Below are 258338 nucleotides of genomic sequence, written 5' to 3'. Positions count from 1 at the left end.
CGCCTGGTATAGAGGTCTGGATGGCAGGGAGCTTGGCCTCGGATGTACTGAGCCGTACTCACAACCCTCTGTAGTGCGTTGCGGTCGGAGGCCGAGCAGTTGCCATACCAGGCAGTGATTCAGCCAATAATCTGCTCTCGATGGTGCAGCTGAAGAACCTTTTTGAGGATCTGAGGACCAATGCCAAATCCTTTGTCTCCTGATGGGGAATAGGTTTGTCGTGCCCTCTTCATGACCGTCTTGGTGTTCTTGGACCATGTTATTTTGTTGGTGATGTGGACACCAAGGAACTTGAAGTTCTCAACCTGTTCCACTGCAGCCCCATCGATGAGAATGGGGGTGTGCTCGGTCCTCTTTTTCCTGTAGTCCACAATAATCTCCGTTGTCTTGATCATGTTGAGAGAGATGTTGTTGTCCTGGCACCACACGGGCCAGGTCTCTGACCTCCCTATAGGCTGTCTCGTCATTGTCGGTGATCCGGCCTCCCACTGTGTGTCATCTGCAAATGTAATGATGGTGTTGGAGTCGTGCCTGGCCGTGCAGTCATGAGTGAACATGGAGTGCAGGAGGGGACAGAGCACGCACCCCTTAGGGTCCCCTGTGTTGAGGGTCAGCATGGCAGATGTGTTGTTACCTACCCTCACCACCTGTTGCGGCCCGTCAAGAAGTCCAGGATCCAGTTGTAGAGGGAGGTGTTTAGTCCCAGGGTCCTTAGCTTATTGATGAGCTTTGAGGGCACTATGGTGTTGAATGCTGAGCTGTAGTCAATGAATAGCATTCTCACATAAGTGTTCCTCTAGTCCAGGTGGGAAAGGTAGCGTGGAGTGCAAAAGAGATTGCATAATTTGTGATCTGTTGGGGTGGTATGCAAATTGGAGTGGGTCTAGGGTTTCTGGGATAATGGTGTTGATGTGATCCATGACCAGCCTTTCAAAGCATTTCGTGGCTACAGACGTGACTGCTATGGGTCGGTAGTCATTTAGGAGGTTACCTTCGTGTTCTTGGGCACAGAGTCTATGGTGGTCTGCTTGAAACATGTTGGTATTACAGACTCGGACAGGGAGAGCTTGAAAATGTCTGTGAAGACACTTGCCAGTTGGCCAGCTCATGCTCGCAGCACACATCCTGGTAATCTGTCTGGCCCTGCGGCCTTGTGAATGTTGACCTGTTTTAAGGTCTTACTCACATCGGCTGCGGAGAGCGTGATCAGTCTTCCAGAACAGCTGGTGTTCTCATGGGAGAGCTGTATGTGTCTCTGTGTGTGGAGTACAGGTGGTCCAGAGTTTTTAATGTGTATTTATTTATTTATTCCAGACGCCCCGTTCCCAGCCACGCCTCTGTTCTATCCTGCCGGTACAGCGTACAACCAGCCACGCCTCTGTTCTATCCTGCCGGTGCAGCGTATAACCAGCCACGCCTCTGTTCTATCCTGCCTGTGCAGCGTATAACCAGCCACGCCTCTGTTCTATCCTGCCGGTGCAGCGTATAACCAGCCACGCCTCTGTTCTATCCTGCCGGTGCAGGGTATAACCAGCCTCTGTTCTATCCTGCCGGTGCAGCGTATAACCAGCCACGCCTCTGTTCTATCCTGCCGGTGCATCGTATAACCAGCCACGCCTCTGTTCTATCCTGCCGGTGCAGCGTATAACCAGCCTCTGTTCTATCCTGCCGGTGCAGCGTATAACAGCCTCTGTCCTGTCCTGCCGGTGCAGTGTATAACCAGCCTCTGTTCTATCCTGCCGGTGCAGCGTATAACCAGCCTCTGTTCTATCCTGCCGGTGCAGCGTATAACCAGCCTCTGTTCTATCCTGCCGGTGCAGCGTATAACCAGCCTCTGTCCTGTCCTGCCTGTGCAGCGTATAACCAGCCTCTGTTCTATCCTGCCGGTGCAGCGTATAACCAGCCTCTGTTCTATCCTGCCGGTGCAGCGTATAACCAGCCTCTGTCCTGTCCTGCCGGTGCAGCGTATAACCAGCCTCTGTCCTGTCCTGCCGGTGCAGCGTATAACCAGCCTCTGTCCTGTCCTGCCGGTGCAGCGTATAACCAGCCTCTGTCCTGTCCTGCCGGTGCATCGTATAACCAGCCTCTGTTCTATCCTGCCGGTGCATCGTATAACCAGCCTCTGTTCTGTCCTGCCGGTGCAGCGTATAACCAGCCTCTGTCCTGTCCTGCCGGTGCATCGTATAACCAGCCTCTGTCCTGTCCTGCCGGTGCATCGTATAACCAGCCAGCTGTATGTTGATAGTGTCATCGTTCAGCCAAGTCTCTGTGAAACATAAGATATAACAGTTTTGAATGTCCTTTTGGTAATTAAATTTTTTGCATAACTCGCCGATTTTATTGTCCAAAGATTGCAAGTTTGCTGGCAGAATGGAAGGAAGTGGGGGTTTATTCGATCGCCTATGAATTTTCAGAAGGCTGTCCGCCCCCTTTTCTCCGCCTCCTCTTCATGCAAATCACAAGGATCTGGGCCTGTTCCAGAGAAAGCATTCCGTTGTTAGTCAACCTTCAGTAAAACAGGCAAAGCATTGTGTTGGTCTACCTTCAGTAAAACAGGCAAAGCATTGTGTTGGTCTACCTTCAGTAAAACAGGCAAAGCATTGTGTTGGTCTACCTTCAGTAAAACAGGCAAAGCATTGTGTTGGTCTACCTTCAGTAAAACAGGCAAAGCATTGTGTTGGTCTAACCTTCAGTAAAACAGGCAAAGCATTGTAGTTAACCTTCAGTAAAACAGGCAAGCATTGTGTTAGTCAACCTTCAGTAAAACAGGCAAAGCATTGTGTTAGTCAACCTTCAGTAAAACAGGCAAAGCATTGTGTTAGTCAACCTTCAGTAAAACAGGCAAAGCATTGTGTTAGTTAACCTTCAGTAAAAGAGACTTCTGTTTTTTAGTGCTCAGTTGAAGACTGCAGCTTCACTGCTCATGAGAAGCTGGTCAACATTCACTGGAAAAATGTAAGTAGACCGCCAGCCTCAGCTATTACCCATCAACCCCTCATCTATATAGAACCAAGCATTAACCTCTTCCTGTATATTCATTTTATTTTATTTAACTAGGCAAGTCGGGGTTAAGAACAAATGATTATTTCCATGACGGCCTAGCAAAAGGCCTCCTGCGGGGACTGGGGCCTGGGATTAAAATCAATACAATATAAATATAGGACAAAACACACATCACAACAAGAGGGACAACAATACATAAAGTGAGACCTAAGACAACAACATATCAAGGCAGAAACACATGGCATCACAACATGGTAGCAACACAACATGGTACAAACATTATTGGGCACAGTCAACAGGACAAATGTCAAGAAGGTAGAGACAACACATCACACAAAGCAGCCACAACTGTCAGCAAGAGTGTTGCTTCTATACATGGTATAGAATAACATACCCTAACTCCTCCTGTCTGGAACCGCGTGTTTAACCTCCTCCTCCTCCTGTCTGGAACCGCGTGTTTACCTCCTCCTCCTCCTGTCTGGAACCGCGTGTTTAACCTCCTCCTGTCTGGACCCGCGTGTTTAACCTCCTCCTGTACCGTCTCCTATAGAACCGTGTGTTTAACCACCTCCTGTACCGTCTCCTATAGAACCGTGTGTTTACCCTCCTCCTCCTGTCTGGAACCGTGTGTTTAACCTCCTCCTCCTGTACCGTCTCCTATAGAACCGTGTGTTTAACCTCCTCCTGTACCGTCTCCTATAGAACCGTGTGTTAACCTCCTCCTCCTGTACCGTCTCCTATAGAACCGTGTGTTTAACCTCCTCCTCCTGTACCGTCTCCTATAGAACCGTGTGTTTAACCACCTCCTGTACCGTCTCCTATAGAACCATGTGGTTTAACCTCCTCCTGTACCGTCTCCTATAGAACCATGCCCCAGGGGCAAAGAGAATCAAGCTGGACCATCCAGAGGAGATTTCTAAATGGAGAGAGGAGAGGCGCAGGTCAGTACTGTAGTATGTTTTTTAACATGGAATACTTTGTTGTAAGGTGCAGTCCAATCATCGCAATGCTTTTGTTTCCTCAAGTTCTCTTGAAATGACTACTTCTGGATTAGATCTGATTCTGTGGTCCATATGAACAATGTGCTGTTACCACCAGTATCGGGGCCTAATATTAACACCTGCCAAATTTGCGTAGATTCTGGCAGTAGTAAAGATGTTTATTTTACCAGCCATGTGGACCCGGTACCCCCTGTATATAGCCTCCACATTGACTCTGTACCCCCTGTATATAGCCTCCACATTGACTCTGTACCCCCTGTATATAGCCTCCACATTGACTCTGTACCCCCTGTATATAGCCTCCACATTGACTCTGTACCCCTGTATATAGCCTCCACATTGACTCTGTACCCCCTGTATATAGCCTCCACATTGACTCTGTACCCCCTGTATATAGCCTCCACATTGACTCTGTACCCCCTGTATATAGCCTCCACATTGACTCTGTACCCCCCTGTATATAGCCTCCACATTGACTCTGTACCCCCCTGTATATAGCCTCCCACATTGACTCTGTACCCCCTGTATATAGCCTCCACATTGACTCTGTACCCCCTGTATATAGCCTCCACATTGACTCTGTACCCCCTGTATATAGCCTCCACATTGACTCTGTACCCCCTGTATATAGCCTCCACATTGACTCTGTACCCCCTGTATATAGCCTCCACATTGACTCTGTACCCCCTGTATATAGCCTCCACATTGACTCTGTACCCCCTGTATATAGCCTCCACATTGACTCTGTACCCCCTGTATATAGCCTCCACATTGACTCTGTACCCCCTGTATATAGCCTCCACATTGACTCGGTACCCCCTGTATATAGCCTCCACATTGACTCGGTACCGGTACCCCCTGTAGAGATAAGAGGTTGACCGATTTAATTAGGGCCGATTTCAAGCTTTCATAACAATCGGTAATCTGCATTTTTGGATGCCAATTATATTGCAGGAAACTGCGCGGCAGGCATCTGTTACGTGAGGGCAGGCAGCAAGGAGGGAAGTTAACCACCCTCTGTCCTGTCCTGCCGGTGCAGCGTATAACCAGCCACGCCTCTGTTCTATCCTGCCTCTGTCCTGTTTTCTGTTACGTGAGGGCAGGCAGCAAGGAGGGAAGTTAACCACCCTCTGTCCTGTCCTGCCGGTGCAGCGTATAACCAGCCACGCCTCTGTTCTATCCTGCCTCTGTCCTGTTTCTATTACGTGAGGGCAGGCAGCAAGGAGGGAAGTTGCTAGCTAGCATTAAACTTATCTTTGATAGTTTTTTTAGAATCTTATCATAATCACTAGTTAACTACACATGGTTGATGATATTACTAGTTTAACTAGCTTGTCTTGCATTGCACATAATCAATGTGGTGTCACTTTTCTTGCGTTCAGTGTAAGCAGAGTCGGGGTATATGCAGCAGTTTGGGCCGCCTGGCTCGTTGCGAACTGTGTGGAAACCGTTTCTTCCTAACAAAGACCGTAATTAATTTGCCAGAATTGTACATAATTATGACATAACATTGAAGGTTGTGCAATGTAACAGCAAAATCTAGACTTAGGGTTGCCACCCGTCTGATAAAATACATAACGGTTCCGTATTTCATTGAAATAAACGTTTAGTTTTCGAAATTATAGTTTCCGTATTTGACCATATTAATGACTTAAGGCTCATATATTTCTGTGTTTATTACATTATAATTAAGTCTATTATTTGAGCAGTCTGACTGAGCGGTGGTAGGCAGCAACAGGCTCGTAAGCATTCATTCAAACCACACTTTCCTCCGTTTGCCAGCAGCTCTTCGCTGTGCTTGAAGTACAGCGCTGTTTATTATTTTTTTATTTAACCTTTATTTAACCAGGTAGACTAGTTGAGAACAAGTTCTCATTTGCAACTGCGACCTGGCCAAGATAAAGCATAGCAGTGTGAACAGACAACACAGAGTTACTGTTGGTGGAATTTCTAAATTCCTATATGTTTTATAGCCAAAATCAAATTCGCACTCTCTCTATTCATTAATGAGTTGTAAATTCATTAATTATGCATGAAGTATAACCAGCCTCTGTCCTGTCCTGCCGGTGCATCGTATAACCAGCCTCTGTCCTGTCCTGCCGGTGCATCGTATAACCAGCCAGCTGTATGTTGATAGTGTCATCGTTCAGCCAAGTCTCTGTGAAACATAAGATATAACAGTTTTGAATGTCCTTTTGGTAATTAAATTTTTTGCATAACTCGCCGATTTTATTGTCCAAAGATTGCAAGTTGCTGGCAGAATGGAAGGAAGTGGGGGTTTATTCGATCGCCTATGAATTTTCAGAAGGCTGTCCGCCCCCTTTTCTCCGCCTCCTCTTCATGCAAATCACAAGGATCTGGGCCTGTTCCAGAGAAAGCATTTCCGTTGTTAGTCAACCTTCAGTAAAACAGGCAAAGCATTGTGTTGGTCTACCTTCAGTAAAACAGGCAAAGCATTGTGTTGGTCTACCTTCAGTAAAACAGGCAAAGCATTGTGTTGGTCTACCTTCAGTAAAACAGGCAAAGCATTGTGTTGGTCTACCTTCAGTAAAACAGGCAAAGCATTGTTAGTTAACCTTCAGTAAAACAGGCAAAGCATTGTGTTAGTCAACCTTCAGTAAAACAGGCAAAGCATTGTGTTAGTCAACCTTCAGTAAAACAGGCAAAGCATTGTGTTAGTCAATTTCATTGAAATAAACGTTTAGTTTTCGAAATTATAGTTTCCGTATTTGACCATATTAATGACTTAAGGCTCATATATTTCTGTGTTTATTACATTATAATTAAGTCTATTATTTGAGCAGTCTGACTGAGCGGTGGTAGGCAGCAACAGGCTCGTAAGCATTCATTCAAACCACACTTTCCTCCGTTTGCCAGCAGCTCTTCGCTGTGCTTGAAGTACAGCGCTGTTTATTATTTTTTTATTTAACCTTTATTTAACCAGGTAGACTAGTTGAGAACAAGTTCTCATTTGCAACTGCGACCTGGCCAAGATAAAGCATAGCAGTGTGAACAGACAACACAGAGTTACTGTTGGTGGAATTTCTAAATTCCTATATGTTTTATAGCCAAAATCAAATTCGCACTCTCTCTATTCATTAATGAGTTGTAAATTCATTAATTATGCATGAAGTAGATCGAGACCAGTCTTAAAAGCCAGGTAACAGCGTTTATTGCAAGAGTACTAACCAAAAATACAAAGACCCTTACATTTTAAAGAGAGAACATAAAATGACATCATCAGTTTCTCACACTCTCTTCGATTCCCACAATAGCCCAGTGTTTTCAGGTCCGGAGATGTCTTCTACTCCCCTCATAAACCAGACATTCCAATCTGTCTAAAAGATATCTTCTCCTCCACAAATGGTACATCAAGGACCATTCTTATCTGTCAGAAAAGATACATCATCCCTCTCCCTTAAACTTCCCGCGAGGTACAGACAATTAATTCGTTTCACTTACATTTTCAGTAACAGCTTAACCAAGAGCCCATACATAATAGTATTAGAATAAATGGTTCTATTTGAAATGTATACATTATTAATCATTTCAACTATAATTTCCTCCAACAGTTACACATGGAGTAAACTATTAACAAGTCAATAACACAGTAGAAAAAAAGTCTATAACATTGTGTGCAAAAGGCATGAGGAGGTAGGCGAATAATTACAATTTTGCAGATTAACACTGGAGTGATAAATGATCAGATGGTCATGTACAGGTAGAGATATTGGTGTGCAAAAGGGCAGAAAAGTAAATAAATAAAAACAGTATGGGGATGAGGTAGGTAAAAATGGGTGGGCTATTTACCGATAGACTATGTACAGCGGCAGCGATCGGTTAGCTGCTCAGATAGCAGATGTTTGAAGTTGGTGAGGGAGATAAAAGTCTCCAACTTCAGCTATTTTTTTTTGTTGCAATTCGTTCCAGTCACAGCCAGCAGAGAACGAAAGGCGGCCAAATGAGGTGTTGGCTTTAGGGATGATTAGTGAGATACACCTGCTGGACCGCGTGCTACGGGTGGGTGTTGCCATCATGACCAGTGAACTGAGATAAGGCGGTGCTTTACCTAGCATGCACTTGTAGATGACCTGGAGCCAGTGGGTCTGGCGACGAAGATGTATGACTTCAAGCCCATCAACTCCCGAGGCTGGCAGTACTATAGTGCCTATAAGAACATCCAATAGTCAAAGGTCTATGAAATACAAATGGTATAGAGAGAGAGAGTCCTATAATAACTACAACCTAAAACTTCTTAACTGGGAATATTGAAGACTCATGTTTTAAGGAACCACCAGATTTCATATGTTCTGAGCAAGGAACTTAAACGTTAGCTTTTTTACATGGCACATATTGCACGTTTACTTTCTTCTCCAACACTTTGTTTTTGCATTATTTAAACCAAATTGAACATGTTTCATTATTTATTTGAGACTGAATTGATTTTTATTTATGTATTATACTAAGTTAAAATAATTGTTCATTCAGTATTGTTGTAATTGTCATTATTACAAAAACAAAAATGGTCCGATTTTAATCGGTATCGGCTTTTTGTGGTCCTCCAATCGGTATCGGAGTTGAAAAATCATAATTGGCCGACCTCTATTATAGAGCCTCGCTTGTTATTTTACTGTTTCATTATTTGTTCCTTTTATTTTCTTTATCTATTTTGTACTTACAAATAAGTGTTATTTATTTTCTTAATGCTGTTGGTTAAGGGCTTGTAAGTCAGCATTTCACTAAGGTCGACACCTGTTGTATTCGGTGCATGTGACAAATAAAATGAATTTGACATGCGGCAATGTTGATGACAACAACGCTGTTTCCACTTTGCTTTTTAATATTAATCCACTTCTGCAATTACACTATTAGCTAATGCTAATTGCTACCTTACTAACAAATGTACTGAGTCCAAGCAAACGTAACGAGCAAATACAGCCTGATAATACCAGTGATGGTGTAGAACTAAATCTGCATGTTTTTTGTGCAACAGTAACTTCTAAATCAGAGGAATTCACGAAGCAAGAATATGTTAGCTTCGTGAAGTAGGTAAGAGAGAACATTCAATGTAGCCAAATATTTAAGAGTCTCCTAGGAAACACTTGTCAACACTTTGGTTCCTACCCTGTCACAGTAACTCCTCCCTGGCATTTTCATTTGTTATATCAAACACTGTATTCGACGTGCCCACTATTATATTCTAACTATAAAATTTGAATAATCATTCTATTTCCATGATTCCAACAGTTCACCCAAGTGTTATGCTCTAAATCACAAGTCAAATTGCAATTTCAACATTTGGTTAAAAATAAGGCCTAGATTGTTTGCCCATATCATGCAGCCCTACGTGGCATTGTGGAAATTCTCAAATGAGTGTAGAATTTCTTGAACAGTATAAAACAATCAGAATAGAGAAAGACCCATTGATATCACTTAGACTGTACAGTATGTGTTGCCACCCTGGGGTCATGTACAGTAGGTGTTGCCATGACCCCAGGGGTGGCAACACCAGCTGTGGGTAGACATTCAGAGACTTGTCCCGAAGCCACTCCTGCGTTGTCTTGTCTGTGTGCTTAGTGTCGTTGTCTTGATGGAAGGTGAACCTTCACCCCAATTTGAGGTCCTGGGCGTTCTGGAGCAGGTTTTCAGCAAGGATCTATCTGTACTTTGCTCCGTTCATCTTTCCCTCGATCCTGATTAGTCTCCCAGTCTCTGCCGCTGAAAAACATCCCCACAGCATGATGCTGCCACCACCATGCTTCACCGTAGGGATGGTGCCTGGTTTCCTCCAGATGTGATGCTTGGCATTCAGACCAAAGAGTTCAATCTTGGTTTCATCAGACCAGAGAATCTTGTTTCTCATGGTCTGAGAGTCTTTAGGTGCCTTTTGGCAAACTCCAAGTGGGCTGTCATGTGCCTTTTACTGAGGAGTGGCTTCCGTCTGGCCACTCTACCAGAAAGGCCTGATTGGTGGAGGGCTGCAGAGATGGTTGTCCTTCTGGAAGGTTCTCCCATCTCCACAGAGGAACTCTGGAGCTCTGTCAGTGACCATCTGGTTTTTAGTCACCTCCCTGACCGAGGCCCTTCTCCCCCGACTGCTCAGTTTGGCAGGGCGGCCAGCTCTTGGAAGAGACTTGGTGGTTCCAAACTTCTTCCATTTAAGAATGATGGAGGCACTGTGTTCTTGGCTGCAACTTTGAAAGTCCCCATTTTTTTGGGTACAATTCCCCAGATCTGTGCCTCGACACAACCCTGTCTCGGAGAGATAAGGACAATTCCTTTGACCTCATGGCTAGGGTCTGAATACTGATGTAAATGAGGTATTTCTGTTTATTTTTTATCGTTACACCGGTTTTCGCTTTATCCTTCAAGGGGTATTGTGTAGATTGCTTCTTTCTTTTATTTGATCAATTTTGCAACGTAACGTGGTAAAATTCAAGGGGTCTGAATATTTTCCGAAAGTAGGGTGTTTTTGTTCCAGTTTGTTTAGCTGTCTATAGAAGCATATACAGTATAGGTGTTTTGTTAGCTTTAAGGGTATTTTTGTAGTGGTTATTTTTCAGGGGAGATCAGGTTCTCATTCTCAATGGTGACCTGAGAACAAACTATTCAACATCATTCAGTAAAACAGACACAGCCGTTTCAGATTCACAACTTTTCAATAACACAAATTATTACAATCTACCAAAACACTCACAAACTAGAGTGAATCTATTCCTCATCAGCTTTCTAAACTACTGGGATTTTAGAGGTTCAGCTGACCAGCTGATAAATGATGCATTGATGAGTATTAAACCTGAACACTGCAGCCAAGAGTTTTAGAGTAATGGCTGCTGCATTCTGATAAATGGGAAGTCCCATAATGAGGGGCTGCAGGAACGTTGAGTGTCCAGCCTGCTTTCTGTTTAGGGAGAGGCCTGGTCTAGTTCTATAAAGCCTTGAATCTCAGCTTTACCAGCTCATCTGTCTGTCTTTTTATTTTTTTTACATTTTTGCTAATCCAAAAGCCCAAATATTTATGGTTGGGAACCTGCTCAATGAGAGGACCATCACATAAATGTGTAAACCATCTGAAATATCTCAATGAGAAAAAACAGGATGTATTTTGTTTTTCCCGCCGCATGAAGGACCTATTTCAAATCCATAAGGGCTTTCTGCAAGGTAACCAAATCTGATGCTCTAACAGGCTGGTCAGCAGCAGGGCCAATGGTGTTATTATCATATAGATTAATGTTCGCTTTTTGCAGATATATTATTCATATAAATAGTAAAGAGGATGGGTCCCAACATCAACCCTTGCGGGACACCTTTTAGTAATTTCAAGGTCACGTGACACTATCAGAAAGCACACATCAGAGCTTTGTCTCTGTCTGTACAGGAACTACCCGACCCTGGTGAACGTGGAGAAGAGGAGGAAGGTGATGGATGCCAGGGAGGAGACTGGAGCGGTGCTGGAAACCGCTCAGTTTGGGTACTTCTTCCTACATTTTTATTTGTTTTTATTGGTTTGTACAAGTTAGGTTACAAATACAACAGGATGATATTGTACTGATGCACAAGTTTCCTCCACGGAATAGTTGGGACCTAATATTGGCTGAACTATTAAGGCCATGCTACAACATGCTGTGTGTTCTGTTGTCAGGAGGATGAGGGGTAGGGGTTGTGGACAGCGTGGTGGAAGGTTCCAGAGGGGCAGATGGGCCAGACCAGGTCCTCGTCAGTCAGAGAGACCGCCACACCCCACTCAACCCCCCATGGAGAGGCCTCCACCCCTCACTCAGTACCCCAGGGAGGGAGACCCACTGGGGGCTCTTGCCAACAGCGACCCAGGTCAGTCAGTGATCCAGGAACCTGCCAGAGACTAGTTTTTTAAAGGTCCTAATGTCTGTTCCTGTATACACAACCCCTGTTGACTCTGACCCCTGCAGACTCTGATACAGAGGAGCCAGTCAGTGGAGGTGGGGTGACTGTGGCCCCTAAACAAATGACATCAGGGCTGGGATCTCTGATGGCCAGCTACGGCTCCATGACCGAGAGCGACAGTGACCAGGAACCACAAGGTGAGCTTTAAATGTCTGTTTTCCCCGTATGGAGGCTTGTTTTCTCTGTCTGTGTGTGGAGGCAACAAACAGAAGACGTCGATTCCACTGTTTTAGCTTTAATATTTTAACTTTCATTATATTTCGTTATTCAACACGTTGAGATGTAAAGTTAGTGGTGTCTCAGTCCTGCCCATCCAGAGGACCAGTCAGCTGCTGAAGGAGAACCAGGCAATGCTGAAGGCTCTGTCAGCCAAGCCCCAGAACAGTGCTTCATCTGGGGCTAAGAGACTCTACCCTGAGCCCCCCCGGGAACCACAGCCTGGGTCTGGTCCTCATAGACCTAGTCGGGGGAGAGGAAGAGGAGCGAGAGGAGGACGAAACAACATGGACACCCCCCAACAGCGCCGCGCCACTCTGCTTGAGATGGTAAGACACCGGGAAAGAGGCATCAAGGCACAACTGATTTTACAAATCGGTTGAGATAAAAGTTAAACATTTTCAAGTCTGTATTGTGAATGTAGTTAGCATTTTTTTCTGCCTGCTGAATTGTTCTATGACCCCTGACCTTTACAGTTACTGGCCCCAGACATCCGCCATGAGAGGAACGTGCTCCTGCAGTGTGTTCGCTACATTGTCCGAAACAACTTCTTTGTACTGGAGGGTCAAACTCAGGACCAGGAGGGAACTCTGGGTAGCACGGTGACCAGAGATGACCCTAACCTTGACCTCCAGACACAGGAAGTGAGAGCAGATGATCTGAGGGCTCTACTCCCAGCTACCTCTGTGGTTGGTCCAGATGAAAAAGGTGACCAGGTGAGGTCATCACTAGAAGGTACCCAGAAACCACCAGTCTGCCAGGGACCTTCAGAGGTGGACATTTTGAATGGTGAAGATGTTCATCCTGAGGAGATGCCAGGTGCAGCCTCTAACCCTGATGTCATAACTCAGCTGAACTCTAACCCTGATGTCCTGGGGACTGTGGCTGAGCAGTCTGTAGCCCAACAAGTGGGAGAAGACCAGAGCATGGAAGAGAACACACAGAGTGGACCAGCCGGCTCACAGTCACATCCCCTCCAGGAAACCCCAATGGACTTGGCTGTGAAGGCTAATTATGGAGATGGTCACCCTGAAGACCACTCCCAGACCTCCATCCCCAACTATGATGATGAAGTCTGGGAGACCCAAGACCCCTGAAGTCACCCTGACCCTTCAATCAAGACTATCACCCTTCAATCAAGACTGCCACCCTAACCTTTAAATCAAGACTGCCACCCTAACCTTTAAATCAAGACTGCCACCCTAACCTTTAAATCAAGACTGCCACCCTAACCTTTAAATCAAGACTGCCACCCTAACCTTTAAATCAAGACTGCCACCCTAACCTTTAAATCAAGACTGCCACCCTAACCTTTAAATCAAGACTGCCACCCTAACCTTTAAATCAAGACTGCCACCCTAACCTTTAAATCAAGACTGCCACCCTAACCTTTAAATCAAGACTGCCACCCTAACCTTTAAATCAAGACTGCCACCCTAACCTTTAAATCAAGACTGCCACCCTAACCTTTAAATCAAGACTGCCACCCTAACCTTTAAATCAAGACTGCCACCCTAACCTTTAAATCAAGACTGTCACCCTAACCTTTAAATCAAGACTGTCACCCTTCAATCAAGACTGTCACCCTAACCTTTAAATCAAGACTGTCACCCTAAAAGCAGATTTATTCTTGATCCAGAAATGTGGTCCGGAGGCTCCGTACAATTGCGTAGCCTCCGGAGGCTTGCAGAGGCCAACTCAAGCTCCGCATTGCCGTGCACCTCCAAATTTTGTAACCATGCAGAGCTCTGTATAGCTCCGTTTTTGACATAATTGGATGACTGTAGTTGGGGGCGGGACTTCCTGTATAAACACAAAATTCCTTCCTTCACAACAGCTCTGAAGTATGAATGCCCTGACTTCTGTAGAGGCCGTATCGCAGTAAATGCTGTACGGCCATATCGGATTGGCCATGCAGAGCCTTTAACCCTTAAATCAAGACAGTCCCCTTGACCTTTCACCTTGTCTCTGATGTTGGCGAGTTATTTCCCTACAGTCATTTATGTTTTCATCTAAACATCAACTACCTCTGGCATTTTATTTGTACTCTTCTTTTTTCAACATGGAAATAAATGACTTGTTCTACTGTGGGAATATAACCCAGGAAATCGATAGTTCTTGGACCATCTTTGTCCTTTTTCAAATCAAATGTATTTGTCACATGCTCGTGTTTAGCAGATGTTATTGCGGGTGTAGCGAAATGCATGTAAGCTATGTATCAGTCTTATGGCATGTGGATGGAAGCTGTTCAGGAGCCTGTTGGTGTCAGACTTGATACAACGGTACCACTTGCCCCGCGGAAGCAGAGACAAGTCTATGGCTTAGGTGGTTATAACGGTTCTGGATGGAGGGAGCTAGGCCCCAGTGATGTACTGGGCTGTCCTCACCACTCTCTGATATAGAGATTCTGGATGGCAGGGAGCTGGGCCCCAGTGATGTACTGGGCTGTCCTCACCACTCTCTGATATAGAGATTCTGGATGGCAGGGAGCTGGGCCTTTGTTAACAACTACTTTTGGGACCTTGTTAACATTACAACATGAAATCCGTGTCTTAAACGTTGCTACGTTTTGTAAATAGCGAAGAAAACATGTAATCTGCTTGACCATATTAAAGTTACTTATCTCACAGATCACGAAGTCAGATCATTTTCACTCCATTCACATGCTTATCAGTTTGAGCCATACACAGGCTTGTCATGTTGTTATTTGAACAGGCCCTGGTCTACAGTGAAATCATCTCATTTCAGTCCTCCTTTATGATGATTCATTTTGTTCTATCTCTCGTAGCTCATTAGTACACCTTTTGTGGTTGAAATGTATATCTATTGTGTGTCCTAGGATACAACAATTAATTGAACCCCTAACCCTGGTAACGGAGGACATCAGGTGGGTGTTGGGCAGAACCCCTAGGTCCTGGAGAACATCAGTTGGGTCTGGGTGTTGGGTTGAACCCCCTAGGTCCTGGAGAACATCAGTTGGGTCTGGGTGTTGGGCAGAACCCCTAGGTCCTGGAGAACATCAGTTGGGTCTGGGTGTTGGGTTGAACCCCCTAGGTCCTGGAGAACATCAGTTGGGTCTGGGTGTTGGGCAGAACCCCTAGGTCCTGGAGAACAGGTAACGGAGGACATCGGGTGGATCTGGGTGTTGGGTTGAACCCCCTAGGTCCTGGAGAACATCAGTTGGGTCTGGGTGTTGGGCAGAACCCCTAGGTCCTGGAGAACAGGTAACGGAGGACATCGGGTGGATCTGGGTGTTGGGCAGGACCCCTAGGTCCTGGAGAACATCAGTTGGGTCTGGGTGTTGGGTTGAACCCCCTAGGTCCTGGAGAACATCAGTTGGGTCTGGGTGTTGGGTTGAACCCCCTAGGTCCTGGAGAACATCAGTTGGGTCTGGGTGTTGGGCAGAACCCCTAGGTCCTGGAGAACAGGTAACGGAGGACATCGGGTGGATCTGGGTGTTGGGTTGAACCCCCTAGGTCCTGGAGAACATCAGTTGGGTCTGGGTGTTGGGCAGAACCCCTAGGTCCTGGAGAACAGGTAACGGAGGACATCGGGTGGATCTGGGTGTTGGGCAGGACCCCTAGGTCCTGGAGAACATCAGTTGGGTCTGGGTGTTGGGTTGAACCCCCTAGGTCCTGGAGAACATCAGTTGGGTCTGGGTGTTGGGTTGAACCCCCTAGGTCCTGGAGAACATCAGTTGGGTCTGAGTGTTGGGTTGAACCCCCTAGGTCCTGGAGAACATCAGTTGGGTCTGGAGCAGAGTTAGAGGTTAGGAGACAGACGTCAACAAGCAAACACACAGGTTACACTTTACTGGGAGAACATTTTGATGGATTAGTGCAGTGTTATAAATGGGAGAGATTTACTTTTCAACACTTGGATGGTACAGCCTACCTCAAGCTGGTCCCCCTCTGACTCCGAGCACAGATAATCAGACTGATCTGAACTCACTGGTTCTGGTGGATGGGATACTTCCTAGGGAGCTCAGACAGTTGATGGTCCTCAAGTCATTTGGAGGTAAATTGAGGGCCATTTTTATAAGCTCAGCATAACTACCATTTCTTTCTTTCTCAAATGTCAACCAAAGCTTAACACACTATCTATTGGGCTTCACTGAATTGTAGGGCATCAGGGCTTTCAGTGGTCGACCGTCCAACTCCAGCATGTAAATCCTGGTGGGGACAGTTTTTAGATGCATGCCAGCAAAGCCGATGCACAACACTAAACAATACATTAATTGCACTATAATGTTGACAGGGGGGGGCAACAAACTGTTAGGGACTATATCAATCTGTCCCAACACCTTACCACTGCTACACCTGACTATCAGCGGAGCCTTGTCTGGCAGCGAAACGGTTCATTCATCCTGTTGGATTCGTGGTAAACTTTGAACATTGAGATATTAAAGACATGATAGATCAGACGCATAGTGTATAAAAAGAGACTGGGTTTATGCCAGAAGGTAATGGGTCTCCGTAGAAAGACCGATGGCTTTGGAATGTGTTGGGTGGATGGGAGGAGATCACAGGATTGCTATAAGGGAAGTGGATGGACATCTGTGGATTAGGCGAAGGAGGGGTTGAGGTCAAGAGGTCAGGTCAGATCCCCTGAAGGGAGTAATAAGGGTTTAGTATCCCATTTCCCTCATCCTGTGGAACCATAAGATGTAAGGGTTGGAGAGAAAGAGTGTCCAAAGTGGGGTATACAGTGCCTTGCGAAAGTATTCGGCCCCCTTGAACTTTGCGTTCTTTTGCCACATTTCAGGCTTCAAACATAAAGATATAAAACTGTATTTTTTTGTGAAGAATCAACAAGTGGGACACAATCATGAAGTGGAACGACATTTATTGGATATTTCAAACTTTTTTTAACAAATCAAAAACTGAAAAATTGGGCGTGCAAAATTATTCAGCCCCCTTAAGTTAATACTTTAGCGCCAAAAAAAAGATATTCCCTTTTTGTAGTCTGTAATGTTTTGACGAGTTTCAGAACCGGTGTAGTATGACTCAATCTTGGGCCTGTATTGAAGCTTTGCCTGTTTGATGGTTCGTCGGAGGGCGTAGCAGGATTTCTTCTAAGCTTCCTTGAAAGCGGCAGCTCTAGCCTTTAGCTCAGTGCGGATGTTGCCTGTAATCCATGGCTTCTGGTTGGGGTATGTACGTGCGGTCTACTTATTGATGAAGCCAATGACTGATGTGGTGTACTCCACAATGCAATCGGCAGAATCCCGTAACATGTTCCAGTCTGCTCGCAAAACAGTCCTGTAGCTTAGCATCTGCTTCGTTTGACCACTTTTTTATTGATCTAGTCACTGGTGCTTCCTGTTTTAATTTTAGCTTGTAAGCAGGAATCAGGAGGATAGAATTATGGTCAGATTTGCCAAACGGAGATAGGGCTTTGTATGCGTCTCTGTGGAGTAAAGCTTTTGCTTTTTTGACGCCTTCTGGTTGCACATTTTAACATGCTGATAGAAATTTGGTAAAATGGTCCCTGGCTACTAGGAGCGCTGCCTCTCGGTGAGCGTTAACTTGTTTGCTTATGGCGTAATACAGCTCATTCAATGCTGTCTTAGTGCCAGCCTCTGACTGCGGTGGTATGTAAACAGCTACAAAGAATACAGATAAACTCTCTCGGTAGGTAGTGTGGTCTACAGCTTATCATGATATACTCTACCTCAGGCGAGCAAAAGCTCTAGACTTCCTTAGATATCGTGCACCGGCTGTTTACAAAAATACATAGACCGCCGCCTCTTGTCTTACCAGACGCCACGTTTCTATCCTGCCGGTACATCGTATAACCAGTATGTTGTTGAGCTGTGACTCCGTGAAGCATAAGATGTTAGTTTTTAATGTCCCGTTGTTAGTTTAATCTTCCGCGTAACTCGTCGATTGTATTGTCCAAAGATGGCACGTTTGCTAGCAGAATGGAAGGAAGTGGGGGTTTATTCGATCGCCTACGGATTCTCAATCGATCGGCCTCTCTTTCTCTGCCGCCTCTTCACGTGATCGGGGCCTGTCCCCGAGGAAGCAGTGTGTCCTTCGTGTCGGGCTCGTCAGAGTCGTGAAAGGGGAAAAAAGGATTCTGCTAGTCTGTAGTGAGTAATCGCAGGCCTGTTTTCCAGAAGTTATTTTCGGTCATAGAAGATGGTAGCGGCAACATTATGTACAAAACAAGGTTTAAAAAACAAGTTTCAAACAACGCAAATAAACAATCGACTGGGGGCATGTAAAATGTCTGCCATCTTCTTCGGGGCCATCTTACAGTAACTTTTTGTTCAGCACTTTTGAAATGTACAGCGACAGAATTCAGAACATGGGCCTTTCTTACAGTATTCTCTGCACACAAAGTCAGAACCGTAGGATAAATAAAGGGGCATATAAGCAGACATTTAAAGCTCAACAATATTCAATAATTACATTTCTCTAGAACAGGCTATAGAGAGTTCTGTTCTGACATGTGCACCACAAGTTGCACAATTTATGCAGCAGCATACAAGATATCTTTGGATTCATTCATTTTGTCATCAAAGTCCGGCATTCTCTGGATTTATGGTGCTTTCAAGACAACTGGGAACTCAGCAAAAAACAAGGTTAAATCATGTCAGTGATCTTCAGATCGGAGCTCTAGAAAGAGGCCTGAGTTCCCGACTTGCAATTCCGAGTTATATGACCATTTGAAATGTATTTTCCCAGTCTCAGCCCCGAGTTTCCTGTTGTTTTGAGCACGGCAGAAGTCATGCTGGATTGACAGCATGGCCAATGTTGAATGTTTATCTGTTTAAGCTTGGAAAAGAGACCGTTAAACCCAAACCCACTCCACTGAAAAGCAGGCTAGTGATTGCTTTGCAATGCTTGGAGTTAGTCACTGATTCCTTCCAAACCACTCATTGTTGAATATGCGTTTGCAATTTGTGTAATGTTTATGGCCGATGAGCACAAGTTTTAACTTCTCTTCATATGACAAGGATTAAAAAGGATTTCCCTGTAGATTGTTGATTTGATTCATGACTGCTAGATAAGATTTTGAAAGTATGATGTTGCCATGATCAGTCCAATCAGAGCTACTGTAGATATTTAGTATTTTTATTAGGATCCCCATTAGCTGTTGCAAAAGCAGAAGCTACTCTTCCTGGGGTCCACACAGAACACAGAACACGGAACACGGAACATAATACATTATGACATAATACAGAACATCAATAGACAACAACAGCTCAAGGACAGAACATATATTTTTAAAGGCACACGTAGCATACACATCAATACACACAAACTATCTGCGTCCAATAGGGGAGAGGCGTTGTGCCGTGAGGTGTTGCTTTATCTGGTTTTTATTTGACCAATATGAGATGGGAAGGAAGTTCCATGCAATAATGGCTCTATATAATACTGAACGCTTTCTTGAATTTGTTCTGGATTTGTGGACTGAAAAAATCCCTGGTGGGATAAGTGTGTGTGTCAGAGTTGTGTGTAAATTGACTATGCAAACAATTTGGGATTTTCAACACATTGTTTCCTATAAAAAGAAGTAATGCTGTTAGTATCTCAGCGCTTAGCCAAGAGAGATTGGCGTGCATGGTATTTATATCACCCGTCTGATTACAATGAAGAGCAAGATGTGCTGCTCTGTTCTGGGCCAGCTGCAACTTAACTAGGTGTTTCCTTGCAGCACTGGACCACACGACTGGACAATAATCAAGATTAGACAAAACTAGAGCCTGCAGAACTTGCTTTTTGGAGTGTGGTATCAAAAAAGCAGAGCATCTCTATTTATTATTGACCTCTCCCCATCTTTACAACCATTGAATCTGTGTGTTTACAATCTAAGGTAATGCCAAGTAAGTTAGTCTCCTAAACTTGTTCAACAGCCATACCATTCATTACCAGATGTAGCAGAGGTCTAGAACTTAATACAACGTGATTTGCGGTCATTTTATCTGTGGCCAATGACCTTGCGCCTTCTTGGATGGCACTTCTAATGTTATGGCAGCGTCCAAGGGGTTTGAATTTTTGAGCTCTACCCTTAGATTTAGTGGTGAAGTACAGTGCTTTGGGGAAGTATTCAGACCCCTTAACTTTTTAAACATTTTGTTAAGTTAGTCTTATTCTAAAATGGATTAAATAAAAATAGTTTCTCAGCAATCTACACAAAATATGCCATAATGACAAAGCGAAAACAGGTTTTTAGAAATGTTTGCAAATGTATAAAAATAAAAACAAGTATTCAGACCGATTAATTTAAGGAGAGGTTTTTTTATGTCACATGGTCTGTGAAGACTCCAAGCATCATTTCATCAATTATGGACAACTCATGAACTAGGATTTAAAACATGTTTTGATTCAACTCGTATTATATTGAATGTAGGCTACCTGTTCTGCGTGTGTAAAATTGGCTCGGCTGAGAGGGTAGGCAACCTGTTCTGTGTGTGTTCAGGTGTGTTAAATTGCCCCGGCTGAGAGGGTAGGCAACCTGTTCTGTGTGTGTTCAGGTGTGTTAAATTGCCCTGGCTGAGAGGGTAGGCTACCTGTTCTGTGTGTGTTCAGGTGTGTTAAATTGCCCTGGCTGAGAGGGTAGGCAACCTGTTCTGTGTGTGTTCAGGTGTGTTAAATTGCCCTGGCTGAGAGGGTAGGCAACCTGTTCTGCGTGTGTTCAGGTGTGTTAAATTGCCCTGGCTGAGAGGGTAGGCAACCTGTTCTGTGTGTGTTCAGGTGTGTTAAATTGCCCTGGCTGAGAGGGTAGGCTCCTGACAGTGGTGTAGTCCTAGTTGGGGGTAAATGCCATTTTACTCACCTTTTTCAGTTAAAATGCTTTCAAAGTAAAGTGGGAGCATTGCTTTTTTATTAGTTTTCTGACCGGCAGTCAGTTTACCCACCGATGTTTTCTGACCGGCAGTCAGTTTACCCACCGATGTTTTCTGACCGGCAGTCAGTTTACCCACCGATGTTTTCTGACCGGCAGTCAGTTTACCCACCGATGTTTTCTGACCGGCAGTCAGTTTACCCACCGATGTTTTCTGACCGGCAGTCAGTTTACCCACCGATGTTTTCTGACCGGCAGTCAGTTTACCCACCGATGTTTTCTGACCGGCAGTCAGTGGCTACTAATAGGCCTATTCTGAAGTTCATGGCACATTGTAGCCCAGTCTAATAAATTCACCTTGTTAGGGTGACCATCCTGTTTTTCCCAGGACACTTTCAGCGACCTGTACGCACTCGTTGGCTGGCCCACGCGTCATACTCGTCGCCAAACCCACTGGCTCCAGGTCATCTACAAGTCTCTGCTAGGTAAAGCCCTGCCTTATCTCAGCTCACTGGTCACCATAGCAGCACCCGCTCGTAGCACGCACTCCAGCAGGTATATCTCACTGGCCAATTCTTACTTTGGCCGCCTTTCCTTTCAGTTCTCTGCTGGAACAAACTGCAAAAATCACTGGAGCTGGAGACTCATATCTTCCTCACTAGCTTTAAGCACCAGCTGTCAGAGCAGCTCACAGATCACTGCACCTGAACATAGCCCATCTGTAAATAGCCCATCCAACTACCTCATCCCCATACTGTATTTATTTATCTTGCTTCTTTGCACCCCAGTATCTCTAATTGCACATTCATCTTCTGCACATCCACCATTCCAGTGTTTAATTGCTATGTTCTAATTACTTCACCACCATGGCCTATTTATTACCTTACCTCCCTTATCTTAACTCATTTGCATTCACTGTATACAGACTTTTTGTTTTCTTTTGTTCTACTGTATTATTGACTATGTTTTGTTTATTCCATGTGTAACTCTGTTGTTGTATGTGTCGAATTGCTATGCTTTCTTGGCCAGGTCGCAGTTGCAAATGAGAACTTGTTCTCAACTAGCCTACCTGGTTAAATAAAGGTGAGATAAATAAAAATATATGATCAACAGAGAGTAGCAGCAGTGTAAAAGAGGGGTTGGAGGGGGCACACAATGCATATAATCCGGGTAACCATTTGGTTACCTGTTCAGGAGTCTTATGGCTTGGGGGTAAAAACTGTTGAGAAGCCTTTTTGTCCTAGATGTGGCACTCCGGTACCACTTGCCATGCGGTAGTAGAGAGAACCGTCTATGACTGGGGTGGCTAGGGTCTTTGACAATTTTTAGGGCCTTCCTCTGACACCGCCTGGTGTAGAGGTCCTGGATGGCAGGCAGCTTTGCCCCAGTGATGTACTGGGCCGTACGCACTACCCTCTGTAGTGCCTTGCAGTCGGAGGCCGAGCAATTGCCGTACCAGGTAGTGATTGTGGTAGCAGAATCAGAATCCTTTAGGTAACATTTATTTAAAAAATGTCTTATTCATTTTCTAAGTATGCTTATGTGGGAAAAGTTACTTTTCCCATTGGGGAGAGGTTAGTCCTGTCTTCTTATGGGAATGTGTCTAACTATTTACATGTCCCCTCTGAGGTTGCCCTTATCTTGATTTAGTATATGGCCTAGGAGGCTCACTGTCTCCGTGAGATGGGATGGGAGTATCTAAAATGACAATTGATATATACCATTGGATGAGGTAATGTCTTGGTCCTAAGTGGTACCAGGAATGAGATAAGAGCTTCGTTTAGGAGACCAAACTGAACGATAATTTATAGCTAAATACTGTCTGGCGATGGGATGCTCCTCTCTCAAGTAAAATTCTTCCTTTGTGCAGTTTTCCTAAGACCTGTGGTTTGGCATGTCGACTAGGGGTAGATCTTTGCTATAAAGGATCTCAGTTGCCATTATGTTGACACTCTCAGAGAATTCATTTATAGACACTGAATTGATCTGAGAGTCACAGGGCTATGGTGAAGCTCATATTTATTAAAGATGGACTTTATGATAACTCTGACTTGTGCGTGGTTTGCTCTCTCATGATTTGGTAATACAGGAAATTTCCACGACATGATGCAACCGGTCAGGATGCTCTCGATGTTGCAGCTGTAGAACCTTTTGAAGATCTCAGGACCCATGCCAAATCGTTTTAGTTTCCTGGGGGGAATAGGTTTGGTCATGCCCTCTTCATGACTGTCATGATGTGCTTGGACCATGTTAGTTTGTTGGTGATGTGGACACCAAGGAACTTGAAGCTCTCAACCTGCTCCACTACAGCCCTGTCAATGAGAATGGGGACGTGCTCGGTGCTCCTTTTCCTGTAGTCCACAATCATCTACTTAGTCTTGGTTACGTTGAGGGATAGGTTGTTATTCTGACACCACCCGGCCAGGTCTCTGACCTCCTCCCTATAGGCTGTCTCGTCGTTGTCGGTGATCAGGCCTACCACTGTTGTGTCGTCTGCAAACTTAATGATGGTGTTGGAGTCGTGCCTGGCCATGCCTTGTTCAGGTACAGAACGATGGCGCTCTTGCTGCAGGTGATTCCCTGATCCACGTATACAGAATGGTGTCGTCTGCGTAGACATCTGGCCCTTCTTTGGACACAGTGTTAACGAACCTCCAAACGAGCTTCAATGCTATACAACACTCCTTCCGTGGCCTCCAACTGCTCTTAAACACTAGCAAAACTAAATGCATGCTTCCCGCCCACACCCGCCTGACTAGCATCACTACTGTGGACGGTTATGACTTAAAATATGTGGACAACTACAAATATCTAGTTGTCTGGCTAGACAGTAAACTCTCGGTTACTAGTCCAATGCTCTAACCACTAGGCTAGTCTCCTGCTGCCCCAATAAATGGAATAAACGTGGTGAGTGAAAAACTTGATGAAATAGTCTACCCTACCCGGTATCTTATTGATTTAGCAACTTTTCAGAGTACGCTGGCAACTTTTCTTTCAAACAGCACCTAGCAACAAATTTAGCTACTTTTAAAATGTATTTCGAACTTTTGAAAGTGACTCAAACGCTAAAATGCATTCTCCCTCTAAATAACACAAAACCGATTTTCTCTGTCACACACTCCATCACAACACACGTGTCTGGCTGCAAAAGTGCAGTGTGAGTTACATGCAGCAGGCACTCAGCTCGTGCACAGGCAGCAGCAATTTCAGCAAATTGCAAATCATTGTTGGCTGACAGCAGCAGCAGTAGTACGAGTTCGACGAGACAAATGTTTGATCTAGAACAGAACTTACAACATCAATCAACATTTCTCAATCAAAATTGTACAGCCAGAAGTACAGAAAAGAGTGTGACTCTGTACCTTTAAAGGGTGTCTGAAGCCAGTAATTGGGGATGATTGTCGGCATTCTGTGCCTACTGCAGATCAGATCTGCTTGCAACAATGTATGACATCAAAAAACATTGCAAACATTTGCAAAGCATATAAATAAATCAAAACTGTACAACCTACACAGTCTACATTACCACAGTCTACATTACCACAGTCTACATTACCACAGTCTACATTACCACAGTCTACATTACCACAGTCTACATTACCACAGTCTACATTACCACAGTCTACATTACCACAGTCTACATTACCACAGTCTACATTACCACAGTCTACATTACCACAGTCTACATTACCACAGTCTACATTACCACAGTCTACATTACCACAGTCTACATTACCACAGTCTACATTACCACAGTCTACATTACCACAGTCTACATTACCACAGTTGGTTATTAAGAAAGTGGATAACTGCAAAAGCGCAGAAGCTACTATATGCCATTGCAGAGCATTGTTCGCTGCTAGCATGCCACCATTTAGGTATGGCTTGCAAAGCTGCCTTTTCAGATTCTGTGGCAGCAACAAACTTCCATATGCACCGCACCAAGTGCACAGAAATTATTAGGGGAGTACTGGCTCCTTATTTTCTCCAAAGGGTAACATCAGATGTGGGGGATGAGAAGTTCAGTCTCCTTTTGGATGAGTCCGCTGACCAATACCTGGGTGTGGTGATTCGGTATTTCAGTGCTAAAAAAAAGAACCGTTGTGTCCACATTTCTCGGGCTGGTTGAATTGGAGGGGGGCGATGCCAGATCAATAGCAAAGGTGGTAGTTGAGTTTCTTGAGAAGTGTAACCTTGAAAAAGAGAATCTTCAGGGGTTTAAAGGAAGAATGTGCATTGCCCAATTTGGTTCTCATCCGCTGTGTTATTCTTTACAATTGGCTGTCAGTGCAGTATCCAAAAGAAACCATCCCTAGGAGGGTTGAGTACTTAATCAGGGAAACCTACAACTGGTTTTCAATTTCCTCAAAACGGCATGAGGCGTACAAAGCAGTGTATGCCACCATGAATTGTGGCCAGAAACCCCTGCAGATCACAAGTGTGTCACATGTTGGCTAACGATTAAGCCTGCGGTAACTCGTATATTGAGCCAGTGGGAAGAACTGAAACTCCACTTTGAGTTGACCAAGGCCAGTGAGCATTGCTACATGGCGGATGTGCTCCATGCCACCTACATGGACAAGATCAACTATGTCTATCGGACATTCTTCAAATCAATCCTGTCCAACGTACAAGTTGCAGTGATGTCATTTGAGGGAGATCAAACAGATCCTGTCAAGCTTTTGGACAATCTGGTACATCTCTTAACATCAATTTGCAGCAGAGTAGTCAACCCTATGGCAAAAATGGATGTCCTGAAGGATCCCATTGATGGACATCTCAGCCCATCACCATACCTTGGGTAAGTTTTTGAGAGCATGGTGTACCAACTCAGTCTTGCGCCAGAGGACAAAAAGGTCATTCGGAGACGGTGCAGCAACTACATTGTTGCTTTAAGCAAGGAGCTGCAAGCAAGGCTCCCAGACAACATAGAAGCCTTGCGAAACATGGCCTTGTTCAGTGTTAAGGAAACGCCAAAGCACAATAAAGGCACCACTGAAATTATTAAAGTAGTTGAGCTACTGGGATACCAGCCCCAAACAATTGATCAAATTGTTTCCCAATTGAGAAACATCCATCTGTTTAGGTGGAACTCAACTGAAAATACAGTTGAGTTTTGGAGTGAAGTCAATAACTACACGGACTCTTCCGGGTCAAATCCATTTGAAGAACTGTGCAAAGCTGCACTCGCTGCCCTCTCCTTGCCACACTCAAATGCGGAGTTTGAACGGCTGTTCAGCCAAATGAGTGTGGTCAAGTCAAAGTTAAGAAATAGAATGTCACTGCACACTCTCAACTCCATACTCCTGGTGTGGTATGGACTGAAGCTGGCTGGTGATACCTGTTACCAGCATAAACTACCAAGTGAAGTTCTGCAGCAGTTTGGCACCACAGCAGCGTACAGCTTCAAGGCCTCTCCATCCTCCTGCTGGTTCCAGCTCCGTGACAATGCAGTTGGACAGTGAAGATGAAGAGGATTTCCTTGCCAATCTATGATTCATCATATTATCCTCTTACAGGAAATGGGAGGATATGTGGCAGCACGGGCCCTCCATTTGGAGTGGTTCCAATTTTAACAAGAACGACGGTGTTGCCATTTTAATCAACACCCCACAGGTGGTGGTGAAGGGGAGCACGGTGGTGGTAGGTGGGCGTGCTGTTTTAGCCAATTGTACTTTTATGGGGAGGGATTTTAACGTGCTAAATGTGTATGGTTTTAACGATAAACATGACCGGTGCACACTTTTAGAAGACCTGCAGTCCCACATGCTAGGGAGGGATCCTCTAGTGGTGGGTGGGGATTTTAACTGTGTTTTAAGTAGAGCAGACAGGAGAGGGGCAGGAGGGGATTTTAAGGTGGACAGGTCAAGTGTTTTATTGCAAGGGCTGTGCAGGGATTTTAAACTGACTGACTGTTTTAAAACCCTGCATCCAAGAGAGGAGGGCTTCACCTGGACCAGTGGTGACGGCACCAGAGCCTCTCGCATTGATTATCTGTTTACCCGGGACTGTCCCCCAACTGATGCTAGAATAACCCCTGCTTTATTCTCAGATCACGTAATGCTGACGTGCACCCTTTCACTATCTTCGGGTGTGACTGTGGGAAGAGGGCCCTGGAAACTGAACTGCTCCCTTCTAGAAGATGATATAGTTAGTCAGTACACGGAGCAGTTCAGCCAGTGGCAGATGCTACAGGACTTCTTTAGAGAGATAGGAACCCTTCTAGAAGATGATATAGTTAGTCAGTACACGGAGCAGTCCAGCCAGTGGCAGACGCTACAGGACTTCTTTAGAGAGATAGGAACCCTTCTAGAAGATGATATAGTTAGTCAGTACACGGAGCAGTTCAGCCAGTGGCAGATGCTACAGGACTTCTTTAGAGAGATAGGAACCCTTCTAGAACATGATATAGTTAGTCAGTACACGGAGCAGTTCAGCCAGTGGCAGACGCTACAGGACTTCTTTAGAGAGATAGGAACCCTTCTAGAAGATGATAGAGTAGTTAGTCAGTACACGGAGCAGTCCAGCCAGTGGCAGACGCTACAGGACTTCTTTAGAGAGATAGGAACCCTTCTAGAAGATGATATAGTTAGTCAGTACACGGAGCAGTTCAGCCAGTGGCAGACGCTACAGGACTTCTTTAGAGAGATAGGAACCCTTCTAGAAGATGATAGAGTAGTTAGTCAGTACACGGAGCAGTCCAGCCAGTGGCAGACGCTACAGGACTTCTTTAGAGAGATAGGAACCCTTCTAGAAGATGATAGAGTAGTTAGCCAGTACACGGAGCAGTTCAGCCAGTGGCAGACGCTACAGGACTTCTTTGACACATGAGCACAGTGGTGGGAAATGGTGAAGGGAAGGACGAGGACATTCTTTAGAGAGATAGGAACCCTTCTAGAAGATGATATAGTTAGCCAGTACACGGAGCAGTTCAGCCAGTGGCAGACGCTACAGGACTTCTTTAGAGAGATAGGAACCCTTCTAGAAGATGATATAGTTAGCCAGTACACGGAGCAGTTCAGCCAGTGGCAGACGCTACAGGACTTCTTTGACACACGAGCACAGTGGTGGGAAATGGTGAAGGGAAGGACGAGGACATTCTTTAGAGAGATAGGAAAGAAAAAAGCAGAAAAAATATATATGCGTGGTGGGACTGCAAAAGCGACTGGAAAGGTATTTTAACCTATGCCAACAGGGCCTTGATTTTAACCAAGAAATTAAAGAAGGAAATGGCACTTTTAGCAGAACAGAAAAGCAAGGGGGGTATTTTAAGAAGTAAAGAAAGGGAATTAGAAGAGGGGGAGAAGTGCACTAAGTACTTTTTTAAGAAAATAGTTAGTAAGGGTAGGTTAATGAGTGGTTTAAAAAATAAAGATGGGGTTTTAAAAACAGATACAGAGGGAATAAAATAAGTAGTCAAGGATTTTTATGGGGAACTGTTTGGGGTAAAAGATGTATGTGAAGAGACCATGGGGGACGTTTTAACCGACATCGACAAGACCCTACCCAACACAGACGACCTGATAAAAGACCTGACGAGGACAGAAATTGACCAAGGACTGAAACATTTTAAGAGGGGTAAATCACCGGGGTAGGACGGCCTCCCTTTGGAGTTTTATTTGGCCTTTTGGGATGTTTTAGCCGACGAACTTCTGCCTGTTTTTACTGACTTAGAACATCTTGACAGACTACCTGACAGTTTTAGAGTGGGGATCGTGACTCTTTTATATAAGAAAAATGACAGGACGGACCTGAAGAACTGGAGCGATAACCCTTTTAAACTTTGATTGTACACTTTTTACCAAGGTTTTAACAGCCAAGTGCGTCTTTTACATGGACCGTGGGCAGACCCAGACTTGACCAGACTACCTCTGACAGTCAAAATGACGGACATAAGGGTACTGGGGGTAAAGTTTGACCGGGAGGGAGGAGGGAGCGGTAACTGGAGTGGGATCCTGGGGACAGTAAGACAGAGAGTGGGTTTTTGGGGACTACGACAGCTGACTTTTGAGGGCAAGGTTTTAATCATTAAAGCTGTGATTTTACCTGTGCGTTTATTAATCAGTTCTGTTTTTATTCCCCCTCAAAGGAGTATTTTAGACCTGGAGCGGAAGCTTTTTTACTTCCTGTGGGGAGGCAAGTGGGAGAGGCTGAGGAGGGAGGTGGTCAAGAGGCCCATGTCCAAGGGGGGGGAAGGCTTGCCTGACCTCTACTTGTTCCTGGGCAGCCGCTACACAGCGTTACATCTGACTCTTGCCACCTCCCCAGTCAACAACAAGACTCAGGCCCTCGCACGGTTCTGGCTGGGATCTTACCTCAGGACTCTGATACTGATCCCAGTCGACCTGCGAGCCCCAGTCTCTTTCCTGCTACCCCCGCACTACGTCCAGCTCCAGAAGTGTTTAAGACATTTTAAACTGGAAAAAGAAACAGTCCCAGTTTTAACTAAACACCGCTCTCTTCTCTCTCTTGTGCAGGATCGGGAACCAGTGTGTCCAGTGCGCGGGCTCGCTCTAGGCGAGCCCACAACGGTCTGGCGCAACGTGGCCCATCCTGCTCTCCTGAATCGGCATCGGGACCTGTCCTGGATGGTCGCCCACGAGATCCTCCCGGTCAGGGCCGTTATGCACTCATGGCGAGGACATCCGCGTGCCCCCGACCAGGCTGCGGCCAAGAAGAGTCGGTGAGGCACATGCTCTGGGAGTGCAGAGCTGCCAGGGACCTGTGGAAGGAAGCAGGCCTCCTGATCACCCTGTGTCTGCCAGCAGGGGAGGACCAAACGACCACCCCTCATCACTGTCAAACGCTCCCTAAAACACTTCTGTGAGCAGGCCTTTCTAATCGACCTGGCCCGGGTATCCTGGAAGGACATTGACCTCATCCCGTCAGTTGAGGATGCCTGGTCATTCTTTAAAAGTAACTTCCTCACCATTTTAGATAAGCATGCTCCGTTCAAAAAATGCAGAACTAAGAACAGATATAGCCCTTGGTTCACTCCAGACCTGACTGCCCTCGACCAGCACAAAAGCATCCTGTGGCAGACTGCAATAGCATCGAATAGTCCCCACGATATGCAACTGTTCAGGGAAGTCAGGAACCAATACACGCAGTCAGTCAGGAAAGCTAAGGCCAGCTTCTTCAGGCAGAAATTTGCATCTTGTAGCTCCAACTCCAAAAAGTTCTGGGACACTGTGAAGTCCATGGAGAACAAGAGCACCTCCTCCCAGCTGCCCACTGCACTGAGGCTATGTAACACGGTCACCACCGATAAATCCATGATTATCGAAAACTTAAACAAGCATTTCTCAACGGCTGGCCATGCCTTCCGCCTGGCTACTCCAACCTCGGCCAACAGCTCCGCCCCCCCCGCAGCTACTCGCCCAAGCCTCTCCAGGTTCTCCTTTACCCAAATCCAGATAGCAGATGTTCTGAAAGAGCTGCAAAACCTGGACCCGTACAAATCAGCTGGGATTGACAATCTGGACCCTCTATTTCTGAAACTATCCGCCGCCATTGTCGCAACCCCTATTACCAGGCTGTTCAACCTCTCTTTCATATCGTCTGAGATCCCCAAGGATTGGAAAGCTGCCGCAGTCATCCCCCTCTTCAAAGGGGGAGACACCCTGGACCCAAACTGTTACAGACCTATATCCATCCTGCCCTGCCTATCTAAGGTCTTCGAAAGCCAAGTCAACAAACAGGTCACTGACCATCTCGAATCCCACCGTACCTTCTCCGCTGTGCAATCTGGTTTCCGAGCCGGTCACGGGTGCACCTCAGCCACGCTCAAGGTACTAAACGATATCATAACCGCCATCGATAAAAGTCAGTACTGTGCAGCCGTCTTCATCGACCTTGCCAAGGCTTTCGACTCTGTCAATCACCATATTCTTATCGGCAGACTCAGTAGCCTCGGTTTTTCTGATGACTGCCTTGCCTGGTTCACCAACTACTTTGCAGACAGAGTTCAGTGTGTCAAATCGGAGGGCATGCTGTCCGGTCCTCTGGCAGTCTCTATGGGGGTGCCACAGGGTTCAATTCTCGGGCCGACTCTTTTCTCTGTATATATCAATGATGTTGCTCTTGCTGCGGGCGATTCCCTGATCCACCTCTATGCAGACGACACCATTCAATATACTTCCGGCCTGTCCTTGGACACTGTGCTATCTAACCTCCAAACGAGCTTCAATGCCATACAACACTCCTTCCGTGGCCTCCAACTGCTCTTAAACGCTAGTAAAACCAAATGCATGCTTTTCAACCGTTCGCTGCCTGCACCCGCACGCCTGACTAGCATCACCACCCTGGATGGTTCCGACCTTGAATATGTGGACATCTATAAGTACCTAGGTGTCTGGCTAGACTGTAAACTCTCCTTCCAGACTCCTATCAAACATCTCCAATCGAAAATCAATTCTAGAGTCGGCTTTCTATTCCGCAACAAAGCCTCCTTCACTCACGCCGCCAAACTTACCCTAGTAAAACTGACTATCCTACCGATCCTCGACTTCGGTGATGTCATCTACAAAATTGCTTCCAACACTCTACTCAGCAAACTGGATGCAGTTTATCACAGTGCCATCCGTTTTGTCACTAAAGCACCTTATACCACCCACCACTGCGACCTGTATGCTCTAGTCGGCTGGCCCTCGCTACATATTCGTCGCCAGACCCACTGGCTCCAGGTCATCTACAAGTCCATGCTAGGTAAAGCTCCGCCTTATCTCAGTTCACTGGTCACAATGGCAACACCCACCCGTAGCACGCGCTCCAGCAGGTGTATCACACTGATCATCCCTAAAGCCAACACCTCATTTGGCCGCCTTCCGTTCCAGTTCTCTGCTGCCTGTGACTGGAACGAATTGCAAAAATCGATGAAGTTGGAGACTTTTATCTCCCTCACCAACTTCAAACATCTGCTATCTGAGCAGCTAACCGATCGCTGCCGCTGTACATAGTCTATCGGTAAATAGCCCACCCATTTTTACCTACCTCATCCCCATACTGTTTTTATTTATTTACTTTTCTGCCCTTTTGCACACCAATATCTCTACCTGTACATGACCATCTGATCATTTATCACTCCAGTGTTAATCTGCAAAATTGTAATTATTCGCCTACCTCCTCATGCCTTTTGCACACCAATATCTCGACCCGTACATGACCATCTGATCATTTATCACTCCAGTGTTAATCTGCAAAATTGTAATTATTCGCCTACCTCCTCATGCCTTTTGCACACAATGTATATAGACTCTCCTTTTTTCTACTGTATTATTGACTTGTTAATTGTTTACTCCATGTGTAACTCTGTGTTGTCTGTTCACACTGCTAAGCTTTATCTTGGCCAGGTCGCAGTTGCAAATGAGAACTTGTTCTCAACTAGCCTACCTGGTTAAATAAAGGTGAAAAAATATATAAAAAATAAAAAACACCTCAGCTCGTGCTGTATGGGCCGAAGGCCTATTCCATCAAAGGCCTTCACAAAGTTCTGGCCCACCCTCACGTGCCTGAAGGAAGAACTGTGGTCCTCACGCATCCTGCTGGTAGGGAAAAGCGTAGAGACCACCCCCCAGGCAGTGGCCATGGTAGCCATGGAAGCCCTGGGATGGTATGGAAGGAAGGGGGCCTCGACCCCAGGCGAAGGGTCCCCCACAACACCCTAGGTCCCGGCGGCCAGTTTGCGAGTTTGATAAGGACTCACCCCGTTCCTGTACAAGGCACCGAAGACAGCCTTTTAACAAAGTGACTTTTTAACATGTTTTTCGTGTCTTAAAAAATGTTTGACCTTTGTTAGATCATTAGTACACATTTTAAATGGCTTTTACAGATTTGATGTTTTTACAAGGAAAGTACTTTTATTCATGGTTGTTTTCATTGGTTTTAACAACATGTACTTTTAACAAATTTAAATGTAACTTTCAAATGCTGTTTTATACCTTTATTGCCGTTTTTATGTGTATAAATGATGTAAAAAATGTATGAGCTGTTTTTAAAGGAAATGTGTCAATAAAACTTTTCCAAATAAAAAACATCTGTTCTTATCAGTTTAATATCTGATACGTCCCCTATCTGGGGACCATATATTACATTGATTTTTGGAATAGGGAGATGGAATAGGGGCTTGCTCCGTCCACTCCACGCATCGACCTGGTATTGCAGTACCTCCAGGAACGGTGCACCCCCTTTCATTGTAAAGAGAAATCGGACAGAGGAAACAGTTGCTTCGTTGGTCTGTATTGTATTTTCACATTGAGCAACTTCATTTCAATATCAATGATGGCTCGATAGTGCTGGTCAAATCGGTCACCGTTTTATTGACTACGATAGCTGTTGGGAATGGGGTGCGTTCATTTTCCAATCAAAGATTTTTCGTCACGTGCACGGGATACTTACTTGCAAACTTTCCTCAACAGTGCATGATCAAAAATATACACACATAGCTCAGTAATAAAGTAGTTAAACATTTTTTTTGTTATGATTGGAAATCTATACAGTAGAAGACTATACAGAATAAACTATGAAATGTGCTAAAGTCATGTACTGGTAACATGGACTGTCTGTTAGAGTTGCGTAAATTCAAATCTGGTATCAGGATAAATATAACAATGAGTCACCGATTTTATACTATGTATTTTTTATTAGCTAAGTAATAAATGGCAAATGCAACTTTCGTATATACGGGCTCACTGTAATACCACGCAGGGCAGAACAGAGAACTGACAGGATGTATGTAAACAGTATTCTTTATACTGTGATAGACAGTTCCAACCCGTCTGTTGGCCTATCACAGTAGAGACTGGGCGTGGTTTAAACTTGCTCAGCCTATTGCAGGCGCTCAGGCGGGTCCCTGCCTCTTGGCGCTTCTGTTGCAGCTTAAGCCCCACCCTCTTCAACATATATATCAACGAATTGGCGCGGGCACTAGAAAAGTCTGCAGCACCCGGCCTCCCCCTGCTAGAATCCGAAGTCAAATGTCTGCTGTTTGCTGATGATCTGGTGCTTCTGTCACCAACCAAGGAGGGCCTACAGCAGCACCTAGATCTTATGCACAGATTCTGTCAGACCTGGGCCCTGACAGACCTGGGCCCTGACAGTAAATCTCAGTAAGACCAAAATAATGGTGTTCCAAAAAAGGTCCAGTCACCAGGACCACAAATACAAATTCCATCTAGACACTGTTGCCCTAGAGCACACAAAAAACGATACATACCTTGGCCTAAGCATCAGCGCCACAGGTAACTTCCACAAAGCTGTGAACGATCTGAGAGACAAGGCAAGAAGGGCATTCTATGCCATCAAAAGAAACATAAATTTCAACATACTAATTAGGATTTGGCTAAAAATACTTGAATCAGTCATAGAGCCCATTGCCCTTTATGGTTGTGAGGTCTGGGGTCCGCTCACCAACCAAGACTTCACAAAATGGGACAAACACCAAATTGAGACTCTGCACGCAGAATTCTGCAAAAATATCCTCCGTGTACAACGTAGAACACCAAATAATGCATGCAGAGCAGAATTAGGCCGATACCCACTAATTATCAAAATCCAGAAAAGAGCAGTTAAATTCTACAACCACCTAAAAGGAAGCGATTCACAAACCTTCCATAACAAAGCCATCACCTACAGAGAGATGAGAGATGAACCTGGAGAAGAGTCCCCTAAGCAAGCTGGTCCTGGGGCTCTGTTCACAAACACAAACACACCCTACAGAGCCCCAGGACAACAGCACAATTAGACCCAACCAAATCATGAGAAAACAAAAAGATAATTACTTAACACATTGGAAAGAATTGACAAAAAAACAGAGCAAACTAGAATGCTATTTGGCCCTACACAGAGAGTACACAGCGGCAGAATACCTGACCACTGTGACTGACCCAAAATTAAGGAAAGCTTTGACTATGTACAGACTCAGTGAGCATAGCCTTGCTATTGAGAAAGCCGCCATAGGCAGACATGGCTCTCAAGAGAAGACAGGCTATGTGCTCACTGCCCACAAAATGAGGTGGAAACTGAGCTGCACTTCCTAACCTCCTGCCCAATGTATGACCATATTAGAGAGACAAATTTCCCTCAGATTACACAGATCCACAAAGAATTCGAAAACAAATCCAATTTTGAAAAACTCCCATATCTACTGGGTGAAATTCCACAGTGTGCCATCACAGCAGCAAGATTTGTGACCTGTTGCCACGAGAAAAGGGCAACCAGTGAAGAACAAACACCATTGTAAATACAACCCATATTTATGCTTATTTATTTTATCTTGTGTCCTTTAACCATTTGTACATTGTCAAAACACTGTATATATATATAATATGACATTTGTAATGTCTTTACTGTTTTGAAACTTCTGTATGTGTAATGTTTACTGTTCATTTTTGTTGTTTTTTACTTTATATATCCACTTTGTATGTTGTCTACCTCACTTGCTTTGGCAATGTTAACACATGTTTCCCATGCCAATAAAGCCCTTGAATTGAATTGAATTGTAACTTGCATGTGAAGAATATCCAGGCTCTCATGCTCCATCACATACTGTTATCTCGCACCTGGCTCCTGTTATCTAACAAAAGTCAGCTTGTTCTCGCAACACCCCGCTCTGAATGTGCCCCCCTCCCAACTAATTTGAACAGTTCCTGTCTTCATGCTTCTCTGTATTTTTCCATCATGAGAATGTCCCATGGCCCTGATACTTTTAACAATGTTTCAAGTCAGCTATGTTGCATAACACATACATACATCCACACAAGCCAACAGCAGATAATATTCAATCATATATATGGTAATGGCTATAATGTAAAATACAGGATCCAACATGTCTCACAAGCAACTGTCTGTATGTATTAGTTTCTCTCAATCACATACAAGCATTTCTTTGGAACAATGTTGTCGATTTTCAAAACAGAGTCCACAAGACACACAACTTTTGCAAAACAGTAAATGCATTTCGAAAATGTTTTTTAAACACATAAAAACATTAATAAAAAATATATTGTACCGTCAAAATTGCAAATACATTCATCAAAATAACAACTGTACGCAAAAATGGGTCTCCGTACTACTTACTATAGCTGACCCTGTAAAACAACTAACTGGTGTGTGACAGTAAACTTTTATATATACGTTTTATTTGATTTGATTAATTCCTGTCTAACTTTGGGGTGATTTGTGTGTATCGTTCTGTACTGCAAGGTTTTACTGTATGGCACATGCACTGTTGGGGCTCGGAACATAAGCGCGATAACCACTGCAAAATACGTGTACGCGGTTCGCGACCAAAATGTTCTCGTCGGATTTGTTTGTCTCCAAATAGTTCACTCTGCCACTTCTCGCGATGTTAGAGAGAGGACGTGCTTCCGGGTGAGGCACACAGATCACCGCGTGGAACACATTCCCGTTGGAACTGCGACTAGCGAAGGCTTTCTAGGAGATAAGTTTGTTTCGGGTTTAAACTTGGTGAAAAAGCGTCAGAGATGCTTGTTTTATTTGAAACCGCTGCTGGTTATGCAATATTTAAAGTGAGTATTTAGCTAAAGTTGTATTCTAAATTCTAATAATTTTAGATGGGTGCATGACAATTTTCAATCATTGAACCGGGTTCGCGGTGTAGCTAGCTAAATACGTTATTTTCCTGGAGTAGCTAGATATTGTATTAAAATACAAAGTATTTCAATGTCAAGACCTGTTTAACATTGTTTATAGTACACATGGCTTCTCTATTTAGGTCGTCGTGGTAGTTCTCGCATGCAAACCTTTTCCGCAACGAGGCCTTCTCATTCAACACGCTGCAGTTAAGCAACCACGTTGCATGTGGCAAGTTACCTAGATCTGCTGGATATACAGATACGTTGCTACCTTGGACTTGGCTTTTGTAATTATGCGACTATTTGAACCCGTTCTATTTTCGAAGTTTAAATAATTTATTTGTTGCCAATGTTTACCCAACATTTCAAATAGGCTTCTCTTCCAAGTTAGCATAACTGGTGCGTGGTACTTTGGAGGGACCGCGTGCTGGCTTTCTTGTCACACATTACTGACGGGTTTTAATGACAACACATGTAAACCGAGTTGAGTTAATGCAATTAATGTATGGTATGCCCGTGTACTTGATAGAACTTTAAATCTTTTTATGTTTCAGGTCCTCGATGAGTCAAAGCTCCAAGAGGTGGACAGTTTATGGAAGGAGTTCGAAACTCCGGAGAAGGCCAACAAAGTGTGAGTTATGGCCCCATGTCTGGAGAGAGGAGTGTTTAGATTCGAGGGGAATACGTTGTCAATGAACAGTAGTATTACACATTATCAGCATAAGGAACATGTTTCTGGAGTTGACAAATAACATGTCGCCACCATTTCTCCTTCCAGAGTGAAGTTGAAGCACTTTGAGAAATTCCAGGACACAACAGAGGCCTTGGCAGGTAGACAGAATACTTTCACCTCACTATAGTTTACCAGTTAGTGCACAAGGGCTGTCAGTCAAGGCTTCTGCATGCTTCAGCTAGGTGAACCAACAGCGTGTTCGCATACTCCCTTAATTAAAAGACCATTGCTTGAAAAAATGAGAAAAGCGGCAATAATAGTGTTTGTCCAACTTGAGAAGCCATAGCCAGTATACACTTCCTCAAACTAGTCAGTAATAATTGAAGATGACTCAAGAAATATCATTCTCCCCTTTATTTTTATTTTTACCATTTTAAATCTACGTAAGCTGTTAGGTGCAGTATTTAGGAAGTTTGAAAATGTGCATGGAAAACAAGTATCGTTGAAGTGTGCACAAACATCTGGGGAAAACACCTGACCGAAGACCAAACAAACACGTTTCTGAAGATATGCACTAACTATCCCCAACTGTTTGGGATGGGAAGCATGCAGAAGTCTTTAGGTGTTGAGTCTATGAATAAATACATATTACTAATGTCCTGTGTCTAAATGTTGGAACTATAACAGTCGTTTGTATATGTAATGTATGTGGACACCCTGTCAAATTATTGGATTTGGCTATTTTAGCCACATCGGTTGCTGACAGGTTTATAAAATCGAGCACACGACCATGCAATCTCCATAGACAAACATTGCCGTCGGAGCAGCTCACAGATCACTGCACCTGAACATAGCCCATCTGTAAACAGCTACCTACCTCATCCCCATACTGTATTTATTTATCTTGCTCCTTTGCACCCCAGTATCTCTAATTGCACATTCATCTTCTGCACATCCACCATTCCAATGTTTAATCGCTATATTGTAATTGCTTTGCCACCATGGCCCATTTATTGCCGTACCTCCCTTATCTTACCTCATTGCACTCACTGTATATATACTTTTTCTATTGACTGTTTTGTTTATTCCATGTGTAACTGTTGTGTCAAATTGCTATTCTTTATCTTGGCCAGGTCACAGTTGCACATGAGAACTTGTTCTCAACTGGCCACCTGGTTTAATAGAAGTGGAATATATACATGTTTTATATTGGCAATAGAATGGCCTTACTGAAGAGCTCAGTAACTTCCAATGTGGCACCGTCATAGGATGCCACCATTCCAACAAGCCATTCCTAAGCGCTGTTATTGTGAAGTGGAAACGTCTAGGAGCGACAACGGCTCAGCCGCAAGGTGGTAGACCACACAAGCTCACAGAACTAGACTCCCGAGTGCTGTAGCGTGTACACGTCTCGCCTGTCCTCATGTTGTAACCGTATCTCTCCTCTGTCCAGCGGCCACGGCCATGACGGAAGGGAAGATGGGGAAGAGTCTGAAGAAGGTCCTAAAGAAAGTGGTGGCTAAAGAAGCTCATGAACAGCTGGCCATCAGCGACGCTAAGCTGGGGGGCGTCATCAAGGAGAAGTTGAACCTGAGCTGTGTCCACAGCCCTGCGGTGGCAGAGCTGATGAGAGGCATCAGGACACAGATGGAGTCCCTGATCACTGGGCTGCCCCCCCGGGAGATCAGCGCCATGTCTCTGGGACTGGCTCACAGGTAGGGTGAAAAAGACAACGCTTGGTGTTTTGGATTTACTAGGATCTTATTAAATGACGCCAACTAGTCTTATAACAAAAGACATTACAAACACTTTATAATTTACTCACATCAATATGTAGTGTGTGTGTTGCCGATGATTATATCATGCTGTCTGAAACCTCGTGTGGATTTCCTCAGCATTCGTCACTACCCCTGAGGCAGCACCTCCCTCTGTCGTATTCATAGAAGACCTGAAAGGCTGCAATGGCAGATCCTGACCTGTTTCTGTTTCCTCAGTTTGTCCCGCTACAAGCTGAAGTTCAGCCCTGACAAAGTGGATACCATGATCGTTCAAGCTATCTGTAAGTACCTCCTCTTAGACCAGGGCATCTTTGATGGGGGTGGGGGCCACAACAACCTCACACATCTCACATTACCCCCCCACCTTGCAAGCAAAACATTTTAGCGGCCCCTTCACGTGACAGTGAAGAGAATTTAACTTTTAGCGTTCATTTCCTACAATTCTGCTATAGACTAGGCACATTAGTGCAGTTTTTAAGATGACTGATCAATGGGCCCTGGTCGGTAATTCGACTACTGTGATTGCTAAGTTAGTCGAGCGGTTAACTTATCAATAACACAGTAAAATGCTGACAGGCCAATGACGTGACTGCTGATGCACAACCACGTGTGAAAATGTCACCTTGTCCATTCTGTTATTCTAATTCTCAGCCGTAAGTTGAGACTCTGAGTTCTCTCCCCAGTACAGGGATGTGTGTCCGCGAGCCTACAGGACGTGGGCCAGTGGAAGCCTGTTGCTCATCCCTGTCTTACTCTGTCCATGTAAAGGGACTGTAGCTCAGTAACAGCTGTGACTCATCCCTGTCTTACTCTGTCCATGTAAAGGGACTGTAGCTCAGTAACAGGTGTGACTCATCCCTGCCTTACTCTGTCCATGTAAAGGGACTGTATCTCAGTAACAGGTGTGACTCATCCCTGTCTTACTCTGTCCATGTAAAGGGACTGTAGCTCAGTAACAGGTGTGACTCATCCCTGCCTTACTCTGTCCATGTAAAGGGAATGTAGCTCAGTAACAGGTGTGACTAGTATTATGGTCTGTAGACAGGAGTAACTAGTATTATGGTCTGTAGACAGGAGTGACTAGTAGTATGGTCTGTAGACAGGTGTGACTAGTATTATGGTCTGTAGACAGGTGTGACTAGTATTATGGTCTGTAGACAGGTGTGACTAGTATTATGGTCTGTAGACAGGTGTGACTAGTATTATGGTCTGTAGACAGGTGTGACTAGTATTATGGTCTGTAGACAGGTGTGACTAGTATTATGGTCTGTAGACAGGTGTGACTAGTATTATGGTCTGTAGACAGGTGTGACTAGTATTATGTTCTGTAGACAGGTGTGACTAGTATTATGGTCTGTAGACAGGTGTGACTAGTATTATGGGCTGTAGACAGGAGTGACTAGTATTATGGGCTGTAGACAGGAGTGACTAGCATTATGGGCTGTAGACAGGTGTGACTACTATTATGGTCTGTAGCTCAGTAACAGGTGTGACTAGTATTATGGTCTGTAGACAGGTGTGACTAGTATTATGGTCTGTAGACAAGAGTAACTAGTATTATGGTCTGTAGACAGGTGTGACTAGTATTATGGGCTGTAGACAGGTGTGACTAGTATTATGGTCTGTAGACAGGTGGGACAATAATGGTCTGTAGCTCAGTAACAGGAGTAACTAGTATTATGGTCTGTAGCTCAGTAACAGGTGAGACTAGTATTATGGTCTGTAGACAGGAGTAACTAGCATTATGGTCTGTAGACAGGAGTGACTAGTATTATGGTCTGTAGATAGGAGTGACTAGTATTGTGGTCTGTAGATAGGAGTGACTAGTATTGTGGTCTGTAGACAGGTGTGACTAGTATTATGGTCTGTAGCTCAGTAACAGGTATAACTAGTATTATGGTCTGTAGCTCAGTAACAGGTGTAACTAGTATTATGGTCTGTAGCTCAGTAACAGGTGTAACTAGTATTATGGTCTGTAGCTCAGTAACAGGAGTAACTAGTATTATGGTCTGTAGACAGGTGTGACTGGTATTATGGGCTGTAGACAGGAGTAACTAGCATTACGGTCTGTAGACAGGTGTGACTACTATTATGGTCTGTAGCTCAGTAACAGGAGTAACTAGTATTATGGTCTGTAGCTCAGTAGCAGGTGTAACTAGTATTATGGTCTGTAGCTCAGTAACAGGAGTAACTAGTATTATGGTCTGTAGACAGGAGTAACTAGTATTATGGTCTGTAGACAGGTGTGACTGGTATTATGGGCTGTAGACAGGAGTAACTAGCATTACGGTCTGTAGACAGGTGTGACTACTATTATGGTCTGTAGCTCAGTAACAGGAGTAACTAGTATTATGGTCTGTAGCTCAGTAACAGGTGTGACTAGTATTATGGTCTGTAGACAGGATTAACTAGTATTATGGGCTGTAGACAGGAGTAACTAGTATTATGGGCTGTAGCTCAGTAACAGGTGTAACTAGTATTATGGGCTGTAGACAGGTGTAACTAGTATTATGGTCTGTAGACAGGTGTAACTAGTATTATGGGCTGTAGACAGGAGTAACTAGTATTATGGGCTGTAGCTCAGTAACAGGTGTAACTAGTATTATGGTCTGTAGACAGGTGTGACTAGTATTATGGTCTGTAGCTCAGTAACAGGTGTAACTAGTCTTATGGTCTGTAGCTCAGTAACAGGTGTAACTAGTCTTATGGTCTGTAGCTCAGTAACAGGTGTGACTAGTATTATGGTCTGTAGCTCAGTAACAGGTGTAACTAGTATTATGGTCTGTAGACAGGAGTGACTAGTATTATGGTCTGTAGCTCAGTAACAGGTGTGACTAGTATTATGGTCTGTAGCTCAGTAACAGGTGTAACTAGTATTATGGTCTGTAGACAGGAGTGACTAGTATTATGGTCTGTAGCTCAGTAACAGGTGTAACTAGTATTATGGTCTGTAGCTCAGTAACAGGTGTGACTAGTATTATGGTCTAGCTCAGTAACAGGTGTGACTAGTATTATGGTCTGTAGCTCAGTAACAGGTGAGACTAGTATTATGGTCTGTAGACAGGTGTGACTAGTATTATGGTCTAGACAGGTGTGACTAGTATTATGGTCTGTAGACAGGAGTGACTAGTATTATGGTCTGTAGATAGGAGTGACTAGTATTATGGTCTAGATAGGAGTGACTAGTATTATGGTCTGTAGATAGGAGTGACTAGTATTATGGTCTGTAGACAGGAGTGACTAGTATTATGGGCTGTAGACAGGAGTGACTAGTATTATGGGCTGTAGACAGGAGTGACTAGTATTATGGGCTGTAGACAGGAGTGACTAGTATTATGGGCTGTAGACAGGAGTGACTAGTATTATGGGCTGTAGACAGGAGTGACTAGTATTATGGGCTGTAGACAGGAGTGACTAGTATTATGGGCTGTAGACAGGAGTGACTAGTATTATGGGCTGTAGACAGGAGTGACTAGTATTATGGGCTGTAGACAGGAGTGACTAGTATTATGGGCTGTAGACAGGAGTGACTAGTATTATGGGCTGTAGACAGGAGTGACTAGTATTATGGGCTGTAGACAGGAGTGACTAGTATTATGGGCTGTAGACAGGAGTGACTAGTATTATGGGCTGTAGACAGGAGTGACTAGTATTATGGGCTGTAGACAGGAGTGACTAGTATTATGGGCTGTAGACAGGAGTGACTAGTATTATGGGCTGTAGACAGGAGTGACTAGTATTATGGGCTGTAGACAGGAGTGACTAGTATTATGGGCTGTAGCTCAGTAACAGGAGTAACTAGTATTATGGTCTGTAGCTCAGTAACAGGTGTAACTAGTCTTATGGTCTGTAGCTCAGTAACAGGTGTAACTAGTCTTATGGTCTGTAGCTCAGTAACAGGTGTAACTAGTATTATGGGATGTAGCTCAGTAACAGGTGTAACTAGTATTATGGGCTGTAGCTCAGTAACAGGTGTAACTAGTATTATGGTCTGTAGACAGGAGTAACTAGTATTATGGTCTGTAGACAGGAGTAACTAGTATTATGGTCTGTAGACAGGAGTAACTAGTATTATGGGCTGTAGCTCAGTAACAGGTGTAACTAGTATTAAGGTCTGTAGACAGGTGTAACTAGTATTATGGGCTGTAGACAGGAGTAACTAGTATTATGGGCTGTAGCTCAGTAACAGGTGTAACTAGTATTATGGTCTGTAGACAGGTGTGACTAGTATTATGGTCTGTAGACAGGAGTGACTAGTCTTATGGTCTGTAGCTCAGTAACAGGTGTAACTAGTCTTATGGTCTGTAGCTCAGTAACAGGTGTGACTAGTATTATGGTCTGTAGACAGGAGTAACTAGTATTATGGTCTGTAGCTCAGTAACAGGTGTGACTAATATTATGGTCTGTAGCTCAGTAACAGGTGTAACTAGTATTATGGTCTGTAGACAGGAGTGACTAGTATTATGGTCTGTAGCTCAGTAACAGGTGTAACTAGTCTGCTGGTCTGTAGCTCAGTAACAGGTGTGACTAGTATTATGTTCTGTAGACAGGAGTAACTAGTATTATGGTCTGTAGCTCAGTAACAGGTGTGACTAGTATTATGGTCTGTAGCTCAGTAACAGGTGTGACTAGTATTATGGTCTGTAGCTCAGTAACAGGTGTGACTAGTATTATGGTCTAGCTCAGTAACAGGTGTGACTAGTATGATGGTCTGTAGCTCAGTAACAGGTGTGACTAGTATTATGGTCTGTAGACAGGTGACTAGTATTATGGTCTGTAGACAGGAGTAACTAGTATTATGGGCTGTAGCTCAGTAACAGGTGAGACTAGTATTATGGTCTGTAGACAGGTGTGACTAGTATTATGGTCTGTAGACAGGTGTGACTAGTATTATGGTCTGTAGACAGGAGTGACTAGTAGTATTATGGTCTGTAGATAGGAGTGACTAGTAGTATTATGGTCTAGATAGGAGTGACTAGTATTATGGTCTGTAGATAGGAGTGACTAGTATTATGGTCTGTAGACAGGAGTAACTAGTATTATGGTCTGTAGCTCAGTAACAGGTGTGACTAGTATTATGGTCTGTAGCTCAGTAACAGGTGTGACTAGTATTATGGTCTGTAGCTCAGTAACAGGTGTGACTAGTATTATGGTCTAGCTCAGTAACAGGTGTGACTAGTATTATGGTCTGTAGCTCAGTAACAGGTGTGACTAGTATTATGGTCTGTAGACAGGTGACTAGTATTATGGTCTGTAGACAGGAGTAACTAGTATTATGGGCTGTAGCTCAGTAACAGGTGAGACTAGTATTATGGTCTGTAGACAGGTGTGACTAGTATTATGGTCTGTAGACAGGTGTGACTAGTATTATGGTCTGTAGACAGGAGTGACTAGTATTATGGTCTGTAGATAGGAGTGACTAGTATTATGGTCTGTAGATAGGAGTGACTAGTATTATGGTCTGTAGACAGGAGTGACTAGTATTATGGTCTGTAGACAGGAGTGACTAGTATTATGGTCTGTAGACAGGAGTGACTAGTATTATGGTCTGTAGACAGGAGTGACTAGTATTATGGGCTGTAGACAGGAGTGACTAGTATTATGGGCTGTAGACAGGAGTGACTAGTATTATGGGCTGTAGACAGGAGTGACTAGTATTATGGGCTGTAGACAGGAGTGACTAGTATTATGGGCTGTAGACAGGAGTGACTAGTATTATGGGCTGTAGACAGGAGTGACTAGTATTATGGGCTGTAGACAGGAGTGACTAGTATTATGGGCTGTAGACAGGAGTGACTAGTATTATGGGCTGTAGACAGGAGTGACTAGTATTATGGGCTGTAGACAGGAGTGACTAGTATTATGGGCTGTAGACAGGAGTGACTAGTATTATGGGCTGTAGACAGGAGTGACTAGTATTATGGGCTGTAGACAGGAGTGACTAGTATTATGGGCTGTAGACAGGAGTGACTAGTATTATGGGCTGTAGACAGGAGTGACTAGTATTATGGTCTGTAGACAGGAGTAACTAGTATTATGGTCTGTAGCTCAGTAACAGGTGTAACTAGTATTATGGTCTGTAGCTCAGTAACAGGTGTAACTAGTATTATGGTCTGTAGCTCAGTAACAGGTGTAACTAGTATTATGGTCTGTAGCTCAGTAACAGGTGTGACTAGTATTATGGTCTGTAGCTCAGTAACAGGTGTAACTAGTATTATGGTCTGTAGCTCAGTAACAGGTGTAACTAGTATTATGGTCTGTAGCTCAGTAACAGGTGTAACTAGTATTATGGTCTGTAGCTCAGTAACAGGTGTGACTAGTATTATGGTCTGTAGACAGGAGTAACTAGTATTATGGGCTGTAGCTCAGTAACAGGTGTAACTAGTCTTATGGTCTGTAGCTCAGTAACAGGTGTAACTAGTCTTATGGTCTGTAGCTCAGTAACAGGTATAACTAGTATTATGGTCTGTAGCTCAGTAACAGGTGTAACTAGTCTTATGGTCTAGCTCAGTAACAGGTGTAACTAGTATTATGGGATGTAGCTCAGTAACAGGTGTAACTAGTATTATGGGATGTAGCTCAGTAACAGGTGTAACTAGTCTTATGGGATGTAGCTCAGTAACAGGTGTAACTAGTCTTATGGGATGTAGCTCAGTAACAGGTGTAACTAGTATTATGGGATGTAGCTCAGTAACAGGTGTAACTAGTATTATGGGCTGTAGCTCAGTAACAGGTGTAACTAGTATTATGGGCTGTAGACAGGTGTAACTAGTATTATGGGCTGTAGCTCAGTAACAGGTGTAACTGGTGTTTTGATCTGTGCAGCTCTGCTGGATGACCTGGACAAGGAGCTCAACAACTACATCATGCGCTGTAGGGAGTGGTACGGCTGGCACTTCCCTGAGGTGGGGAAGATCATCACTGACAACCTGGCCTACTGCAAGAGTGTCCGGAAGATAGGCGCTCGTACCAACGTGGCAACCACCGACCTGTCTGAGCATCTCCCCGAGGAGGTGGAGGCAGAGGTCAAACTGGCTGCAGAGATCTCCATGGGAACGGAGGTGTCAGAGGAGGACATCGGCAACATCATGCACCTGTGTGACCAGGTGATAGAGATTACAGAGTACCGCACCCAACTGTACGACTATCTGAAGAACAGGATGATGGCTATCGCTCCCAACCTGACTGTCATGGTGGGGGAACTGGTAGGGGCACGGCTCATCTCACACGCTGGTGAGTCATGATCTAACGGCCAATCACACAGCAGGAATCATTCACAACACAAAACAAGCGGTGATTAATATGACTATATGTCACAATCCTGATACCTGATGCTTTTCAGTCACTACCTCATCTGAGCTTGAATTAAAACCTTTTACCTGGACACCTGTAGTAGGCAGCTGGAAACGCCCAAACTGCTCCTAAATGCTCTGGTTCTCTCTGACAGGGTCCCTGTTGAACCTGGCCAAGCACCCGGCCTCCACAGTCCAGATCCTGGGAGCAGAGAAGGCCCTGTTCAGAGCCCTGAAGACTCGCAGAGACACGCCCAAATATGGTCTCATCTACCACGCCTCTCTGGTGGGACAGACCTCGGCCAAGAACAAGGGCAAGGTGAGGCTTTTGTTCCAGCCATCACTAGAAGTAGAATGTCTCTCCACACTACAGTACTGTTGTTGTGTTCCTGGTGTGATCTAGTTCTAATCAGAATGTCTCTCCACACTACAGTACTGCTGTCGTGTTCCAGGTGTGATCTAGTTCTAATCAGAATGTCTCTCCACACTACAGTACTGTTGTCGTGTTCCAGGTGTGATCTAGTTCTAATCAGAATGTCTCTCCACACTACAGTACTGCTGTCATGTTCTAGTCAAGCTTCTTTCTCTCCTCTCAGATCTCCAGGATGCTGGCAGCCAAAGCATCTCTGGCGATCCGCTACGATGCCCTGGGAGAGGACACAAACGCTGAGATGGGAGTTGAGAACCGTGCCAAGCTGGAGGCCAGACTACGCCACCTAGAGGAGAAGGGAGTAAGTAGCTCTCTCTCTCTGCCCCTTACTGCTAGAGGCCCAAACAACCAGCCCACATGAGATGCCAAGCAGTGATGATGATGACTAATGTCAACAGTCCTGAAACTACCTGATGCTTTTCAGTCACTACCTCATCTGAGCTTGCATTAATAACCTCACTGGTGTACGTTGGACGCTAGCGTCCCACCTGGCCAACATCCAGGGAAATTGCAGAGCGCCAAATTCAAAAACAGAAATACTCATTATTTAAAAAATCTGAAAACATACAAGTGTTATACATAGTTTTAAATATGAACTTCTTGTGAATCCAACCACTGTCAGATTTCAAAAAGTCTTTAGGGGTCGAAAGCATACCAATGTGATTATTTGAGAACATCGCCCAGCAGACAAACCATTACAAAACGGTAACCAGCCAAGCAGAGTTACACAAGTCAGAAATAGAGAGAAAATGAATCCCTTACCTTTGATCTTCATATGGTTTCACTAAGACTTTCATTTATTCAATAAATGTTCCTTTTGTTCGATAGTCTCTATATCCAAAAACCTCTTTGTTTTCTTCAGTAATCCACGGCTCAAACAGTTACAACAGGCAGACAAAATATCCAAATTGTATCCGTCAAGTTCAAGTTCATAGAAACATGTCTTCAGATCAGAAGAATCAGTGGAACAGGCAAAGCCATGGCGAAGTCTGACAAATACCAACACAGGAGGTGAGTTACACCTGGAGACTACTGTATTGGGTAAATAACCTTCTGTCGCGTCTCTCTGGTAACTGGCCGACTGTCGCGTCTCTCTGGTAGCTGGCCGACTGTCGCGTCTCTCTGGTAGCTGGCCGACTGTCGCGTCTCTCTGGTAGCTGGCCGACTGTCGCGTCTCTCTGGTAGCTGGCCGACTGTCGCGTCTCTCTGGTAGCTGGCCGACTGTCGCGTCTCTCTGGTAGCTGGCCGACTGTCGCGTCTCTCTGGTAGCTGGCCGACTGTCGCGTCTCTCTGGTAGCTGGCCGACTGTCGCGTCTCTCTGGTAGCTGGCCGACTGCCGCGTCTCTCTGGTAGCTGGCCGACTGCCGCGTCTCTCTGGTAGCTGGCCGACTGCCGCGTCTCTCTGGTAGCTGGCCGACTGTCACGTCTCTCTGGTAGCTGGCCGACTGTCGCGTCTCTCTGGTAGCTGACCGACTGTCGCGTCTCTCTGGTAACGTCGCCGACTGTCCCCGACAACAAGTCTTTGTCATGTCTTTGGCATAATTAAAACTGATGACTTATTTATCAAATAACTCTCTAATTATTATGTGATTAATCATGTAACTGTAATTAACTAGGAAAATATTCCGATTACAACGTTATAATTTTCCTAATATAACTTTCAGAGATATAATATCTGATCTCAGTCTTCTGATTAATGAATTATTTAACTCACATTAGTCTCATTCCAAACGTCATAAATTGTTGGTTATCTGCACGAACCCAGTCTTCACTGAGTCATCCATACATCAATTGTCTTAAAATAATTGATTTACTAAGTAATTCACAGAAATGCGTCACACAAACAAAATAGATATATTTCCAAAGAAATGATACAGGGAATGTGCCCTAGTGGGCTAAGTGGTTTTCCACTTTAATTTTGAGTGTGACTCCAAATCCAGACCTCCATGGTTTGATAAATTTGATTTCCATTGATAATTTGTGTGATTTGTCAGCACATTCAACTATGTAAAGAAACAAGTATTTAATAAGAATATTTCATTCAGATCTAGGATGTGTTATTTTAGTGTTCCCTTTATTTTTTTGAGCAGTATATTTACAAAGAAAGGAGGATGTGCCCTAATGGCGGCTTGTTAGACAGTGATAATTATAACAATTTAAATGCTAATCCTTCGCATATGAACGCTCATTTGGGAACTATTGCAATCAATATATATTTACGCTCAGTGTCGTCGGTATCTCTGTTGAAACGTTTTTTTCTGTTTACGACCTCCCTGACCACAGCAGCCTGGTTTTAGGAGACAGCGGGGGATGGTGCTCGCTGTACCCAAAGAGGGTCATGACAACCGATAGTTGAAGCATTGTATCAACTTGGTCTGGGGGGGGAGGCCCTATGCTCGCAACTTAATTCTGGGGGGGGGGGCATGCTTGAAATATTTAATAAAATATACTGGGCCCTGTTTCCCCCGCCAGTGAGCTCGGGACAGACATCTGTATGTAGGCTATTTGATCAAGAGATAGGAAGTAATCAGGTAGCCCTATTTTATGACGTTTCCATTGGATCCGAGCATGACACGAGTGGTCAAAAAGGAGAGAGCTGGGAATATTTTTCAAATACATTGAGGTACTTTTGTAATTTTCAATGGATGGGAAAATGGTATGTTTGCTTGCTGTTTTGAGGTGACAAAGCATTACTTTGAGAAGCTCCACAGGTCATTAGTAGTGGTGCGTTAAGCCCATCAGAAATACTATCAGATGGGCACATTTTTAAGCCTACATTCGCGCGCAGGCTAGTCAGCATATAGGTCTACTTCTATGCGTTTGCGTTCTTACTCAACATTGACAGGAGCGCTGCCAAACAAAATAAGGACTAAATTAACTGGTAAATGGAATGCTATAAACACAGTTTCTCTCACAAGTGTAGCATAGGTTGTGCACTCTGCAAACAATGTGTCCACTCCAACAATGAGTGCTGAAAGACTAAACTGAAATTACCATAACCAAACAAGCATTGTAGATTGTAAATGATAGGAATGAAGGGTAAATGTAGTACTGGTGATATATGTAATGGGGAATTGATATACACTAACAATCAAGCGCAAACAATTCACTGAGATGGTCGTGAATCAGAAAGGTGTCTCATGTGCCATAAATTGACTTGCTACTGCTCGACTAAAACATCTTGGTCGACCAACAGCCTTTAAACCAATCAATCGACCGTCGGCTAATTACCAACTGTGCTGTTAACTAACGTTCTGTCATGTCTACGTAGTGACGTGAAGGTGTACGACCCCTCCGGAGACTCCACCCTCCCCTCTGTTTCCAAGAAGAGGAAGTTTGAGGAGGTCGAGGAGGAAGAGGTGGCCACACCGGTGACAGTCAAAACCAAGAAACCCAAGAAAGAACCTGTGGAAGGTCAGTTGAGTAACTCTTAGCCATAATCCTGTTATATAACACAACCCATAATACACCATCCATCCTGTTATATAACACAACCCATAATACACCATCCATCCTGTTATATAACACAACCCATAATATTCCATCCATCCTGTTATATAACACAACCCATAATATACCATCCATCCTGTTCTATAACACAACCCATAATATACCATCCATCCTGTTATATAATACACCATCCATCCTGTTATATAATACACCATCCATCCTGTTATATAATATACCATCCATCCTGTTATATAACACAACCCATAATATACCATCCATCCTGTTGTATAACACAACCCATAATACACCATCCATCCTGTTATATAACAACCCATAATACACCATCCATCCTGTTCTATAACACAACCCATAATATACCAGCCATCCTGTTATATAACAACCCATAATATACCATCCATCCTGTTATATAACAACCCATAATATACCATCCATCCTGTTATAGAACACAACCCATAATACACCATCCATCCTGTTCTATAACATGAGACCGGTTCTCAGCCGTCTTAAGTGCTATTGTCTCACGGTGCTTTCTGTTTTCATTCAGAACCAGAGGCTTCAACGGCAGCAGAAGAAACTCCCAAGAAGAAGAAAAAGAAGTCCAAGAAAGCAGAGGAGGAGGCGATGGACGTAAAGGAAGAGGAAGAGGAGGCGACCGTCTCTCCCACAGAGGAAGTACGTAGCTGATGGGGACATGCCTCCAGAATATATATATTCCTGCTCATCTAAGCCATTCTGACTGAACGAACATACTAATTTGTTATTTCTTGTGACTTCCAGTCGTCAAAGAAGAAGAAGAAGAAGAAAAAGGTGAAGGAGGAAGAGGGAGATTAATCTGGTTGGGGAGAAACTGTAGTATATTAGGACTTTTAGTTGTCGTTGTATCTACCAGGACCAGACTGACTCGTGTATCAGCCTGACTGTTTAAAGACTAGAGAACTGGAGACGGAGGTAATTTCAGAATGACCAGCAGCTGATCTGTTATGAGACTTGATGATGGTGTGTAAATCCTCCTGTGGATTTGAGTTTAAGATGAACCTTTAGTTTACTGTAACCTCTTATTACTAATCAACTAAAGACCCAATAGACTGTCTACAATATCAATGTCCATGTTAAAACACTTCATTCCTCCACTGGTTTAACGATGTACCTTTTTTTAAAGATGGGTTTTTCTGCTGTCTTTGTCCATAAGTGATTAAATCCATTTTCTCAGCGGTATTTCCTTTCATTCCAGCTATGGTGGATTCAGACCCCTTGACTTTGTCCACCTTTTGTTACGTTACAGCCTTATTCTAACATGATTCAATAGTTTTTTTCCCATCAATTTACACACGATACCCCACCAAATGACAAAGCTAAACAAGTTTGAAATGTGTGTACATTTATTCAAAATACAAAACTAACATATCGCATTTAGTCACTTCACCCCTTCCTACATGTGCAAATTACCGCAACTAACCTGTACCCCCGCACACTGACTCTGTACCCCCTGTATATAGACTCCACACTGACTCGGTACCGGTACCCCCTGTATATAGACTCCACTGACTCGGTACCGGTACCCCCTGTATATAGACTCGTTAGTGTTACTTTTATTACATTTTATACTTCAGTTTATTTGGTAAATATTTTATTACGGTCATTGAGCTGCACTGTTGGTTAAGGGCTTGTCAGTCAGCATTTCACAGTAAGGTCTACACTGTTGGTTAAGGGCTTGTCAGTCAGCATTTCACAGTAAGGTCTACACTTGGTTAAGGGCTTGTCAGTCAGCATTTCACAGGAAGGTCTACACTGTTGGTTAAGGGCTTGTCAGTCAGCATTTCACAGGAAGGTCTACACTGTTGGTTAAGGGCTTGTCAGTCAGCATTTCACAGTAAGGTCTACACTGTTGGTTAAGGGCTTGTCAGTCAGCATTTCACAGGAAGGTCTACACTGTTGGTTAAGGGCTTGTCAGTCAGCATTTCACAGGAAGGTCTACACTGTTGGTTAAGGGCTTGTCAGTCAGCATTTCACAGGAAGGTCTACACTGTTGGTTAAGGGCTTGTCAGTCAGCATTTCACAGGAAGGTCTACACTGTTGGTTAAGGGCTTGTCAGTCAGCATTTCACAGTAAGGTCTACACTGTTGGTTAAGGGCTTGTCAGTCAGCATTTCACAGGAAGGCCTACACTGTTGGTTAAGGGCTTGTCAGTCAGCATTTCACAGGAAGGTCTACACTGTTGGTTAAGGGCTTGTCAGTCAGCATTTCACAGTAAGGTCTACACTGTTGGTTAAGGGCTTGTCAGTCAGCATTTCACAGTAAGGTCTACACTGTTGGTTAAGGGCTTGTCAGTCAGCATTTCACAGGAAGGTCTACACTGTTGGTTAAGGGCTTGTCAGTCAGCATTTCACAGTAAGGTCTACACTGTTGGTTAAGGGCTTGTCAGTCAGCATTTCACAGTAAGGTCTACACTGTTGGTTAAGGGCTTGTCAGTCAGCATTTCACAGTAAGGTCTACACTGTTGGTTAAGGGCTTGTCAGTCAGCATTTCACAGTAAGGTCTACACTGTTGGTTAAGGGCTTGTCAGTCAGCATTTCACAGGAAGGCCTACACTTGTATTCGGTGCATGTGACAAATAAAGTTTGATATAAGTATTCAGACCCTCTACTCAGTACTTTGTTGAAGCACCTTTGGCAGCGATTACAGCCTTGAGTCTTCTTGGGTATGATGCGACAAGCTTGGCTCACCTGTATTTGGGTAGTTTCTACTCCTGGTGCTGTATGGACTGAAGCTGGCTGGTGATACCTGTTACCAGCATGAACTACCAAGTGAAGTTCTGCAGCAGTTTGGCACCACAGCAGCGTACAGCTTCAAGGCCTCTCCATCCTCCTGCTGGTTCCAGCTCCGTCACAATGCAGTTGGACAGTGAAGATGAAAAGGATTTCCTTGCCAATCTATGATTCATCATATTTACAGTACGTACGCAAGGAGTGGACTTTCTGGAACTGGTGGAGAGACACAGCTGATGGTGGCAGTGTGAGCGAGAACAGTGGCAATATCTGGAGGAAACCATGGAGCAGCTAGCCTGCCAAGCAGCACAACAACCTGGAGAGAGATGCCTAGCACACACATTATTTGAGTTAAGCTGCTTGTTCAATAAGATAGCATATATACCTTGTTATTAGCTTGTATCTATAATTGTTGATGAGTTAGGTAGCATGTTTACTACCAATACACTGCTTAAAACTATAATTGTTCAGAATGTGTTGGTTTACTAGTTAAGAAAATAAATCAAATCAAATTGTTCAATAATGTGTAAATGTATAATAAACACAGAAATCCCCAAACCCAGAAAAAGGGACATAGACAACCCACCCAACTCACGCCCTGACCATACTAAAACAAAGACATAACAAAAGATCTCAGGTCAGAAGGTGACACATGCAGGACAAGCAGAGCCCAGTTCTACAACACCTTGGACACAGTGAATACTCAGCCCATATCCATCCTGATGCCCAGTCTTTGTACAGAGCCCAGTTCTACAACACCTTGGACACAGTGAATACTCAGCCCATATCCATCCTGATGCCCAGTCTTTGTACAGAGCCCAGTTCTACAACACCTTGGACACAGTGAATACTCAGCCCATATCCATCCTGATGCCCAGTCTTTGTACAGAGCCCAGTTCTACAACACCTTGGACACAGTGAATACTCAGCCCATATCCATCCTGATGCCCAGTCTTTGTACAGAGCCCAGTTCTACAACACCTTGGACACAGTGAATACTCAGCCCATATCCATCCTGATGCCCAGTTCTACAACACCTTGGACACAGTGAATACTCAGCCCATATCCATCCTGATGCCCAGTTCTACAACACCTTGGACACAGTGAATACTCAGCCCATATCCATCCTGATGCCCAGTTCTACAACACCTTGGACACAGTGAATACTCAGCCCATATCCATCCTGAATTGAATTCAAGACTTCTGCAGGTGCAGCTGGCCATGTTTGGGACTAATTATACATATCAAACGAGCTCAGATGTTGCTGGCATTATTGGGGAAATGGTGCCAGAGGTGAAAGGTCTCTTCAGTCAGGTGGAAGCTTTAGTAAGGCGTCTGCTGGTCGTCCCTGCCTCCTCTGTCGAGGCTGAGAGGAGTTTTAGTGCCCCGGGGAGGCTTAAGACATGGCTTAGATCATCCATGAGTCAAAAAAGGCTGAATAATGTGGCCATGTGGTACGTGCACTAGCAGAAACTGGACAGACTGGACCTGGACAGGTTTAATGGAAGCGTTCGCTTAGATCCAGTGGTGAACCGTGACTATCGGACCTCGGCTTTCAGAGGGACCAAAAATCTTCCAATACGTTGTGTCAAACTATAAAATCCTAAAAATAACAGAAAACATAGCATCACTTAATGTGCCCGACATGATATAGTCTGTAGTCGGGCCGTTCTAGTGAAGGAGGAGCTTTTCATGACATTGTGAACGATGACATTCACTCCAGTCGGCCCCATGAAGTCAGAACAATACAATAGCACAACTATTTCATTAACAAAATTAAACCAGCTATTACTTCCCATTAAAAAAATATATCACTGATTAGTGTGGTGAACGTCATAAATTAAAGTTACAACACAACAATGTTTCACAGTCATGTGAGGTCCTGGTGGACCTAATGGATAACAGTACAATAATTTGTGCTTCGGCTCATTAAATGTGGTTAATGTAGGGCTCATTAAATGGGGTGAATGTAGGGTTCATTAAATGTGGTTAATATTGGTCTCATCAGGCTCAGGTAGCATCAGATTAGAATGTTCATGCTGAATCAAAGCTCTCATCAAATCCAGACATTTATATGCGTTATAATGCTTTTGAATGACACTTCCATGTTTTGGTGGAAACTACCAGGTTACCCGGGAGAAAAGTGATTTATTATCGTATAATGCACATACAGGTGGATTCACAAGACACCAATCAAGTAACTTACATATACAGTATCTTCATTAGGCCTAATGGCATTTTATGAAGTTAGTTATAGTGACTGAGTAAGTCTAATTATAAAAGTAAGCCTCCAAAGTGCCATGTTTATTATGTGGAGGAATCATTTAGGCAGCCAGGACCATCCGCTCCTTAGCTCTCTTACTGCAGTCCAGTGCCATAGACATCTTTGAAGTAATTTAGGAGGGACACTTTATGAAGGCCTTCTCACAATGGACTTATCATACAAGGCTCTACAGACAGATACAAAAAAAGACAGGCTATTTTTATTGTTAACGTTATTTTCGTTGACGATGTCTTGAAGTCAAGTCGTTCAACATTGAAATGCAGTTTTCTGTACCACACAGGACAACCAGGAAAAAGTGACGGTCGGTGGAACTCTGGCGCCACCAAGTGGACAATTGCTTCAGTTCGTTTGTGGCAGCGATGCTACCAGATATACTCGATACAAGATCAAATGTTATGTCAATATTATTATCTCCAAATTGCCCCCCATCCCCCACTCCCCACACGTAATATATTATTATTCCAATTTAGCTGTTGATCAGGTTAACGTGTTCTCTCATTTCTGATTGGAGGGCGGATGACCACGTGATCTTAGAACCTACAAATGTGTTACTTTGTAACAGTCAAACGTGGTCATTCCTGGCGTTGATCAACTCCCCATCCATGCCACCATTTATTTAAAGCATTATATTTTTTATGGAAAACAAAAAGCATACAGTGCTCATTTTGATGTAGCCATAATCGAATTTGACGTGTCGGAGAACGGCCACTTCGTCCCGAAATCATTGCAGGTATCGCTTCTCGGCCTTTTGGCTAAGATCAAGTGTAGTATCTGTTCTTATCAGTTTAATATCTGATACGTCCCCTATCTGGGGACCATATATTAAATTGATTTTTGGAATAGGGAGATGGAATAGGGGCTTGCTCCGTCCACTCCACGCATCGACCTGGTATTGCAGTACCTCCAGGAACGGTGCACCCCCTTTCATTGTAAAGAGAAATCAGACAGAAGAAGCAGAGTTGCTTCGTTGGTCTGTATTGTATTTTCACATTGAGCAACTGTTTGAACGTTATTGACGGCATTGATGCGAGTGACCAGTCTTGTTCAGTACATCACAACACATCCGGGTATCTCAAGCACCCCGGTAAAACACAAGAGTTGCAGTAAGGAACATTTACCAACAGATGGCATCACTGTGCCATCTTACACCCATAACATCTTCCATTTAATAAAATAGGACAGGAGGTGTCAATTCACTAACAAAACAAACCTAGTAACAATTTCCAACATTAAACAGTTTAGTATCATTTATTTATTTTTCTCAGGTAACAATAACACATTTTGATATTCTCTTCACTTTTATCTCTGTCTGTCTGTCAACAATCCCTGATGGAAGACAGGGGGCTTGTCTGCGAGGACTGCGAGGACTGCGGGTTCCTGCACAGGCGTGTCACCTGAACGTCTAAGGGGAGAATTGATGGGCGAGGGAGCGGCCGACCTGTGATCCCCTGGCTCTTCGCCCAGTGCCTCAGGCCCCATGTGACTTGCTGGGGTTCTGTCTTTTGTCAAATCAAATCAAAATCAAATCAAATGTATTTATATAGCCCTTCGTACATCAGCTGATATCTCAAAGTGCTGTACAGAAACCCAGCCTAAAACCCCAAACAGCAAGCAATGCAGGTGTAGAAGCACGGTGGCTAGGAAAAACTCCCTAGAAAGGCCAAACCCTAGGAAGAAACCTAGAGAGGAACCAGGCTATGTGGGGTGGCCAGTCCTCTTCTGGCTGTGCCGGGTGGAGATTATAACAGAACATGGCCAAGATGTTCAAATGTTCATAAATGACCAGCATGGTCGAATAATAATAAGGCAGAACAGTTGAAACTGGAGCAGCAGCACAGTCAGGTGGAAGTTGAAACTGGAGCAGCAGCATGGCCAGGTGGACTGGGGACAGCAAGGAGTCATCATGTCAGGTAGTCCTGGGGCATGGTCCTAGGTCTCAGGTCAGTTGAAACTGGAACAGCAGCATGGCCAGGTGGACTGGGGACAGCAAGGAGTCATCATGTCAGGTAGTCCTGGGGCATGGTCCTAGGGCTCAGGTCCTCCGAGAGAGAGAAAGAAAGAAGGAGAGAATTAGAGAACGCACACTTAGATTCACACAGGACACCGAATAGGACAGGAGAAGTACTCCAGATATAACAAACTGACCCCAGCCCCCCGACACATAAACTACTGCAGCATAAATACTGGAGGCTGAGACAGGAGGGGTCAGGAGACACTGTGGCCCCATCCGAGGACACCCCCGGACAGGGCCAAACAGGAAGGATATAACCCCACCCACTTTGCCAAAGCACAGCCCCCACACCACTAGAGGGATATCTTCAACCACCAACTTACCATCCTGAGACAAGGCTGAGTATAGCCCACAAAGATCTCCGCCACGGCACAACCCAAGGGGGAGGCGCCAACCCAAACAGGATGACCACAACAGTGAATCAACCCACTCAGGTGACGCACCCCCTCCTGGGACGGCATGAGAGAGCCCCAGCAAGCCAGTGACTCAGCCCCTGTAATAGGGTTAGAGGCAGAGAATCCCAGTGGAAAAAGGGGAACCGGCCAGGCAGAGACAGCAAGGGCGGTTCGTTGCTCCAGAGCCTTTGCGTTCTTGCGTTCACCTTCCCACTCCTGGGCCAGACTACACTCAATCATATGACCCACTGAAGAGATGAGTCTTCAGTAAAGACTTAAAGGTTGAGACCGAGTTTGCGTCTCTGACATGGGTAGGCAGACCGTTCCATAAAAATGGAGCTCTATAGGAGAAAGCCCTGCCTCCAGCTGTTTGCTTAGAAATTCTAGGGACAATTAGGAGGCCTGCGTCTTGTGACCGTAGCGTACGTGTAGGTATGTACGGCAGGACCAAATCAGAGAGATAGGTAGGAGCAAGCCCATGTAATGCTTTGTAGGTTAGCAGTAAAACCTTGAAATCAGCCCTTGCTTTGACAGGAAGCCAGTGTAGAGAGGCTAGCACTGGAGTAATATGATCAAATTTTTTGGTTCTAGTCAGGATTCTAGCAGCCGTATTTAGCACTAACTGAAGTTTATTTAGTGCTTTATCCGGGTAGCCGGAAAATAGAGCATTGCAGTAGTCTAACCTAGAAGTGACAAAAGCATGGATACATTTTTCTGCATCATTTTTGGACAGAAAGTTTCTGATTTTTGCAATGTTACGTAGATGGAAAAAAGCTGTCCTCGAAATGGTCTTGATATGTTCTTCAAAAGAGAGATCAGGGTCCAGAGTAACGCCGAGGTCCTTCACAGTTTTATTTGAGACGACTGTACAACCATTAAGATTAATTGTCAGATTCAACAGAAGATCTCTTTGTTTCTTGGGACCTAGAACAAGCATCTCTGTTTTGTCCGAGTTTAATAGTAGAAAGTTTGCAGCCATCCACTTCCTTATGTCTGAAACACATGCTTCTAGCGAGGGCAATTTTGGGGCTTCACCATGTTTCATTGAAATGTACAGCTGTGTGTCATCCGCATAGCAGTGAAAGTTTACATTATGTTTTCGAATAACATCCCCAAGAGGTAAAATATATAGTGAAAACAATAGTGGTCCTAAAACGGAACCTTGAGGAACACCGAAATTTACAGTTGATTTGTCAGAGGACAAACCATTCACAGAGACAAACTGATATCTTTCCGACAGATAAGATCTAAACCAGGCCAGAACATGTCCGTGTAGACCAATTTGGGTTTCCAATCTCTCCAAAAGAATGTGGTGATCGATGGTATCAAAAGCAGCACTAAGGTCTACAAGCACGAGTACAGATGCAGAGCCTCGGTCCGATGCCATTAAAATGTCATTTACCACCTTCACAAGTGCCGTCTCAGTGCTATGATGGGGTCTAAAACCAGACTGAAGCATTTCGTATACATTGTTTAGGCCGATAGTTTTTTATGTTTTCTGGGTCAAGGTTTGGCTTTTTCAAGAGAGGCTTTATTACTGCCACTTTTAGTGAGTTTGGTACACATCCAGTGGATAGAGAGCCGTTTATTATGTTCAACATAGGAGGGCCAAGCACAGGAAGCAGCTCTTTCAGTAGTTTAGTTGGAATAGGGTCCAGTATGCAGCTTGAAGGTTTAGAGGCCATGATTATTTTCATCATTGTGTCAAGAGATATAGTACTAAAACACTTGAGCGTCTCTCTTGATCCTAGGTCCTGGCAGAGTTGTGCAGACTCAGGACAACTGAGGTTTGGAGGAATACGCAGGTTTAAAGAGGAGTCCGTAATTTGCTTTCTAATAATCATAATATTTTCCTCAAAGAAGTTCATGAATTTATCACTGCTAAAGTGAAAGTCATTCTCTCTTGGGGAATGCTGCTTTTTAGTTAGCTTTGCGACAGTATCAAAAAGGAATTTCGGATTGTTCTTATTTTCCTCAATTAAGTTAGAAAAATAGGATGATCGAGCAGCAGTAAGGGCTCTACGGTACTGCACGGTACCGTCCTTCCAAGCTAGTCGGAAGACTTCCAGTTTGGTGTGGCGCCATTTCCGTTCCAATTTTCTGGAAGCTTGCTTCAGAGCTCGGGTATTTTCTGTGTACCAGGGAGCTAGTTTCGTTTTTAGGGGTGCAACTGCATCTAGGGTATTGCGCAAGGTTAAATTGAGATCCTCAGTTAGGTGGTTAACTGATTTTTGTCCTCTGGCGTTCTTGGGTAGGCAGAGGGAGTCTGGAAGGGCATCAAGGAATCTTTGTGTTGTCTGTGAATTTATAGCACGACTTTTGATGTTCCTTGGTTGGGGTCTGAGCAGATTATTTGTTGCAATTGCAAACGTAATAAAATGGTGGTCCGATAGTCCAGGATTATGAGGAAAAACATTAAGATCCACCACATTTATTCCATGGGACAAAACTAGGTCCAGCATATGACTGTGACAGTGAGTGGGTCCAGAGACATGTTGGACAAAACCCACTGAGTCGATGATGGCTCCGAAAGCCTTTTGGAGTGGGTCTGTGGACTTTTCCATGTGAATATTAAAGTCACCAAAGATTAGAATATTATCTGCTATGACTACAAGGTCCGATAGGAATTCAGGGAACTCAGTGAGAAACGCTGTATATGGCCCAGGAGGCCTGTAAACAGTAGCTATAAAAAGTGATTGAGTAGGCTGCATAGATTTCATGACTAGAAGCTCAAAAGACGAAAACGTCATTTTTTTTTTGTAAATTGAAATTTGCTATCGTAAATGTTAGCAACACCTCCGCCTTTGCGGGATGCACGGGGGATATGGTCACTAGTGTAGTTTTGCCCAACCTAGGTCGAGGCACAGACACGGTCTCAATGGTGATAGCTGAGCTGACTACACTGACTGTGCTAGTGGCAGACTCCACTATGCTGCCTGGCCTGCACCCTATTTCATTGTGGAGCTAGAGGAGTTAGAGCCCTGTCTATGTTGGTAGATAAGATGAGAGCACCCCTCCAGCTAGGATGGAGTCCGTCACTCCTCAGCAGGTCAGGCTTGGTCCTGTTTGTGGGTGAGTCCCAGAAAGAGGGCCAATTATCTACAAATTCTAACTTTTGGGAGGGGCAGAAAACAGTTTTCAACCAGCGATTGAGTTGTGAGACTCTGCTGTAGAGCTCACCACTCCCCCTAACTGGGAGGGGGCCAGAGACAATTACTCGATGCCGACACATCTTTCTAGCTGATATGCACGCAGAAGCTATGTTGCGCTTGGTGATCTCTGACTGTTTCATCCTAACATCGTTGGTGCCGACGTGGATAACAATATCTCTATACTCTCTACACTCGCCAGTTTTAGCTTTAGCCAGCACCATCTTCAGATTAGCCTTAACGTCGGTAGCCCTGCCCCCGGGTAAACAGTGTATGATCGCTGGATGATTCGCTTTAAGTCTAATACTGCGGGTAATGGAGTCGCCAATGACTAGAGTTTTCAATTTGTCAGAGCTAATGGTGGGAAGCTTCGGCGTCTCAGACCCCGTAACAGGAGGAGTAGAGACCAGAGAAGAATCGGCCTCTGACTCTGACCCGCTGCTTAATGGGGAAAACCGGTTGAAAGTTTCTGTCGGCTGAATGAGCGACACCGGTTGAGCGTTCCTACAGCATTTCCTTCCAGAAACCGTGAGAAAGTTGTCCGGCTGCGGGGACTGTGCCAGGGGATTTACACTACTATCTGTACTTACTGGTGGCACAGACACTGTTTCATCCTTTCCTACACTGAAATTACCCTTGCCTAACGATTGCGTCTGAAGCTGGGCTTGCAGCACAGCTATCCTCGCCGTAAGGCGAGTACAGCGGCTGCAATTAGAAGGCATCATGTTAATGTTACTACTTAGCTTCGGCTGTTGGAGGTCCTGACGAATCGTGTCCAGATAAAGCGTCCGGAGTGAAAAAGTTGAGGAAAAAATAAATAAATATATGAACGGTAATTAAAAAGTGAAAACCGTAAAGTTGTCAGGTAGCAAAACAGGTTGGCAACAAAACGCACAGCAACTCGAAAACAAGCCTGCAAGTTGTGACCGGAAATGACGTCCAAATGACGGCCAAAGGGGTCATGCGACCCCTTTGGCCATCAGGGTTCTGAATAGGTGCTGGCTCAGCAATCCGAAGGTCAACCCTGTTACGACGGTACATTGATCCATTCACTTCGACCAAGTAGGAGCGTGGTGCAACTTTCTGTACACAGGATCCGAGTCTCCAGAGGCCTGTCCGGTCCCCTGGTAGTGGCTTCATTCGCACCGTTTCACCCACCCTGAGCTCAGGTAAGTCTTTTGCTGATTTGTCGTAGATGAACTTGGAGACCTGTCTTCTGTGACGTAGCTTCACCAGCACGTCTGTCACCACACATGGCTCCAGGAGAGTGCTGGCTACTGGCAGAGCTGCTTTTACGCGCCTTGCCATGAGGCGCTGTGCCGGGCTGCTATCCATGCCTTCTGTCGGGGTATTGCGCCACTGCAGGATTGCTTTCCAGGAATCTTTGCCCTCTCGCAGAGCCTTTTTGCAGAGGTTCTTTGCGATTTTTACTGCGGACTCCACCTTCCCATTAGCTTTTGGGTGTAGTGACGTGCTCGAATTCCCATTCTGCAGCAAATTTTCGGAACTCAACTCCGGAGAATTGGGGTCCATTGTCTGAAATTACCCTATCTGGCTGGCAATAGCGGGCAAACTGAGCCTTGCAGCGTTTGATCGTTGTCTCCCAAAAGTCTGAGTAATGATCGACTACCAGCAGAAAGTCTTTGCCACTGTGCTGGAAGAGATCTAGACTTACTATCTGCCAGGGGCGCATCGGTAGCTCGTGGGACATCATCATCTCTCTCTGTTGCTCAATGGCATATTCATTGCAGACTGTGCATTTACTGACATAGTCTTTGATTTCACTCTGCATTCCTGGCCAGTACAGTGTGTCACGTGCTTGTCTGTAACAGGCCTCACCTCCTATGTGACTTGAGTGCACGCGTGCCAACATCTCAGGGCGCAGAGATCGGGGAATAACGACTCTCTGACACTTGAATATTATTCAGTTTTGAACACTGAGCTCCTCTTTGACTGGCCAATATCCTCTGACGGCTAAAGCAGTTTCTTCCTTGCAGTCGGCCCAGCCCATCAGAATCACAGACCTCAATGCCTGGAGTTGCTCATCCCTGTCTGTGTGCTCTCTGATTTGTATAAGGTGCTGGTCCGTAACATTGAGGTAGTCAGCCTGGTTGATGTGTTCAACATCCACTTGCTCTGTTTGTAAGCTGCACACTGCGTGTTGTTCATGCATGGAGCGTGTGTGAGTGCCTGATGCAGTAGCCCTGCTGAGCGTGTCACTCACATACATCTCTGGCCCTGGCTTATACACCACCTTGAGGTTGCAGTTTTGTAGGGCCAGTAGCATGCTCTGCAGTCGTTTTGGGGCATTCAGAAGAGGCTTGCTGAGTATAGCAATAAGGGGCTTGTGATCTGCCCGTACAGGTAGTGGTGGAAGCGTTGGCATGCAAACACAATGCTGAGGCACTCCTTCTCTATCTGGGCATAGTTCTGCTCTGTTGGGGTTTTTTATGCTTTTTTATGCTTAGCCTTAGCTTGACCTGTCTGCATCTGACCATCAGGGCCAGCAGCTTGGCGTCATGGTCACATTCTGCCTCCTCATCACTGTCCCCACAGCCCACTACGAGGATGCCATCTGCTATGGGTTCCACGCCACTGAGCCCCATCAACAGCTCATGCTGTTTCCGCTGATACACCTCTGGAGCCACAGAGACACCAAACGGAAGCTTTAACCACCTCTTCCTGCCCCAGGGTGTCCAAAAGGTGGTCATGTAGCTGCTGGGCTCGTCGAGCTTGCACTGCAGGAAGGCATCTCTGGCATCCACGAGCGTGAAGACTCTGGCCTTTGGGAGCTTTTAAAGAACATCCTCCAACGTGGGCATAATGTAATGTGAACGTCGCAGAGCCCGGTTGAAGTGTTAGGATCAATGCATATCCGTAGCTTGTCTGGTTTCTTGTTGATAACCATATTACTTATCCAGTCTGTAGGCTCGGTGACGGATATGATGTGGCCATCTGCTTCGTATTTGTCAAGCTGAGCCTTCGTAGCTGCTTTCATGGCCACTGGTACATTGCGGGGTGAACACTGGACAGGCTGGATTGCTGCGTCCAACTCAAAGTGGACTTCCCCGGGAACTGACTCGACCGGTGCGTTGAAGACATCATGGTACTTGCTTAGGAGTGTCTCCTTGCTCAGGGGCCCAGCCTGGACTTTGTCTATAATGTTAAGATCAGCTGGGATGGTGAAGTTAATAAGCCCAAGGCGCTCGCATGTAGAACCTGACAGTAATGGCGGTTGACTAGCCTCAACTATTTCAAACTCAAGGGTGTATTTCTGGCCACGTAAAACACACTCTGTCACAAACAGGCCTAAAGAGGTCATGAACTGGCCTGAATACAGTTTCAGCTTGGTGCTACTCTGTGAGTTTGTCTCTGGGCGCGAGCCTCCTTTTGTCTAAGGCTCATAACGTTGCATGTGGCCCCTGAATCTAGCTGGCATTGCTGTGGTTTATTATTAAGTAGCAGTGACAAACCACTTTTGTCCTTTTGCCCTCACTGCCCCTATGCGCTCGCTAGCATATACATCCTCTGTGCTGTCGTTCCCTTCATCTGTGTTTGTTTCCATGGAGTGCACTTTACCCTCCTTTCTCTTGCTTTTCATGCAGACCCTTGCAAAGTGATTAGCTGTACCACAGGATTTGCACATTTTTCCATGGGCTGGGCAGTGTTCTTTTCCTTGTCCATGAGAAATGCCACAATATCGGCATGTATTGGGGTTGTCTACTGCAGAGTTGGCTGTAGTATTAGCATTAGCTGTGGCAAAGGGGAATTTCTTTACTGGCTGCCTGAATGTAGCATTGACATTGTCCATATGTTGCCTTTCTAGCTCCATGGACCTTATCCGTATATCAGTAGGCTCTGCTGCACGGCATGTCTCCACTGCCAAGGCCAGCGTCAGGTCACGTTCTCTCAGCAAATGTCTGCGGGTGCCCTCATCAGTTATGCTAAAGTCATGTACTGGTAACATGGACTGTCTCACAAGCAACTGTCTGTATGTATTAGTTTCTCTCAATCACATACAAGCATTTCTTTGGAACAATGTTGTCGATTTTCAAAACAGAGTCCACAAGACACACAACTTTTGCAAAACAGTAAATGCATTTCGAAAATGTAGTTGTCTTTTAAACACATAAAAACATTCATAAAAAATATATTGTACCGTCAAATTTGCAAAAACATTCATCAAAATAACACAACTGTACGCAAAAATATGAACCCATCTGTACTCATCTCTTGAGTGCAAGAGCAGACAAAACAGAAAGCTATTCTCTTTTGAAAATCCCAGTAGATCCATAAATGTTCTTTGCAGTCACTAAATCATGATGATCAACTACCGAAAGGTGCAGAATTATGGGCAATTACTCTCCTTTTATGCATATTGCACCAAACTATTTCATATACATCTGATTTGATTCCTGATAACAAATTAAATACAATTTGATTAAAAGCTTTTTTTAAATGTTATAAACTAGCCCAGAGCCATTCTTAGATAGCCTGTGGTTAAGAATAATGCAGTGTGAAAAGGCCTTTTAACATGCATTGCTGGCTATCGTAGCGTCTATAATATTCTGTCTATAGCCAGAACATTTTCCTAAATATGCTAAGGTAATGTGGTGCTCGGTGGCTGCTTTCAGGACAACAACAAAAACTATTTGATGTAAAAGCCTATTTTTGTGTGTTGTTGTTGGCTCCAGACAATACTAGAGGAGTAGGGAAAAGTGATCGGCTTTTGCCTTTTCCGTGATCCACTAACATGTCTTCCACATCTCACGCAGGCGCGCTGATTCTGACCCACGTGGCATGACGTCCTGCTTGATGTGTTCATCAGCGAATAACAGTCTGTGAAGCCGTTTTATAGAGTTACTATTCAACAACAGAAGAGATATGTCTCAGTTACAAACCAGGTTCTTTACGGATAACAAAAAGTAAGTATTTATTGTTGAATTGTAAGGATAGCCACTAGCTAGTTAGCTTGCTCGTTTGGCCAGTAAGCTAACTAGTTAGCTCATTTGCTAGCGAGCATGAAGGAGAACTCTATGGGAGTGTTAGCCATGCTGTTGGTAACAGTAATCATATTGTGTCCTTAGCAGACGAGTTGAAGAGGAGAACTCTATGGGAGTGTTAGCCATGCTGTTGGTAATAGTAATCATATTGTGTCCTTAGCAGACGAGTTGAAGAGGAGAACTCTATGGGAGTGTTAGCCATGCTGTTGGTAATAGTAATCATATTGTGTCCTTAGCAGACGAGTTGAAGAGGAGAACTCTATGGGAGTGTTAGCCATGCTGTTGGTAATAGTAATCATATTGTGTCCTTAGCAGACGAGTTGAAGAGGAGAACTCTATGGGAGTGTTAGCCATGCTGTTGGTAATAGTAATCATATTGTGTCCTTAGCAGACGAGTTGAAGAGGAGAACTCTATGGGAGTGTTAGCCATGCTGTTGGTAATAGTAATCATATTGTGTCCTTAGCAGACGAGTTGCTTTGATAATGTGGATTTATTGAAGTTAGTGTGAGTTAGCCTGACCAGGGAAGATTGTAAATATAAATGGGTTGCTATGTTTGCTAGCCTAGCAGAATACTACAAGTTTGAAGTTAGTTAGCCAACTATCTATTTGTCTGTAAGCAGTGACTTAGTCATGTTAAATTATTGCTGTAGCATAACCTACCGACGTTGTCCCTCAGATATTCAGTCGATGACGTCCCATTCTCCATCCCTGCTGCCTCAGAGGTACAGGAACTCAGCAACGTCATCAACAAGCTGCTCGAAGCAAAGAATGGTGAGAATAGATTGTAGAATGGTGCTTTTCCATTCGTTGGGGTTTAATGGCGGTTGGCATCCGATATGATGTTGCATTACAGCCACCAACTGTAGCTACCTGTGTCTGTTTCAACCGGGCATTCTGAAGACCTTGATGACTACCTCCACAGTCACTACAAACGTCTGGCACTAACCGGATAACTGTCCTAACACCCTATCAGGGAGAACCTCATGGCACAGCATCAGGGCCAGACTCTATTCCCTTCAGCCATTATATAGCACAGCATCAGGACCAGACTCTATTCCCTTCAGCCATTATATAGCACAGCATCAGGGCCAGACTCTATTCCCTTCAGCCATTATATAGCACAGCATCAGGGCCAGACTCTATTCCCTTCAGCCATTATATAGCACAGCATCAGGACCAGACTCTATTCCCTTCAGCCATTATATAGCACAGCATCAGGGCCAGACTCTATTCCCTTCAGCCATTATATAGCACAGCATCAGGGCCAGACTCTATTCCCTTCAGCCATTATATAGCACAGCATCAGGACCAGACTCTATTCCCTCCAGCCACTATATAGCACAGCATCAGAGCCAGACTCTATTCCCTCCAGCCACTATATAGCACAGCATCAGGACCAGACTCTATTCCCTCCAGCCACTATATAGCACAGCATCAGGGCCAGACTCTATTCCCTCCAGCCACTATATAGCACAGCATCAGGGCCAGACTCACCTCCCTCCAGTCAGTACATAGCACAGCATCAGGGCCAGACTCACCTCCCTCCAGCCAGTACATAGCACAGCATCAGGGCCAGACTCACCTCCCTCCAGCCAGTACATAGCACAGCATCAGGGCCAGACTCTCCTCCCTCCAGCCAGTACATAGCACAGCATCAGGGCCAGACTCTCCTCCCTCCAGCCAGTACATAGCACAGCATCAGGGCCAGACTCTCCTCCAGCCACTACATAGCACAGCATCAGGGCCAGACTCTCATACGTCCAGCCAGTACATAGCACAGCATCAGGGCCAGACTCACCTCCCTCCAGCCACTACGTAGCACAGCATCAGGGCCAGACTCTCATACGTCCAGCCAGTACATAGCACAGCATCAGGGCCAGACTCTCCTCCCTCCAGCCACTACGTAGCACAGCATCAGGGCCAGACTCACCTCCCTCCAGGCAGGACATAGCACAGCATCAGGGCCAGACTCTATTCTCTCCAGCCACTATATAGCACAGCATCAGGGCCAGACTCTCCTCCCTCCGGCCAGTACATAGCACAGCATCAGGGCCAGACTATCCTCCCTCCGGCCAGTACAGAGCACAGCATCAGGGCCAGACTCTCCTACCTCCAGCCAGTACATAGCACAGCATCAGGGCCAGACTCACCTCCCTCCAGCCACTACGTAGCACAGCATCAGGGCCAGACTCACCTCCCTCCAGCCAGTACATAGCACAGCATCAGGGCCAGACTCTATTCTCTCCAGCCACTATATAGCACAGCATCAGGGCCAGACTATCCTCCCTCCGGCCAGTACATAGCACAGCATCAGGGCCAGACTCACCTCCCTCCAGCCAGTACATAGCACAGCATCAGGGCCAGACTCTCCTCCCTCCAGCCACTACGTAGCACCGCATCAGGGCCAGACTCTCATACCTCCAGCCAGTACATAGCACAGCATCAGGGCCAGACCCACCTCCCTCCAGCCAGTACATAGCACAGCATCAGGGCCAGACTCACCTCCCTCCAGCCAGTACATAGCACAGCATCAGGGCCAGACTCACCTCCCTCCAGCCAGTACATAGCACATCATCAGGGCCAGACTCTCCTCCCTCCAGCCAGTACATAGCACAGCATCAGGGCCAGACTCTCCTCCCTCCAGCCAGTACATAGCACATCATCAGGGCCAGACTCTCATACCTCCAGCCAGTACATAGCACAGCATCAGGGCCAGACTCTCCTCCCTCCGGCCAGTACATAGCACAGCATCAGGGCCAGACTCTCCTCCCTCCAGCCAGTACATAGCACATCATCAGGGCCAGACTCTCATACCTCCAGCCAGTACATAGCACAGCATCAGGGCCAGACTCTCCTCCCTCCGGCCAGTACATAGCACAGCATCAGGGCCAGACTCTCCTCCCTCTGGCCAGTACATAGCACAGCATCAGGGCCAGACTCACCTCCCTCAGGCCAGTACATAGCACAGCATCAGGGCCAGACTCTCCTCCCTCCAGCCAGTACATAGCACATCATCAGGGCCAGACTCTCATACCTCCAGCCAGTACATAGCACAGCATCAGGGCCAGACTCTCCTCCCTCCGGCCAGTACATAGCACAGCATCAGGGCCAGACTCTCCTCCCTCCAGCCAGTACATAGCACATCATCAGGGCCAGACTCTCCTCCCTCCAGCCAGTACATAGCACAGCATCAGGGCCAGACTCTCCTCCCTCCAGCCACCTTGATTTCTGATTATTCATCAGGCTTCAACACGGCAGGAACCTTGTTAAGTTGCTTAACCTCAACACTTAGAGGCACTGTTATAACCCCTTGAGAGGAGCTCTTTTCCGTAGACTAAAACTTCTCCTTCCCCCAGTTGAACAAAGCTGATCCCTCTGGGAGATGGGGTGAACATATATCAGAGGAGGTTGGTGGCACCTTAATTGGGGAGGATGGACTCGTGATAATGGCTGGAGTGTAATGGTATCAAACACATGGTTTCCATGTGATGCCATTCCATTTGCTCCGTTCCGGACATTATTATGAGCCGTCTTCCCCTCAGCAGCCTCCACTGACATCAATCATAATGAATCCACTTCATGCTACCTGGACTGACTGCAGCTTTCCTAGCTTCCTCCCCAACCATTGTTTGTCCTTGTAACTATTATTCTCCAATTAAATTATTTCAGGACTGGTGCTGTCTTGGTTTGACCTAGATCACTGATGAATGTATTAGCATCATATTGGGTGTCTCATCTTTGTGTGCTTTGTTGTTGTAGGGTCTCACAGCCAGATTGAGTTTGACTTCCTGGTGCGAGGTCAGTTCCTGCGGACATCGTTGTCAAATCACATGGAGGCTGAAGGCATCTCAACGGTGAGTAGGACCTCTGGGGGGGTAGTAGGACCTCTGGGGGGTAGTAGGACCTCTGTAGTAGGACCTCTGGGGGGTAGGGTTTACTCGTAGCACCCTCTGGACGGTAGTAGGACCTCCTGGACGGTAGTAGCACCTCCTGGACGGTAGTAGGACCTCCTGTAGGACCTCCTGGATGGTAGTAGGACCTCCTGGATGGTAGTAGGACCTCCTGGACGGTAGTAGGACCTCCTGGACGGTAGTAGGACCTCCTGGGCGGTAGCAGGACCTCTGGGCGGTAGCAGGACCTCTGGGCGGTAGCAGGACCTCTGGGCGGTAGCAGGACCTCTGGGCGGTAGCAGGACCTCTGGGCGGTAGCAGGACCTCTGGGCGGTAGCAGGACCTCTGGGCGGTAGCAGGACCTCTGGGCGGTAGCAGGACCTCTGGGCGGTAGCAGGACCTCTGGGCGGTAGCAGGACCTCTGGGCGGTAGCAGGACCTCTGGGCGGTAGCAGGACCTCTGGGCGGTAGCAGGACCTCTGGGCGGTAGCAGGACCTCTGGACGGTAGCAGGACCTCTGGGCGGTAGCAGGACCTCTGGGCGGTAGCAGGACCTCTGGGCGGTAGCAGGACCTCTGGGCGGTAGCAGGACCTCTGGGCGGTAGCAGGACCTCTGGGCGGTAGCAGGACCTCTGGGCGGTAGCAGGGCAGGACCTCTGGGCGGTAGCAGGACCTCTGGGCGGTAGCAGGACCGCTGGGCGGTAGCAGGACCGCTGGGCGGTAGCAGGACCGCTGGGCGGTAGGGTTTTACTTGTAGGACCTCTGGATGGTAGTAGGACCCCTGGACAGTAGGGTTTACGCGTAGACTGCTTAGTATGCCAATGTGACTTGAAGCGTGTTTTGTGTGTGTGTTACAGGAAGATGTGGTGGAGATCGAGTATGTGGAGAGGTTCACCGCTCCCCAACCAGAGGAGTGTATGATGCATGATGACTGGATCAGCTCAGTGGAGGCAGACTCTGAATGGTAAGAGGCATGACGTCAAACCCAGACTGAATGGTGAGAGACATGACGTCTAACCCAGACTGAATGGTGAGAGACATGACGTCTAACCCAGACTCTGAATGGTGAGAGACATGACGTCTAACCCAGACTCTGAATGGTGAGAGACATGACGTCTAACCCAGACTCTGAATGGTGAGAGACATGACGTCTAACCCAGACTCTGAATGGTGAGAGACATGACGTCTAACCCAGACTCTGAATGGTGAGAGACATGACGTCTAACCCAGACTCTGAATGGTGAGAGACATGACGTCTAACCCAGACTCTGAATGGTGAGAGACATGACGTCTAACCCAGACTCTGAATGGTGAGAGACATGACGTCTAACCCAGACTCTGAATGGTGAGAGACATGACGTCTAACCCAGACTCTGAATGGTGAGAGACATGACGTCTAACCCAGACTCTGAATGGTGAGAGACATGACGTCTAACCCAGACTCTGAATGGTGAGAGACATGACGTCTAACCCAGACTCTGAATGGTGAGAGACATGACGTCTAACCCAGACTCTGAATGGTGAGAGACATGACGTCTAACCCAGACTCTGAATGGTGAGAGACATGACGTCTAACCCAGACTCTGAATGGTGAGAGACATGACGTCTAACCCAGACTCTGAATGGTGAGAGACATGACGTCTAACCCAGACTCTGAATGGTGAGAGACATGACGTCTAACCCAGACTCTGAATGGTGAGAGACATGACGTCTAACCCAGACTCTGAATGGTGAGAGGCATGACGTCTAACCCAGACTCTGAATGGTGAGAGGCATGACGTCTAACCCAGACTCTGAATGGCAGAGACCCTAACCCAGATACCCTGTTAATGATGTCTGCTCCAGGATCCTGACGGGTTCCTATGATAAGACAGCCAGGATCTGGTCTCTGGAGGGCAAGGCTGTGATGACGGTGGCCGGACACACGGACGTGGTGAAGGACGTGGCCTGGGTCAGGAGAGGTGAGGGGGAGGGTCACTTGGAGCTGAGTTGCTGGTGTTTTTACAGTTGTTTTTAAAACTTGGGGGGCCAAATAAAATCACCCGCGGGCCAAATTCAGCCTGAGGGCCACCTGTTGGGGAACGTTGGTCTTGATCGTCTCATGCTGACACCCCTATGTTTGTCTAGATGGCCTGACCTCCCTGCTGCTCACGGCCTCTCTGGACCAAACCATTCTGCTGTGGGAGTGGAACTCTGAGAGGAACAAGCTGAAAGCTAGACACTGTTGCCGTGGACACGCTGGGAGTGTTGACACTATCGCCACGGATCCCACACGCACTAAGGTGACGGGGGTAGGAGGAGAAAACGGGGGGAGGGGACATGGGGGGGGGGGGGAGGAGACATGGGGGGGAGGGGACATGGGGGGGGGGGGGGGGGAGACATTGGGGGGGGGGAGGGGACATGGGGGGGGGGGCATGGGGGGGGGAGGAGACATGGGGGGAGGGGAGGGGACATGGGGGGAGGGGAGGGGACATGGGGGGGGGAGGGGACATGGGGGAGGGGACATGGGGGGGGAGGAGACATGGGGGGGGAGAGACATGGGAGGAGACATGGGGGGGACATGGGGGGAGGAGACATGGGGGGGGAGAGACATGGGAGGAGGAGACATATGGGGGGGGAGAGACACGGGAGGAGGAGACATGGGGGGGGGAGAGACACGGGAGGAGGAGACATTGTGGGGGGGGGGGAGACATGGGAGGAGAAGACGGGGGGGGGCATGGGAGGAGAAGACATGGGGGGGAGAGACATGGGGGGGAGAGACATGGGAGGAGGAGACATGGGGGGGAAGACATGGGGGGGGGACATGGGAGGAGGAGACATGGGGGGGAGGAGGAGACATGGGAGGAGGAGACATGGGGGGGGGGGAGAGACATGGGAGGAGAAGACATGGGGGGGAGAGACATGGGGGGGGGGAGACATGGGGGGAGACATGGGGGGGGGGGGGGGAGACATGGGAGGAGGAGACATGGGGGGGGGGAGAGACATGGGAGGAGACATGGGGGGAGGAGACATGGGGGGGGGAGAGACATGGGAGGAGACATGGGGGGAGGAGACATGGGGGGGGAGAGACATGGGAGGAGACATGGGGGGGGAGAGACATGGGAGGAGGAGACATGGGGGGGGGGAGAGACATGGGAGGAGGAGACATGGGGGGGGTAAGACATGGGAGGAGGAGACATGGGGGGGGGGAGAGACATGGGAGGAGAAGACATGGGGGGGGGGGGAGAGACATGGGGGGGAGAGACATGGGAGGAGGAGACATGGGGGGTGGGGGGGGAGAGACATGGGAGGAGGAGACATATGGGGGGGAGAGACATGGGAGGAGAAGACATGGGGGGGAGAGACATGGGGGGGGGGGGAGACATGGGAGGAGGAGACGGGGGGGGGAAGACATGGGGGAGAAGACATGGGGGGGGGAGACATGGGAGGAGAAGACGGGGGGGATATGCAGCTGTCAACATCACTGCTCAGCAACTAATAGATGTATTTTTGTCTCCATTCCTCTCAGTTCTGCAGTGGTTCCTGGGACAAGATGCTGAAGATCTGGTCAGCAGGTACTATTGGACTCTGGGTTGTCTGGTACAGTCCTATTGGACTCTGGGTTGTCTGGTACAGTCCTATTGGACTCTGGGTTGTCTGGTACAGTCCTATTGGACTCTGGGTTGTCTGGTACAGTCCTACTGGACTCTGGGTTGTCTGGTACAGTCCTACTGGACTCTGGGTTGTCTGGTACAGTCCTACTGGACTCTGGGTTGTCTGGGATGATAATGGAGTTAGATTGGTTCACAGCTCCATGTATATAGGATCCATGTTAACTATGTATCTCTCTCCCTGCTGACTGTTCTGTTGTCCTGCCAGTGGCCACAGAGGAGGAGGAGGAGGTGGTGGTAGAGGAGCCTCCCAGCAGACCCAGAAAGAAACAGAAGACTGAACAGCTCGGACTGACCAGGGTGAGGAGAGCAGACTAACCCAGACTAACCCTATCAGACTGACCAGGGTGAGGAGAGCAGACTAACCCAGACTAACCCTATCAGACTGACCAGGGTGAGGAGAGCAGCCCCTCATGGTATTATCCAGGGTTAGGGGCTCCCAGGGCTCCAGTTGATCAGTAGTGTATCATAGTATTAATCATCTTAACCAAAGCCCCATATACTACCCACCATCATTTACAAAATAGCCTCCAACACTCTACTCAACAAATTGGATGCAGTCTATCACATTGCCATCCGTTTTGTCACCAAAGCCACATATACTGCCCACCACTGCGACCTCTACGCTCTCTTTGGCTGGCCCTCACTTCATATTTGTCACCAAACCCAATGGCTCCAGGTCATCTATAAGTCTCTGCTAGGTAAAGCCCCGCCTTATCTCAGCTCACTGGTCACCATAGCAGCACCGACCCATAGCACACGCTCCAGCAGGTATATCTCAACGGTCACCCCCAAAGCCAATTCCTCCTTTGGTCGTCTTTCCTTCCAGTTCTCTGCTGCCAATGACTGGAACAAACTGCAAAAATCACTGAAGCTGGAGACCCATATCTCCCTCACTAACTTTAAGCACCAGCTGTCAGAGCAGCTCACAAATCACTGGACATGTACATAGCCCATCTGTAAATAGCCCACCCAACTACCTCATCCCCATACTGTATGTATGTATTTATCTTGCTCCTTTGCACCCCAGTGTCTCTACTAGCTCATTCATCTTCGGACATCAATCACTCCAGTGTTTAATTGCCATATTGTAATTACTTCACCACTATGGCCTATGTATTGCCTTACCTCCCTTATTTTACCTCATTTGCACACCCTGTATATAGATGTTTTCTACTGTATTATTGACTGTATGTTTGTTTTACTCCATGTGTAACTCTGTTGTATGTGTCAAACTGCATTGCTTTATCTTGGCCAGGTCGCAGTTGTAAATGAGAACTTGTTCTCAACTGGCCTACCTGGTTAAGTAAAGGTGTTCTCAACTAGCCTGCCTGGTTAAATAAAGGTGTTCTCAACTGGCCTACCTGGTTAAATAAAACGCATAAAATCTTCCTCTTCTAGACACCCCTCATGACATTGTCTGGTCACAACGAGGCGGTGTCGTCTGTCCTCTGGTTGGACAGTGAGGAGATCTGCAGTGCATCCTGGGACCACACCATCCGCCTCTGGGATGCCGAGACCGGAAGCGTGAAGACCACACTGGTGAGAGACTCTAACCCTAGACCACACTGGTGAGAGACTCTAACCCTAGACCACACTGGTGAGAGACTCTAACCCCAGACCACGAGACTCTAACCCCAGACCACGAGACTCTAACCCCAGACCACGAGATTCTAACCCCAGACCACGAGACTCTAACCCTAGACCACACTGGGGAGAGACTCTAACCCCAGACCACGAGACTCTAACCCCAGACCACGAGACTCTAACCCCAGACCACACTGGTGAGAGACTCTAACCCCAGACCACACTGGTGAGAGACTCTAACCCCAGACCACGAGACTCTAACCCCAGACCACGAGACTCTAACCCCAGACCACGAGACTCTAACCCTAGACCACACTGGGGAGAGACTCTAACCCCAGACCACGAGACTCTAACCCCAGACCACGAGACTCTAACCCCAGACCACGAGACTCTAACCCCAGACCACGAGACTCTAACCCCAGACCACGAGACTCTAACCCTAGACCACACTGGGGAGAGACTCTAACCCCAGACCACGAGACTCTAACCCCAGACCACGAGACTCTAACCCCAGACCACGAGACTCTAACCCTAGACCACACTGGTGAGAGACTCTAACCCCAGACCACGAGACTCTAACCCCAGACCACGAGACTCTAACCCCAGACCACGAGACTCTAACCCCAGACCACACTGGTGAGAGACTCTAACCCCAGACCACACTGGTGAGAGACTCTAACCCCAGACCACACTGGGGAGAGACTCTAACCCCAGACCACGAGACTCTAACCCCAGACCACGAGACTCTAACCCCAGACCACGAGACTCTAATCCCAGAAGACCACACTGGTGAGAGACTCTAACCCCAGACCACACTGGTGAGAGACTCTAACCCCAGACCACGAGACTCTAACCCCAGACCACGAGACTCTAACCCCAGACCACGAGACTCTAACCCCAGACCACGAGACTCTAACCCTAGACCACACTGGTGAGAGACTCTAACCCCAGACCACACTGGTGAGAGACTCTAACCCCAGACCACACTGGTGAGAGACTCTAACCCCAGACCACACTGGTGAGAGACTCTAACCCCAGACCACACTGGTGAGAGACTCTAACCCCAGACCACACTGGTGAGAGACTCTAACCCCAGACCACACTGGGGAGAGACTCTAACCCCAGACCACGAGACTCTAACCCCAGACCACGAGACTCTAACCCCAGACCACGAGACTCTAACCCCAGACCACGAGACTCTAACCCTAGACCACACTGGGGAGAGACTCTAACCCCAGACCACGAGACTCTAACCCCAGACCACGAGACTCTAACCCCAGACCACGAGACTCTAACCCCAGACCACACTGGTGAGAGACTCTAACCCCAGACCACACTGGGGAGAGACTCTAACCCCAGACCACGAGACTCTAACCCCAGACCACGAGACTCTAACCCCAGACCACGAGACTCTAACCCTAGACCACACTGGTGAGAGGCTCTAACCCCAGGGTACACTGGTGAGAGACTAACCCTAGACCACACCCCTCACAACCTCTTAGTTGATGACTGATTGGTTAATCTTCTCTTCGTATCTATAGACTGGCAGTAAGGTGTTTAACCACATCTCCTACTCTCCACTGTGTCGTCGCCTGGCCTCTGGCAGCACTGACAGACACGTCAGGCTGTGGGACCCTCGCTCTAAAGGTCACAACTAAATCTAATTTAATTTAAATATCTCTGTGCACTTCCCAATGTACATTACAACATCTCTCTTATGTGAGTGTATTTGTATTTATTATGGATCCCCATTAGTTCCTGCCAAGGCAGCAGCTACTCTTCCTGGGGTTTATTATGGATCCCCATTAGTTCCTGCCAAGGCAGCAGCTACTCTTCCTGGGGTTTATTATGGATCCCCATTAGTTCCTGCCAAGGCAGCAGCTACTCTTCCTGGGGTTTATTATGGATCCCCATTAGATCCTGCCAAGGCAGCAGCTACTCTTCCTGGGGTTTATTATGGATCCCCATTAGTTCCTGCCAAGGCAGCAGCTACTCTTCCTGGGGTTTATTATGGATCCCCATTAGTTCCTGCCAAGGCAGCAGCTACTCTTCCTGGGGTTTATTATGGATCCCCATTAGTTCCTGCCAAGGCAGCAGCTACTCTTCCTGGGGTTTATTATGGATCCCCATTAGTTCCTGACAAGGCAGCAGCTACTCTTCCTGGGGTTTATTATGGATCCCCATTAGTTCCTGACAAGGCAGCAGCTACTCTTCCTGGGGTTTATTATGGATCCCCATTAGATCCTGCCAAGGCAGCAGCTACTCTTCCTGGGGTTTATTATGGATCCCCATTAGTTCCTGCCAAGGCAGCAGCTACCCTTCCTGGGGTTTATTATGGATCCCCATTAGTTCCTGCCAAGGCAGCAGCTACTCTTCCTGGGGTTTATTATGGATCCCCATTAGTTCCTGCCAAGGCAGCAGCTACTCTTCCTGGGGTTTATTATGGATCCCCATTAGATCCTGCCAAGGCAGCAGCTACTCTTCCTGGGGTTTATTATGGATCCCCATTAGTTCCTGCCAAGGCAGCAGCTACTCTTCCTGGGGTTTATTATGGATCCCCATTAGTTCCTGCCAAGGCAGCAGCTACTCTTCCTGGGGTTTATTATGGATCCCCATTAGTTCCTGCCAAGGCAGCAGCTACTCTTCCTGGGGTTTATTATGGATCCCCATTAGTTCCTGCCAAGGCAGCAGCTACTCTTCCTGGGGTTTATTATGGATCCCCATTAGTTCCTGCCAAGGCAGCAGCTACTCTTCCTGGGGTTTATTATGGATCCCCATTAGTTCCTGCCAAGGCAGCAGCTACTCTTCCTGGGGTTTATTATGGATCCCCATTAGTTCCTGCCAAGGCAGCAGCTACTCTTCCTGGGGTTTATTATGGATCCCCATTAGTTCCTGCCAAGGCAGCAGCTACTCTTCCTGGGGTTTATTATGGATCCCCATTAGTTCCTGCCAAGGCAGCAGCTACTCTTCCTGGGGTTTATTATGGATCCCCATTAGTTCCTGCCAAGGCAGCAGCTACTCTTCCTGGGGTTTATTATGGATCCCCATTAGTTCCTGCCAAGGCAGCAGCTACTCTTCCTGGGGTTTATTATGGATCCCCATTAGTTCCTGCCAAGGCAGCAGCTACTCTTCCTGGGGTTTATTATGGATCCCCATTAGTTCCTGCCAAGGCAGCAGCTACTCTTCCTGGGGTTTATTATGGATCCCCATTAGTTCCTGCCAAGGCAGCAGCTACTCTTCCTGGGGTTTATTATGGATCCCCATTAGTTCCTGCCAAGGCAGCAGCTACTCTTCCTGGGGTTTATTATGGATCCCCATTAGTTCCTGCCAAGGCAGCAGCTACTCTTCCTGGGGTTTATTATGGATCCCCATTAGTTCCTGCCAAGGCAGCAGCTACTCTTCCTGGGGTTTATTATGGATCCCCATTAGTTCCTGCCAAGGCAGCAGCTACTCTTCCTGGGGTCCAGCAACATTAAGGCAGTTTATACATTTTAAAATATTACTTGACATTACATTTCATAACACTTTTCACAATACATTAAGTGTGTTCCCTCAGACCACTACTCTACTACCACATATCTACAATACAGTTGTGGCCAAAAGTTTTGAGAATGACACAAATATTAATTTCCACAAAGTTTGCTGCCTCAGTGTCTTTAGATATTTTTGTCAGATGTTAGTATGGATTACTGAAGTATAATTACAAGCATTTCATAAGTGTCGAAGGCTTTTATTGACAATTACATGAAGTTGATGCAAAGAGTCAATATTTGCAGTGTTGGTCAAACCCTTCTTTTTCAAGACCTCTGCAATCCGCCCTGGCATGATGTCAATTAACTTCTGGGCCACATCCTGACTGATGGCAGCCCATTCTTGCATAATCAATGCTTGGAGTTTGTCAGAATTTGTGGGTTTTTGTTTGTCTACCCGCCTCTTGAGGATTGATCACAAGGGTTTTGGGGATTCAGTTAATTTGCATGGCAAAGAGGGACTTAGCAATTCATCATACAACACCCATGTGTATGTGTGTAGTGTGCGTGTTATCGTGTGTTTCTCTTCACAGTCCCCGCTGTTCCATAAGGTGTGAATGAATCTGTTTGTGTTTGTGTAGACGGGTCTTTGGTGTTGCTGTCTCTTACCTCTCACAGCGGCTGGGTCACAGCGGTGAAGTGGGCTCCTTCCCATGAGCACCAACTGGTGTCTGGTTCCCTCGACAACCTGGTCAAACTCTGGGACACCAGGAGGTCTGTATGCTGTAGGGGTTAGAGGCTGGGGTGGTAGGGGTTAGAAGCTGGGGTGCTAGGGGTTAGAGGCCGGGGGGGTGCTAGGGGTTAGAGGCCGGGGGGGTGCTAGGGGTTAGAGGCCGGGGGGGTGCTAGGGGTTAGAGGCCGGGGGGGTGCTAGGGGTTAGAGGCCGGGGGGGTGCTAGGGGTTAGAGGCCGGGGGGGTGCTAGGGGTTAGAGCCCGGGGGGGTGCTAGGGGTTAGAGGCCGGGGGGGTGCTAGGGGTTAGAGGCCGGGGGGGTGCTAGGGGTTAGAGGCCGGGGGGTCCTAGGGGTTAGAGGCGGGGGTGGTAGGGGCTAGAGGCCGGGGGGTCCTAGGGGTTAGAGGCGGGGGTGGTAGGGGCTAGGGGTTAGAGGCCGGGGGGTGCTAGGGGTTAGAGGCGGGGGTGGTAGGAGCTAGGGGCTAGAGGCCGGGGGGTGCTAGGGGCTAGAGGCCGGGGGGTGCTAGGGGCTAGAGGCCGGGGGGTGCTAGGGGTTAGAGGAGGGGGTGGTAGGGGTTAGAGGCCGGGGGGTGCTAGGGGTTAGAGGCCGGGGGGTGCTGGGGGTTAGATGCCGGGCTGGTGGGGGATCTAGTGTTACAAAAGTGTGTTTTGTATTCCAGCTGCAAGACCCCTTTGTATGATGTGTCTGCCCATGAGGACAAGGTGCTCTGTGTGGACTGGACTGACAGCAGGGTGAGACACCAACACACATCTAGCCTGTATTAACCTGGAGAGACAACAGCAACACATCTAGCCTGTATTAACCTGGAGAGACAACAACACACATCTAGCCTGTATTAACCTGGAGAGACAACAACACACATCTAGCCTGTATTAACCTGGAGAGACAACAACACACATCTAGCCTGTATTAACCTGGAGAGACAACAACACACATCTAGCCTGTATTAACCTGGAGAGACAACAACACACATCTAGCCTGTATTAACCTGGAGAGACAACAACACACATCTAGCCTGTATTAACCTGGAGAGACAACAACACACATCTAGCCTGTATTAACCTGGAGAGACAACAACACACATCTAGCCTGTATTAACCTGGAGAGACAACAACACACATCTAGCCTGTATTAACCTGGAGAGACAACAACACACATCTAGCCTGTATTAACCTGGAGAGACAACAACACACATCTAGCCTGGATTCTGTTCAACGTTTTGTGTTCCCTCTGTCTCTTCCTCTTGCAGTTGATGTTGAGTGGAGGAGCTGACAACAAGCTGTACACATACAGATACACAGCCTGCGAGACAGACGCTGGAGCGTAGACGAGACGGACTGGAGACAGACATAGCACCTGTTTTTATTTCTCTGATGTATTGCCTGTTGATTAAAGTCTTTCCTGATGTAGATATGTGTATTTATGAACTGCCACAGTTGTGTCGATGGAGGCTGTTCTTCATGATATAAGATAGCCAAGGTGACATACTGTTTTTGAAGATACAGCTCGTCTCCATTTTAATACTGTGTATGTATGTAGCCACATCGTTTCCAGATTAAACTACTGTGTGGAGAACCATCAGTGGCAGGTCTCTATACTGCCCTCTCTTGGGACAGATTAATAGATCATAATAGATGTGATATATATATAGGTATAATTACTGTGCCATTATAATTCCAACTGTCGTTGTTAATCAGAATGTCTGTCTACATCCATGATATACCAGTGTTTTAAATACAATAACTACCCAGTCATCAGTTTTTCAGATTAAAGATCTTTCTATTTTCCTGCAGCAGCTTTTAATTAGGGTTGTATTCTTGAAGATGTCTGTTTTGCTTTGTGGTGCCCTGCAAACATAACATATTTCTCCTGCACCTCCTTGAGGTTGGGGTTAGTGTCCTTCGGGACGTTTTAAAATATAATTTTCCTCCAACTGGTTTGACCTGTGATGTTGAGACGTCTCCGCAGCGACAGGACGGAGGGAACAGACACGTTGCATATCCTGTTTCTGTGCGTCAGTTCAGTTGGTTGGTGCTGCTAACGTGACCTGGAAACTCACTGCTGGACAACATGACTTCCTGACAGCTTCGTTCAATGGTAAAGACACAACAATGTGATGATGCAAGACGTGTTGCGTTTATATATAGGCAACGTATCCGCAGACCAAGTCATCTGGACTAGTTAACGTTACATTGGGTACAACTAGCAGGTTATACTGATGTAGGTTAGGAGCAAATTAGCTGCGCGTCCTGGAAAACGTCGCAAACATTTACGAGTTGCAACAGGAACCAGCAACATTTTTCTTCCTGAACACAAAGGTTGAGAAGACAGCAGGTTTGTGGTGAGATAACGGCATTGATCTTGCTTGATCTGGGCAGCTACAGGTAGCTGGCTCGACATACATTAACAATAGCAGCTGTCTGCCTCATTATGGTTAACCTGCTGGCGACGACAGGTGTCGAGCCCTGTTCTTAGTGCAGGAACACCCGGATGCATACAAGGAGTATACAGACAATGAGAACATATACTAGGGGGGTCCAACACATGACAGATTATACGAAGACCTTAAAAGATACACACGTATTGATTTGAACAGCTTATTGGAAGAATGTCGAATGTTCTTGACCTCCTCATGGAAGAGTGGGTTTTTAATTAGTGAATTTACATCACATGTCGAGATACATTTATAATACTCGAAGTTTTATGGTACGTATTGCTTTTTTGTTTTTACTGATAATTTCAAAATAATATTTAAATTCTATCTTTAACAATGTGAAGAGGGTTTTGTTCCCTCCTGTCGACCTCATTTCATGGATAAAGATTCTTCCATAAAAATGAACAAATTAAGTTACACCGGGGGTCGATATCATTTGGGTCAAAATAAATCATATCCGAGTCTTTCAAATGAACATTAATAGTATTTTATTTATTTAATAAAATCTTCTAACTCACTCCAAAATCTTCTGACATTAGAACAGTCCCAAAATAAATGTTCGGGAGTCTCTGGGTCACAACCACAAAATACACATTTGTTATCAATAGCTATTTTAAATCTGTGTATAATAAAGGTCTTTACAGGGTAGATTCTATGAATGAGTTTGTATGACACTTCTTTCACCTTATTAGATATACAATATTTACCAGATAACAACTAAACCATGTTCCAGTTCACTTGTCCTAGGGCTGCATTCCACTTCACTTGTCCTAGGGCTGCATTCCAGTTCACTTGTCCTAGGGCTGTATTCCAGGTCACTTGTCCTAGGCCTGCATTCCACTTCACTTGTCCTAGGGCTGCATTCCAGTTCACTTGTCCTAGGGCTGTATTCCAGTTCACTTGTCCTAGGGCTGTATTCCAGTTCACTTGTCCTAGGGCTGCATTCCAGTTCACTTGTCCTAGGGCTGTATTCCAGTTAACTTGTCCCAGGGCTGTATTCCAGTTTACTTGTCCTAGGGCTGCATTCCAGTTCACTTGTCCTAGGGCTGTATTCCAGGTCACTTGTCCTAGGGCTGTATTCCAGTTCACTTGTCCTAGGGCTGTATTCCAGGTCACTTGTCCTAGGGCTGCATTCAAGTACACTTGTCCTAGGGCTGCATTCCAGTTCACTTGTCCTAGGGCTGCATTCCAGTTCACTTGTCCTAGGGCTGCATTCCAGTTCACTTGTCCTAGGGCTGCATTCCAGTCCACTTGTCCTAGGGCTGCATTCCAGTTCACTTGTCCTAGGGCTGTATTCCAGTTCACTTGTCCTAGGGCTGTATTCCAGGTCACTTGTCCTAGGGCTGTATTCCAGGTCACTTGTCCTAGGGCTGCATTCCAGTACACTTGTCCTAGGGCTGCATTCCAGTACACTTGTCCTAGGGCTGCATTCCAGTACACTTGTCCTAGGGCTGCATTCCAGTTCACTTGTCCTAGGGCTGCATTCCAGTTCACTTGTCCTAGGGCTGCATTCCAGTCCACTTGTCCTAGGGCTGCATTCCAGTACATTCTAGCAGAGGGAATAGTAACATCTTGACATGGTTTTCATATATACATGTTATTACATTTATTAATTAAATTCCTTCTAGCTGTATTGAGGCTATAAAATCCTCAACAGTTGCACTTGGAGTATTGTTATGTTCTCCTAACAGAAGAATAGCACCTTTAGGGACAGCTCTAACAGCACCTTTAGGGACAGCACCTTTAGGGACAGCACCTTTAGGGACAGCTCTAACAGCACCTTTAGGGACAGCACCTTTAGGGACAGCACCTTTAGGGACAGCTCTAACAGCACCTTTAGGGACAGCTCTAACAGCACCTTTAGGGACAGCACCTTTAGGGACAGCACCTTTAGGGACAGCTCTAACAGCACCTTTAGGGACAGCTCTAACAGCACCTTTAGGGACAGCTCTAACAGCACCTTTAGGGACAGCTCTAACAGCACCTTTAGGGACAGCTCTAACAGCACCTTTAGGGACAGCTCTAACAGCACCTTTAGGGACAGCTCTAACAGCACCTTTAGGGACAGCACCTTTAGGGACAGCTCTAACAGCACCTTTAGGGACAGCTCTAACAACACCTTTAGGGACAGCTCTAACAGCACCTTTAGGGACAGCTCTAACAGCACCTTTAGGGACAGCACCTTTAGGGACAGCACCTTTAGGGACAGCACCTTTAGGGACAGCACCTTTAGGGACAGCACCTTTAGGGACAGCACCTTTAGGGACAGCTCTAACAGCACCTTTAGGGACAGCTCTAACAGCACCTTTAGGGACAGCTCTAACAGCACCTTTAGGGACATCACCTTTAGGGACAGCTCTAACAGCACCTTTAGGGACAGCACCTTTAGGGACAGCACCTTTAGGGACAGCACCAACAGCACCTTTAGGGACAGCTCTAACAGCACCTTTAGGGACAGCTCTAACAGCACCTTTAAGGACAGCTCTAACAGCACCTTTAGGGACAGCACCTTTAGGGACAGCACCTTTAGGGACAGCTCTAACAGCACCTTTAGGGACAGCTCTAACAGCACCTTTAGGGACAGCACCTTTAGGGACAGCTTTAACAGCACCCTTAGGGACAGCTCTAACAGCACCTTTAGGGACAGCTCTAACAACACCTTTAGGGACAGCTCTAACAACACCTTTAGGGACAGCTCTAACAGCACCTTTAGGGACAGCTCTAACAGCACCTTTAGGGACAGCTCTAACAGCACCTTTAGGGACAGCTCTAACAGCACCTTTAGGGACATCACCTTTAGGGACAGCTCTAACAGCACCTTTAGGGACAGCACCTTTAGGGACAGCACCTTTAGGGACAGCACCAACAGCACCTTTAGGGACAGCTCTAACAGCACCTTTAGGGACAGCTCTAACAGCACCTTTAGGGACAGCTCTAACAGCACCTTTAGGGACAGCTCTAACAGCACCTTTAGGGACAGCTCTAACAGCACCTTTAGGGACAGCTCTAACAGCACCTTTAGGGACAGCACCTTTAGGGACAGCACCAACAGCACCTTTAGGGACAGCTCTAACAGCACCTTTAGGGACAGCTCTAACAGCACCTTTAGGGACAGCTCTAACAGCACCTTTAGGGACAGCTCTAACAGCACCTTTAGGGACAGCACCTTTAGGGACAGCACTAACAGCACCTTTAGGGACAGCTCTAACAGCACCTTTAGGGACAGCTCTAACAGCACCTTTAGGGACAGCTCTAACAGCACCTTTAGGGACAGCACCTTTAGGGACAGCTCTAACAGCACCTTTAGGGACAGCTCTAACAGCACCTTTAGGGACAGCTCTAACAGCACCTTTAGGGACAGCTCTAACAGCACCTTTAGGGACAGCTCTAACAGCACCTTTAGGGGACAGCTCTAACAGCACCTTTAGGGACAGCTCTAACAGCACCTTTAGGGACAGCTCTAACAGCACCTTTAGGGACAGCACCTTTAGGGACAGCTCTAACAGCACCTTTAGGGACAGCACCTTTAGGGACAGCTCTAACAACACCTTTAGGGACAGCTCTAACAGCACCTTTAGGGACAGCTCTAACAGCACCTTTAGGGACAGCACCTTTAGGGACAGCTCTAACAGCACCTTTAGGGACAGCACCTTTAGGGACAGCTCTAACAGCACCTTTAGGGACAGCACCTTTAGGGACAGCTCTAACAGCACCTTTAGGGACAGCTCTAACAGCACCTTTAGGGACAGCTCTAACAGCACCTTTAGGGACAGCTCTAACAGCACCTTTAGGGACAGCTCTAACATCACCTTTAGGGACAGCACCTTTAGGGACAGCTCTAACAGCACCTTTAGGGACAGCACCTTTAGGGACAGCTCTAACAGCACCTTTAGGGACAGCACCTTTAGGGACAGCTCTAACAGCACCTTTAGGGACAGCTCTAACAGCACCTTTAGGGACAGCTCTAACAGCACCTTTAGGGACAGCACCTTTAGGGACAGCTCTAACAACTATTTGATACTCCTCAGGAGTGAATGTAACATTGTGTGTTCTCATGAATTCTGCATAATCATATAGTTATTATTCAATAATTATTATTCGATAATCATATAGTTGTCCATCATTATTCAATAATGGTATAACCCAGATAATGCTGTTGCCAAACCAGTTCTTGAAAAACAAAGACTTGTTTTTGTATTTTATGTCTTTATTCTTCCAGATTGTATGTCTGTGGGGGGAAATTATGTTTGTACATGAGGTTCCAAGTTAAAGTACTTGTTAATGAAAGTTAGCAAGCTTGATAGTGTTTTTACCCACATCAAAGTTGCATTTGAGTAAGACTTCTAGACCACCAATCTGTTAGAATATTACATTAGGGATTATATTCCAAATGCAATCCTTATTTCTTAAATAGTTTTGTATCCATTTAATCTGAAATATTATATTAGAGGTTTTAAAATCAAGAGCATTCAACCCTCCCTCACCCTGGGTGCTACATATTACCGCTTTTCTTAAATAATGAGGTTTATTCCTCCATATGAAGTTAAATAATTTAGTATCAACCATTTTAGTTACTGACAGAGGAACATCCAAGGCAGGGGAGGTATAAACTCATCTGGACCTTCAGATTGATAAAAGTTCACATCCAGATGAAGAAAGATCTCTTAATAACCAGGAGTTAAATCTCTTTCCAATTTCCTCAACAATAGGAGAGACATTTAAATTGGCCCTTTCTTTCTGATCTTTGCTAACTTTAATACCAAAATATGTGATCCCGTCTTTTACAGGGATATTACGTACTGAGTTTAAGTCACATCTTTTCAACTCAAAAAATTAAAATGTCCTAATATTCAGAGATAAACCAGATGCATGTGAGAAGGTAGGCCTGACCACCGACAAAACAATGAGACAGCCTATAGGGAGGAGGTTAGAGACCTGGCAGTGTGTTGCCAGGACAACAATCTCTCAATGTGAGCAAGACAAAGGAGCTGATTGTGGACTACAGGAAAAGGCCCCCATTAACATCAATGGGGCTGTAGTGGAGCAGCCCACTCCTGAGGAGTATCAAATAGTTGTTAGAGCTGTCCCTAAAGGTGCTATTCTTCTGAGAGAGCTACTTGGTGTCCACATCACCAACGAACTATCATGGTCCAAACACACCAAGACAGTTGTGAAGAGGGCACGACAACACCTCCACATTGTATATAGCCTCGACATTGACTCTGTACCGTAACACCCTGTATATAGCCTCCACATTGACTCTGTACCGTAATACCCTGTATATAGCCTTTACATTGACTCTGTACCGTAACACCCTGTATATAGCCTCCACATTGACTCTGTACCGGTACCCCCTGTATATAGCCTCCACATTGACTCTGTACTGGTACCCCCTGTATATAGCCTCCACATTGACTCTGTACCGGTACTCCCTGTATATAGCTTCCACACTGACTCTGTACCGTAACACCCTGTATATAGCCTCCACATTGACTCTGTACCGTAATACCCTGTATATAGCCTCCACATTGACTCTGTACCGGTACCCCCTGTATATAGCCTCCACATTGACTCTGTACTGGTACCCCCTGTATATATCCTCCACATTGACTCTGTACCGGTACTCCCTGTATATAGCCTCCACATTGACTCTGTACCGTAACACCCTTGATATAGCCTCCACATTGACTCTGTACCGTAATACCCTGTATATAGCCTCCACATTGACTCTGTACTGTAACACCCTGTATATAGCCTCCACATTGACTCTGTACTGGTACCCCCTGTATATAGCCTCCACATTGACTCTGTACTGGTACCCCCTGTATATAGACTCCACATTGACTCTGTACCATAACACCCTGTATATAGCCTCCACATTGACTCTGTACCGGTACCCCCTGTATATAGCCTCCACATTGACTCTGTACTGGTACCCCCTGTATATAGCCTCCACATTGACTCTGTACCGGTACCCCCTGTATATAGCCTCCACATTGACTCTGTACCGGTACCCCCCTGTATATAGCCTCCACATTGACTCGGTACCGGTACCCCCTGTATATAGCCTCCACATTGACTCGGTACCGGTACCCCCTGTATATAGCCTCCACATTGACTCTGTACCGGTACCCCCTGTATATAGCCTCCACATTGACTCTGTACCGGTACCCCCTGTATATAGCCTCCACATTGACTCTGTACCGGTACCCCCTGTATATAGCCTCCACATTGACTCTGTACCGGTACCCCTGTATAAAGCCTCCACATTGACTCTGTACCGGTACCCCCTGTATATAGCCTCCACATTGACTCTGTACCGGTACCCCCTGTATATAGCCTCCACATTGACTCTGTACCGGTACCCCCTGTATATAGCCTCCACATTGACTCTGTACCGGTACCCCTTGTTTATAGCCTCCACGTTGACTCTGTACCGGTACCCCTTGTACATAGCCTCCACATTGACTCTGTACCGGTACCCCCTGTATATAGCCTCCACATTGACTCTGTACCGGTACCCCCTGTATATAGCCTCCACATTGACTCTGTACCGGTACCCCCTGTATATAGCCTCCACATTGACTCTGTACCCCCTGTATATAGCCTCCACATTGACTCGGTACCGGTACCCCCCTGTATATAGCCTCCACATTGACTCGGTACCGGAACCCCCTGTATATAGCCTCCACATTGACTCTGTACCGGTACCCCCCTGTATATAGCCTCCACATTGACTCGGTACCGGTACCCCCTGTATATAGCCTCCACATTGACTCGGTACCGGTACCCCCTGTATATAGCCTCCACATTGACTCGGTACCGGTACCCCCTGTATATAGCCTCCACATTGACTCTGTACCGGTACCCCCTGTATATAGCCTCCACATTGACTCGGTACCGGTACCCCCTGTATATAGCCTCCACATTGACTCTGTACCGGTACCCCCTGTATTAGTCTCCACATTGACTCTGTACCGGTACCCCCCTGTATATAGCCTCCACATTGACTCTGTACCGGTACCCCCTGTATATAGCCTCCACATTGACTCTGTACCGGTACCCCCTGTATATAGCCTCCACATTGACTCTGTACCGGTACCCCCTGTATATAGCCTCCACATTGACTCTGTACCCCCTGTATATAGCCTCCACATTGACTCGGTACCGGTACCCCCTGTATATAGCCTCCACATTGACTCGGTACCGGAACCCCCTGTATATAGCCTCCACATTGACTCTGTACTGGTACCCCCCTGTATATAGCCTCCACATTGACTCTGTACCGGTACCCCCTGTATATAGCCTCCACATTGACTCGGTACCGGTACCCCCTGTATATAGCCTCCACATTGACTCTGTACCGGTACCCCCTGTATTAGTCTCCACATTGACTCTGTACCGGTACCCCCTGTATATAGCCTCCACATTGACTCTGTACCGGTACCCCTGTATATAGCCTCCACATTGACTCTGTACCGGTACCCCCTGTATATAGCCTCCACATTGACTCTGTACCGGTACCCCCTGTATATAGCCTCCACATTGACTCTGTACCGGTACCCCCCTGTATATAGCCTCCACATTGACTCTGTACCGGTACCCCCTGTATATAGCCTCCACATTGACTCGGTACCGGTACCCCCTGTATATAGCCTCCACATTGACTCTGTACCGGTACCCCCTGTATTAGTCTCCACATTGACTCTGTACCGGTACCCCCTGTATATAGCCTCCACATTGACTCTGTACCGGTACCCCCTGTATATAGCCTCCACATTGACTCTGTACCGGTACCCCCTGTATATAGCCTCCACATTGACTCTGTACCGGTACCCCCTGTATATAGCCTCCACATTGACTCTGTACCGGTACCCCCTGTATATAGCCTCCACATTGACTCTGTACCGGTACCCCTGTATAAAGCCTCCACATTGACTCTGTACCGGTACCCCCTGTATATAGCCTCCACATTGACTCTGTACCGGTACCCCCTGTATATAGCCTCCACATTGACTCTGTACCGGTACCCCCTGTATATAGCCTCCACATTGACTCTGTACCGGTACCCCTTGTTTATAGCCTCCACGTTGACTCTGTACCGGTACCCCCTGTATATAGCCTCCACGTTGACTCTGTACCGGTACCCCCTGTATATAGCCTCCACATTGACTCTGTACCGGTACCCCCTGTATATAGCCTCCACATTGACTCTGTACCGGTACCCCCTGTATATAGCCTCCACATTGACTCTGTACCGGTACCCCCTGTATATAGCCTCCACATTGACTCTGTACCCCCTGTATATAGCCTCCACATTGACTCGGTACCGGTACCCCCTGTATATAGCCTCCACATTGACTCGGTACCGGTACCCCCTGTATATAGCCTCCACATTGACTCGGTACCGGTACCCCCTGTATATAGCCTCCACATTGACTCGGTACCGGTACCCCCTGTATATAGCCTCCACATTGACTCGGTACCGGTACCCCCCTGTATATAGCCTCCACATTGACTCTGTACCGGTACCCCCTGTATATAGTCTCCACATTGACTCTGTACCGGTACCCCCTGTATATAGCCTCCACATTGACTCGGTACCGGTACCCCCTGTATATAGCCTCCACATTGACTCTGTACCGGTACCCCCTGTATATAGTCTCCACATTGACTCTGTACCGGTACCCCCTGTATATAGCCTCCACATTGACTCTGTACCGGTACCCCCTGTATATAGCCTCCACATTGACTCGGTACCGGTACCCCCTGTATATAGCCTCCACATTGACTCGGTACCGGTACCCCCTGTATATAGCCTCCACATTGACTCTGTACCGGTACCCCCTGTATATAGCCTCCACATTGACTCTGTACCGGTACCCCCTGTATATAGCCTCCACATTGACTCTGTACCGGTACCCCCTGTATATAGCCTCCACATTGACTCTGTACCGGTACCCCTTGTATATAGCCTCCACATTGACTCTGTACCGGTACCCCTTGTTTATAGCATCGTTGTTGTTATTTATTGTGTTATTTTGTATTTTATTTTATTTTTTACTTTAGTTTATTTAGTAAATATTTTCTTAACTCTATTTCTTGAACCGCATTGTTGGTGAAGGGCTTGTAACTAAGCATTTCACGGTAAGGTATACCTACACCTGTTGTATTCGGCGCATGTGACAAATAAAATTAGATTTGATGACCTTCCCTTTAAATACACCTCTTAACTGCTACACCTGCAGAGTGGTTGTTGCCATATGATAACCAGATGCCATTACCCCATAGATCAGAATAACAAGTATGAGTTTCTTGTAGAAAGTAACTGTCTGCTTCAAACCGTTTGCAGTACAGGAAAATAGCCTTATGTTTGACTAAATCACCAGTACCCCTGACATTATTATACGTTTTTAAAATAATACAATACAGTTTCCCCCTGCCTCTCGAGCTGCTGCCACCATCCGCCACAGTTTCTCCCTGCCTCTCGAGCTGCTGCCACCATCCGCCACAGTTTCTCCCTGCCTCTCGAGCTGCTGCCACCATCCGCCACAGTTTCTCCCTGCCTCTCGAGCTGCTGCCACCATCCGCCACAGTTTCTCCCTGCCTCTCGAGCTGCTGCCACCATCCGCCACAGTTTCTCCCTGCCTCTCGAGCTGCTGCCACCATCCGCCACAGTTTCTCCCTGCCTCTCGAGCTGCTGCCACCATCCGCCACAGTTTCTCCCTGCCTCTCGAGCTGCTGCCACCATCCGCCACAGTTTCTCCCTGCCTCTCGAGCTGCTGCCACCATCCGCCACAGTTTCTCCCGTGTCACTTTGTCCGCAGAGGTCAGATCCTTCGTGAACCTCAATGTTTGCTTGATGTGGACCTCACAGTTCTTCGCTCGCCTCCAGAGAAGATCCTGTGTAGATCTGTTCTTCGCTCGCCTCCAGAGAAGAACCTGTGTAGATCTGTTCTTCGCTCGCCTCCAGAGAAGATCCCGTGTAGATCTGTTCTTCGCTCGCCTCCAGAGAAGATCCCGTGTAGATCTGTTCTTCGCTCGCCTCCAGAGAAGATCCCGTGTAGATCTGTTCTTCGCTCGCCTCCAGAGAAGATCCCGTGTAGATCTGTTCTTCGCTCGCCTCCAGAGAAGATCCCGTGTAGATCTGTTCTTCGCTCGCCTCCAGAGAAGATCCCGTGTAGATCTGTTCTTCGCTCGCCTCCAGAGAAGATCCCGTGTAGATCTGTTCTTCGCTCGCCTCCAGAGAAAATCCCGTGTAGATCTGTTCTTCGCTCGCCTCCAGAGAAGATCCCGTGTAGATCTGTTCTTCGCTCGCCTCCAGAGAAGATCCCGTGTAGATCTGTTCTTCGCTCGCCTCCAGAGAAGATCCCGTGTAGATCTGTTCTTCGCTCGCCTCCAGAGAAGATCCCGTGTAGATCTGTTCTTCGCTCGCCTCCAGAGAAGATCCCGTGTAGATCTGTTCTTCGCTCGCCTCCAGAGAAGATCCCGTGTAGATCTGTTCTTCGCTCGCCTCCAGAGAAAATCCCGTGTAGATCTGTTCTTCGCTCGCCTCCAGAGAAGATCCCGTGTAGATCTGTTCTTCGCTCGCCTCCAGAGAAGATCCCGTGTAGATCTGTTAGTGAACCGAATGATTGTTGTCCTCAGTCTCTTGTCTTGATCGTTGAGTCAAACGATGGACGATGTCCACATTTTCCTGAAGTTTGGCTTTTGATTTGGGAATGACAGCTCCGCAGATGTCAACAACTCTGGAATGACAGCTCCACAGATGTCAACAACTCTGTATTTGATGTCCTCACCCGCCTGCTCTGGAATTCCATGGAGCCTCAGGTTCCACCTGCGCTGGTATCTCTCCACCTCATTCACCTTCTTTTCACTTTCCTGGCAGATAACTTCCACCTTCTTCATGTCACTTTTGAGGTTTTTCACGTCTCCAGAGGTAAAGTCAACAGATTTTGGGGTCGCAGGTAGCTTAGTGGTTGGAGCTTTGGGCCAGTAACCAAAAGGTTGCTAGATCTAATCCCCGAGCTGACAAGGTAGAAATCTGTTGTTCTGCCCCTGAACAAGGCAGTTAACCCACTGTTCCTAGGCCGTCATTGTAAATAAGAATTTGTTCTTAACTGACTTGCCTAGTTAAATAAAGCTAAAAATAAAAAAATACTTTTTCATGGTATTCGTCCTAACCATGTCCTCCAAGCCATCTGCCTTTTCATCTGTCTTTGCTGTCAAAAGCATCCCAATGTTGTTTTGCATCTCAAGAAGTGGCATACCCTCTTGGGTGTCGGGGTCGTAAGGTAACGACCTGAACCGGGGACTGGAAGGGTGCAAGTTGTCAGCATTGTTGTCCGTGCACTTCACATTTCAAAAGAGGAGTACCCAAGACCATCTGTTAATTGTCCATCTGATGTCCATTTTTTTCCCCCTTTGGTTCTGGTCGTGGAAGTTTCCATGTAAGACAAGCTAGTTTTTGAGCTAGCTAGCTGATCTGGCTATCTAGTGTCGTCGCTAACTTAGTTTTAGAGGTTAATAACTTGCAGAAAGTAATCAATTACTTTGGTTAACAAACAAAATCATATTCATACAGGGTTTTATGACCTTAGAAATGACCAGATGGTCATATATGGGTGAGGAAATCAAATAATTCCTTCAGCAACCAAAAAGCACATCTGCGCTGACCGCCATCTTGTGCTTCGTAATGGACAGTCATTTCACCTGTTTATGTTAATACCACAGCAGGTAACCTGTCAATAAGCACACTCCCTTTTGTATTTAGGGTGCATGCCTACTGAAGAAGTTTTGCACCACAACCACCTCAACAATGACCTCTCGTATCTTGTCAACTAGCTTTATAGGCTTTCTTACAGTTTCAAGTATGGGGATTAAACCATACGCATCTGACATTCACAACGTTCTCAATCTCCACTATTTCAGGCTGCGTGTTGATGTAACAGAACAACCGGAACAGAACAGAGCTGAAGATTAGATGGACGGGTATGAAGCAGCTAATCATTACTTAAGTCACTGTCTTTAAAAGTCTTAAATCAATTAAAGAAAATGCATGAGATGTAATCTCGGGGAAACCCTAACCACCCCCTCCAGGTTTGCAGGTGACATACTGAGCGGTGGCCGGGCGTTGCTAGGTGAGGACAGCTCGGTCATGGCCCGCATGCAGAAGAAGTTTTGGAAGACGAAGCAGGTTCTGATCAAGGCCACAGGGAAGAAGGAGGATGAGTACGTGGTGGCTTCTGATGCCGACCTCGACGCCAAGCTGGAGGTAGGACCCTGACCTTTAACCCCTAACTCTAACGTGGTGTCTTCTGATGCCGACCTCTACGCCAAGCTGGAGGTAGGACCCTGACCTTTAACCCCTAACTCTAACGTGGTGTCTTCTGATGCCGACCTCGACGCCAAGCTGGAGGTAGGACCCTGACCTTTAACCCCTAACTCTAACGTGGTGTCTTCTGATGCTGACCTCGACGCCAAGCTGGAGGTAGAACCCTGACCTTTAACCCCTAACTCTAACGTGGTGTCTTCTGATGCCGACCTCGACGCCAAGCTGGAGGTAGGACCCTGACCTTTAACCCCTAACTCTAACGCGGTGGCTTCACCCACTGTTACTCAGAGAGAGTGAGAGTCTCATGCGTCCAATTCTCTCTGTGTTACTAACTGAACCACACGTTCTGTTTCCTGTCCAATTATCTCTCTGTGTTACTAACTGAACCACACGTTCTGTTTCCTGTCCAATTATCTCTCTGTGTTACTAACTGAACCACACGTTCTGTTTCCTGTCCAATTATCTCTCTGTGTGTTACTAACTGAACCACACGTTCTGTTTCCTGTCCAATTATCTCTCCGTGTTACTAACTGATCAGAGTAAGATAGCTCTGCAGTTCTGTCTGTATAGTACATTAGCAGACAGATATAACAGTAGTGTGTCTATATGATCAGAGTAAGATAGTTCTGCAGTTCTGTCTGTATAGTACATTAGCAGACAGATATAACAGTAGTGTGTCTATATGATCAGATCAGCCAGGGATCAGATGTTCTCATACAACCTGACTCTTTGCTTTGAGAGTTTTCCCTGTGGAATCACACTATGAAGGATTTTTATAGTTTCTTATCAATGTTTCAATTCAATTCAATTCAAGGGCTTTATTGGCATGGGAAACATGTGTTAACATTGCCAAAGCAAGTGAGGTAGATAATATATAAAGTGAATATATAAAGTTAAATAAACAATAAAAATTAACAGCAAACATTACACATACAGAAGTTTCAAAACAATAAAGACATTACAAATGTCATATTATATATATATATATATATATATATATATATATACAGTGTTTTAACAATGTACAAATGGTTGAAGGACACAAGATAAAATAAATAAGCATAAATATGGGTTGTATTTACAATGGTGTGTGTTCTTCGCTGGTTGCCCTTTTCTCATGGCAACAGGTCACAAATCTTGCTGCTGTGATGGTGTAACAGTACTCGTCTTGCGTTGTGTACAATCAGTCATCGACACGGAACTCCAACATGTAGCACCAGTCATGTAGCTTTATTCGCTGGTTTGGTGCTTGTTCACTGGGCAGTTACCAAAATAATACAATTACAATATAATATCGTTAACAATGTACCTGATAAGAACGACACAAAATTGCATGTCATGCAATGCACGTCTCACCATCCAACTCTGCACTCACGCACTGTACAAAATATATGAAACCCCCCCCCCACCAGACACGGTAAATTGCTAGCTAGTACTGGCGGGAATTCTCTACAACAAAATGCACAACAAATATTCTCCAAAAACCACTGCATCTTATGTGTGATGTTCGAATAACATGTACAAACAATTTGATATAAATTGTACATTTAAATCATCACTTGAGAGTATAAAAATCACTTTTGATGTACAGTGCTTTGCAACCAACAACTTACCGCTGGTTTGGTGCTTGTTCACTGGGTCGATTCTAACTGGAACATCCCCCCTCGTAAGCAAGCTACGCAAACCAGCCAATAAGATGCCATGTTGAGTAGGTGAAGGCAAGACAAACTCAAACCAAAAACCCATTGGCTTAACAATAAAGTGGCAAGGGGAATCACCAATATAACCCTGTTACAATGGCACACTGTGGAATTTCACCCAGTAGATATGGGAGTTCAGATATGGGAGTTCAAGTACAGCTCAGTTTCCACCTCATTTTGTGGGCAGTGAGCACATAGCCTGTCTTCTCTTGAGAGCCATGTCTGCCTACGGCGGCCTTTCTCAATAGCAAGGCTATGCTCACTGAGTCTGTACATAGTCAAAGCTTTCCTTAATTTTGGGTCAGTCACAGTGGTCAGGTATTGTGTACTGTGTACTCTCTGTGTAGGGCCAAATAGCATTCTAGTTTGCTCTGTTTTTTTGTTAATTCTTTCCAATGTGTCAAGTAATTATATTTTTGTTTTCTCATGAAAACAATTGTCTAATTGTGCTGCTGTCCTGGGGCTCTGTAGGGTGTGTTTGTGTTTGTGAACAGAGCCCCAGGACCAGCTTGCTTAGGGGACTCTTCTCCAGGTTCATCTCTCTGTAGGTGATGGCTTTGTTATGGAAGGTTTGGGAATCGCTTCCTTTTAGGTGGTTATAGAATTTAACGGCTCTTTTCTGGATTTTGATAATTAGTGGGTATCAGCCTAATTCTGCTCTGCATGCATTATTTCGTGTTCTACGTTGTACACGGAGGATATTTTTGCAGAATTCTGCGTGCAGAGTCTCAATTTGGTGTTTGTCCCATTTTGTGAAGTCTTGGTTGGTGAGCGGACCCCAGACCTCACAACCATAAAGGGCAATGGACTCTATGACTGATTCAAGTATTTGTAGCCAAATCCTAATTGGTATGTTGAAATTTATGTTCCTTTTGATGGCATAGAATGCCCTTCTTGCCTTGTCTCTCAGATCGTTCACAGCTTTGTGGAAGTTACCTGTGGCGCTGATGTTTAGGCCAAGGTATGTATAGTTTTTTGTGTGCTCTAGGGCAACAGTGTCTAGATGGAATTTGTATTTGTGGTCCTGGTGACTGGACCTTTTTTGGAACACCATTATTTTGGTCTTACTGAGATTTACTGTCAGGGCCCAGGTCTGACAGAATCTGTGCATAAGATCTAGGTGCTGCTGTGTCTCTCTTTCTCTGTTTCTGTCTTTCTGTGTCTGTGTCTTTCTCTGCCTCTGTCTGTCTTTCTATCTCTGTCTTTGTCTCTGTCTGTCTCTCTCTGTCTTTCTGTGTCAGTCTGTGTCTTTGTCTGTCCTGTCTGTCTGTATGTCTTTCTCTCTCTGTCTTTGTCTCTCTCTGTTTTTCTCTCACTGTCTTTCTCTGTCTCTGTTGGTCTTTCTTGGTTGTTCTTTGTCTGTCTTTGTTTGTTTCTTTCTGTCCTTCTGTTTCTGTCCTTCTGTTTCTGTCCTTCTGTTTCTGTCTTTCTGTGTCTGTCTCTGTTTCTTTCTGTCTCTGTGGAGTCGCAATTCAACGGCTCAGACTCAAGACGCATGTGGCATGGAATCCAGACAATCACGGATTATAAATGTAAAACCAGCCACGTCGCGGACACCGACGTCTTGCTCCCAGACAAGCTAAACACCTTCTTCGCTCGCTTTGAGGATAACAAAGTACTCCTGACGCAGGCTCAACAGTCTGGACACACCCACAGTACCAGTCAACAGTCTGGACACACCCACAGTACCAGTCAACAGTCTGGACACACCTACACGACCAGTCAACAGTCTGGACACACCTACAGTACCAGTCTGGACACACCCACAGTACCAGTCAACAGTCTGGACACACCCACAGTACCAGTTTTATACACACCTACTCATTCAAGGGTTTTTCTTTATTTTTACTATTCTACATTGTATAATAATAGTGAAGACCTCAAAACTATGAAATAACACATATGGAATCATGTAGAAAATGTGTGTTTAAAAAAAAAATGTTATATTCTTCAAAGTAGCCACCCTTTGCCTTAATGACAGCTTTGCACACTCTTGGCATTCTCTCAACCAGCTTCATGAGGAATGCTTTTCCAACAGTTTTGAAGGAGTTCCCACATATGCTGAGCAATTGTTGGCTGCTTTTCCTTCACTCTGCGGTCCAACTCATTCCAAACCATCTCAGTTGGGTTGAGGTCGGGTGATTGGGGAGGCTAGGTCATCTGATGCAGCACTCCATCACTCTCCTTCTTGGTCAAATAGCCCTTACACAGCCTGGTGTGTTTTGGGTCATTGTCCTGTTGAAAAACAAATTATAGGGGCATCCCGGGTGGCGCAGTGGTGCCACCAGAGACTCTGGGTTCGTGCCCAGGCTCTGTCGTAACCGGCCGCGACCGGGAGGTCCGTGGGACGACGCACAATAGGCCTAGCGTCGTCCGGGTTAGGGAGGGTTTGGCCGGTAGGGATATCCTTGTCTCATCGCGCACCAGCGACTCCTGTGGCGGGCTGGGCGCAGTGCGCGCTAACAAAGGTTGCCAGGTGCACGGTGTTCCCTCCGACACATTGGTGCGGCTGGCTTCCGGGTGGGATGCGCACTGTGTTATGAAGCAGTGCGGCTTGGTTGGGTTGTGTATCGGAGGACACATGACTTTCGACCTTCGTCTCTCCCTACAAGATAATAGCTACTAACAATTGGATACCACGAAATTGGGGAGAAAAGGGGGTAAAATCCCCCCCCGAAAAAAGAAGAAAAACAAATGATAGTTCCACTAAGCACAAACCTCCTCCATGCTTCACGGTGGGAACTACACATGCGGAAATCATCCGTTTACCTACTCTGCGTCTCTCAAAGACACGGTGGTTGGAACCAAAAATCTCAAATTTGGACTCATCAGACCAAAGGACAGATTTCCACAGGTCTAATGTTCATTGCTCATGTTTCTTGGCCCAAGCAAGTCTCTTAGTAGTGTTTTCTTTGCAGCAATTTGACCACGAAGGCCTGATCCACGTAGTCTCCTCTGAACAGTTGATGTTGAGATGTGTCTGTTACTTGAAGCATTTATTTGGGCTGCAGTCTGAGGTGCAGTTAACTCTAATGAACTTATCCTCTGCAGCAGAGGTAACTCTGGGTCTTCCTTTCCTGTGGCGGTCCTCATAAGAGACAGTTTCATCATATATCTTGATGGTTTTTGTGACTGCACTTGAAGAAACTTTAGAAGTTCTTGAAATGTTCCTGAATTGACTGACCTTAAATGTCCTAAAGTAATGATGGACTGTTGCTACTCTTTGCTTATTTGAGGGCTATCTTCTGTATACCACCCCTACCTTGTCACAACACACTGGACCCACTGTTACTGTCTGGCTGGCTGGACCCACTGTTACTGTCTGGCTGGCTGGACCCACTGGTACTGTCTGGCTGGCTGGACCCACTGGTACTGGCTGGCTGGACCCACTGTTACTGTCTGGCTGGCTGGACCCACTGGTACTGTCTGGCTGGCTGGACCCACTGGTACTGTCTGGCTGGCTGGACCCACTGTTACTGTCTGGCTGGCTGGACCCACTGTTACTGTCTGGCTGGCTGGACCCACTGTTACTGTCTGGCTGGCTGGACCCACTGTTACTGGCTGGCTGGACCCACTGTTACTGTCTGACTGGCTGGACCCACTGTTACTGTCTGACTGGCTGGACCCACTGTTACTGGCTGGCTGGACCCACTGTTACTGTCTGGCTGGCTGGACCCACTGTTACTGGCTGGCTGGACCCACTATTACTGTCTGGCTGGCTGGACCCACTATTACTGTCTGGCTGGCTGGACCCACTGTTACTGTCTGGCTGGCTGGACCCACTGTTACTGTCTGGCTGGACCCACTGTTACTGTCTGGCTGGCTGGACCCACTATTACTGTCTGTCTGGACCCACTATTACTGTCTGACTGGCTGGACCCACTGTTACTGTCTGGCTGGATCCACTGTTTCTGGCTGGCTGGACCCACTGTTACTGTCTGGATTGTATAGTGTATGTTTGCACTCACACACCCGTTGTCTTGTCTGTCTGTCTGTCTCTAGTTGTTCCACTCGGTACAGACCACCTCCACTGAGCTGTTGAAGGTGATTGAGAAATACCAGCGAAGGATCACACGTGAGTTACCCCTGTTACTATGGTTACCACTTTATTAAAGACAGACCACGAAATAGACAGTAACATAACATAACTCCCTCCCTGTGTGTTCCAGACCTGTCTCAGGAGGGTTAGGTTATGACATTCCTCTGTTTCAGACCTGTCTCAGGAGGGTTAGGTTATGACATTCCTGTGTTCCTGACCTGTCTCAGGAGGGTTAGGTTATGTTGAGGTTAGGTTATGACATTCCTGTGTTCCAGACCTGTCTCAGGAGGGTTATGTTGAGGTTGGGTTAGGTTATGTTGAGGTATGACATTCCTGTGTTCCAGATCTGTCTCAGGAGGAGAATGAGTTGGGGATGTTTCTGAGGTTCCAGGCAGAACACGACCGCACCAAGGCTGGCAACATGATGGACGCAACTAGCAAGGCCCTGTGTGCCTCGGCCAAGCAGAGGTCAGAACCATCATAACCCCTAACCCAGCAAGGCCCTGTGTTGCCCGCCCCAGAGTTAATACTGGATCTGCTATGTTAATGTTTATGTGTCAGGCTGGTCCTGTGCCCGTCCCCAGAGTTAATACTGGATCTGCGATGTTAATGTTAAAATGTCAGGCTGGTCCTGTGCCCGCCCCCAGAGTTAATACTGGATCTGCTATGTTAATGTGTCAGGCTGGTCCTGTGCCTGCCCCCAGAGTTAATACTGGATCTGCTATGTTAATGTGTCAGGCTGGTCCTGTGCCTGCCCCCAGAGTTAATACTGGATCTGCTATGTTAATGCTTATGTGTCAGGCTGGTCCTGTGCCCGTCCCCAGAGTTAATAATGGGTCTGCTATGTTCATGTTTATGTGTCAGGCTGGTCCTGTGCCTGCCCCCAGAGTTAATACTGGATCTGCTATGTTAATGTTTATGTGTCAGGCTGGTCCTGTGCCCGCCCCCAGAGTTAATACTGGATCTGCTATGTTAATGTGTCAGGCTGGTCCTGTGCCTGCCCCCAGAGTTAATACTGGATCTGCTATGTTAATGTGTCAGGCTGGTCCTGTGCCTGTCCCCAGAGTTAATAATGGATCTGCTATGTTCATGTTTATGTGTCAGGCTGGTCCTGTGCCCGTCCCCAGAGTTAATACTGGATCTGCGATGTTAATGTTAAAATGTCAGGCTGGTCCTGTGCCCGTCCCCAGAGTTAATACTGGATCTGCGATGTTAATGTTAAAATGTCAGGCTGGTCCTGTGCCCGCCCCCAGAGTTAATACTGGATCTGCTATGTTAATGTGTCAGGCTGGTCCTGTGCCTGCCCCCAGAGTTAATACTGGATCTGCTATGTTAATGTGTCAGGCTGGTCCTGTGCCTGCCCCCAGAGTTAATACTGGATCTGCTATGTTAATGCTTATGTGTCAGGCTGGTCCTGTGCCCGTCCCCAGAGTTAATAATGGGTCTGCTATGTTCATGTTTATGTGTCAGGCTGGTCCTGTGCCTGCCCCCAGAGTTAATACTGGATCTGCTATGTTAATGTGTCAGGCTGGTCCTGTGCCTGCCCCCAGAGTTAATACTGGATCTGCTATGTTAATGTGTCAGGCTGGTCCTGTGCCTGTCCCCAGAGTTAATAATGGATCTGCTATGTTCATGTTTATGTGTCAGGCTGGTCCTGTGCCCGTCCCCAGAGTTAATACTGGATCTGCGATGTTAATGTTAAAATGTCAGGCTGGTCCTGTGCCCGCCCCCAGAGTTAATACTGGATCTGCTATGTTAATGTGTCAGGCTGGTCCTGTGCCTGCCCCCAGAGTTAATACTGGATCTGCTATGTTAATGTGTCAGGCTGGTCCTGTGCCTGTCCCCAGAGTTAATAATGGATCTGCTATGTTCATGTTTATGTGTCAGGCTGGTCCTGTGCCCACCCCCAGAGTTAATACTGGATCTGCTATGTTAATGTGTCAGGCTGGTCCTGTGCCTGCCCCCAGAGTTAATACTGGATCTGCTATGTTAATGTGTCAGGCTGGTCCTGTGCCTGTCCCCAGAGTTAATAATGGATCTGCTATGTTCATGTTTATGTGTCAGGCTGGTCCTGTGCCCGTCCCCAGAGTTAATACTGGATCTGCGATGTTAATGTTAAAATGTCAGGCTGGTCCTGTGCCCGCCCCCAGAGTTAATACTGGATCTGCTATGTTAATGTGTCAGGCTGGTCCTGTGCCTGCCCCCAGAGTTAATACTGGATCTGCTATGTTAATGTGTCAGGCTGGTCCTGTGCCTGTCCCCAGAGTTAATAATGGATCTGCTATGTTCATGTTTATGTGTCAGGCTGGTCCTGTGCCCACCCCCAGAGTTAATACTGGATCTGCTATGTTAATGTGTCAGGCTGGTCCTGTGCCAGCCCCCAGAGTTAATACTAGGTCTGCTATGTTTATGTGTCTGGCTGGGCCTGTGCCCGCCCCCAGAGTTAATACTGGATCTGCTATGTTAATGTGTCAGGCTGGTCCTGTGCCCGCCCCCAGAGTTAATACTGGATCTGCTATGTTAATGTTTATGTGTCAGGCTGGTCCTGTGCCCACCCGCAGAGTTAATACTGGATCTGCTATGTTAATGTGTCAGGCTGGTCCTGTGCCTGCCCCCAGAGTTAATACTGGATCTGCTATGTTCATGTTTGTGTCAGGCTGGTCCTGTTCCCTCCCCCAGAGTTAATACTGGATCTGCTATGTTAATGTTTATGCATCAGGCTGGTCCTGTGCCCACCCCCAGAGTTAATACTGGATCTGCTATGTTAATGTGTCAGGCTGGTCCTGTGCCTGCCCCCAGAGTTAATACTGGATCTGCTATGTTAATGTTTGTGTCAGGCTGGTCCTGTGCCCTCCCCCAGAGTTAATACTGGATCTGCTATGTTAATGTTTATGCATCAGGCTGGTCCTGTGCCCGTCCCCGGAGTTAATACTGGATCTGCTATGATAATGTTTATGTGTCAGGCTGGTCCTGTGCCCGCCCCCAGAGTTAATACTAGGTCTGCTATGTTTATGTGTCAGGCTGGTCCTGTGCCCGCCCCCAGAGTTAATACTGGATCTGCTATGTTAATGTTTGTGTCAGGCTGGTCCTGTGCCCACCCCCAGAGTTAATACTGGATCTGCTATGTTAATGTTTCAGGCTGGTCCTGTGCCCACCCCCATAGTTAATACTGGATCTGCTATTTTAATATGTCAGGCTGGTCCTGTGCCTGCCCCCAGAGTTAATACTAGATCTGCTATGTTTATGTGTCAGGCTGGTCCTGTGCCCGCCCCCAGAGTTAATACTGGATCTGCTATGTTAATGTTTGTGTCAGGCTGATCCTGTGCCCACCCCCAGAGTTAATCCTGGATCTGCTATGTTAATATTTCAGGCTGGTCCTGTGCCCACCCCCAGATTTAATCCTAGATCTGCTATGTTAATAGGTCAGGCTGGTCCTGTGCCCGCCCCCAGAGTTAATACTGGATCTGCTATGTTAATGTTTATGTGTCAGGCTGGTCCTGTGCCCGCCCCTACACCGGATGGAGCAGGAGGTGGAGACGTTTCGGCGGCGTGCGATCGCTGACACGCTCCTGACCGTGACCCGGATGGAGAAATCCAGGACGGAATACCGTGGAGCGCTGCTCTGGATGAAGGACGTCTCTCAGGAACTCGACCCGGACACCTGTAAACATCTGGACAAGTTCCGCAAGGTGTGTTACCCTGTGTGTGTGGCCCACCAGGTGCTGTGTGTGTTACCCTGTGTGTGTTAACCTGTGTGTATGGCCCACCAGGTGCAGTCCCAGGTCAGAGGTTCGAAGGACCTGTTTGAGAAGCTGAAGAACGATGTGTGTCAGAAGGTTGACATGCTGGGAGCCTCCCGTTGTAACATGCTGTCTCACTCTCTCTGCACATACCAGGTCTGTCTGCCTATCTGTCTGTCTGTCTGCTTGTCTGTCTGTGTCCCTCCCTCTGTTCTACCAGGTCTGTTTGCCTATCTGTCTGCCTGTCTGTCTGTCTCCCTCCCTCTGCACATAACAGGTCTGTCTGTCTGTCTGTCTGTCTGTCTGTCTCCCTCCCTCTGCACATACCAGGTCTGCCTGTCTGCCTGGCTGTCTCCCTCCCTCTGCACATACCAGGTCTGTCTGCCTATCTGTCTGTCTGTCTGCTTGTCTGTGTCCCTCCCTCTGTTCTACCAGGTCTGTTTGCCTATCTGTCTGTCTGCCTGTCTGTCTGTCTCCCTCCCTCTGCACATACCAGGTCTGTCTGCCTGTCTGTCTGTCTCCCTCCCTCTGCACATAACAGGTCTGTCTGCCTGTCTGCCTGTCTGTCTGTCTGTCTGTCTGTCTGTCTGTCTGTCTGTCTGTCTGTCTGTCTGTCTGTCTGTCTGTCTGTCTGTCTGTCTGTCTGTCTGTCTGTCTGTCTGTCTGTCTGTCTGTCTGTGTCCTGTCTGTCTGTCTGTGTCCTGTCTGTCTGTCTGTCTGTCTCCCTCCCTCCCTCTGCACATACCAGGTCTGCCTGTCTGTCTCCCTCCCTATGTTCTACCAGGTCTGCCTGTCTGCCTGTCTGTCTGGCTGTCTCCCTCCCTCTGTTCTACCAGGTCTGTCTGTCTGTCGTTGCATAGTAGTGGTCTGTGTGTGTGTTAATACAGTATCTTTCCAGATCACCCTCCTCCAGTTCTGGGAGAGGACCGCCTGTGTGATGAGTGGGATTCATGAGTCTTTTAAAGGCCTTGTCCCCTACCAGTTCACCACTCTCAAGGTACGTGTGGGACGGGTTGTACGTACATTACAAGTGTGTGTGTTTGTTTGTTTTGTTTCCATGGCGTTGTAACAATAGATGGTGGTGTGTGTCTGTAGATGGGGTGTGTGTGTGTAGATGGGGTGTGTGTGTGTAGATGGGGTGTGTGTCTTTCGCACCTCAGTGTGTTGTAACCGTAGATGGGGTGTGTGTGTGTATAGATGGGGTGTGTGTGTGTGTAGATGGGGTGTGTGTGTGTGTGTGTGTGTGTGTGTGTAGATGGGGTGTGTGTGTGTGTGTGTGTGTGTAGATGGGGTGTGTGTGTGTAGATGGAGTGTGGCTGTAGATGGGGTGTGTGTAGATGGGGTGTGTGTGTTGTAACCATAGATCGGGTGTGTGTGTGTGTATAGATGGGATGTGTGTGTGTATAGATGGGGTGTGTGTGTTGTAACCATAGATGGGGTGTGTGTGTGTTGTAACCATAGATGGGGTGTGTGTGTGTTGTAACTGTAGATGGGGTGTGTGTGTGTAGATGGGGTGTGTGTGTGTGTGTGTGTGTGTAGATGGGGGGTGTGTGTGTAGATGGGGTGTGTGTGTTGTAACTGTGGATGGGGTGTGTGTGTTGTAGATGGGGTGTGTGTGTGTGTAGATGGGGGGTGTGTGTGTAGATGGAGTGTGTGTGTGTGTGTAGATGGGGTGTGTGTGTTGTAACCGTAGATGGGGTGTGTGTGTTGTAACCATAGATGGGGTGTGTGTGTGTAGTTGGGGTGTGTGTGTTGTAACCGTAGATGGGGTGTGTGTGTTGTAACCATAGATGGGGTGTGTGTGTGTAGATGGGGTGTGTGTTTTGTAACCGTAGATGGGGTGTGTGTGTATAGATGGGGTGTGTGTGTGTATAGATGGGGTGTGTGTGTGTGTAGATGGGGTGTGTGTGTGGGTGTAGATGGGGTGTGTGTGTTGTAACCGTAGATGGGGTGTGTGTGTGTGTAGATGGGGTGTGTGTGTATAGATGGGGTGTGTGTGTTGTAACCATAGATGGGGTGTGTGTGTGTAGATGGGGTGTGTGTGTGTAGATGGGGTGTGTGTGTTGTAACCGTAGATGGGGTGTGTGTGTGTAGATGGGGTGTGTGTGTGTGTAGATGGGGTGTGTGTGTATAGATGGGGTGTGTGTGTGTGTAGATGGGGTGTGTGTGTGTAGATGGGGTGTGTGTGTATAGATGGGGTGTGTGTGTGTAGATGGGGTGTGTGTTTTGTAACCGTAGATGGGGTGTGTGTGTAGATGGGGTGTGTGTGTGTGTAGATGGGGTGTGTGTGTATAGATGGGGTGTGTGTGTGTAGATTTTATTTATTTATTTATTTATTTTACCTTTATTTAACCAGGTAGGCAAGTTGAGAACAAGTTCTCATTTACAATTGCGACCTGGCCAAGATAAAGCAAAGCAGTTCGACAGATAAAACGACACAGAGTTACACATGGAGTAAAAACAAACATACAGTCAATAATGCAGTATAAACAAGTCTATATACAATGTGAGCAAATGAGGTGAGAAGGGAGGTAAGGGCAAAAAAGGCCAAGATGGCAAAGTAAATACAATATAGCAAGTAAAATACTGGAATGGTAGTTTTGCAATGGAAGAATGTGCAAAGTAGAAATAAAAAAATAATGGGGTGCAAAGGAGCAAAATAAATAAATAAATAAAAATTAAATACAGTTGGGAAAGAGGTAGTTGTTTGGGCTAAATTATAGGTGGGCTATGTACAGGTGCAGTAATCTGTGAGCTGCTCTGACAGTTGGTGCTTAAAGCTAGTGAGGGAGATAAGTGTTTCCAGTTTCAGAGATTTTTGTAGTTCGTTCCAGTCATTGGCAGCAGAGAACTGGAAGGAGAGGCGGCCAAAGAAAGAATTGGTTTTGGGGGTGACTAGAGAGATATACCTGCTGGAGCGTGTGCTACAGGTGGGAGATGCTATGGTGACCAGCGAGCTGAGATAAGGGGGGACTTTACCTAGCAGTGTCTTGTAGATGACATGGAGCCAGTGGGTTTGGCGACGAGTATGAAGCGAGGGCCAGCCAACGAGAGCGTACAGGTCGCAATGGTGGGTAGTATATGGGGCTTTGGTGATAAAACGGATTGCACTGTGATAGACTGCATCCAATTTGTTGAGTAGGGTATTGGAGGCTATTTTGTAAATGACATCGCCAAAGTCGAGGATTGGTAGGATGGTCAGTTTTACAAGGGTATGTTTGGCAGCATGAGTGAAGGATGCTTTGTTGCGAAATAGGAAGCCAATTCTAGATTTAACTTTGGATTGGAGATGTTTGATATGGGTCTGGAAGGAGAGTTTACAATCTAACCAGACACCTAAGTATTTGTAGTTGTCCACGTATTCTAAGTCAGAGCCGTCCAGAGTAGTGATGTTGGACAGGCGGGTAGGTGCAGGCAGCGATCGGTTGAAGAGCATGCATTTAGTTTTACTTGCATTCAAGAGCAATTGGAGGCCACGGAAGGAGAGTTGTATGGCATTGAAGCTTGCCTGGAGGGTTGTTAACACAGTGTCCAGAGAAGGGCCGGAAGTATACAGAATGGTGTCGTCTGCGTAGAGGTGGATCAGGGACTCACCAGCAGCAAGAGCGACCTCATTGATGTATACAGAGAAGAGAGTCGGTCCAAGAATTGAACCCTGTGGCACCCCCATAGAGACTGCCAGAGGTCCGGACAGCAGACCCTCCGATTTGACACACTGAACTCTATCAGAGAAGTAGTTGGTGAACCAGGCGAGGCAATCATTTGAGAAACCAAGGCTGTCGAGTCTGCCGATGAGGATATGGTGATTGACAGAGTCGAAAGCCTTGGCCAGATCAATGAATACGGCTGCACAGTAATGTTTCTTATCGATGGCGGTTAAGATATCGTTTAGGACCTTGAGCGTGGCTGAGGTGCACCCATGACCAGCTCTGAAACCAGATTGCATAGCAGAGAAGGTATGGTGAGATTCGAAATGGTCGGTAATCTGTTTGTTGACTTGGCTTTCGAAGACCTTAGAAAGGCACGGTAGGATAGATATAGGTCTGTAGCAGTTTGGGTCAAGAGTGTCCCCCCCTTTGAAGAGGGGGATGACCGCAGCTGCTTTCCAATCTTTGGGAATCTCAGACGACACGAAAGAGAGGTTGAACAGGCTAGTAATAGGGGTGGCAACAATTTCGGCAGATAATTTTAGAAAGAAAGGGTCCAGATTGTCTAGCCCGGCTGATTTGTAGGGGTCCAGATTTTGCAGCTCTTTCAGAACATCAGCTGAATGGATTTGGGAGAAGGAGAAATGGGGAAGGCTTGGGCGAGTTGCTGTTGGGGGTGCAGTGCTGTTGTCCGGGGTAGGAGTAGCCAGGTGGAAAGCATGGCCAGCCGTAGAAAAATGCTTATTGAAATTCTCAATTATGGTGGATTTATCAGTGGTGACAGTGTTTCCTATCTTCAGTGCAGTGGGCAGCTGGGAGGAGGTGTTCTTATTCTCCATGGACTTTACAGTGTCCCAGAACTTTTTTGAGTTAGTGTTGCAGGAAGCAAATTTCTGCTTGAAAAAGCTAGCCTTGGCTTTTCTAACTGCCTGTGTATAATGATTTCTAGCTTCCCTGAACAGCTGCATATCACGGGGGCTGTTCGATGCTAATGCAGAACGCCATAGGATGTTTTTGTGTTGGTTAAGGGCAGTCAGGTCTGGGGAGAACCAAGGGCTATATCTGTTCCTGGTTCTAAATTTCTTGAATGGGGCATGTTTATTTAGGATGGTTAGGAAGGCATTTTTAAAAAAATATCCAGGCATCCTCTACTGACGGGATGAGATCAATATCCTTCCAGGATACCCCGGCCAGGTCGATTAGAAAGGCCTGCTCGCAGAAGTGTTTCAGGGAGCGTTTTACAGTGATGAGTGGCGGTCGTTTGACCGCTGACCCATTACGGATGCAGGCAATGAGGCAGTGATCGCTGAGATCTTGGTTGAAGACAGCAGAGGTGTATTTAGAGGGGAAGTTGGTTAGGATGATATCTATGAGGGTGCCCGTGTTTAAGGTTTTGGGGAGGTACCTGGTAGGTTCATTGATAATTTGTGTGAGATTGAGGGCATCAAGTTTAGATTGTAGGATGGCTGGGGTGTTAAGCATGTTCCAGTTTAGGTCGCCTAGCAGCACGAACTCTGAAGATAGATGGGGGGCAATCAGTTCACATATGGTGTCCAGAGCACAGCTGGGGGCAGAGGGTGGTCTATAGCAGGCGGCAACAGTGAGAGACTTGTTTTTAGAGAGGTGGATTTTTAAAAGTAGAAGTTCAAATTGTTTGGGTACAGACCTGGATAGTAGGACAGAACTCTGCAGGCTATCTTTGCAGTAGATTGCAACACCGCCCCCTTTGGCAGTTCTATCTTGTCTGAAAATGTTGTAGTTTGGAATTAAAATGTCTGAGTTTTTGGTGGTCTTCCTAAGCCAGGATTCAGACACAGCTAGAACATCCGGGTTGGCAGAGTGTGCTAAAGCAGTGAATAGAACAAACTTAGGGAGGAGGCTTCTAATGTTAACATGCATGAAACCAAGGCTATTACGGTTACAGAAGTCGTCAAAAGAGAGCGCCTGGGGAATAGGAGTGGAGCTAGGCACTGCAGGGCCTGGATTCACCTCTACATCGCCAGAGGAACATAGGAGGAGTAGAATAAGGGTACGGCTAAAAGCTATGAGAATTGGTCGTCTAGAACGTCTGGAACATAGAGTAAAAGGAGGTTTCTGGGGGCGATAAAATAGCATCAAGGTATAATGTACAGACAAATGTATGGTAGGATGTGAATATAGTGGAGGTAAACCTAGGTATTGAGTGATGAAGAGAGAGATATTGTCTCTAGAAACATCGTTGAAACCAGGAGATGTCATTGCATGTGTGGGTGGTGGAACTAATAGGTTGGATAAGGTATAGTGAGCAGGACTAGAGGCTCTACAGTGAAATAAGCCAATAAACACTAACCAGAACAGAAATGGACAAGACATATTGACATTAAGGAGAGGCATGCTTAGTCGAGTGATCAAAAGGGTCCGGTGAGTGGAGAGGTTGGTTGGTGATTTAGACAGCTAGCCAGGGCATCGGTAGCAAGCTAGCATAGGATGGAGGTCTGTTGTTATCTACCTCTTGCGTTCCGTCAGTAGATTAGTGGGGTTCCGTGTGGTAGAGGGGATTAATCCAAATCACACAACAACAACAAAAATAAAAACAATAGATATAGTTATAGAGGCCCAAGAAGAAAACATAATAATAATAATAAAATAAATATATATATATATATAAAAAAATAGTCCGATTGTCTATTCAGATAGCAGCCGGTAAGACAGCTAACGGTTAGCAGGCCGCAGATGGGCGTTCAGGAGCCAGCCGAATAACTCCTTCGGGTAGATAACGTCGGCAGTCCAGTTGTGAAGGCCCGGTGGGGCTCCGCGAAAGCAGTAAAACGGGTCCGGATAGGTGACTGCAGCCCAGGTGTGATTGATGGAACTCAGGAGTGATTGACGGAGCTTGCTAGCTCCGGAATAATTGATGTTTGCTCCGGAATCGACGAAGGCCGATAGTCACACGGATAGCAGCTAGCTAGCTGTGAGATCCGGGTATGAATGTCCAGAGAGCAGTCGAAATCCAGGGACATGGAGAGAAAAATTGGTCCGGTATGTTCCGTTCCGAGCCGCGCTGCGCCGTACAGAACTGGCGATAGATTTTCGAGCTAAAGGATAGCTGATGACCACAAACCGTGGTTAGCTGAATACTAACGATTTGCCAGTAAAGGAGCTAACTAGCTTCTGAACTAGCTTCTGGATTAGCTTCTGGCTAGTTTCAGGCTAGCTTCTTGGAGTTTCTGGCTAGCTTCTTGGAGGATTACAGATCTGAGGTAAATAATACTTTTTTATAAATATACATTGGTGAGGCGGGTTGCAGGAGAGTGTTTTGAAGATGAGTTGATGGAAAATAAAAATAAAATGTATGTGAAAAAGTTGTAAATATATATATATATACAGGACACGACAAGACGAGGACAAAAGACGTCTGAACTGCTATGCCACCTTGGTTTGGGGTGTGTGTGTATAGATGGGGTGTGTGTGTGTGTAGATGGGGTGTGTGTGTGTAGATGGGGTGTGTGTGTATAGATGGGGTGTGTGTGTGTAGATGTGTTGTAACCGTAAATGGGGTGTGTGTGTGTGTAGATTGTGTGTGTGTAGATGGGGTGTGTTGTAACCGTAGATCGTGTGTGTTGTCAGGACCTCCGGGACCCTCTGGAGCAGCTGACTGATTTAGACCTAACCAACCGGGACCATAACAAAGAGAAGGACATACCGAGTAACAGGTGAAAACATGCTGGTCCCTCTGACATCATCTCATCTCCTGTCCTCCACTCCTCTCTTAGGAGATACAACTGAGTCAGAGTGGATAGCTGTTAGTCAGAGTGGATAGCTGTTAGTCCAGAGATAGAACTGAGTCAGAGTGGATAGCTGTTAGTCAGGGTGGATAGCTGTTAGTCAGGGTGGATAGCTGTTAGTCAGAGTGGATAGCTGTTAGTCCAGAGATAGAACTGAGTCATGGTGGATAGCTGTTAGTCAGAGTGGATAGCTGTTAGTCAGAGACAGAACTGAGTCATGGTGGATAGCTGTTAGTCAGAGACAGAACTGAGTCAGGGTGGATAGCTATTAGTCAGGGTGGATAGCTGTTAGTCAGGGTGGATAGCTGTTAGTCCAGAGATAGAACTGAGTCATGGTGGATAGCTGTTAGTCCAGAGATAGAACTGAGTCATGGTGGATAGCTGTTAGTCAGGGTGGATAGCTGTTAGTCAGGGTGGATAGCTGTTAGTCCAGAGATAGAACTGAGTCATGGTGGATAGCTGTTAGTCCAGAGACAGAACTGAGTCATGGTGGATAGCTGTTAGTCCAGAGGTAGAACTGAGTCAGAGTGGATAGCTGTTAGTCCAGAGATAGAACTGAGTCAGAGTGGATAGCTGTTAGTCAGAGTGGATAGCTGTTAGTCAGAGTGGATAGCTGTTAGTCCAGAGGTAGAACTGAGTCAGAGTGGATAGCTGTTAGTCAGAGTGGATAGCTGTTAGTCAGAGTGGATAGCTGTTAGTCAGAGTGGATAGCTGTTAGTCAGAGTGGATAGCTGTTAGTCCAGAGATAGAACTGAGTCAGAGTGGATAGCTGTTAGTCAGAGTGGATAGCTGTTAGTCAGAGTGGATAGCTGTTAGTCCAGAGGTAGAACTGAGTCAGAGTGGATAGCTGTTAGTCAGAGTGGATAGCTGTTAGTCAGAGTGGATAGCTGTTAGTCAGAGTGGATAGCTGTTAGTCCAGAGATAGAACTGAGTCAGAGTGGATAGCTGTTAGTCAGGGTGGATAGCTGTTAGTCAGGGTGGATAGCTGTTAGTCAGAGTGGATAGCTGTTAGTCCAGAGATAGAACTGAGTCATGGTGGATAGCTGTTAGTCAGGGTGGATAGCTGTTAGTCAGGGTGGATAGCTGTTAGTCAGGGTGGATAGCTGTTAGTCCAGAGATAGAACTGAGTCAGAGTGGATAGCTGTTAGTCCAGAGATAGAACTGAGTCATGGTGGATAGCTGTTAGTCAGGGTGGATAGCTGTTAGTCATGGTGGATAGCTGTTAGTCAGGGTGGATAGCTGTTAGTCCAGAGATAAAACTGAGTCATGGTGGATAGCTGTTAGTCCAGAGATAGAACTGAGTCAGAGTGGATAGCTGTTAGTCAGAGTGGATAGCTGTTAGTCAGAGTGGATAGCTGTTAGTCCAGAGGTAGAACTGAGTCAGAGTGGATAGCTGTTAGTCAGAGTGGATAGCTGTTAGTCAGAGTGGATAGCTGTTAGTCAGAGTGGATAGCTGTTAGTCAGAGTGGATAGCTGTTAGTCCAGAGATAGAACTGAGTCAGAGTGGATAGCTGTTAGTCATGGTGGATAGCTGTTAGTCAGGGTGGATAGCTGTTAGTCCAGAGATAAAACTGAGTCATGGTGGATAGCTGTTAGTCCAGAGATAGAACTGAGTCAGAGTGGATAGCTGTTAGTCAGGGTGGATAGCTGTTAGTCCAGAGATAGAACTGAGTCATGGTGGATAGCTGTTAGTCAGGGTGGATAGCTGTTAGTCAGGGTGGATAGCTGTTAGTCCAGAGATAGAACTGAGTCAGAGTGGATAGCTGTTAGTCCAGAGATAGAACTGAGTCATGGTGGATAGCTGTTAGTCAGGGTGGATAGCTGTTAGTCAGGGTGGATAGCTGTTAGTCAGGGTGGATAGCTGTTAGTCCAGAGATAGAACTGAGTCAGAGTGGATAGCTGTTAGTCCAGAGATAGAACTGAGTCATGGTGGATAGCTGTTAGTCAGAGTGGATAGCTGTTAGTCCAGAGATAAAACTGAGTCATGGTGGATAGCTGTTAGTCCAGAGATAGAACTGAGTCAGAGTGGATAGCTGTTAGTCAGAGTGGATAGCTGTTAGTCAGAGTGGATAGCTGTTAGTCCAGAGGTAGAACTGAGTCAGAGTGGATAGCTGTTAGTCAGAGTGGATAGCTGTTAGTCAGAGTGGATAGCTGTTAGTCAGAGTGGATAGCTGTTAGTCAGAGTGGATAGCTGTTAGTCCAGAGATAGAACTGAGTCAGAGTGGATAGCTGTTAGTCAGGGTGGATAGCTGTTAGTCAGGGTGGATAGCTGTTAGTCCAGAGATAGAACTGAGTCATGGTGGATAGCTGTTAGTCAGGGTGGATAGCTGTTAGTCAGGGTGGATAGCTGTTAGTCCAGAGATAGAACTGAGTCAGAGTGGATAGCTGTTAGTCCAGAGATAGAACTGAGTCATGGTGGATAGCTGTTAGTCATGGTGGATAGCTGTTAGTCCAGAGATAGAACTGAGTCAGAGTGGATAGCTGTTAGTCAGGGTGGATAGCTGTTAGTCCAGAGATAGAACTGAGTCATGGTGGATAGCTGTTAGTCAGGGTGGATAGCTGTTAGTCAGGGTGGATAGCTGTTAGTCCAGAGATAGAACTGAGTCAGAGTGGATAGCTGTTAGTCCAGAGATAGAACTGAGTCATGGTGGATAGCTGTTAGTCATGGTGGATAGCTGTTAGTCCAGAGATAAAACTGAGTCATGGTGGATAGCTGTTAGTCCAGAGATAGAACTGAGTCAGAGTGGACAGCTGTTAGTCCAGAGATAGAACTGAGTCATGGTGGATAGCTGTTAGTCATGGTGGATAGCTGTTAGTCAGGGTGGATAGCTGTTAGTCCAGAGATGGAACTGAGTCATGGTGGATAGCTGTTAGTCATGGTGGATAGCTGTTAGTCATGGTGGATAGCTGTTAGTCATGGTGGATAGCTGTTAGTTCAGAGATAGAACTGAGTCATGGTGGATAGCTGTTAGTCATGGTGGATAGCTGTTAGTCAGGGTGGATAGCTGTTAGTCCAGAGATAGAACTGAGTCATGGTGGATAGCTGTTAGTCAGGGTGGATAGCTGTTAGTCCAGAGATAGAACTGAGTCAGAGTGGATAGCTGTTAGTCCAGAGATAGAACTGAGTCAGAGTGGATAGCTGTTAGTCCAGAGATAGAACTGAGTCATGGTGGATAGCTGTTAGTCAGGGTGGATAGCTGTTAGTCAGGGTGGATAGCTGTTAGTCCAGAGATAGAACTGAGTCAGAGTGGATAGCTGTTAGTCCAGAGATAGAACTGAGTCATGGTGGATAGCTGTTAGTCAGAGTGGATAGCTGTTAGTCAGGGTGGATAGCTGTTAGTCCAAAGATAGAACTGAGTCATGGTGGATAGCTGTTAGTCCAGAGACAGAACTGAGTCATGGTGGATAGCTGTTAGTCCAGAGATAGAACTGAGTCATGGTGGATAGCTGTTAGTCATGGTGGATAGCTGTTAGTCCAGAGATGGAACTGAGTCATGGTGGATAGCTGTTAGTCCAGAGGTAGAACTGAGTCAGAGTGGATAGCTGTTAGTCCAGAGGTAGAACTGAGTCAGAGTGGATAGCTGTTAGTCAGAGTGGATAGCTGTTAGTCAGAGTGGATAGCTGTTAGTCAGAGTGGATAGCTGTTAGTCCAGAGATAGAACTGAGTCATGGTGGATAGCTGTTAGTCAGAGTTGATAGCTGTTAGTCCAGAGATAGAACTGAGTCAGAGTGGATAGCTGTTAGTCAGGGTGGATAGCTGTTAGTCAGGGTGGATAGCTGTTAGTCCAGAGATAGAACTGATTCATGGTGGATAGCTGTTAGTCAGGGTGGATAGCTGTTAGTCAGGGTGGATAGCTGTTAGTCAGGGTGGATAGCTGTTAGTCCAGAGATAGAACTGAGTCATGGTGGATAGCTGTTAGTCAGGGTGGATAGCTGTTAGTCAGGGTGGATAGCTGTTAGTCAGGGTGGATAGCTGTTAGTCAGGGTGGATAGCTGTTAGTCCAGAGATAGAACTGAGTCAGGGTGGATAGCTGTTAGTCAGGGTGGATAGCTGTTAGTCCAGAGATAGAACTGAGTCAGGGTGGATAGCTGTTAGTCCAGAGATAGAACTGAGTCAGGGTGGATAGCTGTTAGTCCAGAGATAGAACTGAGTCAGGGTGGATAGCTGTTAGTCCAGAGATAGAACTGAGTCAGGGTGGATAGCTGTTAGTCCAGAGATAGAACTGAGTCAGGGTGGATAGCTGTTAGTCCAGAGGTAGAACTGAGTCAGGGTGGATAGCTGTTAGTTCAGAGATAGAACTGAGTCATGGTGGATAGCTGTTAGTCAGGGTGGATAGCTGTTAGTCCAGAGATAGAACTGAGTCATGGTGGATAGCTGTTAGTCATGGTGGATAGCTGTTAGTCAGGGTGGATAGCTGTTAGTCCAGAGATAGAACTGAGTCAGGGTGGATAGCTGTTAGTCCAGAGATAGAACTGAGTCAGAGTGGATAGCTGTTAGTCCAGAGATAGAACTGAGTCAGAGTGGATAGCTGTTAGTCAGGGTGGATAGCTGTTAGTCCAGAGATAGAACTGAGTCATGGTGGATAGCTGTTAGTCATGGTGGATAGCTGTTAGTCAGGGTGGATAGCTGTTAGTCCAGAGATAGAACTGAGTCAGGGTGGATAGCTGTTAGTCCAGAGATAGAACTGAGTCAGAGTGGATAGCTGTTAGTCAGGGTGGATAGCTGTTAGTCAGGGTGGATAGCTGTTAGTCAGAGATAGAACTGAGTCATGGTGGATAGCTGTTAGTCCAGAGATAGAACTGAGTCATGGTGGATAGCTGTTAGTCATGGTGGATAGCTGTTAGTCCAGAGATAAAACTGAGTCATGGTGGATAGCTGTTAGTCCAGAGATAGAACTGAGTCATGGTGGATAGCTGTTAGTCATGGTGGATAGCTGTTAGTCCAGAGATAAAACTGAGTCATGGTGGATAGCTGTTAGTCCAGAGATAGAACTGAGTCATGGTGGATAGCTGTTAGTCATGGTGGATAGCTGTTAGTCCAGAGATAAAACTGAGTCATGGTGGATAGCTGTTAGTCCAGAGATAGAACTGAGTCATGGTGGATAGCTGTTAGTCAGGGTGGATAGCTGTTAGTCAGGGTGGATAGCTGTTAGTCCAGAGATAGAACTGAGTCATGGTGGATAGCTGTTAGTCAGGGTGGATAGCTGTTAGTCAGGGTGGATAGCTGTTAGTCAGGGTGGATAGCTGTTAGTCAGGGTGGATAGCTGTTAGTCCAGAGATAGAACTGAGTCAGAGTGGATAGCTGTTAGTCCAGAGATAGAACTGAGTCATGGTGGATAGCTGTTAGTCAGAGTGGATAGCTGTTAGTCCAGAGATAAAACTGAGTCATGGTGGATAGCTGTTAGTCCAGAGATAGAACTGAGTCAGAGTGGATAGCTGTTAGTCAGAGTGGATAGCTGTTAGTCCAGAGGTAGAACTGAGTCAGAGTGGATAGCTGTTAGTCAGAGTGGATAGCTGTTAGTCAGAGTGGATAGCTGTTAGTCAGAGTGGATAGCTGTTAGTCAGAGTGGATAGCTGTTAGTCCAGAGATAGAACTGAGTCAGAGTGGATAGCTGTTAGTCAGGGTGGATAGCTGTTAGTCAGGGTGGATAGCTGTTAGTCCAGAGATAGAACTGAGTCATGGTGGATAGCTGTTAGTCAGGGTGGATAGCTGTTAGTCAGGGTGGATAGCTGTTAGTCCAGAGATAGAACTGAGTCAGAGTGGATAGCTGTTAGTCCAGAGATAGAACTGAGTCATGGTGGATAGCTGTTAGTCATGGTGGATAGCTGTTAGTCCAGAGATAAAACTGAGTCATGGTGGATAGCTGTTAGTCCAGAGATAGAACTGAGTCAGAGTGGATAGCTGTTAGTCAGGGTGGATAGCTGTTAGTCCAGAGATAGAACTGAGTCAGAGTGGATAGCTGTTAGTCCAGAGATAGAACTGAGTCATGGTGGATAGCTGTTAGTCATGGTGGATAGCTGTTAGTCCAGAGATAAAACTGAGTCATGGTGGATAGCTGTTAGTCCAGAGATAGAACTGAGTCAGAGTGGATAGCTGTTAGTCAGGGTGGATAGCTGTTAGTCCAGAGATAGAACTGAGTCAGAGTGGATAGCTGTTAGTCCAGAGATAGAACTGAGTCATGGTGGATAGCTGTTAGTCATGGTGGATAGCTGTTAGTCCAGAGATAAAACTGAGTCATGGTGGATAGCTGTTAGTCCAGAGATAGAACTGAGTCAGAGTGGACAGCTGTTAGTCCAGAGATAGAACTGAGTCATGGTGGATAGCTGTTAGTCATGGTGGATAGCTGTTAGTCAGGGTGGATAGCTGTTAGTCCAGAGATGGAACTGAGTCATGGTGGATAGCTGTTAGTCATGGTGGATAGCTGTTAGTCATGGTGGATAGCTGTTAGTCATGGTGGATAGCTGTTAGTTCAGAGATAGAACTGAGTCATGGTGGATAGCTGTTAGTCATGGTGGATAGCTGTTAGTCAGGGTGGATAGCTGTTAGTCCAGAGATAGAACTGAGTCATGGTGGATAGCTGTTAGTCAGGGTGGATAGCTGTTAGTCCAGAGATAGAACTGAGTCAGAGTGGATAGCTGTTAGTCCAGAGATAGAACTGAGTCAGAGTGGATAGCTGTTAGTCCAGAGATAGAACTGAGTCATGGTGGATAGCTGTTAGTCAGGGTGGATAGCTGTTAGTCAGGGTGGATAGCTGTTAGTCCAGAGATAGAACTGAGTCAGAGTGGATAGCTGTTAGTCCAGAGATAGAACTGAGTCATGGTGGATAGCTGTTAGTCAGAGTGGATAGCTGTTAGTCAGGGTGGATAGCTGTTAGTCCAAAGATAGAACTGAGTCATGGTGTATAGCTGTTAGTCCAGAGACAGAACTGAGTCATGGTGGATAGCTGTTAGTCCAGAGATAGAACTGAGTCAGAGTGGATAGCTGTTAGTCCAGAGATAGAACTGAGTCATGGTGGATAGCTGTTAGTCATGGTGGATAGCTGTTAGTCCAGAGATGGAACTGAGTCATGGTGGATAGCTGTTAGTCCAGAGGTAGAACTGAGTCAGAGTGGATAGCTGTTAGTCCAGAGGTAGAACTGAGTCAGAGTGGATAGCTGTTAGTCAGAGTGGATAGCTGTTAGTCAGAGTGGATAGCTGTTAGTCAGAGTGGATAGCTGTTAGTCCAGAGATAGAACTGAGTCATGGTGGATAGCTGTTAGTCAGAGTGGATAGCTGTTAGTCCAGAGATAGAACTGAGTCAGAGTGGATAGCTGTTAGTCAGGGTGGATAGCTGTTAGTCAGGGTGGATAGCTGTTAGTCCAGAGATAGAACTGAGTCATGGTGGATAGCTGTTAGTCAGGGTGGATAGCTGTTAGTCAGGGTGGATAGCTGTTAGTCAGGGTGGATAGCTGTTAGTCCAGAGATAGAACTGAGTCATGGTGGATAGCTGTTAGTCAGGGTGGATAGCTGTTAGTCATGGTGGATAGCTGTTAGTCAGGGTGGATAGCTGTTAGTCCAGAGATAAAACTGAGTCAGAGTGGATAGCTGTTAGTCCAGAGATAGAACTGAGTCATGGTGGATAGCTGTTAGTCATGGTGGATAGCTGTTAGTCCAGAGATAAAACTGAGTCATGGTGGATAGCTGTTAGTCCAGAGATAGAACTGAGTCAGAGTGGATAGCTGTTAGTCAGGGTGGATAGCTGTTAGTCCAGAGATAGAACTGAGTCAGAGTGGATAGCTGTTAGTCCAGAGATAGAACTGAGTCATGGTGGATAGCTGTTAGTCATGGTGGATAGCTGTTAGTCCAGAGATAAAACTGAGTCATGGTGGATAGCTGTTAGTCCAGAGATAGAACTGAGTCAGAGTGGATAGCTGTTAGTCAGGGTGGATAGCTGTTAGTCCAGAGATAGAACTGAGTCAGAGTGGATAGCTGTTAGTCCAGAGATAGAACTGAGTCATGGTGGATAGCTGTTAGTCATGGTGGATAGCTGTTAGTCCAGAGATAAAACTGAGTCATGGTGGATAGCTGTTAGTCCAGAGATAGAACTGAGTCAGAGTGGACAGCTGTTAGTCCAGAGATAGAACTGAGTCATGGTGGATAGCTGTTAGTCATGGTGGATAGCTGTTAGTCAGGGTGGATAGCTGTTAGTCCAGAGATGGAACTGAGTCATGGTGGATAGCTGTTAGTCATGGTGGATAGCTGTTAGTCATGGTGGATAGCTGTTAGTCATGGTGGATAGCTGTTAGTTCAGAGATAGAACTGAGTCATGGTGGATAGCTGTTAGTCATGGTGGATAGCTGTTAGTCAGGGTGGATAGCTGTTAGTCCAGAGATAGAACTGAGTCATGGTGGATAGCTGTTAGTCAGGGTGGATAGCTGTTAGTCCAGAGATAGAACTGAGTCAGAGTGGATAGCTGTTAGTCCAGAGATAGAACTGAGTCAGAGTGGATAGCTGTTAGTCCAGAGATAGAACTGAGTCATGGTGGATAGCTGTTAGTCAGGGTGGATAGCTGTTAGTCAGGGTGGATAGCTGTTAGTCCAGAGATAGAACTGAGTCAGAGTGGATAGCTGTTAGTCCAGAGATAGAACTGAGTCATGGTGGATAGCTGTTAGTCAGAGTGGATAGCTGTTAGTCAGGGTGGATAGCTGTTAGTCCAAAGATAGAACTGAGTCATGGTGTATAGCTGTTAGTCCAGAGACAGAACTGAGTCATGGTGGATAGCTGTTAGTCCAGAGATAGAACTGAGTCAGAGTGGATAGCTGTTAGTCCAGAGATAGAACTGAGTCATGGTGGATAGCTGTTAGTCATGGTGGATAGCTGTTAGTCCAGAGATGGAACTGAGTCATGGTGGATAGCTGTTAGTCCAGAGGTAGAACTGAGTCAGAGTGGATAGCTGTTAGTCCAGAGGTAGAACTGAGTCAGAGTGGATAGCTGTTAGTCAGAGTGGATAGCTGTTAGTCAGAGTGGATAGCTGTTAGTCAGAGTGGATAGCTGTTAGTCCAGAGATAGAACTGAGTCATGGTGGATAGCTGTTAGTCAGAGTGGATAGCTGTTAGTCCAGAGATAGAACTGAGTCAGAGTGGATAGCTGTTAGTCAGGGTGGATAGCTGTTAGTCAGGGTGGATAGCTGTTAGTCCAGAGATAGAACTGAGTCATGGTGGATAGCTGTTAGTCAGGGTGGATAGCTGTTAGTCAGGGTGGATAGCTGTTAGTCAGGGTGGATAGCTGTTAGTCCAGAGATAGAACTGAGTCATGGTGGATAGCTGTTAGTCAGGGTGGATAGCTGTTAGTCATGGTGGATAGCTGTTAGTCAGGGTGGATAGCTGTTAGTCCAGAGATAAAACTGAGTCAGAGTGGATAGCTGTTAGTCCAGAGATAGAACTGAGTCATGGTGGATAGCTGTTAGTCATGGTGGATAGCTGTTAGTCCAGAGATAAAACTGAGTCATGGTGGATAGCTGTTAGTCCATAGATAGAACTGAGTCAGAGTGGACAGCTGTTAGTCCAGAGATAGAACTGAGTCATGGTGGATAGCTGTTAGTCATGGTGGATAGCTGTTAGTCAGGGTGGATAGCTGTTAGTCCAGAGATGGAACTGAGTCATGGTGGATAGCTGTTAGTCATGGTGGATAGCTGTTAGTCATGGTGGATAGCTGTTAGTCATGGTGGATAGCTGTTAGTTCAGAGATAGAACTGAGTCATGGTGGATAGCTGTTAGTCATGGTGGATAGCTGTTAGTCAGGGTGGATAGCTGTTAGTCCAGAGATAGAACTGAGTCATGGTGGATAGCTGTTAGTCAGGGTGGATAGCTGTTAGTCCAGAGATAGAACTGAGTCAGAGTGGATAGCTGTTAGTCCAGAGATAGAACTGAGTCAGAGTGGATAGCTGTTAGTCCAGAGATAGAACTGAGTCATGGTGGATAGCTGTTAGTCAGGGTGGATAGCTGTTAGTCAGGGTGGATAGCTGTTAGTCCAGAGATAGAACTGAGTCAGAGTGGATAGCTGTTAGTCCAGAGATAGAACTGAGTCATGGTGGATAGCTGTTAGTCAGAGTGGATAGCTGTTAGTCAGGGTGGATAGCTGTTAGTCCAAAGATAGAACTGAGTCATGGTGTATAGCTGTTAGTCCAGAGACAGAACTGAGTCATGGTGGATAGCTGTTAGTCCAGAGATAGAACTGAGTCATGGTGGATAGCTGTTAGTCATGGTGGATAGCTGTTAGTCCAGAGATGGAACTGAGTCATGGTGGATAGCTGTTAGTCCAGAGGTAGAACTGAGTCAGAGTGGATAGCTGTTAGTCCAGAGGTAGAACTGAGTCAGAGTGGATAGCTGTTAGTCAGAGTGGATAGCTGTTAGTCAGAGTGGATAGCTGTTAGTCAGAGTGGATAGCTGTTAGTCCAGAGATAGAACTGAGTCATGGTGGATAGCTGTTAGTCAGAGTGGATAGCTGTTAGTCCAGAGATAGAACTGAGTCAGAGTGGATAGCTGTTAGTCAGGGTGGATAGCTGTTAGTCAGGGTGGATAGCTGTTAGTCCAGAGATAGAACTGAGTCATGGTGGATAGCTGTTAGTCAGGGTGGATAGCTGTTAGTCAGGGTGGATAGCTGTTAGTCAGGGTGGATAGCTGTTAGTCCAGAGATAGAACTGAGTCATGGTGGATAGCTGTTAGTCAGGGTGGATAGCTGTTAGTCATGGTGGATAGCTGTTAGTCAGGGTGGATAGCTGTTAGTCCAGAGATAAAACTGAGTCATGGTGGATAGCTGTTAGTCCAGAGATAGAACTGAGTCAGAGTGGACAGCTGTTAGTCCAGAGATAGAACTGAGTCATGGTGGATAGCTGTTAGTCATGGTGGATAGCTGTTAGTCAGGGTGGATAGCTGTTAGTCCAGAGATGGAACTGAGTCATGGTGGATAGCTGTTAGTCATGGTGGATAGCTGTTAGTCATGGTGGATAGCTGTTAGTCAGGGTGGATAGCTGTTAGTCCAGAGATAAAACTGAGTCATGGTGGATAGCTGTTAGTCCAGAGATAGAACTGAGTCAGAGTGGACAGCTGTTAGTCCAGAGATAGAACTGAGTCATGGTGGATAGCTGTTAGTCATGGTGGATAGCTGTTAGTCAGGGTGGATAGCTGTTAGTCCAGAGATGGAACTGAGTCATGGTGGATAGCTGTTAGTCATGGTGGATAGCTGTTAGGCATGGTGGATAGCTGTTAGTTCAGAGATAGAACTGAGTCATGGTGGATAGCTGTTAGTCATGGTGGATAGCTGTTAGTCAGGGTGGATAGCTCTTAGTCCAGAGATAGAACTGAGTCAGAGTGGATAGCTGTTAGTTCAGAGATAGAACTGAGTCATGGTGGATAGCTGTTAGTCATGGTGGATAGCTGTTAGTCAGGGTGGATAGCTGTTAGTCCAGAGATAGAACTGAGTCAGAGTGGATAGCTGTTAGTCCAGAGATAGAACTGAGTCATGGTGGATAGCTGTTAGTCCAGAGATAGAACTGAGTCATGGTGGATAGCTGTTAGTCATGGTGGATAGCTGTTAGTCCAGAGATAGAACTGAGTCATGGTGGATAGCTGTTAGTCCAGAGATAGAACTGAGTCATGGTGGATAGCTGTTAGTCCAGAGATAGAACTGAGTCAGAGTGGATAGCTGTTAGTCCAGAGATAGAACTGAGTCATGGTGGATAGCTGTTAGTCAGGGTGGATAGCTGTTAGTCAGGGTGGATAGCTGTTAGTCAGGGTGGATAGCTGTTAGTCCAGAGATAGAACTGAGTCAGAGTGGATAGCTGTTAGTCCAGAGATAGAACTGAGTCATGGTGGATAGCTGTTAGTCAGAGTGGATAGCTGTTAGTCCAGAGGTAGAACTGAGTCATGGTGGATAGCTGTTAGTCAGGGTGGATAGCTGTTAGTCCAGAGATAGAACTGAGTCATGGTGGATAGCTGTTAGTCAGGGTGGATAGCTGTTAGTCAGGGTGGATAGCTGTTAGTCCAGAGATAGAACTGAGTCATGGTGGATAGCTGTTAGTCCAAAGATAGAACTGAGTCATGGTGGATAGCTGTTAGTCCAGAGATAGAACTGAGTCAGGGTGGATAGCTGTTAGTCCAGAGATAGAACTGAGTCAGGGTGGATAGCTGTTAGTCAGGGTGGATAGCTGTTAGTCCAGAGATAGAACTGAGTCAGGGTGGATAGCTGTTAGTCCAGAGATAGAACTGAGTCAGGGTGGATAGCTGTTAGTCCAGAGGTAGAACTGAGTCAGAGTGGATAGCTGTTAGTCCAGAGATAGAACTGAGTCAGGGTGGATAGCTGTTAGTCCAGAGATAGAACTGAGTCAGGGTGGATAGCTGTTAGTCCAGAGATAGAACTGAGTCAGGGTGGATAGCTGTTAGTCCAGAGGTAGAACTGAGTCAGAGTGGATAGCTGTTAGTCCAGAGATAGAACTGAGTCAGGGTGGATAGCTGTTAGTTCAGAGATAGAACTGAGTCATGGTGGATAGCTGTTAGTCAGGGTGGATAGCTGTTAGTCCAGAGATGGAACTGAGTCATGGTGGATAGCTGTTAGTCATGGTGGATAGCTGTTAGTCAGGGTGGATAGCTGTTAGTCCAGAGATAGAACTGAGTCAGGGTGGATAGCTGTTAGTCCAGAGATAGAACTGAGTCAGAGTGGATAGCTGTTAGTCCAGAGATAGAACTGAGTCAGAGTGGATAGCTGTTAGTCAGGGTGGATAGCTGTTAGTCCAGAGATAGAACTGAGTCAGAGTGGATAGCTGTTAGTCAGGGTGGATAGCTGTTAGTCAGGGTGGATAGCTGTTAGTCAGAGATAGAACTGAGTCATGGTGGATAGCTGTTAGTCCAGAGATAGAACTGAGTCATGGTGGATAGCTGTTAGTCAGGGTGGATAGCTGTTAGTCCAGAGATAGAACTGAGTCAGAGTGGATAGCTGTTAGTCAGGGTGGATAGCTGTTAGTCAGGGTGGATAGCTGTTAGTCAGAGATAGAACTGAGTCATGGTGGATAGCTGTTAGTCCAGAGATAGAACTGAGTCATGGTGGATAGCTGTTAGTCCAGAGATAGAACTGAGTCATGGTGGATAGCTGTTAGTCCAGCGATAGAACTTGATGATTGAGTTGGAGGCGTGCATGGCATCGCAGTCGTGGGTGAACAGGGAGTACAGGAGAGGGCTCAGAACGCACCCTTGTGGAGCCGCAGTGTTGAGGATCAGCGGGGTGGAGATGTTATTACCTACTCTCACCACATGGGGGCGGCCCGTCAGGAAGTCCAGTACCCAGTTGCACAGGGCGGGGTCGAGACCCAGGGTCTCAAGCTTGATGACTAGTTTGGAGGGTACTATGGTGTTAAATGCTGAGCTGTAGTCGATGAACAGCATTATCACATAGGTATTCCTCTTGTCCAGATGGGTTAGGGCAGTGTGCAGTGTGGTGGCGATTACATAGTTTGTGGACCTATTAGGGCGGTAAGCAAATTGGAGTGGGTCTAGGGTGTCAGGTAGGGTGGAGGTGATATGGTCCTTGACTAGTTTCTCAAAGCACTTCAGGATGACATGAGTGCTACGGGGCGGTAGTCGTTTAGCTCAGTTACCTTCGCTTTCTTGGGAACAGGAACAATGGTGGCCCTCTTGAAGCATGAGGAGACAGCAGACTGGGATAAGGATTGATTGAATATGTCCGTAAACACACCAGCCAGCTGGTCTGCGCATGCTCTGAGGACGCGGCTGGGGTGCCGTCTGGGCCTGCAGCCTTAAGGGGTTTAACACGTTTAAATGTTTTACTCACGTCGGCTGCAGTGAAGGAGAGTACGCAGGTTTTGGTAGCGGGCCGTGTCAGTGGCACTGTATTGTCCTCAAAGCGAGCAAAGAAGTTATTTAGTCTGTCTGGGAGCAAGACATCCTGGTCCGCAACGGGGCTGGTTTTCTTTTTGTAATCCGTGATTGACTGTAGACCCTGCTATATACCTCTTGTGTCTGAGCCGTTGAATTGCGACTCTACTTTGTCTCTATACTGACTCTTAGCTTGTTTGATTGCCTTGCGGAGGGAATAGCTACACTGTTTGTATTCGGTCATGTTTCCGGTCACCTTGCCCTGGTTAAAAGCAGTGGTTCGCACTTTCAGTTTCGCGCGAATGCTGCCATCAATCCACAGTTTCTGGTTTGGGAATGTTTTAATAGTTGCTATGGGTACGACATCGCCAATGCACTTTCTGATGAACTCGCTCACCGAATCAGCGTATTCGTCAATGTTGTTGTTGGACGCAATGTGAAATATATCCCAATCAACGTGATCGAAGCAGTCTTGAAGCGTGGAATCAGATTGGTCGGACCAGCGTTGAATAGACCTGAGCGCGGGAGCTTCCTGTTTTAGTTTCTGTCTGTAGGCTGGAAGCAACAAAATGGAGTCGTGGTCAGCTTTTCAGAAAGGAGGGCAGGGGAGGGCCTTATATGCGTCGCGGAAGTTTGAATAACAATGATCCAGGGGTTTACCAGCCCTGGTAGCACAATCGATAGGCTGATAGAATTTAGGGAGTCTTGTTTTCAGATTAGCCTTGTTAAAATCCCCAGCTACAATGAATGCAGCCTCAGTATATGTGGTTTCCAGTTTGCATAGAGGCAAATCAAGATTGTTCAGGGCCATCGATGTGTCTGCTTGGGGACGAATATATACGGCTGTGATTATAATCGAAGAGAATTCTCTTGGTAGATAATGTGGTCGACATTTGATTGTGAGGAAATCTAAGTCAGGTGAACAGAATGACTTGAGTTCCTGTATGTTGTTATGGTCACACCACGTCTCGTTAATCATAAGGCGTACCTCCCTGCCCCTCTTCTTACCAGAAAGATGCTTGTTTCTGTCGGCGCGATGCGTGAAGAAACCAGCTGGCTGCACCGACTCCGATAGCGTCTCTCGAGTGAGCCGTGTTTCCGTGAAGCAAAGAACGTTACAGTCTCTGATGTCTCTCTGGAATGCTACCCTTGCTTGCTCTGATTTCATCAACCTTGTTGTCAAGAGACTGGACATCGGCGAGTAGTATGCTCGGGATTGGTGCGCGATGTGCCCGTCTCCGGAGCCTGACCAGAAGACCGCTTCGTTTGCCTCTTTTACGACGTCGTTGTTTTGGGTCACCGGCTGGGATCCGATCCATTGTCCTGGATGGTGGGCAAAACACAGGATCCGATCCATTGTCCTGGATGGTGGGCAAACACAGGATCCGATCCATTGTCCTGGATGGTGGGCAAAACACAGGATCCGATCCATTGTCCTGGATGGTGGGCAAAACACAGGATCCGATCCATTGTCCTGGGTGGTGGGCAAAACACAGGATCCGCTTCGGGAAAGTCATATTCCTGGTCGTAATGATGGTGAGTTGATGTTGCTCTTATATTCAGTAGTTCCTCCCGACTGTATGTAATGAAACCTAAGAGTACTTGGGGTACCAATGTAAGAAATAACACCTATAAAAAACTAAATGCTGCATAGTTTCCTAGGAACGCGAAGCGAGGCGGCCATCTCTGTCGGCGCCGGAAGTCGAACCTATTTGTGACGCGCTGCAAGTCCGGCCTCTCCCATCTCCTCATTGGTGTTTAGCAGCATATACCCACGTGCCATCTCCTCATTGGTGTTTAGCAGCATATACCCATGGGCCATCTCCTCATTGGTGTTTAGCAGCATATACCCATGTGGGTGATTGAAAGATGAAGTCTCCAGTCGTTGTAGTAATGCACCGTAAAGTTGGTTGCCAACCGCCATATAAAGTCCAAAGAAGTAAAAAATAAGCCTGAGGAAGGAGGAGAGATGATGAGAAAGGAACTCAGTTGACCTTTTTATCTGTGGATTAATTGTCGGGTAGAGGACCTTGTGCATTTAAGGTAAAATAACAACCCAATGTTTATATCCCAGGACAAATGAGCTAGCAACAGCTATCTAGTTAGCTAAATTGCCATACATCTTTAATGCTTTTCGACCTGTACCCAAATGAATATAATTGTCTCAGAGTTGGTTTTGATATTCCAACCTGCGTGTCCTGGTGGCGTCTGGTTTGGTCAGCATGTAAGGCCATTCTGGTTGAATTGTATTTTTTAGAAATCAATTTTCATTCAGATGTTTTAACATGAACCATGATCATCATGATTGAGATACAAAATATATATATTTGTTTTTAAATATTGGTTATTTTTTGGGGGGGATTTTGGAAATTCATTTTCATGTCAGGCGACCTTCATAAGGGGTCACGACCCCTAGTTTGGGAACCACTGGCATTAAACAAAACCTGTGTGTCCATGTATGCTGAAACTATCAGCCACCATTGTCGCAACCCCTATTACCAGCCTGTTCAACCTCTCTTTCATCTCGTCTGAGATCCCCAAGGATTGGAAAGCTGCCGCAGTCATCCCCCTCTTCAAAGGGGGAGACACCCTGGACCCAAACTTTTACAGACCCATATCCATCCTGCCCTGCCTATCTAAGGTCTTCGAAAGCCAAGTCAACAAACAGGTCACTGACCATCTCGAATCCCACCGTACCATCTCCGCTGTGCAATCTGGTTTCCGAGCCGGTCATGGGTGCACCTCAGCCACACTCAAGGTACTAAACGATATCATAACCGCCATCGATAAAAGACAGTACTGTGCAGCCGTCTTCATCGACCTTGCCAAGGCTTTCGACTCTGTCAATCACCATATTCTTATCGGCAGACTCAGTAGCCTCGGTTTTTCGGATGACTGCCTTGCCTGGTTCACCAATTACTTTGCAGACAGAGTTCAGTGTGTGAAATCGGAGGGCATGCTGTCCGGTCCTCTGGCAGTCTCTATGGGGGTGCCACAGGGTTCAATTCTCGGGCCGACTCTTTTCTCTGTGTATATCAATGATGTTGCTCTTGCTGCGGGCGATTCCCTGATCCACCTCTACGCAGACGACACCATTCTATATACTTTCGGCCCGTCTTTGGACACTGTGCTATCTAACCTCCAAACAAGCTTCAATGCCATACAACACTCCTTCCGTGGCCTCCAACTGCTCTTAAACGCTAGTAAAACCAAATGCATGCTTTTCAACCGGTCGCTGCCTGCACCCGCATGCCCGACTAGCATCACCACCCTGGATGGTTCCGACCTAGAATATGTGGACGTCTATAAGTACCTAGGTGTCTGGCTAGACTGCAAACTCTCCTTCCAGACTCATATCAAACATCTCCAATCGAAAATCAAATCAAGAGTCGGCTTTCTATTCCGCAACAAAGCCTCCTTCACTCACGCCGCCAAGCTTACCCTAGTAAAACTGACTATCCTACCGATCCTCGACTTCGGCGATGTCATCTACAAAATGGCTTCCAACACTCTACTCAGCAAACTGGATGCAGTCTATCACAGTGCCATCCGTTTTGTCACTAAAGCACCTTATACCACCCACCACTGCGACTTGTATGCTCTAGTCGGCTGGCCCTCGCTACATATTCGTCGCCAGACCCACTGGCTCCAGGTCATCTACAAGTCCATGCTAGGTAAAGCTCCGCCTTATCTCAGCTCACTGGTCACGATGGCAACACCCATCCGTAGCACGCGCTCCAGCAGGTGTATCTCACTGATCATCCCTAAAGCCAACACCTCATTTGGCCGCCTTTCGTTCCAGTACTCTGCTGCCTGTGACTGGAACGAATTGCAAAAATCGCTGAAGTTGGAGACTTTTATCTCCCTCACCAACTTCAAACATCAGCTATCTGAGCAGCTAACCGATCGCTGCAGCTGTACATAGTCTATTGGTAAATAGCCCACCCTTTTCACCTACCTCATCCCCATACTGTTTTTATTTATTTACTTTTCTGCTCTTTTGCACACCAATATCTCTACCTGTACATGACCATCTGATCATTCATCACTCCAGTGTTAATCTGCAAAATTGTAATTATTTGCCTACCTCCTCATGCCTTTTGCACACATTGTATATAGACCCCCCCTTTGTTTTCTACTGTGTTATTGACTTGTTAATTGTTTACTCCATGTGTAACTCTTTGTGGTATGCTCACACTGCTATGCTTTATCTTGGCCAGGTCGCAGTTGCAAATGAGAACTTGTTCTCAACTAGCCTACCTGGTTAAATAAAGGTGAAATAAAATAAAATAAAAAATATGCTGATGATTCAACTATATACGTGTCAGCAACCACAGCTAATGAAGTCACTGAAACCCTTAACAAGGAGTTGCAGTCTGTTTTGGAATGTGTGGCCAGTAATAAACTGGTCCTGAACGTCTCTAAAACTATACTGAACAAAAACAAAAATAAAAGATCCCAGAAATAAAAGATCCCAGAAATGTTCCATATGCACAGAAAGCTTATTTCTCTCATTTTGTGCACAAGTTTGTTTACATTGTTGTTAGTGAGTATTTCTCCTTTGCCAAGATAACCCATCCACCTGACAGGTGTGGTATATCAAGAAGCTGATTAAAACAGCATGAGGTGCACCTTGTGCTGGGGACAATAAAAGGCCACTCTAAAATGGGAAGTTTAGTCACAAAACACAATGCCACAGATGTCTCAAGTTTTGAGGGAGCGTGCAATTGGCATGTTGATTTCAGGAATGTCCACTAGAGCTGTTGCTAGATAATTTAATTTGCATTTCTCTACTCTTTGCCGCCTCCAATGTCGTTTTGGAGAATTTGGCAGTACATCCAACCGGCCAACCAACCATCCAACCGCAGACCACGTGTAACCATGCCCTCATAGCAAATCCTGTAGGCTCCAGTTTTGTCTTATCTTGATTATTGTCGAGTCATGTGGTCAAGTGCGTCAAAGAAAGACCTAGTCAAGCTGCAGCTGGCCCAGAACAGAGCGGCACAACTTGCTCTTCATTGTAATCAGAGGGCTGATATTAATACCATGTATGCCATACTCTTGTCTTCCTTTATAAGAATTTTTTTTTTAAACGAAATTGTTTGCAAAATCAACTTACACACAGCTCTAGGGTTGCACTGACTAGGGTGGCACTGACTAGGGTTACACACAGCTCTAGGGTTGCACTGACTAGGGTGGCACTGACTAGGGTTACACACAGCTCTAGGGTTGCACTGACTAGGGTGGCACTGACTAGGGTTACACACAGCTCTAGGGTTGCACTGACTAGGGTGGCACTGACTAGGGTTACACACAGCTCTAGGGTTGCACTGACTAGGGTTGCACTGACTAGGGTGGCACTGACTAGGGTTACACACAGCTCTAGGGTTGCACTGACTAGGGTTACACACAGTTCTAGGGTTACACACAGCTCTAGGGTGGCACTGACTAGGGTGGCACTGACTAGGGTGGCACTGACTAGGGTTACACACAGCTCTAGGGTTACACACAGCTCTAGGGTTACACACAGCTCTAGGGTTACACACAGCTCTAGGGTTACTCACAGCTCTAGGGTTACACTGACTAGGGTTACACACAGCTCTAGGGTTACACTGACTAGGGTTACACACAGCTCTAGGGTTACTCACAGCTCTAGGGTTACTCACAGCTCTAGGGTTACTCACAGCTCTAGGGTTACACACAGCTCTAGGGTTACTCACAGCTCTAGGGTTACACACAGCTCTAGGGTTACACACAGCTCTAGGGTTACACACAGCTCTAGGGTTGCACTGACTAGGGTTACACACAGATCTAGGGTTACACACAGCTCTAGGGTTGCACTGACTAGGGTTGCACTGACTAGGGTGGCACTGACTAGGGTTACACACAGCTCTAGGGTTGCACTGACTAGGGTTACACACAGCTCTAGGGTTACACACAGCTCTAGGGTTGCACTGACTAGGGTTACACACAGATCTAGGGTTACACACAGCTCTAGGGTTGCACTGACTAGGGTTGCACTGACTAGGGTGGCACTGACTAGGGTTACACACAGCTCTAGGGTTGCACTGACTAGGGTGGCACTGACTAGGGTTACACACAGCTCTAGGGTTACACACAGCTCTAGGGTTACACACAGCTCTAGGGTTACACACAGCTCTAGGGTTACTCACAGCTCTAGGGTTACACTGACTAGGGTTACACACAGCTCTAGGGTTACACTGACTAGGGTTACACACAGCTCTAGGGTTACTCACAGCTCTAGGGTTACTCACAGCTCTAGGGTTACTCACAGCTCTAGGGTTACACACAGCTCTAGGGTTACTCACAGCTCTAGGGTTACACACAGCTCTAGGGTTACACACAGCTCTAGGGTTACACACAGCTCTAGGGTTGCACTGACTAGGGTTACACACAGATCTAGGGTTACACACAGCTCTAGGGTTGCACTGACTAGGGGGGCACTGACTAGGGTTACACACAGCTCTAGGGTTGCACTGACTAGGGTTACACACAGATCTAGGGTTACACACAGCTCTAGGGTTACACACAGCTCTAGGGTTACACACAGCTCTAGGGTTACACACAGCTCTAGGGTTGCACTGACTAGGGGGGCACTGACTAGGGTTACACACAGCTCTAGGGTTACACACAGCTCTAGGGTTACACACAGCTCTAGGGTTGCACTGACTAGGGGGGCACTGACTAGGGTTACACACAGCTCTAGGGTTGCACTGACTAGGGTTACACACAGATCTAGGGTTACACACAGCTCTAGGGTTACACTGACTAGGGTTACACACAGCTCTAGGGTTGCACACAGCTCTAGGGTTGCACACAGCTCTAGGGTTGCACACAGCTCTAGGGTTACACACAGCTCTAGGGTTACACACAGCTCTAGGGTTACACACAGCTCTAGGGTTACACACAGCTCTAGGGTTACACACAGCTCTAGGGTTACACACAGCTCTAGGGTTGCACATTTTGGGGAATATTCAGAGGTGGAAACATTCCATTCCATTATAACAGAAATATTTGCACATTTATATTAATTCCATTTCAATGTAGATGTTTTTTGCATTGGATATATTTACCATATCATATGGAGACAGAAACATAGACCTTAACATTAGTAGACATAATTTCAAAATATGAAATCTTTCCAATAGAAATACTTAAAAAAACAAACATTTGTTACGAATTGAAATTTAATTAAATGAGTTGACTCTTCAGATGGGATGATTTCACTGAACAACAAAATAAAGGGAATATTGAATGATCCATCACATCGCCCAAAAACATTTTCAACATACATCTGTAAAATGATAGTCTAGGAACTAAAGCTTTGGTTATCTTCCTCTCAGTCTTCCATGTCTTCTCCCTGGACCTCCTCAATGTCCACCTCTTGAACATCAGACTCTGAGGCCTCATCTTCACTGTCACTTTCCAACCTTGTTGAGGATGGCTAGTTGTCAGGCTCTAAAAGCCTGACATTTTCCCGGCTGGCCACCAAGTTTTCAACCCTTGTATTGGTCAGCCTGTTGCGTGCTTTGATGTGTGTGTTCCCAAACAAGGACCAGTTGCGCTCTGAGGCGGCTGATGTTGGTGGGATTTGGAGGATGATGGAAGCAACAGGGGAAGAGCCTCAGATCCACAAAGTCCCTTCCACCAGGTGGCTGAAGAGATATGTTGGCATGACTGCCATATTGCATCTCCATCCCAAAGCCCTTGCTTGGTTGTGTACTTCTCCCGACTGCCAATAACCTTGCCCTCATCCAGGACAAGGTGGTGAGACACAGTAGTGATCACACCATAGGCCTTGTTGATCTCTGCACCAGACAGGATGCTCTTGCCAGCATACTTGGGGTCCAACATGTACGCTGCGGTGTGGTTGGGCTTCAGGCAGAAGTCTTCACGCTTTTTGATGTATTTCAGAACTGCAGTTTCCTCTGCTTGGAGCAACAGTGAAGTGGGCAGGATGGACTTCTTTTAAATCAAATCAAATCTTATTGGTTACATACACATGGTTATCAAATGTTATTGGTCACATGGTTATCAGATGTTATTGGTCACATGGTTATCAAATGTTATTGGTCACATGGTTATCATATGTTATTGGTCACATGGTTATCATATGTTATTGGTCACATGGTTATCAGATGTTATTGGTTACATGGTTAGCAGATGTTATTGGTCACATGGTTAGCAGATGTTATTGGTCACATGGTTAGCAGATGTTATTGGTCACATGGTTAGCAGATGTTATTGGTCACATGGTTAGCAGATGTTATTGGTCACATGGTTAGCAGATGTTATTGGTCACATGGTTATCAGATGTTATTGGTCACATGGTTATCAGATGTTATTGGTTACATGGTTATCAGATGTTATTGGTCACATGGTTATCAGATGTTATTGGTCACATGGTTAGCAGATGTTATTGGTCACATGGTTATCAGATGTTAATGGTCACATACACAGGGTTATCAGATGTTATTGGTCACATGGTTATCAGATGTTATTGGTCACATGGTTATCAGATGTTATTGGTCACATGGTTAGCAGATGTTATTGGTCACATGGTTAGCAGATGTTATTGGTCACATGGTTATCAGATGTTAATGGTCACATGGTTATCAGATGTTAATGGTTACATACACATGGTTATCAGATGTTATTTGTCACATACACATGGTTAGCAGATGTTAATGGTCACATACACATGGTTAGCAGATGTTATTGGTCACATGGTTAGCAGATGTTAATGGTCACATGGTTATCAGATGTTAATGGTCACATACACATGGTTATCAGATGTTATTGGTCACATGGTTAGCAGATGTTAATGGTCACATGGTTAGAATATGTTAATGGTCACATGGTTATCAGATGTTATTGGTCACATACACATGGTTATCAGATGTTATTGGTCACATACACATGGTTATCAGATGTTATTGGTCACATGGTTATCAGATGTTATTGGTCACATGGTTATCAGATGTTATTGGTCACATGGTTAGCAGATGTTATTGGTCACATGGTTATCAGATGTTATTGGTCACATGGTTAGCAGATGTTAATGGTTACATACACATGGTTAGCAGATGTTATTTGTCACATACACATGGTTAGCAGATGTTAATGGTCACACACATGGTTAACAGATGTTATTGGTCACATGGTTAGCAGATGTTAATGGTCACATGGTTAGCAGATGTTAATGATCATATACACATGGTTATCAGATGTTATTGGTCACATGGTTATCAGATGTTATTGGTTACATACACATGGTTAGCAGATGTTAATGGTCACATGGTTAGCAGATGTTAATGGTCACATGGTTATCAGATGTTATTGGTTACATACACATGGTTAGCAGATGTTAATGGTCACATGGTTATCAGATGTTATTGGTCACATACACATGGTTAGCAGATGTTATTGGTTACATACACATGGTTAGCAGATGTTAATGGTCACATACACATGGTTAGCAGATGTTAATGGTCACATACACATGGTTAGCAGATGTTATTGGTTACATACACATGGTTAGCAGATGTTATTTGTCACATGGTTATCAGATGTTAATGGTCACATCTACATGGTTATCAGATGTTATTGGTCACATGGTTAGCAGATGTTAATGGTCACATGGTTAGAATATGTTAATGGTCACATGGTTATCAGATGTTATTGGTCACATACACATGGTTATCAGATGTTATTGGTCACATACACATGGTTATCAGATGTTATTGGTCACATGGTTATCAGATGTTATTGGTCACATGGTTATCAGATGTTATTGGTCACATGGTTAGCAGATGTTATTGGTCACATGGTTATCAGATGTTATTGGTCACATGGTTAGCAGATGTTAATGGTTACATACACATGGTTAGCAGATGTTATTTGTCACATACACATGGTTAGCAGATGTTAATGGTCACACACATGGTTAACAGATGTTATTGGTCACATGGTTAGCAGATGTTAATGGTCACATGGTTAGCAGATGTTAATGATCATATACACATGGTTATCAGATGTTATTGGTCACATGGTTATCAGATGTTATTGGTTACATACACATGGTTAGCAGATGTTAATGGTCACATGGTTAGCAGATGTTAATGGTCACATGGTTATCAGATGTTATTGGTTACATACACATGGTTAGCAGATGTTAATGGTCACATGGTTATCAGATGTTATTGGTCACATACACATGGTTAGCAGATGTTATTGGTTACATACACATGGTTAGCAGATGTTAATGGTCACATACACATGGTTAGCAGATGTTAATGGTCACATACACATGGTTAGCAGATGTTATTGGTTACATACACATGGTTAGCAGATGTTATTTGTCACATACACATGGTTAGCAGATGTTATTGGTTACATACACATGGTTAGCAGATGTTATTGGTTACATACACATGGTTTGCAGATGTTAATGGTCACATACACATGGTTAGCAGATGTTATTGGTTACATACACATGGTTTGCAGATGTTAATGGTCACATACACATGGTTAGCAGATGTTAATGCGAGTGTAGCGAAATGCTTGTGCTTCTAGTTCCGACAATGCAGTAATAACCAACAAGTAATCTAACTAACAATTCCAAAACTACTGTCTTACACTTGTGTGTATAAGGGGATAAAGAATATGTACATAAAGATATATGAATGAGTGATGGTACAGAGCGGTATAGGCAAGATACAGTAGATGGTATTGAGTACAGTATATACATATGAGATGAGTATGTAAACAAAGTGGCATAGTTAAAGTGGCTAGTGATACATGTATTACATAAAGATGCAGTAGATGATATAGAGTACAGTATATACATATACATATGAGATGAATAATGTAGGGTATGTAAACATTATATTAGGTAGCATTGTTTAAAGTGGCTAGTGATATATTTTACTTCATTTCCCATCAATTCCCATTATTAAAGTGGCTGGAGTTGAGTCAGTGTGTTGGCAGCAGCCACTCAATGTTAGTGGTGGCTGTTTAACAGTCTGATGGCCTTGAGATAGAAGCTGTTTTTCAGTCTTTCGGTCCCAGCTTTGATGCACCTGTACTGACCTCGCCTTCTGGATGATAGCGGGGTGAACAGGCAGTGGCTCGGGTGGTTGTTGTCCTTGATGATCTTTATGGCCTTCCTGTGACATCAGGTGGTGTAGGTGTCCTGGAGGGCAGGTAGTTTGCCCCCGGTGATGCGTTGTGCAGACCTCACTACCCTCTGGAGAGCCTTACGGTTGTGGGCGGAGCAGTTGCCGTACCAGGCGGTGATACAGCCCGACAGGATGCTCTCGATTGTGCATCTGTAGAAGTTTGTGAGTGCTTTTGGTGACAAGCCGAATTTCTTCAGCCTCCTGAGGTTGAAGAGGCGCTGCTGCGCCTTCTTCACGATGCTGTCTGTGTGGGTGGACCAATTCAGTTTGTCTGTGATGTGTACGCCGAGGAACTTAAAACTTACTACCCTCTCCACTACTGTTCCATCAATGTGGATAGGGGGGTGTTCCCTCTGCTGTTTCCTGAAGTCCACAATCATCTCCTTAGTTTTGTTGACGTTGAGTGTGAGGTTATTTTCCTGACACCACACTCCGAGGGCCCTCACCTCCTCCCCGTAGGCCGTCTCGTCGTTGTTGGTAATCAAGCCTACCACTGTTGTGTCGTCTGCAAACTTGATGATTGAGTTGGAGACGTGCGTGGCCACGCAGTCGTGGGTGAACAGGGAGTACAGGAGAGGGCTCAGAACGCACCCTTGTGGGGCCCCAGTGTTGAGGATCAGCGGGGTGGAGATGTTGTTGCCTACCCTCACCACCTGGGGGCGGCCCGTCAGGAAGTCCAGTACCCAGTTGCACAGGGCGGGGTCGAGACCCAGGGTCTCGAGCTTGATGACGAGCTTGGAGGGCACTATGGTGTTAAATGCAGAGCCTTAGTCGATGAACAGCATTCTCACATAGGTATTCCTCTTGTCCAGATGGGTTAGGGCAGTGTGACCTATTTGGGCGGTAAGCAAATTGGAGTGGGTCTAGGGTGTCAGGTAGGGTGGAGGTGATATGGTCCTTGACTAGTCTCTCAAAGCACTTCATGATGACGGAAGTGAGTGCTGGGGCGGTAGTCATTTAGCTCAGTTACCTTAGCTTTCTTGGGAACAGGAACAATGGTGGCCCTCTTGAAGCATGTGGGAACAACAGACTGGGTTAGGGATTGATTGAATATGTCCGTAAACACACCAGCCAGCTGGTCTGCGCATGCTCTGAGGGCGCGGCTGGGGATGCCGTCTGGGCCTGCAGCCTTGCGAGGGTTGACACGTTTAAATGTTTTCCTCACGTTGGCTGTAGTGAAGGAGAGTCCGCATGTTTTGGTTGCGGGCCGTGTCAGTGGCACTGTATTGTCCTCAAAGCGGGCAAAAAAGTTATTTAGTCTGTCTGGGAGCAAGACATCCTGGTCCGTGACGGGGCTGGTTTTCTTTTTGTAATCCGTGATTGACTGTAGACCCTGCCACATACCTCTTGTGTCTGAGCCGTTGATTTGAGATTCTACTTTGTCTCTATACTGCCGCTTAGCTTGTTTGATTGCCTTGCGGAGGGAATAGCTACACTGTTTGTATTCGGTCATGTTTCCGGTCACCTTGCCTGATTAAAAGCAGTGGTTCGCGCTTTCAGTTTCACGCGAATGCTGCCAACAATCCACGGTTTCTGGTTTGGGAATGTTTTAATCGTTGCTATGGGAACGACATCTTCAACGCATGTTCTAATGAACCTGCTCACCGAATCAGCGTATTCGTCAATGTTGTTGTTTGATGCAATACGAAACATATCCCAGTCCACGTGATGGAAGCAGTCTTGGAGTGTGGAATCAGATTGGTCGGACCAGCGTTGAACAGACCTGAGCGCGGGAGCTTCTTGTTTTAGTTTCTGTCTGTAGGCAGGGATCAACAAAATGGAGTCGTGGTCAGCTTTTCCGAAAGGAGAGCGGGGCAGGGCCTTATATGCGTTGCGGAAGTTAGAATAGCAATGATCCAAGGTTCTTCCAGCCCTGGTAGCGCAATCGATATGCTGATACAATTTAGGGGGTCTTGTTTTCAGATTAGCCTTGTTAAAATCCCCAGCTACAATGAATGCAGCCTCAGGATATATGGATTCAAGTTTGCAAAGAGTCAAATGAAGTTCGTTCAGAGCCATCGATGTGTCTGCTTGGGGGGGAATAGATACGGCTGTGATTATAATCGAAGAGAATTCCCTTGCTGCTATCCCTTTACATCTGCAAGCAGAGTCTGAACATCAGACAGGATGGCATTGTCTCAGTCAATCCGTGCAATGGCTACTGCTATAGGTTTCAGGAGTTTCAGGCTGCTTGGGTTTCTTGGGGAGCAGATTCAATGCATGAGCAGTACAGCGGATGGGTGTGATGTGAGGGTAGGACTCCACTTTAGACCAAGCAGCCTTCATGTTCGCAGCATTGTCTGTCACCAGTGCAAATACCTTCTGTGGTCCAAGGTCATTGATGACTGCCTTCAGCTCATCTGCAATGTAGAGACCAGTGTGTCTGTTGTCCCTTGTGTCTGTGCTCTTGTAGAATACTGGTTGAGGGGTGGAGATGATGTAGTTAAATTATTCCTTGTCCACGAACATTCGCCCACCAATCAGAGATGATTGTAATAGTCTGCTTTCCCTATGATTTGCTTGACCTTCACTTGAACTCTGTTGAACTCTGCATCCAGCAATGAGTACATAATGCATGTCTGGTTGGAGGGGTGTATACTGGGAGAAGAACACTCAGAAATTTCTTCCAATACACATTGCCTGTGAGCACCAGAGGTGAACCATACACAGCTCGAGCAAGACATTCATCAACATTTCTCTGACTACGTTCCTCCATTGAGTCAAAAACACTTCTGATTCCAGGAGGACCATGAGCTGTTTCTATCGATAAGGTGTCTGATTCATCCTTTACACCTCAAACAGAAGTAGAGGGACTTTTGTCAGAGGTTGCTTGTTGTGAGCGTTGAGGGAACTTTATGCACTTGGCCAGATGACTCTGCAACTTTGTTGCGTTCTTCACATATGATTTGGCACATTATTTGCGAATGTACACAGCTTTTCCTTCTACATTAGCTGCAGGGAAATGTCTCCACCAAATACAATTCCATGTGCAGATAAATAGTTAAGCAGTTAGATTAAACAACTCCTTTGTAAGATACAATTTAAAAAAATTAAACATGTATGGAAACAGGTGAATTAACACTCCTCAGTTAGCAGGCTCAAGCAAAAATCAGGTATGTCATATAAAATATATTCACCTCACCCAGTATTGTAATCAAAACTTACCTGAAAGCATGTAGTCCTTGGCTCAGACAGTGTAGTAGTGTGGGTTCATTAGCATCTCATTAGTGTGTAAGATCTTGAGGATCAGCTGTACATGTGATGGAAGAATGCACTTTGCATGCGGAGGGTTGCAATTCCATTGAATTGGGGATAGTTTAACCAAAATATGTTGGAAGACCTAGAATTGCCTGATGTGTATCCCACAAAAAGGTTCACTGTTAACTTTTTTGATGAAGTTAAGCAAAATTCCCCAAATTCCGGGGATCAACTTCCCATGGATAACTTCCATAAAAATTCAGGATATTTACCAGAACATTCTGACCCTTTCCAACCCTAGCTCTGACATACACACTTACCCCACCAGACATACCACCAGGGGTCTTTTCACAGTCCCCAAATCCAGAACAAATTCAACAAAGCGTAGAGTATTATATAGAGCCCTTATTGCATGGAACTTCCTTCCATCTCATATGGCTCAAACGAACAACAAACATTATTTCAAAAAACAGATAAGCAACATCTCACGACCCAACATCTCTCCCCTATTTAACCTAGATATTTTATGTATGTAGGCTGTGTGTGCTGTTTATACATTCACAAAAAATATAAACACAACATGATTTTACTGAGGTACAGTCAATGTAATTAAATCCATTAGGCCCTAATCTGGATTTCACATGACTGGGAATACAGACATGCATCTGTGGGTCACAGATGGGGTTTTTTAAAGTAGGGGTATGGATCAGAAAACCAGTCAGTATCTGGTGTGACCACCATTTGCCTCATGCAGCGCGACGTCTCCTTCTCATAGAGTTGATCCGGCTGTTGATTCTGGCCTGTGGAATGTTGTCCCACTCCTCTTCAATGGCTGCGCGAAGTTGCTGGATATTGGTGGGAACTGTAACATTCTGTCCTACACGTCGATCCAGAGCATCACGAACATGCTCAATGGATGACATGTCTTGTGAGTTTGCAGTTCATGGAATAACTGGGACATTTTCAGCTTCCAGGAAGTGTACAGATCCTTGCGACACAGGACCGTGTATTATCATGCTGAAACATGAGGTGATGGTGGCGGAGGAATGGCACGACAATGGGACTCAGGATCTTGTCACGGTATCTCTGTGCATTCAAATTGCCACTGATAAAATTCAATTGTGTTCATGTCCGTAGCTTATGCCGGCCAAAACCATAACCCCAAGTTCTCTGAAACAATGTTGAAAAACATTTATGGTAGAGAAATGAACATTCAATCAGTGGACATTCCTGCAGTCAGCATGCCAATTGCACACTCCCTAAAAAATGTTGACATCTGTGGCATTGTGTTGTGTGAAAAAAACGCACATTTCAGAGTGGCCTTGTATGGTCCCCAGCACAAGTAGCATCTGTGTAATGATCAGGCTTTTTAATCAGCTTCTTGATATTCCACACCTGTCAGGTGGATTATCTTGGCAAAGGAGAAATGCTCACAATCAGGGATGTCAACGAATTTGTGCATAAAATTGGACAGAACGAAGCCTTTTGTGCTTATGGAAAATTTGCGGGATCTTTTATTTCAGCTCATGAAACATGGGGGCCAATTTATTTTTGTTCAGTATTTTTTTGTTCAGTGTAGTTCTGTCCTTGAGCTCTTCTTGTTTATTAATGTTCTTATGTCATGTTTTGTGTGGACCCCAGGAAGAGAACCTGCTGCTTTCACAACAGCTAATGGGCATCCTAATAAAATAACAAAAATATCCTTTCTCTCCTCTCAGTCTGGTCTCTCTGGATGAAGAGAAGCCATCAGAATCAGCCTCTGGTACGTACTGACCCCTACTGACACCTACTGACCCCTACTGGGTTAGTTATGCTATAACATTACATTATATACTGACCCCTACTGACCTGGGCTAGATATACTATAACATTACATTATATACTGACCCCTACTGACCTGGGCTAGATATACTATAACATTACATTATATACTGACCCCTACTGGGCTAGATTGACTATAACATTACATTATATACTGACCCCTACTGGGCTAGATATACTATAATATTACATTATATACTGACCCCTACTGGGCTAGATATACTATAACATTACATTATATACTGACCCCTACTGACCCCTACTGGGTTATCTATACTATAACATTACATTATATAGTGACCCCTACTGACCCCTACTGGGCTAGATATACTATAACATGACATTATATACTGACCCCTACTGACCCCTACTGGGCTAGATATACTATAACATTACATTATATACTGACCCCTACTGACCCCTACTGGGCTAGATATACTATAACATTACATTATATACTGACCCCTACTGACCCCTACTGGGTTATATATACTATAACATTACATTATATACTGACCCCTACTGACCTGGGCTAGATATACTATAACATTACATTATATACTGACCCCTACTGACCCCTACGGGGCTAGATATACTATAACATTACATTATATACTGACCCCTACTGGGCTAGATATACTATAACATTACATTATATACTGACCCCTACTGGGCTAGATATACTATAACATTACATTATATACTGACCCCTACTGGGTTAGATATACTATAACATTACATTATATACTGACCCCTACTGACCCCTACGGGGCTAGATATACTATAACATTACATTATATACTGACCCCTACTGACCCCTACTGGGCTAGATATACTATAACATTACATTATATACTGACCCCTACTGACCCCTACTGGGCTAGATATACTATAACATTACATTATATACTGACCCCTACTGACCTGGGCTAGATATACTATAACATTACATTATATACTGACCCCTACTGACCCCTACTGGGCTAGATATACTATAACATTAAATTATATACTTTCCTTACTGACCCCTACTGGGCTAGATATACTATAACATTACATTATATACTGACCCCTACTGACCCCTACTGGGCTAGATATACTATAACATTACATTATATACTGACCCCTACTGGCCCCTACTGGGCTAGATATACTATAACATTACATTATATACTGACCCCTACTGGGCTAGATATACTATGACATTACATTATATACTGACCCCTACTGGCCCCTACTGGGCTAGATATACTATAACATTACATTATATAGTGACCCCTACTGGGTTAGATATACTATAACATTACATTATATACTGACCCCTACTGACCCCTACTGGGCTAGATATACTATAACATTACATTATATACTGACCCCTACTGGGCTAGATATACTATAACATTACATTATATACTGACCCCTACTGGGTTATATATACTATAACATTACATTATATACTGACCCCTACTGGGCTAGATATACTATAACATTACATTATATACTGACCCCTACTGGGCTAGATATACTATAACATTACATTATATACTGACCCCTACTGACCCCTACTGGGTTATATATACTATAACATTACATGATATACTGACCCCTACTGGGCTAGATATACTATAACATTACATTATATACTGACCCCTACTGGGCTAGATATACTATAACATTACATTATATACTGACCCCTACTGGGCTAGATATACTATAACATTACATTATATACTGACCCCTACTGACCCCTACTGGGTTAGATATACTATAACATTACATTATATACTGACCCCTACTGGGTTAGATATACTATAACATTACATGATATACTGACCCCTACTGACCCCTACTGGGTTAGATATACTATAACATTACATTATATACTGACCCCTACTGGGCTAGATATACTATAACATTACATTATATACTGACCCCTACTGGGTTATCTATACTATAACATTACATTATATAGTGACCCCTACTGACCCCTACTGGGCTAGATATACTATAACATTACATTATATACTGACCCCTACTGGGTTATCTATACTATAACATTACATTATATAGTGACCCCTACTGACCCCTACTGGGCTAGATATACTATAACATGACATTATATACTGACCCCTACTGACCCCTACTGGGCTAGATATACTATAACATTACATTATATACTGACCCCTACTGACCCCTACTGGGCTAGATATACTATAACATTACATTATATACTGACCCCTACTGGATTAGATATACTATAACATTACATTATATACTGACCCCTACTGACCCCTACTGGGCTAGATATACTATAACATTACATTATATACTGACCCCTACTGGGCTAGATATACTATAACATTACATGATATACTGACACCTACTGACCCCTACTGGGTTATATATACTATAACATTACATTATATACTGACCCCTACTGACCTGGGCTAGATATACTATAACATTACATTATATACTGACCCCTACTGACCCCTACGGGGCTAGATATACTATAACATTACATTATATACTGACCCCTACTGACCCCTACTGGGCTAGATATACTATAACATTACATTATATACTGACCCCTACTGGGCTAGATATACTATAACATTACATTATATACTGACCCCTACTGGGCTAGATATACTATAACATCACATTATATACTGACCCCTACTGGGTTAGATCTACTATAACATTACATTATATACTGACCCCTACTGGGCTAGATATACTATGACATTACATTATATACTGACCCCTACTGGCCCCTACTGGGTTAGATATACTATAACATTACATTATATACTGACCCCTACTGACCCCTACTGGGCTAGATATACTATAACATTACATTATATACTGACCCCTACTGACCCCTACTGGGCTAGATATACTATAACATTACATTATATACTGACCCCTACTGGGCTAGATATACTATAACATTACATTATATACTGACCCCTACTGGGTTAGATATACTATAACATTACATTATATACTGACCCCTACTGACCTGGGCTAGATATACTATAACATTACATTATATACTGACCCCTACTGACCCCTACTGGGCTAGATATACTATAACATTACATTATATACTGACCCCTACTGGGCTAGATATACTATAACATTACATTATATACTGACCCCTACGGGGCTAGATATACTATAACATTACATTATATACTGACCCCTACTGACCCCTACTGGGTTAGATATACTATAACATTACATTATATACTGACCCCTACTGACCCCTACTGGGCTAGATATACTATAACATTACATTATATACTGACCCCTACTGGGCTAGATATACTATAACATTACATTATATACTGACCCCTACTGGGCTAGATATACTATAACATTACATTATATACCGACCCCTACTGGATTAGATATACTATAACATTACATTATATACTGACCCCTACTGACCCCTACTGGGCTAGATATACTATAACATTACATTATATACTGACCCCTACTGGGCTAGATATACTATAACATTACATTATATACTGACCCCTACTGACCCCTACTGGGCTAGATATACTATAACATTACATTATATACCGACCCCTACTGGGCTAGATATACTATAACATTACATTATATACTGACCCCTACTGACCCCTACTGGGCTAGATATACTATAACATTACATTATATACTGACCCCTACTGACCCCTACTGGGCTAGATATACTATAACATTACATTATATACTGACCCCTACTGGGCTAGATATACTATAACATTACATTATATACTGACCCCTACTGGCCCCTACTGGGCTAGATATACTATAACATTACATTATATACTGACCCCTACTGACCCCTACTGGGCTAGATATACTATAACATTACATTATATACTGACCCCTACTGACCCCTACTGGGCTAGATATACTATAACATTACATTATATACTGACCCCTACTGACCCCTACTGGGCTAGATATACTATAACATTACATTATATACTGACCCCTACTGACCCCTACTGGGCTAGATATACTATAACATTACATTATATACTGACCCCTACTGACCTGGGCTAGATATACTATAACATTACATTATATACTGACCCCTACTGGGTTAGATATACTATAACATCACATTATATACTGACCCCTACTGGGCTAGATATACTAATAACATTACATTATATACTGACCCCTACTGGGCTAGATATACTATAACATTACATTATATACTGACCCCTACTGGATTAGATATACTATAACATTACATTATATACTGACCCCTACTGACCCCTACTGGGCTAGATATACTATAACATTACATTATATACTGACCCCTACTGGGCTAGATATACTATAACATTACATTATATACTGACCCCTACTGTCCCCTACTGGGCTAGATATACTATAACATTACATTATATAGTGACCCCTACTGACCCCTACTGGGCTAGATATACTATAACATTACATTATATACTGACCCCTACTGACCCCTACTGGGCTAGATATACTATAACATGACATTATATACTGACCCCTACTGACCCCTACTGGATTAGATATACTATAACATTACATTATATACTGACCCCTACTGGATTAGATATACTATAACATTACATTATATACTGACCCCTACTGACCTGGGCTAGATATACTATAACATTACATTATATACTGACCCCTACTGACCCCTACTGGGCTAGATATACTATAACATTACATTATATACTGACCCCTACTGACCCCTACTGGGTTATATATACTATAACATTACATTATATACTGACCCCTACTGGGCTAGATATACTATAACATTACATTATATACTGACCCCTACTGACCTGGGCTAGATATACTATAACATTACATTATATACTGACCCCTACTGGGCTAGATATACTATAACATTACATTATATACTGACCCCTACTGACCCCTACTGGGTTAGATATGCTATAACATTACATTATATACTGACCCCTACTGACCTGGGCTAGATATACTATAACATTACATTATATACTGACCCCTACTGACCCCTACTGGGCTAGATATACTATAACATTACATTATATACTGACCCCTACTGGGCTAGATAGGCTATAACATGTTTAGTGGACTGGAATGACATGATGTACTTGATGTGGTTTCCTTTACAGGCCCCTTCCATGCTGCTGATGGACTGAGCCACACCAGTGAAAGCTCTCTGTGTGCTAGTCTGGACTCTGGTACGTGTGTGTATGTTTGTGTACATGCGTGTTGTGATTCTTTATGTCATTGTTCTGTGCAGAAGCTAGTCCTTATTCACTTATATTTTGATAATTGTAATTGTAAAATGTATCTAAGTGTTGAGGTTTTTCCATACACCAGGGGTCTCCAGCAGGTTAGGGGTCAGGGTTAGGGGTTAGAGTTAGGGGTTAAGGGTTAGGGGGTTAGGGTTAAGGGTTAAGGGTTAGGGTTAAGGGTTAAGGGTTAGGGTTAGGGTTAAAGGTTAGTGTTAGCTACCAGCCCACCTATGAGTAGCTAGCCAAACTACTGTATGGAGCGTGTCTGTCTGCCTGTCTGTCTGTCTGCGTGGAGCGTGTCTGTCTGCCTGTCTGTCTGCCTGTCTGTGTGGAGCGTGTTTGTCTGTCTGCCTGTCTGTCTGTCTGTCTGTGTGGAGTGTGTTTGTCTGTCTGTCTGTCTGTCTGTGTGGAGCGTGTTTGTCTGTCTGTCTGTCTGTCTGTCTGTCTGTCTGTCTGTCTGTCTGTCTGTGTGGAGCGTGTTTGTCTGTCTGTCTGTCTGTGTCGAGCGTGTTTGTCTGTCTGTCTGTCTGCGTGGAGCTTGTCTGTCTGTCTGTCTGTGTGGAGCGTGTCTGTCTGTCTGTCTGTCTGTCTGTCTGTCTGTGTGGAGCGTGTTTGTCTGTCTGTCTGTCTGTGTGGAGCGTGTTTGTCTGTCTGTCTGTGTGGAGCGTGTTTGTCTGTCTGTTTGTCTGTCTGCGTGGAGCGTGTTTGTCTGTCTGTCTGTCTGTGTGGAGCGTGTTTGTCTGTCTGTCTGTCTGTGTGGAGCGTGTTTGTCTGTCTGTCTGTCTGTGTGGAGCGTGTTTGTCTGTCTGTCTGTCTGTCTGTCTGTCTGTGTGGAGCGTGTTTGTCTGTCTGTCTGTCTGTCTGTCTGTCTGTCTGTCTGTCTGTGTGGAGCGTGTTTGTCTGTCTGTCTGTCTGTGTGGAGCGTGTTTGTCTGTCTGTCTGTGTGGAGCGTGTTTGTCTGTCTGTTTGTCTGTCTGCGTGGAGCGTGTTTGTCTGTCTGTCTGTCTGTGTGGAGCGTGTTTGTCTGTCTGTCTGTCTGTGTGGAGCGTGTTTGTCTGTCTGTCTGTGTGGAGCGTGTTTGTCTGTCTGTCTGTCTGTCTGTCTGTGTGGAGCGTGTTTGTCTGTCTGTTTGTCTGTCTGCGTGGAGCGTGTTTTTCTTTCACTCCATGTGTAGTCAGTTGATGTCATAACCATCTTGTGGGTTGACAGAAATACTTTCCCCAAAACCTTATCAGTTAAATGTTAACTATAAAGTAGTTTTACCTGGCAGAAGTATATCATGAGGACGTATATCACGAGGACGTATATCACGAGGATGTATATCACGAGGATGTATATCACGAGGATGTATATCACAAGGAAGTAGATCACGAGGAAGGAAATCACGAGGAAGTAGATCACGAGGAAGGAGATCACGAGGAAGTATATAATTTGTATCTATTATTTGTTATTTCCAAACTTTTCCATGAAATGAGCAGCAGCAGTACAGAACCATCACCAGACCGGCACATTAGATGGAAAATCCCTCACTGGCCAGATGCTCAATTAGAGGGCCAGATGCACAATTAGAGGGCCAGATGCACAATTAGAGGGCCAGATGCGCAATTAGAGGGCCAGATGCGCAATTAGAGGGCCAGATGCGCAATTAGAGGGCCAGATGCGCAATTAGAGGGCCAGATGCGCAATTAGAGGGCCAGATGCGCAATTAGAGGGCCAGATGCGCAATTAGAGGGCCAGATGCGCAATTAGAGGGCCAGATGAGCTATTAGAGGGCCAGATGAGCAATTAGAGGGCATTTTGTTGAACAACTGTAATTTTGAGAGTGAAAATCTAAAACATCTAAAACCAGGAAAAATAAAACTGAAAAAAAAAATGAATTTGGGAAAATATATATAACATATTTTATAGGGCCCTAACTCCTAACCCTACCCCTAACCTCTAACCTCTAACCCTAACCCCTAACCTCTAACCCTACCTCTAACCCCTAACCTCTAACCCTACCTCTAACCCCTAACCCTACCTCTAACCCCTAACCCTACCCCTAACCCTACCTCTAACCCTACCTCTAACCCCTAACCCTACCTCTAACCCCTAACCCTACCCCTAATATACATTATTTTACCAGAAAACATAGTGTACTACTTCCTCTCTAAGAACCAGGGAAGAGTTGACAACATAGTGCACTATTTCCTCTAGTACACTAAGGACCAGGGAAGAGTTGACAACATAGTGCCCTACTTCCTCTAGTACACTAAGGACCAGGGAAGAGTTGACAACATAATGCCCTACTTCCTCTCTAAGGACCAGGGAAGAGTTGACAACATAGTGCCCTACTTCCTCTCTAAGGACCAGGGAAGAGTTGACAACATAGTGTCCTACATCCTCTCTCAGGACCAGGGAAGAGTTGACAACATAGTGTCCTACTTCCTCTCTAAGGACCAGGGAAGAGTTGACAACATAGTGCCCTACTTCCTCTCTAAGGACCAGGGAAGAGTTGACAACATATTGTCCTACATCCTCTCTCAGGACCAGGGAAGAGTTGACAACATAGTGTCCTACTTCCTCTCTAAGGACCAGGGAAGAGTTGACAACATAGTGTCCTACATCCTCTCTCAGGACCAGGGAAGAGTTGACAACAGTGCCCTACTTGCTCTAGTACACTAAGGACCAGGGAAGAGTTGACAACATAGTGCCCTACTTCCTCTAGTACACTAAGGACCAGGGAAGAGTTGACAACATAGTGCCCTACTTCCTCTAGTACACTAAGGACCATGGAAGAGTTGACAACATAGTGTCCTACTTCCTCTCTAAGGACCAGGGAAGAGTTGACAACATAGTGCCCTACTTCCTCTCTAAGGACCAGGGAAGAGTTGACAACATAATGCCCTACTTCCTCTCTAAGGACCAGGGAAGAGTTGACAACAGTGTCCTACATCCTCTCTAAGGACCAGGGAAGAGTTGACAACATAGTGCCCTACTTCCTCTCTAAGGACCAGGGAAGAGTTGACAACATAGTGCCCTACTTCCTCTCTAAGGACCAGGGAAGAGTTGACAACATAGTGCCCTACTTCCTCTCTAAGGACCAGGGAAGAGTTGACAACATAGTGCCCTACTTCCTCTAGTACACTAAGGACCAGGGAAGAGTTGACAACATAGTGTCCTACTTCCTCTAGTACACTAAGGACCAGGGAAGAGTTGACAACATAGTGCCCTACTTCCTCTCTAAGGACCAGGGAAGAGTTGACAACATAGTGCCCTACTTCCTCTAGTACACTAAGGACCAGGGAAGAGTTGACAACATAGTGCCCTACTTCCTCTCTAAGGACCAGGGAAGAGTTGACAACATAGTGCCCTACTTCCTCTCTAAGGACCAGGGAAGAGTTGACAACATAGTGCCCTACTTCCTCTCTAAGGACCAGGGAAGAGTTGACAACATAGTGTCCTACTTCCTCTAGTACACTAAGGACCAGGGAAGAGTTGACAACATAGTGCCCTTCTTCCTCTAGTATACTAAGGACCAGGGAAGAGTTGACAACATAGTGCCCTACTTCCTCTCTAAGGACCAGGGAAGAGTTGACAACATAGTGCCCTACTTCCTCTCTAAGGACCAGGGAAGAGTTGACAACATAGTGCCCTACTTCCTCTCTAAGGACCAGGGAAGAGTTGACAACATAGTGCCCTACTTCCTCTCTAAGGACCAGGGAAGAGTTGACAACATAGTGCCCTACTTCCTCTCTAAGGACCAGGGAAGAGTTGACAACATAGTGCCCTACTTCCTCTCTAAGGACCAGGGAAGAGTTGACAACATAGTGCCCTACTTCCTCACTAAGGACCAGGGAAGAGTTGACAACATAGTGCCCTACTTCCTCTAGTATACTAAGGACCAGGGAAGAGTTGACAACATAGTGCCCTACTTCCTCTCTAAGGACCAGGGAAGAGTTGACAACATAGTGTCCTACTTCCTCTAGTACACTAAGGACCAGGGAAGAGTTGACAACATAGTGCCCTTCTTCCTCTAGTATACTAAGGACCAGGGAAGAGTTGACAACATAGTGCCCTACTTCCTCTCTAAGGACCAGGGAAGAGTTGACAACATAATGCCCTACTTCCTCTCTAAGGACCAGGGAAGAGTTGACAACAGTGTCCTACATCCTCTCTAAGGACCAGGGAAGAGTTGACAACATAGTGCCCTACTTCCTCTCTAAGGACCAGGGAAGAGTTGACAACATAGTGCCCTACTTCCTCTAGTACACTAAGGACCAGGGAAGAGTTGACAACATAGTGTCCTACTTCCTCTCTAAGGACCAGGGAAGAGTTGACAACATAGTGCCCTACTTCCTCTAGTACACTAAGGACCAGGGAAGAGTTGACAACATAGTGTCCTACTTCCTCTAGTACACTAAGGACCAGGGAAGAGTTGACAACATAGTGCCCTACTTCCTCTCTAAGGACCAGGGAAGAGTTGACAACATAGTGCCCTACTTCCTCTAGTACACTAAGGACCAGGGAAGAGTTGACAACATAGTGCCCTACTTCCTCTCTAAGGACCAGGGAAGAGTTGACAACATAGTGCCCTACTTCCTCTCTAAGGACCAGGGAAGAGTTGACAACATAGTGCCCTACTTCCTCTCTAAGGACCAGGGAAGAGTTGACAACATAGTGTCCTACTTCCTCTAGTACACTAAGGACCAGGGAAGAGTTGACAACATAGTGCCCTTCTTCCTCTAGTATACTAAGGACCAGGGAAGAGTTGACAACATAGTGCCCTACTTCCTCTCTAAGGACCAGGGAAGAGTTGACAACATAGTGCCCTACTTCCTCTCTAAGGACCAGGGAAGAGTTGACAACATAGTGCCCTACTTCCTCTCTAAGGACCAGGGAAGAGTTGACAACATAGTGCCCTTCTTCCTCTAGTATACTAAGGACCAGGGAAGAGTTGACAACATAGTGCCCTACTTCCTCTCTAAGGACCAGGGAAGAGTTGACAACATAGTGCCCTACTTCCTCTCTAAGGACCAGGGAAGAGTTGACAACATAGTGCCCTACTTCCTCTCTAAGGACCGGGGAAGAGTTGACAACATAGTGCCCTACTTCCTCTCTAAGGACCAGGGAAGAGTTGACAACATAGTGCCCTACTTCCTCTCTAAGGACCAGGGAAGAGTTGACAACATAGTGCCCTACTTCCTCTCTAAGGACCAGGGAAGAGTTGACAACATAGTGCCCTACTTCCTCACTAAGGACCAGGGAAGAGTTGACAACATAGTGCCCTACTTCCTCTAGTATACTAAGGACCAGGGAAGAGTTGACAACATAGTGCCCTACTTCCTCTCTAAGGACCAGGGAAGAGTTGACAACATAGTGTCCTACTTCCTCTAGTACACTAAGGACCAGGGAAGAGTTGACAACATAGTGCCCTTCTTCCTCTAGTATACTAAGGACCAGGGAAGAGTTGACAACATAGTGCCCTACTTCCTCTCTAAGGACCAGGGAAGAGTTGACAACATAATGCCCTACTTCCTCTCTAAGGACCAGGGAAGAGTTGACAACAGTGTCCTACATCCTCTCTAAGGACCAGGGAAGAGTTGACAACATAGTGCCCTACTTCCTCTCTAAGGACCAGGGAAGAGTTGACAACATAGTGCCCTACTTCCTCTAGTACACTAAGGACCAGGGAAGAGTTGACAACATAGTGTCCTACTTCCTCTAGTACACTAAGGACCAGGGAAGAGTTGACAACATAGTGCCCTACTTCCTCTCTAAGGACCAGGGAAGAGTTGACAACATAGTGCCCTACTTCCTCTAGTACACTAAGGACCAGGGAAGAGTTGACAACATAGTGCCCTACTTCCTCACTAAGGACCAGGGAAGAGTTGACAACATAGTGCCCTTCTTCCTCTAGTATACTAAGGACCAGGGAAGAGTTGACAACATAGTGCCCTACTTCCTCTCTAAGGACCAGGGAAGAGTTGACAACATAGTGCCCTACTTCCTCTCTAAGGACCAGGGAAGAGTTGACAACATAGTGCCCTACTTCCTCTCTAAGGACCAGGGAAGAGTTGACAACATAGTGTCCTACTTCCTCTAGTACACTAAGGACCAGGGAAGAGTTGACAACATAGTGCCCTTCTTCCTCTAGTATACTAAGGACCAGGGAAGAGTTGACAACATAGTGCCCTACTTCCTCTCTAAGGACCAGGGAAGAGTTGACAACATAGTGCCCTACTTCCTCTCTAAGGACCAGGGAAGAGTTGACAACATAGTGCCCTACTTCCTCTCTAAGGACCAGGGAAGAGTTGACAACATAGTGCCCTTCTTCCTCTAGTATACTAAGGACCAGGGAAGAGTTGACAACATAGTGCCCTACTTCCTCTCTAAGGACCAGGGAAGAGTTGACAACATAGTGCCCTACTTCCTCTCTAAGGACCAGGGAAGAGTTGACAACATAGTGCCCTACTTCCTCTCTAAGGACCGGGGAAGAGTTGACAACATAGTGCCCTACTTCCTCTCTAAGGACCAGGGAAGAGTTGACAACATAGTGCCCTACTTCCTCTCTAAGGACCAGGGAAGAGTTGACAACATAGTGCCCTACTTCCTCTCTAAGGACCAGGGAAGAGTTGACAACATAGTGCCCTACTTCCTCACTAAGGACCAGGGAAGAGTTGACAACATAGTGCCCTACTTCCTCTAGTATACTAAGGACCAGGGAAGAGTTGACAACATAGTGCCCTACTTCCTCTCTAAGGACCAGGGAAGAGTTGACAACATAGTGTCCTACTTCCTCTAGTACACTAAGGACCAGGGAAGAGTTGACAACATAGTGCCCTTCTTCCTCTAGTATACTAAGGACCAGGGAAGAGTTGACAACATAGTGCCCTACTTCCTCTCTAAGGACCAGGGAAGAGTTGACAACATAATGCCCTACTTCCTCTCTAAGGACCAGGGAAGAGTTGACAACAGTGTCCTACATCCTCTCTAAGGACCAGGGAAGAGTTGACAACATAGTGCCCTACTTCCTCTCTAAGGACCAGGGAAGAGTTGACAACATAGTGCCCTACTTCCTCTAGTACACTAAGGACCAGGGAACAGTTGACAACATAGTGTCCTACTTCCTCTAGTACACTAAGGACCAGGGAAGAGTTGACAACATAGTGCCCTACTTCCTCTCTAAGGACCAGGGAAGAGTTGACAACATAGTGCCCTACTTCCTCTAGTACACTAAGGACCAGGGAAGAGTTGACAACATAGTGCCCTACTTCCTCACTAAGGACCAGGGAAGAGTTGACAACATAGTGCCCTTCTTCCTCTAGTATACTAAGGACCAGGGAAGAGTTGACAACATAGTGCCCTACTTCCTCTCTAAGGACCAGGGAAGAGTTGACAACATAGTGCCCTACTTCCTCTCTAAGGACCAGGGAAGAGTTGACAACATAGTGCCCTACTTCCTCTCTAAGGACCAGGGAAGAGTTGACAACATAGTGTCCTACTTCCTCTAGTACACTAAGGACCAGGGAAGAGTTGACAACATAGTGCCCTTCTTCCTCTAGTATACTAAGGACCAGGGAAGAGTTGACAACATAGTGCCCTACTTCCTCTCTAAGGACCAGGGAAGAGTTGACAACATAGTGCCCTACTTCCTCTCTAAGGACCAGGGAAGAGTTGACAACATAGTGCCCTACTTCCTCTCTAAGGACCAGGGAAGAGTTGACAACATAGTGCCCTACTTCCTCTCTAAGGACCAGGGAAGAGTTGACAACATAGTGCCCTACTTCCTCTCTAAGGACCAGGGAAGAGTTGACAACATAGTGCCCTACTTCCTCTCTAAGGACCAGGGAAGAGTTGACAACATAGTGCCCTACTTCCTCACTAAGGACCAGGGAAGAGTTGACAACATAGTGCCCTACTTCCTCTCTAAGGACCAGGGAAGAGTTGACAACATAGTGCCCTACTTCCTCACTAAGGACCAGGGAAGAGTTGACAACATAGTGCCCTACTTCCTCTAGTATACTAAGGACCAGGGAAGAGTTGACAACACAGTGCCCTACTTCCTCTCTAAGGACCAGGGAAGAGTTGACAACATAGTGTCCTACTTCCTCTAGTACACTAAGGACCAGGGAAGAGTTGACAACATAGTGCCCTTCTTCCTCTAGTATACTAAGGACCAGGGAAGAGTTGACAACATAGTGCCCTACTTCCTCTCTAAGGACCAGGGAAGAGTTGACAACATAGTGCCCTACTTCCTCTCTAAGGACCAGGGAAGAGTTGACAACATAGTGCCCTACTTCCTCTCTAAGGACCAGGGAAGAGTTGACAACATAGTGCCCTACTTCCTCTCTAAGGACCAGGGAAGAGTTGACAACATAGTGCCCTACTTCCTCTCTAAGGACCAGGGAAGAGTTGACAACATAGTGTCCTACTTCCTCTCTAAGGACCAGGGAAGAGTTGACAACATATTGCCCTACTTCCTCTCTAAGGACCAGGGAAGAGTTGACAACATAGTGCCCTACTTCCTCACTAAGGACCAGGGAAGAGTTGACAACATAGTGCCCTACTTCCTCTAGTATACTAAGGACCAGGGAAGAGTTGACAACATAGTGCCCTACTTCCTCTCTAAGGACCAGGGAAGAGTTGACAACATAGTGTCCTACTTCCTCTAGTACACTAAGGACCAGGGAAGAGTTGACAACATAGTGTCCTACTTCCTCTAGTACACTAAGGACCAGGGAAGAGTTGACAACATAGTGCCCTACTTCCTCTCTAAGGACCAGGGAAGAGTTGACAACATAGTGCCCTACTTCCTCTAGTACACTAAGGACCAGGGAAGAGTTGACAACATAGTGTCCTACTTCCTCTCTAAGGACCAGGGAAGAGTTGACAACATAGTGCCCTACTTCCTCTCTAAGGACCAGGGAAGAGTTGACAACATAGTGTCCTACTTCCTCTCTAAGGACCAGGGAAGAGTTGACAACATAGTGCCCTACTTCCTCTCTAAGGACCAGGGAAGAGTTGACAACATAGTGCCCTACTTCCTCTCTAAGGACCAGGGAAGAGTTGACAACATAGTGCCCTACTTCCTCTCTAAGGACCAGGGAAGAGTTGACAACATAGTGCCCTACTTCCTCTCTAAGGACCAGGGAAGAGTTGACAACATAGTGTCCTACTTCCTCTCTAAGGTCCAGGGAAGAGTTGACAACATAGTGCCCTACTTCCTCTCTAAGGACCAGGGAAGAGTTGACAACATAGTGCCCTACTTCCTCTCTAAGGACCAGGGAAGAGTTGACAACATAGTGCCCTACTTCCTCTCTAAGGACCAGGGAAGAGTTGACAACATAGTGTCCTACTTCCTCTCTAAGGACCAGGGAAGAGTTGACAACATAGTGCCCTACTTCCTCTAGTATAGTAAGAACCAGGAGAAGAGTAGCAGAGAGAGGGGAAAATGATGAATGGGCCTATTTGAAAGCTAGAAAAAAACGAGTAGCTTGCCATGTTAATTTTTTTTTTAAAGTAGCTCTTATGCTATAAAAGATTGGAGACCCCTGCCATACATGATACCTGAGACGAATATACCAACATCTAAAACACAACATCACTATGAGCGAAGATGATGAGAGATATGGCCTAACCTGCTACCAAAACAACTGTCATTGGAGGTGAGGTTGCCGAAAGTGGAAGGGAGGGAGGTGAAAACGGTCATTTTATCTCAAGTTTAGCTGTTGAGGGTGCACACAATTGCATTTATTTAATCTTCCCAAAGTTGCTAGGAATATTGGTTTGCTACTGCTGGTATTAGCTATGCAGAAACTAATGATAACTGATTAATGTTGAAGTGCCAGAGACCTATAAAATCTTGCTAGCTACTGAGTGCCCCCCAACCAATGTTGATTCTGTCTGTTGGTTTCACTGCTCTGCTAACTCCGCCCACCTGCTTCTGGTTTTACTCTTTAGTCTCTAACCTCCTGTACCCCAAACCTGTCCTCTCTAACCATCCTCCTGTACCCCAACCCTGTCCTCTCTAACCATCCTCCTGTACCCCAACCCTGTCCTCTAACCATCCTCCTGTACTCCAACCCTGTCCTCTCTAACCATCCTCCTGTACCCCAACCCTGTCCTCTCTTAACCATCCTCCTGTACCCCAACCCTGTCCTCTAACCATCCTCCTGTACTCCAACCCTGTCCTCTCTAACCATCCTCCTGTTCCCCAACCCTGTCCTCTCTAACCATCCTCCTGTTATCCAACCCTGTCCTTTCTAACCATCCTCCTGTTCTACAATAGCCATCCTCCTGTACTCCAACTCTGTCCTCTCTAACCATCCTCCTGTTCCCCAACCCTGTCCTCTCTAACCATCCTCCTGTTATCCAACCCTGTCCTTTCTAACCATCCTCCTGTTCTACAATAGCCATCCTCCTGTACTCCAACTCTGTCCTCTCTAACCATCCTCCTGTTCCCCAGCCCTGTGTGACCTCAGTGGGCATCTCAGTACAGCCAGCACCGATGACGAACTCTTACTCCTGGCCTGTGACCAGCCCCAGCCTGGCCTCTCCTCCTCCATGCAGCCTCTGGCCCCTCTACAGACCACAGCAGCCTCTGGTGGTCCCTGGGTGTTTGGAGGTGTGCAGCCCAGCAGCCTCTCACATCTCTCTCTCTCCCTGGGAGCCTCACACATCTCTCTCTCCCTGGGAGCCTCACACATCTCTCTCTCCCTGGGAGCCTCACACATCTCTCTCTCTCCCTGGGAGCCTCACACATCTCTCTCTCTCCCTGGGAGCCTCACACATCTCTCTCTCCCTCGGAGCCTCACACATCTCTCTCTCCCTCGGAGCCTCACACATCTCTCTCTCCCTCGGAGCCTCACACATCTCTCTCTCTCCCTCGGAGCCTCACACATCTCTCTCTCCCTCGGAGCCTCACACATCTCTCTCTCTCCCTCGGAGCCTCACACATCTCTCTCTCTCCCTCGGAGCCTCACACATCTCTCTCTCTCCCTCGGAGCCTCACACATCTCTCTCTCTCCCTGGGAGCCTCACACATCTCTCTCTCCCTGTGAGCCTCACACATCCCTCTCTCCCTGGGAGCCTCACACACCTCTCTCTCTCCCTGGGAGCCTCACACATCTCTCTCTCTCCCTGGGAGCCTCACACATCTCTCTCTCTCCCTGGGAGCCTCAAACATCTCTCTCTCTCCCTGGGAGCCTCACACATCTCTCTCTCCCTGGGAGCCTCACACATCTCTCTCTCTCCCTGGGAGCCTCACACATCTCTCTCTCTCCCTGGGAGCCTCACACATCTCTCTCTCTCCCTGGGAGCCTCACACATCTCTCTCTCTCCATGGGAGCCTCACACATCTCTCTCTCCCTGGGAGCCTCACAGGGAGAGAGAGATGTTTTCTACTAGCTACATACCAGACCCTGATGTATATTATTCAGAGGTGTTTTCTACTGGCTACATACCAGACCCTGATGTATATTATTCAGAGGTGTTTTCTACTAGCTACATACCAGACCCTGATGTATATTATTCAGAGGTGTTTTCTACTGGCTACATACCAGACCCTGATGTATATTATTCAGAGGTGTTTTCTACTAGCTACATACCAGACCCTGATGTATATTATTCAAAGGTGTTTTCTACTGGCTACATACCAGACCCTGATGTACAGTGGGGCAAAAAACGATTTAGTCAGCCACCAATTGTGCAAGTTCTCCCACTTAAAAAGATGAGAGAGGCCTGTATTTTTCATCATAGGTACACTTCAACTATGACAGACAAAATGAGAAAAAAAATCCAGAAAATCACATTGTAGGATTTTTAATGAATTTATTTGCAAATGATGGTGGAAAATAAGTATTTGGTCACCTACAAACAAGTAAGATTTCTGGCTCTCACAGACCTGTAACTTCTTATTTAAGAGGCTCCTCTGTCCTCCACTCATTACCTGTATTAATGGCACCTGTTTGAACTTGTTATCAGTATAAAAGACACCTGTCCACAACCTCAAACAGTCACACTCCAAACTCCACTATGGCCAAGACCAAAGAGCTGTCAAAGGACACCAGAAACAAAATTGTAGACCTGCACAAGGCTGGGAAGACTGAATCTGCAATCGGTAAGCAGCTTGGTTTGAAGAAATCAACTGTGGGAGCAATTATTAGGAAATGGAAGACATACAAGACCACTGATAATCTCCCTCGATCTGGGGCTCCACGCAAGATCTCACCCCGTGGGGTCAAAATGATCACAAGAACGGTGAGCAAAAATCCCAGAACCACACGGGGGGACCTAGTGAATGACCTGCAGAGAGCTGGGACCAAAGTAACAAAGCCTACCATCAGTAACACACTAGGCCGCCAGGGACTCAAATCCTGCAGTGCCAGACGTGTCCCCCTGCTTAAGCCAGTACATGTCCAGGCCCGTCTGAAGTTTGCCAGAGAGCATTTGGATGATCCAGAAGAAGATTGGGAGAATGTCATATGGTCAGAGGAAACCAAAATATAACTTTTTGGTAAAAACTCAACTCGTCGTGTTTGGAAGACAAAGAATGCTGAGTTGCAGCCAAAGAACACCATACCTACTGTGAAGCATGGGGGTGGAAACATCATGCTTTGGGGCTGTTTTTCTGCAAAGGGACAAGGACGACTTATCCGTGTAAAGGAAAGAATGAATGGGGCCATGTATCGTGAGTGAAAACCTCCTTCCATCAGCAAGGGCATTGAAGATGAAACGTGGCTGGGTCTTTCAGCATGACAATGATCCCAAACACACCACCTGGGCAACGAAGGAGTGGCTTCGTAAGAAGCATTTCAATTGTTCTGGAGTGGCCTAGCCAGTCTCCAGATCTCCACCCTATAGAAAATCTTTGGAGGGAGTTGAAAGTCCGTGTTGCCCAGCAACAGCCCCAAAACATCACTCCTCTAGAGGAGATCTGCATGGAGGAATGGGCCAAAATACCAGCAACAGTGTGTGAAAACCTTGTGAAGACTTACAGAAAACGTTTGACCTCTGTCATTGCCAACAAAGGGTATATAACAAAGTATTGAGAAACTTTTGTTATTGACCAAATACTTATTTTCCACCGTAATTTGCAAATAAATTCATAAAAAATCCTACAGTATGATTTTCTGGATTTTTTTCTTCTCATTTTGTCTGTCATAGTTGAAGTGTACCTATGATGAAACTTACAGGGCTCTCATCTTTTTAAGTGGGAGAACTTGCACAATTGGTGGCTGACTAAATACTTTTTTGCCCCACTGTACTAATGATGTCAGTAATGTAAGATATGTAAACATTATTAAAGTGGCATAGTTTAAAGAGACTGGTGATCCATTTATTAAATTGGCCAGTGATTGGGTCTCAATGTAGGAAGCAGCCTCTCTGAGTTAGTGATAGCTGTTTAGCAGTCAGATGGCCTTGAGATAGAAGCTGTTTTTCAATCTCTCGGTCCCAGCTTTGATGCACCTGTACTGACCTCACCTTCTGGATGGTAGCGGGGTGAACAGGCCGTGGCTCGGGTGGTTGTTGTCCTTGATAATCTTCTTGGCCTTCCTGGCACATCGGGTGCTGTAGGTGTCATGGAAGGCAGGTAGTTTGCCCCCGGTGATGAGGTTGAGGGTGGTGCAGTTGCCATACCAGGCTGTGATACAGCCCGACAGGATGCTCTCGATTGTGCATCTGTAAAAGTTTGTCAGGGTTTTGGGTGACAAGACAAATTTCTTCGGCCTCCTGAGGTTGAAGAGGTGCTGTTGTGCCTTCTTCACCACACTGTCTGTGTGGGTGGACCGTTTCAGTTTGTCCGTGATGTGTACGCCGAGGGACTTAACTTTCTACCTTCTCCACTGCTGTCCCTTCAATGTGGGTAGGGGGGATTGCTCTGCTGTTTCCTGAAGTCCACAGTCATCTCCTTTGTTGTTGTTTGTTTGTTTACGTTGAGTGAGAGGTTGTTTTCCTGACACCACACTCCGAGTGCCCTCACATCCTCCCTGTAGGCTGTCTCGTCGTTGTTGGTAATCAAGCCCACTAATGTTGTGTCATCTGCAAACTTGATGATTGAGTTGGAGGCGTGCGTGGCCACGCAGTCGTGGGTGAACAGGGAGTACAGGAGGGGGCTGAGCACGCACCCTTGTGGGGCCCCAGTGTTGAGGGTCAGCAAAGTGGAGATGTTGTTTCCTACCTTCACCATCTGGGGCGGCCCGTCAGAAAGTCCAGGACCCAATTGCACAGGGCGGGGTTGAGACCCAGGGCCTCCAGCTTGATGATGAGCTTGGAGGGTACTATGGTGTTGAATGCTGAGCTGTAATCAATGAACAGCATTCTTACATACAGTTGAAGTCGGAAGTTTACATCCATTTAGGTTGGAGTCATTAAAACATTAAAATCACTCCACAAATGTCTTAACAAACTATAGTTTGGGCAAGTCGGTTAGGACATCTAATTTGTGCATGACACAAGTAATTTTTCCAGCAATATTTATAGACAGATTATTTCACTTATAATTCACTGTATCACAATCCCAGTGGGTCAGAAATTGACATAGACTAAGTTGACTGTGCCTTTAAACAGCTTGGAAAATTCCAGAAAATGATGTCATGGATTTAGAAGCTTCTGATAGGCTAATTGACATCATTTGATTCAATTAGAGGTGTACCTGTGGATGTATTTCAAGGCCTACCTTCAAACTCAGTGCCTCTTTGCTTGACATCATGGGAAAATCAAAAGAAATCAGCCAAGACCTCAGACAAAGAATTGTAGACCTCCACAAGTCTGGTTCATCCTTGGGAGCAATTTCCAAACGCCTGAAGGTACCACATTCATCTATACAAACAATAGTACTCAAGTATAAACACCATGAGACCACGCAGCCGTCATACCGCTCAGGAAGGAGACGCATTCTGTCTCCTAGAGAGGAACGTACTTTGGTGTGAAAAGTGCAAATAAATCCCAGAACAACAGCAAAGGACCTTGCAAAGATGCTGGAGGAAACGGGTACGAAAGTATCTATATCCACAGTAAAACAAGTCCTATATCGACATAACCTGAAAGGCAGCTCAGCAAGGAAGAAGCCACTGCTCCAAAACCACCCCAAAAAATCCAGACTACAGTTTGCAATTGCACATGGGGAGAAAGATTGTACTTTTTGGAGAAATGTCCTCTGGTCTGATGAAACAAAAATAGAACTGTTTGGCCATAATGACCATTGTTATGTTTAGGGGGAAAAGGGGGAAGCTTGCAAGCCGAAGAACACCATCCCAATCGTGAAGCATGGGGGTGGCAGCATCATGTTGTGGGAGTGCTTTGCTGCAGCAGGGACTGGTGCACTTCACAAAATAGATGGCATAATGAGGAATGAAAAGTATGTGGAAATATTGAAGCAACATCTCAAGACATCAGTCAGGAAGTTAAAGCTTGGTTGCAAATGGACAATGACCTCAAGCATACTTCCAAAGTTGTGGCAAAATGGCTTAAGGACAACAAAGTCAAGGTATTGGAGTGGCCATCACAAAGCCCTGACTTCAATCCTATAGAAACTTTGTGGGCAGAACTGAAAAAGTGTGTGCGAGCAAGGAGGCCTACCAACCTGACTCAGCTCTGTCAGGAGGAATGGGCCAAAATTCACCCAACTTATTGTGGGAAGCATGTGGAAGGCTACCCAAAATGTTTGACCCAAGTTAAACAATTGAAAGGCAATGCTACCAAATATGAATTAAGTGTATGTAAACTTCTGACCCACTGGGAATATGATGAAAGAAATAAAAGCTGAAATATATCATTCTCTCTACTATTATTCTGACATTTCACATTATTAAAATAAAGTGGTGATCCTAACTGACATAAGACAGGGAATTTATACTCGGATTAAATGTCAGGAATTGTGTATTTGGCTAAAATGTAAGTAAACTTCCGACTTCAACTGTAGGTATTCCTCTTGTCCAGATGGGACAGAGCAGTGCGATGGTGATTACATCGTCTGTGGACCTGTTGGGGCGTTATTCAAACTGAAGTGGGTCTAGGGTGACAGGTAAGGTAGAGGTGATATGATCCTTAACTAGTCTTTCAAAGCACTTCATGATGACAGTATTGAGTGCTACGGGGTGATAGTCGGGGCCAGCAGCCTTGCGAGGGTTAACACGTTTAAATGTTTTACTCACGTTGGCCACGGAGAAGGAGGGGGGCGGGGCGCAGTCCTTGTTAGCGGGCCACGAGGTTGTATTGTATTATCCTCATAGCGGGCAAAGAAGGTGGTTAGTTTGTCTGGAAGCATGACATCGTTGTACGTGACGTGGCTGGTTATCTTTTTGTGGTCCGTGATTTCCTGTAGACCCTGCCACATACGTCCCGTGTCTCTTACCTGTCCTGTCCTGCCCTCCCCGTTCTCCTATCAAACCTGTGTTACTGGGGGTCTGAGCTGCTCTTACCTCTCCTGTCCTGTCCTCCCCCTGGATGACTCCTCTCTCTTTCAGGTGCATGTGTGGTGTTTTTCTGATCTCATTCTTCCAGTTGTCTTCTGACTCATTTGATTTCAACTGATTTCCCCTCTCTCTCTCACTTTCTCTCTCTCAGGGTTCTCTCTCAGGTGTCTCTCAGGTCCTGAGCTGACTTTGTCATCTGTGAATGGTGTTTAAGACCAGCCTGTTTTTCAATTGACATGAGTCAGTAACAGTTAATAGTTCCTGATGACCTGGCTACATGCAGTTTCTAACGCTTTGTCTGTCTCTCTGTGCTGTGTGTTCTAGGTGGGGACCTCTCTGGAAGCTCTCTACTGCAGCAGGGTCCCAGGGTGGGGGACAAGGAGGAGGAGGACAGAGAGACTGGGGACATGGCCTTTCTGAAGGACCTCCTGAGCCCTGGACCAATGGACGCAGACGAGTTCAGTCGAGAGTGGCAAGGCACCTTTGGCTGCTTGGAGTTCTCTGACCCTGTCCCCCCCACCCCCACCCTAGTCCCTCCTCCACCTACTGGAGCGGCCTGCCCCCCCTCTCAGTCCCCCAGTCCCACCGGCTTCCTGCCCTCCCAGCTGCTGGACCACAGTCTGAGTTCTACAGGTCAGTCAGTCAGCACCATCTCCTGGTCTGACCTCTAGTGGCTAGATGATCTTACTGCATGTCTGACCTCTAGTGGCTAGATGATCTTACTGCATGTCTGACCTCTAGTGGCTAGATGACCTTACTGCATTTCTGACCTCTAGTGGCTAGATGACCTTACTGCATGTCTGACCTCTAGTGGCTAGATGATCTTACTGCATGTCTGACCTCTAGTGGCTAGATGACCCTACTGCATGTCTGACCTCTAGTGCCTGAATCACCTTACTGCATGTCTGACCTCTAGTGGCTATACGATCTTACTGCATTTCTGACCTCTAGTGGCTCGATGATCTTACTGCATTTCTGACCTCCAGTGGCTAGATGACCTTATTGCATTTCTGACCTCTTGTGGCTAGATGACCCTACTGCATGTCTGACCTCTAGTGCCTGAATCACCAGAGAGGGAAACGAGGCGGTCTTCTGGTCAGACTCCGGAGACGGGCACACCGTGCACCACTCCCTAGCATTCTTCTTGCCAATGTCCAGTCTCTTGACAACAAGGTTGATGAAATCCGAGCAAGGGTAGCATTCCAGAGGGACATCAGAGACTGTAACGTTCTCTGCTTCACGGAAACATGGCTCACCGGAGAGACGCTATCCGAAGCGGTGCAGCCAACGGGTTTCTCCACGAATTGCGCCGACAGAAACAAACATCTTTCTGGTAAGAAGAGGGGCGGGGGCGTATGCCTTATGGCCAACGTGACATGGTGTGATGAAAGAAACATACAGGAACTCAAATCCTTCTGTTCACCTGATTTAGAATTCCTCACAATCAAATGTAGACCGCATTATCTATCAAGAGAATTCTCTTCGATTATAATCACAGCCGTATATATCCCCCCCCAAGCAGACACATCGATGGCTCTGAACGAACTTTATTTAACTCTCTGCAAACTGGAAACGATTTATCCGGAGGCTGCATTCATTGTAGCTGGGGATTTTAACAAGGCTAATCTGAAAACAAGACTCCCTAAATTTGATCAGCATATCGATTGCGCAACCAGGGGTGGAAAGACCTTGGATCATTGTTACTCTAACTTCCGCGACGCATATAAGGCCCTGCCCCGCCCCCCTTTCGGAAAAGCTGACCACGACTCCATTTAGTTGATCCCTGCCTACAGACAGAAACTAAAACAAGAGGCTCCCACGCTGAGGTCTGTCCAACGCTGGTCCGACCAAGCTGACTCCACACTCCAAGACTGCTTCCATCACGTGGACTGCGAGATGTTTCGTATTGCGTCAGATAACAACATTGACGAATACGCTGATTCGGTGGGCGAGTTCATTAGAACGTGCGTTGAAGATGTCGTTCCCATAGCAACAATTAAAACATTCCCTAACCAGAAACCGTGGATTGATGGCAGCATTCGTGTGAAACTGAAAGCGCGAACCACTGCTTTTAATCAGGGCAAGGTGTCTGGTAACATGACCGAATATAAACAGTGCAGCTATTCCCTCCGCAAGGCTATCAAACAAGCTAAGTGCCAGTACAGAGACAAAGTAGAATCTCAATTCAACGGCTCAGACACAGAGGCATGTGGCAGGGTCTACAGTCAATCACGGACTACAGGAAGAAATCCAGCCCAGTCACGGACCAGGATGTCTTGCTCCCAGGCAGACTAAATAACTTTTTTGCCCGCTTTGAGGACAATACAGTGCCACTGACACGGCCTGCAATGAAAACATGCGGTCTCTCCTTCACTGCAGCCGAGGTGAGTAAGACATTTAAACGTGTTAACCCTCGCAAGGCTGCAGGCCCAGACGGCATCCCCAGCCGCGCCCTCAGAGCATGCGCAGACCAGCTGGCCGGTGTGTTTACGGACATATTCAATCAATCCCTATACCAGTCTGCAGTTCCCACGTGCTTCAAGAGGGCCACCATTGTTCCTGTTCCCAAGAAAGCTAAGGTAACTGAGCTAAACGACTACCGCCCCGTAGCACTCACATCCGTCATCATGAAGTGCTTTGAGAGACTAGTCAAGGACCATATCACCTCCACCCTACCTGACACCCTAGACCCACTCCAATTTGCTTACCGCCCAAATAGGTCCACAGACGATGCAATCTCAACCACACTGCACACTGCCCTAACCCATCTGGACAAGAGGAATACCTATGTGAGAATGCTGTTCATCGACTACAGCTCAGCATTCAACACCATAGTACCCTCCAAGCTCGTCATCAAGCTCGAGACCCTGGGTCTCGACCCTGCCCTGTGCAACTGGGTACTGGACTTCCTGACGGGCCGCCCCCAGGTGGTGAGGGTAGGCAACAACATCTCCTCCCCGCTGATCCTCAACACTGGGGCCCCACAATGGTGCGTTCTGAGCCCTCTCCTGTACTCCCTGTTCACCCACGACTGCGTGGCCACGCACGCCTCCAACTCAATCATCAAGTTTGCAGACGACACAACAGTGGTAGGCTTGATTACCAACAACGACGAGACGGCCTACAGGGAGGAGGTGAGGGCCCTCGGAGTGTGGTGTCAGGAAAATAACCTCACACTCAACGTCAACAAAACTAAGGAGATGATTGTGGACTTCAGGAAACAGCAGAGGGAACACCCCCCTATCCACATCGATGGAACAGTAGTGGAGAGGGTAGCAAGTTTTAAGTTCCTCGACATACACATCACAGACAAACTGAATTGGTCCACTCACACAGACAGCATCGTGAAGAAGGCGCAGCAGCGCCTCTGCAAACTCTGGAGGCTGAAGAAATTCGGCTTGTCACCAAAAGCACTCACAAACTTCTACAGATGCACAATCGAGAGCATCCTGGCGGGCTGTATCACCGCCTGGTATGGCAACTGCACCGCCCTCAACCGTAAGGCTCTCCAGAGGGTAGTGAGGTCTGCACAACGCATAACCGGGGGCAAACTACCTGCCCTCCAGGACACCTACACCACCCGATGCTACAGGAAGGCCATGAAGATCATCAAGGACATCAACCACCCGAGCCACTGCCTGTTCACCCCGCTGTCATCCAGAAGGCGAGCTCAGTACAGGTGCATCAAAGCTGGGACCGAGAGACTGAAAAACAGCTTCTATCTCAAGGCCATCAGACTGTTAAACAGCCACCACTAACATTGAGTGGCTGCTGCCAACACACTGGCAATGACACTGACTCAACTCCAGCCACTTTAATAATGGGAATTGATGGGAAATGATGTAAATATATCACTAGCCACTTTAAACAATGCTACCTTATATAATGTTACTTACCCTACATTATTCATCTCATATGCATACGTATATACTGTACTCTATATCATCGACTGCATCCTTATGTAATACATGTATCACTAGCCACTTTAACTATGCCACTTTGTTTACATACTCATCTCATATGTTATACTGTACTCGATATCATCTACTGTATCTTGCCTATGCTGCTCTGTACCATCACTCATTCATATATCCTTATGTACATATTCTTTATCCCCTTACACTGTGTATAAGACAGTAGTTTTTTGGAATTGTTAGTTAGATTACTTGTTCGTTATTACTACATTGTCGGAACTAGAAGCACAAGCATTTCGCTACACTCGCATTAACATCTGCTAACCATGTGTATGTGACAAATAAATAAAATTTGATTTGATTTGATTTATGATTTGATTTGCATATCTGACCTCGAGTGGCTGAATCACCTTACTGCATGTCTGACCTCTAGTGGCTAGATGACCTAGTAGCATCTAGAAACTGATAGTTTGTATCCAGTTCTACTATCATCTAGAAACTGATAGTTTGTATCCAGTTCTAGTTTCATCTAGAAACTGATAGTTTTGTCTCCAGTTCTAGAAACTGATAGTTTGTCTCCAGTTCTAGTAGCATCTAGAAACTGATAGTTTGTCTCCAGTTCTACTATCATCTAGAAACTGATAGTTTTGTCTCCAGTTCTAGAAACTGATAGTTTGTCTCCAGTTCTAGAAACTGATAGTTTGTCTCCAGTTCTAGAAACTGATAGTTTGTCTCCAGTTCTAGAAACTGATAGTTTTGTCTCCAGTTCTAGAAACTGATAGTTTGTCTCCAGTTCTAGTAGCGTCTAGAAACTGATAGTTTGTCTCCAGTTCTAGTATAATCTAGAAACGGATAGTTTGTCTCCAGTTCTAGTAGCATCTAGAAACTGATAGTTTTGTCTCCAGTTCTAGAAACGGATAGTTTGTATCCAGTTCTAGTTCCATCTAGAAACTGATAGTTTTGTCTCCAGTTCTAGAAATGGATAGTTTGTCTCCAGTTCTAGAAACTGATAGTTTGTCTCCAGTTCTAGAAACTGATAGTTTGTCTCCAGTTCTAGAAACTGATAGTTTGTCTCCAGTTCTAGAAACTGATAGTTTGTCTCCAGTTCTAGAAACTGATAGTTTGTCTCCAGTTCTAGTAGCATCTAGAAACTGATAGTTTTGTCTCCAGTTCTAGAAACTGATAGTTTGTCTCCAGTTCTAGTAGCATCTAGAAACTGATAGTTTGTCTCCAGTTCTAGAAACTGATAGTTTGTCTCCAGTTCTAGAAACTGATAGTTTGTCTCCAGTTCTAGTATAATCTAGAAACGGATAGTTTGTCTCCAGTTCTAGTAGCATCTAGAAACTGATAGTTTTGTCTCCAGTTCTAGAAACGGATAGTTTGTATCCAGTTCTAGTTCCATCTAGAAACTGATAGTTTTGTCTCCAGTTCTAGAAATTGATAGTTTGTCTCCAGTTCTAGAATCTGATAGTTTGTCTCCAGTTCTAGAAACTGATAGTTTGTCTCCAGTTCTAGTAGCATCTAGAAACGGATAGTTTGTCTCCAGTTCTAGAAACTGATAGTTTGTCTCCAGTTCTAGAAACGGATAGTTTGTCTCCAGTTCTAGAAACTGATAGTTTGTCTCCAGTTCTAGAAACTGATAGTTTGTCTCCAGTTCTAGAAACTGATAGTTTGTATCCAGTTCTAGTATCATCTAGAAACTGATAGTTTGTCTCCAGTTCTAGTAGCATCTAGAAACTGATAGTTTTGTCTCCAGTTCTAGAAACTGATAGTTTGTCTCCAGTTCTAGAAACTGATAGTTTGTATCCAGTTCTAGTATCATCTAGAAACTGATAGTTTGTCTCCAGTTCTAGAAACTGATAGTTTGTATCCAGTTCTAGTATCATCTAGAAACTGATTCTAGTACATTCTTATGTAACTATTCCCCAGGTCGTTGCTGCAAATGAGAACATGTTCTCAGTCAACTTACCTGGTAAAATAACGGATAAATAAAAAAATAAAAAAATCCGCTTGTTGTCTTCTTTCTTCTCTTCTTTCCTGGAAGAATGATGACATCACATTCCCTTGTTTCCTCTCCCTCCTTTCTATCCTCTTCTGTCCTTCTTTCTCTCAGGCTGGGCGACGCCTCCCATGTTCCAGGCTCTGCCCCTACAGTCCCCAGTGTCGGGCCAGGTCCAGTCAGATAAGGGTGGCCCAAAGTCAACAGCCAATGGTGAGAGGGTGTGGTTTGTGAGGCTTGATGTCGTTGGCTCAGCAGTGTTGGGTTTAGTTTTAGCTTTCAAATGTGCCTTACAGTACCAATTCAGTACCTGTGTGTGTGTGTGTGTGTGTGTTTGTCTAGTTCCTAAAGCTGCGTCGCGGGACATGTCTGCATGGTTCAACCTGTTTGCTGATCTGGACCCCCTCTCTAACCCTGACACCATCGGACGCTCTGATGATGAGATCCTCAATGCCTGAGGGGGGTGTGTGTAGTTACTGTATACTTTGTAATGTTTGTAATATTCTATATTGATGATTGAGGAGGATTTGACTGAGATTCATCTTCTATACAGGATATGTACTGTAAGTGGGGTGGGCTTAACCTTAGAGATATAATATAGAACCTAACACCTGATTGGTTGGCCCAACAACCTATCACCAGACCGGGCTCTACCAGTGACATGGTCTATAGTACTAATTATAAAGCGGGTAGTTTGGGTCCTGAATTCTGATTGGCTGAAACAGCATTCCAGTGTTGTGTATATCAGACAATATACCACAACTCATAGTTTCCTGTTCCGTTTATGTTGGTGAGCAGTTTAGAATAGCAATACTGGGTTGGTGGTATATGGCCAGTATAGCACTGCTAAGGGCTGTATCCTGGACCTCTGCTTCGCGTCGTGCCAACAGCCCTTATGCGGGGTATATTGGCCATATATCATTAAACACTTGGACCCAGAGACCCAGAACATGGACACAGAGACCCAGAACATGGACCCAGAGACACAGAGACCCAGAACATGGACCCAGAGACACAGAGACCCAGAACATGGACCCAGAGACCCAGAACATGGACCTAGAGAACCAGAACATGGACCCAGAGAACCAGAACATGGACACATGGACCCAGAACTAAATCGTGCAGATGTGAGTTAACTGAGATGATGTCTAAGATGGTCTAATCATGTAAACTGCAGCATCTGGTTCTTGTCTCCACTACAAGAACTGGATTTGATACATCTCCCCATCTCCCCGTACAGCCCTTTTAGCAGGTAGGATTTATACTGTACTGTAGTCACATAGATCACCTAGGAAACAGCTTGTTCTTCCTCACTGAAGCTCATATCACTGATTCTGTTTTCATGATACAGGAACTCTAGAAGCTTTTCTCTGGAATGCGTTTGATGATTGTTTATCTTCTGAATCCCCATGAGCGAAAGCAGAAGCAGATAGCTCTGATCTTTTCATGAGAAGAATGGGAATATTGTGCAGACGTAAGTCTCACGATGCAGTTTTTATTACTTTACAGGGCATTCAGAAAGTATTCAGCCTTCACTTTAATCCACATTTTGTTAAATTATAGCCTTATTCTAAAATGGATTAAATCGTTTTTTCCCCCTCATTAATCTACACACAATACCATTTATAATGACAAAGCAAAATAGCTTTTTAGAAATGTTTGCAAATGTATTACAAAAACCCCCAGGAAATATCACACATTCATAAGTATTCAGACCCTTTAGTCAGTAATTTGAAGAAGCACCTTTGGTAGTGATTACAGCCTTGAGTTGTCTTGGGTATGATGCTACAAACTTGGTACACCTGTATTTGGGGAGTTTCTCCCATTCTTCTCTGCAGATCCTTTCAATCTCTGTCAGGTTGGATGGGGAGGCCTCTCCAGAGATGTTCGATCAGGTTCAAGTCCGGGCTCTTGCTGGACAACTCCTGCGTTGTCTTGGCTGCGTTTTTAGGGTTGTTGTCCTGTTGGAAGGTGAAACTTCGCCCCAGTCTGAGGTCCTAAGCGCTCTGGAACAGGTTTTCATCAAGGATCTCATTGTACGTTGCTCCGTTCATCTTTCTCTCGATCCTGACTAGTCTCCCAGTCTCTGCCACTGAAAAACATCCCCACAGCATGATGCTGCCACCACCATGCTTCACTGTAGGGATGGTATTGGCCAGGTGATGAGCAGGGCCAGGTTTCCTCTAGACGTGACGCTTGGCATTCTGGCCAAAGAGTTCAATCTTGGTTTCATCAGACCAGACAATCTTGTTTCTCATGGTCTGAGGGTCCTTTAGGTGCCTTTTGGCAAACTCCAAGCGGACTGTCATGTGCCTTTTACTGAGGAGTGGCTTCCGTCTGGACACTTTACCATAAAGGCCTGATTGGTGGAGTGCTGCAGAGATGGTTGTCATTCTGGAAGGTTCTCCCATCTCCACAGAGGAACTCGAGCTCTGTCAGCTTGACCATCGGGTTCTTGGTCACCACCCTGACCAAGACCCTCCTTCTCCAATTACTCAGTTTGGCCGGGGCGAGACTCATAGCAAACGGTCTGAATACTTATATAAATAAGGTATTTCTGTTTCTTATTTTTAATGAATGTGAGAACATTTAGAAAATCTGTTTCCGCTTTGTCATTACGGGGTATTGTGTAGATTGATAAGGAAAAAATGAATTTAAACTATTTTAGAATAAGGCTGTAACGTAACAAAATGTGGAAAAAGTCAAGGGGTCTGAATACTTTCCAAATAAGCATACATACAGACAAGAATGTATATCAATCACAAATGCTTTATTTTATTCAACTATGCCTTTTATTTCACTTAAAGGATGTGTAACGTCATAGGATGAATGCAACGGAATGTCACAGGATGAAATGGTTATCAACAGACATGTTGAAGAAACTTTATTAAACTGTTATTTGAGATGTTTTTCCATTTGTGCGTTTCTTTAAAAGTATTTATTTGTCATCAAGTTGAGTATTTCATTACCAACTCACCTCCCATCCTTTCCAGTCTACCCTGTCATCAAGTTGAGTATTTCATTACCAACTCACCTCCCATCCTTTCCAGTCTACCCTGTCATCAAGTTGAGTATTTCATTACCAACTCACCTCCCATCCTTTCCAGTCTACCCTGTCATCAAGTTGAGTATTTCATTACCAACTCACCTCCCATCCTTTCCAGTCTACCCTGTCATCAAGTTGAGTATTTCATTACCAACTCACCTCCCATCCTTTCCAGTCTACCCTGTCATCAAGTTGAGTATTTCATTACCAACTCACCTCCCATCCTTTCCAGTCTACCCTGTCATCAAGTTGAGTATTTCATTACCAACTCACCTCCCATCCTTTCCAGTCTACCCTGTCATCAAGTTGAGTATTTCATTACCAACTCACCTCCCATCCTTTCCAGTCTACCCTGTCATCAAGTTGAGTATTTCATTACCAACTCACCTCCCATCCTTTCCAGTCTACCCTGTCATCAAGTTGAGTATTTCATTACCAACTCACCTCCCATCCTTTCCAGTCTACCCTGTCATCAAGTTGAGTATTTCATTACCAACTCACCTCCCATCCTTTCCAGTCTACCCTGTCATCAAGTTGAGTATTTCATTACCAACTCACCTCCCATCCTTTCCAGTCTACCCTGTCATCAAGTTGAGTATTTCATTACCAACTCACCTCCCATCCTTTCCAGTCTACCCTGTCATCAAGTTGAGTATTTCATTACCAACTCACCTCCCATCCTTTCCAGTCTACCCTGTCATCAAGTTGAGTATTTCATTACCAACTCACCTCCCATCCTTTCCAGTCTACCCTGTCATCAAGTTGAGTATTTCATTACCAACTCACCTCCCATCCTTTCCAGTCTACCCTGTCATCAAGTTGAGTATTTCATTACCAACTCACCTCCCATCCTTTCCAGTCTACCCTGTCATCAAGTTGAGTATTTCATTACCAACTCACCTCCCATCCTTTCCAGTCTACCCTGTCATCAAGTTGAGTATTTCATTACCAACTCACCTCCCATCCTTTCCAGTCTACCCTGTCATCAAGTTGAGTATTTCATTACCAACTCACCTCCCATCCTTTCCAGTCTACCCTGTCATCAAGTTGAGTATTTCATTACCAACTCACCTCCCATCCTTTCCAGTCTACCCTGTCATCAAGTTGAGTATTTCATTACCAACTCACCTCCCATCCTTTCCAGTCTACCCTGTCATCAAGTTGAGTATTTCATTACCAACTCACCTCCCATCCTTTCCAGTCTACCCTGTCATCAAGTTGAGTATTTCATTACCAACTCACCTCCCATCCTTTCCAGTCTACCCTGTCATCAAGTTGAGTATTTCATTACCAACTCACCTCCCATCCTTTCCAGTCTACCCTGTCATCAAGTTGAGTATTTCATTACCAACTCACCTCCCATCCTTTCCAGTCTACCCTGTCATCAAGTTGAGTATTTCATTACCAACTCACCTCCCATCCTTTCCAGTCTACCCTGTCATCAAGTTGAGTATTTCATTACCAACTCACCTCCCATCCTTTCCAGTCTACCCTGTCATCAAGTTGAGTATTTCATTACCAACTCACCTCCCATCCTTTCCAGTCTACCCTGTCATCAAGTTGAATATTTCATTACCAACTCACCTCCCATCCTTTCCAGTCTACCCTGTCATCAAGTTGAGTATTTCATTACCAACTCACCTCCCATCCTTTCCAGTCTACCCTGTCATCAAGTTGAGTATTTCATTACCAACTCACCTCCCATCCTTTCCAGTCTACCCTGTCATCAAGTTGAGTATTTCATTACCAACTCACCTCCCATCCTTTCCAGTCTACCCTGTCATCAAGTTGAGTATTTCATTACCAACTCACCTCCCATCCTTTCCAGTCTACCCTGTCATCAAGTTGAGTATTTCATTACCAACTCACCTCCCATCCTTTCCAGTCTACCCTGTCATCAAGTTGAGTATTTCATTACCAACTCACCTCCCATCCTTTCCAGTCTACCCTGGTGGACATCTCTGCCAATACATTTGAAGGTCGATTTTGGGCAAAAGCGCAAAAATGTCTTTAAACGGTAAAACTGATCAATGCACCATCATACCAGGTCATTTATTGCTTTTAACGAAATGGCAAAATAAGATATTTGGCTACAGAAGTGCCATTTCTTTCTGATCTCCAAAAACAAATCCTGTGAAATGATGTCAACACATACTGGAGGAGTTACAGACTAGATACAGTGGCTAGCTTAGCTAACAAACTGGCTACAGTGGCTAGCTTAGCTAATGAACTAGCTGCAGTTAAAGTCGAAGTTTACATACACTTAGGTTGGAATCATTAAAACTCGTTTTTCAACCACTCCACAAATGTCTTGTTAACAAACCAGAGTTTTGGCAAGTCAGTTAGGACATCTACTTTGTGCATGACAGAAGTCATTTTTCCAACAATTGTTTACAGACAGTTTCTATCACTTATTCACTGTATCACAATTCCAGTGGGTCTGAAGTTTATATACACTAAGTTGACTGTGCCTTTAAAAAGCTTGGAAACTCCAGAAAATTATGTCATGGATTTAGAAGCTTCTGATAGGCTAATTGACATAATTTGAGTCAATTTGAAGTGTACCTGTGGATGTATTTCAAGGCCTACCTTCAAACTCAGTGCCTCTGCTTGACATCATGGGAAAATCAAAAGGAATCAGCCAAGACCTCAGACAAAGAATTGTAGACCTCCACAAGTCTGGTTCATCCTTGGGAGCAATTTCCAAATGCCTGAAGGTACCATGTTCATCTATACAAACAATAGTACACAAGTATAAACACCATGAGACCACGCAGCCATCATACCGCTCAGGAAGGAGACACGTTCTGTCTCCTAGAGATGAGGGTACCTTGGTGCGAAAAGTGCAAATCAATCCCAGAACAACAGCAAAGGACCTTGTGAAGATGCTGGAGGAAACAGTTACAAAAGTATCTATATCCACAGTAAAACGAGTCCTATATCGACATAACCTGAAAGGCCGCTCAGCAATGAAGAAGCCACTGCACATGGGGACAAAGATCGTACTTTTTGGAGAAATGTCCTATGGTCTGATGAAACAAAAATAGAACTCTTTGGCCATAATGACCATCATTATGTTTGGTGGAAAAAGGGGGTACTTGCAAGCCGAAGAACACCATCCCAACCGTGAAGCACAGGGTTGGCAGCATCATGCTGTGGGGGTGCTTTGCTGCAGGAGGGACTGGAGGGACTGGTGCACTTCACAAAATAATTAAAGTTATGTAGACATATTGAAGCAAGATCTCAAGACATCAGTCAGGAAGTTAAAGCTTGGTCGCAAATGGGTCTTCCAAATGGACAATGACCTCAAGCATACTTCCAAAGTTGTGGCAATATGGCTTTAGGACAACAAAGTCAAGGTATTGGAGTGGCCATCACACAGCCCTGACCTCAATCCTATAGAAAATTTGTGGGCATAACTGAAAAAGTGTGTGTGAGCAAGGAGGCCTACAAACCGGACTCTGTTACACCAGCTCTGTCAGGAGGAATGGGCCAATTATTCACTTGTGGAATTCACTTGTGGAAGGCTACCCAAAACTTTTGCCCAAGTTAAACCATTTAAAGGAAATGCTACCAAATACTAATTGAGTGTATGTGAACTTCTGACCCCCTGGGAATGTGATAAATAAAAGCTGAAAGAAGTAATTCTCTACTATTATTCTGACATTTCACATTCTTAAAATAAAGTGGTGATCCTAACTGACCTAAAACAGGGAATTTGTAGTAGAATTAAATGTCAGGAATTGTGAAAAACTGAGTTTATATGTATTTGTCTAAGGTGTATGTAAACTTCCGATTCAACTGTACGTTGGTCATGTGCACACCTGACTAGAATGACACTGATGTACCACCAAAGGCCACAGCCCGTTTATGTTTGAAAATTGGGAAAGATGCGGATTTGCACTGTTTTTCGTGTCCAAAGTTGACCTATAACAGGAAACCTCATCTCTACTGCTACAGGTTGTAAAACATGATCAAATATCATCTCCAATATTAAAATCTACTTTGACAGAAGAGCTCTTCATTTCTCTGTTGAGTGGACAGTACTGGTAGTTTAGAAGTCTGTACAGTTATGTAGAACGCTTAGAGCCCTGACCGGGATCAATTCTGAGCTCTGGTAATAACCACCAAAAACGCCTCCCCTCCCTAAGGGCTCTATTCAATCTGTATGGCTGAAGTTCAACTTTACCACCTGATAGAAATGTAAAGGCAATGTTCCTGTGTTAGCGGAGACTGCATTCACGGTAAACGCTGCATATGTCAGCTCAATGGGAAATTACCTTTACATTTCTATCACACGGTCTGTAACACTTCAGCCATCCAGATTAAATCGAACCCTAAGTAAGTTACGCTAACCCCCTAACCAACCTTAAATGACCCCTAACCCCCTAACCAACCTTAAATGACCCCTAACTCTCTAACCAACCTTAAATGACCCCCTAACCAACCTTAAATGACCCCTAACCCCCTAACCCACCTTAAATGACCCCTAGCCCCCTAACCCACCTTAAATGACCCCCTAACCCCCCAATCAACCTTAAATTGACCCGTAACCAACCTTAAATGACCCCTAACCAACCTTAAATTACCCCCTAATCAACCTTAAATTGACCCGTAACCAACCTTAAATTACCCCCTAACCAACCTTAAATGTCCCCTAAACCCCCAACCAACTGTAAATTACCTCTAACCAACCTTCAATGACCCCTAACCCCATAACCACCCTTAAATTACCCCTAACCACCCTTAAATGACCACTAACCAACCTAGTAATAATGTTATATTATTACTATTTGCCTAAAATACAAACACAGTGCCTCATTATCTCCAGATCCAATACATTTCAGACACTTCCCCATGACAGGCACAGTAAAGTAACAATGCCTCTTCAACTGCAGGAGGCTGAAGAAATTTGAATTGGCACCTAAAACCCTCACATACTTTTACAGATGCACAATTGAGAGCATCATGTCGGGCTGTATCATCGCCTGGTACGGCAACTGCACCGCCCACAACCGCAAGTCTCTCCAGAGGGTGGTGCGGTTTGCCAAACGCATCACCGGGGGCAAACTACCTGCCCTCCAGGACACCTACAGCACCCAATGTCACAGGAAGGCCAACAACCATCCGTGGGAGGAAAGGGGAGGGATAGAGAGAGGAAGGAAAGAGGGATGGAGGAAGGGAGGAAAGGGGAGGGAGAAAAGGAGGAAAAAAAGAGGGATGATGGAGGAAGGAGGAAAGGGTAGGAAGAGAGGGAGGAAAGGGTAGGGAGGGATGGATGGATGGAGGAAGGGAGGGAGGAAAGGAGGGAGGGAATGAGAGAGAGAGAGGGGAGGCAGACGAAGCAGAACACTGGACAGGCACCATGAGACAGGTCTTCAGGCACATTATTGTTTTTCTTTCATCCCGCCCATCTTAGTTTTGCTACAATATCTGAGCCCAGATCACCACGGAAACCACACAACCTGGATCACCATGGAAACCACACAGCTTCACACTGGAAGACATCTTAATTCAAGATACATAATAATGATTTGAAAATGTGGAGAGGTTTCATGGTTTAATGCGATGAAAATAGAAAGTGTCTCCTGTATCCTCTCGGTACATAGGATCAGTGGAACGTTGGGACCAGGTAGGACCAGTGGGTGGAGTTAGAATGAGCAGGTAGAACCAGGGGACAGTTATGACCAGGGGAGTTAGCATGTCGAAGGCGTCTCGATCAGCAGGGTATTATGTTCATTATGTTTATCTGACTGTGATGTTATTCAGCAGTCTGTCCTCCGGGGCAGAAGTGTGGTGCTCTAGCTCTCTGGTTCCTCCAGGTGTCTGGGCAGGCAGGGTTGCTGGTGGACCGTGCCCCAGGATACCCCTAGGGAAGGGGACAGGCTACGGAGGCCCACCCCACCTAGAGGCATCATGGAGGGGGACAGACTGCGCAGGCCAACCCCACCCAGAGGCACCAAGCTGGGGGACAGGCTGCGGAGGCCAACCCCTGATCTGAAGCTGAGCTCCGGGGCGGGCAACAGGGGCTTCAGGATGCTGACCAGGCAGAAGGCTGAGCCACTCTTAGGGATGAAGTTCACCTTGTTACGGTCCGGACACAGGAAGGGAGGAATCTCCTGGAGGGGTCTGGGACTGTAACACAAACACACACACATTGTCATTCAACACTAATATATGACACCGATTATTTATGGTATTTACTTAGAGTGCCCTTTTCCTATACAAGAGGAGTAATACCAGTTTGGCCACAAAAGGCTGTACCTGTTCTGAGTTAGCTTCTACTAAGGTGGGCTCGCGCTAGTTTTAATGTTCTGAGTTATCTTCTACTATGGTGGGCTTGGTGGGCTCGTGCTAGTTTTAATGTTCTGAGTTAGCTTCTACTAAGGTGGGCTTGGTGGGCTCGCGCTAGTTTTAATGTTCTGAGTTAGCTTCTACTATGGTGGGCTTGGTGGGCTCACGCTAGTTTTAATGTTCTGAGTTAGCTTCTACTAAGGTGGGCTCGCGCTAGTTTTAATGTTCTGAGTTATCTTCTACTATGGTGGGCTTGGTGGGCTCGCGCTAGTTTTAATGTTCTGAGTTAGCTTCTACTAAGGTGGGCTCGCGCTAGTTTTAATGTTCTGAGTTATCTTCTACTATGGTGGGCTTGGTGGGCTCGAGCTAGTTTTAATGTTCTGAGTTAGCTTCTACTATGGTGGGCTTGGTGGGCTCGTGCTAGTTTTAATGTTCTGAGTTAGCTTCTACTATGGTGGGCTTGGTGGGCTCGCGCTAGTTTTAATGTTCTGAGTTAGCTTCTACTATGGTGGGCTTGGTGGGCTCGCGCTAGTTTTAATGTTCTGAGTTAGCTTCTACTATGGTGGGCTTGGTGGGCTCGCGCTAGTTTTAATGTTCTGAGTTAGCTTCTACTAAGGTGGGCTCGCGCTAGTTTTAATGTTCTGAGTTATCTTCTACTATGGTGGGCTTGGTGGGCTCGTGCTAGTTTTAATGTTCTGAGGTAGCTTCTACTATGGTGGGCTCACGCTAGTTTTAATGTTCTGAGTTAGCTTCTACTAAGGTGGGCTCGCGCTAGTTTTAATGTTCTGAGTTAGCTTCTACTATGGTGGGCTTGGTGGGCTCACGCTAGTTTTAATGTTCTGAGTTAGCTTCTACTAAGGTGGGCTCGCGCTAGTTTTAATGTTCTGAGTTATCTTCTACTATGGTGGGCTTGGTGGGCTCGTGCTAGTTTTAATGTTCTGAGGTAGCTTCTACTATGGTGGGCTCACGCTAGTTTTAATGTTCTGAGTTAGCTTCTACTAAGGTGGGCTCGCGCTAGTTTTAATGTTCTGAGTTAGCTTCTACTATGGTGGGCTTGGTGGGCTCGCGCTAGTTTTAATGTTCTGAGTTAGCTTCTACTATGGTGGGCTCGCGCTAGTTTTAATGTTCTGAGTTAGCTTCTACCAAGGTGGGCTTGGTGGGCTCGCGCTAGTTTTAATGTTCTGAGTTAGCTTCTACTATGGTGGGCTTGGTGGGCTCGCGCTAGTTTTAATGTTCTGAGTTAGCTTCTACTAAGGTGGGCTCGCGCTAGTTTTAATGTTCTGAGTTAGCTTCTACTATGGTGGGCTCACGCTAGTTTTAATGTTCTGAGGTAGCTTCTACTATGGTGGGCTCACGCTAGTTTTAATGTTCTGAGTTAGCTTCTACTAAGGTGGGCTCGCGCTAGTTTTAATGTTCTGAGTTAGCTTCTACTATGGTGGGCTTGGTGGGCTCGCGCTAGTTTTAATGTTCTGAGTTAGCTTCTACTATGGTGGGCTCGTGCTAGTTTTAATGTTCTGAGTTAGCTTCTACCAAGGTGGGCTTGGTGGGCTCGCGCTAGTTTTAATGTTCTGAGTTAGCTTCTACTATGGTGGGCTTGGTGGGCTCGCGCTAGTTTTAATGTTCTGAGTGGGCTCACGCGATGGCAGTTAAAATAACCAAGTACTCCAGAAGAATGAAGCAGCTCAATTAAATTCATTTGAAATCATTATTTCTGGAGGTAAGAAAATGGCCAATAAGCATACTAGAGAGAGTAGCATTTCCGGAATGTGGTTATATACTGTAACATCAGAGTGGGGTTATATACTGTAACATCAGAGTGGGGTTATATACTGTAACATCAGAGTGGGGTTATGTACTGTAACATCAGAGTGGGGTTATGTACTGTAACATCAGAGTGGGGTTATATACTGTAACATCAGAGTGGGGTTATATACTGTAACATCAGAGTGGGGTTATGTACTGTAACATCAGAGTGGGGTTATGTACTGTAACATCAGAGTGGGGTTATATACTGTAACATCAGAGTGGGGTTATGTACTGTAACATCAGAGTGGGGTTATGTACTGTAACATCAGAGTGGGGTTATGTACTGTAACATCAGAGTGGGGTTATATACTGTAACATCAGAGTGGGGTTATGTACTGTAACATCAGAGTGGGGTTATGTACTGTAACATCAGAGTGGGGTTATATACTGTAACATCAGAGTGGGGTTATATACTGTAACATCAGAGTGGGGTTATGTACTGTAACATCAGAGTGGGGTTATATACTGTAACATCAGAGTGGGGTTATATACTGTAACATCAGAGTGGGGTTATGTACTGTAACATCAGAGTGGGGTTATATACTGTAACATCAGAGTGGGGTTATATACTGTAACATCAGAGTGGGGTTATATACTGTAACATCAGAGTGGGGTTATGTACTGTAACATCAGAGTGGGGTTATATACTGTAACATCAGAGTGGGGTTATATACTGTAACATCAGAGTGGGGTTATATACTGTAACATCAGAGTGGGGTTATATACTGTAACATCAGAGTGGGGTTATGTACTGTAACATCAGAGTGGGGTTATGTACTGTAACATCAGAGTGGGGTTATATACTGTAACATCAGAGTGGGGTTATATACTGTAACATCAGAGTGGGGTTATATACTGTAACATCAGAGTGGGGTTATGTACTGTAACATCAGAGTGGGGTTATATACTGTAACATCAGAGTGGGGTTATATACTGTAACATCAGAGTGGGGTTATATACTGTAACATCAGAGTGGGGTTATATACTGTAACATCAGAGTGGGGTTATATACTGTAACATCAGAGTGGGGTTATATGTTGTACCGCACGGCAAGTGGTACCAGAGCGCCAAGTCTAGGTCCAAGAGGCTTCTTAGCTTCTACCCCCAAGCCATAAGACTCCTGAATAGCTAATCAAATGGCTACCCAGACTATTTGCATTGTCCCCCCCACCCCCTCTTTTACACTGCTGCTACTCTCTGTTTATTATCTATGCATAGTCACTTTAACTCTTCCTACATGTACATATTACCTAATCACCTCGACTTACCATGTACCTCTGCACATTGACTCTGTACCGGTACCCCCTGTATTAAGCTTCCACATTGACTCTGTACCAGTACCCCCTGTATATAGCCTCCACATTGACTCTGTACCGGTACCCCCTGTATATAGCCTCCACATTGACTCTGAACCGGTTCCCCCTGTATATAGCCTCCACATTGACTCTGTACCGGTACCCCTGTATATAGCCTGGGATGGAACTTGGGTTGGGACAGGACTTGGGATGGAACTTGGGTTGGGACGGGACTTGGGATGGGACTTGGGTTGGGATGGGACTTGGGTTGGGACTTGAGACGGGACGGGACTTGAGATGGGACTGGCGGCAGAACAGCTGCTTCATGAAAACTCAAAATAATGTTAGCTACTACAGTAGCTATCTAGCTAGCATTTGTTTGAAGCATAAGGCCAAAGATAATTTGATTCAGCATTGTTCGTGCAGCACTAGGTAGGTAGGTAGCTGGGCTCGGTTTCCCAAAAGCATCTTAAGACTAAGTTCATGGTTAGAACCTTCGTGAAGGAGCATTGTTACATCTCAAAGCTGTTTCCCAAAACCATTGTTGCTGATGTTGCACTTGAAAACGCTTGTTATTTACCGACTGCATCAGACCACTCGTAGAACAGCTGCGTCATTAGATGCTCCCCCTACGCATCACTTTATATACAGAGGATCTCAGCTAAACAAGTTAATCTGTCTCTCTGTGACCCCCAATCACTTCGGTACAAAGTTGACTACAAATACAAAGCTGCCAATGTCTTTGCAATTGAACATGCAAATAAATAGATGCTTCAAATGAAAACCGACTGTAGTGAATAAGGGGTTAGGGTTGGGGCTAACCCTCCAAGGGGTTGGGGTTAACCCTCCAAGGGGTTGGGGCTAACCCTCCAAGGGGTTAGGGTTGGGGCTAACCCTCCAAGGGGTTGGGGCTAACCCTCCAAGGGGTTGGGGTTAACCCTCCAAGGGGTGGGGTTAACCCTCCAAGGGGTTAGGGTTGGGGCTAACCCTCCAAGGGGTTGGGGTTAACCCTCCAAGGGGTTAGGGTTGGGGCTAACCCTCCAAGGAGTTAGGGTTAGGGTTAACCCTCCAAGGGGTTAGGGTTGGGGCTAACCCTCCAAGGGGTTAGGGTTGGGGCTAACCCTCCAAGGGGTTAGGGTTGGGGCTAACCCTCCAAGGGGTTAGGGTTGGTGTTAACCCTTCAAGGGGTTAGGGTTGGGGCTAACCCTCCAAGGGGTTAGGGTTAATACTCCAAGGGGTTAGGGTTGGGGCTAACTCTCCAAGGGGTTAGGGTTGGGGTTAACCCTCCAAGGGGTTAGGGTTGGGGCTAACCCTCCAAGGGGTTAGGGTTGGGGCTAACCCTCCAAGGGGTTAGGGTTGGGGCTAACCCTCCAAGGGGTTAGGGTTGGTGTTAACCCTCCAAGGGGGTGGGGTTGGGGTTAACCCTCCAAGGGGTTAGGGTTGGGGCTAACCCTCCAAGGGGTTAGGGTTAATACTCCAAGGGGTTAGGGTTGGGGCTAACTCTCCAAGGGGTTAGGGTTGGGGTTAACCCTCCAAGGGGTTAGGGTTGGGGCTAACCCTCCAAGGGGTTAGGGTTAACACTCCAAGGGGTTAGGGTTGGGGCTAACCCTCCAAGGGGTTAGGGTTAACACTCCAAGGGGTTAGGGTTGGCGTTAACCCTCCAAGGGGTTAGGGTTGGGGCTAACCCTCCAAGTGGTTAGGGTTGGGGCTAACCCTCCAAGGGGTTAGGTTGGGGTTAACCCTCCAAGGGGTTAGGGTTGGGGTTAACCCTCCAATGGGTTAGGGTTGGGGTTAACCCTCCAATGGGTTAGGGTTGGGGTTAACCCTCCAAGGGGTTAGGGTTGGGGTTAACCCTCCAAGGGGTTAGGGTTGGGGTTGGGGCTAACCCTCCAAGGGGTTGGGGTTGGGGTTAACCCTCCAAGGGGTTAGGGTTAACACTCCAACGGGTTAGGGTTGGGGTTAACCCTCCAAGGGGTTGGGGTTAACCCTCCAAGGGGTTAGGGTTGGGGTTAACCCTCCAAGGGGTTAGGGTTGGGGTTAACCCTCCAAGGGGTTAGGGTTGGGACTAACCCTCCAAGGGGTTAGGGTTGGGGTTAACCTTCCAAGGGGTTAGGGTTGGGGTTAACCCTCCAAGGGGTAGGGTTAACTCTCCAAGGGGTTAGGGTTGGGGCTAACTCTCCAAGGGGTTGGGGTTAACCCTCCAAGGTGTTAGGGTTGAGTGTTGCAGTCATTTCAGTTGCTGTAGTAGCTGACGTGTATAGTGTTGAGTTGTCCGCAGACATAGAAACTCTGTCTTTACTCAAAGTCAGTGGCATGTCGTTAGTAAAAAATTTAAAAAGCAAGGGGCCTAAACAGCTACCCTGGGGAATTCCTGATTCTAACTGGATTATATTTGAGAGGCTTCCATTGAAGAACATCCTCTGTGTTCTGTTAGACAAGTAACTCTGTATCCACATTATAGCAGGGGGGGTGAAGCCATAACATCCTCTGTGTTCTGTTAGACAAGTAACTCTTTATCCACATTATAGCAGGGGGTAAAGCCATAACATCCTCTGTGTTCTGTTAGACAGGTAACTCTTTATCCACATTATATCAGGGGGTAAAGCCATAACATCCTCTGTGTTCTGTTAGACAAGTAACTCTTTATCCACATTATAGCAGGGGGGGTAAAGCCATAACACCCTCTGTGTTCTGTTAGATAAGTAACTCTTTATCCACATTATAGCAGGGGGTGTAAAGCCATAACACCCTCTGTGTTCTGTTAGACAAGTAACTCTTTATCCACATTATAGCAGGGGGTGTAAAGCCATAACATCCTCTGTGTTCTGTTAGACAAGTAACTCTTTATCCACATTATAGCAGGGGGGGTAAAGCCATAACACCCTCTGTGTTCTGTTAGACAAGTAACTCTTTATCCACATTATAGCAGGGGGTGTAAAGCCATAACATCCTCTGTGTTCTGTTAGACAAGTAACTCTTTATCCACATTATAGCAGGGGGGGTAAAGCCATAACATCCTCTGTGTTCTGTTAGACAAGTAACTCTTTATCCACATTATAGCAGGGGGGGTGAAGCCATAACACCCTCTGTGTTCTGTTAGATAAGTAACTCTTTATCCACATTATAGCAGGGGGTAAAGCCATAACACCCTCTGTGTTCTGTTAGACAAGTAACTCTTTATCCACATTATAGCAGGGGGTAAAGCCATAACACCCTCTGTGTTCTGTTAGACAGGTAACTCTTTATCCACATTATAGCAGGGGGTAAAGCCATAACACCCTCTGTGTTCTGTTAGACAAGTAACTCTTTATCCACATTATAGCAGGGGGTGTAAAGCCATAACACCCTCTGTGTTCTGTTAGACAAGTAACTCTTTATCCACATTATAGCAGGGGGGGTAAAGCCATAACACCCTCTGTGTTCTGTTAGACAAGTAACTCTTTATCCACATTATAGCAGGGGGTAAAGCCATAACATCCTCTGTGTTCTGTTAGACAGGTAACTCTTTATCCACATTATAGCAGGGGGTGAAGCCATAACATCCTCTGTGTTCTGTTAGACAGGTAACTCTTTATCCACATTATAGCAGGGGGTAAAGCCATAACATCCTCTGTGTTCTGTTAGACAGGTAACTCTTTATCCACATTATAGCAGGGGGGGTAAAGCCATAACATCCTCTGTGTTCTGTTAGACAGGTAACTCTTTATCCACATTATAGCAGGGGGTGTAAAGCCATAACATCCTCTGTGTTCTGTTAGACAAGTAACTCTTTATCCACATTATAGCAGGGGGTAAAGCCATAACATCCTCTGTGTTCTGTTAGACAGGTAACTCTTTATCCACATTATATCAGGGGGGGTGAAGCCATAACACCCTCTGTGTTCTGTTAGACAGGTAACTCTTTATCCACATTATAGCAGGGGGTGTAAAGCCATAACACCCTCTGTGTTCTGTTAGACAAGTAACTCTTTATCCACATTATAGCAGGGGGTAAAGCCATAACACCCTCTGTGTTCTGTTAGACAGGTAACTCTTTATCCACATTATAGCAGGGGGTGTAAAGCCATAACATCCTCTGTGTTCTGTTAGACAAGTAACTCTTTATCCACATTATAGCAGGGGGTGAAGCCATAACATCCTCTGTGTTCTGTTAGACAAGTAACTCTTTATCCACATTATAGCAGGGGGGGTAAAGCCATAACACCCTCTGTGTTCTGTTAGACAGGTAACTCTTTATCCACATTATAGCAGGGGGTGAAGCCATAACATCCTCTGTGTTCTGTTAGACAAGTAACTCTTTATCCACATTATAGCAGGGGGGGTGAAGCCATAACATCCTCTGTGTTCTGTTAGACAGGTAACTCTTTATCCACATTATAGCAGGGGGTGAAGCCATAACACCCTCTGTGTTCTGTTAGACAGGTAACTCTTTATCCACATTATAGCAGGGGGTAAAGCCATAACATCCTCTGTGTTCTGTTAGACAAGTAACTCTTTATCCACATTATAGCAGGGGGTGTAAAGCCATAACATCCTCTGTGTTCTGTTAGACAGGTAACTCTTTATCCACATTATAGCAGGGGGGGTAAAGCCATAACATCCTCTGTGTTCTGTTAGACAAGTAACTCTTTATCCACATTATAGCAGGGGGTGTAAAGCCATAACATCCTCTGTGTTCTGTTAGACAGGTAACTCTTTATCCACATTATAGCAGGGGGTGAAGCCATAACATCCTCTGTGTTCTGTTAGACAAGTAACTCTTTATCCACATTATAGCAGGGGGTAAAGCCATAACATCCTCTGTGTTCTGTTAGACAGGTAACTCTTTATCCACATTATAGCAGGGGGTGAAGCCATAACATCCTCTGTGTTCTGTTAGACAGGTAACTCTTTATCCACATTATAGCAGGGGGTGTAAAGCCATAACACCCTCTGTGTTCTGTTAGACAAGTAACTCTTTATCCACATTATAGCAGGGGGGGTAAAGCCATAACATCCTCTGTGTTCTGTTAGACAGGTAACTCTTTATCCACATTATATCAGGGGGGGTGAAGCCATAACACCCTCTGTGTTCTGTTAGACAGGTAACTCTTTATCCACATTATAGCAGGGGGTGTAAAGCCATAACACCCTCTGTGTTCTGTTAGACAAGTAACTCTTTATCCACATTATAGCAGGGGGTAAAGCCATAACACCCTCTGTGTTCTGTTAGACAGGTAACTCTTTATCCACATTATAGCAGGGGGTAAAGCCATAACATCCTCTGTGTTCTGTTAGACAGGTAACTCTTTATCCACATTATAGCAGGGGGGGTGAAGCCATAACATCCTCTGTGTTCTGTTAGACAGGTAACTCTTTATCCACATTATAGCAGGGGGGGTGAAGCCATAACATCCTCTGTGTTCTGTTAGACAAGTAACTCTTTATCCACATTATAGCAGGGGGGGTGAAGCCATAACACCCTCTGTGTTCTGTTAGACAGGTAACTCTTTATCCACATTATAGCAGGGGGTGAAGCCATAACACCCTCTGTGTTCTGTTAGACAAGTAACTCTTTATCCACATTATAGCAGGGGGGGTGAAGCCATAACATCCTCTGTGTTCTGTTAGACAGGTAACTCTTTATCCACATTATAGCAGGGGGGGTGAAGCCATAACATCCTCTGTGTTCTGTTAGACAGGTAACTCTTTATCCACATTATAGCAGGGGGGGTGAAGCCATAACATCCTCTGTGTTCTGTTAGACAAGTAACTCTTTATCCACATTATAGCAGGGGGGGTGAAGCCATAACACCCTCTGTGTTCTGTTAGACAGGTAACTCTTTATCCACATTATAGCAGGGGGTGAAGCCATAACATCCTCTGTGTTCTGTTAGACAGGTAACTCTTTATCCACATTATAGCAGGGGGGGTGAAGCCATAACACCCTCTGTGTTCTGTTAGACAGGTAACTCTTTATCCACATTATAGCAGGGGGGGGTGAAGCCATAACATCCTCTGTGTTCTGTTAGACAGGTAACTCTTTATCCACATTATAGCAGGGGGGGGTGAAGCCATAACATCCTCTGTGTTCTGTTAGACAAGTAACTCTTTATCCACATTATAGCAGGGGGTAAAGCCATAACACCCTCTGTGTTCTGTTAGACAGGTAACTCTTTATCCACATTATAGCAGGGGGTGAAGCCATAACATCCTCTGTGTTCTGTTAGACAAGTAACTCTTTATCCACATTATAGCAGGGGGTAAAGCCATAACATCCTCTGTGTTCTGTTAGACAAGTAACTCTTTATCCACATTATAGCAGGGGGGGGTAAAGCCATAACATCCTCTGTGTTCTGTTAGACAGGTAACTCTTTATCCACATTATAGCAGGGGGTGTAAAGCCATAACACCCTCTGTGTTCTGTTAGACAAGTAACTCTTTATCCACATTATAGCAGGGGGGGTGAAGCCATAACATCCTCTGTGTTCTGTTAGACAAGTAACTCTTTATCCACATTATAGCAGGGGGTGTAAAGCCATAACACCCTCTGTGTTCTGTTAGACAAGTAACTCTTTATCCACATTATAGCAGGGGGTGAAGCCATAACACAGGTTTTTCCAGCAGCAGACTATGATCAATAATGTTAAAAGCTGCACTGAAGTCTAACAAGACAGTCCCCACAATCATTTTATCATCAACTTCTCTCAGCCAATCCTCAGTAATTTGTGTAAGTGCTGTGCTTGTAAGTGCTTGTTGACATTTAGGGTCAGGGTTTAGGGTGTACTCTCACAGCCCTCAGGACGTTTAGGGTCAGGGGTTAGGGTTAGAGGTTAAGGTGTACTCTCACAGCCCTCAGGACGTATAGGGTCAGGGGTTAGGGTTAGAGGTTAAGGTGTACTCTCACAGCCCTCAGGACGTATAGGGTCAGGGGTTAGGGGTTAAGGTGTACTCTCACAGCCCTCAGGACGTTTAGGGTCAGGGGTTAGGTTTAGAGGTTAAGGTGTACTCTCACAGCCCTCAGGACGTTTAGGGTCAGGGGTTAGGGTTAGAGGTTAAGGTTAGGCTGTACTCACAGTGACTCCTCAAAGACCTTGACCTTCTCACAGCCCTCCGGCGGCTCCCTCTTGAACATGTAGCTGTTGTTGGGCTTCGGAGACGCTGCATACTTCGGGAGAGGTGAGCAGGGACCCAGTTCTGAGGGACAGACAGACGGAGAGAGAGAGAGAGAGAGAGCAGGTCAGTCACAATATTCAGGGTGAGGGGGGGACAAAGCTATGGAAATGTGTATGTGTACCTTTCTCCTCTGCGGTGTAGGGGCTGCCTCCTCCCATATCGTTGAGGATGGTAAGGTAGGAGGGAGAGATGGAGTCGGGCCGGCTGCTGCTGTTGCTATGCTTACCGCCACCGAGGCCCCCTCCTGAGGGGGTCTGTGTGTCAATGCTTCGGGTGGAGCTGCTGCGCTGGGGGGGGAGGGGTGGGGGGGCACGGTGCCCGTCTGGGACATCTTGGGGCTGAACCCAAAGCACACATAAATAACAACAGTTGATTTGTGTGTGTGTGTGTGTGTGTGTGTGTGTGTGTGTGTGTGTGTGTGTGTGTGTTAACAAGAACAAGGACTCACAATAATAACCTCATCTCGTAGTTGTGGTGTGTCACGGATGATGATGCGTTCAATCTCCTGGTTGAGACCCTCCACACTGTTCCTGAAGCGAGGCGCCGTCGACTTGGGGACGGGGATCAGGATGGTCTTATTGGGCATCTGGGCCTTACATACAGACAGGGGAAAGGTTAGTGGTAGAGTTAGGGTTAACCTTTAGGATGGGGGTTAGGGTTAACCCTTAGAGATGAGGGTTAGGGTTAACCCTTAGAGATGGGGGTTAGGGTTAAACCTTAGAGATGGGGTTAGGGTTAACCCTTAGGGATGGGGTTAGGGTTAACCCTTAGAGATGGGGTTAGGGTTAACCCTTAGAGATGGGGTTAGGGTTAACCCTTAGAGATGGGGTTAGGGTTAACCCTTAGAGATGGGGGTTAGGGTTAACCCTTAGAGATGGGGGTTGGGGTTAACCCTTAGGGATGGGGTTAGGGTTAACCTCTAGAGATTGGGTTAGGGATAACCCTTAGATATGGGGGTTAGGGTTAACCCTTAGAGATGGGGTTAGGGTTAACCCTTCGAGATGGGGTTAGGGTTAACCCTTCGAGATGGGGGTTAGGGTTAACCCTTAGGGATGGGGGTTAGGGTTAACCCTTAGGGATGGGGGTTAGGGTTAACCCTTAGAGATGGGGGATAGGGTTAACCCTTAGAGATGGGGGATAGGGTTAACCCTTAGAGATTGGGTTAGGGTTAACCCTTAGAGATGGGGTTAGGGTTAACCCTTAGAGATGGGGTTAGGGTTAACCCTTAGAGATGGGGTTAGGGTTAACCCTTAGAGATGGGGGTTAGGGTTAACCCTTAGGGATGGGGTTAGGGTTAACCCTTAGGGATGGGGTTAGGGTTAAACCTTAGAGATGGGGTTAGGGTTAACCCTTAGGGATGGGGTTAGGGTTAACCCTTAGGGATGGGGTTAGGGTTAACCCTTAGGGATGGGGTTAGGGTTAACCCTTAGAGATGGGGTTAGGGTTAACCCTTAGTGATGGGGTTAGGGTTAGGGTACTCTCTGTAACTAAAGGTTAGGGTTAGGGTACTCTCTGTAACTAAAGTATAGGGTACTCTCTGTAACCTAAGGTTAGGGTTACGGTACTCTCTATAACTAAAGGTTAGGGTACTCTCTGTAACTAAAGTATAGGGTACTCTCTGTAACCTAAGGTTAGGGTTAGGGTACTCTCTATAACTAAAGGTTAGGGTTACGGTACTCTCTATAACTAAAGGTTAGGGTTAGGGTACTCTCTATAACTAAAGGTTAGGGTACTCTCTGTAACTAAAGGTTAGGGTACTCTCTGTAACTAAAGGTTAGGGTACTCTCTGTAACTAAAGGTTAGGGTACTCTCTATAACTAAAGGTTAGGGTTAGGGTACTCTCTGTAACTAAAGTATAGGGTACTCTCTGTAACCTAAGGTTAGGGTTACGGTACTCTCTATAACTAAAGGTTAGGGTTAGGGTACTCTCTATAACTAAAGGTTAGGGTACTCTCTGTAACTAAAGTATAGGGTACTCTCTGTAACCTAAGGTTAGGGTTAGGGTACTCTCTATAACTAAAGGTTAGGGTTACGGTACTCTCTATAACTAAAGGTTAGGGTTAGGGTACTCTCTATAACTAAAGGTTAGGGTACTCTCTGTAACTAAAGGTTAGGGTACTCTCTGTAACTAAAGGTTAGGGTACTCTCTGTAACTAAAGGTTAGGGTACTCTCTATAACTAAAGGTTAGGGTACTCTCTGTAACTAAATGTTAGGGTACTCTCAGTAAACTAAAGGTTAGGGTACTCTTTGTAACTAAGGGTTAGGGTACTCTCTGTAACTAAAGGTTAGGTTATTCTCTATAACTAAAGGTTAGGGTACCCTCTGTAACTAAAGGTTTGGGTTAGGGTACTGTCTGTAACTAAAGGTTAAGCTTAGGGTACTCTGTAACTAAGTGTTAGGGTACTCTCTGTAACTAAAGGTTAGGGTACTCTCAATAACTAAAGGTTAGGGTTAGGGTACTCTCTGTAACTAAATGTTAGGGTTAGGGTACTCTCTGTAACTAAAGGTTAGGGTACTCTCTATAACTAAAGGTTAGGGTTAGGGTACTCTCTAACTAAGGGTTAGGGTACTCTGTAACTAAGTGTTAGGGTACTCTCTGTAACTAAAGGTTAGGGTACTCTGTAACTAAAGGTTAGGGTTAGGGTACCCTCTGTAACTAAAGGTTAGGGTTATGGTACTCTCTGTAACTAAAGGTTAGGGTTAGGGTACTCTGTAACTAAAGGTTAGGGTACTCTCAATAACTAAAGGTTAGGGTACTCTCTGTAACTAAAGGTTAGGGTACTCTCTGTAACTAAAGGTTAGGGTAGTCTCTATAACTAAAAGTTAAGGTACTCTCTGTAACTAAAGGTTAGGGTACACTCTGTAACTAAAGGTTAGGGTACTCTCTGTAACTAAAGGTTAGGGTACTCTCTATAACTAAAGGTTAGGGTTAGGGTACTCTCTATAACTAAAGGTTAGGGTACTCTCTGTAACTAAAGGTTAGGGTACTCTCTGTAACTAAAGGTTAGGGTACTCTCTGTAACTAAAGGTTAGGGTACTCTCTATAACTAAAGGTTAGGGTTAGGGTACTCTCTGTAACTAAAGTATAGGGTACTCTCTGTAACCTAAGGTTAGGGTTACGGTACTCTCTATAACTAAAGGTTAGGGTTAGGGTACTCTCTATAACTAAAGGTTAGGGTACTCTCTGTAACTAAAGTATAGGGTACTCTCTGTAACCTAAGGTTAGGGTTAGGGTACTCTCTATAACTAAAGGTTAGGGTTACGGTACTCTCTATAACTAAAGGTTAGGGTTAGGGTACTCTCTATAACTAAAGGTTAGGGTACTCTCTGTAACTAAAGGTTAGGGTACTCTCTGTAACTAAAGGTTAGGGTACTCTCTGTAACTAAAGGTTAGGGTACTCTCTATAACTAAAGGTTAGGGTACTCTCTGTAACTAAATGTTAGGGTACTCTCAGTAAACTAAAGGTTAGGGTACTCTTTGTAACTAAGGGTTAGGGTACTCTCTGTAACTAAAGGTTAGGTTATTCTCTATAACTAAAGGTTAGGGTACCCTCTGTAACTAAAGGTTTGGGTTAGGGTACTGTCTGTAACTAAAGGTTAAGCTTAGGGTACTCTGTAACTAAGTGTTAGGGTACTCTCTGTAACTAAAGGTTAGGGTACTCTCAATAACTAAAGGTTAGGGTTAGGGTACTCTCTGTAACTAAATGTTAGGGTTAGGGTACTCTCTGTAACTAAAGGTTAGGGTACTCTCTATAACTAAAGGTTAGGGTTAGGGTACTCTCTAACTAAGGGTTAGGGTACTCTGTAACTAAGTGTTAGGGTACTCTCTGTAACTAAAGGTTAGGGTACTCTGTAACTAAAGGTTAGGGTTAGGGTACCCTCTGTAACTAAAGGTTAGGGTTATGGTACTCTCTGTAACTAAAGGTTAGGGTTAGGGTACTCTGTAACTAAAGGTTAGGGTACTCTCAATAACTAAAGGTTAGGGTACTCTCTGTAACTAAAGGTTAGGGTACTCTCTGTAACTAAAGGTTAGGGTAGTCTCTATAACTAAAAGTTAAGGTACTCTCTGTAACTAAAGGTTAGGGTACACTCTGTAACTAAAGGTTAGGGTACTCTCTATAACTAAAGGTTAGGGTACTCTCTGTAACTAAAGGTTAGGGTACTCTCTGTAACTAAAGGTTAGGGTACTCTCTGTAACTAAAGGTTAGGGTACTCTCTATAACTAAAGGTTAGGGTTAGGGTACTCTCTGTAACTAAAGTATAGGGTACTCTCTGTAACCTAAGGTTAGGGTTACGGTACTCTCTATAACTAAAGGTTAGGGTACTCTCTGTAACTAAAGTATAGGGTACTCTCTGTAACCTAAGGTTAGGGTTAGGGTACTCTCTATAACTAAAGGTTAGGGTTACGGTACTCTCTATAACTAAAGGTTAGGGTTAGGGTACTCTCTATAACTAAAGGTTAGGGTACTCTCTGTAACTAAAGGTTAGGGTACTCTCTGTAACTAAAGGTTAGGGTACTCTCTGTAACTAAAGGTTAGGGTACTCTCTATAACTAAAGGTTAGGGTACTCTCTGTAACTAAAGTATAGGGTACTCTCTGTAACCTAAGGTTAGGGTTAGGGTACTCTCTATAACTAAAGGTTAGGGTTACGGTACTCTCTATAACTAAAGGTTAGGGTTAGGGTACTCTCTATAACTAAAGGTTAGGGTACTCTCTGTAACTAAAGGTTAGGGTACTCTCTGTAACTAAAGGTTAGGGTACTCTCTGTAACTAAAGGTTAGGCTTAGGGTACTCTGTAACTAAGTGTTAGGGTACTCTCTGTAACTAAAGGTTAGGGTACTCTCAATAACTAAAGGTTAGGGTTAGGGTACTCTCTGTAACTAAAGGTTAGGGTACTCTCTATAACTAAAGGTTAGGGTACTCTCTATAACTAAAGGTTAGGGTACTCTCTGTAACTAAAGGTTAGGGTACTCTCTATAACTTAAGGTTAGGGTTAGGGTACTCTCTGTTACTAAAGGTTAGGGTACTCTCTATAACTAAAGGTTAGGGTACTCTCTATAACTTAAGGTTAGGGTTAGGGTACTCTCTGTTACTAAAGGTTAGGGTACTCTCTATAACTAAAGGTTAGGGTACTCTCTGTAACTAAAGGTTAGGCTTAGGGTACTCTGTAACTAAGTGTTAGGGTACTCTCTGTAACTAAAGGTTAGGGTACTCTCAATAACTAAAGGTTAGGGTTAGGGTACTCTCTGTAACTAAAGGTTAGGGTACTCTCTGTAACTAAAGGTTAGGGTACTCTCTATAACTTAAGGTTAGGGTTAGGGTACTCTCTATAACTACAGGTTAAGGTACTCTCTGTTACTAAAGGTTAGGGTACTCTCTGTAACTAAAGGTTAGGGTACTATCTGTTACCAAAGGTTAGGGTACTCTCTGTTACTAAAGGTTAGGGTACTCTCTGTTACTAAAGGTTAGGGTACTCTCTGTTACTAAAGGTTAGGGTACTCTCTGTTACTAAAGGTTAGGGTACTCTCTGTTACTAAAGGTTAGGGTACTCTCTGTTACTAAAGGTTAGGGTACTCTCTAATGGTGCTCAGGTTACCTGTGACTGGATGATGGCAGCATGACTCCCGTTGAAGGGGGACCTGCGGTCCTTGTCCCTGCGGTGACGACTGCTGCGCTTACTGCGCTGGAGTTGCTGTCGCAATTTAGCAATCTGGAGGAGAGAAGAGTTACTGGGTTAGGCAGTGTATTGATAGTGACAACTCTCCACGTCTTAGTGGTAAAGACAACAACATCCTATGTTGTCACTATGTGGAGTGTCACTATGTTGTAACTATGTGGAGTGTCACTATGTTGTCACTATGTGGAGTGTCGCTATGTTGTCGCTGTGGAGTGTCACTGTGTTGTCACTATGTGGAGTGTCACTATGTGGAGTGTCACTATGTTGTCACTATGTGGAGTGTCACTATGTGGAGTGTCACTATGTGGAGTGTCACTATGATGTCACTATGTTGTTATTATGTGGAGTGTCACTATGTTGTCACTATGTGGAGTGTCACTATGTTGTCACTATGTGGAGTGTCACTATGTTGCCACTATGTGGAGTGTCACTATGTTGCCACTATGTGGAGTGTCACTATGTTGTCACTATGTTGTCACTATGTGGAGTGTCACTATGTTGTCACTATGTGGTGTGTCACTATGTTGCCACTATGTGGAGTGTCACTATGTTGTCACTATGTGGAGTGTCACTATGTTGTCACTATGTTGTCACTATGTGGAGTGTCACTATGTTGCCACTATGTGGAGTGTCACTATGTGGAGTGTCACTATTTTGTCACTATGTGGAGTGTCACTATTTTGTCACTATGATGTCACTATGTGGAGTGTCACTATTGTCAATATGTGAAGTGTCACTATGTGGAGTGTCACTATGTTGTCACTATGTTGTCACTATGTGGAGTGTCACTATGTTGTCACTATGTGGAGTGTCACTATGTTGCCACTATGTGGAGTGTCACTATGTTGTCACTATGTGGAGTGTCACTATGTTGTCACTATGTGGAGTGTCACTATGTTGTCACTATGTGGAGTGTCACTATGTTGCCACTATGTGGAGTGTCACTATGTTGCCACTATGTGGAGTGTCACTATGTTGAGTGTCACTATGTTGTCACTATGTGGAGTGTCACTATGTTGCCACTATGTGGAGTGTCACTATGTTGTCACTATGTTGTCACTATGTGGAGTGTCACTATGTTGTCACTATGTGGAGTGTCACTATGTTGTCACTATGTGGAGTGTCACTATGTTGTCACTATGTGGAGTGTCACTGTGTTGTTACTATGGTGACCTCTTTGAGCTGGTCGGTGTTATTATGTGGAGAATCACTATGTTGTCACTATGTGGAGTGTCACTATGTTGTCACTATGTGGAGTGTCACTATGTTGTCACTATGTTTTCACTATGTGGAGTGTCACTATGTTGTCACTATGTGGAGTGTCACTATGTGGAGTGTCACTATGTTGCAACTATGTTGCTAATATGTGGAGTGTCACTATGTTGTCATTATGTGGACATTATGTGGAGTGTCACTATGTTGTCACTATGTGGAGTGTCACTATGTTGCAACAATGTGGAGTGTCACTATGTTGTCACTATGTGTAGTGTCACTATGTTGTCACTATGTGGAGTGTCACTATGTTGTTACTATGTTGCCACTATGTGGAGTGTCACTATGTTGTCAGTATGTGGAGTGTCACTATGTTGTCATTATGTGGAGTGTCACTATATTGTCACGATGTGGAGTGTCACTATGTTGTCACTATGTGGAGTGTCACTATGTTGTCACTATGTGGAGTGTCACTATGTTGCCACTATGTGGAGTGTCACTATGTTGTCACTATTTGGAGTGTCACTATGTTGTCACTATGTGGAGTGTCACTATGTTGTCACTATGTGGAGTATCACTATGTTGCCACTATGTGGAGTGTCACTATGTTGTTACTATGTGGAGTGTCACTATGTTGTCACTATGTGGAGTGTCACTATGTGGAGTGTCACTATGTTGCAACTATGTTGCTACTATGTGGAGTGTCACTATGTTGCCACTATGTGGAGTGTCACTATGTTGTCATTATGTGGACATTATGTGGAGTGTCACTATGTTGTCACTATGTGGAGTGTCACTATGTTGCAACAATGTGGAGTGTCACTATGTTGTCACTATGTGTAGTGTCACTATGTTGTCACTATGTGGAGTGTCACTATGTGGAGTGTCACTATGTTGCAACTATGTTGCTACTATGTGGAGTGTCACTATATTGTCACGATGTGGAGTGTCACTATATTGTCACGATGTGGAGTGTCACTATGTTGTCACTATGTGGAGTGTCACTATGTTGTTACTATGTTGCCACTATGTGGAGTGTCACTATGTTGTCAGTATGTGGAGTGTCACTATGTTGTCATTCTGTGGAGTGTCACTATGGTGTCACTATGTGGAGTGTCACTATGTGGAGTGTCACTATGTGGAGTGTCACTATGTTGTCACTATGTGGAGTGTCACTATGTTGTCACTATGTTGTCACTATGTGGAGTGTCACTATGTTGTCACTAATGGTTGGTGTTATTATGTTGAGTATCAATATGTTGTTACTATGGTGACCTCTTTGAGCTGGTCGGTGTTATTATGTGGAGAATCACTATGTTGTCACTATGTGGAGTGTCACTATGTTGTCACTATGTGGAGTGTCACTATGTTGCCACTATGTGGAGTGTCACTATGTTGTCACTATTTGGAGTGTCACTATGTTGTCACTATGTGGAGTGTCACTATGTTGTCACTATGTGGAGTATCACTATGTTGCCACTATGTGGAGTGTCACTATGTTGTTACTATGTGGAGTGTCACTATGTTGTCACTATGTGGAGTGTCACTATGTGGAGTGTCACTATGTTGCAACTATGTTGCTACTATGTGGAGTGTCACTATGTTGCCACTATGTGGAGTGTCACTATGTTGTCATTATGTGGACATTATGTGGAGTGTCACTATGTTGTCACTATGTGGAGTGTCACTATGTTGCAACAATGTGGAGTGTCACTATGTTGTCACTATGTGTAGTGTCACTATGTTGTCACTATGTGGAGTGTCACTATGTGGAGTGTCACTATGTTGCAACTATGTTGCTACTATGTGGAGTGTCACTATATTGTCACGATGTGGAGTGTCACTATATTGTCACGATGTGGAGTGTCACTATGTTGTCACTATGTGGAGTGTCACTATGTTGTTACTATGTTGCCACTATGTGGAGTGTCACTATGTTGTCAGTATGTGGAGTGTCACTATGTTGTCATTCTGTGGAGTGTCACTATGGTGTCACTATGTGGAGTGTCACTATGTGGAGTGTCACTATGTGGAGTGTCACTATGTTGTCACTATGTGGAGTGTCACTATGTTGTCACTATGTGGAGTGTCACTATGTTGTCACTATGTTGTCACTATGTGGAGTGTCACTATGTTGTCACTAATGGTTGGTGTTATTATGTTGAGTATCAATATGTTGTTACTATGGTGACCTCTTTGAGCTGGTCGGTGTTATTATGTGGAGAATCACTATGTTGTCACTATGTGGAGTGTCACTATGTTGTCACTATGTGGAGTGTCACTATGTTGTCACTATGTGGAGTGTCACTATGTTGTCATTATGTGGAGTGTCACTATGTTGTCACTATGTGGAGTGTCACTATGTTGTCACTATGTGGAGTGTCAATATGTTGTCACTATGTGGAGTGTCACTATGTTGTCACTATGTGGAGTGTCAATATGTTGTCACTATGTTGTCACTATGTGGAGTGTCACTATGTTGTCACTATGTGGAGTGTCACTATGTTGTCACTATGTGGAGTGTCACTATGTTGTCACTATGTGGAGTATCACTATGTTGTCACTATGTGGAGTGTCACTATGTTGTCATTATGTGGAGTGTCACTATGTGGAGTGTCACTATGTTGTCACTATGTGGAGTGTCACTATGTTGTCACTATGTGGAGTGTCAATATGTTGTCACTATGTGGAGTGTCACTATGTTGTCACTATGTGGAGTGTCACTATGTTGTCACTATGTGGAGTGTCAATATGTTGTCACTATGTTGTCACTATGTGGAGTGTCACTATGTTGTCACTATGTGGAGTGTCACTATGTTGTCACTATGTGGAGTGTCACTATGTTGTCACTATGTGGAGTGTCAATATGTTGTCACTATGTGGAGTATCACTATGTTGTCACTGTGGAGTGTCACTATGTTGTCACTATGTTGTCACTATGTGGAGTGTCACTATGTTGTCACTATGTGGAGTGTCACTATGTTGTCACTATGTGGAGTGTCACTATGTTGTCACTATGTGGAGTGTCAATATGTTGTCACTATGTGGAGTGTCACTATGTTGTCACTATGTGGTGTCAATATGTTGTCACTATGTTGTCACTATGTGGAGTGTCACTATGTTGTCAGTATGTGGAGTGTCACTATGTTGTCACTGTGGAGTGTCACTGTGTTGTCACTATGTGGAGTGTCACTATGTTGTCACTATGTGGAGTGTCACTATGTTGTCACTATGTGGAGTGTCACTATGTTGTCACTATGTGGAGTGTCACTATGTTGTCACTATGTGGAGTGTCACTGTGTTGTTACTATGGTGACCTCTTTGAGCTGGTCGGTGTTATTATGTGGAGAATCACTATGTTGTCACTATGTGGAGTGTCACTATGTTGTCACTATGTGGAGTGTCACTATGTTGTCACTATGTTTTCACTATGTGGAGTGTCACTATGTTGTCACTATGTGGAGTGTCACTATGTGGAGTGTCACTATGTTGCAACTATGTTGCTAATATGTGGAGTGTCACTATGTTGTCATTATGTGGACATTATGTGGAGTGTCACTATGTTGTCACTATGTGGAGTGTCACTATGTTGCAACAATGTGGAGTGTCACTATGTTGTCACTATGTGTAGTGTCACTATGTTGTCACTATGTGGAGTGTCACTATGTTGTTACTATGTTGCCACTATGTGGAGTGTCACTATGTTGTCAGTATGTGGAGTGTCACTATGTTGTCATTATGTGGAGTGTCACTATATTGTCACGATGTGGAGTGTCACTATGTTGTCACTATGTGGAGTGTCACTATGTTGTCACTATGTGGAGTGTCACTATGTTGCCACTATGTGGAGTGTCACTATGTTGTCACTATTTGGAGTGTCACTATGTTGTCACTATGTGGAGTGTCACTATGTTGTCACTATGTGGAGTATCACTATGTTGCCACTATGTGGAGTGTCACTATGTTGTTACTATGTGGAGTGTCACTATGTTGTCACTATGTGGAGTGTCACTATGTGGAGTGTCACTATGTTGCAACTATGTTGCTACTATGTGGAGTGTCACTATGTTGCCACTATGTGGAGTGTCACTATGTTGTCATTATGTGGACATTATGTGGAGTGTCACTATGTTGTCACTATGTGGAGTGTCACTATGTTGCAACAATGTGGAGTGTCACTATGTTGTCACTATGTGTAGTGTCACTATGTTGTCACTATGTGGAGTGTCACTATGTGGAGTGTCACTATGTTGCAACTATGTTGCTACTATGTGGAGTGTCACTATATTGTCACGATGTGGAGTGTCACTATATTGTCACGATGTGGAGTGTCACTATGTTGTCACTATGTGGAGTGTCACTATGTTGTTACTATGTTGCCACTATGTGGAGTGTCACTATGTTGTCAGTATGTGGAGTGTCACTATGTTGTCATTCTGTGGAGTGTCACTATGGTGTCACTATGTGGAGTGTCACTATGTGGAGTGTCACTATGTTGTCACTATGTGGAGTGTCACTATGTTGTCACTATGTGGAGTGTCACTATGTTGTCACTATGTTGTCACTATGTGGAGTGTCACTATGTTGTCACTAATGGTTGGTGTTATTATGTTGAGTATCAATATGTTGTTACTATGGTGACCTCTTTGAGCTGGTCGGTGTTATTATGTGGAGAATCACTATGTTGTCACTATGTGGAGTGTCACTATGTTGTCACTATGTGGAGTGTCACTATGTTGTCACTATGTGGAGTGTCACTATGTTGTCATTATGTGGAGTGTCACTATGTTGTCACTATGTGGAGTGTCACTATGTTGTCACTATGTGGAGTGTCAATATGTTGTCACTATGTGGAGTGTCACTATGTTGTCACTATGTGGAGTGTCAATATGTTGTCACTATGTTGTCACTATGTGGAGTGTCACTATGTTGTCACTATGTGGAGTGTCACTATGTTGTCACTATGTGGAGTGTCACTATGTTGTCACTATGTGGAGTATCACTATGTTGTCACTATGTGGAGTGTCACTATGTTGTCATTATGTGGAGTGTCACTATGTGGAGTGTCACTATGTTGTCACTATGTGGAGTGTCACTATGTTGTCACTATGTGGAGTGTCAATATGTTGTCACTATGTGGAGTGTCACTATGTTGTCACTATGTGGAGTGTCACTATGTTGTCACTATGTGGAGTGTCAATATGTTGTCACTATGTTGTCACTATGTGGAGTGTCACTATGTTGTCACTATGTGGAGTGTCACTATGTTGTCACTATGTGGAGTGTCACTATGTTGTCACTATGTGGAGTGTCAATATGTTGTCACTATGTGGAGTATCACTATGTTGTCACTGTGGAGTGTCACTATGTTGTCACTATGTTGTCACTATGTGGAGTGTCACTATGTTGTCACTATGTGGAGTGTCACTATGTTGTCACTATGTGGAGTGTCACTATGTTGTCACTATGTGGAGTGTCAATATGTTGTCACTATGTGGAGTGTCACTATGTTGTCACTATGTGGTGTCAATATGTTGTCACTATGTTGTCACTATGTGGAGTGTCACTATGTTGTCAGTATGTGGAGTGTCACTATGTTGTCACTGTGGAGTGTCACTGTGTTGTCACTATGTGGAGTGTCACTATGTTGTCACTATGTGGAGTGTCACTATGTTGTCACTATGTGGAGTGTCACTATGTTGTCACTATGTGGAGTGTCACTATGTTGTCACTATGTGGAGTGTCACTGTGTTGTTACTATGGTGACCTCTTTGAGCTGGTCGGTGTTATTATGTGGAGAATCACTATGTTGTCACTATGTGGAGTGTCACTATGTTGTCACTATGTGGAGTGTCACTATGTTGTCACTATGTTTTCACTATGTGGAGTGTCACTATGTTGTCACTATGTGGAGTGTCACTATGTGGAGTGTCACTATGTTGCAACTATGTTGCTAATATGTGGAGTGTCACTATGTTGTCATTATGTGGACATTATGTGGAGTGTCACTATGTTGTCACTATGTGGAGTGTCACTATGTTGCAACAATGTGGAGTGTCACTATGTTGTCACTATGTGTAGTGTCACTATGTTGTCACTATGTGGAGTGTCACTATGTTGTTACTATGTTGCCACTATGTGGAGTGTCACTATGTTGTCAGTATGTGGAGTGTCACTATGTTGTCATTATGTGGAGTGTCACTATATTGTCACGATGTGGAGTGTCACTATGTTGTCACTATGTGGAGTGTCACTATGTTGTTACTATGTTGCCACTATGTGGAGTGTCACTATGTTGTCAGTATGTGGAGTGTCACTATGTTGTCATTATGTGGAGTGTCACTATGTTGTCACTATGTGGAGTGTCACTATGTTGTCACTATGTGGAGTGTCACTATGTTGTCACTATGTGGAGTGTCACTATGTTGTCACTATGTGGAGTGTCACTATGTGGAGTGTCACTATGTGGAGTGTCACTATGTTGTCACTATGTGGAGTGTCACTATGTTGTCACTATGTGGAGTGTCACTATGTTGTTACTATGTGGAGTGTCACTATGTTGTCACTATGTTGTCACTATGTGGAGTGTCACTATGTTGTTACTATGTGGAGTGTCACTATGTTGTCACTATGTGGAGTGTCACTATGTTGTCACAATGTGGAGTGTCACTATGTTGTCACTATGTTGTCACTATGTGGAGTGTCACTATGTTGTCACAATGTGGAGTGTCACTATGTTGTCACTATGTTGTCACTATGTGGAGTGTCACTATGTTGTCACTATGTGGAGTGTCACTATGTTGTCACTATGTGGAGTGTCACTATGTTGTCACTATGTGGAGTGTCACTATGTTGTCACTATGTGGAGTGTCACTATGTTGTCACTATGTGGAGTGTCAATATGTTGTCACTATGTGGAGTGTCACTATGTTGTCACTATGTGGAGTGTCACTATGTTGTCACTATGTGGCGTGTCACTATGTTGTCACTATGTGGAGTGTCACTGTGTTGTTACTATGGTGACCTCTTTGAGCTGGTCGGTGTTATTATGTGGAGAATCACTATGTTGTCACTATGTGGAGTGTCACTATGTTGTCACTATGTGGAGTGTCACTATGTTGTCACTATGTTTTCACTATGTGGAGTGTCACTATGTTGTCACTATGTGGAGTGTCACTATGTGGAGTGTCACTATGTTGCAACTATGTTGCTAATATGTGGAGTGTCACTATGTTGTCATTATGTGGACATTATGTGGAGTGTCACTATGTTGTCACTATGTGGAGTGTCACTATGTTGCAACAATGTGGAGTGTCACTATGTTGTCACTATGTGTAGTGTCACTATGTTGTCACTATGTGGAGTGTCACTATGTTGTTACTATGTTGCCACTATGTGGAGTGTCACTATGTTGTCAGTATGTGGAGTGTCACTATGTTGTCATTATGTGGAGTGTCACTATATTGTCACGATGTGGAGTGTCACTATGTTGTCACTATGTGGAGTGTCACTATGTTGTTACTATGTTGCCACTATGTGGAGTGTCACTATGTTGTCAGTATGTGGAGTGTCACTATGTTGTCATTATGTGGAGTGTCACTATGTTGTCACTATGTGGAGTGTCACTATGTTGTCACTATGTGGAGTGTCACTATGTTGTCACTATGTGGAGTGTCACTATGTTGTCACTATGTGGAGTGTCACTATGTGGAGTGTCACTATGTGGAGTGTCACTATGTTGTCACTATGTGGAGTGTCACTATGTTGTCACTATGTGGAGTGTCACTATGTTGTTACTATGTGGAGTGTCACTATGTTGTCACTATGTTGTCACTATGTGGATTGTCACTATGTTGTTACTATGTGGAGTGTCACTATGTTGTCACTATGTGGAGTGTCACTATGTTGTCACAATGTGGAGTGTCACTATGTTGTCACTATGTTGTCACTATGTGGAGTGTCACTATGTTGTCACAATGTGGAGTGTCACTATGTTGTCACTATGTTGTCACTATGTGGAGTGTCACTATGTTGTCACTATGTGGAGTGTCACTATGTTGTCACTATGTGGAGTGTCACTATGTTGTCACTATGTGGAGTGTCACCATGTTGTCACTATGTGGAGTGTCACTATGTTGTCACTATGTGGAGTGTCAATATGTTGTCACTATGTGGAGTGTCACTATGTTGTCACTATGTGGAGTGTCACTATGTTGTCACTATGTGGCGTGTCAATATGTTGTCACTATGTGGAGTGTCACTATGTTGTCACTATGTGGAGTGTCAATATGTTGTCACTATGTGGAGTGTCACTATGTTGTCACTATGTGGAGTGTCAATATGTTGTCACTATGTGGAGTGTCACTATGTTGTCACTATGTGGAGTGTCAATATGTTGTCAATATGTTGTCACTATGTTGTCACTATGTGGAGTGTCACTATGTTGTCATTATGTGGAGTGTCACTATGTTGTCACTATGTGGAGTGTCACTATGTTGTCAGTATGTGGAGTGTCACTATGTTGTCACTATGTGGAGTGTCACTATGTGGAGTGTCACGATGTTGTCACTATGTGGAGTGTCACTATGTTGTCACTATGTGGAGTGTCACTATGTTGTCACTATGTGGAGTGTCACTATGTTGTCACTATGTGGAGTGTCACTATGTTGTCACTGTTTGGAGTGTCACTATGTTGTCACTATGTGGAGTGTCACTATGTTGTCACTATGTGGAGTGTCACTATGTTGTCACTACTGGTCGGCGTTATTATGTTGTCACTATGTTGTCATTATGTTGTCACTATGTTGTCACTATGTTGTTATTATGTTGGCACTGTTGTTATTATGTTGTCAATATGTTGTTACTGTTGTCACTATGTTGTTACTATGTGGAGTGTCACTATGTTGTCACTACTGGTCGGTGTTGTCATTAGTCTGCCGGAAAAAACGTCTGACGTCATTTCCGGTCACAACTTGCAGGCTTGTTTTCGAGTTGCTGTGCGTTTTGTTGCCAACCTGTTTTGCTACCTGACAACTTTACGGTTTTCACTTTTTAATTACCGTTCATATATTTATTTATTTTTTCCTCAACTTTTCACTCCGGACGCTTTATCTGGACACGATTCGTCAGGACCTCCAACAGCCGAAGCTAAGTAGTAACATTAACATGATGCCTTCTAATTGCAGCCGCTGTACTCGCCTTGCGGCGAGGATAGCTGTGCTGCAAGCCCAGCTTCAGACGCAATCGTTAGGCAAGGGTAATTTCAGTGTAGGAAAGGATGAAACAGCGTCTGTGGCACCAGTAAGTACAGATAGTAGTGTAAATCCCCTGGCACAGTCCCCGCAGCCGGACAACTTTCTCATGGTTTCTGGAAGGAAATGCTGTAGGAACGCTCAACCGGTGTCGCTCATTCAGCCGACAGAAACTTTCAACCGGTTTTCCCCATTAAGCAGCGGGTCGGAGTCAGAGGCCGATTCTTCTCTGGTCTCTACTCCTCCCGTTACGGGGTCTGAGACGCCGAAACTTCCCACCATTAGCTCTGACAAGTTGAAAACTCTAGTCATTGGCGACTCCATTACCCGCAGTATTAGACTTAAAGCGAATCATCCAGCGATCATACACTGTTTACCCGGGGGCAGGGCTACCGACGTTAAGGCTAATCTGAAGATGGTGCTGGCTAAAGCTAAAACTGGCGAGTGTAGAGAGTATAGAGATATTGTTATCCACGTTGGCACCAACGATGTTAGGATGAAACAGTCAGAAATCACCAATCGCAACATAGCTTCTGCGTGCATATCAGCTAGAAAGATGTGTCGGCATCGAGTAATTGTCTCTGGCCCCCTCCCAGTTAGGGGGAGTGATGAGCTCTACAGCAGAGTCTCACAACTCAATCGCTGGTTGAAAACTGTTTTCTGCCCCTCCCAAAAGTTAGAATTTGTAGATAATTGGCCCTCTTTCTGGGACTCACCCACAAACAGGACCAAGCCTGACCTGCTGAGGAGTGACGGACTCCATCCTAGCTGGAGGGGTGCTCTCATCTTATCTACCAACATAGACAGGGCTCTAACTCCTCTAGCTCCACAATGAAATAGGGTGCAGGCCAGGCAGCAGGCTGTTAGCCAGCCTGCCGGCATAGTGGAGTCTGCCATTAGCACAGTCAGTGTAGTCAGCTCAGCTATCACCATTGAGACCGTGTCTGTGCCTCGACCTAGGTTGGGCAAAACTAAACATGGCGGTGTTCGCCTTAGCAATCTCACTAGGATAAAGACCACCTCCATTCCTGTCATTACTGAAAGAGATCATGATACCTCACATCTCAAAATAGGGCTACTTAATGTTAGATCCCTTACTTCAAAGGCAATTATAGTCAATGAACTAATCACTGATCATAATCTTGATGTGATTGGCCTGACTGAAACATGGCTTAAGCCTGATGAATTTACTGTTTTAAATGAGGCCTCACCTCCTGGCTACACTAGTGACCATATCCCCCGTGCATCCCGCAAAGGCGGAGGTGTTGCTAACATTTACGATAGCAAATTTCAATTTACCCCCCCAAAATAAATGACATTTTCGTCTTTTGAGCTTCTAGTCATGAAATCTATGCAGCCTACTCAATCACTTTTTATAGCTACTGTTTACAGGCCTCCTGGGCCATATACAGCGGACCTTGTAGTCATAGCAGATAATATTCTAATCTTTGGTGACTTTAATATTCACATGGAAAAGTCCACAGACCCACTCCAAAAGGCTTTCGGAGCCATCATCGACTCAGTGGGTTTTGTCCAACATGTCTCTGGACCCACTCACTGTCACAGTCATACGCTGGACCTAGTTTTGTCCCATGGAATAAATGTGGTGGATCTTAATGTTTTTCCTCATAATCCTGGACTATCGGACCACCATTTTATTACGTTTGCAATTGCAACAAATAATCTGCTTAGACCCCAACCAAGGAACATCAAAAGTCGTGCTATAAATTCACAGACAACACAAAGATTCCTTGATGCCCTTCCAGACTCCCTCTGCCTACCCAAGGACGCCAGAGGACAAAAATCAGTTAACCACCTAACTGAGGATCTCAATCTAACCTTGCGCAATACCCTAGATGCAGTTGCACCCCTAAAAACTAAAAAAAATTCTCATAAGAAACTAGCTCCCTGGTACACAGAAAATACCCGAGCTCTGAAGCAAGCTTCCAGAAAATTGGAACGAAAATGGCGCCACACCAAACTGGAAGTCTTCCGACTAGCTTGGAAGGACAGTACCGTGCAGTACCGTAGAGCCCTTACTGCTGCTCGATCATCCTACTTTTCTAACTTAATTGAGGAAAATAAGAACAATCCGAAATTCCTTTTTAATACTGTCGCAAAGCTAACTAAAAAGCAGCATTCCCCAAGAGAGGATGACTTTCACTTTAGCAGTGATAAATTCATGAACTTCTTTGAGGAAAAGATTATGATTATTAGAAAGCAAATTACGGACTCCTCTTTAAACCTGCGTATTCCTACAAACCTCAGTTGTCCTGAGTCTGCACAACTCTGCCAGGACCTAGGATCAAGAGAGACGCTCAAGTGTTTTAGTACTATATCTCTTGACACAATGATGAAAATAATCATGGCCTCTAAACCTTCAAGCTGCATACTGGACCCTATTCCAACTAAACTACTGAAAGAGCTGCTTCCTGTGCTTGGCCCTCCTATGTTGAACATAATAAACGGCTCTCTATCCACTGGATGTGTACCAAACTCACTAAAAGTGGCAGTAATAAAGCCTCTCTTGAAAAAGCCAAACCTTGACCCAGAAAATATAAAAAACTATCGGCCTATATCGAATCTTCCATTCCTCTCAAAAATTTTAGAGAAGGCTGTTGCGCAGCAACTCACTGCCTTCCTGAAGACAAACAATGTATACGAAATGCTTCAGTCTGGTTTTAGACCCCATCATAGCACTGAGACGGCACTTGTGAAGGTGGTAAATGACATTTTAATGGCATCGGACCGAGGCTCTGCATCTGTCCTCGTGCTCCTAGACCTTAGTGCTGCTTTTGATACCATCGATCACCACATTCTTTTGGAGAGATTGGAAACCCAAATTGGTCTACACGGACATGTTCTGGCCTGGTTTAGATCTTATCTGTCGGAAAGATATCAGTTTGTCTCTGTGAATGGTTTGTCCTCTGACAAATCAACTGTAAATTTCGGTGTTCCTCAAGGTTCCGTTTTAGGACCACTATTGTTTTCACTATATATTTTACCTCTTGGGGATGTTATTCGAAAACATAATGTAAACTTTCACTGCTATGCGGATGACACACAGCTGTACATTTCAAAGAAACATGGTGAAGCCCTAAAATTGCCCTCGCTAGAAGCATGTGTTTCAGACATAAGGAAGTGGTTGGCTGCAAACTTTCTACTATTAAACTCGGACAAAACAGAGATGCTTGTTCTAGGTCCCAAGAAACAAAGAGATCTTCTGTTGAATCTGACAATTAATCTTAATGGTTGTACAGTCGTCTCAAATAAAACTGTGAAGGACCTCGGCGTTACTCTGGACCCTGATCTCTCTTTTGAAGAACATATCAAGACCATTTCGAGGACAGCTTTTTTCCATCTACGTAACATTGCAAAAATCAGAAACTTTCTGTCCAAAAATGATGCAGAAAAATTTATCCATGCTTTTGTCACTTCTAGGTTAGACTACTGCAATGCTCTATTTTCCGGCTACCCGGATAAAGCACTAAATAAACTTCAGTTAGTGCTAAATACGGCTGCTAGAATCCTGACTAGAACCAAAAAATGTGATCATATTACTCCAGTGCTAGCCTCTCTACACTGGCTTCCTGTCAAAGCAAGGGCTGATTTCAAGGTTTTACTGCTAACCTACAAAGCATTACATGGGCTTGCTCCTACCTATCTCTCTGATTTGGTCCTGCCGTACATACCTACACGTACGCTACGGTCACAAGACGCAGGCCTCCTAATTGTCCCTAGAATTTCTAAGCAAACAGCTGGAGGCAGGGCTTTCTCCTATAGAGCTCCATTTTTATGGAACGGTCTGCCTACCCATGTCAGAGACGCAAACTCGGTCTCAACCTTTAAGTCTTTACTGAAGACTCATCTCTTCAGTGGGTCATATGATTGAGTGTAGTCTGGCCCAGGAGTGGGAAGGTGAACGGAAAGGCTCTGGAGCAACGAACCGCCCTTGCTGTCTCTGCCTGGCCGGTTCCCCTCTTTCCACTGGGATTCTCTGCCTCTAACCCTATTACAGGGGCTGAGTCACTGGCTTGCTGGGGCTCTCTCATGCCGTCCCTGGAGGGGGTGCGTCACCTGAGTGGGTTGATTCACTGTTGTGGTCATCCTGTCTGGGTTGGCGCCCCCCCCTTGGGTTGTGCCGTGGCGGAGATCTTTGTGGGCTATACTCAGCCTTGTCTCAGGATGGTAAGTTGGTGGTTGAAGATATCCCTCTAGTGGTGTGGGGGCTGTGCTTTGGCAAAGTGGGTGGGGTTATATCCTTCCTGTTTGGCCCTGTCCGGGGGTGTCCTCGGATGGGGCCACAGTGTCTCCTGACCCCTCCTGTCTCAGCCTCCAGTATTTATGCTGCAGTAGTTTATGTGTCGGGGGGCTGGGGTCAGTTTGTTATATCTGGAGTACTTCTCCTGTCCTATTCGGTGTCCTGTGTGAATCTAAGTGTGCGTTCTCTAATTCTCTCCTTCTCTCTTTCTTTCTCTCTCTCGGAGGACCTGAGCCCTAGGACCATGCCCCAGGACTACCTGACATGATGACTCCTTGCTGTCCCCAGTCCACCTGGCCATGCTGCTGTTCCAGTTTCAACTGACCTGAGCCCTAGGACCATGCCCCAGGACTACCTGACATGATGACTCCTTGCTGTCCCCAGTCCATCTGGCCATGCTGCTGCTCCAGTTTCAACTTCCACCTGACTGTGCTGCTGCTCCAGTTTCAACTGTTCTGCCTTATTATTATTCGACCATGCTGGTCATTTATGAACATTTGAACATCTTGGCCATGTTCTGTTATAATCTCCACCCGGCACAGCCAGAAGAGGACTGGCCACCCCACATAGCCTGGTTCCTCTCTAGGTTTCTTCCTAGGTATTGGCCTTTCTAGGGAGTTTTTCCTAGCCACCGTGCTTCTACACCTGCATTGCTTGCTGTTTGGGGTTTTAGGCTGGGTTTCTGTACAGCACTTTGAGATATCAGCTGATGTACGAAGGGCTATATAAATACATTTGATTTGATTTGAAATTTGATTATGTTATTATTAATTTGTCACTATGTTATTATGTCACTATGTCACTATGTTGTTATTATGTTGTTACTATGTTGTTATTATGTTGTTACTATGTTCTTATTATGTTGTCACTATGTTGTTATTATGTTGTTACTATGTTGTTACTATGTTGTTATTATGTTGTTACTATGTTGTTATTATGTTGTTACTATGTTGTTATTATGTTGTCACCATGTTGTTATTATGTTGTCACCATGTTGTTATTATGTTGTCCCTATGTTGTTATTATGATGTCACTATGTTGTTATTATGATGTCACTATGTTGTTATTATGATGTCAATATGTTGTTATTATGTTGTCACTATGTTGTTATTATGTTGTCACTATGTTGTTATTATGTTGTCACTATGTTGTTATGTTGTCACTATGTTGTTATTATGATGTCACTATGTTGTTATTATGATGTCACTGTTGTTATTATGTTGTCACTATGTTGTTATTATGTTGTCACTATGTTGTTATTATGATGTTACTATGTTGTTATTATGTTGTCACTATGTTGTTATTATGTTGTCACTATGTTGTTATTATGTTGTCACTATGTTATTATGTTGTTATTATGTTGTTACTATGTTGTTATTATGTTGTTACTATGTTGTTATTATGTTGTCACCATGTTGTTATTATATTGTCACTGTTATTATGTTGTTACTATGTTGTTATTATGTTGTTACTATGTTGTTATTATGTTGTCACCATGTTGTTATTATGTTGTTAATATGTCACTATGTTGTTATTATGTTGTTATTATGTTGTCACTATGTTGTTATTATGTTGTCAATATGTTGTCACTATGCTGTCATTATGTTGTCACTGATGTTATTATGTTGTCACTATGTTGTCACTATGTTGTTATTATATTGTCACTGTTGTTATTATGTTGTCACTATGTTGTCACTATGTTGTCATTATATTGTCACTGTTGTTATTATGTTGTCACTATGTTGTCACTATGTTGTCAGTATCTAAAGGCAGAGACTGAACAGTGTGACTATCCTCTTTGAGCTGGTCGGTGTTATTATGTTGTCATTATGTTGTCACTATGTTGTCAGTATCTAAAGGCAGAGACTGAACAGTGTGACTAACCTCTTTGAGCTGGTCGGTGCTCCCGCAGGAGGCCGATCTCTTGTGGCTCCCCCGCCTCCTCTCATCCGCCCAGGCCCTGGGGGTCTGACACCACAGAGAGATGTGAGATGTATGAATACAAACACACACACTGGGGGTCTGACACCACAGAGAGAGGTGAGATACATGAATACAAACACACACACACACACACACACCCTGGGGGTCTGACACCACAGAGAGAGGTGAGATACATGAATACAAACACACACACACACCCTGGGGGTCTGACACCACAGAGAGATGTGAGATGCATGAATACAAACACACACACTGGGGGTCTGACACCACAGAGAGAGGTGAGATACATGAATACAAACACACACACACACACACACACCCTGGGGGTCTGACACCACAGAGAGATGTGAGATGCATGAATACAAACACACACACTGGGGGTCTGACACCACAGAGAGAGGTGAGATACATGAATACAAACACACACACACACACACACACACACCCTGGGGGTCTGACACCACAGAGAGATGTGAGATGCATGAATACAAACACACACACTGGGGGTCTGACACCACAGAGAGAGGTGAGATACATGAATACAAACACACACACACACACACACACCCTGGGGGTCTGACACCACAGAGAGATGTGAGATGCATGAATACAAACACACACACTGGGGGTCTGACACCACAGAGAGAGGTGAGATACATGAATACAAACACACACACACACCCTGGGGGTCTGACACCACAGAGAGAGACAGGTGAGATGCATGAATACAAACACACACATACACTCACCTGAGTGGCCTTGTCCCTCATGCAGGGAGTGTGGTGGGCGTGGCTTCCGTCCTGAGGCCGGGGACCAATAAGATAAGAGCCAAGGAGCGTGCCCAGTAGGGGCCACAGCTGGGAGGAGCCAGAGGATGTGGGAGGAGCTGAATCAGCTGCTCTCTGCAGAAAGACAGGAAGAGAAGAAGAGAGGGGAAAATAAGAAATACATTTCATTCTAACACAATAGCTAGAGTTGTTTGTAAACAGCCTTTGTGTTTGTAAACAAACAGCTGAGATGCTCAGTCTGAGGCAGGTGCCCACTGATGTAAGCCATCAATACAATAAACACTCACCATCCAACCCATATCAACCCTAACCCATCATACAGACCTACCAACCCAGCCATATCAACCCTAACCCATCATACAGACCATCCAACCCATATCAACCCTAACCCATCATACAGACCATCCAACCCATATCAACCCTAACCCATCATACAGACCATCCAACCCATATCAACCGTAACCCATCATAGAGACCATCCAACCCAGCCATATCAACCCTAACCCATCATACAGACCATCCAACCCAGCCATATCAACCCTAACCCATCATACAGACCATCCAACCCAGCCATATCAACCCTAACCCATCATACAGACCATCCAACCCAGCCATATCACATCAATACAATATACACTAACCATCCAACCCAGACATATCAACCCTAACCCATCATACAGACCATCCAACCCAGCCATATCAACCCTAACCCATCATACAGACCATCCAACCCAGACATATCAACCCTAACCCATCATACAGACCATCCATCCAACCCATATCAACCCTAACCCATCATACAGACCATCCATCCAACCCATATCAACCCATCATACAGACCATCCAACCCAGCCATATCAACCCTAACCCATCATACAGACATCCAACCCATATCAACCCTAACCCATCATACAGACCATCCAAACCAGCCATATCAACCCTAACCCATCATACATACCATCCAACCCATATCAACCCTAACCCATCATACAGACCATCCAACCCATATCAACCCTAACCCATCATACAGACCATCCAACCCATATCAACCCTAACCCATCATACAGACCATCCAACCCATATCAACCCTAACCCATCATACAGACCATCCAACCCGGCCATATCACATCAATACAATATACACTAACCATCCAACCCAGACATATCAACTCTAACCCATGATACAGACCATCCATCCAACCCATATCAACCCTAACACATCATACAGACCATCCATCCAACCCATATCAACCCTAACCCATCATACAGGCCATCCAACCCAGACATATCAACCCTAACCCATCATACAGACCATCCAACCCAGCCATATCAACCCTAACCCATCATACAGACCATCCAACCCAGCCATATCAACCCTAACCCATCATACAGACCATCCAACCCAGCCATATCACATCAATACAATATACACTAACCATCCAACCCAGACATATCAACCCTAACCCATCATACAGACCATCCAACCCAGCCATATCAACCCTAACCCATCATACAGACCATCCAACCCAGCCATATCAACCCTAACCCATCATACAGACCATCCAACCCAGCCATATCAACCCTAACCCATCATACAGACCATCCAACCCAGACATATCAACCCTAACCCATCATACAGACCATCCATCCAACCCATATCAACCCTAACCCATCATACAGACCATCCATTCAACCCATATCAACCCTAACCCATCATACAGGCCATCCATCCCAGCCATATCAACCCTAACCCATCATACAGACGATCCAACCCAGCCATATCAACTCTAACCCATCATACAGGCCATCCAACCCAGACATATCAACCCTAACCCATCATACAGACCATCCAACCCAGCCATATCAACCCTAACCCATCATACAGACCATCCAACCTGGCCATATCAACCCTAACCCATCATACAGACCATCCAACCCAGACATATCAACCCTAACCCATCATACAGACCATCCAACCCAGCCATATCAACCCTAACCCATCATACAGACCATCCAACCCAGCCATATCAACCCTAACCCATCATACAGACCATCCAACCCAGCCATATCAACCCTAACCCATCATACAGACCATCCAACCCAGCCATATCAACCCTAACCCATCATACAGGCCATCCAACCCAGCCATATCACATCAATACAATATACACTAACCATCCAACCCAGACATATCAACCCTAACCCATCATACAGACCATCCAACCCAGACATATCAACCCTAACCCATCATACAGACCATCCAACCCGGCCATATCACATCAATACAATATACACTAACCATCCAACCCAGACATATCAACTCTAACCCATGATACAGACCATCCATCCAACCCATATCAACCCTAACACATCATACAGACCATCCATCCAACCCATATCAACCCTAACCCATCATACAGGCCATCCAACCCAGACATATCAACCCTAACCCATCATACAGACAATCCAACCCAGCCATATCAACCCTAACCCATCATACAGACCATCCAACCCAGCCATATCAACCCTAACCCATTATACAGACCATCCAACCCAGCCATATCAACCCTAACCCATCATACAGACCATCCAACCCAGCCATATCACATCAATACAATATACACTAACCATCCAACCCAGACATATCAACTCTAACCCATCATACAGACCATCCAACCCAGCCATATCAACCCTAACCCATCATACAGACCATCCATCCAACCCATATCAACCCTAACCCATCATACAGACCATCCAACCCAGCCATATCAACCCTAACCCATCATACAGACCATCCATCCAACCCATATCAACCCTAACCCATCATACAGACCATCCAACCCAGCCATATCAACCCTAACCCATCATACAGACCATCCAACCCAGCCATATCAACCCTAACCCATCATACAGACCATCCAACCCAGCCATATCACATCAATACAATATACACTAACCATCCAACCCAGACATATCAACCCTAACCCATCATACAGACCATCCAACCCATATCAACCCTAACCCATCATACAGACCATCCAACCCATATCAACCCTAACCCATCATACAGACCATCCAACCCATATCAACCCTAACCCATCATACAGACCATCCAACCCGGCCATATCACATCAATACAATATACACTAACCATCCAACCCAGACATATCAACTCTAACCCATGATACAGACCATCCATCCAACCCATATCAACCCTAACACATCATACAGACCATCCATCCAACCCATATCAACCCTAACCCATCATACAGGCCATCCAACCCAGACATATCAACCCTAACCCATCATACAGACCATCCAACCCAGCCATATCAACCCTAACCCATCATACAGACCATCCAACCCAGCCATATCAACCCTAACCCATCATACAGACCATCCAACCCAGCCATATCAACCCTAACCCATCATACAGGCCATCCAACCCAGACATATCAACCCTAACCCATCATACAAACCATCCAACCCAGACATATCAACTCTAACCCATCATACAGACCATCCAACCCAGACATATCAACCCTAACCCATCATACAGACCATCCAACCCAGCCATATCAACCCTAACCCACCATCCAACCCAGCCATATCAACCCTAACCCATCATACAGACCATCCAACCCAGACATATCAACCCTAACCCATCATACAGACCATCCAACCCAGCCATATCAACCCTAACCCATCATACAGACCATCCAACCCAGCCATATCAACCCTAACCCACCATCCAACCCAGCCATATCAACCCTAACCCATCATACAGACCATCCAACCCAGACATATCAACCCTAACCCATCATACAGACCATCCAACCCAGCCATATCAACCCTAACCCATCATACAGACCATCCATCCAACCCATATCAACCCTAACCCATCATACAGACCATCCATTCAACCCATATCAACCCTAACCCATCATACAGGCCATCCATCCCAGCCATATCAACCCTAACCCATCATACAAACCATCCAACCCAGCCATATCAACCCTAACCCATCATACAGACCATCCAACCCAGCCATATCAACCCTAACCCATCATACAGACGATCCAACCCAGCCATATCAACTCTAACCCATCATACAGGCCATCCAACCCAGACATATCAACCCTAACCCATCATACAGACCATCCAACCCAGCCATATCAACCCTAACCCATCATACAGGCCATCCAACCCAGACATATCAACCCTAACCCATCATACAGACCATCCAACCCAGACATATCAACCCTAACCCATCATACAGACCATCCAACCCGGCCATATCACATCAATACAATATACACTAACCATCCAACCCAGACATATCAACTCTAACCCATGATACAGACCATCCATCCAACCCATATCAACCCTAACACATCATACAGACCATCCATCCAACCCATATCAACCCTAACCCATCATACAGGCCATCCAACCCAGACATATCAACCCTAACCCATCATACAGACCATCCAACCCAGCCATATCACATCAATACAATATACACTAACCATCCAACCCAGACATATCAACCCTAACCCATCATACAGACCATCCAACCCAGCCATATCAACCCTAACCCATCATACAGACCATCCAACCCAGCCATATCAACCCTAACCCATCATACAGGCCATCCAACCCAGACATATCAACCCTAACCCATCAAACAGACCATCCAACCCAGCCATATCAACCCTAACCCATCATACAGACCATCCAACCCAGCCATATCAACCCTAACCCATCATACAGACCATCCAACCCAGCCATATCAACCCTAACCCATCATACAGACCATCCAACCCAGCCATATCAACCCTAACCCATCATACAGACCATCCAACCCAGCCATATCAACCCTAACCCATCATACAGACCATCCAACCCAGCCATATCAACCCTAACCCATCATACAGACCATCCAACCCAGCCATATCAACCCTAACCCATCATACAGACCATCCAACCCAGCCATATCAACCCTAACCCATCATACAGGCCATCCATCCAACCCATATCAACCCTAACCCATCATACAGGCCATCCAACCCAGACATATCAACCCTAACCCATCATACAGACCATCCAACCCAGCCATATCACATCAATACAATATACACTAACCATCCAACCCAGACATATCAACTCTAACCCATCATACAGACCATCCATCCATCCAACCCATATCAACCCTAACCCATCATACAGACCATCCATTCAACCCATATCAACCCTAACCCATCATACAGGCCATCCATCCCAGCCATATCAACCCTAACCCATCATACAAACCATCCAACCCAGCCATATCAACCCTAACCCATCATACAGACCATCCAACCCAGCCATATCAACCCTAACCCATCATACAGACGATCCAACCCAGCCATATCAACTCTAACCCATCATACAGGCCATCCAACCCAGACATATCAACCCTAACCCATCATACAGACCATCCAACCCAGACATATCAACCCTAACCCATCATACAGACCATCCAACCCAGCCATATCAACCCTAACCCATCATACAGACCATCCAACCCAGCCATATCAACCCTAACCCATCATACAGACCGTCCAACCCAGCCATATCACATCAATACAATATACACTAACCATCCAACCCAGACATATCAACCCTAACCCATCATACAGACCATCCAACCCAGCCATATCAACCCTAACCCATCATACAGGCCATCCAACCCAGACATATCAACCCTAACCCATCAAACAGACCATCCAACCCAGCCATATCAACCCTAACCCATCATACAGACCATCCAACCCAGCCATATCAACCCTAACCCATCATACAGACCATCCAACCCAGCCATATCAACCCTAACCCATCATACAGACCATCCAACCCAGCCATATCAACCCTAACCCATCATACAGGCCATCCATCCAACCCATATCAACCCTAACCCATCATACAGGCCATCCAACCCAGACATATCAACCCTAACCCATCATACAGACCATCCAACCCAGCCATATCAACCCTAACCCATCATACAGACCATCCAACCCAGACATATCAACCCTAACCCATCAAACAGACCATCCAACCCAGCCATATCAACCCTAACCCATCATACAGACCATCCAACCCAGACATATCAACCCTAACCCATCATACAGGCCATCCAACCCAGACATATCAACCCTAACCCATCATACAGACCATCCAACCCAGACATATCAACCCTAACCCATCAAACAGACCATCCAACCCAGCCATATCAACCCTAACCCATCATACAGGCCATCCAACCCAGACATATCAACCCTAACCCATCATACAGACCATCCAACCCAGACATATCAACCCTAACCCATCAAACAGACCATCCAACCCAGCCATATCAACCCTAACCCATCATACAGGCCATCCAACCCAGACATATCAACCCTAACCCATCATACAGACCATCCAACCCAGACATATCAACCCTAACCCATCATACAGACCATCCAACCCAGCCATATCAACCCTAACCCATCATACAGACCATCCAACCCAGCCATATCAACCCTAACCCATCATACAGACCATCCAACCCAGCCATATCAACCCTAACCCATCATACAGGCCATCCATCCAACCCATATCAACCCTAACCCATCATACAGGCCATCCAACCCAGACATATCAACCCTAACCCATCATACAGACCATCCAACCCAGCCATATCACATCAATACAATATACACTAACCATCCAACCCAGACATATCAACTCTAACCCATCATACAGACCATCCATCCATCCAACCCATATCAACCCTAACCCATCATACAGACCATCCATTCAACCCATATCAACCCTAACCCATCATACAGGCCATCCATCCCAGCCATATCAACCCTAACCCATCATACAAACCATCCAACCCAGCCATATCAACCCTAACCCATCATACAGACCATCCAACCCAGCCATATCAACCCTAACCCATCATACAGACGATCCAACCCAGCCATATCAACTCTAACCCATCATACAGGCCATCCAACCCAGACATATCAACCCTAACCCATCATACAGACCATCCAACCCAGACATATCAACCCTAACCCATCATACAGACCATCCAACCCAGCCATATCAACCCTAACCCATCATACAGACCATCCAACCCAGCCATATCAACCCTAACCCATCATACAGACCGTCCAACCCAGCCATATCACATCAATACAATATACACTAACCATCCAACCCAGACATATCAACCCTAACCCATCATACAGACCATCCAACCCAGCCATATCAACCCTAACCCATCATACAGGCCATCCAACCCAGACATATCAACCCTAACCCATCAAACAGACCATCCAACCCAGCCATATCAACCCTAACCCATCATACAGACCATCCAACCCAGCCATATCAACCCTAACCCATCATACAGACCATCCAACCCAGCCATATCAACCCTAACCCATCATACAGACCATCCAACCCAGCCATATCAACCCTAACCCATCATACAGGCCATCCATCCAACCCATATCAACCCTAACCCATCATACAGGCCATCCAACCCAGACATATCAACCCTAACCCATCATACAGACCATCCAACCCAGCCATATCAACCCTAACCCATCATACAGACCATCCAACCCAGACATATCAACCCTAACCCATCAAACAGACCATCCAACCCAGCCATATCAACCCTAACCCATCATACAGACCATCCAACCCAGACATATCAACCCTAACCCATCATACAGGCCATCCAACCCAGACATATCAACCCTAACCCATCATACAGACCATCCAACCCAGACATATCAACCCTAACCCATCAAACAGACCATCCAACCCAGCCATATCAACCCTAACCCATCATACAGGCCATCCAACCCAGACATATCAACCCTAACCCATCATACAGACCATCCAACCCAGACATATCAACCCTAACCCATCAAACAGACCATCCAACCCAGCCATATCAACCCTAACCCATCATACAGGCCATCCAACCCAGACATATCAACCCTAACCCATCATACAGACCATCCAACCCAGACATATCAACTCTAACCCATCATACAGACCATCCATCCAACCCATATCAACCCTAACACATCATACAGACCATCCATCCAACCCATATCAACCCTAACCCATCATACAGACCATCCAACCCAGCCATATCAACCCTAACCCATCATACAGGCCATCCAACCCAGCCATATCAACCCTAACCCATCATACAGACCATCCAACCCAGCCATATCAACTCTAACCCATCATACAGACCATCCAACCCAGTCATATCACATCAATACAATATACACTAACCATCCAACCCAGCCATATCAACCCTAACCCATCATACAGACCATCCAACCCAGCCATATCAACCCTAACCCATCATACAGACCATCCAACCCAGCCATATCAACCCTAACCCATCATACAGACCATCCAACCCAGCCATATCAAACCTAACCCATCATACAGACCATCCAACCCAGACATATCAACCCTAACCCATTATACAGACCATCCAACCCAGCCATATCAACCCTAACCCATCATACAGACCATCCAACCCAGCCATATCATCCCCATTACCCGGTCTCCTGCCCCCTCTATCCTGTCTCCTCTACCCATGTGCCCTCTACCCTGTTTCAATTCAGAAACAAGCTGAGTCTGCTATTATTGTCATGCTGCTCAGATGAACCCTAATACAAGAGAGAGAGCTGGTCCAGCAGAGAAGCTATATTTGGCAGCAGAGCCCTCCCTTTCCCTCAGAACCAAGCATCACTGTTGCTATGGGACCAAGGCACTTCATACTGTATATCTGGATCCAAACACAAACCAGATGCCAACAATGTGCTCTCTCTTTTTCTCTCCCTCTCTGCAGGACCACACTCTTAAACATTGGACAACATGTTACAGTAGTCATCACTATTAAGAACATACAGCCATAATCAAGAGAAGATACATGATAAATATATGATCAATGCCGACCGGTGCATTCATTAGCCGGTAGTATTATCCGTTTGATAATCAGATCCAGTGATTGGCTCACCTGTGAAGAGGCCTTGTGATGGAGGATACGTGCCCAGCAGCGAGGCGAGAGATGAGACCTGCCGCTAACCTGGAGACGAGACAGGGGGGGATCAGGGGGAGGAACCGGGAGAGGGCGACAGCGGAGCAGAGATGTCGGAGACGGAGACGACAGACACAAACAAGCAGTAATGAACAGATGGCTCGTGGATGCGCATAGAGGTTGCTATGGGCGTTGCTGTAGCCTGCCTGCTGAAACGCGCGATGTTGTTGATGATGAGGATGAGCAGTCCGTTTTGTCGTGATGGTGAAAATATATCATCCGATGAAAATATTTCAGGTAGCGAGGATCCACGTTGCAGATTAGCGCGAAGAATATCAGGGAAATAACAAATAACAGGGCTGGGGATGGAAGATCCTTTGCTTGCAGAGCGGAGAGAGACCGTCACAGCGGATCCGTGCGTGGCTTTGTCGTAGCGAGTCACCACGCTGCTCGTGCTGATGCTGCAGTTGCTAGGGCGCGTGGTGCAGATGATCTCCACGAACCAAGGCGCGCGTGTGCGGAGCGATGCATAGACCTACCGTATAAATAACAGTGCGGTGGTTTCCATGCGGTCTAAAACCCACCGGTCTATATGGGTTTAACAGTCAGGGAACGGATTATTTTAAATTACAGAACAAAAACAGGGCCTGAAATCAAATAGACTTTGAGGCAGTTGTCAGCAACACACAATATAACGGATATAGTCCATGAACCAGGGGTTCGGTCAGGCTCACTTAGGGAAACGATGTCTCAGTGATTTTTCTGAAGGTCTATGTGCCTAGAGTTGGAAAATGTGTGATAGCAGTATAGATAGCAGTGCAGCAATAGCAGTGCAGCAATGGTAGTATGTATGTGATAACGAGTGGTTTTATCCCTCCACCCCATACATCTTTCCCATAGGGATTTTACCCTCAGACAGGAACAAAACGCCTTGTTTTATCCCTCCACCCCATACATCTTTCCCATAGGGATTTTACCCTAGAACAGGAACAAAACACAAGTGTAAAGGAATGAATAAGAATATGTACATATCAATATATAGATGAGCAATGGCCGAACGGCATAGGCAAGATGCAGTAGATGGTATAGAGTATACTATATACATATGAGATGAGTAATGTAGGGTATGTAAACATTATATAAAGTGGCATTGTAAATTGACTAGTGATACATTTACTGCCAGGTCGCAGTTGGAAATGAGAACCTGTTCTCAACTGGCCTACCTGGTTAAATAAAGGTAAAAAATAAAATGACATCCAATTTTTTATTAATAAAGTGATTTGGGTCAGTATGTTGGCAGCATCTACTAAATGTTAGTGGTGGCTGTTTTACAGTCTGATGGCCTTGAGATAGAAGCTGTTTTTCAGTGTCTCGGTCCCTGCTTTGATGCACCTGTACTGACCTGGGCAGCAGCTACTAAATGTTAGTGGTGGCTGTTTTACAGTCTGATGGCCTTGAGATAGAAGCTGTTTTTCAGTGTCTCGGTCCCTGCTTTGATGCACCTGTACTGACCTGGGCAGCATCTACTAAATGTTAGTGGTGGCTGTTTTACAGTCTGATGGCCTTGAGATAGAAGCTGTTTTTCAGTGTCTCGGTCCCTGCTTTGATGCACCTGTACTGACCTGGGCAGCAGCTACTAAATGTTAGTGGTGGCTGCTTTACAGTCTGATGGCCTTGAGATAGAAGCTGTTTTTCAGTGTCTCGGTCCCTGCTTTGATGCACCTGTACTGACCTGGGCAGCAGCTACTAAATGTTAGTGGTGGCTGTTTTACAGTCTGATGGCCTTGAGATAGAAGCTGTTTTTCAGTGTCTCGGTCCCTGCTTTGATGCACCTGTACTGACCTGGGCAGCAGCTACTAAATGTTAGTGGTGGCTGCTTTACAGTCTGATGGCCTTGAGATAGAAGCTGTTTTTCAGTGTCTCGGTCCCTGCTTTGATGCACCTGTACTGACCTGGGCAGCAGCTACTAAATGTTAGTGGTGGCTGCTTTACAGTCTGATGGCCTTGAGATAGAAGCTGTTTTTCAGTGTCTCGGTCCCTGCTTTGATGCACCTGTACTGACCTGGGCAGCAGCTACTAAATGTTAGTGGTGGCTGTTTTACAGTCTGATGGCCTTGAGATAGAAGCTGTTTTTCAGTGTCTCGGTCCCTGCTTTGATGCACCTGTACTGACCTGGGCAGCAGCTACTAAATGTTAGTGGTGGCTGCTTTACAGTCTGATGGCCTTGAGATAGAAGCTGTTTTTCAGTGTCTCGGTCCCTGCTTTGATGCACCTGTACTGACCTGGGCAGCAGCTACTAAATGTTAGTGGTGGCTGCTTTACAGTCTGATGGCCTTGAGATAGAAGCTGTTTTTCAGTGTCTCGGTCCCTGCTTTGATGCACCTGTACTGACCTGGGCAGCAGCTACTAAATGTTAGTGGTGGCTGTTTTACAGTCTGATGGCCTTGAGATAGAAGCTGTTTTTCAGTGTCTCGGTCCCTGCTTTGATGCACCTGTACTGACCTGGGCAGCAGCTACTAAATGTTAGTGGTGGCTGCTTTACAGTCTGATGGCCTTGAGATAGAAGCTGTTTTTCAGTGTCTCGGTCCTTGCTTTGATGCAACTGTACTGACCTCGCCTTCTGGATAATAGCGGGGTGAACAGGCAGTGGCTCGGGTGGTTGTTGTCCTTGATGATCTTTTTGGCCTTCCTGTGACATCGGGTGATGTCGTGGAGGGCAGGTAGTTTGCCCCCGTGCATGAAAGCCCCAGCTGTTCTGGATGACTGTGTGCTTAGGCACTCTGTAGCCAAGCTGAGTTAGACCTTTAATAAACAGGTTAACATTCACAAGGCTGCAGAGCCAGACGGGTTACCAGGACGTGTACCCAGAGCATGTGCTGACCAGCTCTGAGTACACGTCCTGGTAACCCGTCTGGCCCTGCAGCCTTGTGAATGTTAAGCCCCCCCTCGTCTGTTCTATCTTGCCTATGCAGCGTGTATCCCGCTAGCTAAATATCCATGTCGTCATTCAGCCACGATTCCGTGAAGCATAGGATATTACACTTTTTGATGTCCCGTTGGTAGGATATTCGTGATCGTACCTCGTCTAGTTTATTGTCCAATGATTGCACGTTGGTGAGTAATATTGACGGTAACGGCAGCTTTCCTAGATGTCCTGATATCGAGAAGCTCTTTGTTTAATCCGAGGTGGGTGATCGCTGTCCTGATATCTAGAAGCTCTTTGTCTAATCCGAGGTGAGTGATCGCTGTCCTGATATCCAGAAGCTCTTTGTCTAATCCGAGGTGAGTGATCGCTGTCCTGATATCCAGAAGCTCTTTGTCTAATCCAAGGTGAGTGATCGCTGTCCTGATATCTAGAAGCTCTTTGTCTAATCCGAGGTGAGTGATCGCTGTCCTGATATCCAGAAGCTCTTTGTCTAATCCAAGGTGAGTGATCGCTGTCCTGATATCCAGAAGCTCTTTGTCTAATCTGAGGTGAGTGATCGCTGTCCTGATATCTAGAAGCTCTTTGTCTAATCTGAGGTGAGTGATCGCTGTCCTGACATCCAGAAGCTCTTTGTCTAATCCGAGGTGGGTGATCGCTGTCCTGACATCCAGAAGCTCTTTTCTGACATAAGATATGGTTGCAGAAACATTATGTACAAAATCATTTACAAATATCGTGAAAAAAAACACAATTGGTTAGGAGACCGTAAAGCGGCAGCCATCTCCTCCGGCGCCATTTTCATTTTTGATAATCATCATCTAACAGGGGAAGGGAAGGGAGAGGAGATACCTTATCATCATCTAACAGGGGAAGGGAAGGGAGATACCTAATCATCATCTAACAGGGGAAGGGAGAGGAGATACCTAATCATCATCTAACAGGGGAAGGGAAGGGAGAGGAGATACCTTATCATCATCTAACAGGGGAAGGGAGAGGAGATACCTAATCATCATCTAACAGGGGAAGGGAGAGGAGATACCTAATCATCATCTAACAGGGGAAGGGAGAGGAGATACCTAATCATCATTAACAGGGGAAGGGAAGGGAGAGGAGATACCTAATCATCATCTAACAGGGGAAGGGAGAGGAGATACCTAATCATCATCTAACAGGGGAAGGGAGAGGAGATACCTAATCATCATTAACAGGGGAAGGGAAGGGAGAGGAGATACCTAATCATCATCTAACAGGGGAAGGGAGAGGAGATACCTAATCATCATCTAACAGGGGAAGGGAGAGGAGATGCCTAATCATCATTAACAGGGGAAGGGAGAGGAGATACCTAATCATCATCTAACAGGGGAAGGGAGATACCTAATCATCATCTAACAGGGAAAGGGAAGGGAGAGGAGATAACTTATCATCATTAACAGGGGAAGGGAGAGGAGATACCTAATCATCATTAACAGGGGAAGGGAGAGGAGATACCTTATCATCTTCTAACAGGGAAAGGGAGAGGAGATACCTGATCATCATCTAACAGGGAAAGGGAGAGGAGATACCTAATCATCATCTAACAGGGGAAGGGAGAGGAGATACCTAATCATCATTAACAGGGGAAGGGAGAGGAGATACCTTATCATCTTCTAACAGGGAAAGTGAGAGGAGATACCTGATCATCATCTAACAGGGAAAGGGAGAGGAGATACCTTATCATCATCTAACAGGGAAAGGGAGAGGAGATACCTAATCATCATCTAACAGGGGAAGGGAAGGGAGATACCTAATCATCATCTAACAGGGGAAGGGAAGGGAGATACCTAATCATCATTAACAGGGGAAGGGAAGGGAGAGGAGATACCTAATCATCATCTAACAGGGGAAGGGAGAGGAGATACCTAATCATCATCTAACAGGGGAAGGGAGAGGAGATACCTAATCATCATCTAACAGGGAAAGGGAGAGGAGATACCTAATCATCATCTAACAGGGAAAGGGAGAGGAGATACCTAATCATCATCTAACAGGGGAAGGGAGAGGAGATACCTAATCATCATCTAACAGGGAAAGGGAGAGGAGATACCTAATCATCATCTAACAGGGGAAGGGAAGGGAGAGGAGATACCTAATCATCATCTAACAGGGGAAGGGAGAGGAGATACCTAATCATCATCTAACAGGGGAAGGGAGAGGAGATACCTAATCATCATCTAACAGGGAAAGGGAGAGGAGATACCTAATCATCATCTAACAGGGGAAGGGAGAGGAGATACCTAATCATCATCTAACAGGGAAAGGGAAGGGAGAGGAGATACCTAATCATCATCTAACAGGGAAAGGGAGAGGAGATACCTAATCATCATCTAACAGGGGAAGGGAAGGGAGAGGAGATACCTAATCATCATCTAACAGGGGAAGGGAGAGGAGATACCTAATCATCATCTAACAGGGGAAGGGAGAGGAGATACCTAATCATCATCTAACAGGGAAAGGGAGAGGAGATACCTAATCATCATCTAACAGGGGAAGGGAGAGGAGATACCTAATCATCATCTAACAGGGAAAGGGAAGGGAGAGGAGATACCTAATCATCATCTAACAGGGGAAGGGAGAGGAGATACCTAATCATCATCTAACAGGGAAAGGGAGAGGAGATACCTTATCATCATCTAACAGGGGAAGGGAAGGGAGAGGAGATACCTAATCATCATCTAACTGGGGAAGGGAGAGGAGATACGTAATCATCATCTAACAGGGGAAGGGAGAGGAGATACCTAATCATCATCTAACAGGGGAAGGGAGAGGAGATACCTAATCATCATCTAACAGGGGAAGGGAGAGGAGATACCTAATCATCATCTAACAGGGGAAGGGAAGGGAGATACCTAATCATCATCTAACAGGGGAAGGGAAGGGAGAGGAGATACCTAATCATCATCTAACAGGGGAAGGGAGAGGAGATACCTAATCATCATCTAACAGGGGAAGGGAAGGGAGAGGAGATACCTAATCATCATCTAACAGGGGAAGGGAAGGGAGAGGAGATACCTAATCATCATCTAACAGGGGAAGGGAAGGGAGAGGAGATACCTAATCATCATCTAACAGGGGAAGGGAAGGGAGAGGAGATACCTAATCATCATCTAACAGGGGAAGGGAGAGGAGATACCTAATCATCATCTAACAGGGGAAGGGAAGGGAGAGGAGATACCTAATCATCATCTAACAGGGGAAGGGAAGGGAGAGGAGATACCTAATCATCATCTAACAGGGGAAGGGAAGGGAGAGGAGATACCTAATCATCATCTAACAGGGGAAGGGAGAGGAGATACCTAATCATCATCTAACAGGGGAAGGGAGAGGAGATACCTAATCATCATCTAACAGGGGAAGGGAAGGGAGATACCTAATCATCATCTAACAGGGGAAGGGAGAGGAGATACCTAATCATCATCTAACAGGGAAAGGGAGAGGAGATACCTAATCATCATCTAACAGGGGAAGGGAGAGGAGATACCTAATCATCATCTAACAGGGGAAGGGAAGGGAGAGGAGATACCTAATCATCATCTAACAGGGGAAGGGAGAGGAGATACCTAATCATCATCTAACAGGGGAAGGGAAGGGAGAGGAGATACCTAATCATCATCTAACAGGGGAAGGGAGAGGAGATACCTAATCATCATCTAACAGGGGAAGGGAGAGGAGATACCTAATCATCATCTAACAGGGGAAGGGAAGGGAGATACCTAATCATCATCTAACAGGGGAAGGGAAGGGAGAGGAGATACCTAATCATCATCTAACAGGGAAAGGGAGAGGAGATACCTTATCATCATCTAACAGGGGAAGGGAAGGGAGAGGAGATACCTAATCATCATCTAACTGGGGAAGGGAGAGGAGATACCTAATCATCATCTAACAGGGGAAGGGAGAGGAGATACCTAATCATCATCTAACAGGGGAAGGGAGAGGAGATACCTAATCATCATCTAACAGGGGAAGGGAGAGGAGATACCTAATCATCATCTAACAGGGGAAGGGAGAGGAGATACCTAATCATCATCTAACAGGGGAAGGGAGAGGAGATACCTAATCATCATCTAACAGGGGAAGGGAAGGGAGATACCTAATCATCATCTAACAGGGGAAGGGAAGGGAGAGGAGATACCTAATCATCATCTAACAGGGGAAGGGAGAGGAGATACCTAATCATCATCTAACAGGGGAAGGGAAGGGAGAGGAGATACCTAATCATCATCTAACAGGGGAAGGGAAGGGAGAGGAGATACCTAATCATCATCTAACAGGGGAAGGGAAGGGAGATACCTAATCATCATCTAACTGGGGAAGGGAGAGGAGATACCTAATCATCATCTAACTGGGGAAGGGAGAGGAGATACCTAATCATCATCTAACAGGGGAAGGGAAGGGAGATACCTAATCATCATCTAACTGGGGAAGGGAGAGGAGATACCTAATCATCATCTAACAGGGGAAGGGAAGGGAGATACCTAATCATCATCTAACTGGGGAAGGGAGAGGAGATACCTAATCATCATCTAACAGGGGAAGGGAGAGGAGATACCTAATCATCATCTAACAGGGGAAGGGAGAGGAGATACCTAATCATCATCTAACAGGGGAAGGGAAGGGAGATACCTAATCATCATCTAACAGGGGAAGGGAGAGGAGATACCTAATCATCATCTAACAGGGGAAGGGAGAGGAGATACCTAATCATCATTAACAGGGGAAGGGAAGGGAGAGGAGATACCTAATCATCATCTAACAGGGGAAGGGAGAGGAGATACCTAATCATCATCTAACAGGGGAAGGGAGAGGAGATACCTAATCATCATTAACAGGGGAAGGGAAGGGAGAGGAGATACCTAATCATCATCTAACAGGGGAAGGGAGAGGAGATACCTAATCATCATCTAACAGGGGAAGGGAGAGGAGATACCTAATCATCATTAACAGGGGAAGGGAAGGGAGAGGAGATACCTAATCATCATCTAACAGGGGAAGGGAGAGGAGATACCTAATCATCATCTAACAGGGGAAGGGAGAGGAGATACCTAATCATCATTAACAGGGGAAGGGAGAGGAGATACCTAATCATCATCTAACAGGGGAAGGGAGATACCTAATCATCATCTAACAGGGAAAGGGAAGGGAGAGGAGATAACTTATCATCATTAACAGGGGAAGGGAGAGGAGATACCTAATCATCATTAACAGGGGAAGGGAGAGGAGATACCTTATCATCTTCTAACAGGGAAAGGGAGAGGAGATACCTGATCATCATCTAACAGGGAAAGGGAGAGGAGATACCTTATCATCATCTAACAGGGAAAGGGAAGGGAAGGGAGATACCTAATCATCATCTAACAGGGGAAGGGAAGGGAGAGGAGATACCTAATCATCATCTAACAGGGGAAGGGAAGGGAGAGGAGATACCTAATCATCATCTAACAGGGAAAGGGAGAGGAGATACCTTATCATCATCTAACAGGGGAAGGGAAGGGAGAGGAGATACCTAATCATCATCTAACTGGGGAAGGGAGAGGAGATACCTAATCATCATCTAACAGGGGAAGGGAGAGGAGATACCTAATCATCATCTAACAGGGGAAGGGAGAGGAGATACCTAATCATCATCTAACAGGGGAAGGGAAGGGAGAGGAGATACCTAATCATCATCTAACAGGGGAAGGGAGAGGAGATACCTAATCATCATCTAACAGGGGAAGGGAGAGGAGATACCTAATCATCATCTAACAGGGGAAGGGAGAGGAGATACCTAATCATCATCTAACAGGGGAAGGGAAGGGAGATACCTAATCATCATCTAACAGGGGAAGGGAAGGGAGAGGAGATACCTAATCATCATCTAACAGGGGAAGGGAGAGGAGATACCTAATCATCATCTAACAGGGGAAGGGAGAGGAGATACCTAATCATCATCTAACAGGGGAAGGGAGAGGAGATACCTAATCATCATCTAACAGGGGAAGGGAGAGGAGATACCTAATCATCATCTAACAGGGGAAGGGAAGGGAGAGGAGATACCTAATCATCATCTAACAGGGGAAGGGAGAGGAGATACCTAATCATCATCTAACAGGGGAAGGGAGAGGAGATACCTAATCATCATCTAACAGGGGAAGGGAGAGGAGATACCTAATCATCATCTAACTGGGGAAGGGAAGGGAGAGGAGATACCTAATCATCATCTAACAGGGGAAGGGAAGGGAGAGGAGATACCTAATCATCATCTAACAGGGGAAGGGAAGGGAGATACCTAATCATCATCTAACAGGGGAAGGGAAGGGAGAGGAGATACCTAATCATCATCTAACAGGGGAAGGGAGAGGAGATACCTAATCATCATCTAACAGGGGAAGGGAGAGGAGATACCTAATCATCATCTAACAGGGGAAGGGAGAGGAGATACCTAATCATCATCTAACAGGGGAAGGGAAGGGAGAGGAGATACCTAATCATCATCTAACAGGGGAAGGGAGAGGAGATACCTAATCATCTAACAGGGGAAGGGAGAGGAGATACCTAATCATCATCTAACAGGGGAAGGGAAGGGAGAGGAGATACCTAATCATCATCTAACAGGGGAAGGGAGAGGAGATACCTAATCATCATCTAACAGGGGAAGGGAGAGGAGATACCTAATCATCATCTAACAGGGAAAGGGAGAGGAGATACCTAATCATCATCTAACAGGGGAAGGGAAGGGAGAGGAGATACCTAATCATCATCTAACAGGGGAAGGGAAGGGAGAGGAGATACCTAATCATCATCTAACAGGGGAAGGGAGAGGAGATACCTAATCATCATCTAACTGGGGAAGGGAAGGGAGATACCTAATCATCATCTAACAGGGAAAGGGAAGGGAGAGGAGATACCTAATAATCATCTAACAGGGGAAGGGAGAGGAGATACCTAATCATCATCTAACAGGGGAAGGGAGAGGAGATACCTAATCATCATCTAACAGGGAAAGGGAGAGGAGATACCTAATCATCATCTAACAGGGGAAGGGAGAGGAGATACCTAATCATCATCTAACAGGGGAAGGGAGAGGAGATACCTAATCATCATCTAACAGGGGAAGGGAAGGGAGATACCTAATCATCATCTAACAGGGGAAGGGAGAGGAGATACCTAATCATCATCTAACAGGGGAAGGGAGAGGAGATACCTAATCATCATCTAACAGGGGAAGGGAGAGGAGATACCTAATCATCATCTAACAGGGGAAGGGAGAGGAGATACCTAATCATCATCTAACAGGGGAAGGGAGAGGAGATACCTAATCATCATCTAACAGGGGAAGGGAGAGGAGATACCTAATCATCATCTAACAGGGGAAGGGAAGGGAGAGGAGATACCTAATCATCATCTAACAGGGGAGGGGAGAGGAGATACCTAATCATCATTAACAGGGGAAGGGAAGGGAGAGGAGATACCTAATCATCATCTAACAGGGGAGGGGAGAGGAGATACCTAATCATCATCTAACAGGGGAAGGGAGAGGAGATACCTAATCATCATCTAACAGGGGAAGGGAGAGGAGATACCTAATCATCATCTAACAGGGAAAGGGAGAGGAGATACCTAATCATCATCTAACAGGGGAAGGGAGAGGAGATACCTAATCATCATCTAACAGGGGAAGGGAAGGGAGATACCTAATCATCATCTAACAGGGGAAGGGAGAGGAGATACCTAATCATCATCTAACAGGGGAAGGGAGAGGAGATACCTAATCATCATCTAACAGGGAAAGGGAGAGGAGATACCTAATCATCATCTAACAGGGGAAGGGAGAGGAGATACCTAATCATCATCTAACAGGGGAAGGGAAGGGAGATACCTAATCATCATCTAACAGGGGAAGGGAGAGGAGATACCTAATCATCATCTAACAGGGGAAGGGAGAGGAGATACCTAATCATCATCTAACAGGGAAAGGGAGAGGAGATACCTAATCATCATCTAACAGGGGAAGGGAAGGGAGAGGAGATACCTAATCATCATCTAACAGGGGAAGGGAAGGGAGAGGAGATACCTAATCATCATCTAACAGGGGAAGGGAGAGGAGATACCTAATCATCATCTAACAGGGGAAGGGAAGGGAGAGGAGATACCTAATCATCATCTAACAGGGGAAGGGAGAGGAGATACCTAATCATCATCTAACAGGGGAAGGGAAGGGAGATACCTAATCATCATCTAACAGGGGAAGGGAAGGGAGAGGAGATACCTAATCATCATCTAACAGGGGAAGGGAGAGGAGATACCTAATCATCATCTAACAGGGGAAGGGAGAGGAGATACCTAATCATCATCTAACAGGGGAAGGGAAGGGAGATACCTAATCATCATCTAACAGGGGAAGGGAGAGGAGATACCTAATCATCATCTAACAGGGGAAGGGAGAGGAGATACCTAATCATCATCTAACAGGGAAAGGGAAGGGAGAGGAGATACCTAATCATCATCTAACAGGGGAAGGGAGAGGAGATACCTAATCATCATCTAACAGGGGAAGTTGTTAACTATACCACTGTGTTTTATATATTTATTAAAATGTTTTTGTTTTGTCAAACCTGTAGTGTTCATCATATTAACATGGCAGGTCAGAGTTAACCCTTACAGAGCACCTGTAGTGTTCATCATATTAACATGGCAGGTCAGAGTTAACCCTTACAAAGCATAGGTCCGTTGTTGTTGCAATACACAAACATATATTTCTCATACAAATGCAAGATACCAAAACAGAAAGCTAATTTGATCCTCTCTGAAGCAGCACTAAAACAGACAGCCCCTGACACAGACTTCAGGTCCTGCACGGCCTAGATCCACTGCACCCTGCGTCTGCTGGCATGTAGCTACAACACGCAGCCCAGCCCCACACACACGTTGCAAACACACGCCAACACATCCATAGTCCACATGGTACAGATTCACAAGACAGGGAAAACAGTTCCAGCATGATTCAGAAGGTTTGCTTTAAAAACAGTTGGATTCCCAGCAGACAGAATTGTGGGAATCAGAGATTCTTTGTTGAAAGAGAGGTGTTGTTGTTGCTGTTCGTCCATTTCTGAACAGATGCATCCTGCTTCTCTTGATTGTAGTCCCAGAATCCCAGTGTTCTCTGGTGATTGTAGTCTCAGAATCCCAGCGTTCTCTGGTGATTGTAGTCCCAGAATCCCAGTGTTCTCTGGTGATTGTAGTCCCAGAATCCCAGTGTTCTCTGGTGATTGTAGTCCCAGAATCCCAGTGTTCTCTGGTGATTGTAGTCCCAGAATCCCAGTGTTCTCTGGTGATTGTAGTTTCCCCCAGTCCTTTCTGGTGATTGTAGTCCCCCCCCCCAGTCCTTTCTGGTGATTGTAGTCCCCCCCCAGTCCTGTCTGGTGATTGTAGTCCCCCCCAGTCCTGTCTGGTGATTGTAGTCCCCCCCCAGTCCTGTCTGGTGATTGTAGTCCCCCCCCCATTCCTGTCAGGTGATTGTAGTCCCCCCCCCAGTCCTGTCAGGTGATTGTAGTCCCCCCCACTCCTGTCAGGTGATTGTAGTCCCCCCCAGTCCTGTCTGGTGATTGTAGTCCCCCCCAGTCCTGTCTGGTGATTGTAGTCCCCCCCAGTCCTGTCTGGTGATTGTAGTCCCCCCCAGTCCTGTCTGGTGATTGTAGTCCCAGTCCTGTCTGGTGATTGTAGCCCCCCCCCCAGTCCTGTCAGGTGATTGTAGTCCCAGTCCTGTCAGGTGATTGTAGCCCCCCCCCCAGTCCTGTCAGGTGATTGTAGCCCCCCCCCAGTCCTGTCAGGGGATTGTAGTCCCAGTCCTGTCTGGTGATTGTAGCCCCCCCCCAGTCCTGTCAGGTGATTGTAGCCCCCCCCCCAGTCCTGTCAGGGGATTGTAGTCCCAGTCCTGTCTGGTGATTGTAGCCCCCCCCCAGTCCTGTCAGGTGATTGTAGCCCCCCCCCAGTCCTGTCAGGTGATTGTAGCCCCCCCCCAGTCCTGTCAGGTGATTGTAGTCCCCCCCAGTCCTGTCAGGTGATTGTAGTCCCAGTCCTGTCAGGTGATTGTAGCCCCCCCCCAGTCCTGTCAGGTGATTGTAGTCCCAGTCCTGTCAGGTGATTGTAGTCCCAGAGTTCCAGTAAACAGAGAAAGCCCACTGACATTACAACTGTGGGTAGTACTTCAGTTGTTTGATTTAAGGAGAGGGTTTACAGACTGAATAAAATATTGAGTTGGTGTCCATTTATAAGTGCAACACAGAGATTATATTAAAACATTTAAACAAGTGTTAAAAACATGATGAAAGCACCTAAAAGCTGTATCCTATTGCACAATTTAAATCATGATACAAAATCAAACATGAACAGATGAAAAAAGTGGATAATTGTGTCTTTAAGACCATAGAGTCAGTCATGTCTGGAGCAAAGTCCTTATGGTGCTGAAAGACAGAGCAAATACCATGACTGTTTAAAGGCTCCAGAGCAGCCTCCCTCATGGTCACAGGCTGAGATTTCAACTGGAGAAGGCCCCATTATACACATAGACAAATGAAACCACAAGGAAGAGATTGCTGCATAGCTGGATTCAACTTAAAGCAATGTCATCAAAAAGACACAAAGCGAGAGAGACAAACGGGACACAACCAACTGCTGTTACAACACTGCTTCCTCCTGCTGTCAGAACAACACTACTGTCTGTGTTGTCCCTCTGAAGGTCAGAGTTCAGAGGCGGGTGTCGCTGGGTTCAGAGGTCAGATAGACAGCGGAGCTGGACTTGGGCCGGGCCTGACCTTCTCCCCTGTTGTTGTTCACCTCTGACCCCTTGGTATCTGTGATGACCCAGGTGGCGGGTCGCCAGCGCTTCAGGGAGTACGGTGTCTTCACACGCTTCTTAATCTTCTCCCCTGTTCCCTGGTTCTGGACCAAGGCCTCCCCTGAAACACAAACACAGGGTTAAGGTCAGGGGGTAAGGGTTAAGGTCAGGGGGTAAGGGGTAGGGTCAGGCTGTGAGGGTCAGGGTCAGGCTGTGAGGGTCAGGGTCAGGCTGTGAGGGGTAGGGTCAGGCTGTGAGGGGTAAGGTCAGGCTGTGAGGGGTAGGGTCAGGCTGTGAGGGGTAGGGTCAGGCTGTGAGGGGTAGGGTCAGGCTGTGAGGGGTAGGGTCAGGCTGTGAGGGGTAAGGTCAGGCTGTGAGGGGTAGGGTCAGGCTGTGAGGGGTAGGGTCAGGCTGTGAGGGTGCTTTGCTCACCCAGTGAGACCAGGTCTCTGGTGGTGAAGGACAGGTCCAGGGAGTTGGGTCTCTCCGGCCGCCGGCCTCCTTTAGGCTGCCTGAGTAGGGCTTCACCTCTCATGGGGACAGGGTTGGGGTCAGGTCCAGACAAGGAACCAGACACAGAACTCTCCCCCAGGGAGCAGGGGGTCTCTCCACTGGTACTTCCTCCTGCTCCCTCCTCCTCTTCCTCTCCTCCCCCATCACTCTCCCCCTCCCCCAGTACCAGTCCGTTGCTGTTGTTGTTGTTGTTGTTGGGCCGTGCGTTAGAGGAGTGGACATCTGGTTGTCCTGTCTCTCTGCTCAGCAAGGGTTGGTGTTCATCTGGGCTGGCAGTGATCAGCCCCAGCTGGCCGTCCTCAGAGCTCTGGGGGTTCGTGCTCTGACTTAGAATGAGCCCCACCGTGCTGCTGGCGCCCCCTGCTGGCAAGGACCCGGCCGCGTGCCCGTTCACAGAGAGGTCCCGTAGGACCAGCAGGTTGTTGGTGGCGCTGACCCGGTGGGGCTCAGAGACGGCGGTGACGTTGGACACGCCGTTGGTCTTAGCTCCGCCCTCTACCTGTCGTAGGTTGGACTTGCCACGTCGACCAAATTTAAACCTCAGAGAGGATGAGTCTTTCTTAGGCGGCTTGGTGCGGAGCAGCAGGCTGGAGGGTCGTTTGGGGAGGTTTTGCTGCTTGGGGAGAGGGAACACGGCGGGGGGAGACGCCTCGGCAGCCATCTTGATGAAAGGGAAGAGCAGGGAGGAGGAGGCGGGGCTCAGCAGGTCCGGAGAACAGAACTGTTTCTGGCTGTGTTCCATCAGGTTCTCATCAGAACTCTCCTTCAGGTTCTTATCCACCTCCCTGGGGTCCAGCTTGGTGGTCTCCAGATCCTCCTGGGTCAGGGTCAGGTGGAGGTTAGGGTTGGGGTCATGACCCTGGCTGGACTCTGAGATGAAGGTCATGGTGGTGAGGGAAGAGGAGGTTCCAGCGGAGGGGTTGCCGGGGAGACGGGCGTGAGCCGCCTGCTGCCGCTCGTAGTTTATAGAGTTCCTGTTCCTCTCTCCAGCCACACCTCCATCTCTCGTCCGGCCAATCAAAGCGGAGGGGGCGTCGCTGTGTGTGCTCTTGGTCGTGCCGTCCTGCTCCTCGATGTAGGACGAGGCAGGGTCAGGGCCGGACTGTGGCCCCATGCGGTTTCTGTTGGGGCCACAGACACGTTAACAACACAACAGGTACTTATCACCAAGGAGGACTACAAGGTGTGTGTGTGTCGTTGTGCAGTGCAGTTGGTATGAGTAGGTGTGTGTGTGTGTGTCGTTGTGCAGTGCAGTTGGTATGAGTAGGTGTGTGTGTGTGTGTCGTTGTGCAGTGCAGTTGGTATGAGTAGGTGTGTGTGTGTGTGTCGTTGTGCAGTGCAGTTGGTATGAGTAGGTGTGTGTGTGTGTGTCGTTGTGCAGTGCAGTTGGTATGAGTAGGTATGTGTGTGTGTGTGTCGTTGTGCAGTGCAGTTGGTATGAGTAGGTTGTGTGTGTGTGTCGTTGTGCAGTGCAGTTGGTATGAGTAGGTGTGTGTGTGTGTGTCGTTGTGCAGTGCAGTTGGTATGAGTAGGTGTGTGTGTGTGTGTGTCGTTGTGCAGTGCAGTTGGTATGAGTAGGTGTGTGTGTGTGAGGTACAGATGGGTTGAGTGGAGGGTGTGTATAGTGTCTATACCTATCATTGAACAGTGTGGTACAGTGGAGGGTGTGTATAGTGTCTATACCTATCATTGAACAGTGTGGTACAGTGGAGGGTGTGTATAGTGTCTATACCTATCATTGAACAGTGTGGTACAGTGGAGGGTGTGTATAGTGTCTGTACCTATCATTGAACAGTGTGGTACAGTGGAGGGTGTGTATAGTGTCTGTACCTATCATTGAACAGTGTGGTACAGTGGAGGGTGTGTATAGTGTCTGTACCTATCATTGAACAGTGTGGTACAGTGGAGGGTGTGTATAGTGTCTATACCTATCATTGAACAGTGTGGTACAGTGGAGGGTGTGTATAGTGTCTGTACCTATCATTGAACAGTGTGGTACAGTGGAGGGTGTGTATAGTGTCTGTACCTATCATTGAACAGTGTGGTACAGTGGAGGGTGTGTATAGTGTCTGTACCTATCATTGAACAGTGTGGTACAGTGGAGGGTGTGTATAGTGTCTGTACCTATCATTGAACAGTGTGGTACAGTGGAGGGTGTGTATAGTGTCTATACCTATCATTGAACAGTGTGGTAAAGTGGAGGATGTGTATATTGTCTATACCTATCATTGAACAGTGTGGTACAGTGGAGGGTGTGTATAGTGTCTATACCTATCATTGAACAGTGTGGTACAGTGGAGGGTGTGTATAGTGTCTATACCTATCATTGAACAGTGTGGTACAGTGGAGGGTGTGTATAGTGTCTATACCTATCATTGAACAGTGTGGTACAGTGGAGGGTGTGTATAGTGTCTGTACCTATCATTGAACAGTGTGGTACAGTGGAGGGTGTGTATAGTGTCTGTACCTATCATTGAACAGTATGGTACAGTAGAGGGTGTGTATAGTGTCTGTACCTATCATTGAACAGTATGGTACAGTAGAGGGTGTGTATAGTGTCTGTACCTATCATTGAACAGTGTGGTACGGTGGAGGGTGTGTATAGTGTCTGTACCTATCATTGAACAGTGTGGTACAGTGGAGGGTGTGTATAGTGTCTATACCTATCATTGAACAGTGTGGTACAGTGGAGGGTGTGTATAGTGTCTATACCTATCATTGAACAGTGTGGTACAGTGGAGGGTGTGTATAGTGTCTATACCTATCATTGAACAGTGTGGTACAGTGGAGGGTGTGTATAGTGTCTATACCTATCATTGAACAGTGTGGTACAGTGGAGGGTGTGTATAGTGTCTGTACCTATCATTGAACAGTGTGGTACAGTGGAGGGTGTGTATAGTGTCTGTACCTATCATTGAACAGTATGGTACACAGTAGAGGGTGTGTATAGTGTCTGTACCTATCATTGAACAGTATGGTACAGTAGAGGGTGTGTATAGTGTCTGTACCTATCATTGAACAGTGTGGTACGGTGGAGGGTGTGTATAGTGTCTGTACCTATCATTGAACAGTGTGGTACAGCTGCTACCAGTAGGGTTGAGTGTGGGGCTGACAGACTTGGACTGGTCCCAGATCAGCAGTAGTTCAGCCATGCGCTCCTCTGCACACTGAGCGGTCAGCCTGGCCTCAGCATCCTGGTCCCAACAGTCCTCCATGGTCTCCTTCAGGGACCGCACCGCCTGAGGGAAGGTTACAGAGGATAACACATACCACACCACACCACACCATACACCACACCATACACCACACCATACACCATACACCACACCATACCACACCATACACCACACCACACCACAGGTCTCACCAGGCTGTTTTCCTTCCAGGCCTCGGGGAACTTGGGTCTCTGTTTCTCTCTGGATACCAGGACCTGCATGTCCTCAAAGGAAGGGTGGTTCCCCGCCTCGGCCTGGAACGCCACCTGGAGGTCTGGGACTGATTCTCCTGGAGAGAAATGAGGAACCAGAACACTAAGGTGGAAATTCAATACTGTGATTTGACAACTAATTGTGGTCAGGAGTAAGTTTCTCTGGGCTCCCGAGTGGCGCAGCTGTCTAAGTCACTGCATCTCAGTGCTAGAGGCATCACTACAGACCCTGGTTCAGTGGTCTAAGACACTGCATCTCAGTGCTAGAGGCGTCACTACAGACCCTGGTTCAGCGGTCTAAGACACTGCATCTCAGTGCTAGAGGCGTCGCTACAGACCCTGGTTCAGCGGTCTAAGACACTGCATCTCAGTGCTAGAGGCGTCGCTACAGACCCTGGTTAGATTCCAGGCTGTATCACATCCGGCCGTGACTTGGACTCCCATAGTGCGGTCCACAATTGGCCCAGCGTCGTCCGGGTTAGGCTGGGGTAGGCCGTCATTGTAAATAAGAATTTGTTCTTAACTGACTTGCCTAGTTAAGTACACCTCATGTACACCTCATGAAGGTCTCCCAGTAGACCAGGCCCAGGGTTAGAGGTCAGGGTTATTACCTGGGAAGAGGTCAGTACACCTCATGAAGGTCTCCCAGTAGACGAGGCCCAGGGCGTACATGTCCACCTGCTTCAGAGCCGACTCGCAGTCCCTCAGGTTCACAGCCCCCTCCAGAACCTCTGGGGCCATGTAGCGGACTGTACCCACCTGAAGAGAGACAGAACCAGGGTTTAAATACATAAACCCTAACCACCCAATCCAGAATGTCCCAAGCCATGTAGAAGTCAGATCCCACCGGGGAGAGACAGACGTGGGTTTCAAAGGGTTCTATGGTCTCACCTCACTGATGACATGGGTTTCAAAAGGTTCTATGGTCTCACCTCACTGATTAAATTGGTTTCAAAGGATTCTATGGTCTCACCTCACTGAGGACATGGATTTCAAAGGGTTCTGTGGTCTCACCTCAGTGATTAAATTGGTTTCAAAGGCCTCCATGGTCTCACCTCACTGATTAAATTGGTTTCAAAGGGTTCTGTGGTCTCATCTCACTGATTAAACTGGTTTCAAAGGGTTCTGTGGTCTAACCTCACTGATTAAATTGGTTTCAAAGGGTTCTATGGTCTCACCTCACTGATTAAATTGGTTTGAAAGGATTCTGTGGTCTCACCGCACTGATTAAATTGGTTTCAAAGGGCTCCATGGTCTCACCTCACTGATGACATGGGTTTCAAAGGGTTCTATGGTCTCAGCTCACTGATTAAATTGGTTTCAAAGGCCTCCATGGTCTCACCTCACTGATTAAATTGGTTTCAAAGGGTTCTGTGGTCTCATCTCACTGATTAAATTGGTTTCAAAGGGTTCTGTGGTCTCACATCACTGATGACATGAATTTCAAAGGGTTCTATGGTCTCACCTCACTGATTAAATTGGTTTCAAAGGGTTCAATGGTCTCACCTCACTGAGGACATGGATTTCAAAGGGTTCTGTGGTCTCACCTCAGTGATTAAATTGGTTTCAAAGGGTTCTGTGGTCTCACCTCACTGATTAAATTGGTTTCAAAGGGTTCAATGGTCTCACCTCACTGAGGACATGGATTTCAAAGGGTTCTGTGGTCTCACCTCAGTGATTAAATTGGTTTCAAAGGGTTCAATGGTCTCACCTCACTGATGACATGGATTTCAAAGGGTTCTGTGGTCTCAACTCACTCATGGCATGGGTTTCAAAGGGTTCTATAGTCTCACCTCACCGATGACATGGGTTCCAAAGGGTTCTATGGTCTCACCTCACTGATGACATGGATTTCAAAGGGTTCTATGGTCTCACCTCACTGATTAAATTGGTTTCAAAGGGTGCTATGGTCTCACCTCAGTGATGACATGGGTTCCAAAGGGTTCTATGGTCTCCCCTCACTGATTACATGGATTTCAAAGGGTTCTATGGTCTCACCTCACTCATGACATGGGTTTCAAAGGGTTCTATAGACTCACCTCACCGATGACATGGGTTCCAAAGGGTTCTATGGTCTCACCTCACTGATGACATGGATTTCAAAGGGTTCTATGGTCTCACCTCACTGATTAAATTGGTTTCAAAGGGTGCTATGGTCTCACCTCACTCATGACATGGGTTTCAAAGGGTTCTATAGTCTCAGCTCACTGATGACATGGGTTCCAAAGGGTTCTATGGTCTCACCTCACTGATTAAATTGGTTTCAAAGGGCTCCATGGTCTCACCTCACTGATTAAATTGGTTTCAAAGGGTTCTATTGTCTCACCTCACTGATTAAATTGGTTTCAAAGGGTTCTGTGGTCTCATCTCACTGATTAAATTGGTTTCAAAGGGTTCTATGGTCTCACCTCCCTGATGACATGGATTTCAAAGGGTTCTATGGTCTCACCTCACTGATTAAATTGGTTTCAAAGGGTTCTATGGTCTCACCTCACTGAGGACATGGATTTCAAAGGGTTCTGTGGTCTCACCTCACTGATTAAATTGGTTTCAAAGGGTTCTGTGGTCTCACCTCACTGATTAAATTGGTTTCAAAGGGTGCTATGGTCTACCCTCACTGATGACATGGGTTCCAAAGGGTTCTATGGTCTACCCTCACTGATTAAATTGGTTTCAAAGTGCTCCATGGTCTCACCTCACTGATTAAATTGGTTTCAAAGGGCTCCATGGTCTCACCTCACTGATTAAATTGGTTTCAAAGGGCTTCATGGTCTCACCTCACTGATGAAATTGGTTTCAAAGGGTTCTATGGTCTCAATACACTGATGACATGGATTTCAAAGGGTTCTATGGTCCCACCTCACTGATTAAATTGGTTTCAAAGGGTTCTATGGTCTCACCTCACTCATGACATGGGTTTCAAAGGGTTCTATAGTCTCACCTCACTGATGACATGGGTTCCAAAGGGTTCTATGGTCTCACCTCACTGATTTAATTGGTTTCAAAGGGCTCCATTGTCTCACCTCACTGATTAAATTGGTTTCAAAGGGTTCTATGGTCTCACCTCACTGATTAAATTGGTTTCAAAGGGCTCCATGGTCTCACCTCACTGATTAAATTGGTTTCAAAGGGTTCTATTGTCTCACCTCACTGATTAAATTGGTTTCAAAGGGTTCTGTGGTCTCATCTCACTGATTAAATTGGTTTCAAAGGGTTCTATGGTCTCACCTCCCTGATGACATGGATTTCAAAGGGTTCTATGGTCTCACCTCACTGATTAAATTGGTTTCAAAGGGTTCTATGGTCTCACCTCACTGAGGACATGGATTTCAAAGGGTTCTGTGGTCTCACCTCAGTGATTAAATTGGTTTCAAAGGGTTCTGTGGTCTCACCTCACTGATTAAATTGGTTTCAAAGGGTTCTGTGGTCTCACCTCACTGATTAAATTGGTTTCAAAGGGTGCTATGGTCTACCCTCACTGATGACATGGGTTCCAAAGGGTTCTATGGTCTACCCTCACTGATTAAATTGGTTTCAAAGTGCTCCATGGTCTCACCTCACTGATTAAATTGGTTTCAAAGGGCTCCATGGTCTCACCTCACTGATTAAATTGGTTTCAAAGGGCTTCATGGTCTCACCTCACTGATGAAATTGGTTTCAAAGGGTTCTATGGTCTCAATACACTGATGACATGGATTTCAAAGGGTTCTATGGTCCCACCTCACTAATTAAATTTGTTTCAAAGGGTTCTATGGTCTCACATCACTCATGACATGGGTTTCAAAGGGTTCTATGGTCTCACCTCACTCATGACATGGGTTTCAAAGGGTTCTATAGACTCACCTCACCGATGACATGGGTTCCAAAGGGTTCTATGGTCTCACCTCACTGATGACATGGATTTCAAAGGGTTCTATGGTCTCACCTCACTGATTAAATTGGTTTCAAAGGGTGCTATGGTCTCACCTCACTCATGACATGGGTTTCAAAGGGTTCTATAGTCTCAGCTCACTGATGACATGGGTTCCAAAGGGTTCTATGGTCTCACCTCACTGATTAAATTGGTTTCAAAGGGCTCCATGGTCTCACCTCACTGATTAAATTGGTTTCAAAGGGTTCTATTGTCTCACCTCACTGATTAAATTGGTTTCAAAGGGTTCTGTGGTCTCATCTCACTGATTAAATTGGTTTCAAAGGGTGCTATGGTCTCACCTCAGTGATGACATGGGTTCCAAAGGGTTCTATGGTCTCCCCTCACTGATTACATGGATTTCAAAGGGTTCTATGGTCTCACCTCACTCATGACATGGGTTTCAAAGGGTTCTATAGACTCACCTCACCGATGACATGGGTTCCAAAGGGTTCTATGGTCTCACCTCACTGATGACATGGATTTCAAAGGGTTCTATGGTCTCACCTCACTGATTAAATTGGTTTCAAAGGGTGCTATGGTCTCACCTCACTCATGACATGGGTTTCAAAGGGTTCTATAGTCTCAGCTCACTGATGACATGGGTTCCAAAGGGTTCTATGGTCTCACCTCACTGATTAAATTGGTTTCAAAGGGCTCCATGGTCTCACCTCACTGATTAAATTGGTTTCAAAGGGTTCTATTGTCTCACCTCACTGATTAAATTGGTTTCAAAGGGTTCTGTGGTCTCATCTCACTGATTAAATTGGTTTCAAAGGGTTCTATGGTCTCACCTCCCTGATGACATGGATTTCAAAGGGTTCTATGGTCTCACCTCACTGATTAAATTGGTTTCAAAGGGTTCTATGGTCTCACCTCACTGAGGACATGGATTTCAAAGGGTTCTGTGGTCTCACCTCACTGATTAAATTGGTTTCAAAGGGTTCTGTGGTCTCACCTCACTGATTAAATTGGTTTCAAAGGGTGCTATGGTCTACCCTCACTGATGACATGGGTTCCAAAGGGTTCTATGGTCTCACCTCACTGATGAAATTGGTTTCAAAGGGTTCTATGGTCTCAATACACTGATGACATGGATTTCAAAGGGTTCTATGGTCCCACCTCACTGATTAAATTGGTTTCAAAGGGTTCTATGGTCTCACCTCACTCATGACATGGGTTTCAAAGGGTTCTATAGTCTCACCTCACTGATGACATGGGTTCCAAAGGGTTCTATGGTCTCACCTCACTGATTTAATTGGTTTCAAAGGGCTCCATTGTCTCACCTCACTGATTAAATTGGTTTCAAAGGGTTCTATGGTCTCACCTCACTGATTAAATTGGTTTCAAAGGGCTCCATGGTCTCACCTCACTGATTAAATTGGTTTCAAAGGGTTCTATTGTCTCACCTCACTGATTAAATTGGTTTCAAAGGGTTCTGTGGTCTCATCTCACTGATTAAATTGGTTTCAAAGGGTTCTATGGTCTCACCTCCCTGATGACATGGATTTCAAAGGGTTCTATGGTCTCACCTCACTGATTAAATTGGTTTCAAAGGGTTCTATGGTCTCACCTCACTGAGGACATGGATTTCAAAGGGTTCTGTGGTCTCACCTCAGTGATTAAATTGGTTTCAAAGGGTTCTGTGGTCTCACCTCACTGATTAAATTGGTTTCAAAGGGTTCTGTGGTCTCACCTCACTGATTAAATTGGTTTCAAAGGGTGCTATGGTCTACCCTCACTGATGACATGGGTTCCAAAGGGTTCTATGGTCTACCCTCACTGATTAAATTGGTTTCAAAGTGCTCCATGGTCTCACCTCACTGATTAAATTGGTTTCAAAGGGCTCCATGGTCTCACCTCACTGATTAAATTGGTTTCAAAGGGCTTCATGGTCTCACCTCACTGATGAAATTGGTTTCAAAGGGTTCTATGGTCTCAATACACTGATGACATGGATTTCAAAGGGTTCTATGGTCCCACCTCACTAATTAAATTTGTTTCAAAGGGTTCTATGGTCTCACCTCACTCATGACATGGGTTTCAAAGGGTTCTATAGTCTCACCTCACTGATGACATGGGTTCCAAAGGGTTCTATGGTCTCACCTCACTGATTTAATTGGTTTCAAAGGGCTCCATGGTCTCACCTCACTGATTAAATTGGTTTCAAAGGGTTCTATGGTCTCACCTCACTGATTAAATTGGTTTCAAAGGGCTCCTTGGTCTCACCTCACTGATTAAATTGGTTTCAAAGGGTTCTATGGTCTCACCTCACTGATTAAATTGGTTTCAAAGGGCTCCATGGTCTCACCTCACTGATTAAATTGGTTTCAAAGGGCTCCATGGTCTCACCTCACTGATTAAATTGGTTTCAAAGGGTTATGTGGTCTCACCTCACTGATTAAATTGGTTTCAAAGGGTTCTATGGTCTCACCTCACTGAGGACATGGGTTCTATGGTCTCACCTCACTGAGGACATGGATTTCAAAGGGTTCTGTGGTCTCACCTCACTGATTAAATTGGTTTCAAAGGGTTATATTGTCTCACCTCACTGATGACATGGATTTCAAAGGGTTCTGTGGTCTCCCCTCACTGATGACATGGATTTCAAAGGGTTCTATGGTCTCACCTCACTCATGACATGGGTTTCAAAGGGTTCTATAGTCTCACCTCACCGATGACATGGGTTCCAAAGGGTTCTATGGTCTCACCTCACTGATGACATGGATTTCAAAGGGTTCTATGGTCTCACCTCACTGATTAAATTGGTTTCAAAGGGTGTTATGGTCTCACCTCACTCATGACATGGGTTTCAAAGGGTTCTATAGTCTCAGCTCACTGATGACATGGATTTCAAAGGGTTCTATGGTCTCACCTCACTGATTAAATTGGTTTCAAAGGGCTCCATGGTCTCACCTCACTGATTAAATTGGTTTCAAAGGGTTCTATTGTCTCACCTCACTGATTAAATTGGTTTCAAAGGCCTCCATGGTCTCACCTCACTGATTAAATTGGTTTCAAAGGGTTCTGTGGTCTCATCTCACTGATTAAATTGGTTTCAAAGGGTTCTATGGTCTCACCTCCCTGATGACATGGATTTCAAAGGGTTCTATGGTCTCACCTCACTGATTAAATTGGTTTCAAAGGGTTCTATGGTCTCACCTCACTGAGGACATGGATTTCAAAGGGTTCTGTGGTCTCACCTCAGTGATTAAATTGGTTTCAAAGGGTTATATTGTCTCACCTCACTGATGACATGGATTTCAAAGGGTTCTATGGTCTCCCCTCACTGATGACATGGATTTCAAAGGGTTCTGTGGTCTCACCTCAGTGATTAAATTGGTTTCAAAGGGTTATATTGTCTCACCTCACTGATGACATGGATTTCAAAGGGTTCTATGGTCTCCCCTCACTGATGACATGGATTTCAAAGGGTTCTATGGTCTCACCTCACTCATGACATGGGTTTCAAAGGGTTCTATAGTCTCACCTCAGTGATGACATGGGTTCCAAAGGGTTCTATGGTCTCCCCTCACTGATGACATGGATTTCAAAGGGTTCTATGGTCTCACCTCACTCATGACATGGGTTTCAAAGGGTTCTATAGTCTCACCTCACCGATGACATGGGTTCCAAAGGGTTCTATGGTCTCACCTCACTGATGACATGGATTTCAAAGGGTTCTATGGTCTCACCTCACTGATTAAATTGGTTTCAAAGGGCTCCATGGTCTCACCTCACTGATTAAATTGGTTTCAAAGGGTTCTATAGTCTCACCTCACTGATTAAATTGGTTTCAAAGGCCTCCATGCTCTCACCTCACTGATTAAATTGGTTTCAAAGGGTTCTGTGGTCTCATCTCACTGATTAAATTGGTTTCAAAGGGTTCTATCAAATCAAATCAAATTTATTTATATAGCCCTTCGTACATCAGCTGATATCTCAAAGTGCTGTACAGAAACCCAGCCTAAAACCCCAAACAGCAAGCAATGCAGGTGTAGAAGCACGGTCTCACCTCCCTGATGACATGGATTTCAAAGGGTTCTATGGTCTACCCTCACTGATTAAATTGGTTTCAAAGGGCTCCATGGTCTCACCTCACTGATTAAATTGGTTTCAAAGGGTTCTATGGTCTCACCTCACTGATTAAATTGGTTTCAAAGGGCTCCATGGTCTCACCTCACTGATTAAATTGGTTTCAAAGGGTTCTATGGTCTCACCTCACTGATTAAATTGGTTTCAAAGGGCTCCATGGTCTCACCTCACTGATTAAATTGGTTTCAAAGGGCTCCATGGTCTCACCTCACTGATTAAATTGGTTTCAAAGGGTTATGTGGTCTCACCTCACTGATTAAATTGGTTTCAAAGGGTTCTATGGTCTCACCTCACTGAGGACATGGGTTCTATGGTCTCACCTCACTGAGGACATGGATTTCAAAGGGTTCTGTGGTCTCACCTCACTGATTAAATTGGTTTCAAAGGGTTATTTTGTCTCACCTCACTGATGATATGGATTTCAAAGGGTTCTGTGGTCTCACCTCAATGATTAAATTGGTTTCAAAGGGTTATATTGTCTCACCTCACTCATGACATGGGTTTCAAAGGGTCCAATGGTCTCACCTCACTGAGGACATGGATTTCAAAGGGTTCTGTGGTCTCACCTCAGTGATTAAATTGGTTTCAAAGGGTTCTGTGGTCTCACCTCACTGATTAAATTGGTTTCAAAGGGTTATATTGTCTCACCTCACTGATGACATGGATTTCAAAGGGTTCTATGGTCTCACCTCACTCATGACATGGGTTTCAAAGGGTTCTATAGTCTCACCTCACCGATGACATGGGTTCCAAAGGGTTCTATGGTCTCACCTCACTGATGACATGGATTTCAAAGGGTTCTATGGTCTCACCTCACTGATTAAATTGGTTTCAAAGGGTGTTATGGTCTCACCTCACTCATGACATGGGTTTCAAAGGGTTCTATAGTCTCAGCTCACTGATGACATGGATTTCAAAGGGTTCTATGGTCTCACCTCACTGATTAAATTGGTTTCAAAGGGCTCCATGGTCTCACCTCACTGATTAAATTGGTTTCAAAGGGTTCTATTGTCTCACCTCACTGATTAAATTGGTTTCAAAGGCCTCCATGGTCTCATCTCACTGATTAAATTGGTTTCAAAGGGTTCTATGGTCTCACCTCCCTGATGACATGGATTTCAAAGGGTTCTATGGTCTCACCTCACTGATTAAATTGGTTTCAAAGGGTTCTATGGTCTCACCTCACTGAGGACATGGATTTCAAAGGGTTCTGTGGTCTCACCTCACTGATTAAATTGGTTTCAAAGGGTTCTGTGGTCTCACCTCACTGATTAAATTGGTTTCAAAGGGTGCTATGGTCTACCCTCACTGATGACATGGGTTCCAAAGGGTTCTATGGTCTACCCTCACTGATTAAATTGGTTTCAAAGTGCTCCATGGTCTCACCTCACTGATTAAATTGGTTTCAAAGGGCTCCATGGTCTCACCTCACTGATTAAATTGGTTTCAAAGGGCTTCATGGTCTCACCTCACTGATGAAATTGGTTTCAAAGGGTTCTATGGTCTCAATACACTGATGACATGGATTTCAAAGGGTTCTATGGTCCCACCTCACTGATTAAATTGGTTTCAAAGGGTTCTATGGTCTCACCTCACTCATGACATGGGTTTCAAAGGGTTCTATAGTCTCACCTCACTGATGACATGGGTTCCAAAGGGTTCTATGGTCTCACCTCACTGATTTAATTGGTTTCAAAGGGCTCCATTGTCTCACCTCACTGATTAAATTGGTTTCAAAGGGTTCTATGGTCTCACCTCACTGATTAAATTGGTTTCAAAGGGCTCCATGGTCTCACCTCACTGATTAAATTGGTTTCAAAGGGTTCTATTGTCTCACCTCACTGATTAAATTGGTTTCAAAGGGTTCTGTGGTCTCATCTCACTGATTAAATTGGTTTCAAAGGGTTCTATGGTCTCACCTCCCTGATGACATGGATTTCAAAGGGTTCTATGGTCTCACCTCACTGATTAAATTGGTTTCAAAGGGTTCTATGGTCTCACCTCACTGAGGACATGGATTTCAAAGGGTTCTGTGGTCTCACCTCAGTGATTAAATTGGTTTCAAAGGGTTCTGTGGTCTCACCTCACTGATTAAATTGGTTTCAAAGGGTGCTATGGTCTACCCTCACTGATGACATGGGTTCCAAAGGGTTCTATGGTCTACCCTCACTGATTAAATTGGTTTCAAAGTGCTCCATGGTCTCACCTCACTGATTAAATTGGTTTCAAAGGGCTCCATGGTCTCACCTCACTGATTAAATTGGTTTCAAAGGGCTTCATGGTCTCACCTCACTGATGAAATTGGTTTCAAAGGGTTCTATGGTCTCAATACACTGATGACATGGATTTCAAAGGGTTCTATGGTCCCACCTCACTGATTAAATTGGTTTCAAAGGGTTCTATGGTCTCACCTCACTCATGACATGGGTTTCAAAGGGTTCTATAGTCTCACCTCACTGATTAAATTGGTTTCAAAGGGTTCTGTGGTCTCATCTCACTGATTAAATTGGTTTCAAAGGGTTCTATGGTCTCACCTCACTGATTTAATTGGTTTCAAAGGGCTCCATGGTCTCACCTCACTGATTAAATTGGTTTCAAAGGGTTCTATGGTCTCACCTCACTGATTAAATTGGTTTCAAAGGGCTCCTTGGTCTCACCTCACTGATTAAATTGGTTTCAAAGGGTTCTATGGTCTCACCTCACTGATTAAATTGGTTTCAAAGGGCTCCATGGTCTCACCTCACTGATTAAATTGGTTTCAAAGGGCTCCATGGTCTCACCTCACTGATTAAATTGGTTTCAAAGGGTTATGTGGTCTCACCTCACTGATTAAATTGGTTTCAAAGGGTTCTATGGTCTCACCTCACTGAGGACATGGGTTCTATGGTCTCACCTCACTGAGGACATGGATTTCAAAGGGTTCTGTGGTCTCACCTCACTGATTAAATTGGTTTCAAAGGGTTATATTGTCTCACCTCACTGATGACATGGATTTCAAAGGGTTCTGTGGTCTCCCCTCACTGATGACATGGATTTCAAAGGGTTCTATGGTCTCACCTCACTCATGACATGGGTTTCAAAGGGTTCTATAGTCTCACCTCACCGATGACATGGGTTCCAAAGGGTTCTATGGTCTCACCTCACTGATGACATGGATTTCAAAGGGTTCTATGGTCTCACCTCACTGATTAAATTGGTTTCAAAGGGTGTTATGGTCTCACCTCACTCATGACATGGGATTCAAAGGGTTCTATAGTCTCAGCTCACTGATGACATGGATTTCAAAGGGTTCTATGGTCTCACCTCACTGATTAAATTGGTTTCAAAGGGCTCCATGGTCTCACCTCACTGATTAAATTGGTTTCAAAGGGTTCTATTGTCTCACCTCACTGATTAAATTGGTTTCAAAGGCCTCCATGGTCTCACCTCACTGATTAAATTGGTTTCAAAGGGTTCTGTGGTCTCATCTCACTGATTAAATTGGTTTCAAAGGGTTCTATGGTCTCACCTCCCTGATGACATCGATTTCAAAGGGTTCTATGGTCTCACCTCACTGATTAAATTGGTTTCAAAGGGTTCTATGGTCTCACCTCACTGAGGACATGGATTTCAAAGGGTTCTGTGGTCTCACCTCAGTGATTAAATTGGTTTCAAAGGGTTATATTGTCTCACCTCACTGATGACATGGATTTCAAAGGGTTCTATGGTCTCCCCTCACTGATGACATGGATTTCAAAGGGTTCTGTGGTCTCACCTCAGTGATTAAATTGGTTTCAAAGGGTTATATTGTCTCACCTCAGTGATTAAATTGGTTTCAAAGGGTTATATTGTCTCACCTCACTGATGACATGGATTTCAAAGGGTTCTATGGTCTCCCCTCACTGATGACATGGATTTCAAAGGGTTCTATGGTCTCACCTCACTCATGACATGGGTTTCAAAGGGTTCTATAGTCTCACCTCAGTGATGACATGGGTTCCAAAGGGTTCTATGGTCTCCCCTCACTGATGACATGGATTTCAAAGGGTTCTATGGTTTCACCTCACTCATGACATGGGTTTCAAAGGGTTCTATAGTCTCACCTCACCGATGACATGGGTTCCAAAGGGTTCTATGGTCTCACCTCACTGATGACATGGATTTCAAAGGGTTCTATGGTCTCACCTCACTGATTAAATTGGTTTCAAAGGGCTCCATGGTCTCACCTCACTGATTAAATTGGTTTCAAAGGGTTCTATTGTCTCACCTCACTGATTAAATTGGTTTCAAAGGCCTCCATGCTCTCACCTCACTGATTAAATTGGTTTCAAAGGGTTCTGTGGTCTCATCTCACTGATTAAATTGGTTTCAAAGGGTTCTATCAAATCAAATCAAATTTATTTATATAGCCCTTCGTACATCAGCTGATATCTCAAAGTGCTGTACAGAAACCCAGCCTAAAACCCCAAACAGCAAGCAATGCAGGTGTAGAAGCACGGTCTCACCTCCCTGATGACATGGATTTCAAAGGGTTCTATGGTCTACCCTCACTGATTAAATTGGTTTCAAAGTGCTCCATGGTCTCACCTCACTGATTAAATTGGTTTCAAAGGGCTCCATGGTCTCACCTCACTGATTAAATTGGTTTCAAAGGGTTCTATGGTCTCACCTCACTGATTAAATTGGTTTCAAAGGGCTCCATGGTCTCACCTCACTGATTAAATTGGTTTCAAAGGGTTCTATGGTCTCACCTCACTGATTAAATTGGTTTCAAAGGATTCTATGGTCTCACCTCACTGAGGACATGGATTTCAAAGGGTTCTGTGGTCTCACCTCAGTGATTAAATTGGTTTCAAAGGCCTCCATGGTCTCACCTCACTGATTAAATTGGTTTCAAAGGGTTCTGTGGTCTCATCTCACTGATTAAACTGGTTTCAAAGGGTTCTGTGGTCTAACCTCACTGATTAAATTGGTTTCAAAGGGTTCTATGGTCTCACCTCACTGATTAAATTGGTTTGAAAGGATTCTGTGGTCTCACCGCACTGATTAAATTGGTTTCAAAGGGCTCCATGGTCTCACCTCACTGATGACATGGGTTTCAAAGGGTTCTATGGTCTCAGCTCACTGATTAAATTGGTTTCAAAGGCCTCCATGGTCTCACCTCACTGATTAAATTGGTTTCAAAGGGTTCTGTGGTCTCATCTCACTGATTAAATTGGTTTCAAAGGGTTCTGTGGTCTCACATCACTGAGGACATGGATTTCAAAGGGTTCTGTGGTCTCACCTCAGTGATTAAATTGGTTTCAAAGGGTTCTGTGGTCTCACCTCACTGATTAAATTGGTTTCAAAGGGTTCAATGGTCTCACCTCACTGAGGACATGGATTTCAAAGGGTTCTGTGGTCTCACCTCAGTGATTAAATTGGTTTCAAAGGGTTCAATGGTCTCACCTCACTGATGACATGGATTTCAAAGGGTTCTGTGGTCTCAACTCACTCATGGCATGGGTTTCAAAGGGTTCTATAGTCTCACCTCACCGATGACATGGGATCCAAAGGGTTCTATGGTCTCACCTCACTGATGACATGGATTTCAAAGGGTTCTATGGTCTCACCTCACTGATTAAATTGGTTTCAAAGGGTGCTATGGTCTCACCTCAGTGATGACATGGGTTCCAAAGGGTTCTATGGTCTCCCCTCACTGATTACATGGATTTCAAAGGGTTCTATGGTCTCACCTCACTCATGACATGGGTTTCAAAGGGTTCTATAGACTCACCTCACCGATGACATGGGTTCCAAAGGGTTCTATGGTCTCACCTCACTGATGACATGGATTTCAAAGGGTTCTATGGTCTCACCTCACTGATTAAATTGGTTTCAAAGGGTGCTATGGTCTCACCTCACTCATGACATGGGTTTCAAAGGGTTCTATAGTCTCAGCTCACTGATGACATGGGTTCCAAAGGGTTCTATGGTCTCACCTCACTGATTAAATTGGTTTCAAAGGGCTCCATGGTCTCACCTCACTGATTAAATTGGTTTCAAAGGGTTCTATTGTCTCACCTCACTGATTAAATTGGTTTCAAAGGGTTCTGTGGTCTCATCTCACTGATTAAATTGGTTTCAAAGGGTTCTATGGTCTCACCTCCCTGATGACATGGATTTCAAAGGGTTCTATGGTCTCACCTCACTGATTAAATTGGTTTCAAAGGGTTCTATGGTCTCACCTCACTGAGGACATGGATTTCAAAGGGTTCTGTGGTCTCACCTCACTGATTAAATTGGTTTCAAAGGGTTCTGTGGTCTCACCTCACTGATTAAATTGGTTTCAAAGGGTGCTATGGTCTACCCTCACTGATGACATGGGTTCCAAAGGGTTCTATGGTCTACCCTCACTGATTAAATTGGTTTCAAAGTGCTCCATGGTCTCACCTCACTGATTAAATTGGTTTCAAAGGGCTCCATGGTCTCACCTCACTGATTAAATTGGTTTCAAAGGGCTTCATGGTCTCACCTCACTGATGAAATTGGTTTCAAAGGGTTCTATGGTCTCAATACACTGATGACATGGATTTCAAAGGGTTCTATGGTCCCACCTCACTGATTAAATTGGTTTCAAAGGGTTCTGTGGTCTCACCTCACTCATGACATGGGTTTCAAAGGGTTCTATAGTCTCACCTCACTGATGACATGGGTTCCAAAGGGTTCTATGGTCTCACCTCACTGATTTAATTGGTTTCAAAGGGCTCCATTGTCTCACCTCACTGATTAAATTGGTTTCAAAGGGTTCGATGGTCTCACCTCACTGATTAAATTGGTTTCAAAGGGCTCCATGGTCTCACCTCACTGATTAAATTGGTTTCAAAGGGTTCTATTGTCTCACCTCACTGATTAAATTGGTTTCAAAGGGTTCTGTGGTCTCATCTCACTGATTAAATTGGTTTCAAAGGGTTCTATGGTCTCACCTCCCTGATGACATGGATTTCAAAGGGTTCTATGGTCTCACCTCACTGATTAAATTGGTTTCAAAGGGTTCTATGGTCTCACCTCACTGAGGACATGGATTTCAAAGGGTTCTGTGGTCTCACCTCAGTGATTAAATTGGTTTCAAAGGGTTCTGTGGTCTCACCTCACTGATTAAATTGGTTTCAAAGGGTTCTGTGGTCTCACCTCACTGATTAAATTGGTTTCAAGGGTGTGCTATGGTCTACCCTCACTGATGACATGGGTTCCAAAGGGTTCTATGGTCTACCCTCACTGATTAAATTGGTTTCAAAGTGCTCCATGGTCTCACCTCACTGATTAAATTGGTTTTCAAAGGGCTCCATGGTCTCACCTCACTGATTAAATTGGTTTCAAAGGGCTTCATGGTCTCACCTCACTGATGAAATTGGTTTCAAAGGGTTCTATGGTCTCAATACACTGATGACATGGATTTCAAAGGGTTCTATGGTCCCACCTCACTAATTAAATTTGTTTCAAAGGGTTCTATGGTCTCACCTCACTCATGACATGGGTTTTCAAAGGGTTCTATAGTCTCACCTCACTGATGACATGGGTTCCAAAGGGTTCTATGGTCTCACCTCACTGATTTAATTGGTTTCAAAGGGCTCCATGGTCTCACCTCACTGATATAAATTGGTTTCAAAGGGTTCTATGGTCTCACCTCACTGATTAAATTGGTTTTCAAAGGGCTCCTTGGTCTCACCTCACTGATTAAATTGGTTTCAAAGGGTTCTATGGTCTCACCTCACTGATTAATTGGTTTCAAAGGGCTCCATGGTCTCACCTCAATGATTAAAATTGGTTTCAAAGGGCTCCATGGTCTCACCTCACTGATTAAATTGGTTTCAAAGGGTTATGTGGTCTCACCTCACTGATTAAATTGGTGTCAAAGGGTTCTATGGTCTCACCTCACTGAGGACATGGGTTCTATGGTCCTCACCTCACTGAGGACATGGATTTCAAGGGTTCTGTGGTCTCACCTCACTGATTAAATTGGTTTCAAAGGGTTATATTGTCTCACCTCACTGATGGACATGGATTCAAAGGGTTCTGTGGTCTCCCCCTCACTGATGACATGGATTTCAAAGGGTTCTATGGTCTCACCTCACTCATGACATGGGTTTCAAAGGGTTCTATAGTCTCACCTCACCGATGACATGGGTTCCAAAGGGTTCTATGGTCTCACCTCACTGATGACATGGATTTCAAAGGGTTCTATGGTCTCACCTCACTGATTAAATTGGTTTCAAAAGGGCTCCATGGTCTCACCTCACTGATTAAATTGGTTTCAAAAGGGTTCTATTGTCTCACCTCACTGATTAAATTGGTTTCAAAGGCCTCCATGGTCTCACCTCACTGATTAAATTGGTTTCAAAGGGTTCTGTGGTCTCATCTCACTGATTAAATTGGTTTCAAAGGGTTCTATGGTCTCACCTCCCTGATGACATGGATTTCAAAGGGTTCTATGGTCTCACCTCACTGATTAAATTGGTTTCAAAGGGTTCTATGGTCTCACCTCACTGAGGACATGGATTTCAAAGGGTTCTGTGGTCTCACCTCAGTGATAAATTGGTTTCAAAGGGTTATATTGTCTCACCTCACTGAATGACATGGATTTCAAAGGGTTCTATGGTCTCCCCTCACTGATGACATGGATTTCAAAGGGTTCTGTGGTCTCACCTCAGTGATTAAACTTGGTTTCAAAGGGTTATATGGTCTCACCTCACTCATGACATGGGTTTCAAAGGGTTCTATAGTCCTCACCTCACTGATGACATGGGTTCCAAAGGGTTCTATGGTCTCACCTCACCTGATTTAATTGGTTTCAACGGGCCCTCCATGGTCTCACCTCACTGATTAAATTGGTTTAAGGGTTCTATGGTCTCACCTCACTGATTAAATTGGTTTCAAACAGGGCTCCTTGGTCTCACCTCACTCGATTAAATTGGTTTCAAAGGGTTCTATGCGTCTCACCTCACTGATTAAATTGGTTTCAACAGGGCCTCCATGGTCTCACCTCACTGATTTAAATTGGTTTCAAAGGGCTCCATGGTCTCACCTCACTGATTAAATTGGTTTCAAAGGGTTAGATGGTCTCACCTCACTGATTAAATTGGTTTCAAAGGGTTCTATGGCTCACCTCACTGAGGACATGGGTTCTATGGTCTCAACCTCACTGAGGACATGGATTTCAAAGGGTTCTGTGGGTCTCACATCACTGATTAAATTGGTTTCAAAGGGTTATATTGTCTCACCTCACTGATGACAGTGATTTCAAAGGGTTCTGTCGTCTCCCCTCACTGATGACATGGATTTCAAAGGGTTCTATGGTCTCACCTCACTCATGACATGGGTTTCAAAGGGTTCTATAGTCTCACCTCACCGATGACATGGTTCCAAAGGGTTCTATGGTCTCACCTCACTGATGACATGGATTTCAAAGGGTTCTATGGTCTCACCTCACTGATTAAATTGGTTTCAAAGGGTGTTATGGTCTCACCTCACTCATGACATGGGTTTCAAAGGGTTCTATAGTCTCAGCTCACTGATGACATGGATTTCAAAGGGTTCTATGGTCTCACCTCACTGATTAAATTGGTTTCAAAGGGCTCCATGGTCTCACCTCACTGATTAAATTGGTTTCATCAAAGGGTTCTATTGTCTCACCTCACTGCATTAACATTGGTTTCAAAGGCCTCCATGGTCTCACCTCACTGATTAAATTGGTTTCAAGGGTTCTGTGGTCTCATCTCACTGATTAAATTGGTTTCAAAGGGTTCTATGGTCTCACCTCCCTGATGACATGGATTTCAAAGGGTTCTATGGTCTCACCCTCACTGATTAAATTGGTTTCAAAGGGTTCTATTGGTCTCACCCTCACTGAGGACATGGATTTCAAAGGGTTCTGTGGTCTCACCTCAGTGATTAAATTGGTTTCAAAGGGTTATATTGTCTCACCTCACTGATGACATGGATTTCAAAGGGTTCTATGGTCTCCCCTCACTGATGACATGGATTTCAAAGGGTTCTGTGGTCTCACCTCAGTGATTAAAATTGGTTTCAAAGGGTTATATTGTCTCACCTCACTGATGACATGGATTTCAAAGGGTTCTATGGTCTCCCCTCACTGATGACATGGATTTTCAAAGGGTTCTATGGTCTCACCTCACTCATGACATGGGTTTCAAAGGGTTCTATAGTCTCACCTCAGTGATGACATGGGTTCCAAAGGGTTCTATGGTCTCCCCTCACTGATGACATGGATTTCAAAGGGTTCTATGGTCTCACCTCACTCATGACATGGGTTTCAAAGGGTTCTATAGTCTCACCTCACCCGATGACATGGGTTCCAAGGGTTCTATGGTCTCACCTCACTGATGACATGGATTTCAAAGGGTTCTATGGTCTCACCTCACTGATTAAATTGGTTTCAAAGGGCTCCATGGTCTCACCCCACTGATTAAATTGGTTTCAAAGGGTTCTATTGTCTCACCTCACTGATTAAATTGTTTCAAGGCCTCCATGCTCTCACCTCACTGATTAAATTGGTTTCAAAGGGTTCTGTGGTCTCATCTCACTGATTAAATTGGTTTCAAAGGGGTTCTATCAAATCAAATCAAATTTATTTATATAGCCCTTCGTACATCAGCTGATATCTCAAAGTGCTGGTACAGAAACCCAGCCTAAAACCCCAACAGCAAGCAATGCAGGTGTAGAAGCACGGTCTCACCTCCCTGATGACATGGATTTCAAAGGGTTCTATGGTCTACCCTCACTGATTAACTTGGTTTCAAAGGGCTCCATGGTCTCACCTCACTGATTAATTGGTTTCAAAGGGTTCCATGGTCTCACCTCACTGATTATAATTGGTTTTCAAAGGGCTCCATGGTCTCACCTCACTGATTAATTGGTTTCAAAGGGTTCTATGGTCTCACCTCACTGATTAAATTGGTTTCAAAGGGCTCCATGGTCTCACCTCACTGATTAAATTGTTTCAAAGGGCTCCATGGTCTCACTCACTGATTAAATCGGTTTCACAAGGGTTATGTGGTCTCACCTCACTGATAAATTGGTTTCAAAGGGTTCTATGGTCTCACCTCACTGAGGACATGGGTTCTTGGTCTCACCTCACTGAGGACATGGATTTCAAAGTGTTCTGTGGTCCACCTCACTGATTTTAAATGTTTCCAAAGGGTTATTTGTCTCACCTCACTGATGATATGGATTTCAAAGGGTTCTGTGGTCTCACCTCAATGATTAAATTGGTTTCAAGGGTTATATTGTCTCACCTCACTCTGACATGGGTTTCAAAGGGTCCAATGGTCTCACCTCACTGAGGACATGGATTTCAAAGGGTTCTGTGGTCTCACCTCAGTGATTAATTGGTTTTCAAAGGGTTCTGTGGTCTCACCTCACCTGATTATAATGGTTTCAAAGGGCTCCATGGTCTCACCTCACTGATTAAATTGGTTTCAAAGGGTGTTATGGTCTCACCTCACTCATGACATGGGTTTCAAAGGGTTCTATAGTCTCAGCTCACTGATGACATGGATTTCAAAGGTTTCTATGGTCTCACCTCACTGATTAAAATTGGTTTCAAAGGGCTCCATGGTCTCACCTCACTGATTAAATTGGTTTCAAAAGGGTTCTATTGTCTCACCTCACTGATTAAATTGGTTTTCAAAGGCCTCCATGGTCTCATCTCACTGATTAAATTGGTTTCAAATCAAAGGGTTCTATGGTCTCACCTCCCTGATGACATGGATTTCAAAGGGTTCTATGGTCTCACTCACTGATTAAATTGGTTTTCAAAGGGTTCTATGGTCTCACCTCACTGGAGGACATGGATTTCAAAAGGGTTCTGTGGTCTCACACTCACTGATTAATTGGTTTCAAAGGGTTCTGTGGTCTCACCTCACTGATTAAATTGGTTTCAAAGGGTGCTATGGTCTACCCTCACTGATGACATGGGTTCCAAAGGGTTCTATGGTCTACCCTCACTGATTAAATTGGTTTCAAAGTGCTCCATGGTGCTCACCTCACTGATTAAATTGGTTTCAAAGGGCTCCATGGTCTCTCACCTCAACTGATTAAATTGGTTTCAAGGGCTTCATGGTCTCACCTCACTGATGAAATTGGTTTCAAGGGTTCTATGGTCTCAATACACTGATGACATGGATTTCAAAGGGTTCTATGGTCCCACCTCACTGATTAAATTGGTTTCAAAGGGTTCTATGGTCTCACCTCACTCATGACATGGGTTTCAAAGGGTTCTATAGTCTCACCTCACTGATG

General features: G+C 45.5%; 8 protein-coding genes, 3 non-coding genes and 1 pseudogene across 20 annotated transcripts; 10 read left to right on the top strand and 2 right to left on the bottom strand.

Annotated features, from left to right (window-relative positions):
* The first annotated feature begins 2776 nt into the window (after positions 1-2776).
* Positions 2777-14774, top strand: LOC109882149 (nuclear fragile X mental retardation-interacting protein 1-like). 2 transcript variants are annotated; one of them, XR_004207611.1, is made up of 8 exons: positions 2777-2955; positions 3868-3944; positions 11383-11475; positions 11647-11834; positions 11933-12064; positions 12231-12472; positions 12620-14389; positions 14502-14774. XR_004207611.1 is itself a non-coding variant. In XM_020474246.2 (7 exons), the coding sequence occupies exons 3-7, from the start codon at positions 11426-11428 to the stop codon at positions 13238-13240; spliced, it is 1233 nt and encodes a 410-aa protein (XP_020329835.2). In that variant the 5' UTR covers positions 2777-2955; positions 3868-3944; positions 11383-11425; the 3' UTR covers positions 13241-14774. The 2 variants fall into 2 exon arrangements, 1 of the variants encoding a protein (XP_020329835.2); XM_020474246.2 differs by having other exon boundaries at positions 12620-14774.
* Positions 14775-26453: 11679 nt separating this feature from the next.
* Positions 26454-27831, top strand: LOC116361477 (uncharacterized; the record flags this gene model as incomplete). The annotated part of the gene is made up of 1 exon (XM_031815953.1): positions 26454-27831. A coding segment is annotated over one exon (1320 nt), but the record flags the coding sequence as incomplete, so codon positions are not given.
* Positions 27832-28801: 970 nt separating this feature from the next.
* Positions 28802-29683, top strand: LOC109882153 (uncharacterized). Its single transcript, XM_031815952.1, has one exon. The coding sequence runs from the start codon at positions 28826-28828 to the stop codon at positions 29627-29629; it is 804 nt and encodes a 267-aa protein (XP_031671812.1). The 5' UTR covers positions 28802-28825; the 3' UTR covers positions 29630-29683.
* A 3270-nt stretch (positions 29684-32953) lies between these two features.
* Positions 32954-33129, top strand: LOC116361480 (uncharacterized; annotated as a pseudogene).
* A 3152-nt stretch (positions 33130-36281) lies between these two features.
* On the top strand, positions 36282-51394 carry LOC109882155 (nucleolar protein 58). The gene is made up of 12 exons (XM_031815955.1): positions 36282-36469; positions 37090-37166; positions 37314-37366; positions 38662-38923; positions 39203-39267; positions 45812-46219; positions 46434-46597; positions 46875-47009; positions 47658-47719; positions 49980-50122; positions 50724-50851; positions 50957-51394. Exons 1-12 carry the CDS (start codon positions 36425-36427, stop codon positions 51008-51010), a joined length of 1596 nt encoding a protein of 531 aa, XP_031671815.1. The 5' UTR covers positions 36282-36424; the 3' UTR covers positions 51011-51394.
* On the top strand, positions 46272-46351 carry LOC116361482 (small nucleolar RNA SNORD11B). Its single transcript, XR_004207614.1, has one exon. It is a non-coding gene; the product is annotated as a small nucleolar RNA SNORD11B (small nucleolar RNA).
* On the top strand, positions 47072-47155 carry LOC116361481 (small nucleolar RNA SNORD11B). The gene has a single exon (XR_004207613.1). It is a non-coding gene; the product is annotated as a small nucleolar RNA SNORD11B (small nucleolar RNA).
* A 4565-nt stretch (positions 51395-55959) lies between the features above and the next one.
* On the top strand, positions 55960-56150 carry LOC116361479 (U2 spliceosomal RNA). Its single transcript, XR_004207612.1, has one exon. It is a non-coding gene; the product is annotated as a U2 spliceosomal RNA (small nuclear RNA).
* Positions 56151-65510: 9360 nt separating this feature from the next.
* LOC109882148 (ribosome biogenesis protein wdr12) lies at positions 65511-80927 on the top strand. Of its 3 annotated transcripts, XM_020474245.2 has the most exons (13): positions 65539-65707; positions 66464-66558; positions 69547-69641; positions 70533-70639; positions 71521-71636; positions 71803-71957; positions 73184-73229; positions 73534-73625; positions 74727-74867; positions 76454-76559; positions 79024-79156; positions 79794-79866; positions 80385-80927. In XM_020474245.2, exons 1-13 carry the CDS (start codon positions 65667-65669, stop codon positions 80460-80462), a joined length of 1278 nt encoding a protein of 425 aa, XP_020329834.2. In that variant the 5' UTR covers positions 65539-65666; the 3' UTR covers positions 80463-80927. The 3 variants fall into 3 exon arrangements, with proteins under 3 accessions (XP_031671808.1, XP_020329834.2, XP_031671809.1); XM_031815948.1 differs by lacking the exon at positions 79024-79156 and having other exon boundaries at positions 65511-65707; XM_031815949.1 differs by lacking the exons at positions 65539-65707; positions 66464-66558; positions 69547-69641; positions 70533-70639 and adding an exon at positions 71120-71160.
* Positions 80928-81087: 160 nt separating this feature from the next.
* Positions 81088-171400, top strand: ical1 (islet cell autoantigen 1-like). Of its 6 annotated transcripts, none has more exons than XM_031815942.1 (15): positions 81091-81232; positions 93501-93560; positions 93669-93843; positions 99606-99678; positions 99987-100110; positions 103133-103331; positions 103413-103538; positions 104281-104379; positions 110636-110721; positions 140776-140819; positions 146056-146124; positions 156629-156787; positions 162903-163211; positions 168606-168704; positions 168834-171400. In XM_031815942.1, the coding sequence occupies exons 2-15, from the start codon at positions 93553-93555 to the stop codon at positions 168947-168949; spliced, it is 1686 nt and encodes a 561-aa protein (XP_031671802.1). In that variant the 5' UTR covers positions 81091-81232; positions 93501-93552; the 3' UTR covers positions 168950-171400. The 6 variants fall into 6 exon arrangements, with proteins under 6 accessions (XP_031671805.1, XP_031671807.1, XP_031671806.1 ...); XM_031815943.1 differs by having other exon boundaries at positions 81219-81476; XM_031815944.1 differs by lacking the exon at positions 81091-81232 and adding an exon at positions 81239-81469.
* Positions 171401-177083: 5683 nt separating this feature from the next.
* LOC109886468 (protein FAM117B-like) lies at positions 177084-221387 on the bottom strand. Of its 2 annotated transcripts, none has more exons than XM_031815951.1 (8): positions 220313-221387; positions 211183-211335; positions 210374-210457; positions 193685-193798; positions 188545-188679; positions 188209-188425; positions 187988-188108; positions 177084-177672 (listed from the first exon to the last, which is right to left on the bottom strand). In XM_031815951.1, exons 2-8 carry the CDS (start codon positions 211201-211203, stop codon positions 177339-177341), a joined length of 1026 nt encoding a protein of 341 aa, XP_031671811.1. In that variant the 5' UTR covers positions 211204-211335; positions 220313-221387; the 3' UTR covers positions 177084-177338. The 2 variants fall into 2 exon arrangements, with proteins under 2 accessions (XP_031671811.1, XP_031671810.1); XM_031815950.1 differs by having other exon boundaries at positions 188536-188679; positions 220313-221385.
* Positions 221388-231847: 10460 nt separating this feature from the next.
* Positions 231848-240107, bottom strand: LOC116361478 (bone morphogenetic protein receptor type-2). Its single transcript, XM_031815954.1, has 7 exons — positions 240094-240107; positions 238946-238949; positions 238666-238813; positions 237995-238131; positions 237685-237866; positions 234547-235748; positions 231848-234235 (listed from the first exon to the last, which is right to left on the bottom strand). Exons 1-7 carry the CDS (start codon positions 240105-240107, stop codon positions 234024-234026), a joined length of 1899 nt encoding a protein of 632 aa, XP_031671814.1. The 3' UTR covers positions 231848-234023.
* Positions 240108-258338: the final 18231 nt, after the last annotated feature.

This window comes from Oncorhynchus kisutch, unplaced genomic scaffold (genome assembly GCF_002021735.2).
Source record: "Oncorhynchus kisutch isolate 150728-3 unplaced genomic scaffold, Okis_V2 scaffold711, whole genome shotgun sequence".
Taxonomy (NCBI): Eukaryota; Metazoa; Chordata; class Actinopteri; order Salmoniformes; family Salmonidae; genus Oncorhynchus; species Oncorhynchus kisutch.
Note: the sequence above shows the minus strand (reverse complement) of the source record. Positions and strands in the feature narration are given on the sequence as shown.

Excerpts from the sequence above, each read along its gene's own strand:
- LOC109882149 (XM_020474246.2), top strand. The coding sequence starts at position 11,426 with ATGGATGCCAGGGAGGAGACTGGAGCGGTGCTGGAAACCGCTCAGTTT. Across the intron at positions 11,835-11,932 it reads TCTTGCCAACAGCGACCCAG|ACTCTGATACAGAGGAGCCA; the intron begins GTCAGTCAGTGA and ends TGACCCCTGCAG. Across the intron at positions 12,065-12,230 it reads CAGTGACCAGGAACCACAAG|TCCTGCCCATCCAGAGGACC; the intron begins GTGAGCTTTAAA and ends GTGGTGTCTCAG.
- LOC109882153 (XM_031815952.1), top strand. The coding sequence starts at position 28,826 with ATGACGGACATAAGGGTACTGGGGGTAAAGTTTGACCGGGAGGGAGGA.
- LOC109882155 (XM_031815955.1), top strand. The coding sequence starts at position 36,425 with ATGCTTGTTTTATTTGAAACCGCTGCTGGTTATGCAATATTTAAA. Across the intron at positions 37,367-38,661 it reads CACAACAGAGGCCTTGGCAG|CGGCCACGGCCATGACGGAA; the intron begins GTAGACAGAATA and ends TCCTCTGTCCAG. Across the intron at positions 39,268-45,811 it reads CATGATCGTTCAAGCTATCT|CTCTGCTGGATGACCTGGAC; the intron begins GTAAGTACCTCC and ends TGATCTGTGCAG.
- LOC109882148 (XM_020474245.2), top strand. The coding sequence starts at position 65,667 with ATGTCTCAGTTACAAACCAGGTTCTTTACGGATAACAAAAA. Across the intron at positions 73,230-73,533 it reads GCTGAAGATCTGGTCAGCAG|TGGCCACAGAGGAGGAGGAG; the intron begins GTACTATTGGAC and ends TTGTCCTGCCAG. Across the intron at positions 76,560-79,023 it reads GTGGGACCCTCGCTCTAAAG|ACGGGTCTTTGGTGTTGCTG; the intron begins GTCACAACTAAA and ends GTGTTTGTGTAG.
- ical1 (XM_031815942.1), top strand. Across the intron at positions 99,679-99,986 it reads ATACCAGCGAAGGATCACAC|ATCTGTCTCAGGAGGAGAAT; the intron begins GTGAGTTACCCC and ends CCTGTGTTCCAG. Across the intron at positions 140,820-146,055 it reads GCCATCAGAATCAGCCTCTG|GCCCCTTCCATGCTGCTGAT; the intron begins GTACGTACTGAC and ends TTTCCTTTACAG.
- LOC109886468 (XM_031815950.1), bottom strand. The coding sequence starts at position 211,203 with ATGAGGGACAAGGCCACTCAG. Across the intron at positions 210,458-211,182 it reads TGAGGGACAAGGCCACTCAG|ACCCCCAGGGCCTGGGCGGA; the intron begins GTGAGTGTATGT and ends CTGTGGTGTCAG. Across the intron at positions 193,799-210,373 it reads GCACCGACCAGCTCAAAGAG|ATTGCTAAATTGCGACAGCA; the intron begins GTTAGTCACACT and ends TCTCTCCTCCAG.
- LOC116361478 (XM_031815954.1), bottom strand. Across the intron at positions 237,867-237,994 it reads CCTGGAAGGAAAACAGCCTG|GCGGTGCGGTCCCTGAAGGA; the intron begins GTGAGACCTGTG and ends ACCTTCCCTCAG. Across the intron at positions 235,749-237,684 it reads ACCACACTGTTCAATGATAG|AAACCGCATGGGGCCACAGT; the intron begins GTACAGACACTA and ends TGGCCCCAACAG.